This window comes from Melanotaenia boesemani, chromosome 7 (assembly GCF_017639745.1).
Source record: "Melanotaenia boesemani isolate fMelBoe1 chromosome 7, fMelBoe1.pri, whole genome shotgun sequence".
NCBI lineage: Eukaryota > Metazoa > Chordata > Actinopteri > Atheriniformes > Melanotaeniidae > Melanotaenia > Melanotaenia boesemani.
Window position 1 is genome coordinate 26,788,913 of NC_055688.1, and position 230,244 is coordinate 27,019,156.

At 38.5% G+C, this 230,244-nt stretch overlaps 1 protein-coding gene across 2 annotated transcripts; it reads left to right on the forward strand.

Annotated features, from left to right (window-relative positions):
- The first annotated feature begins 69,497 nt into the window (after positions 1 to 69,497).
- On the forward strand, positions 69,498 to 221,391 carry LOC121643190 (A disintegrin and metalloproteinase with thrombospondin motifs 2-like). 2 transcript variants are annotated; one of them, XM_041990465.1, is made up of 23 exons: positions 69,498 to 69,929; positions 71,317 to 71,741; positions 136,244 to 136,424; positions 183,653 to 183,858; positions 200,279 to 200,362; positions 201,878 to 202,034; positions 202,671 to 202,776; positions 202,940 to 203,083; positions 204,248 to 204,380; positions 205,138 to 205,158; positions 206,262 to 206,375; positions 206,459 to 206,604; positions 208,429 to 208,589; positions 210,386 to 210,519; positions 210,612 to 210,735; positions 211,263 to 211,343; positions 211,463 to 211,626; positions 211,717 to 211,873; positions 211,984 to 212,119; positions 212,258 to 212,465; positions 212,780 to 212,909; positions 214,158 to 214,244; positions 217,499 to 221,391. In XM_041990465.1, the coding sequence occupies exons 1-23, from the start codon at positions 69,842 to 69,844 to the stop codon at positions 219,994 to 219,996; spliced, it is 5,685 nt and encodes a 1,894-aa protein (XP_041846399.1). In that variant the 5' UTR covers positions 69,498 to 69,841; the 3' UTR covers positions 219,997 to 221,391. The 2 variants fall into 2 exon arrangements, with proteins under 2 accessions (XP_041846399.1, XP_041846400.1); XM_041990466.1 differs by lacking the exon at positions 205,138 to 205,158 and having other exon boundaries at positions 69,499 to 69,929.
- The last annotated feature ends 8,853 nt before the right edge of the window (positions 221,392 to 230,244 follow it).

The window sequence follows — 230,244 nt, forward strand, 5'->3', positions numbered from 1 at the left end:
CTGCTTATAGTCGAGTTTTCAGTCAAGGTTGACACTGGTATTTTTTTTGTAAAGCCTATGCAGCCTTTAATGTTCATACTAAATCAGTTACTAAATCAAATTTAGTAACTAATTAAAAAATAAATTGATAAAAGTCTAAAGTGATTATTAAAAACTTATAAGAGATTATTAGATAGTATTAAGCACACATTTAAAATAATAATAACTTGATTCCTGTTTAAAAAACTGATTGCTGTGGCCAAAATTGTCTATTTTTCAGCTGGATTCCTAAAGTCAGATAATGAAACAGGGGGAAGTTTGGCTCGCTTACATGTGGTAACATCCACTTCCCAAAAAGTAAGTCGGATACTGAAATTGATCAACAGATCGACAATGAAAAACGGCTCAAAGGGAATTTAATATTTTATAAAGTGCATACCTGCAGACTGAATTGTTCTTTATGAATGCACACTGTGTATGTGTTTAGGCACTACTATAACTATAACTACTATAGGCACTACACTATAAACAACTATTCTTCATAGCTGCATCCTGCATGATGTAATCTTCTTACTTCCTCTGACTCAGATTGCCTTATGAGTGCCTCACTGTCATCTATCCAAAGGTTTAAGAAGTATAAAGGAAAGTATAATTACTGGCTTTGTTTAGCACCAAACAAAACTTAAATTTGGATTGGAGGCAGACACGAGGTAAGCACTGATAACAAAGGGAACATCTGAGGGACAAAAGAGAGGAAAAACCACAAGGTGTTGATGTATTAAATAACAATGATGTACTCAAAGCAAACACTCCTCTGGAGCTGCCTGACTGTCAGTAAAGTTTAATAATAAATATCCGACTGCTGAGTTATGACTCTGCTGCCGTCGCGGCTGCCGTAGTGACTATTGATGCTGTAGCTGTTTGGGTTTGTGGGAGAGAAGTGAAGTCTAATGTGAGAGCTTGCTGGTTGCGGTTGTCCCTTTGTTTACTGTTGTTTAGTCTCTAGTATTTATAGATACAGTGCTGCTTATTTCAGCTAATTATACCTTATAAGCCATAGGGATAGTTGCAGTAACAACTAGTTTGCTTTCCAAACTTTTTAAAACTGTTCATTTTACTATGAGAAAAAAGGAAGCTTTTGCTTGCATGTGTATGTGTTCATTGCACATATCTGACTCTGCATACACATACATTTGCCAAAATCTTTGCTAACTTACTGTTATCGCTTTAGATTGGCGCCTTGTCACATTTTTCATCAGGACACAATCCCAGCTTTGAAATGGCCCATTTGATAGGGGCACAGGTCTCCTACAACCTCCACAGCTCACTTATCATGCAGGAACAGAACCCAGGAATGTTCTTTCATCAACCTTAATTATAGTTTCCCAGTCTGCTGCTCCCAGGTCAGTTGTTAATCCAGGCTCCAGGTTCATAAGTTCAAAGTGTCGTTTGTTCAGACAGTGAGGGGCCCTCAACACCTTCAACCAAATACTAAACAATTTACACACCCACAAAACTGAGATTCATCACAACATCAATGTCTGCACACCAACATACCAATGCCCACACAGGCTGGTGGTTATGATGAACAATGTGGAGCTCTTCTTCTGTCTGACAGTCTCAGTTCAGCTGCTGAGCTCCAGAGTTTTCTTGGCAATCAGCTGTGTGTTTTTTCAGTGTAGCTGCAGCTGCTTTAGGAGAATGCATGCAGTGACAGGTACTGCAGTTAAAATGAATTAGCACATATCAGTGAAGCACTGCTGTTTGTGGTGTGCTCCCGTCTGCCTCTCACTTGCATGTAAACAAAGATTTCTGGTCGAGTCCCACACATGGAGGAATACACAGAGGTCACACAGTGAAGCCTGCAATAGTTAATTCAGCCCAGATCCAGTCAAGTGCACTGCGGATATTATCGGCATATTTTGGAAGTATGGCTGACGCTTTTTCCAAACACTGCGTGCTGAGTTGAGAGAGTGCTGGATGGGTCAGTGAGGTTTGACAGGAGAAAAATAATCTGGTCTGTGCTGTAGATACAGATCTGACTGTGTCTGTCTACAAAACAATCTCAAGAGACTTTGTGTTAATACACAAACAATTAGGTTTAAAATGTTTTAGTGGAGGCAAGTAAAGAGCCTCTGAATTTAGGAGAACCAGTCGTGGACTAAAATGTTCACAGTGTAAATTTTTTAACAAGTTTCAGACAAATAAATGTGTGGCATCATCTAAATAACATCCTGGGTGAACATGTGGTTGTGTGAATGAGTATGTGAGCAACAGAACTTGACCCAAGTTTTTAATGCAACAGGCACAATAATTAATTGATTGGACTCTCTTAGGAGCAGTTAGAACCACAATCCTCCCACTCATGTGCACTTTCACTCAAATGTGTCACATCATCGTGTCATCATCGGGAATCTCAAGTGGCTGCGTTAGCAAAGATTAAAATGCCGATCAAGAAACTTGCTGATTCCCATGGATGGAATTTAAAAATTAGTAACCAAGGCAGCATGGACTGGTCAATTGCCATTTTTGAAAGTTAAAATGTTATTCAGATTTTTTTTATAATGTGTTACTTATGTCTTAAATACAAAAATAGAAAAAAAGTGTGTTGTTTAGCATTGTTTTTGTTATGCAGTCGCATGTTCGGCTGTAATACTTTACAATAACGGCCACAAAATTTGCTTAGTTACTCAGCAACTAATGAGGAATGAATCAGGGACTAATGATTAATTAATGATTACCTAAGCTCAAAATGGCTCAAAAACGCCCCCCTGCAGGGTGAAACCTGTTTTTTTTTTTGTGTTTGTTTATGTTTTTTTGGTACGTAAACTCGGTACTATTGTTTATGCAGCTGTTGCTCTAAGCTTGTCGCTAACATAGATGCTAACATTAGCTTTCATATTACAGTGACTAGCCTGTCCAGGTGTGTTTTAAGGTGGATAAAGGTGGATGTGGAGGATCCAAGTGTCCTGGATTTTTATACCACAGGTATTCCAGTTTGCTGCTCTTATATTCGTCTCTTTTTATATTTTTTTAATACCCAAAAGTTACAATGGCGCTGCAGCAACAGCTGTGTTCTCCGGTGCTGTCAGTGTTTTGATTAATTGCGCATGAACTGTGCACATGTCTGTGTGACAGTGTTACATCTGGGGAAATGACAGCAGACAAGAATTTGGACAGAGAGAAGATCATGAAGAAAATAAGATTGTTCACAAGTCTCAAATTGCGAGTCCAAGTCAAGTCTCAAGTCACTGTAAATGTGACTAAAGTGCGACTCAAGTTCGGGTCCCAGACCCAAGTCACCATCTCTGGACATTACCATTTAATCTAATTTTAATCTAATTGGTCCAAAATTTTACAGGAATTGGCTTCATCCTGATTTCCACGTTAAAACAGATGTCTGAGCAAAATAGTAGTGATAGTGATCTTTTTTTTTTCTTTTTTTAATCACAAGAATATTACAAATGGATCAGAGATCACTTGTTGATTTACCATATAGAGTCTTTGAATAAACACTACATTTTACAGCTGGATTGATATAAATGCCTGGAAAACTTTTGTAGATCACCTAAAGGGTAAGCTTTTGATCATAATTTACACCACAGAGCTGTACACAACCATTCCTCAGAAATATTTGACAACATAAGCAATAGTGCTTGGGGGCACCAGCGATCCAGCAAAGTTTTAAGGGTTACCTCTTCTTTGTCAAGGAAATACTGCTATTAAAAAGCAGCTTAAGTGTTTGCACATTAAAAGTTACTGAGCTGTGTTCATATAGTAGCAGTACATTTAAAATGAATTTTTGCAATACGCTACTTTTGAATTCACAAGTAAAATGTACTCAAATGCAGTTAATCACATTATCATAGAAAATCATACATGGTCCAGTTAAATAGCCAGGTCAGACTTTGACTTTGACTTGACACGTATGTCACTGAGCTGAGAAACATTTGGAATTGGGAGTTTGTTTCATAATTAAATTAATCTTAAAGAACAGTTTACTCAATAGTTCTACTCAAAATTTATTTGGCTTTCCTGCATTGCAAGTTTTTGGTACTTATTAAATAGTTACATTTGTGATCTACTGACTTTGGATTGTGATATTAATAGTTAATGTAAAGCAAAAAAAAAAAAAAAAAAAAAAAAAATCAATGACCTGAATTTGATCAATGCCCTGACAGTGAGTAAGTCAAGAGACAAATGAAGTGATTGGGCGATAGAGACCTTCATGGTGTGTGTGTCTGTGTATGCTCAGTTGGAGGCCATTTGTCTGTGATTATTGATCGCTATTGAGCAAAGCAACATCTGAGGCGGAGATGCAGACAGTTTCCTCTGTGGCCAGATGCTGTGTTCATTTCTCTTTGTCTTTAAGCAGCTTTTCTTCATTTGTTAAGTCTTACTTTATATATCATTTGACCCTCTATCAAGCAGAAATCCTGAAGACACGTTTAAATGAGTTCATGTCATACTGCTGGAACTGGAATGACAGCTTCTGAACAACTTGTTGCATCCACCATGCAAAGTAACAGCCAACAATAAGCAGTTTCAACTTTCACTTGTTTTCTACCACAATACAGGTCTTGATCATCAACAGATTAGATCATAGTTTTACTTATTATTCCATCTGCCATGTTTTTTGTTTTTTTAGACTTAGTCCTTGGCAAGAATTCTGCTCCTGCTTCAGTCTAGTTGACAAGCCTTGAGCATCCTACCTGGATATTCCTGCCAGTGACTGATGAGACATGCATGGCATCCAACAGATGAGACTGCCAAGTTAGGCTCTCACATTCTCCCCTGGGAGCTCTGATGCTGTGTTGATAAATTCAAGCACAGCCAAGCCTTTTTCTGGAAATATAGCCTGAAAGAGAAGAGTACACTTGGTGTGAATGTGATCTTCACAGTCAGAGAAGAAGACATGCAGGCTATATTTGGCCTCCCTTCACTCCAGTGCTGTTGCTGAGGTAAAGGTTAGCGATTGTTGTTAGGCTGTATTTTTCTTCACTCTGGGTGAAGCAAATTGTATTTTCATTGTGTTAAACCAACTTTAAAAGAGGATTTAACAAATCATTTGCTGAAAATAGTTGCTATAGTGAGAGAGACCAGGAAAAAAAGGGAGCAGAAGAGCTAAGAGGTGAAAAAAGATAATGATGCAGCTGGCGTGTGAGCACCTGGGAATTCTGGTAGAAGTGCTTTTGTGTCCTGTGGCAGAGCTCATATGTTGTCACAAAACCAGGTAGAAGGCCTATACTGCAGAAAAAATGAAAACATTTCTGACATCTTCTTCCTCTGTTTATTATCAGACACTGACTTGATTGAATTTCAGCCTATCACTCAGTCCGGTTGCCTTGAATGTGTTAACTGACTGTAATGCAGCTGTTTGTGTGATTGCATGTGTTTGCATGCACATGTTTGCAGTTCTCCAAACCCCAGCAGAAACACAGATGGATACTTTATAGCTCTATTAAATTCCTTGGGAACTGATGCTAGTCCTCCTAATTTCTCACTTCAGTCCCTTGTGTCAGATGTTGCTTCAGGTGATAGGTAATTTTTTTTAGGCTCTAAAATTCATCTCTCTCTCTCTCTTTTTTCTTTTTTTAGTTTTTAAATAAAAATGACTATTAGAATGTTTTTTTTTTATTGTTGCAAATAATAATTGACCAGAGGCTAATGTCTGTAGTGCACAAACTCTTCAGTAGATCCTTGCTGAGACTTACATCCTTTTTTTTTTGCTTTACTTATGTATTTAAAAAGGACCAAATGCACATCAACAAACAAAAGTACAAACACACAAATGCAAATGTGCAACAGAGTTGGCCTAGCAGCTGACTTGCATCTGATTGCGCCTTGGCAGGTCACTACGATACGCATAACAAGGTAAAGTCCCAATCATAGTAAATATTATATCAAGTGCAAATATTACAAGTGCATATTTTAAGTGCATGAGACTGAAGTGTAATTATAAGAACTACAGGATAAAACACTAAAATAACTTAGCATTCACACAGTAATAAAGCACACAAAGAGCAGCACATGTAAACACACATATATGTAAATATGTCTTGCACATGACAAGATATATGAGGATAAAAAGTTCAACATAAAAGCAAGGCAGATGTATACAGAACACAGCTACGTATATGTATCCATGCGCTGTAGACCATCTATCTAGCAGTGAGAACAGGTTTGGTTGGTTAAAAGCCAGTTTTTGAGATGAGATTTAAAAGTGGTGTGTGAGGTGCACATTCTCTTATTACAGGTGGTATTTTGTTCCAGATGCTATTACCCATTACTGACAACACAGATTGTCCAAAAGTGGTGTGTTTCACACAGTCTCCTCTTGTGGTGGATCTAGTGGTCCTTCCAGTGAACAATTCTAGCTTGACATATTCCTTCACAGGTGGTGGTGCTAATCCATTTAATTCAAGGCAAGGCAAGTTTATTTGCAGCACAATTTAATGACAGGGTCATTCAAAGTGCTTTACAAAAAACAGGAAGCAACATTTAACATTAACAACAAAAGAAAAAGGAAAAAGAAAGGACACTGGATAAAAACAGGAGTGAAAGTTTGAAACATGATCAAGTTAAAAAAATTAAGCTTAAAAGAAACAGATGCAGATCTGGACTTCGGAATAAAAACTATTGACATGCAGCAGAGAACAGGTGGGCCTTTAACTTTAAATAAATTTAGTGTGTCAGCTGATCTGAGCCTTTCTGTTCCAGAGTTTGTTCCAGACATGTGGAGCATAGAGGCTGAATGCAGCTTCTCCTTGACTCTGGGAACTGAAAAGAAACTGGATCCAGATGACCTGAGGGTTCTGGTAGGTTCATACTGAGTGAAGAGGTCACTGATGTATTTTGTTCCTAAACCAGTTAGAGCTTTATAGACCAGCAGCAGAACTTTAAAAGCTGAACAATTAGGATTTTTTTCTGTAAAAATAATTAAAAATGTTCTCATTTTTTGCGAGGGAGATAAACAGTCTGTTTCCTACATCAACAATGTCTTTGTCAAGTTTTTCTCCTTTCAAAGTAAGAGTTACGTGACGGAATAACTTCAGTGCACTTTGTTGCTCTTTCCTACTTCCTGATTCCTTAACCAATTATATGCGACTCCCCACGGTTGCCAAACAACAACAGCCAGCGTTTGGTATTTTATGTCAGCAAAAGAGCAACAGCGTGCAGGAATGTAAGCTAGTAAAAGAAGCAGACCAAAAATAGTTTCAGAAAAACCTAAAAAACCTTGACATCCTGCTAAAAAAGCAAACAACCTAAAACGGAATAAAACGAGGATCAATACTGGACGATCTTTTGCAAGGTGGAGAAGTCTGAAAGACCAAATAAAGTGAATATTGCTTATATTAACTGAAAAATTTATCTTTATTTGCAAAGATTTTAGTCTAATTTATTTCTCGGCACTCATGTCACTGTATGGATATATTAGTGGGGTAAATTGATAGCCTATTAGTTTACAACAAATGTAATGATGTTTTGGCCAAGTGAATAGTGTGTTTGTCCTTATAAACTTATGAAACTACTATCAAATTAATTTATTAAGTGAAACTAATGGAAAACAGCCACTGTGTGGCATTTGTTGATTAATGTAGCTTTTGCTTACACTCTATTTTATGCTGACGTAAATTAGCGTGTGAATTAGCGCCAGCATTGCAAAGCATAGCAACTTACTGTGTGTGAATCATCTTCGCTCCTCATCATGATGTTTGCTGGTGCTATGTTCTCCGTCCTCCATAGACTGTAAATAAAAGAACCGTCCTCTCACAAACTGGCAACCTGCATGAAACTCTCCGAGGGGGGGAACGCTCTCTGTGTTTTTCTCTTTCGACTGCAGTTCTGATTTGAAACACCAGGCATCTATTACTTAATTTGCCTTTAAAGTCTATCCTCTGATGGACAGACAGCCAGTGTAAAGATCTCAAAGCTGGACTGTTGTGGTCCACTTTTTTGGTCTTAGTGAGTCTCGAGCAGCAGAGTTTGGAATTAGCTGCAAATGTATAACAGATTTTTTAGGTAGACCTGTAAAGCAATGTCACAATAGTCAAGCCGACTAAACGTATTCAGAATCTAGTATCCAGAATACAGCTATGTATATGTATCCATTTAAGATTATATTCATTTGGTACACTCACATTCAAACAACTAGCAGGAACAACAGCCATGTTAAATGTTTTACCTCTCATGATGGTGGGTTTAGATGCTATCACACCGTAAAATCTAACTAGTAGGCTTTATTAAAAAAATATTTGCAAAGTTGTTGCCTTTGCACATGATTTGCATTTCAATCACAAGACAATACCAACATTAACTAAACATCCTTTAATACAGGTCTAGAACATATTGTCTAAACACTAAAACTATAGTAAAAGGCTGATTATTGCTGGAGAGCAGAACATGATCCCTGTCTGTTTAGCTAATTGGTTCCTAACACCAGGAGCTTTGGAGGTAGAGTTGGCAAGGGTAACATGGGATGATGTTTGTTTTTCTTTGTTGTTGTTATTATTATTATTATTTACATTTTATTATTCTGAAGTAATGCAAAACATGAAAAAAAAATAAAAATGAACAAAATCTTTCTGAAATCAGTATAAATATCTTTGTGTCAGTTGAATTACTCATAAAATTTTCTAATATTCTGTAATGTCAACTATTACTAATTTGCCAAAGTAAAAGTAACAGTGTAGTGAATCATCTCTAATTTGTTGATGGTAGAAGTGAACTGCACTGTTAGACACTGTTCCCTATGTACTTATCTTAATTACACTAATTCAACTTCAATGTGTTAATTTTTTCAACGTTTTGCCCTCCAAAGTCATATAACTTATTTAAAATTAGTATTACTAACAACTAGATTAAAATAGTTATATCCACTAGATAAGTACATATGCTATTAAAACCAATGTTACATTTTACAGTGCTGATAGAAGAGCAATATACTTGCACATTGTCTATAAATTATGTAACTTAGCTAGGAACATATTCTTGCTAGTAGAGCAGGAGAGTTCTTGTTTTGGATTTTACTTTGCCATTATAGACAGACACGTCTGAACTCCTCATCAACTAATCATCAAACTCAGGCCAGCTGGCGCAAGGACTTCAACCTCTGAAGGGGCTTGTGGTCTATCAGATGAACCAAAAAGGCTCCTCGTGTATTCTTTATTTAGACAGATTATAAACAATGAATCTATTAACGATAAATAGAATAAATCAAAGCAAAACACTGAGACCATCATTTTTCTTGTGCCTTCTAGCCCATAAAAACACCATGTAGGATTAACAAGGTTAAGAGCTTAATTTTCTCAGCATGGAGTCTTTTACAAGAACATTTCAGATGAATGTTCTATGATGTCAGATGATTGCAAAGATAGCACATCTGCAAAGCATCCCTGTAAAAGCTGGCAGAGTTCACCAGATTCTCCTGAAGGAGAATATGTTGTTGCAGCAGTGCACTGAGCCTGTGTAATACAGTGACACACAACAGAGAGCTTTTAAATGCCTGTTGTGTAAGCAACAGGAGCCTTTGAACTACCTCTGCCTGTTGCACAACCAGTGAGGGCACCTGTACTCGCTGCCCTGCCATCTATTTAACTCGCACCTGGTGACACTGGTGTGTTTGTTGTCAGAAAGCAGTCTCTTGGTTTTGACCTTGTGTCTGTTTTTGCATAAATGGCAACCTTCTCCATCCTATTGCCACTCAGCCTTGCAGATTCCGGCTGTTGGCATGAAGAAGAAAAGCTGGAGAACACTGAGAAGGCTCATTCTGTTCCTCTGTCTCTCTGACCTCCAAAAAGTTAAAAGAAAGATGCTACTGAGCATGGACTCAGAGCGGAGGGTGATGGATAGCCCTAAGCAGTGTAATGGTGTTGCCCTTCTGCATCAAAAGACAACAAATATCTTCCGGTCCTGAAAGATGTGTGGACTCTGCTCACATCATAGAGTGGGCCAGGTTTTCTCATGTGGCTCTCTGTCGGATGTGCTGTAGATGCAGAATAAAAGAGAGAACCATGCGGACAAACAGCCCAACAAAGAGGGATGGAAGACCTGAGAGGGATAATGAAATGAGACAAAAAAGGAAAGAAAATGCATCAGGGACTTAGGAGGGATGGTGTGACACTGAGAGGCAGAGAGGAGAGATCTGATCTCTGTCAGGTTGCTCATATTCACACAGCGCTGATAGATGGTCCATGGCTCTTCTTCAGTCTAATGACCACCCTGCAGGCTTCACATATTACTTCTGAAGACCTTTGAAAGCAGGTAACATTTCCAAAATATATATTATATATTATAATTATATTATCTTGAAACACTGTTCTGTCTTTCACAGGTGTTTTATTTTTCTACATAAATGGCCAAGATCTCGTGGACAAAAAAACAAACAAACAAACAAACAAACAAAAAAAACTATCTCTTCTTCTCTACGTTCTCTTAATCTATACCCTGGGCACTGTCTTTGATCTATATTTTAGACAGTCAGAGTCCGTGTCCAGAATGGATATAGGCATCACAAACTTGACACTCCTGCCTCATAAAGCTTGGCAACGCTGTTCATAAATTATTGCAAGCCAAGGAGAACTGTGGCCCTGAGGGTTTCTGAGGAGACCTTTAGCTGAGCAGAGACTGCTTTACACCTGTAATATAAATTAAGTGAGGGAAGGGGAGAGGGATGGGATGGACACCTGAACCTCATCTGCAGAGAAATACTTGTAGCTTGACTTTACCGGCTGAGTTATTGCTGCTGAATGAAGCAAGGCTGAAGTCTGAATCACAGAGTCATCCTCCTGTGATCTTATGGACAATTTAAACAAGCCAATGCTCAGTTTATAGGCAAATAGCTGTGTGAGATTTCACCTGTAAACTCATCCTTTACATCTGAACTGGATCTCTGACTGCTAGATATAATAAATAAGAGTGGATCCAATAATGCCAATAAGAGTGGCATTGCTTGACTTTTGGCTTTATCCCTTCATTTTGTAGAAGCCTTGCTAAAGCAATGAGAACAAGAGAAAATGATGAAGAGTGAAATGGACAAATGGGACACTATAATATCTGAAGAGGCAGAGAAGAAAAGAATTTTAGTTTATACACCTTTTAACACAACTTATGATAGTTCAAATGTACAGACTACAGGAGCAAAACTTAAATGGATAAATACAAATGTTAGTAACATTTAATTTATGACTTCATCATTAATGTCAAGGGTGTCATTACTTATTTATTCATTATTATATATTGATTTTAATTCATTTATATGGATTAAAACAGTATGTGCATGAAATGTTTATTCTAGAGCAGGGATCTCCAACTCTGGTCCTTGTGAGCTACTGTCCTGCAGGTTTTGGACTCTACCCTGATGCAACACACCTGACTCAAATCACTGGGTCATTAACTGGCTTGTGCATTTGTGTTGTAGTAGGAGACATCTAAAACCTGCAGGATAGTAGCTCACAAGGACTGGAGTTGGAGACCCCTGTTTTAGAGGTTAGTGTGAAGGGTACCTGCTTACAAAAGGCAACCTTTGTTCTGGCAGAATCCAGTTAACCCAAAATCTTATGCAGCATGTTGCTTACTGCATATTTTCTATTTGACTTCATTAATCAGCATTTATCCAATTATGTTTTATGTTGTGCCTATATTAGACATTGTATTTTTCTATTTAAAAAAACATCAGGGAAGAAGCTTTGTTCTTTAATTTTGGGCACTGAAGGGTCTGCTGTGAAATGTTCCTTTCTGCTTACTTGTATGTTGCCATCCACTAACTCCCCACTACTGTGGATGTGTAAAGATTCATGCAGTACTCATATCAACACATTAAGGAGCCCCTTTAGTAAAGGAAACACAATGATTCCGACAGTATCATTTTTGCAGCACATAATAAATCTTGTGTGTTCAGCCATTCCTACACATTTCCAGCAGAAGGACGGAGCTCTTCATTGTGTGTGGAGAGCAGTTGTAGAAACAACTAACCTTTCTTGAAAAGCTCTTGTGTTTATGTGTAAAAAACAATGAAGAGATGAAGGGATCAGCAGCCCATTTCTTGTCCTCATTGAATAGATAAATGACAGATATAGATTATTTTTAAGACCATTTTAGTTTGACCTCTTCATGGATTTAATCGTCTTAATTTTTTTTTTTTTTTTGTTTGTTTTGTTTTACATCCCTGCCAGTGTGGAGTCAGGTCAAGTCATGGTAAAGTTAGCTAAATTGTTTTAAATGAGGCCTCCAGAATAACTAAAAGGACCCTCAATGTCATTAAGTTACATGTGATAATATAAAGACAGGAGGTTGCTTCCTGAACATTTATGTTGATATATCTACAATTTTAAAATATCCACTGCTGTAGATATTTGCTCATTGTGGGAGAAACGCATTTAGAAACTCTGGAAGCTTCTGGGGACCCCATTAAAAAATCATGAATCAATTTAAACTTGTTCAAAATTTCAAACAAAGCTATGATTAAATATTCACTGCCATTTGTAAACACATCATTGGTATTGCTGAGGTTGATGAGGATTGAATCAGAATGAGTCCAGCACTTGATCTTTGGTGCTGCTGTCAAGGGCAAGTCATCAACATGATGTCTTCCCCAGAGGTGTTTACTGTCAGTAAAGCGGTGACTTTTCATAGGACGTTTAATGACTGCAAAGCCACTTGCTTCCACATCCGTTTAAATCTGAATTTTACACTACTTCGTTGCAGCTGTTTACCTTAAGCATCCCTCTATCATTGCAAATCCTCCAACAGTCAGGTGTTAGAAATGAAGGGAGGTCTGTAAGGTGTAAGCACTTTCCTACCTGTAAACTCTGTTATGCATGTGTGCTCACACACACTAACTCCCTGCTTTACCCGGTTTCCATGGAAACTTGTGGTGAAGGAACAGAGACTCCAAGGACAGGTATGTTTGCAAATGAGTCTTATTTTCATCACATATCTGTTAATCCTGCACCAACAGTTATTCTCCATTGCGTACTCACTGCGCTGAAAGTATTTGAGATTTGAAGTGCACGAGGAAAAACATGGCACATGTTGATATTTGTCTCTTGGCCTGTGGCGAATTTGGTACATCTGCAGACCATGCTGTGTTTGTATGTTTGCTTGTGCGTGTGTGAGTGTGCATACCACGTGTTTGGCTGCTTCAGATACAAGAACAGACACAAACACAGACATGATCCAATATGGACACTGATTACAAGACCAGACTGTCCTGACTACAGTCTCACCACAAAGCCACATCAGCAGCTAAAATGAGGGCAGTAATGTGGACTGTGTTTTCAACATGATTCTGAGGAGAAAGGTTGTATCAAGGACAATAAATTAGTTTTTTTTAATCACTTTATGTGTGAACAATATCTCACTTTTAGAGCTCTATGACTGTGTTATTTCTGTCTTGCAGAGCACAGGGAGACCACTTGTCCACTGTCCCTGTTAGAGATGTATTTGTCAGTCCTTTAAAACACTTTACAAAGATATATATTGTGTGTTTTTTGGCAATAATATGGCTTTTCGTTTTTCATTCATTTCTAAGATCTTAAAGTGGGCATGCTTTTAAATCCTTCATTTTCACATGCAAATCATTAATTTATGGTCTATATAAAGTAGAACCATAATGTTTTGGTCTGAATTCCTGGTTATTGTGGCTCCACACACCCCTTGTTAATCCCTGTTCTGAGGTGCGTCTTTAGAGCGACTCGTTTTGGTGGGGTCTCTTTAAATGTGAATGAGACATTTCATGCCCTGCCTCCCTCCAGGTCACAGAGAGTTCCACTCCACCCCATTCAGCCATAGTTGTAGTTTGATAGCAGCAATATGATTATTTACCGGCAGAGAAACGTTTTATTGGCAAGTTTACTAGCAATGTCAACAACGGAAAACGTGTCCGTCCAGCCTTACATATTCAAGTCCTCTTCTCTCCTTTTCTGTTCGTCCCTCACTGATAAGCTCCCCATACACTTTAATGTATTTTTCTTCATCCCATGCCGTCTCTACTAGCTGTTGTCCCACCACTTCCAACATTACTTTTTCCACACTACCGCAATATGAATAAGATAAACAAGGCCTTGACATTGTTAAGAAGTTAGCTAACAAAGTCACTGAATGCATTTGGATCACAAAATGGCAAAAAACAAAGCCAAATCATTTTATTCAAAGCACATGGTACACTTATATCCTCAGGTAGGAAGCTAAAAGTTAGCACACGATACAGTTATATCCTCAGGTTGGAAGCTAAAAGAAGCAGAACGCACAATGCTAATACTATCAAAACAACGGCCATCATATCAACACACAAATTGAATGTCTAAAATAAAGCTTGACGTGATTTTAGCGTTATTTGGAGCTTACCACTTTGCTGCGTTCGTAGTTTCCATAGAGAAAAGGAACTGACCCCTCATTCAGTCACAGTCTTTCTGCAACTCCATCTTAATAGCCTACTGGCGGAGGTTGCTGAAGCACTCATCCTTGAAGTTTGTGCAAACAAAAAGGCCTTCCCCTCTGATGTCGGTACATTTCTGTGAAAAATTAAATCCAACCTGGCACTTCGAAGAGGCTCTGATGCCAGGGGGCAATGTAAGGAATTGTGTGGGTTGATACACCCAACAACCGCACATTTGACTTGACTACTGGTAACTTTGGCATATAACTAAACGTGGACTACAGAATTGCTTCGAGAAAAAGAAAGAAAAAGAAAGAAGGAACAAAAGAAAGAAAGAACAAAAGAAAGAAAGAAAGAAAGAAAGAACAAAAGAAAGAAAGAAAGAAAGAAAGATAGCTAGCTAGCTAGCCGGAAGCCCATGGCCTTATTTAGCAGACCCACAGCAGATACTGTAATGTAAGAGATAAGAAAACTTAATAGAAAACAGAGAAAACTAAACAGACGGAAAAATATGACCCAAAAAGAATATAAAGATATATACACAGCGAAGGGAGGATGGGGTTTGCCATCCCTCAGAGATTACTATCATGCAGCACAGATAAAAGCGATGATAAACTGGTGCGACACATCATATAATGCCCAATGGAAAAATATTGAAGAAGAAACATTTTCCTGTCCAATTGAAGCCATCTTAGCTGACTCAAACATTCAAAGGTACATAGACATGGCTGACAACCCCTGGGTGGAATGTACCCTTAGTGCCTGGAAAGGTGTTCTCAAAGAATACAAGTTAGATAAGGACATAGCCATTTTCAAGTGGTACGCCTATGACTCTGACATTCTACCTAACAAAATACATTATTAAGTTTTGAAACACTTAAAAAAGAATATCATTTAGAAAAACAAGACTTTTATCGATATCTACAACTATGACATTATGTGGATACAAAAATTGACAGAGTGTCGGTGGTGAATACAGGCCTGGTAGAACTGTTTAAAAAAGCGTATGACTGTAATACATCCAAGAGAATTATTTCTTTACTGTATAAATGTTTTGTGAATCGTAAACCACACTCAACCTTATATGTTAAAGCAATGTGGGAGAAAGAAGGAGGGATAAACGTATCTGAAGATGAATGGACGTCTATTTGGAAAGATCAATGGAAATGTACAAAATCACAAAAATGGAAAGAGTTTGGTTGGAAAACCCTGGTAAGATATTTTATCGCTCCATGTCAGAAAACACACTATGACAAGACTCCCCCTACCTGTTGGAGAAAATGTGGGAACAAACATGCCAACCATTTCCACATACTGTGGGACTGCCCTCTGATCACATGATATTGGAAGAATATACATGGGGCCCTGCAGGAAATCTTCAGCTGTGACATCCCTTTTGGCATTAAGACTATATATTTGGAAGTACAATGCAAGAATAGAGGAAAAGAGACAAATACCTGTTCAGCATCCTGCTTGTTGCCAGTAAGAAGACTGTGACTAGGAAGTGGTTGACACAGGAAAAGGCTACTTTAAATACATAGATGGACATAACAATGGAAATTTATAAGATGGAGGAGATGACAGCATTGATGAATTAGAAGCTGGGCATTTTTGAATTATGTTGGGAAAAATTGGTTCAGTACATGCTGGTCCGAAGGCCTGATTGTTTTTTTTTTTTCTTAGTAATTTAAATGGTCACTCCCAAGGGTTCTGAAAGTTCTCATGTTTTATTTGTTGTTTCATTTTATTTTATTTTCTTTCACCATCACTGATGTAGATATTTACAAAGAAAGTGTTGAATATCTGATGTAAGTGCAAGTGCAGAGCATGTGCTTATACTGTATATCAGTGCTTATTGTTGAAACTAGTAAAAAAAAAAATAAAAAAATAAAAAATACACAGCATCAGGAGAGAATATATTTAAATTTTCTGCATTGACACACTAACAGTGCACAAAAACATGTATTTAAAGGCTAAAAAGTGGATTTTTCATGATATATCCCCTTTAAAAAAATTCTGTAATGTTTTGTCATCAAAATAACTACCACAAAATTCCAGTACAATGCTTCCTTTTCTACTAAGAATTTACAGTTTTTTTTTCCTATCAACTGATTTCAGGGTGTGGAGTGAGAACTCCACAAGTCTCTTCGGTGGGATGTGTCTTAATTTAATTTGTCCCAAAGCTGAGCTCTCAAGAAAATGTAAATTTGGACTCAAAGCACACTTGGTAATCCTTGAGGCATGTTAATATATACTTAGATTTCTATCTGCAGTTCTTATGTTTGATATTAATCCCTCTTTTAGGCTTGGTCTTCCATTAGACAGAGTGAGTTAATAAAATGCAGTATTGCCAACAGAAATAACAAAATTTTAACAGGAAGTGTTTTTATTGTCATTGTAGCTACTATTACTGCACTGCCATCATCAAAGTTTATGAATAACATTGTGGATGTTGTTTGTGTTAGGACTTCACAGAAATTTACATGAGTATTTCTTTTCCTTTTTCTTTTCTAATTTTTTTAACCTTGTCCTGGCCAGCATCATTGCAAACAGAATGATGGTCTGGCTGCTGTGTTGTGCTGAACAAGTTAGCTTTACCAAAAGGAGCTTTATGGATGTAAGGCCCCTCTTGACAATTTAAGTACTATTCTTTGACACGACACTGTCTTGGCATGCAGGTTACCCCACATGCACAAAACCACAGAGCATGCATAAAGCCATCAGGTTTGTTATCAGTGCACTGTGGGCAGATGTTAGATGGTGCAAGACCCGTCTGGAACATTCTATTTCCTGCATAATGTATTCTGTAAAGAATTTTATATTGTATAAGTTGTAAATTTGGGTATTTAATAATTGTGAAGGCATTTAAACATAGTTGTGATCAAAAGTTTCAACTAGGGTTGATAGATAAGTCAGATTACCATTTTACGAGTAGGAGTAAGAATACGAACGAAAATACGAACAACTTTATTGATCCAGAAGGAAATTGTTGTGCCAGAGTACAGGAAAAAAATATAACAAAAAAGGACAGTTGCACATGTTATTGTTATGAACAGATACAGCATGTACAAATAAATTATAGTTATGAACAGGTATGAACAGGTAAATGCAGATAAATATTGCAGTTCTTATTTGCAGTAAGTTTTTAAAGTTTTTAAGTTTTTAAAATTCCCTGCTGCTGAACGGGGAGAACTTATAAAGTCTGACAGCCTCAGGTATGAAAGACCTTCGGTGGTGTTCGGCAGAGTTCCTCGGTGGTCTCTATCTACGGCTGAAAGACCTCTGACAAGACGTCAGTGTGGCATGAGAGACATTGTCCACGATACTGAGGAGCTTCCTTTGCATCCTCCTCTCGGACACCTCCGCCAGACACTCCAGTTAAAACATTTGGACAGATCCAGCTCTCCTAATGAGCTTGAGTCTGTTAGAGTCCGCTGTCTTCAGCCTGCTGCACCAGCACACTAGAGCGTGGAAAATGATGCTGGATACCACCGAGTAATAAAACATCTGCAGCAGGGTCCTTTCAGATGTTGAAACATCTGGGCCCCTTGAGGAAGAACAAAATGACTCTGGCCCTTCTTGTAGATGGCATCAGTGTTTATTGCCCAATCCAGTTTATTGTCCAAGTGGACACCCAGGTACTTGTAGCTGTCCACAATGTCCACTTCTGTACCCCTTATGGCAACAGAGTTGAGTCCTCTGTTTTCTGAAATTCACAACCAACTCCTTTTCCTTTGTGACATTGAGCTGTAGGTGAGTCAGTCCACACCACACCACACCCCTGTACCCATCCTACTGGCCCCTGCTGATACAGCCCATGATGGCAGAGTCCTCTGAGAACTTCTGCAGGAGGCAGGACTGTGAATAGAACTTAAAGTCTGAGGTGTAAAGGGTAAACAGGAATGGGGACAGGACCGTCCCCTGTGGTACCCCCGTGCTGCTCACAGGGGTGTCTGATGTGATATTCCTCAGCCACACATACTGCGGCCTGCCTGTGAGGTAGTTGTAGATACATGCCACAAGTGAAGCATCCACCTGCATATCCAGTAGCTTTCTGTTGAGCAGGGCAGGTCAAATGGAGTTAAAAGCACTGGATAAGTCAAAGAACATGACTCTCACAGTGCTGCCTATCTCCTCCAGGTGGGTGTAGGCTCTGTGCAGCAGCAAGATGTTTCATTTCTATCTGGGGCTGGTAGGCAAACTGCAGGGGGTCCAACGATGGTCCGATGACTATGTGAAGGTGCCTAAGCAGAAGTCTTGCCTACATAACAAGTCACAAGTCTTTCCTCACATCTTCAGCAGTAAAGGTGATAAAAGGGGAAGGAATGAACCCCAGTGGGGGGCAGGAGGGCTGAGGTGTTGATGAGATGTAGTGAAGGGGAGCAGACGAGGTGCATGGGAAAGGAGAAGGGGGAATAATCAAGTTAAGATTGGTAAAGAGAGTATCTCATCTATTTTGGCTAATAATCTGTATATTTTTTATAGTAATTTGAGAGTTTAAAATTAAGAAACTCCGCTACCCTAATAGGAAGTTGCAAGTCTGTTTGGTTCAGATTGTAATTTTTACCTATTAAATGGTAAATGGTCTGTATTTATAAGATGCTTTTACCCAAAGCGCTTTACATTATACATCACATTCACCCAGTCACACACACATTCACACACTAATGGCAGAAGCTGCCATGCAAGGCACTCAACAACGACCCATCAGGAGCAATTTGGGGTTCGGTGTTTTGCTCATGGACACATCGACATGAGTTCGACAGGTCGAGGATCAAACTGGCAACCCTCAGGTTACAAGATGACCACTCTACCCACTGAGCCACGGCACCCTCGTAAGGATGATTATAAACTTTTATAAACTATTTTATAATCTTTTATAAACTTTTATAAACTTGAGTTGTTGAAATTCTAAAAATGTGTTGCTGCTGATTCCACATTGTGCAGTGAGTATGTCAAATGATATAAACTTTTTATTTACAATTACATCATCCAAATACTTTATTCCCTGGTTGCTCCATTCAGTAAAGTTCAGAATTTTTTTGTTTTGCAGGATGTCAGGATTGTTCCAGTTGGGTGTACACTTACATGGGAGGAATGAAGGCTTGCTTATTTTAAGGATTTCCCACCAGGCCAAAAGAGAGGAGCTAATATTGAAACAGTTTGATATTTTGAATAATAAATGGCAAGTTGGTAATTTCCAGATTCTCACAAAGTGCTTATTCCAGATCTGACCATGGTTCATCTAATGGGGAGATTTGCACCAATTTGAGATACACTGTAACCTACTGAAAGAAATAAGACATAATAATGGAAGTTGGGTAGATCTAGTCCTCTGGTATTTCTAGTTTTCTGTAGAGTTTTTAAGCTAATATGTGGTAGCTTGTTCTTCCAAAGAAATTTAGAGTAAGAGTCTAATGAATTAAACCATGTAGGGAATGGTTTTATGGGTATCATGAAGAAGAGGTAATTTATTTTTGGTAAAACCCTCATTTTAATCATGGCAACTCTCCCCATGAGTGATGTGAGACCACCATGTGAGACCTTCCTTGATCAATTTTAATAGCTGAAGATAGTTTAGTTTTGTTAGCTCTGACAGCCTGAGGGAAATGTTTATACCGAAGTATCTTATATCACCTGGCTATAATGTAGTAGAGGGAATATCTGGGAAATGACAGTTTATTGGCAGAACGGTCAACTTGGACTAATTGATAGAGTAATCTGTGATTAATGCTGGTCTGTGATAGTGAGGTTTGTGAGCTCTGTAGGAAAAGTAATACATCATCAGCATAAAGACTTATCTTATGCTATATATTTTTTTCATTAAAATTAAAATCTTTATTTTGCCTGACAGCAGTTGCTAGAGGTTCAGTAGAAATTGTAAACAGTGAAGGGGAAAGTGGATAACCCTGTCTGGTGCCTCTCTGCAGACTGAAGCTTGGAGAAGTTTGATCATTGAGCTATACTGTATAATATTTTTATCCAGTCCATAAATGATGATCCAGAATCTAAATGTGTAAAGTTGCTAATTGCTAATTTACCTTGTCAAATGCTTTTTCTGCATCTAATGAAACAATTATTGTTTCCAAATTCTTGATAAATATTATGTTAATTATTCTGATTGTGTTAATGGAAGACTGTCTACCCTTTATGAAACCTGTTTGGTCAGGATGTATAATGGAGGGGGTTATCTTTTCTAATCACCCAGAAAGAGCTTTGCTGATTATTTTGAGATTTACATTTAAAAGTGATATTGGGGGATAGCTGGATGGCAGTGTGGGGTCTTTGTCCGACTTTAACAGAAGGCTGATGTTCATATTTGATGGTAATTTATTATTTTCCTTAATTTCTGATAGGTGCCAGTGTATTCCAAAATTGTTTATAGAACCATCTGGGTCTGCAGCTTTATTACTGGGCATGTTCTGGAGTATTACATAAGTATTTCTTTGTTATAGTTTTATGCATTAAATTTATAATTCATCTGTGTGTTGTACAACATGTGTCATGGTTTCATTTTGACCAGAAATCAATATTTGTACTATGAATGCATTTTTTTTGTCTGTTTGAAATTTAATTTTAGTTTCTTTTTGTCAGTTTGTATGGGTATAGCTTGATATTTTGTGTGTGTACTGTGTCTTCTCTGCTTGTCCTGCATGTTATTGGCTACATGACTCCCATAACTCACACACAAGCTGTTCTAGCTCCGTATAGAATCCTATACCATATGTTACCCCTGGAGAGGCTGGTACAATATAAATAGGAGATTTTACTTTGGGTCATGCTCCAATATCAGAAAGAAACACCCACTATATATATATATATATATATATATATATATATATATATATTTATCTGTCACTATGTATGCACATGCTTTAATGTTATCATATTTTTTATTCATCACACTTGCACTTGTAAAATGTGTTCATATATCCAGTGTTCATGTAAATCCCTTAGTTAACAGGACTGATGTCGTCTGGGTGATGAGATGATAAGTGGGAGAAAAGGATTCTCACAAGCTCCATGCACATCTGCATGGCAACCACTTGTTTGTCTCCTTCTCTTTTTGTCCTTCTTTCCATCACCTTTTATTCACCTATACACACACACACACACACACACACACACACACACACACACACACACACACACACACACACACACACACACACACACACACACACACATATTATATACATATATATAAAAATAACAACATCAATAAAAACAAACACCTGAAAGACAGCAAAAGCAACATAAAAACAAGCCATGCTGTCTTTGTAAACCATTTCATTTCCTTAAAGGTGCACCATACAGAAAAATGCAAACTATCATTAAAAACTGTGTTTCTATTGGTATATAATTACTGTACTAAAATAACTGTTGTGGTTTTTTTTTCGTCTTAGAATTAGCAATATATATCTACTTCCTGTAGATCCACATACATGGCGGCTGCCATATTTGTGTCACCATTTTACTCTGGTTTTTCTTAATGGACAAAAATCTCCAAGTATGAAATAAGAACCCTCTGAGCTTTTAAACTGTGGTACTGTGATTATTTGATAGGTGTTGATAGGAGCACTGTTTGGGATAAGTAATGCCTCAAAAGACACCAAAAGTAGTTCCAGTGGCACAGTCACTGCTGCACCTAAGGCCACTGGATCCACTGGCAGATGAAAACATCTTTATGACTGGACAAATTTTGACCACTGACAGCCACTGTCCATTCACAGCTATGCTAGGTATTAGAAGCAATTTCTATGCCCATCTTTACCACTAGATGTCAGTAATTCTTCTTTAATATATATATATATATATATATATAGTTTATAAATTGTGAAACAACAACAAAACAACCAGTGAAAGCACAATAAAAGACAAAAAGTTAGTTGAGTGCAGCAAACGTAACTAAAACAGCAATTCAGAGTGAATTTACTTAACTTAATCTTTTACTTCACTCAGTCTTGTATCTCCCACTTCAGGTGTTTAGGGCCTCCATCCAACCCTCCAAATTTGGACTTTCTGGCATTTTATGCTTTAAACATCCTTAAATTTTGACACATTCTTCAAATGCTTAACCAAAAGACTGATGTTTTTTCCATGCAAACCTCAGGATTTTCTTGGACTTTGAGTACTATGATGAACCTCTGTACTAGATCTAGTTTTAGTAACGACTTCAAAAATGTATGCTTGTAGATGAGATCACCATTCTGTGATCCAGCGCAGACATAAATCAAGAGTCCTCCCTGAATAAGAGACAAGAAGTGATTCTTAAAATAAAACCTTTGAACAACATTTAAACCTAACAAGCTGAGACAGAGGGACTATGTCTGAAGTGTCAGTCGTGGTTTAACAAAATGTTTCAAATATTTCCGTGAAGACTGGGTTAAAAAAAGATATTCTGAAAAAACATGACTGAGACTTGAAGCATGGCACTTCATCATTTTAGGGTTTCCTGTTTATGGCTGTCGCTGTCTATCTCAGTCAACAGCCAGACAGGAAAAACGTAGACTTGGTATGCAATCTTTTTCCATCAAACTCACTCTCTCCCTGTTTTAGTTTTAATTGGCTGTTCCTTACCTTATTTTTTTCTCTCTGTCTGCCTTCCTTTGTTTATTTCCTCACTGTTCTCTTTTTTTCTCTCTGTCCATCCTTTTCACTCTGTTTTTTCTCTCAATTTGCTTTCTTTCTCCCAAGTAATTTGGTCAGTTTCTCCAGCTTTAGTTTCTCTCCCTCTTCTTGCATGGGCACTTTGTTTATGTCAGGTCCTGGCATGGGTGGCATTGCTTCCATATGGAAGTGTTCAGGAGATGATATAGAACATATGTGACCCAAGCTCGCTGACTGGGGACTCTGTGGAGAACACACCGTGTCATTAGTGGCAGTGAGAACGCCAGCTCTGCAGTGCAAGGGAGGAGGAGAGAGAAAAAAGAACAGATATAATTAGGTTAAGGAAGGGGAAAGGGTGAAAAGTAAAGAAAAGAACAAGAGATGGTGCTGAGCACATTGTGTCCTTCGAGGAGCTCATTGTGTGTGTGTGTTCTCACCCCCTAGCTAGTTACATCTCACTGCTAATATGAGCTGAACTGAAGCAGAAAGGCCAGGTAGACTCTCACGCTTCAGTGTGCATTCATTGTTTGCTTTGAAGCTTATTCTTTTGGGACCAACTTTAACAAATTGATTTTGTCTCAACCATTGCATAACAAGATCTGTCAAGACCCATTAACTTACTGCACTAAAGAAAAAGAGTGCTGAGTTGAATGCCATACTTTCATAACATTTACCAAAATGGCAGCCTGCTGCATGGTAAGCCTGCGGTTTCATAAAGTCGTGAAGACATGCGCTGATGTCATACAGCTTCCACAGACCTCAAAATGAAAAGCAAGACTCCAAATTTTCCACATAGTGCCTCGCAGAGAATGAATCTGTTTTGATTATTGCTGTAGTTTGCTGGCCTGTGGAATGATTTGGTCAAGCCACAGTTATTTTGGTTTGGCTTGTGAAAGTCAGCAATGCCCAACTTTATTTCTCACATTGCACATTGTATGAGAAATATTGCTCATATAAAACAATTTCATTGCATTGCTGAGCCACACAGGGAGGTTTGAATGAAGAGATATAAGCTGGTTGTACAGTACAAAGAGCTGAAGGTAAGTGTAGACAGCAGTTCGGAAAAGCTAATAAAAACCTACAAGCAAAAGAAGATGCAATTCGCATATTGCAGTTGTGTTCAGTTTTTATTATATATATATGATCAAAGTCTGTAGTCATCATAACAGTGCACAACAGGTCACAGTCATAATGTATGTATTTCTAGATGGGACTGAAAGTGGTTTATAAGGAAGAATAAAGCCATTTGAAATGTTTAAACACATTCAATGAACATTAATGAACACAAACATAGATTGTGTTGTCACTAGCTAACTTTGTATTTATTGGGTTCCCTATTAGCACCTTTCCATAGATGCAACACACATCCAGTAAAAAACAAAACAAAACAAAAAAAAAAAAACAAACAAACAAACAAACAAAAAACACATTAAATACATACTTACACATAACAAACACCTGATAAAGAAACTAAGTTTTCATCTTTCAAAAAGATATTGAAACACATAAAAGTCACCATTTCTAAAATAAATTTATTTGTGATTTTCTTTCATCATGAACTGATGACCAGTAAGGTCAAGGAAAGACCTCATGTGAAACACATCATCAACTTGCCCTTGACACCAGATTCAAAGGTTATTCTTCTAAATTTCCCCCATTCTCAAGCGCTACTCTGTTAAACTTTAAAGTCTCAGTGACTTCCTTGGAAGCATCCATAAACCCAGTCATAAATTTAGTCTCCTGCACTTCCTGCTCCACTAAATGGCCCTCAAGTATCAGTTTGCACCTTTGCAACGTCTTAACTGGACAGCAGGACAGCTTCACGTCTATGCTTGCTGCTCTCTCTAAAACACTGTTGACAAAAGTTAGAAAAAGTCGGATGGGGTGGAAAAACAAATTTGTAAATTTAGTTTAAGATATTGTTTTGGAGAGAGTTAACCTAATTTCAATTGATAACGTGTTCATTTTTGCTTTTAGGCTAAAATCCACTTTGTAAAGTGGAGGCCAGTCCAGTACCCTCACCATCTTCTGTGAGGGTACTGGACTGGAGGGTATGTGAGTAGAATGTAACTCTGTATTGCCATGTTTAAAATTGTGTTAACGTGCATGGAGAACACATGGTCTTGAATATGTTGCACTAAAATCTCAAAGACCTTTTCCGAATGAATGCTGCCATCACAGAAGTAAGCTTTGCCAAGAGCCCTGACACAACCCAAAACCACTGTTCACCTGTTTGAAATAAAATATTTTTTTATACCTAATTACTAAAGTTTCTCTCTCATCTCAACTTTTTTAAAAAGTATGTTAAAGAACTTAATGTGCACATGGGACAAGGCAAATGGTTCTTGAACTGCCATGATTTTTTTCAGGTTTGAGTAGTCCCTGTTAGAAGTAGTTTTTTTGTCCACTGGGAAAGCTACAGATTTTGCTAAATAAGTATTCTGTAACATCTATTGCAGGAGAAGGACATGCACTTCACTTGAAATCAAAACAGACTGACAACCTGTTTAAAAAAAATCAGTTTATTTAATGTATACAGGAATGCAGAAATGTCAGAGGAAGTAAGGAAGGTTAAAGAAGCTGAATCAGTCAGACAATAGCTTGGAACATAAGGAGGCAATTGTGCATAATTTAAAAGAAATAAATATCATTTCAAAGTAAAAAATAGTCTTCTCTTTAAACAGTGCATGCAAAATGGAAAAAAAATAAATAAAATAAAAGCACATCTAGAAGAAAGAGGGTTAGAGAGAGTGATGCAGGAGAGAGAGTTGCAGGAGATGCATCCAGCAGAGAGAAAGATGGCGGCTGGCAGAGAGAAAGACGGAGCTTGTTTGCTCAGCCATTGATTCGGGGCCCCTTGAGGCTGCGTCTTCCATTTACCAATTTGTGTCTTTCCTACACTCATCCTCACCTTCGCTCATCTTCCCTCTCTCTGGCAGATCATTCGTAGGGAACAAACAATGCCGCTCGGGAACACTGGACACTTGGTTGCCAGGCAACCACACACCGACTTGATGGAGTGGAAGCAACTTCAGAGGCCTCTGTGAGAACAGTATCAATGTTGTTATTAAACTTGAGCCCCAATAACCCCCTCTCACTATCACCCCCTTGCACACACACACACACACACACACACACACACACACACACACACACACACACACACACACACACACACAGAAGGCGCACGCATTTAAAAAACATATAATCTACAACGTCTACTTCAGCTACCTAAACAGCCGCTAACAGATGTCAGTAAGTCTTTTGCTCTTGCATATCAAATTTCTCCTTCAACACCTTCTCTGCTTTTTATGAGGTAAAGCGGAAACACTTCCTCTCTCCTCCCTGCTAAAGATGAGTGTGGCTTTGATAATAACAGAGACAGTTATTAATTAAAGGGGGAAGTGACTCACTGCTCTTTAATTCACCAGCACGCAACACAAAGTTGAGACATAGAGGGGAAATATGTGGGTTGTTGTGTATGTGACACATCAGGCTGTAACCAATTCATTCCACTTTTCATTTTCCAAAAGTTCTTTAATTAGGAATTTCCTTTCTTGTGTCCACGTGTCCACACATCTACTTGTGTTTTAAAAAGGATTGGGTCACAAGCAATTTATGAGCAATTAACTGTTTAAAAAAACATGACTGACCTTTTTTCTTTTTTGTAATAGTGTAAACTGTTGCAAGGTTGGGTCTTTAGTAACTCCACATGCCAGTTTGCATTTTGGCAAAATACATTGCAAAGAGCTTAGAGAGCCCATAAGACAGGATTGATTCACTGTTGCATTTGTATTTAAGTACTTTAGTGAGACAAAATTCTCTAGCTGTTGAACACTTGCATAAGGCTGAATATAAAATGATGGGGTGGTCACACCAGTGTGATAGCCACCAGATGTGGCTATATCCTTACACACACGCACCCCCATCTACTCTATCCACTATCTGTGTCTCTTAAAAGCTTTCATAGAGAACAGGCACAGACAGACTCACCACTGAGGCTTCTTGCCACTGGGAATGCTCTTCATGTTCCCTTTTTCTGTTTAAAGAAAACAGAAAGCCTTGACTTTTATTGCTGTTCCTAAATACTCCCTGTGGGAAGATGGGAAGCTAAAGTAGGTCTTTATTGGCATTTATGATGCATTTCTTACCATCTAGAGAATACATTCCAGGTATAGTGAACAGTATAAGGAGACTTGACAATAAAATAGCCTGAGGTAGATAACGTTCAAGGTTTTGAATGCTGATTAAAGAGACTTGAAGTTATATCTCACTCAGTGAGAGAAGAGGTGTGGTGAGATGAGATCTGATGTATGCTTTTGAGGCTTTGAAGAGACAAAGATAAGACCACTCCAGCTGTGAGGAGGTATAATGAACATAGACTGTTCTACACATATATTGGACAGGAAAAGAAATTTCTTTAGTTCAAAGCACTTTAGGTCCATTTTAGGTTTGTGTTGTTAACAGGGGAGGGTTAGCACCCTGGTTTCACTGACTCCAGCACCTTCTTTCACATCCCGTGATAAGATCCCCAGCCACTTTGAATGGTAAATTTGAATTTCTGTAGTGATGTGCAAGTGAGGAAATCCTCATTAGATCATTGAATTACCTGAATGACCTCCTTTCTGTACAAAAGCAACAGGTCTACTGTTGCTTGTCAGAGACTTTGTCCCTAAAATCTAATACAAAAGTCTACCCCAACACCCAGCAGAAAAACCTTTTTTTATTATTTTTTTATTTTTTGTGTTGTTTTCAGACAAAATGAACGTAAATAAATAATACATACGACACTGACAATTAGAGGTTATTTTTTATAACTTTATGGTAGACGTTATATGTGTAAGAAGCCCCTCAAAATATTAAAGAAAAAGAATTAGAATGTAAACAAGTAGATGCTTCTCAGATTATTATTCAATGCAATACTAATACTACCTTCTCACTCCCACCTACTATCCTCTGACTACAGCGATGTGTAAACCTGTAAATCAAGTCTTTGAAGTTTTATCACTTTTTAAAGATGATAGCTGACTGATCCAATAAAAAATAAAAAAGAACATTTCCATTGGATGTACTTAATTTCAACACAGCTGTATATGGAGTAAGCGTGCAAACGCACAAACTTTACATTTACATGTCTTTTTTTTACTTTTAAAGCCACACTTTGGTGCCCCATAACGAAGGCTAATTCAGCATCCATCATGCATCCTGTCTCTTCTCAAAGTTCTCTCTAGCGAGTGAATGTTGACTCTTGGATTATCTCTTGGTCTGTCATTTTCCCTCTTTTTTTTTACTCGCTTCCTCCAATAATGCCCTCTTGCTCTGGGCTGCAACATAAAGTTGTGAGGTGCAGTTTCTCAGCTGCTGCAGCGCAATGACGGCACCAGGAATGTACACTGTACAAATGAAATGTCAATGTTTCAACAAAATGATTCAGAAGCACAAATTTAAAGCTAGAAACCTTTGTAGCATTGCTTTAAGTGGGATTGTGTGTTCTCATGAGTAGGCACCTCCAGCAGATAGCAGTCAGAGTACTCTCAGTTCAGAGGACCAAGAAAGTTATGTCAAAAGTTATTCAGGAGAGAACAATGAGAAAAGCTTATTTTTGCCACCTTAAACAAGTCAAACCCTTTTTTTTTTTTGTGTGAATTTTTACAAAATACTGCTTCTGTGTCAGACAGTTGTCTGTTTTAACGCTGCATTTTCTCAACACAGTTTATTTCCTTTGCAAAGCAGTTTACAGTGAATCACTATGTGGCAACATGGACCATATTATTCCATGGGCATAGGTTTGATTCTGAGATTAGTAGGGATGTAAAAGTGGCCAACAGATGTCCCTTCAAGACAAGGTTTATTTGCAAAATAGATATGCTTGAGGTGCTGACAAAGTTTAAAAAAGAATACAGGCAATGCACTTTATCTGCCCTGCCTCCTTTAGGAAGATTAGACTATAATCTGGTTTTTTCACCTCCATCTACAAACCAGTCGTTCAGCAACATCCAGTCATCACACAAACCTATAAAACCTGGTCCAATAAAGCTGAAGATGCTCTAAGAAGTTGCTTGGAGGCCACAGACTGGAATTTCCTCTGTGAACCACATAGAGATGCCATCAATGCCATGTCCGAGTGTGTGACAGATTATATCAACTACTGGTCAACAGCATCATCCCAACAAGAACATTGAGATGCTTCCCAATAACAAGCCCTGAATCACCAGTGACCCGAAGAAGCTTAAAAAACATCAAAAAGAAAGCCTTTAGGAAGGGATACAGGGAGTTATTGAAGACAACATGATAACAACTTAGACCAAAGATTAAGAAAAGCAAGGAGGACTACAGGAAAAAGATAGAAAGTCAGCTCCGGTAGAACGTGAGTGTGTGGTCAGGAATGAAAAAGATCCCTGACTTCAAGTTAAAGTGGCTCACACTGATGAAAGTCTGGACAGAGGTGACGAGCTTAACATGTTCTTCAATAGGTTTTGTTAAGAACAACATCACTCCCAAAAAAGAGTTCCTGTGCTGTGGAAAGCACCCTTTCTTGTTCTGGTACCTAAAAAATCCCAACCATCTGAATGTAATGATTGCAGACCAGTTGCCGTCTCACACCATGCAAATCCTTAGGAGACTGTTATCTGCTCACCTGAATAAGCAAGTGAACACCTTGCATGACACCTTACAGTTTGCATATCGTAATGGGCTTGGGGTTGAAGATGGCATCATCTACCAGCTTCAAAGAGCCCACTCTCATCTGGACCAATCAGGCAGCACTTTAAGGATCATGTTCTTTGATTTCTAAAGTGCTTTTAATACAATTCAGCTGCTCTGTGATGTGAGAAGCTCCATAAATTCCAGGTGGATTCCTTTGCAACCACCTGGATTTATGACTACCTAACAAAAGACCAGTTTGTGAAAGTGAGAGGTTGTGTGTCTGAACTAGTGGTCAGTAGCACAGGAGCCCCACACAAACCCTACTACAGCATTGTTGATTTTAAAAATTGCAGTTACTGCAAAAATCAGGGAGAAGATTCCAAAAATCTGGAAATACGTAATCACAAACTACCCAATAACAAGGGAGTACTTCCCTTGCACGTCAGGCCTGGAAGATGTGTGTGTGTGAGGCTTCCACAGACACGCGCACGCTGTATCCACAGATGCCGCGCAAGTATAAATCCAGCTTAATTCAGCATCCATCTTGCATTCAAGCTGGACTGTGAGCTCTCTTTAGTCAGTTAAAGACACTTTTACTATACTTTATTAATCCCAGCTGGGATAAAGTCCTTGTCTGTAAACCATCTCAGTTACACTGGGAACACTGGGCTGCCAGGCCAGATTCCAGCGGGCAGGGAGCAGTTGGAGGTTAAGGGTCTTGCTCAAGGGCCAACAGTAGTTCACCTCAGTTGCTGGCCTGGGGACTTGAACCCAGGTCCTCCAGACCCAAGCCACCAGGCTACCACTGCCCATAACTCAAATTTTGACTCGTCTTATCTCTTGTACTGTCTCTCTCTTTCTTTTCCTCTCTTCCTCTAATAATGTCTTCTTGCTTTTATTTGTCAAATCAGACATGGTTTGCGTTCAAATGGCCGGTGTGATTATATCTGCTTGCTCGTGTGTGAGTGGGGCATAAAGCAAAACTCAGCTATAACGCCAGGCAGTGTCCCAGAAGAAAATGTACCATACAGTTTCTCAGTCTTAGTACACTGCTGGGCAGCAACAACTCTAGAAATGCACATAATAGATGTCACTCTGCCATCAAACAAGTGTGGAACGCAGAGTCTTCAGTTACATAATTCATCTTTAAGTATCTGCCTTGAGTTATAACTTCCTGGAACCACATACTGTATATAGAAAGCTACATATAACCAGTTTATTTAATACATTTTCTAAGTGAAATTTAATGCAAATACAGTTTTTAAGCCAAACAGAGTTTAATACAATATATATCTATATATATCTATATATATATAGATATATATATATATCTATATATATATATATATTAAAGGGGTTGCACTGACAACTTCATAATTTGCATGTATAGAAAGAAAAGAAGAAAAGATAGTAGAAAAGTTTCCTTTTAGTGTAATCCTTGATGACTTCTGTCATAAATTCAGAAAAGAAACATGCTGAAGGGTATTTTGCTTGTGGCGCTTTACGTTTTAATGCCAGCTTCAGTCTGTGTGTTTATGGGATTGTGCACAAAAATTCATCACAGTACGTGACCCTTCTCCACCTCACACACAAACAGCTTGGCTGATACAAGTTTTTCCTGATTCATGGGGATGAGATATTACCTTTTCCAATATGGTTCATGCAGGTTTTTATCTTTAATACTTGCAATCATCCTCTTAGTAGGGCAATAGGTTGATTTAACACAATAAGATGAATTAAAGAAAGGCACGTAGGAAGTGTGTGTTTTTGCGTGTGTGACTGGGTCTGTGTATGTATGCAATGTGGCACAGAGCTGCATGTCCCAGGATGACTGATTTGTACTATGATTGTATGCAAGTTGTAACAGACTTCATCCTGCCTTACTCACTCTTCAAAAGCACAAAACTGTACAATACACTATACTAGAAACTACTTTAGAAACTGTAAAGCTGTAAGTAAAAGAAAGAAATAACTTGTAAGAAAATTACAAAAAGAAATATTGTAAAATGCTAAATTAATAATAATAAAATAAGAAAAGTGTTGAGAAAAAAATACAACACAAACGGTTATATTTTTAAGATACAAGACTAGCATTTTTTTTACAAACCTCATGTCTAAAATGTTTAGTCTCAATGTTAAAGACACCTGACATGATTAAGGACTGATTGATATTAAAATAACCACAGTTGCTTTTCCTGTATGCTATAATGTTAAAGTTTTATTAAATCTTTCATGTTTGAACCAAAGAAAGATTTAATTTAATCAAATTAGGTCATTTGGAATCAGTGACAGGAAACCCTGAATGAACGTCAGAGTATTTTTATTTGTTCCAGATAAGCTTCCATCTGATGCTTCTGGACCAAGATGTGAGATGTTCTGTCCCAAATATCACTTGATGGTGAAAACATAAATAATAAACAAACTAATGCAAAAAAAAAGAAAAAAAAAGTTTCAAGTTATTTGCCAAGTACAAACTTGGCCAGTTTGTGATTTTCAGGATAAGGGATGATCACATCCTCTCTGTTTTTAAAATTCTATAAAATAGGAATAAATTGTTTCCTTCTTTTAATATTTTTTTTATTTTGATCGTCCATTAATGCTAGTATTTTCACTGGGTTAGAAGATATATTGCTGCATATTTTTATGATGCTTGAACTGATAAATCAACTTGCAACAAGAAGGAAGCCAAGTCTGAGAGAGTTCAGGCTGCTCAGCTTGAGCTTGCTGCTAGACTCATACTAGAGATCTCATACTCCTCTCACTTCTGCACATATCCAACACATAAATCTTGGTGGTACACTTAAGCTGTGCGTGCTCGGCTTTTTCTTTTGTTGCATGTCAGCACACAACTCATCCTGTGCAACTGAAGTGAGAGCTCGCTTCATCCAGCCAGTGAGTCAGGCTCATTGTCTTTCAGTGCAATTTTCGTGAATCAACCAGAAAACAAGTGACTGTCATTACCAACTTTGATTTACAGAAATATTTAAAATGTAACAACACAATACATTTTGTCTGCAGCCTTAGAATAATAAACAACTGAATTTCTTCTCTTGTGTGTGTTGGACTTTTGCTTCAGGTATCACCAGATGGCAAACCTAAAACAACAACCAGCACTTCTGAAGGTGCTGCTCTTCTGAGATGCTGATCACATTTCTGCTTTGATGTAAACTCAGAACTAAGCAGTAGGAACCCCAAAACCCAACAAATATCTCAAAGAAGCTATTTTTGTTCTTAAAACAAGCAGATGTTATCCCAGTTCATGATACTTCGCAATCCACTGTGAAGACTAAATTAAAAGAGACATTGCTCAACATGAAGATTTTTTGTCATCTCAATGACCACAACCATCTGTTAGATTTATCCAACTTTAATCTGGACTTCCTATTTAGGGGTGACCTATAAAGATCTGTGTTTCCATTCGTCCCTCATTTTCCTTCTTTTCTCTGCTTTAAGCTTAAAGTGTCCACTCAAGGACACTGACAGTGCACTGAAACCCCTCTGAAGAAAAAAGAAGGCAACTAACGTTATTGGTGACTGAGAAGAGGCAAAAAATTCAAGGTTGGAGCAATATTAATATATAAAACAAGACCTTTTTCTCATTGTGTATATATATATATTCAGAGTTGGCATGACAGGAACAATGTCTACAGACTGCTCCTTACGGGGTTACGTGTATGTCAACAATAGTTGGGCCCATAAGACAGAAAATGGGGCTAACGTGTGAACGGAGGTGAAGTAAGAGAGTGCTAAAAAACTCAGATTATTTCTCACAAAACATGAAGGTGATAGACTCTCCATTTACCACAAACTCATCTCACACTTTCTCTCATCTAAACCTCCAAAGAGGGAACGCAACATCTTTCCAGCTGTTGCTGAATCCTGCAGTGTGTGTCAAAATGGTCAAAATCTAGACTGTTACTTTATAGTGACAGAGATAAAACTAATCACAGTACAATGCATTGTTTATTGCACTCTTGGCTCCACGTAGATTGGATTAAATCTGCCTCTAGGGTGCCTACGGCACATCAGACGTTAGGGGGGGGGTCCCATTTTACCATGGTGACCCTGTTCATTTGCAATGTAGCCCAAGGGGAGGCAAAAAAGACGCAAGGTCAAGAGAAATTGGAAATCTGACCCTCTCCAAAAAGAGTAAAATGGCATTCTAATAACCTTGAAAACGCTTGGAGCTGCCTCAGAAAATGGCCTGAGGCTAAAGCATGTGTGTTTGCATATTATTTGTTGTGTACATGTTTGGCTGTGAATATGAGACATGTACAGGCCACAAATAACTGTTCCTGCATTTAAATACAGCCTCAAAGCCGACCTATGAGCATTGGCCCTTTTTAAAACACACTGTAAACACAGAATATCAAATAGGTATAAAATATTACAAGAGGCAAGCTAAATCAAAGTTAAAGGATTAGACGTTGCTTTACAAAAAACAAAAGGCAATAATGAGCTGTACGGTGCAGCTTATCAGGAACACTCTTGGATAATTCTTAATGCAGTTGTTTGGGATGTTTGACATGACCAGGACATGGTGTATATGTTGGGTGTATCTTCCCTGAAAAACATGCAGAGATAGTTTCATCGGTTATGCCTTTTTAATGCTACTTGAGCAAAAGTGTAAGTTTGTAAAAGGCTGGACATTCATGCTCCAAAAAAGTTGAATCTCAGATGTGTAGGGGGCTGTCTGAGGGTCAAAAGCTGGTTTTAAAATTAGGGTTATATTTAGTTTGAGTCAGGTGACCAAAACCAGTAGTCATCTTTAAGTTCTGCTGGCATAAGTCTTGCTCTTGAAAAGAATCTTTTCTGTTTGGGGAACAGATCCTTAATATGTATGATACCAACAGGAAAAATGAAAAAAACTAAAGAAATTATTTTAGGTGGAAACAGTTTAAAGCGTAATGGAAGCAAAACAAAGGACATCCTACTTAAAAAAAAATGTATTACTGCCAAAAATTTGGCACAAGATTAGTGAGGTTAACTAATTAAAAACGAGGAAAATAAGCAAACAACAAAATTCAGATACACACAGAAATCCAGGCTTATAATTGTTGAAATAATAAATAATTAAATACTTTTATCATATTTACACTTAACGCTCACTTTGCGAAAAGAAAGTGATCATGTCATGACCAGCATCCAGTACGTTACAAAACTGTTTATTCCTAAAGATGCCGAGTTAGAACACATATGTGCTTTCAGACAAAGCACTTCTGAAGTCTCCATATGTGTAAATAGCCAACTAGGAGCTTTCCCAAAACTATAGGACTTCTTTTCTGTTTGCATTCACCAAGCCAATGTAAAAGAGCTTAAGTTACATAATAGTTGGCCAGTTGGTCTATGAATCAAAATTCCTTTATCATATTAAGGCCTAAACTTCACTTGTCACTTCATTACTGTGTGGTTTAGGTTTTTGTTTGTTTTTGGTGGTTTACTGCTCGCTTCTGATTTTTCTGTTGTTTCTTTCCATGCTGTATCTTGGTATGAGCTGGAGGACACATTGTACAGACGAAACTTCGGCTGCTTGACTTTCACCAGATGCAAACAGGTTACATTTATTTCAGTGTGGCTCCCATCTGCATTTTGTTTTTTGTTTTTACACAGTGGTGTCAGTGTTGTGCTGGTCTACCATCTCCACCAACGGTACGCTACAAACAAAGAAGAAACACTAAGAGAAACGCACTAATGCAGAAAAACAAGAACAAGATGTAAAACTTCCCTCAACATTAACCTACTTTCAAATAGTCATAGCATTCATTTGTCGATCTGTGGATGTAATTTTCCCAGAGTAGATCAGGTTTTTGGTTGCTGGCATGTAAATTGCTATCATTTTCCGGTGCTAGAAATCCAGTAAAATTTTCCTTCTAAGGTTTCAAATGCTTCTAAAAAACATCACAAATGCCTGCTGATATTCAAAATAAATAACATTTTTGAGTAAATCTTTCTATTGGCTAAACGGAAGACACTGGTCATCTGAATTTGATGATATACCACAGCTGGCTGTAAAAGTTTTAGTGGATGGAGAATTTTCACAAACTGTTGTGGGAATGGATCTTTAAAGTTTGCAAAACATGTCTCAAGTTAGAATGAAACCACCAGAAATATGTTAAAAGAAGACATTTGGACATTTGAGGGGAATTTAGTAAGGTTACTTTAAAAGTCACATTCAGTTTTCTGTATGTGAAGTGAAAGCATCAGGCACAAGCCAAGCTTAACTGCATCAGTCCTCACATCACAGATCATTTCTTCTCAAAGTCATTAAAGACATCTGGAGTAAAATCCACTGTATGGTTTTCCCAGATGGGTACAGCGAGCTGACAGAACACACTCTTCAGATTGTATAAGTGGCTTCTGCTGAATGTTTACACTCCCGTATCGATGTGCATTGCATAACTTTTGGTCGAACATGCTGTTATTTCTCTCCCTTCTGAGCTGCTGTGCCTTTAACTGGAAGGAGATCTGACCTCATCACACAGTAAACATGCGAGCTGGTCCCTTATAGGCAGTCACAACAAGTCAACCATACTGGGATCTCATTGACAGCTGCAACTGAAATATTAAAGGGCAGAAAAAAAGGTTATTCCTCTTTTTACAGAAAGATAACACATTAACTGTCATGATCTTTGGGTTTTAGTTCTAACTTTGGTCTTGCTCTAGTGGTTAGATTTCTGCTTTTAGTTTTAGCTCCTCATGTTGGTCCTTGTTTGCAGTTAGCTCTCTCTGTCTGTCTATTTCTCTTGTTCATTGGCAGATCCTCGTCTATCCAGAGTCCTATCGGAATTTAACTTTAACTTAACTGGACTTTATTACCACATCAGGCTGATTCCTGGCTGTGAGCCTCCATCTGAGTCCTCTTCTCCATACATTATGACATTAACTAGTCAACTGACTGCAAGATGATATCATGACTGATCTTATCCACTTTTTTTTTTATTTGGGTCTAAAACGATGAATTCTGGAAGTCCTGTTAGGTGGGGAAAAATTATTTTAATCCTGATTGTGGAACTTTACTGAAGAACGAGATAGAATTTAGTTTCTGATACAGATTATAAAGATCTGAATTAAAAACACCTTTTTCCAGCACAACACTGCTACTCTGGACACAGTAATCTATTCACAGCACAATAGCCGCAGCACAATAGAGGTGTTAAAATTGTTATATTTGCACCACTGGCTGACTTTAGATGGAAGTAATTGAAGCCATGAAACACAATAAAATGAAATCCATGACCACAACTGATTGTGCAGAGAGCTGCTCTTTAAGCTACATTTATGGAAAGTGGTGGGTATTTGGCTTTTTTTCTTAAATGATCCCGTCTCTTTTTATGACACTCATTTGATGCAACTGTCCCCCTTTTGCAGGAATCCGCCCCCCCCTCCTTTCAAAGTGTTCTCACCTTTAAGGGGATGCCATTCACCTGGAGCTTGGTAAATACTGGAGGTGTGCAGCTGAATACATTATTAGATAGATGGCACAGAGAGGCAGGGATTTCATTTATACTGTGTGTAAGTGTGCTTGAGTGTGTGTTTGTGTGAAAGAGAAACTGTAGGTGATAGATAAATATTGAGTATGTACATAAAATGCATGTTATTGAGTTTATGTGTAGGCTCTGTGTGCATTTTTGTGCAATGATGAGCCCATAAAGTCAGAATGGGAATTTTGTCTAAAAAAGGTAAACAATTACTTAAAACTTATTGTTCCACTAATTAAAACATTGATAATTATGTGCAGTTTTACCAACATGAGGTTAAGCACCAATCTTAAAACAGTTTGGAAACATCTGAGCCCTTTTTAAAAAATTCTAATTCATTTCTGTCTTTGGAAATCCAAACTTAATTTGAAGGAGAATTATTCAGAAGTCCAGTCACAATAACTTCTAAATCATTTTGATTATTATCAATGAAAAGTAATAGAAGTGAACTCTACTGTATAAGCAAGTGAGTGTTCATATACTGCATGTGCTTTGGGTTCTTCTCTGTATAATCTGGCAGCAGCTGGATCATGATGAATGAGTATCAGCACTAAGTCAGTGTTTTAACAGCTGGAGTGTATTATATTTAGGAATGAGGACTGTTTTTCTCCAATAATGCAAACAGAAACCACTGATTTCAAAGAGAGTAAGTTGTCAGGTTGGTGTCAAATTGACATCACCACACATATACTTACACTGGTGTAATTACAGATAAGCACAAATAAAACAGCTTTTTAGACGTTTGTTTAAGCTGCTTCGCTTGGCAAACATTCAACTGTAGCTTCTCTCTAATAATGGCCTGTCACTCCAATATTGGCACATGGGAGTGACATATGATTAATAACCTAAATTTTGAATTATATGGTTCATTAATCTCCTCAGTTTTCTTTGTGCTTGACACAATTTCAAAAGTGTAAGTTGTCAGAAAAAAATCCCAGTTTGAATAGACTACAACTGTTTTCATCGTTTGAAAAAGACTTAACTTTTGTAACTTACCTGAATGTTGTATCTAATGAACAACTTGGAACAGCGTCTTCCTGGCAGTGTACAGCATAAAGAAAGAAAGGGAAGTTCAAGACTTTTGCACAGCAGTGCAAGTTTGCCTAAAATCTATTAATGTCCAAAATCCATAGTTAGATAATTCTGAGAAGGCGATGTACCTCTAGCTTGTAGTCTTGTGTAGAGTGAAATCAATGGAAGTGCAGCCCACGAATACTAAAACATGCAACCCCTAACCATGTGTACATATATATATATATATATGTATATATATATATATATATATATATATTAATTTTATGTATTTTAACTCTGAACCAACAACTATTTACAAACAGGAACAAAGTACCCAGACAGCAAATATGTTTGGGCCGAATTTGGGCTACTTTTGGCACTTATGGCTCAGTTACAGCACTGGCAAGTGTTGTGTGGGCCAGAAATGAACCAGATGTCAGTTCCAGTCTGGCTTAGATTATGTGAAGTCTTGTGTTGGCCACATGTGGTCCAGATGTCAATTGTCGGCCTGGACATGGATTACAGCTATTGTATGGCCTGAAGTGGTCCTAATACTGGAAGCCTGCCTGGACATAGATTATGGCAATGTTCTTGTGTCTGAGTTTCAGCAGCCACACTTACATTTAGTCAATGGCATAAGTCAAAGGCCAAATTTCGGCCAAACAGTTTTTGCTATCTGTGTAGGAACATAAAAGGACTGTGGAGAACTTATGAGATGGGTCTGAAATTCAGTTCTCTGGTATGGAACTATGAGAACTTCCATACAGGATATATTCATAACTATAGCATACATCAATATCAAGCATAATTGTCATCACATTGAAAGATGTTTAAATTTTGGTTTAAATAAGTCACTCTGTGGGCAGCTAATTGGCTGAACTGGTTTTCTGTATATCTACATAAATAAAATAAACAGTGTACTTGTATGTAGTTTTGTTTGATTGCTCTCTTTATAGGCACTATTTCAAAGACTGATCAGATGCTGTTACTTTCTTCCTTTTTTTAAACTTAAGACATTGTGACATCAAATATTTGCTGTATTAACACAACATGACATTTTATACCAGTCCGGTTCAGTCTGGTCTTTCTATCACCACTATGTTTTCTTGTGTAACTCACTTGCTTGGTGTATCCTACTAAAACAGTGGAACAAATTAAAATGACTAAAAACTACAATTTCAAACTACTAAAACTAAAGTAGTGAAACAAACTGAAGGTTACAAGAAGTGACTGCAACACAGAGGCATGTAGCTATTTTGAACATGCGTTTAGTGTTGATTTTATCACTGCACCACACCAATATCAAGGTGAAAAGAAAGAAAATTTACTTTAAACATGACTGGATATTTAGTGATAATGGAAAAAGGTCACATTGTGTGGGTTTCACGCAGACTCAAGGTTAAACTGATGTAATCGTCTAAACATATTATTTGGGTGGGTGCAGGTGGGGGGGTTAAATACCTCGGTGCATGACCTTTGGGAAAATTTTTCTTTTCCTCAGAAAAGAGACAACAAGCACTGACGGCATTGAGATTCTACAGCTGTCTACAGTATGTGCTAATGCTGTATATGGAAGGCAGATGTTTCAGTATACAGTAGGCCACATGTGTTGTCTTTTTGGATCATTCTTGTTGCTTTCAGCTGCCAAGTACTTGTGTGCTTTGGTGCCACAATACACTGGTGGTCTCTATTCACAGATAGTATGTGTATGAGTGAGGCTAAGAAGGTAGAGTAAAATGTTTTGTAATGGTTTGATTGTAAACCAAACTTAAACCTAGTGTAACAGAGTTATTTGCGATATATTGTTTCACTTGCCTCCTCAAGATACTAAATCATATTTGCATGGAGAAGTTGTCTCTTGAGCACTCTCTCTCAGCACTGGCGTTTGTGAACAGTGTTCTATTAATCCTAAAATGATTTTTGTACCAGACTTTAAACATGTTAATCTCTGCTGTGAAGTTGGTCTTTTTAACATGGGAGTCTATGGGGATTGACTCTGTTTTGGAGCCAGCCCCTAGTGGATCAGGGGTGAACTGCAGTTTTTTGCACTTCTGCATAGGCTTCACATTTTACTGCCAGAGGTTGCCATCCATCCATCCATTTTCTTCCGCTTATCCGGAGTCGGGTCGCGGAGGCAGCTGCCTAAGCAGGGAAACCCAGACTTCCCTCTCCCCGGCCACATTCACCAGCTCATCCGAAGGGATCCTGAGGCGTTCCCAGGCCAGCCGAGAGATGTAGTCCGTCCAGCGTGTCCTGGGTCTGCCCCGGGGCCTTTTTCCGGTGGGACGTGCCCGGAACACCTCATCAGGGAGGCATCCAGGAGGCATCCTAACCAGATGCCCGAGCCACCTCATCTGGCTCCTCTCGATGTGGAGGAGAAGCGGCTCTACTCTGAGCCCCTCCCGGATCACCGAGCTTCTCACCCTATCTCTAAGGGAGAGCCCGGCCACCCTGCGGAGGAAACTCACTTCGGCCGCTTGTATTTGAGATCTCGTTCTTTCGGTCATTACCCACAGCTCATGACCATAGGTGAGGGTAGGAACGTAGATCGACCGGTAAATCGAGAGCTTCGCCTTTTGGCTCAGCTCTCTCTTCACCACAACAGACCGATGCAGAGCCCGCATCACTGCGGACACCGCATCGATTTGCCTGTCGATCTCCTGCTCCATCCTTCCCTCACTCGTGAACAAGACCCCGAGATATGTAAACTCCTCCACTTGGGGTTTACACTTGGGCCACAGAGGTTGCCGCTTGGCTAAAACACTTTGTAAACAGGCCTTAATATATAGTTGAAAAACACCAAATCTGGCAACACCATCATCATATTGTGAAACATGGAGGCAAAATCCATTGTAGGCAGCAGTACCACCTCTGCCTCAATGATCACAACAGCATCTTCATATGATCACTTAAAATATACATTTTTTTAAATTATTTTTTTATTATTATTTTATTATTGCTGCATCATTTTGGATCAGCTTATGGAACATCAATGGCAGAATCAGAGGACTGAGCAGTTCATCTATTTATATCCCCATAATTTTCCTTTGTATTTTCATCTCTGTCATATATTTGATCTCAAGGAGTCTGTGTTTCAGAATATACCTTTATTATTATTATTATTATCATAACTATTATTAATAATAAAGTAACACTACACAAACTTTCCTCCCTATATAACCTTAAAGCTGATGGGGCTGAAGACAAGGCCAGTGGTGGTACTGTAATGGTGTGGGGGATATTTTCCTGTTACTCTTTGGGAACCTTAGTACAAGTTGAGCATACAGCCGGTTTGAGTATCGTTGCCGACCACGTTGATCCCTTTATACCCATAGTGCACAATCTTCTGGTGGCTTCTGCCAGCAGGATAACGCACAGTCTCACAAAGCTCAGATCATCTCCAACTGCTTTCTTGAACATGGCAATGAGTTCACTGTACTCCATTGGCCTCCTCACCCACTATATCTCAATTCAATAGACCACCTTTGGGATGTGGTGTAACAGGAAATTCTCATCGTGGATGTGCAGCCGACAAATCTGCAGCAACTGTGTGATGCTGTCATGTCAATATGGAGCAAAAATTCTGAGGAATGTATCCAACACCTTGTTGTATCTATGACACCAAGAAATAAGACAGTTCTAAAAACAACAATGGGTTCAACCAAGTACTAGCAAGGTGTTCCCAATATAGTAGTGGTAAGTAAATAGTAGTGAGCTAAATCATTTGTTAAGTTAAAGTTAAGCAACTTCGGTGTCAGTGGAAAAGCAACACCAATGTTTATTCTTGTTTTCTGCATTTGTCTATCATGAATTCTCTTATGGATTTTAATGTCTATTACATTTTTTAGTCTTTGACAATTTTATTTAAATTGTATGTTCCTTGCCTTTTCTTGTGTTACATAATAACTGATCCCCCTTTTTTCAAACGTGTACCCTAAATGTTTTACACAGCAGCTTTCAAAAAGCATTATTTCCTCCACTTTCTTCTTGTCTTGGCAGAATAGATGGATCTGCTACACAAACAGATAAATGGTTCATTCTAATTGAATAAAAACATGACAGTTCATTTCACAAAGTGACTACACACTATTAGAAAAGAGGAGTTTTTAATAATATAATCAATATCTTATCCAATCTTGTTACACATTGGATCTTTACAGACAGACAGGACTTTGAGGGAGACAGAAGGAATGGTGAGATTAGAAGATTAGAAGGTATGTTTGATGCATGCTGGTCTGTTTTTAAGTCAGAAGTACTCACTGAACTCAGTTTGAACTCACACATCATGTTTGTATGGGCAAGTCGTTCTGTGTTTGTGGGATTCAGGATCTCTCTATACTTGTTGGGTCCAACAGATTTTTGGAAACCAAAACTAAAATGCTGGTTTTAACAATTTTAAAGGGGTGTTTGAAACTAATTTATGTTAGGCATTCAGTTGTGGTGAACAGGATTAAGGTAAAGAGCAAGAAAATCACAAAGATAGAAAAACAAGAATGTGTGTTTCTGTGCATGTACGTGTCATCTGAATTTATAACATGCTTCAGTTTCCAGCTTGTTTTCTGTTCCAGTCTGCCCAAACTTGCTATAAAACAAACACTGGTCCAATACTAATCATGGACCGAAGCTGTTGTGCTAGGACATGCTGGTACTTATAACTTATCTCCTGACAGGGATTTCATTTATGAGTCATCCTGTTTTCCTCTAATCCCAAGGATGTTCTTTTCTCCATGTGATGGCAAGGTGATGATAGATGGTCATTAATGTCTTTTCTTGATATTTCATGCAAATGTTGAGTTGAATGTGGCTGCATAATCTTGTCCTTATATGATTTTGTTATGCACAGAATCAGCTGGATTGCTTTGGCTAGTGTACTGTAGAGAACGTGGCAAGAGTTCAGTTATTTTCACGTGTGGCACTTTAATGTCCAAAAAGGATCCCATTGTTATGCAGCTGATGTTCATACAGAATCAGCATAATTGGGATCCAATGTGTGCTTCCATTTAACATACCTGCAATCCAGAATTTCAGTTCTGATTTGCAACAACAAATTCAACGACTAGCGTTGTTTGGCTCCAAAATCACTTCAACTGTTGTCTCAAATGCCAACAACTACACCCTCCGTTCTGTCTCAGCTCCTCAAACAGTCAGAGTAAAGATTCAACAAATCATTCAAACATTCTTGATCAGGCTGCGTAAAAGGGGGATTTTGAATGTTTGTCAGTATCAATTAAGTGATATTTTTTCATTATGGCTGTTGTTCCAAAGTGTGGCTGGCAAACAATATAAATAATCTGTGAATAGTGTGAATGGACAGACTATATATTTGAGACAATGGACATCATATCACCAGATGTCTGAGTCAAAGCTGACAACAACAAGGCTTTTTCTATGACAGCTTGTCCATTATCTTTGCTAAATTAATCTAAGACAGACAAAAGCACAAATAAAAAATAATTTAAGTCTGCTAATGTGTGACATTTAGCTGTTAATCACAAAGACTGATTTCTCCTGTATTGTCACAAGCTGTGGACACAATTTTGGCTGAGTAAAAAATGTGGATTTTCTTGTAATCCATGAAACTTTTTTTTTTTTTTTTTTACCCCTGTATAAGCACACACATGCTGGAGCACATGCAAACACTTATCTAGAAACTGTGTAACATAGACAGCAGTCCTAAAGCAGCTCACAAACACACTTGAATTGCAGCCTGGGCAACTGTTTTTCTTTCTTTTTTTTAATTAGAGCAAAAGATCAGAGAAATACCAAGTGTCAATACAGCAGAGAATGAGAATATGGCAACGGCGACCTTTTAGAGCTCCTTGATCTTTTATAATGTCAGGGATGGAGCATCTTGTTCTTTTCTGCCATAAGTTTATGCCCTCTGCCACACCCCCACATGGAAATAACAAGAACTGCAGACTAATGACAAAGCATCACTATTTTTCTGTGCTGTGTTTAACTTTCCTTATTGGCAGAAATAGCCAGCTGGCATCAAATGGGTGGCTGATCACGGCAGGTCTTGAACCCTGTCATCAGACTGTGCCAAGAGATTTTTTAATGGTTGTCCCTAATGTGTAGATACAACAGCAAAAAGACTGAATAATAGATGAATACTTCATGTTTGCCAGTGTAAGCACTGAAGATTTTATGTCCTTGTAAAATTGCCACCACGAATGTTACTTTATTCACATAAGCCAGACTAAAGCTGTGAAACTTATTAATGTGGCTTGTGATGAAAAAGACTTATTCCCTTGTTTTACTTTCTTTAATCCGATCCAGTTTGAGATCAACAGAGATGTTTTGAGGCATTTCTGGCACAGTCCGCACAGGCCACATGCTCCTTTCCCACATTTCCAAAGCAGCAGGCAGAGGAGATAAATCACCCAGGCTAAAGGCCCACTGGCTGGGATCATCTCGATCTGTGTAGCACCCCTCCCACTTTCGTCTGGATGATGGTGTTAGCGGTTAGCACAAGTATTAGCCTCAGGCTGTGGGACAAGAGAGGATTTCTGTGTAGTGCTGGTGGCCTGGTCAAGTTGAAAGCAGCCTTATCTCCTAATCCCATTAAATATGGCCTGTATTTATTTTGTTAGTAGACAAGAATAAAAAGCACAGGGTAAAAAGATATGTAGCAGCCTATGAGTAACTTGTTCTTTGCTCCTCTCTATTGATGGTGCTGGAAAGAATAAAGTGATCCCCTCCATTACTGTGTTTGTTGAACCACTTACGACTTTAAGCAATACGACCACACTGTAAAAAAGATCATGTCTCTTTAAACACAAGGAATGTCAATTTTCTGCTAACAAATAGCTACTTGAAGAAATACAGATAACAGTAGCAGCAGAGTCACATTTATCAGAAAAAATGTATCAGAAAGATTAAGAGTGGAAAAAAAAAATACTTGAGTAAACAAAAGACTCAAGATGGAGCAACACTGATAAGCTGTGTGATATGCGAGCACATGAGTGGGATACTATTAAAAGTGTACTTGTATTGCTCAATTTCTAAAGTTCATACAATATCTGTACATGCCCATATGTCTCTGTGTGTGACATCACGGCCGTGCACGACTGCCAGAAGAGTGGGTTGGCCTGGACGGTGGCCTACGTTTGTTTAGCTGTGAATTATTCCTTCTGATCCAATGATTCACAGCCTGTTTATGTGCCCAGAAAAAACCAATCTGGAGCAGACAGCCCTCTAAAACCAATTCTACATAGCTTTTAATGAACATCCAGTTGCAGAATGTGCAAACTGGAGTTGATGTATGTTTGATAAACCCATATACTGGAATTATTTGGCTTTTATTTGTTTGTTTATTTCTATTTTTATCTTAAAGTGCAGGTTTGTCAAGCACTCATAGTTAGTCTGCAGTGGACAGCAGATCAGTCAGACCAGTGTGAAGAAGACAGCCAAGCTAAAAGCTACTTACAAAACCAAATTTCTATTTCCATTTAAAATAACTTCATGGTGATTCAAATGAACATTCTTTTTATTATTATTTTAATAGTGCATCACTTTTGCATCACTTTATTAATATATTTTTATCAACCAGAGAAAGTCAATGTACCAACATAGTTTTGTGTTACATGGAACTAGTCCTTGTAAAAAAATGTTAATCCAGCCATAATGAACTGGTGAGGCAGCCATTATTCCCTAATGCATTATAGTTCAGCCTTACAAGTCAGCAATGTATTAAACTTTACTTCAAGCCCCACTACTGAATTTTGGCAGATTTTCTTACTGAGACATGTTAATTAGTTACAGTTATTTAATGGTGTTGCTTAACAAATTTCTACAACTGTTAAACAGCACTGGAAATTTATAGCAAATGTCTGTATGTTTGCTTAACCTGAAGAGCAATAAGAAGACCCTATTTCCTATCTACCCTTGAACTAAATTTGTCTTGGGTATGACATCATCAGACATAATTTTTTCTCTTCCTTGCCATGATTTTTTCAAAGGTTCTTGACAAAGAAGGTCTGCAAATGTCTGATTTTGTGTTGCTCCCTTGGAAAATAGATAAAATTCCGACTGAATTGGCACAACTACAGCTGTTGTTATGGAATGTGGCAAGCAAAGAATAAAGTGAAGGAACCCCCTTCCCTTTTGTATTATATTTCTTTTTACTTTAATTAATGATGTTTTTATCATTATTTTCATCATAGTGTTTTTTAAAAATGAATTGAAAATAAACGATTTATGAAGGAATGAAGCGGAGGGTAATGTGCAAAATAGTGCATCACCTTGCACCTGGGGAAAGAAGGCCTCCCAGGAACAAGAGTTTAAGTGGTTGTTCTAATAATACAAAGTCTGCCTGGTGGGTGTTTTTTTCTTTTTTGTTTTTTTCTTTTTTTTTTGTTTTTTTTGACCGAATGGCTGTGATTAAGCTGCCCGTGTTTAGAGCCTGTTCAATCTGCAATGTCCCCGGGCCCTTGAGTGCAAACTTTGACTCTAATCCTCATTCATTGTTTGATTGAAAAAAAAAAGAAAAAAAAAAGATTAGATTCATATAGGAATTTTCTAAGCACTCAAAGCACTTTACACTGAATCCATTATTCATTCACTCCCCATTCCTTGACTGGTGGTGGGAAGCTACATGTGTAACAGGTGCCCTGTGGCAGACTGATGGAAATGTGGCAGCCAATCCGTGCCAACAGCCTCTCCAACCAGCACCAAACATTCATGCCTATTTATATGTTACTGTTATTGACACTGGATGCATGGTGGGCAACGTGTCTAGCCCAAGGACACAACAACAGATTGACTGGGGTGAAGGGGGGTTTGAATGGCCAACTTTCCAGTTATTGACCTGCTGTAACACCTGAGCCAAACCAGAAGATCAGTGCATCAGAGAAGTGCATCAATCTGTCTTCAGGTGGGGAATACATTTTTTTTTTTTTTTTGTGTCCTTCTGCACTTTGAGTGCATTTTTACAAAGAATTTTCTTCTTGACATTGGTGGATTTTATGTTTACTATTTTTGTTTTGTAAGCAATACTAAGTTTCCAACCTTAAAACTCTGTGCTTCTGATTCATTTTCATGGCACCCTGACATTCATTATGAATTTTCTTGGAGCCATCAGAGAAACTGCACCTAACTTTTTTTTTTCCAGCCTGGAGCATCATACGATAGCCGTGTTTTCTTTACCATGCAAGATGCCAGCAACTGGATATCAAAACACTGGCTATTTTGGACTCACATCATGGCTGATTCAGCAAAGAAATTCTAAAGGACATTGATCATGGGAAAGTGACAGAGCAAGAGTCAAGACAAGAGTCAAACTTAGACTGATTTTCACTCACTGGAAAGAGCTCAGAAAAGAGATACGATACAAGATGGATCCCAAGTTAGTCTTATTGCTATTGGATTTGTAAGTAACAAATAATTAGCTGCCTTGTTCTATATTGTTTATGTGGTAGTTTCTTCAAGAATGTGAAACTACATGTTAACTTTATACTTTTTAATACTGCCTTTTAGCTACTTGTGTATCTAGAAGCTAGAAAACAGCTATATATCCATTCTGGGTCTAGAAGCTAGATATAGTTGCTGTTGGGCAGAAACCTGTATGTACACAATTAAACTTCTCACAAATATTTTTGTCAAAAATTATATTTTTTCTTCCCAGACAAATCTATAGATTATATAAATGGTAAAACCTATACTATATTGCCACACTCAAATGCTTCAAACATGTTAATTATTGTAAAAAAAGCAGCCTATGCTACAAAAATCTATGGCCTTTATTTGTTTAAGCTATTTTGTGGATGTTCATCAACAAAATCCCAGTATATGAAATTGTGTTCTTGTTTTATTCTTGTTGGCTTGACGATACAGGTGTTTAGATTTCAATGGGCAGTGCTCAGAAGAAAATAGCTTTTTTATGCCATAAAATCTGCCAAAATTCAGGAGTCCTGCTTTAACTAAATTAATTGCACAAACTTACCTTACACAATTACATAATAATAATTATAAGTACCACCTTCAAAATTTTCTGAGTATGATGTGAAGCATTCGGGTGTTGATTTTCCACTTTCCTACAAGAAATTTTAACATTATTGTATTTCAGTAGTCACTACACTGTATTACTAATTACAAAGTTGATTGCTAAAAGGTGCTTTCATGGCCTATGGGACTTCTTCAAAGAGATGATGCCATAAAGCCAGCGATCAACAATTTTCTTGGTAAGTACAATTTTATTATTACTGACAGAACTGTTGGTCAATATTATAATAATGTCTCACTTCTTGTGGGAAACTGAAATTTTTCTTTATCTTCTAGTTTCTCTTTATGAAGTTAGTGCACAATTTGTTTAATTTTTTAGAGTCTTCTAAACAGAACCAAGCAGTCAGGCCATGGATACAAATCTCAAGAGGGCCGTGGTGGGGCGTTTTAATACTAATCCTTGGGGATCTCTGAGGGACAGGCTCTGTACATCATGAAAATGCTTTGGAGTGGGATTTGGCTTTTTATATTCCCCCCACTGTCAATCTAACATCTACATGGACATGGACAAAAGGTGAGATAATATTTTTCTAATTTTAGCTTCTATTCATTGGCTCCTGGAGAAATCCAGAATAATTTTTTTTAAATTCTTCTTCCCACATATAAATCACTTCATGACCATACTCTACAGTTAAATGGATTAACCAGCATTGTGTCTGTAAAAGTGCCTTGAGATGACTTTGTTGTGAATAAGCACTAAACAAATAAAGCTGAATCAAATTGAATTGAATTGAAATGAACTTCATGATCCCAGAATATTGCATTGTGACAGAATGCTCTGAGTGGTTTTAATATTATGGCCAATTCGTGCATGTCGCTGCCACTGGTAGGTTTAATTTAGTTGCTTTCCATGTATTAATAATAGATTGGAAGCAATGTCAACATCGGCATGGTGCTCACTGAAGACAAAGCACCAGGCTATGTGCCAAAAACAGGCATTCTACAGGCTATAGCCCTAACTTGACTTAAATTTGCATGTCAGTACTGACAGAGTCAGTGCTACTAAACGGACCATGTGACTTCTCATTTATATCTGGAATAATACACTGAATGAATATAATATTAGGAATGAATCAGTATCATTTCTAGAATTCTGTGACAGTCGCTGGTTGTTATGATCAAGTTCAGACTGGGAAGAAAGCAAGAAAAGAGAATTTATAAATAGTGTGATCGTGAGAAACAGACTTTGCAAGGCCAAAGGGATATGAAGGGGGTGTTAGGAGCAGTACTGGCAGTACGCAGTAATTGTGCGTGTAAGCGTATGTGTATGTGGAGCCCAGATGGACTGTACTAAGGTTACTTGGAGAGAAGAAAAGACTCATGTTGCTTGGGAAATGGACTTGTCTACAGAACTTGTAAAAACAGTTCTGCACTAGATAGTTGTAATGCCTTTTCAGCTGTCAAATTTCACATGTGTTAATGTAAGGTTAGAAAAAAATGAAGGAAAAAACATTACAAAAGGGTGGTCTGAAGGCTAAACCAGAGAAAGCTGTTTTCTCCTTGTGTTTACTGGTGTTTTCTTTATATTTACATAGAATTAAGTAGAGAAAAACTCCCATCTAAAGCAAAACCTTTACCTGGATCTTTTTGTGTACATTGCATAGATGCCTTGACCACACACATGAGTAGTTACACACTTGAGGACTGTACATGTTATACAAGTGGCCAGATGAAGAAATCAATCAGGTAAACTAGGTCAGGAGAGAAGAGGAGCAGGCGATGCAGGAGGTCTCAGAGGAGCAGGCCTTTGTTCCACATATAAGGCGGATACAGAGAGATGCATCAACAAAATACCCTTGGCCTTCCCCTAAGCTGCAGAAAAGAATGGCAGGCACCCAACAGGTGTCCTTATGTGATGCATGAATGCATGTAGACCCATCTTTTTCTTTGTATTTGGAGGCACCTGTTGTGCAACACATGTTCATCTACAGGTTACACAATATCTGATCCATATCTGGGCTCAGTCAGAGCCCAGATGCCCTCAGTCCTTGAGCCTGGTATAACTGAGTCATTACGATCCTGACCACTCCTTTTTCATGGAAAGTCCAATATGAATGTGTCACTATAAGCCCTATCCAGATAGACAGATGACCGTGTTATGTCCTCAGTAACCTAAAAAAACAGCACATGTAACCCAGTCTGTGAACAGACAGGAGCATGAAGAAATAGTGGATAAAATCTGCTTTTATCTGCTAAAATTCAAAACCAGTTTCTTTGTGCTGTGCATAATAACTGGTGTTATTGCATCCACTGTGGTTTTCCATATACATTGACAAATAACGAAGAACAAAATCAAATCAATGAAATCCACCCACTTTGATGTAATAAAAAATAAGCATTATGGTTTATGCAGATATTCATGCTGTTTTTTCGTTTATGCTTCACATGCTCTCAGGATTTATCAATATTTATTTTAAGATGCTGAATTTTAAATCATAAGTTATATAATGATTTGATTATGCATTGACACAAATTATTTTGCATCCTCAGTCTTTGTGAGTCGGCGTGTGTGAGACAATCTGCTGCTCTGCTTGAGCTGCAGGGCAGTTCCATAAAGTTTAATTATATGTTGCATTCCCAGTGGAAGGGCTGAGATTAAACTAAATTAAATTGTGTTGGGGAGCATAAAACGTTTCTGTGCTGTGGAGGATATGCACACACTGTCATCTAAGCACACACACACACAGAGGAGAAATGCTGAACTATGTGAGGGATGGAAACCTTGGCATCACTTTAAGCAGCGATTCACATGAAGTGATATGAGCTCTGCAAGTGACTCTAATTTCAGTCATTCTACCAAGAATGTTGCTGAAAATGTCCAAGAGTAATTATTAAATAAAGTCACAAAGTTTAGATACAAAGTTTAGATACTCAAAAATCTTTTTTTTTTCCTGCTAAATAAATATACACTAGTTGGTCACAAACTTTTCCTGCTGTTTGATGCTTAGGGAATCTATCTGATGAGATAAAATATGAGCAATTTAAAACAGAGAAGTCAAAGCTTTCTAACAATGTTAAACTGTACAATCTCTACACTGGTCTGTGAAACAATATACAGCAGTTTTATAGGAAAGAGAGCAAAAAAAGGATAAAAAAAAATAATTGTTCAGTATTTACAGTTTATTTCCACAGTTCAGTATTGATGATGTTTCCCCACATTCACATTTAGGATGCAATATTGACAGTTACAAAAACATGACTTGTTTGTACACAAGTTAAGCCCCTGTTTCCTGGTTTGAATCTAAAAAAATCCTTATTCATTTTTCTGCATTTTCTTAATTTTCCCCACCTGCAGATGGTTATGGTTAGTGATTAAAATGTATGTTTAAGACTGACAAAAGTATGGCAATACATGGCACAAAGCAGCTAATGACAAAATAACTTTTTCTTTTCACATATTTTAAGTCTTGGTTTGTGAAACTATGACTTATTGTACATGTGGACAAATTTTTATATTTTTAATTTTCTGGCGAGACTGGGTTGTAAAAACCAAAACAATGAGCCAAAAGAAAATTTTTGTAATGAAAACAAAAAGGAAAAGTAAACAGTAGTTATTAATTCAGAAAGAAAGTATGAGAAGAGTCAATCAATTTCACAGCAAAGCTGCAAACTTTGTCCTGATAAACGTGAGATTTTTTTTCTACTGTCATTCAGCACAACTTCAAGAGTAACAGATTTCTGGTGAATGTGTGATATTTGTGTCTTGCACATTTTTATGTTTGGGGGAGGAGGTGGGATTTGGCAGCTAATAATCAAAGGAAAAGATATTTCAATGCAATACTTTCTTACATTGGGGCTTAAATACTACACCTCTAGGTCACCAGATCATGAAATCTCACTCAAGGACTGTTCTTATGTGATCCTTCAAACCTCTTAATCTGTTGTTCTGTTTATTTTTAAGGATGCTTCTGTGCATCTTTTGAGATGCCACAGAGAGAAGATGGATTGGTGTAGAGTTAATGTGCATTTAAATCTTAAACTTCTTGTTATCGCCACAAATTTGTTACCATGGTATTTTGTTCCATTAAAGAGCTGAAAAGTAAAATTCCAGCTTAAATGGCTAAAAGCTCTCACATACTCCAGGTGAAGTCTTTTTTCTTGTTCTGCATTTAGAACTAAATGATGCCATTTTGGTCTTGTGGACGTAGTTCGGGACATTTTGCAACTTATTCTCCACACATCAGCCGAGCAGGATTTTTTTTCTTGTGGGGCTCCGTGATTGGTCATACGCGTGGAAAAGCATGAAGTGGAACTTTGTCACTTCAGGGTTCTTGAATCTCGCAGAGTTAACAGACTTAAGTATCCAGCACAGTGACAGTGATAACAGTGTTTAACCATCTAACACAGAGGCTGTGTCCGAATGTGTACTCTACTCCCTAAGAAAGTAGTGAGCATCGATGGTCACTAGACGGGTCAATATAGACCACAATGCATTGCGGGCAGAATCACAACATGGTGCAAGGAGGTGAAAAATTTTTTTTTATTGAATAGATATGCAACAAAGAATAAAATACAACATAAGGAATAAAAATAAAAACATGTACACACAACTTTTGATTGGATTTGGTATGACATCCTGACACGCGTTGTAGTTGCCATGGTGATGGCTGATAGTCACATGGTCTGCGGTGAGGAAAAAATAGGCAGCTTCGTGTCAGAATTGCCAAGAGAACGAGTGCACTATGAAGTGTGCTATATTGTGCAGCCCTATGTAGTGAACGAGGGGTTAGGGAGTAGGGTGCACATTCTAACAGACCCCAAGTGTGTGTTGGATGAGCCCGAGAGTGAGTGTTGCCTTGCACATTACAGAAATGTGGTTAGGAATTTTCCATTATTTCATTTTTTAGTACAAGGAAGGAACTCTTTCCTAGCTTGAAGCTTGTCACATACTCTGCTAGAAGTGAGAACTTTGTCTTTGTTTCAAAGACCACAAGAACAAGAAAAAGTTATTTTTAGTCTGGTCAGTTCAAACTCCATGAGAAGCTTTGTCTGCGATGGGGTGGAAATTACTGCAGGGGGGATGTCTGTGTTTTATGTGCAATGAACCATTGACGCCGTTTTTTCTTATTTAGTTAGAAACTTTATTCATGGCAGGGCGGGGTTGTGCACGCTGCAGGGTCTGTGTCTTAAAATGCCACATTTACGTACTTTCTCACTACCTTGATCAACTATTCATTAAAACTATTCGCTCAACCTCGCATCAGGGGGAATGTGGAAGCCACAACTTTCCGCTTCATTTTTTTCCGTGTTAACTACGCCCATCTCAAATGTTCGACCACTCCACAAAACCTTTCAGAGCCCCACAAGAAGAAAGTTCTGCTCAGCTGATCTGTCGAGAACAAGCCGCAAGATGTCCCCAACCAAATCCGCAAGAGCAAAAATTACATAATTTTTGTTCTCATGGCCTTGAGAACAAGAAAAAAGTAAGCGCTTCTCATGGGGTATGTAACAGCTTGATGAAGGATGTGACTTGGATAGCAGTGGTTCAGGAAGTAGGGGCCATCTTCCAACAGCTGGAGGATTTGCCTTGATTTTAATCCTGCTTTATCCCAGTCACTCTACTGTTGTGGCAAGACACATAACCCCTGTGCTACCTTCCCTTCCTTGCTAGTGATGTATCTTGATCAGATGTGGAAAAATTGTCTTTCAGGCAAAAACGTCTCTGGACGCTGACTTGAATAATAAAAAGAAGTTTATTACAAAAGTTCAGACATCAAAACAGATTTCTGCAGCAAAATCTGGAGGTCCCAAAGCCAGAACGAAGACCTAAAGACTTGATGTGTCATTCTGTCTTATATAGGGTTTAAACAAAGAAAATTCCTCAGTCCTGTGTCCTCCAATCATAGAGTTTGCCTATAGGATGCTCATTTGCATGGAATGCATGTTCTTGTGTCAATCCAGTCTGTGGGACAGAGAACCCCATATGGTAAAGTCTTAAGTGTGTACCATACAAATGCTATGCTTAGATACCTCACTAGCTACTGTGTTGTATGAATGTTTGGTGGTGGCCAGAGAGGCCTGTTGGTACCGATTGGCAGACGTGCTTCTATCATTCTACCCCAGGACCACAGTGGCTATACATCTACTGTAGCTTACCACTACCGGCATGTGAATGAATAATAGATTCAACGTAAAGAACTTTGGGTGCCTTGAAAAGCACTAAACAAATGCAACCTAGTATTATTATTTGGAAGGAGCCATTCTTCACTTTGTGAAACACTGTGTATCTGTTTTAATGCAAGCTGTGATGTTTTCCAAACCTATAATGATTTTGATACTTGATCTCCACCAAGTAGCTTGTAATGTGTAAAACAGTGAAGAAACAAAGTATTGAATCACAATAAAACTGGAGCTGAACACAAAAGCATCACTTGAAGCCACTAGTGGTCTGTCGAATCTTCAAAAGTAGACTTTTAAATATGAAGAAGCAGTTAATAGGTGACTATTTGGTAAAATACTCTGTCACAGTCGTTCCCCTGTGGCATATTTACATGTGCATGATATTAGCATGAAAAAACCTGCAAAAGTCATGTCTGTAATCACAAATTAATAAATGCTTTAGAGGTTTAAAAGAGTTTAGATGCCCTGATCTCCACTCCATCATGCTGTCTTTTATGAACTTCACTTCTTTCTAAAGCACAGTTTCATACTGTTCCAGTATCACTAATTAATAGGATAGTAATTTCCAAAAAGATGGGATCTATAATTATTTAACTTCTTAAACTGTATCTCTCCCAGTGACACAAGTAACATAAACACGTGTAGCTCATGCACTAGAAACACTTGTCTAATTTTGCATGATTTATTTGTTTGTATTTTCTATCTTTCAGTGATAAAACAAATTAATCTATTAATTAAAAACATCTTTAATCGATTAAATGTTTCCACATTCTTGCATAGGAATTTCAGCCTTGTTCTTCTTCACATCTCATTTAAATTAAAAAAAGGATTTCAGTGTGGCGAACACCAGGGTAAAAATATTGGATTGTCCTTGTGAAATCCTCTTGGCTGGAATTGAAATTGTGGCTCAGTGGCAACGTCTCACTATTTTGGAATGGCATCAAAAGCCGCCACAAGCTTAATTAGGATTAGAGCAGTGATTATGTTTTATTATCATAGTAATAATAGTATGACACATTTTACATTTAGTTATGTTAATCTGAGGATAAGTATTTACAATATGCAGACAAATAGGAATTGGAACATTTGAGGTTTCAACACTTTCATAACTGGCTGTTTTCCACCTTTTTTTCAATTGTGGCTGGACCTGATAAGGCTGTTTTGTTTTTTGTTTTTGTCAGTCATGCCATATTTTCTACATACTTAAAATAGCAGAAAAGAAAACAACATGAAGTCAAAGGAGATATGTTTTCCATCTGTTACTTTCATTTATGTTTGTGTCAGTGAGGAATGTGTTTGCAAAAGTGTAATTATAGAGACCAGAATTTGTCCAGATGTGGACCATGTGGCTGGTATCCACTCATGGCAGAAGGTACTAGCCTTCTGACAAATTATAAATATCCTCTGCTTAAGGAGAGCAGCTCATATGTTTTATAACTTCAACATGTGACTTCTGATGTTGTAAACTTAGTTGGTTTTGGAAACATCATCTTCAAAATTGCAGTGTAATTTCCCCACAAGCCTTTATTTCTATAAATGAGACAAAATATCCACATTTTCCATAATACTTTTCCAGATTTATTTACCATTTAAATGCAGTGTTCAGTGTTTAGCTCAAGGATGCTTTGACTTGTGAAATGGGGAAGCCAGCCACTGAACCACTGACCCTCAGACCGGCTGATGACTCAAACACAACAGTTGATTCTCATTCTGATGGATGTCAAAAAGCGCTGGTATGTCAAAGACGGTGGCATCTTGGAGATAAAAAAAAACAAACAAAAAAAAAACGTACACATGAATTTGATACGGAAGATATTTTCCTTCACGTCTGTCATTGTCTCGTGTTTGAGCTTTCCATCCTTTGTCACTTTTGCCTCGTCACCGCTATCATGTTTTTAAAACATCCTCACACATCTGGTCCAATATTCTTGTTGCCTCCTGCTTTTTGAGCCTGATTCTTGTTCTTTAAAACAGTCTTTTGCATCCTCTGACTTTTGTGTGTCCCGTCTTCTCCCAAACTCTACCTCTTCTTACAAACAAAGCCTATGCGTCTTTGGCCTCTGATGTACAGTACATCGTCACCAGATAGCTGGTCTTCAACATCCCCTGAAATTTTTTAAATTTTTTACTAGCTTATACTAAAGTCATATATGGTTACTAATGTAAGAAATTAAATTAATATTCAGCATGCTAAGTTAAATTAAACTAAAACAGTTGCATAGTGAGTCTATATTATATGTGTATTATATAGTATGTGTTTTTTGTATTTATTTATTTTTTAATATTTCATCTGACAAACGTCTTTTACAAATAAAGCCTGCACAGTGAGTCTGATGTGTTTTACTCATCTTTCCACTGCATAAATTCACAAATTTTCAATGCTATTTTAGTATTTTAAGGACACTGCACACTGTACATATTTCAGCTTTATTGCTTCTTTAGCTTGTATTCCTCAGTTTACATTGCATTTTCTTCACAGTTTCAATTTTAATTTAATAATTAAAAAATAGGGACTGGGCATAATTTTGTGTATACATAACCAATGAAAAATTTCCATCTTTATTCCCTAAGTTTCAACCCACAAATCAAACTGAATAACTATCAGTTAACTTGCTCAAACAGAATCACTGCACTTACCTTTCACACCTTCCTTGCCTTGTGATCAGTGGCAACCTACAATTTTCAAGTTGTTTACAATAATCTGCAAAAACACTTCAATTTCAATGTATTCTACACTTTGTCAAAATGCTTTGTACTGAAAAAGGAGGATGAATGTCAGAAGTTTGAAGCCATTTTGGATAATTATGTTTGCATGCATGTTGTCCTGGACTGATGCAACAAAAGTGCACAGAATTAAGCTGTTGGTAAAAACACTGATGGACAAAACCTTTGGAGTCAGTTTGCAAACATGATATATGGCACATTTTAATATTTGATAATGTTTTTAACATGCCACAAAAATAAGGGCTTAGGTTGCACAAATTTACCTTGGTGTCTAATGTCTAAATGGCCACAGCTTTGTGACTGAGAACTGTAGACAACACTAACATCGTATTTCAGCCTCTGTGACCTTTTTTCATTGGTTTTGTATTAGTTTAGTTTTCACTTGCTGTTTGGTTAGGTTTCAACTTCACAATTATTTTGAAAAGGGTTGTAAAAGGTTTCAGTCCATTTAAAATATATGGTTTCATAAACCAATCATGGCACATTAGAAAATTAAACATAAAGGAATGATCTGCATTCATTTGTGATGGATTGAATTCCCACAAAGTAACCACATTTAATGGGATAAAGACAGGGTAACACTTTACAATAAGGGCCACAAAATTTGCTTAGTAACTAATGAAAGACAAAGGTTTTCTCTGTATGCACTTCTGTCTATTTAAAGTAGATTAAATCACTGTTTAGGAGGTCTCATTTACTTATTTAGCTGTGTATGTTATCAACACAGCCATCATTAACAGTTCATAAGAGCAATCAGCATAAATACAGCTTAATTACAACACCTGTGCTGAATGAGCAGCAAATTATTGTGTTTGTTTACGCTGTGTTTGTTTTTTTGCTTATTTGCATTTACTGCAAGCATCGCTGTACCACTGAATAAGCTCACACTGTTCAAAAGGGCTCATCCACTTTTTGAGGTTTAGCAGCTTTAGAAAATACTGGTTGGCACTGATACACCTCTCCTCTCATTTGTTGCTTTTCTCTTCCCAACATCTACTGTATCTTACTCTTTCAGCTACCACTCTTCATTCTGGTACCGCATTCATCATTCTCTGTCCTCGCTAATGCCCCAATTTGTCAGGCAGCCACCTTTCGTATTCATCCTGACACCCTTAATCCTTTAGCCTTTGACCTCCGACCCCTGGCAGTGCTGAAACTGCAACATAAGTAACGCCGTAGAGGAACACCTGCTAGTTCTGCTGGTTATACACTTACACTAAAGTAAGAATTTGCCCACATTTTGCTAATTATAAACAGTTTTAATCATTTTCAGTTGTGCAGCTTAATGAGATTTAGCAGAAAGCAGTAATGACTGCCTTGTGGTTTTTTTCATTTTTATTTGAAACAGTAAGTAAAATCATACATTTAAGCAGAGTCAACAGACTTCGCAACACCTTTAAAGCACAAGGTGCTGCAATAATCTAACTTTCTTTGTGTCTTATTAGCTGATTTCACAGACTTGGCATCCATATGATTAACACTGGCTGACTTCCTGCAGCTTGATATCAACGCTGCATTTGATTACCAGGCCATCGCTTCAGGCATAACATTTACACTACACCAATACATTAATACTGCATCAGTGATATATCTATGTTGCCTTGTGTCACTATAACATTAATGTTGTACCAATCTTTTCAGAATTAGATAGCTCACATGTGACTGCAGCAGCCTCGACCCTGAAACCCACACTGTGCAGGAAGGGAGAAGAAAGGTTTTCATTCAATTACCAGGCCTTCCTGCCCCCTCACACTCTGCAGAGCTGATAATGTACCTTCAGTATGCGTGTACGAGTGGGTGTGTGCACACGGGTGGCTGTGCTATCATACCTCTCATTCTTCTGAAAGCAAGACATGCCTCAGAGGGATTATCCCACCTTGTGAGCAGCATTGTGTCTAAAAGTTCCTTTGTTCAGTTTGAAGAAATGTTAGCCACATGTCCTTTTCTTCATGCTTTTAAACTGAAGTAGGTAAAAATGCAGCTGCTGCTGAGATATACAAACTCTTTGTGATTTTAGGTTTTCCTTAATGGCAAGCTTGGTTTACAGACAGGATCTTAAAAGAAAAGAAGTCCTTATTACCTGCATGTATGGCTTTAAGTAATACCCTTCTACGTTATTATCTCTTACTATTAAATAATTGCATCAACAATCTTAGACCTGGTGTAGAAAAGCAATTTGCAAGCATGCCATAATTGCAGGGTGCAATTTCCTAAAGCACTAAGTTACATAAATAGCTGTTCCTGTGATATTGCACTTAAATTTCTGAGCTCTATGACTATCAATTCCTTTTTATGTGCATGAGATGAGTTGCAGCTAAAGTGTTTTTTGAATGAATAGGTTATTTTTTCCTCTGTCAACAATGCTCTGCAACTCTAGATACTGCTCAGAGCCTTCTTGTATTGTACTGTTCACAGTGATACTGCAGCAGTTTTCAAGACTCATTTTGAAGCACATTGACATTTACTACACATTGCACATTCCTGGGGTCGTCATTGCCCGACCCGACTGCATCCCAGGTCTGAGAAACTGCACATGACCACTTTGTGTTCCAGCCTGTTTTGTGACATAACGGCTACATTTTGACATGCTAGCAATTAGAATAAACACACTGGTCATTTTTGATGCACTGGTGTTTGCTTGATGTAGAAAACTCAGAGAGGAGACAGGATGCAAGACAGATGCCAAATTCTCCAACGTTATGGAGCGTCATTGTGTGAAAATACTGAGACAAAGTAGAAAAAAAACAACATAAATGCCTACACTAGTCCAAATACAAAAGAAAGGTGACAGTGCAAACACAGACACAGGAAAAAGATGCCTTGTCAAGGTCTGTACATACAGAGAAAGTTAACTATCAAGTTAGTTGTTCATGTACAAGTAAACATCAGTGCATATTCATTTAAAGTTAAGCCTATAAAAAAGAAGATTCTCATGAAATACTAAGAGTGTAATTTGTCTGTAAGAATACAATTCAGAAAGTTGCAATTTAAACAATTACAAATATGAAGTAAATTTTACTGTTTTTGTTTTAACATAATAAATATTTGCAGATGACTGCGAATAAAAATATGTCACAGGGTCACCAGCATTATTTGTGCAGTAAATAATAAAAGCGATAATGATAGCAATCAGATAGATGAGAAGTTTGAAGAACTAAAGCTAACATTCAAAGACGAGCTGGCAAGGGATGACATGCAGACAGCTGGTGGATGTATGAACAAGGGAGCTGATGAGGTGAGAGGGACAAGAGGGAAAGAGCAGGTGGTGTCCAGCTCTGAACTGGAAGAAAACATGGTCATCTACAAAAAAAAAAAAAAAAAAAAAAAAAAAAAACAGACAGCCCAGTAACTGAATGACCTCCTGACGTTAGCTAATAGATATTTGCACAAGTTCTTGTTGGTGAAATTTGTGAATTATTAGGTGAAATATTCAGATTCCAAAATGCAGATGTGAAAGTAACAGCAGTATGTCTGCTGGCATCTTTCTTTCTTTCTTTCTTTCTTTCTTTCTTTCTTTCTTTCTTTCTTTCTTTCTTTCTTTCTTTCTTTCCCACTGATAATTACGGTGCACAGCAGCACTCATTGCTGGCCAGGACTTTGACCTTCCCGCGGTCAGTTTAAGGTCATTGAAGCTGACTCTCACTCTGCTGGCACATCTCTGTGGTACGGGCACAGTGGGATTTACAGGCTAAACCATCTTCGATCACCCACACCCATTTTGACTGGCTGACTGCACTGGTCAGTTTCACAATATGCTCGTCAAGCCAAAGATTAAAATTATACAGAATAACAGATCCCCTAAATCTTCTTATGGGAGAGGCAGATTAAGAATATTAATTTTAAGTTGGTCACGGGAAGGATAAAAAAAAAAAAAGGAGAAAAGCAAAAAGTTTATTTCACACAACTGCTGCTGTGAGATTTATATATATATATATATATATATATATATATATATATATATATATATATATATATATATATATATATATATATGTGTGTGTGTGTGTGTGTGTGTGTTTGTGTGTGTGTGTGTGTATTTCTGTATTTTTTTTAGTAGTTATACCAAGTGAAACATCATGAACTGTTATGCCTGAACAAAGCTGAGCTGGATATCAGTTATACAGAAACAAACGCACCTTCATGCTCTAGATTCATGGTGATAACTTATCAGAGAGGACACGCAGGCCAATCACATCAGTTAAGAGCATAAAGGAAAATAGGTCATAGCAACCTGGTGAGAGCTTTGCTAACATATGGTGCATAAGAAGTCAATAGCTAAGTCTCTTTGAGTGTGTATACTGTATGTGTGTGAAACTGACAGTAAAAACAAACACCTGGTAATCAAGCAGAACAAGGCTTTACACTGGCACTGAAAACTTTGACTTTGTGAAAGTTATTTGACTGATGCTGATAATCTTACTGGTAAAGCTTACCATTCATTTGTGGTGCTATAGAAAAAAATGGTAAGATTTTTAACATAGCACAAATGCAAAGTGGAGTGTATAAAGTATTATGGTGGCTGGGAAGTGCAAAACAATATTACATCCACTGCAATGCTTTTACATTAATGTGATGCACATTTACATCATAGAAACCATGTTTACATGTACAAAACAAAAATACAATGTCAAAACACTTTTACTAAGGGCAATGCAACTTTATATTTCAGAAAAAAACTGTACAAAACTTAAATGTGCAACAGCAAAACATTTTGAAAAAGTTCCTCAAACATTGCTGAAACACTTTCATCAACTTCACATTGACACTAAGCACTTTTACAATCTTCGGAACGGTTTTACATTTTTCAAAACACTTACAAGTTTACCGAAACAGTTTTACAAGTTTAGGAAACACAGTTACTAAGATATGACCCAGCTGGTGTTACACCAAAATCTGTGACCCAACAGAATCTGTGGGCGATGCATATTCCTACATTTCTCTGCATGTACGACTTAGGAGACGAGAAAAGTCTTGAAAACACTTGTATTAAAGTCTGAGTTCATTATAATGCAGGTACAGTAAAATCACACATTCTGATAGCTATCAGAAATAGTGATATCTGTGATCCTGGATAATGTGAGGGTTGCATTTTGTTAAAAGAGTCCAGATTAAAGGGGTGACAGAGGCCACCATTTCTGACAGCTATCAGAATGTGTTAACTTACTGTACCTGCATTATAATGAACTCAGACTTCAATACAAGTGTTTTCAAGACTTTGCTTCTCTTTTACAACATACATGCAGAGAAACGTACACTATTTCCCCCCAGCGGTCACAGATTCTGATGGGTTACAAATTTTGGTGTAACACCGGCCGAGTCATATCTTTGTAATTGTGTTTCCTGAACTTGTAAAAGTGTTTCTTTAAACTTGTAAAAGTGTTTCATGTTTTGTACAGTTTTTTTCTGAAATGTAAAGTTGTTTTGCCATTGATAAAAGTGTTTTGGTATTATACTTTTGTTTTGTAAATGTAAACAAAGTTTCTATGACATAAACGTGCATCACAACAATGTAAAACTGTTTCACTTGATGTAATATTTTTTGGCACTTCCCGGCAACCGTAAAGTACTGAACTTGGTGGAAAACTGGTTTTCTGGATGCCATCCACTCCTACCTCTGAAACTTTTTCTCTTCATTCATTTTAATTTTATTGAATAAAATTTCATTTTGAAATAACATAGAAAAAAAAGCTGAGAACGTATGTTTCTGTAACTACTGAAACTTTTTGTCCATTGCTCGGGGCAAAACTGTTCCAGCTCCGTGAAGATAGATGAGCTGTGTTAATGAATGACAATACTGAGCCATACCACAGATTCTCAGTTAAACTTGAATGCATTTAAATGTTAACGCTACAGCCTAACCATTGTAAGCTGATTTGGATAAACGCATCAGCTAAATGACTGGAATGTAGACATGGAACCAATTCAGTTTTAAAAGAAAATTTCTGACTGAATTGTTTCAAGAATTGTGTTTGTCATGGAGAGCTGCACAGTCTATATTGTGTGGCTTCTTATGTTGTACAGGTTTCTTAGTGGTATTCCAGGCTCACTGAGTTAAAAGGACGCTTGTTCACACAAATGGACTTTATTAAAAAACTTGTATGATTTCTGAAGAAACATCTGCTGCACCAGATCTTTATTTAAGGAGTGCAAACATTTTGCATGAATGCTTTTCAGTTTGTTTGTTTGTTTGTTTTGTTTTTCCAGCAAAATAAATCTAAAAATAAAAAAAATGCAAAAATGGGTAAATAATGATGTAAGGCAGTGGATATTCCTGAAGCTGCCAGTACAGGATGCTTACTGGTCTGTAACAACTTGCTTTGGCAAGAAATGTACAGCTTGGCACCTGGTGAGTTGGGTTCTCTCTTCATTGTGATTTTGCAGATCTTGTGATAATTCAGCTACCTCTGAAGAAACAATCAAGCTTTACAATTATTCATTTAAGTTTGAAGAGTTGTTGATTAACTTTTGCATCTGTTAGTGGGGAAAAATACCCACTGTATTAATCATTGTGTATAGCACACTTTCAGTTTTTCATACCCCATGTAGAGTTATGTGAATTGACTTTCACCACCCACTTGTGTTAAGGTTCATGGTTTTGATCTGATTTGCTGTCATTGGGCTTTGATGCCTCATCATGTAACCTCTTTGAGACACAGAGAACACCTGTCCTTGCACTCATAAGGTATGCTAATACATGCAGACACATGGTGGCCTGCTGCCTGACCTTGCTAGGACAGCAGGAGTCATTGGAGAGACTGGCCATGGTGGCACTGCAGGACACTATCTGGCATATGCTCGCTCAGTATAGCCCTTTACACATGCAAGTCTCCTCACCCTGCTTGTGAGAAAAGTGCGCTAATGGTCAGGCAAACTACAACAGTAAAAATAAATAAATAAATAAAATCTAGGACCAGAAAACGTGAATAAAGATGTACTCACTTTTTGATTTCCATTAAATTTTAAGAACAGGAGGGAAATTATAAAATGATATTATAAAAGAACAATAATGTATGTATAGTACATATTTCATTTTTTTTTTTTTCTGTGTGTAAGCAGTTTTCTGAATTTATTTAAATGGCATGACTTAGTGTTGACATGCAATTCACAGAAATGGAAGATAAACACTTAAGTCAACTAATATTACAACTTATAATCACAGTACACTTTAAACACATGAAGCACTACAGCCATGCAACATGTTGCAAGCAGAACAGATTTTTTTCACTTGCCTGACCATGTAGCTCCAATTTCTGCACATACAATCTGTTTGCACATGCAAAGGCAATGGGCATTTAAACACCCACCTCCCAGACAAACACACAAACATGTGCCTGCACACACAAACCTTCTCTCTACCAAACCCAGCCATAATAACCTCCACAAACACAGGACGTTGTGTGCATGTTTGTCTGGGAAGGAGTATTTTATTGTCTGTCTCTCCGCCTTCCAAGTGCACTTTTAAAGGTGCAGGGCTTGGTATCTCCATAGCAACAGCAAAGCGACTAGGAGCCAGGGGAGGGGGGAGAAGGTGGGTGGAGGGGATAGAAATGGGGGTGCAGAGGGGCAATGGTGGCAGTGTTTATGAAGGGGGTCTGGTTTCAGACGAACATGCAGGGCACTTAGACTTGGGAACACTTTGACATTTCTGTGTCACGACAGTGGAAACTGAAAAGAACAGGGAGTGGCTTCTTTCTGGGGGTGTTTGTGTGTGCATCTGTAGTGCCATCTTTTCATGATGTGCATTCCTGAACAAGCATGTGGAGATCTCTGTACTGAGAGCACAGATGTAACCCTGATGCTCAGTGAAAGCTGACCTCTCACTGTGCAACACACACTCACTGGAGGGTGAGTGTATGTGTTTGTGAAGCACAGACCTCCAGGTAATACTGTGTCCATGCTGGCCCAGATATGTCCACCTCTACACACATTCTTCTTCTCTTGCTCCATGCTTTTCTCTATTTTGACCTTTACTCCACTGGTCACTTTTACCTATCTCTTCATGTTGGTCTAATAAATAGCAATCTATTTAGGCAATATACATATAACTTTTTCTTGTTTTTAATACTCCTCTTTTTGAATTTTCATTTCCCCTCCTGGTTATGCTAATCTTGCGTGTTGTAAAATAGTCATGAAAGGAATGTTGAATCATATTTAAGAAGCCACATAGTCTGACTTTAGATGAAGAACAGGTTGGAGAATAAAAGGTAACTATGGTAACTTAAATTTCATTGTAGGATTCGGTTACTGTTACTGTTTTTGCACATTACAAACTGTTTAGTAAAGGTTAGATATTAAAACTGTGGTTAAAGTTGGGAAAGAACACCCATACTTCAGTTGCAATGCACAGATGTCTTCTAAAAACATTCATCACCAGCTCGGAGCACTTTATTGACACCTACAATTAAATACAATACTTATGTTGAAGAGAAAGAAAATAACTAATTAATTTGGTCATGATAATGCAATATTGCTGCAAATTCAGCTCCAACACCACTTTCGTTATATAGCACTTTATAAACAACATAGTGGACCAAAGTGCTTTACACCAAAATAAAAGCAATAAAAACAGTGAAAAATAAAAGAAAAAAAAGACAGAAAAACAGCAATAAAAACAGTTAAAATAAGTATAAAAAGACAATCACAAAAACCAACATCTCAACTAGTGTTAAAAGCCAAAGAAACAATGGGGTTTTAAGCAATGATTCAAAACAGGAAAGGAAGAGGCCTTCTTTATACGTGGAGGCAACTGGTTCTCGGTCACAGTTTCGGTCCAGCTACAGAAAATGCTCGGTCACCTCTAAGTATTCTCTTGGTTGAGGGGACGGTTAAAAGTAACCAGTCTGCTGACCTGAGGGAACATGATGGTGTGTAGGGTTGAATGAGGTCTGAAAGATACGGGCAAAACTGTGGAGGCGCTTAAAAACAAATAAAAGAATTTTAAAATCGACTATAAATTGAACGGATAGTCAATGAAGGGAAGCCAGACTGCAGACTGACTTCATAGTCTTGTCATGTTTAGTTCTGTTTTCTTGTCTTATTTTGTAGTTCTTTCCCTTGTGTATTCTGTTTTACTTCATTTTACTTCCTGTTCATTAGTAAACCTGGTTTTCATTTAGCTAACTCACCTCACCTGTTTCTTGTTGGTTCTCCTCTGTGTATATATACCCCTTGATTTAATTATATTATTGTCCAGGTCATTGTAGTCCTCACGTCATATACCTGATGTGTTTTCATTCCTGCACTGATCTGCCTCCTGCCTCATAAGCCTGCTTCTGGCTCCTGACTTCATCCAGGCTGCAACCCTGACAGCAACTCCACAACAGAAGCAACATGCCATCTGTGTCAGTCATAAATACCTCTGTCAATATCTCCACCAGAGTGTGTAAATTAGAGTGAAACCAAGTCATAAAGTTAAGAGAACTGTCCATGGACCTGCCACACTGGAGTCTGTCAAAGCGCTGATGCAAAGATTTGGCTGCACTGAAAATCTTGAGGCCACACTTTATAATTCAAGGGTGAGGGGTCCCGATAAGACAGGTAACCAACAAGCCAATGGTCATTATGAATGAGGTAGACAGATACTTTTTGGTGATAGGAGAACCCCCGAAGAAGGAAAACCACTGGTGCAGCCCTCCACCAATCAGGCCTTTATGATGTATTGGACAAACAGTAGCAATTCCTCACTAACAAGCAGATGGCAATCTGCTGGGATTTTGCCAAAAATCCACATGAGTGAACATAAGAAGCAAAAGATTAAATAAGAGTGTTTTCACTATAATTCCAAAATGCATGTATGGTTAAAACCAGGTGACTCAGCACCCCTTTATTACCTTCCAAACAGTCAGATATGGTGGTAGCTGCATCACACTGTGGGACTTTGCAGAGAAAAGAGGTAAAATTTTTTACAAGTGAAAAATTTCAGAGATCTAGTAATTCCCTGTCTGCACTGTATTAACTTCTCTCTCTTTACTCCTGTTGATTTTCACTGCAGTTCCTTCCTCAGAATTGTTCCTGGGTAGGACTACTACTTTTTCTACTTGTTCATAACTACTAGTGACAGAGCCTACACCAGCTAGATCTGGGTTTAAAAAAAGTAGATTAATGGATCTGAATCAATTCAAATTTAATTAATCCAATATTGATTCATAAAACTTGCAGGGCAAGTTTATTTGTATATCACATTTCATTTACAAGACAATTCAAAATGTTTTATATAGAACATAAAAGCATTACAGTGGGGTGTAACCTTAAAAAAAAGAAATAAAAGGATTTTTATTTATGTTTTAACCTTAATTTAAAACTGCGGAGTTTCAGATCTGCAGTTTTCTGGGAGTTTGTTCTACATGTGAGGAGCATAAAAGCTGAATGCTGTCTCGACATGGTTAGTTTCGACTCTGGGAAAAAGAAAGTAGATTTGACCCAGATGACCTGAGAGATCTGGTGGGTGCATCAAAAACCACAAGATCCTGAATGAATTTTTGCCCTAAACCATTCAGTGCTTTGTTAATTAACCGCAGGATTCTGAAGTAAATCATCACACAAACAGGAAGCCAGTGTAAAGATCTGAAGACTGGAGTGATATGATCCCCTTTCTTGGTCTTAGTGAAGACTCCGCAGCAGCATTCTGGACTAACTGCAGTCCAGAATCTCTGATGGACTTTTTAGAGACCTGTAAGTACAGCTGATGAGATGGTTATGTAGATTTTTGTGTCATCAGCATGAACATGGTAACATTTTTTGTTGTTTTTCATAATTTGAGCGAGTGGCAGCATGTTGAACAGCACTGACCCAAGACGGCGCCTTGGGGAACTCCACAGGTTATTTTTGTTAACTCAGTTTTATAGTTACCTATAGACACAAAGTAGTCCCTATCTTTTAAATTGGACTCAAATCAATAAACTGTAGTGCCAGAAAGTCCTTCCTCAGTTTTTCAGCTGGTTTAGAAAGATGTTATGGTCGACCGTGTCAAATGAGATCCAGCAGTACCAGGACTGAAATGTTTCCACTCTCTGTGCTCAAGCGTATGTCATTTAAGACCCTAACTACAGCTGTCTCAGTGATTACTTATTATCTGATTACTCCCTGATGACATGACTTATATTCTGATTAAACAGGCTCAGTGTCTTTAATATTCAAGAACAACTGGTGTTAATATAGAAATATCTGAAAATGAATCAATATTGAATTCATTCAGATTTAATCTGAATCAAATTGAATCAGGCTGTTGTGAATCGAATTAACTTGATTCATGGAATTAGCAGCTGTAGCTCAGGAGGAGTTGTCTTCCGACCAGAAGATTGGTGGATCAAATCCAGGCTTTGCCTGACTACAATTCAAAGTGTTGGATAAGACACTCAACCACACGTTATCTCCTGATGTGCCTATCGGGGTATGAGTGTGTAACTGTGACATGTCGTGTAAAGCTTTGAGTGGTCAAGCTGACTGGAGAAGCACAACATAAGTACAAGTCCATTTACTATTAGTAGTGCCCTACTGCCAGCCTCTGTTGGTAGTAGGGCCAGTCAGTAGAAACATGTTTTAGTCATATTTCTTTTTTTGCGGCCCTTCAAAACATCATTTTAGATTTGTAACGCTGGGTTGAGTGGAAAAATTCTTCATAAATTTACTGCTTTTGACTCAATTAAATGTAACATTAAGTGCCATTTTTATTATTACTACATTTTGTACAGTACAAAAAAAGAGGCAAAACAAAACAATATAAAACGTATTTAATAAATTTAACAGAAATGACTATTATCATTAGATGCTGTGGTAGGAATTTCCATTAATATCACACTAGTGTCACTGAAGTTAATTCTGTTTTCAGTAATAATTATGTGGTGAAGATCTGACATGCCTGACATGTAGCCTCAATACAATATTGAAAATCAAAAGGAACCACAGACAGTAAATACAATCTGATCTCTTTAAAGCTGACACGTAGAAACCAATAATTAATTATGATTAATTGTGAAATTATTATTCAAACCACCATAACTTTTGAGTAAATTACCAATAGATGAAAAAATAAAAGCTCACAAACATTTTCTAGAAATAAAATTTCTCAAGCCAACGACTTGTTTGCATTTTAGTGCATGTCAGTGTTCATAACATTTTAAGATTAGTGGTCAATAGGGGTAGATGATGTGCTAAATGAGGGGTTAGGGGTAGCAGGATTTTTTTTCCTGCCTGTAAATTGAACCCTTGGGTCCTGCAAAAATGAGTGCGTTTCCAGCAGTGAACCACATGAGGCGCCGTTGCTCACGCAAACCCAGGACGGTTGTCGGAATATTCAAAGTTTATGAAAGCCTTGCAGCATATCAGGGAGCGGTGGAGCGGAGAGTTGAACAGTAGTTATGATCCTAGAAAGCGCGGCCAAGTTGTAAAAAATGACTTTAGGGTGAGGCTCACACTGAAGGTGTGATGAAGCAGCTCGCCTGTCCGTGCGAGCTGTCAGCGGGCCTGTCTGTCAGCCGGCCAGGGCTCCCTGAAACATCCTTCCATCTCACACAGCGGAGCCGCGCGGGGAGTGGGTGGGAGCCCGGTACTCGGTGTGTGTGTGTGTTAGTGCGCATCTGTGTATATGTGGTGTCAGAGCACCCGGGGAAAAGAGTGGGGGAGCACGCCCAATGCGAGTGAGGAGTTGAGAGGAGAGAGACGCGTAGCGGAAAGAAAGGAAGAGTTGAGTGAGAGAGGAAGAGAGTGAGAGACCTCGACGTAGAGGAGGAGAGAGAGAGGGGAGGAGAGCTCCGTCTCTCCCGGTGCACTTGGCAGTCTAGTTGCGGGCTGCTGTGCTGTTGCTGTCGTGGCGTGGCTGGTCGCGCCAGGCGGGGAACTTCACCACACTGGAGCCCGGAGTCCCACTCTCTCACGTGCGCAGTTCGGAGCTGCCATGGGTCTCTCGCTGGGATTTACTGTCCTAATTGTTCTGCCGGCCTTTCTGCTGCACACCAGCGGCCTTTACATCACCAGTAGCGTTGGTGAGTACAGTACAGTTAAACGTGGTCAGTGTTTATACTCCGTATCTGATGATCTCTTATCAGCAAGACTGCACGGGGCTCCTCAAACACTCTCTGGAAGTCTGCATTTCATTTAGCAGCAGCCCACTGTCCGGTCACTTCTGAGCGTTTGATACCACGCTTTTTCAGTTTGTTTCGCAAATAACACAATTTGCAACTTCTGTGTGTCCTGCTGTTGTAGTGCGCTCTGAGGTCCCCCAGCAGTGCAAGCACAGGGTTGTGATGTTATTATCTGGGGCGTACAGGGGCATCAGATACACTGTCGGATTTTTTTCTTTGCAGGGAAGTAGCCTAACGTTATCTGATTCGGCCGCTGTCGCATCTATCGATCTGTCACAGGACGCTGGAGTCGGATGTCAGCTTATTGATCACAGCTATTATCAAATCGCTCCTCCGACACGGAGCTTCAAGACATATTAAGAGACTGAGCTTGATTTTATCAGTCAGCAAACTTTACAAATTAGACATGATAAGTGGACACTCGAGCGAAGAAGGTGCCAAGCGCACGCGGGGACTATGTACAGGTGACAGGATAATCTGACTATGACAGTGACACCAGAAAATGGCCTTGGCTCAGTGTATTAGGAGGTGTGTGGGCGGTGGAAGCGTCTGTCATACAGTCTCCAAAAGGCACCTGTATTGTCACTGTCACATGTGAACAACACATATTTTGATGAGAAAAAACGTCACAAGCTCTTGTTGTCTTTTTGTCTCAATCAGAAAGATGGTTTCAAAATGCAACCCAGTGTGAAAAATTAGTAGATATCTCAATTTCAGTTAAGGGATAAATTTTGTTTGAGTTTATTTATTTATTTATTTCATGGATCGTGCAGATTGACGGTAGAACAGCGTGAGAAAACTGCAATTAACACCTTGATGTTGTAACGACTTTCCCGTTGATGTTGGAAGGGCACAGAGGGTGTCTGTGCGCCGCGCGCTCTGCTGAGACTGCCGTTTCCAAACGCACACAGCAGTGCACCAGGGTCGCCTCCGGGTTCATGGGTGGGGCTATGTGCGCGCATGTTTGCGCTTGTGTGTGTAAAGGTTCCTGCTATTATTTTATTTTTAATTTTCTCTTTTGACACAACTTGGAATAAGAATAATTCCATGGCAGACTTGACATTTTTATTCCCTTGTTTTTCCTCCCTCTTTTATCCATTCCCCTCTTCATCCACATTATTCTCACATGATGTATCCTTTTATCCTATGTTTTTTTTTTTCATCTCCAACCTCTGCTCTTTTTCCTTCTCATCACTTTCCACATGTGTACATTTTCATACAATAACATTCTTTCCCCCTCTCATGTCCTTTTTGTCTCACTCCCCCACCAAACCCAACTGTTTCCTAGACTCCCTGCAGCATGTCCTGGGGGAGTATGGACTGGTTAGGCCAATCAGTGTGGATGCAGAGGGCCGCTTTCTGTCTCACGCCGTCTCAGCTGGCCGTGTGGCAGGAGGGCAGTCCCGTAGGCGCCGGAGGAGGGAGGTAGGAGAAGGCAACAATGAATGGGAAGGATCAAGAAGAGCTGAGGAGAACCAAGAGCCCATAGCTCATCAGGAGCGGCTTTACTACAATGTCACCGTCTTCGGCCGGGAGTTCCACCTGCGTCTGCGCCACAATGCCAGGCTGGTGGCACCCGGAGCCAAGATGGAATGGCATGACGACAGTGACAGCATCCGGTACTCTGAGCCACTTCACGATGAATGTCTGTATGTGGGGGACATCACAGACACTCCAGGAGCGACTGTGGCTATCAGCAACTGTGACGGCCTGGTGAGTGGACAACCTGTTTTACTTGTGTTTACTGTCTGTGGATAGAATGGCACGGGGGTGCACAAGGCAGCAGACAGCTCCAAGCAAAAAATGCTCTCTCTGGTTTGCCCCAGAGCTCACAGTTTGTCCTGGGGGTCAACCTTAGTCCCTGTTGTCCTCTACACTGGCTATAACACCAGGCCTGCCATGAGAAATACCTGAGTCATGTTTTCATTCCTCTGTTCTGTCCCTTATAGTTTATTCCTGTAAAGGGGGGAGGGGAATGATTATTAATGAAATCCTTTGAATTCTCCAAGATAACCTCTCAGCTTTAAGAATAGCATGTAGCAGTCTTGTTTTACATGCAGATACAGGATTAGCAGACAAATAGCTGTCACTACAACAGCATGTAAATTTAAACTGCCCCCATAAATTATTTTGGTTGCACAACAGTTGCTCAGAAAGGCTGAATTGTGAATGCTTTTATTAGAACTGATGATGGATGGAGGAAAAAAGGAAGGAGATGGCAAACAGTTGGTGAATGAGTGTCAGTAAGGGAGTGAAGTGAGATATAGACAGTGTGAAGACTGTGCACAGGAACTGAGATGAGAGGATGCAGAGAGATGGAGACCAGGGCGCGAAGACAAATGTGAGAGATAAGCCTCAGGGCAGAGGAAAAATAGGCAAGTAAATACAAGGAACCATACAGGAAAAGAGGAAGTACAGGGGATGAAGAGATTGGGTGGAGGAGTTCCCCTCATTAGGAAAAGTGTTCATTAGTCAGCCACATCAGCCCACACAACTGGAGCTCAGCAGCAGCAACTGGTTCCGTTTAGGATTGAGGACACTGGGGACTGAGCGAGCAGCTGAGAGAGCAGGCAAGGAGCCAGGACAGCACAGGCCTGGCATGCCCACTTAGCTTGATACCAGCCAGTGGCAACTCACTGCTGTTGCTTCTTGCTCTGGACTGTCATCTCAGGGCCGATTGACAATTTCTATGAGAGGTTACTGTCGAGGTATAGTTGTAACAGATCACAAGTCAGTCAGTATCAATCATTGGTTTGTTGATTCACTCCTGGTACCGATTTAGAAAGGACACATCCATTTGTGTTAAAATGAGTTTCAAACCTATGTAGATGCAGAAATGGGTTTGATCACTATTTCCTTTGTCCATATGGGTGGTGAATAAACTCCTAATTTAAGAAGATTTTAATGAAATGTGGAACAAAATCTACAATTTACACTGAAGTCCCAAACAGCTCCTCTGTGGGTTCTGACCACTTTCAAAACTGCAGAGCAGCATTTTATTGTGTTTGGTGGTTAAAAAAAGGAAAAAAAAGTTCCAATGAAGCAGCAGAGGCACTGCTGTGTCAAACGTGGCAACCCTGACCATGGGATTCCAGCAGTCTTGGCTCTAAATGTCTCATCAGTGATAAGATTCTGATCTGTCCTCCACAGGATGATGCTGAATCTGAGTTTTTTCAGAGGTTGAAAGCTTTGTTTGCATGAACATACAAGTTGCTTTCAGCCAGGGAAATATATATATGGATAAAGAAGGAAGATATCGATGTTAAGCTTTGACATATCTGCCACCTAAACATGTTATTGTATAGTGTTTCTTCAAACTTCCAAAATAACACGTGTAAAAAGACAGATTTCATGGACAGAAATGCCTAGAAATGTGTATTAGGTCCAAATAAGTCACGCAAAGAAAACTACAGAATATAGTACTACTACAATATAGTAACTTGTACAGAAGACTGCACAGGACACCTTTAAGTGCAGTCAAAGTGAAAAATGAGGCTTTATGAAAACTGTGAAAAAAAATCAAGTGATTATTTTCAAAATTACTGAATTTGTTGGTACAAAAACATTCTCACTGTGCTGCATCCCCTCCACACCATCTTAGCAAGAAGCTGCAATTTGTGTCAAATCACTGAAGGCACAAACAAGCAGTTTATAGCTTGTTACCTAATTTACTTCAGCTAACTTCTGTTGTTAAAGCCGCAGATTTGTTCCTGCTAAGAACATTTAAAGGGACACTTATTACATGATATCAAGGATTTATATTTCAATGGCATGCGGCTTGCGTGCATTTTGTGTGTCAAGTCTGCACTTTTTTCCCCTTGTTTGGTAGGGTTGTTGTTTTTCTAAAGTATTGACGCACAACATGACACACCAAATGACATAAAAATAGGGAGGTTTAGCATTTAAATTCAGGTCAGGTGTCATCCCTTGAGAGAAAAAAATGCATAAAATAACAACAACAAAAAAAGATAACATAATGATAGCATGATGACTTGCAGGGTTATATAGTATTCAGTAAGACCTGATTTGACATATTCTTCTTATTATTTCTCCCAGATAAGTATAAGTTGAGAATAGCAATTGTGTTAAAACAAATCTCTGAAAAAAATCACTGAAAATTGTCCAATAAAGAAAAGAAAAAATTCAATTTGATAACCAGATGAATGCTGTCTACTTAAACACAAGTACTGAACCCAGCAGAGTCATGCAGGACCACCCTGTCCCGCAATCCTATCTTCTTCAAAAGCAAATGGAGTTTCCCCTGTGTGGTCAGTCACTTATTATTATTATTATTATTATTATTATTATTGTAGAATTAATTGCAGTCAAGATAAGGGATAATGAGACAAAACACAGGGAAGCTGCTGTGGTTATCCAGATATTTTTCAGCATGGCTAAAAAGAGGCAGCACACTGCATAGTGATCAAACTGAATATTGTGTGTGTGTGTGTGTGTGTGTGTGTGTGTGTGTGTGTGTGTGTGTGTGTGTGTGTGTGTGTGTGTGTGTGTGTGTGTGTGTGTGTTTGATTTTAGTCCTCAGTGCGGGGCAAAATGAAATTAAGCTGCTGCTGAGACTGTGTTTCTGTGTTTTTGTGTGTAAATGAGGTGCAGCATAAATCAAACAAAACAGAAACTCGTAAGCTTTGCGGGCTTCCACTTTGTATATGAATGTCAGAGTGCTGCTTTGTTTTCTCTTTGTGAACATCTACGAGTGTATAGGAATTACTGTAGGGTTGTTTGGCCTTTTGGTTTTGAAATAGCATTTTTCTGACATTGTATTACTTCCTCCAAAGAAAACCACAACATTCACAGCAGAAGTGTAAATAATAAAATGATTGATGTCTGAACTCAGTTTAGTTGCTCTCATGCATTGGCTGCAAGAAAATGTCCCTTTTATTGATTTAGCTTAATATATAAAACATACCTGCAAATAATGAGTCGAAAATATATTGCGTTCAAATGTTTTGTTGTCATTTTTAAACCTTAGCTGTGTCAGAATTATGCAAGAATTTGAAATGGCCCAGTTTTAGGGTTGATTTGATCTAATTGCAGCTACATGAAGGAAAAAAATCTGTTGAATGCAGCAGTTGTCAGGAGAGCCTTTATTTAGTGGAGGAGTTTGAAGATGCAGAATATTTGCTTTTGTATGTTTTAGTTTAATATTAGCAGTCTGATGCAAATAAATGTTTGGAATAGATAATGCCACGAGGAAGATGCGTTTTATGTTGAAACGTTTGCTTCTGTTTTAGCAGTAAAGGTGATGGGAAGACACATCTGCAAGGTTTAATAGCTGAACAGCGTTTAATTTCTATAATATTTACAACTCGGAGGAATTTGTTCAGTGAAATTATAAAAGTTCACACGATAAACACAAAGCTGCAAATACACTGTCTAAAATGCAAACAAAAACTTGAAAATAATCGTGCAAATCTCATAAACCAATATTTTGTTCACAATGCAACACAACATAGAAAACTTAACTGCTGAAAGTGGGACAGTTTATCATTTCATAAAATAGTACACTGAATTTAATGGCAGCAACATACTTTTAAACAGTTGGGACTGGGCAGCAGAAACCTGAAAAAAAACAAGTGCTAGTAAAGAGAAATGACTGGAACAATATGTTATAATTAATTAAGTTAATTAGCAACAGGTCAGTCACATGATTGTGTTTGAAACAATCACCTTACGGAGGTAGAGTTCTTCAGAAGTAAAGATGAGCAGAGGTTCAATAGAAAAATTATGGAATGTTAAAATTAAAAGATTTTTAATATTCATCTACAATACATTATTTCCTTAGAATATTCTGAGAATCTTGGGACATCTATGTTTTAGGGACACTTCCCAAGATTACTGCTGGATACCTCTTATCTTTGGGGCCACCAGGCGGCACTGCATTAAAAAAGGCAGCAATCAGATATGTAAATCTTTGCATTGGCTTAACGGCAGGTTAATGTTCTACCATTCAAAGAGGAACACATATGATTCAGAAGGGTCATCATCTTCTTTGGTTAAAGCTCATTTAAATTGGACTTTTTTGGAATTCATGGACCCCACTTCCTCCCCAAAAAAAGGAGAGGGCGCAGCTAGCTTAGGGTCAGCACTCAATTCCAAACCCTGCTTTTCTGATAGTGTGGGAGTGTATTAGTGCTTATGGAACTGGTTTCTTGCCCATCTGCAAGGGCAGTATCAACCCTGAAAACTATATACAGCTGTGGTTCTCAAACTAGGGGTCACGAGACAATTTCAGGAGGTTGCCACATAATCTACATTTATCAAACAATTATGGGATTTTTACCAGGGCTGTCAAGATTAAACCAGTAATAAAGAGATAAATCTTTGAAAATAGCATCTTAATTTTTTAACACATTAACAACAAAGTTATTACACATGCCATTTTAAAACTCTAAATTTGACATTATCACTGTGAGAGAAGCTGATTTTGGACATATAGGTGCCTTGTCACAGGAGTGAACAACCAAAAACCACTTTTTCCTCCTTTACGAGGATTATGACCGTTTTCCAGCCTTACATTTACAGGATGGCTGCAAGATGACCCATTTCATATATCAAATAATTAACCACTCAGTTGTCACGTGGAGGTGGGGGTCGCAAACACCAACATATGTTATCTTGGGGGTTGTGGTTCAAAAAGTTTGAGAACCACTGATATACAGGCTTTAAAGCAAAATGCCCCTCATCCAGGTGATTTCTTTTCAGGTAAGGCTTTTTGTGTTTCAGTAAAAAATGCTAAACTGAATATTGCATCTATTGAAACAGTATGACTTCTTCTGGATGAACATTGCCTGCAGTCCAGATGTTTCACCATGAAACACAAAAAGTCCAAAACCTGCTCTTCTTAGTTCCCAAACGTTTAAAGACTGTTGTTAAAACAAGACTGTCCCAACTATTTCTGAGTTGTGTTGCTGCCACCAATTTCAAAATTAGCAAATATTTTAAATGGAATAAATTGTTTCACTTTAAACATTTGACGTTTTTTTATCTTCTGCTGTTAATAAAATAATTGTTTATGAGATTTACAAACCATTGCATTCTGTTTTTATTTACATTTTACAGTATCTTTACTTTTTGGGGGAATTAGGGTTTTAGATCTTTCTTTGCAAAAGGAAGTAAATGTGGGAGGAGCTTCACCCAAACTGTTTGTCTGCATGAATGAGAGAGAAATGAAGAGATAGAGCGGGAGAAAGCCTCTAACCATAGCAGACATTTCCTTTAGTATTTGTTCAGAGAGGGATGTGAAGACTGTTGACTGTGTTGACCTGATTTTTGTGCACATGTGGGTGTGAGGTCAAGTGCGTTCATGCATGTGTGTCTTTTTGCCGTCTCGTGGGAAATTTTAAGTTGTCAGAACACCCTCTTTTCAGAGGACACAAGGACACATAGTTATTGGGGGGTCAAGGGTTACAGCATTATTGTTATTTATCTTTTAACGATGCCTTTGTGAGATATTAAAGCGGAGACTGACACAATGTACCCGGTGCACTCACATCATCACCTTCATTTATGCTTTCATTTTCTTGAGAAAAATCAGCAGAACTTATCTGAAGTTTGTTTTGAATGGATGAAGGTCATTACTTTTACTTTTCACCAGTCTTGTTTATTACAGCGTATTTTCTCTGAGCTCACTGTTACAATTCTCCCTCATGCAGTCGTGATTTGACAAGGTGAAGCCGTCTTATTCTTGAAGTAGCCAAAAGAACAGAGAGTGATTAGCGTTATACTTCATATTGTGGCCGATTCTTAGACTAAATTCTAAGTATGTGACCCAAAGAAAGAGAAGAATACTGAACAACTAATCAGAAAAATACAGAAAGTGTGGATGGACCTAAGACGATCAAGTAAAATCACTAAGTATCCACAAAATCCACAAAATATCTTTGACTTTCAAGCAAAACAGTTAAATATATATAATGACAGAGCTGGAAGAAAAAAATATTACATAAGCAATAATGTTGAAATAATCCCTAAAATCAAATGACTAACCTTGTCTAATAGATATAATTAAAGTAATTGGTGCACTTGCTGCAGGTTGACACACATGTTGTGCAATTAGCTGACACTCATCCTCTCATTGTAGTGTCTCACTTCCAGATATATATCTCTAGTCTGAGGCATTGTCTTTCAGATGGGCTTTCAGCAAGTAATGAGCAGCCCCTGAATAATGGGGTGGCAGTTTGAGGTTACCGTGGGAACAGAGGGGGTCATCTCATCTTGCCAAAAATCCAGCAGGATGAGAGGTGATCTTCATGTCTTTAACAGGGGAAGCATGTTACCTGTCATCTTGGGTTTTACCCCTGCAATCCAGGTGGATGCACACCTGGATAACAACCCACATCTGTGATGTATGTTTCACTTAGGCATCATAAATACACTGCATCTGCACATCATATGCAGAGACAGCAAAAGCAAGGTTTCTCTAGACTGTCTTTACCTTGCTTGCATGACAAAAACCAGTGCACGCATTTCTCATGATATCCCCACCCCTCGCTTCTCTTGCTCTGTCTGTTTCTTGGCCAGCAGCGGTAGCAGTAAGCAGGAGGGCTCTCCTAATGATGGCATTAAAAGAGTCAGGGAAATGACAGAGAAGGAGAAAGACAAAGAATGTGGCAGACAGTTTCTTTTCTTCCCAACACCCACAGATTCATAGCTCCGGCAAAAAAAATAAGAAAAAAACTAAAAAGACAGCAAGAGACAGTGTTCCTTTTAGTGAGGAGTCTTTGTCTGTTTTTAGAAACAGCTCTACTCCTAAGCATCCGTCAGACAACTGGTGTTGAGGGTTAAGGGCATTGCCCGCTCTCTATGCAGAAAAAGTTCAACTCTAAAGAGTTTTGTGAATATTATTTTAATTGTGTGACTGTATGTAGATAACAATTTGCCCTGACTCGTTGCAGGTTTTGCTCTTTATACATTCTGCCATATATTTTAATGGCAGTGTGCTTCGTGTAGTTACTAACACCCAGCATGAACGCTGGCAGTTGGGCTGGAGCTTTCAATAAAAACACTTAGATATAAACAGCAAAGAGAAATGCCAAAGCTTTGACAGGTGTGTATTGATTCATTTCGTGGGGTGGACACATTGTTTTTATCCTATTCCACTGTGGAAGAATCATGTTTCAGAGGCTTTCAAGCTTGACCATTGGAAAGGCTACATGTTACCTCTATAACAAAAATGAATGGTGCAACATATCTGATAGACTTTTCTTTCTTTCTTTAGAAATAACATCTGTGTGACTGATGTTTTAAAGCTATTCATTATCAAATCACAGCTTTGATTGTGCAGAAGTTAAAAAAATGTCAAATGTCAGAAAGAATGTAAATTTTTCTCAGCCTGTTCCCTCATTTTAAAAAAGGTCCTAATGAGCCTTCACATGAGAATTTATAGTGTACTGACAGAGGCTGCTTTCTACATTTTTCTTCCGCCTGCATTTTGCTTTCCTCCTACAGGTATCAAATATCAAGGTAAAAAGTTGTCATCAAAGTAAAGAAGACCATGATCTGTAATACTCTTAAGTAGTAAATAAAACAACAGAATTTACGCAGCATACATTTTGAATCATGTCCTGTCTTCTGGGAACTTGTGTTCCATAAGCCACCTAGTTGGGGAACTATGTGGACAGTTCATTCTCCAGACATTAACCAGATTTCATGTGTGAAAATGGCTTTTTCTGTATTTCTGCTCTGCAAAGTCTCTCGTCCTTTACAACCCAAGGTTTTTCAGTTTGGTGCTTCAATTGTTACTTTGCAAAGCAGCTGGTTTCTCATTAGATTCTCAAGATAATGACCACCTGAGAGTCCATATTGTAAGCTCTGAACTATATGTTTATGGCACAAACATAAATGCAAGGGCCAATTAGTGTCCTGTTCCGGTAGCTTTGGAGGCTCCTATTCACTGATAGATTCCCTGTGGTTCCTATTCAATCATCTGATGCCTGATGTTGACTTGTGACTCTGATAAATAGATGCTTCTTCCGATCTTCTTAGTATTGTTGTTAAGTGCCTGCCCTTTTTCAAATGGTTTACTTTTTCCTGAAACAAAACATCTGGCATCAGGTAACTGCAACTGTAGAGCTTTGACTTACAGGAAATGCACATTAGGCTGTTTCCAGTAACAGGTTTGAAACAAAGTGGAAGGTGGCTTTATCATACACACCTCACACATCTGTTACAACTCAAAACTGGAGGAAGATGAAGACAAAATAATCATGTTATCACAATTATTTGATATAATTGCAATCATTATTGCCTTCTTTAACTATTTTTTTAAACAGCTGTGCCAAACTTAAAAAGAAATCATATTTCCACATTATGTCCTTTTTCATGATTTCATCTCATTGTGTGCATGTTATCTGCTGTGGTCTTGTCATATAGGTTTTGTTTTAAAACTCTGTAAGGGAAATAGAATTTTTTTAAATTTCTGTTTCTTTGTTTGTATCCAGTAAATTGTTAATATTCCTTATTGCAGCAGCTTATATTCTAGTAGCCATTAAAAAGCTAACAAATACAATAAATCATTAATCCCAATAAATTGTGTAACAAATAATCATTTTCTAAGATTTAATAATAGTGACAGCCATATATGTGAGTGCTATGGTTTGTTTGTGTTCCCATCTCAAAACATGAGATAGGAAAAGCCTAAATCACCTTGGGTAAGCGTGAAAAAGCCTTTTTTGTGTGTTTCAGCTCTTATAAGATTAAATACGACTAAAATCATTTTAATCAGTTTAATCGTCTTCTTAACTGATATTCACTGGTATGTCATGAGTGTCTTTTTACACATTAAAAATTGAAGTCTGTAAAATTACACAAAGTAAAAAAGGTAGTTTCACACACTGAAATCTACGCCAGCTGAGAGTTCAATCCTGTGAGAGTGCATCGAAAGAGGAGCAGGGCAATCACAGTCATACCCCCAGAACCACAATAAATGCCAGTGACATGGATACTTGCGCCAGCCATGCCCCTGGAATACACTCAGTCATTACCTCCACATTAGAAGTCAATAGAGAAGGCAGCCCAGGGCCGAGCCAACCCATTCATCCATCCAGCCAACCCAGCAGTTAAGCCTGGTCAGGCGTAGCAGCTCACAGGGCCCTACAGTGTGTTATTCCACCCTGGGTCACACGATAAGCAGCTCTCAACTGTAATCAGCTCAAATTGAAATGATGACATCAATTACAGCACAGCGGACAGCTGTTATTGACCCTAGCCCTCACTGGTCATGTAGAGTAGACTGAGTGAGAGTAGACAGGGGAAAAAAAAGAAAAAAGCAGAGGAGTGAGGCCTGCAGGAACCACAGGGCTGGAGGGAGAGCTTGGTGTAGAGGAGAGGCCAGACTGCTGGGGCATAGTATGAATGAGGAGACAAAACAGTACAAGAGAGAGAGAGAAACATGCTCTCAGTATCTGATTGCAGGTTCCACCCTGCAGTGTAGCTCCACTCAAACATATAATTACTCAATCTAGTGCTATTATCGGAATCAGAGGAGGAGAGGGAGGTTGAGAGTAAACCAGGAATGCTATACAGCGCAAACGAGTGCTTTTACCAGAGCTGTGATTACTGCCGCTCACTCACTGCACTTAACCAGCCCCCTTGCCACTCTTTCCTCCCGCTGGCTGTCATTCACAGAGTGCTGGCTCAGTTTATTTGAGTGGCTGAAATAACAGGATTCACCAAAGAAAATAGAGCCGTGGAACCCCGTCGGTGAGAGGGAAGCACCTCCGTAACGGCATGCAGGTTATTTTTATACACTGGAGCCTGCAGATGGCGGCTGTGAGGATAAATTCATGCAACTGCACCTGCAATGTCATGATGATTTGTAGGGTCTGTGGTGAAACAGTGATATGAGGATTTTAGAATTTGGGTTTTGTGCAAACACACTGTATCTAAAAAGCTTGACTCTGCAACAACACATGATCAAAATGATCATGGATGAGAGCTGATTCTGCAGGCAAGGGGAATTGCTCACAAATACCTCTTATCTTGGTTCTTGCTTTGTGTATATTTATATTTATTGTCTTGCTGTAATAATCCAAATTATATTGTATCACTTCTAATTCAAAGAACTAATATGACTAGATGATGAATTTAATGGTTATGTCTTGTACCATTTAAAAATCAGAAGTCACTATTAGGAGAGAATTACATAAAGCATTAAGAGACAAGATATGAGTTCAATTCAGTTCAATAATAATTAATACAATGATACTTATTAATCTCAAAGGGAAGTTATATTGATGCAGTGTTAATAATAAATAAGTAATAGGAGAACAATCATCATAAAGAGGCTATTGTAGGCATGAATCACTTCCTGTATTGGTCCTTATTGCACCTTAAGACGCTGGCTTTCTGAGGTCCCGATTTGGAAAGACAATTGTGACACACAAGTAAAGAAAAAAGCATTAATATAGAAATCAGACTTTTTTGTTTTATTGTCAGCTTGGCAGCCACCAGTCGACCTATCAGTCTGTCAGGCTGCAGGACCGTGCAGGAAACTGATCGATGCTCGCCACATCAGCAGTTCTGTGGGTCGCAGCAGCCTCTGTGGAGCTTCTTGGAAACCAAACAAGACACCCTCCCCTGGTTTCACCATCTTAACAAGCCCTCTGCATGTTCACCCCTGACTGACCAGGCCCATGTCTCAAGTGGTTGTGCTTTTTTAACTCTCCCTTCCACTCATCTGGAAGCTTCCCCCACATAATTCTTAAAAGCAATCTGAGAGAGAGGGGAAAAGACAGGCAGGGGTGGGGTGATGGTGCATCATAATCAGTGTGTAGATTTTAGCTCCACATCGTCTCTTCACACAGTCTAAGGTCACTTGGTTTCTTTAAGAAGCTAGAATTCTCTTACTGATCATGGATATTTAATGTGTACCAGCTGCTCTCATTTCATGTTCTTTTAGTCTTATCCTCATCTTCTTTGTTGTTTATTTTGTGTTTACATGCTCCTTGATGGAGCAGAGCTTATTTGTTTGTCTGAATCTCTAAATGCTGTTTGCATCTATGGATAAAAATCTTTTTGCTTGTTGCAGCTAAGAATTGCACCTTATAACAGAAACTCACACCCTCCTCATCGTACCGAGCCTCCTGTTTTTGTTTTCTGCAATAGAACAAAAAACACTCTTTCTTTCCTAGTGTATTATGTTTGGTGCTTTTGTTGGTGCATAAGGACCACGAGAATTGTTACAGTAGCAGCATATGTAATATATTATATAATAATATATTGTATTCTAATAACTGACTCTGTGGGGGCTGGAGTGAAGCAGCAGAAACAAAGAAACACATCTAGTGCTTTGATCAGTGTGACTGATTGTCTGCCAACGTGTACATGGAAAGCTTTGGATACTGCCTTACAATTATATAATCTGTTTGCCAAGATGTAATGGAGACTTTGAGAAGACCTTATCCATGTAAAGCACAATGTGAGCCTCAGCTACTTTGTAGTTGGACCCTCAAGGTGTGTTAGATTTGTCCACTGAATCAGCGACAAGGCTAGGCAGTGGAGAAAAAAATTGTTATATTTTCTAAATCAGTCAATATCAATATTAATTTTAATATGGAAGAAAAAAAGACCTCTGTGGAATCTTAGATTTTGTGTAAAAGATTCCAAACTGAAAACTGACAAAGAATTGTGTCAGCTGCAAACAGAAAATCAATTTAATAAGTAAATCCTAAGAAATATGAAAACACTTGAATCCTGTCAGAGTAAATGTTTTTTTAGTCCTACTGCATATGATGTTTACAGCTGGGAACTCCAACAGCTATACTCACCTTATCCCATTAGAGTATTACAGAGGGGCTGGAGAAAGCCCATTTCACATTGGGGGAGAGATGGCGCACATCCTGGACCGGTCTCCAGTCCATCATAGGTTCATAGACCAGTTTAACATCAGTAACTATTAGTTTGAACAGTAGGAGGAAACCTGCAGCCTTTTCCCATCCATCCCTATGGAATCTTTACTTCATCATTACAGAAGATTTTAGCTACTCAGAGCACCACTTACTGGCTTCAAAAGGTGAGTTCATACAGCTCATATGTTCCACGTTAGACATTGCACGAACCAATCCTGACTACTTGCTGGGTGGAGCTTTACAGCTAATTTGCATGTAAATAGAAGAATGTATGAAATGAGAGGCTATTGCAAGCTTGACGCTAAGGGGCTTGAAAAAAATGCTAAATGTGTTTTGCTGTTCTCAAGATGGCACAAATTCAGATTCATATCACACCCAAAGGAAACAGATTTAGTTATTTTTGGGGATGCCATAGTCCCAATAAAAATACATTTGAGGGCAGAGTTTTTAAGGGGTACATCATTTGATGAGCTCATTAATAAAACTGTCGAGTTTTCAGTTTGATCAGCTCCAACCGGTGACAGGTCAAACATACATTGTTTTGTCCTTTTTCCGTCAGGAAATGCTGCATTCCTACAGTGACAGCTACAGACACTACAGGCACATGGGTCTGCCTGTTTTGACAATACCCTAAATAAGGGATCTCAAATTTGAGGACCACTGTCCTGCAGATTTTAGATGTTTTCCCACTTCAAGACACCACAGACAGCAAGAAATATTTGACCCAATTATGGCCCATGTGTGCAGGGAAGCACCCAAAACCTGCAGGACAGTGGCTCTCAAAGACCAGAGTTTGCACTGTGCTCATTAGTCCAGACAGTCCTCCACTTCCTACTGTGTTAACTGTGTGCGTGTGTGTGTTTATGTATTTAGGTGTTATAAATTTCTTGACTGAACACACAAGGGACCATATAATAATGGTCCACCTAATATTGTTGAGATTCCACTTTTCCCACCAAGCCAGCTGTGACCAGTTTGGATGCAGACAAGGGACATCTGCAGGTGTCCTTTGAGTGTCTGGTCCTGAGATGTTATTAGTTGTTCCTTTAGGGGATGGGTGGAGTCCTTGTGGATTTGGCTTGCTTCCCATAGATCCCATCAGATTGGTATCCGGGGATTGCAGAAACTAAGTGAATGTTTCAGATTATTTTTTGTGTTCTTAAAGCTACTCCTGGTGGTGGTGAGGGCAAGGGAAGTGGTTCATTGGTCTATTTAAATAGCTGTCATGTATCAAAATAACATCTATGTGAATGTCCAAATGCAGATTTTAGAGGGGCATTGTTAGGACACCTCCTACCTGTGTGTTTCTTAGTTTGAAGTTCCAATGTATGAGATGTGGGAATCATTTCTGATATTTACAACTATGTTTTTATTAGGGAAAAATAGCAAAAAGGATACAATTATTTTAGATAAGATGCAGACATCAGTAATCTTGCTGCTCAACTGTGGTATTACAGGAGCCCAGAATGTGTACAAGATGCCATCTATCAGGGCTTTTCACATTTATTTTGGCCATGGTTGTTTTGTTTGTATTAGTTGAAGACAAGTTAGGCAGTGCTCATTTGGTTGCAACTTGTACCTTACACCACTAGATGTCAGTACATCCTACATACGTGGACTGTAAATAAAGTGAAGGATGTATTATTATCTCTTGCACTGCCAGGTTTGTGATCTCTGGACAATCAGTGTCACGCTTGCTCACATTGCATCATGCGAGTATTCATCACTTGACATGAGTGTATATGAGCTTAAATCTGTAATAGTATCTTGATTGACACGGTAAATTATCTAATAGATTTAATACAGTGATCTATATTTATATGGTTTATATCACCAGCATTGTAACCTACATATTTGCAACTTCAGGATAATCCTTCAAGCCTGCCCTGACCTCTGACCTTTTAGAAAGTGGGAAAAAGCCTTGCAGGGATCAATACAGAATCAGGTTAATACCGCAGTAAGCTGTTTCCTAGTGTGCCATGTATGTATGCATTTGTTTAAGTGCTGCTCTCTAGGTTGATGCCAGAAGAATATGGCAGCATTTGTGTTTGACTCAAAGCAGAGAATTATGACAACAATTAGGAGAGCAAAAGAAACATGGATAACATATAGCCATTAGTTTATTGTTGGTTATGACTACGGTCATAACCATATGGATTCTATGGTGCTGTACACACTTGCAAGAAGCTGTGTGTGCGATGATTGACGACATGAAAAGGGTAAAGATTTTTTTTCTCACAAGGTAATCTAGGGCTGTGCGATATGAACCAAATCTTATATCTTGATATTTTTTACCCGAATCATGATATACGATATATATCTCTATCTATTTTTTCGGGTCAAGCAACCAAAGAGACAGTTCTAATTTACAGCCCTCAGTGCTTAATACACTTTTTATTAAGGATCAGCAGCACATGTGCATTAAAACAGTTGACTGAAATTAAAGTAGCTTTACATTAAATTAAATGCTCCTAAAACAAATTGAATGAAAAATACTTTTCAATGACCATTAAAAAAATACAGCTGTGTAAGAATACAAAACAAAAGATGCTTTTAACTCAAAATAAGCTATCTCGATATAAACGATAGTCCCTCCTTCTATATTGTGTCTGACAAAGTTTCGATTTGAAAATCTCGATATGTTGCCCACCCCAAGCGTAATCCTCTACCTTTCTCCTTCACACAAGCTGACACTCAGACAGACACACTGGGGAGAAGGGACTTATTGTCAGGTTGTGCTCCATCGCCACAGTTCATTTTTAATCCACTCTCTCCCTTTGCTTTCCATCCACTTCCACACACACAATCACCTTCTTTCAGACTGTGGTCGAGTAGCTCTGGTCCAACAGAAGGATCCAGATCACAAGGTCCTATAATGGCTAAATCTGGGGACAAGACGTGGTGACAGAGGAAAGAGATGGCTGATGAGGGGCAGGTTAGATAGGTAATTAAGTATATTTGAAATAAGACGGGAGGAGAGAATGATGGAGGTGAAAAAGAGGGAATCTTTTTTCCATGTTTTATACTCCCCTCTCCGAGCAGCAGGGTTTTTGCTTTCAGGGCGGGTGTGGCTGCAGCTGACTCTGATGTGATGTGATGGGAACCTTCTCTCTGTCCTTTTTGCCGGTGTGTGACAGCATGAAGCCTTCATTCACCTCTTTCTTGTTTTCAAACTCATTGCTTCCTCTCTCTCACAAGCTATAGAAGAAGAAAATTCAGAAGCTGGCTTTGCTGTCCTTTTCTTTGTATTTGCACTGTGTACGCATTTGGGAATAAAGAGGTTTTGCAAGTGTTTTCTGTAATCCTAGCTGAGCGTGAAGTAGCAGTATTTATAACTGAAGCACAATAAATAAGGAGTAGCATCTATTCAATTACACATCCCCTGAATAAGATTTGATCAATAAACAACCCAACAGATGACTACACACTCTCTTTACTGTTCAAGAAATGCAAGGATTTGAGATAACATTTCCTTTTTAATTCTTGTGAACTATGTTTTCTCATATTTTTCTCATATTTTGACTGTTTTCTTTTGAGAGCTGTGCTCAAATCCACTCTGTGCTTAACTGAGGTTTTAGCCAGTCAAGGAATTTCTCAGCTTGGGGCCTCAGTGACCATTCAGTCTTCTACTGTGCACAAGCTGTTTAAGGCCTCAAGTTTGTAATACCGCTGATATAGTTCAAGTCATTTTGTTTGACTGTGTTGTGTAGGGGCCCAATGAACTGAGGGCTTTATTGCCACAGTGAGCACCAAGGTCAATTTTCAGATGTAAAATGACCATTCAGAATACTTGTACACTAATCAAAATACAAGATATGTAAGCTGTCAGGGAGTACAGATTTTTATAGCCCACTTCTAGGATTAGGCTTCACTCAGCTCAGCATTCATTATTATAAGCTAGATTTATGTCAACATGCTGTGTTCAGAATGAAAAAAATTACCTACTTGTTGAGTAAATGTGAATGAAGTAAACTCATGTTCTGTTTTAATAATTTAGGTTCAACAAAGCAGTGATGTGGATGTCAGCTTAAGATATTGTGGACACAATTTATGTTCAAAATTTGCCATCAAATCCCTGTTTCTTTGAGTTCAATTTTTCTTGGCAAAGAACTGATCTAGTAGTTCCTGATACTGTCATTAGCTGTGTTTAATTTCAGATACAAAATATGGAGAAAATATTCAAGAGATTGCAAAAAGCTCTTTAAGAAAATATGGATCATCCTTGTTTCTCGTTTGAATAATCTAGGCTGCATGGTATCATCTTCCCTGAGCGCTAAGTTATTCATGACTGTAATAAACAGAGAAGCAGTTACTTAATAGAAACAGGGATTGGAGAAAGAAAACAAACAGAAAAAAACACAGTAGTCATATCCTTTCAGTTGCATATGGTGTTTTTATCCTGTTGGCAAATGCTGGCCACATTGGAGCAGAAATAACTGGTCATTCGTGTAACATTATTATAATTTCAGAACTGATTGTGATGTTGTTGGGCCGAGCATGTTCGTGGTGCCTCTCTGCGCTGGGGCTTCCTCAGTTTGCTGCCACTTGGGGGCAGTATCAGAAATTCATGGAAGAATCTGAGATGTCAGCAGCTCTTGGTTGAACTGATGCTTTTGTTGCTCCTTTAGCGTTGATCTGCAATGCAAAAAGACAAGAAAAAGTGGACACTGTGCACATCAGAAATGTTAATGAAAATCTTACAATTTAGGATTTGCATGATATCTGCCAATATTTATTTTTTCCAAATAAATTTGACCAATTACTAATTCTGACGTAGATATAAAGTTATGATTAGGTCTCTTCAGAACTGGGACTGAAATATTATTTCATTATTACTAATGACATAGGAATTACAGTATATTGTGCATCCCTGTTAGAATTACATAAGAGGCCAAAGATCATTTCACAACTTAAGTAAGAGATTTGAAAACTTACTATAATAGTTTTGTGAATTGTAAATTGTTATTATACACTGAAGAGAGAAGAAAGAAAGGTGAAGCCAAAAATATAGTCATTGTAACCCTTAATTCACAACTTTTAAGAGTGAAAATGCAGTGTAAGTAAATGGTATCATAACTGAACACAGTCAGCTCAAAGATTATTATTGTCTCCAAATGCTTTGTTAAATTATGTATGCATGTCATATGTCATTGATTTTCAACCAAACTAGTTAAATCAGCAGCACAGTTTAACAGGTCACAGACATTTAGATGAAAGAGTACCACATGCAATTGATAGAAAACCTTAGAGTGCATTACAAAACAATCAAAATCACAGGATATTTTTCACATATGGTGGCAGTTTGAACTGATTAAACCTGCACAACTTAATTCAGTACAGAAACCTCTCACTAGATAAGTGTCTGGAGACAGCATGAAAGGTTTCAAGCCTTTAAACAGGGAAAAGTCCTTAGATTGGGTGAGAATAATAGACAGCAGGCCACTATGTGTAATGCATTCTTTTTTATTTGTTCTTGTTCCCTCCTCCACTGCCCATCCATCATTATCTCTCTTTGCCCTCTCTTCATCTCTCTCCCTCCTTCCCACGATGGTGCATAGAGGTCATAGCCCCGACTGAGCCACAAGCTGTTGTTGCCTTAAACTGACTACTCTACCTCAGCGAGCCCAGTTTATCATTTTACTCTCAAGCTCTGCATGAGGACGATCACACACATCAGCTTTAATCCTGCAGTAGGCAAAAAAAAATCTGTTATGATGTTCTTGCACATCCACAGGTAAAATTATAATGAGTATTGTTTTTTTAAGGGGTACTGAAGTGCATTTTGGAAATAAATAAATAAATAAATAAATTTTACAGACGTACTGCATCATCCACGCTTAGTGGCCCCCAGACATTCACAGTTTGATCCACCATATGGCTTTTGATCCAATAAAAATTTTACTAGTTTGGACTGATTTAATAAAAAGTAGGGCCTGGAACAAAACATAGCTCTGTAAAGTCTATTAATGAATATTGTCCAAGAATTTTACCAGTGTTTATGCTTCAGGTAGCTAATATTTTGATCTCTTTGTGGTGGTAAAAATACACTATTTGAGGAGGAGATGTAAGTTTTATGTGTCCAAATTTTTAAATTGGTTAATGAAAAATCAATAGCCAGTTAACTGACCTTTTACACTTAGTAGTGGAAAGTTATCTTCATGTTCAGGAAGTGATTCTTATTGTGTTGATGCACACGAGGGAAATTTCAGAAAAGGTTCACAAACTTTCTATGACTAGTATTGTTACATTTATGAACGCTTTATAAAAATGTCAGTGAACTGTAGTAGGAATACAACTGCTGGGATCTCTGCTTGTGGAATGTATTTGTTTACTCTCATTTCTTCCTAAATGCTGCTGGACATTGCAGCTCTCTTCTTTTAAGGCAGCTGTCTCTGGAGCTCATCTCTCAGTGTCTAGAGAAGGAGGGGGTGGGTGAAGCAGGGGTTGGGGGTAATTTAGTTAGAGGAGGTAACTATGAGATATGGCAGAGAGGACGGCAGGCTTTTTGACACAGCCACTCACTGCTGCTGTGCTGTGATGTATAATGGCAATACGAGGAAGCTTGCAGAAAGCGGAATGGCCCACGCACACATGCATGCACACGCGCACACATAGTAAATTGCAAACAAATTGAAGCTATAGGCTTTCCTACTACCGCATGAAGTATCACGCACAAGCCTGTGTGCGTTCTCTGGATTAAGGTGACTCTTTGATCTCTGTGAAAGTATTACATGAAAACGAAGGACATGGAGGACGTCCTTCTCTGCAAAATTGCACATAATCCTTTTCCAAGAAGAGCTTAGGTCATTTTTGCTCTCTTTTAGAAAACGATTGTTTAAGTGGCTTTGCTGAAGGCCGACCAGCAAGTAAAAAGAGGGCTGATTTCCTCTCAGACAATATGATTGTGTTAAAACGGTGGCTGTTGACTGTGCTTCCAGGCTTCAGTAATTGGGGGCAATAGAGGAGTGCGGTGTTTCCCCTGTAGATGAAATCTCTGGTTTAGATCTGAAAGGGTGCGAATTACAGTGTTCGAAGAGGGAATGATGCACTTATGTGTCGGTGAATGTGTGTGAAAGGGAGCAGTAGTGCACAAGTGCATATTTGTTTGTTTGAGAGGGTGGATTCCCCTGGTGATTGTCAGTTTGATAGCTCACCTCATCTTTTATTTTTCTGGTGGTGAGCTTTCTCTGAGGAGATGAAGTATTTCTTCTTCTTCTTTTTTTTTTTGTTTGTTTGTTTGTTTTTTCAGATGTGAGACATGTGCTGTTTGTAAATCTGGGATTAGAGGTATTTGTTAAATCTGTTGATCAGATGTTGAAATGTGGGTGTAGATGTGTCAGTAAACATGCAGTAGAAATTACACTCATGTATATTCTACAGCCTTCGGCTATATATATCCTTAGGCCTACCTCCATGGCAAATATACTTCATAGGTGCTTACAGAGTAACTTTATATTAGATTGGATGTATATTACAGTATTGTAGTTATTAAGGTCAGTTTGGTAAAATGGTGTTGTCTGGAACTGAAGCTCTTTCTATGCGGCTCTCTGTTGACATGACAGCACGACTCTTTACTGTATGTCATATCAAGTGGCCAGTCTCATGGTAAAATGTGAAATACAGACCAAATGAAAATTGTATTTGTTCAGGACGGTATGAGTTGTATATTATTTTACTTTCACCCACCACAACTTTTAAAGTAATGAGTGACGTGCGGTCAGGGGAGGCAGAGTCCAAACTAATAATTATCACATTAGATCATTTTAATATTTGTCCACTGATCTGTGTTACAAATGTATTTTCTGTGTGACTCCAATCATTTTTTCGTTATCTTAAGTAAAATACAGTGCAGAAACCTAAGAAAAGGATTGGCGAGGCGAGCCTTGAGGCGGATTTATACTCGCGCGGCATTTGCTTGTGGTCGGTAACGGCGTAGCTGGCGCTGGTGTGTGTGTGCTCTCGCATTTGAGCGTACGGGGTACGTGTTGTTTTGTTGTTGTGTTGCAGTTTCTCCTCCTAATCTGAAGGTGGCAACAGGGGTGGTATTGGTCAGTAACTCACCAAGTCGGAGTTCTTTTGATGGTTCACTTCAGTTTGGTACGTATTTTCTGTTGTGAAACAACAACGGCGTCAAGTATGGTTCAGTGTCTTTATTAGCTTGTGGAAGAAAATGAAGAAATAATTCGATCAGCCTCTCGTCAACAAATTCAGCAAGAAGATCCAGAAATCCAGAAACTCGTTATCCAAAACTGCCCAATCATAAGGGAGCACTTCCCCGTAGCCGTCTGCATAGAAGGGATACACGTCAGGTCTGGAAGAGGTGCGCGTCGGGCCTCCGCGGAGCTACGCAGCGCCTATGGCGGTGACGCAGACGTTGTGCAAGTATAAATCTGCCTTTATGCGTGTGTATTCATAGGCCTCAACTCTGAATGCGTACACATGCCATACACACTGGGTTGTATGGCACGTGCCCGTTTTTGTTTCTCAGCATGTCACCAATATAAAGTTTACAGAAAGATTTATTCTACACCATGACTTTCTACAGTCTGTGTAATGTTGTTAAGGTAAGTCTGTGACAAGTATTATTGCTGATCAGACAATAAAATGCATAGAAAAGTAACAAAGTGAGGCAGACAGAACTTTACCGCACCTCGAGGAGGGGCTGGTGAGCTGGTGGGTGCTCATGCTAAAGTGTTGGCTAAAGTCAGCAAGTCATGTGGTGCAGTGGTTCGTTTATTTTATGCTCTGCTTTGTCGGACTCCCCAGATAGAGCATTATATATCTGAAGTGAAATGAAAAGACTGTAAATAAACATGCAGGTGGAAAAAGACAGGTCAGGAAAAACTTTCTCCTTTGACCATTATCTCTGTGGAGAGATCTTTTTGTGGAGCAAGGTGGACTTCACAAAAAAGGTAAGAACACAAATGGATGTTTTCTTTTTAAAAGGTAGATGACACTGTAAATAAATAAATAAATAAATAAATAAATTTTATATAACGAATAATTGAAAACAAAAAATTTACCTTAAGTGATGATGAGCAAACTGTATTAAAATCACCAGAATTTGGAGTTTTAAGGATTCAGTGGTATTTTTTAAGCATGTGATGGCGTGTTGCCTTGCATGAAAATGGAAAATTATACTTCAGATTTTTTTTTCGCAGAGGTCATTTTGACCCACCTAGGGACCCTAAAGGGGTCTACGAACTCACTCCCCATTATTACCGCCCAAAACATCACTCCATCACCACCTTGCTGATGATCCAGTCTTGTTGAGACATGGTTGCCACACACTAACCATCACCCATCAGCCACTCCACCCATCCAGATCATCCAGTGTAGTGTGGCAGTACTCAGTGAATAGAACCGTTTAAAAATTCTTCTCACGAATTTCTGGGCCCAATGCAAACATTTCTCTGTCTACACATTGGTTAAAGAAGGCTGATATACAGCTTTATGCAAAGCTGAAGCCTCTGGAGTATCATGCATGGAGAGGTTCTTGGGATTCCATAGACACCAGGAGCTTTAAATATCTGCTTGCTGCTCATCAGTGGCTTTTTACCAGCTGGTCTTTTAATATGATGCATTTGGTTTAGAGAGACTTTCCTTGATTTGCAGTTATCTGAACAAACCTGTTTGTTCTCTGACTCATGCACAGATTTTTAATAATACAATGATCTTGCTTAAGTTTTCATGAAATGTCCAATGTTTTCTTTCCCTTTGTTAGGCATTGCATTATTTCATGCATCTAATCTGTAGAAAGATTCTTTTTTTTTCCCCATACTGGATAGAAAATGTAACTTGCTTAATAATGTGGAACAACCTCCCCTTTAATTAAGCTCACCTGGGAAACAAATTACCAAACCTGTCTGAGATTGTTATCAGTGATGTAAACAGACAAGAGAAATAACACAAGTACAATCTTCCACAGAAAAATTAAAACATAAAAGATTAAGAGTTACGTACAGTTAAAAGCAATTTCTGTCTCTCCATGGCTACATCCACTAGTACAGGCTCCCTTCTCATTCATGTAGTCATTTTCATATCATATCAATATGATCAGTAGGTGTGTAATAAAGACAAAAAGACAAGGACAGTTTTAGATACAAACTGATTCATCAGACCACTTAAGATGATATGAGAATAAATGCAGCTTTGCACTGATGAATGCTGATGATCACCATCATGTACTCACAGTTTTCCTCCACACATAAAGTTATTTTAATGTCATTGTGTGTCATAAATTTTCATTTAATTTTGGAACGGATCAAACTTTAGACAGCACAGTTTAGTTTACTCTTTAGCCACCAACTAAAATGCTTTACAGGAAGCCATTAGTGTCCCAGAAAAAAATGCCCTTCACTGCGAATTTTCTTAAGCACTACCGAGGACATGCCTAATTAACATAACACAAGCTGAAGCAGTTTACACCAAGGCTTAATGTGTTTTTAATAGAAAAAATACCCAAAAATATGCTCAAAGCCTGAATAACCTATCTGCAGTTAGGAAGCAAATTCCTTCATTTCTCCGAGTAAGACTGTCACTTAATCCTCCTTGTGCATTATTTACATTTGCACCTTACTCAACGTCTTCAATGGATACTGAATATTTTTGACTTCTCACTCGCTCCAAAGCTGCTTATGTACCGCACCTTACTCCTTTTTTTTTAATGTCTGCTTCTTTACAACATCTTTCCTCTTTCAGGTGCAACATTTTAACATATTTTGAGTTTTTTTGATACTGTGTAGGTGAGATAATCTATATCGAACTGAAAGTTAATGTTATTGAGATTAATATTTATTTATAAATTCAAAACATGATGAAGTTCCTAGTTATAATATTGCAATGTTTAAAAATTCAAATAAAACTGAACTATGCTGTGACATAAATAAAGTCTCCTAATCAAATAAGAGATCATTTATTTCCAATAGTGGTTATTCAATTCAATTCAATTCAATTCAGTAATAGCCTAGTTAAGGAAAACCAACAGATTGCACTGAATCTTGACTTCGATCCAATCCCCCATCCTGAGCATGCAAGGGGCGACAGTGGAAAGGAAAAACTCCCTTTTAACAGGAAGGAAAATCCTTGGGCAGAACCGGCTCAGGGAGGACGGCTGTCTGCCTCGACCGGTTGGAGGGGAGAGGACAGCAAAGAGAGACCAACATACAACCGCTACTTATAGCCAGGACGACCTTCTGAGGTCTTCCTGGCTAAAAGTTGCATATGTTTCTTTATGCAAGATATTTTATGGGATGATTATTTAGCTTTTTGCCTTGTCTCTGCTCCAAGTTATTAATCTTAGATGAAGCTATAAAGATTTACTGACTTTTTTTTTTATCATAGTCCTTTTAGATATTTTAGATATTTGTTGTTGTTTGCGTGACTGATTGTTTTTTTTATTTTTTATTTTTTATTTTTTTACTGCTGGCTGTACAACAAATTACCCTCACATGATAATAAAGATTCCTTGAACTTGTTGCTTTTCCTGCATTGTTTGATCAAAAAAAATTTTTTTTTTTTTTTTGAAGGGGAAAGCAGTCTCTCTCCCTGTGTGTCTCCAGCAGAGTTTGGGACATGCCTGGGAATGCTTTCTTCTAATTTGTCTTTGAGTGTCATGAATGCAATGGTGCTGGTGGTTGCCTTCCTTTGTCATGGAAACACCAATTTTTAACCTGGGGTCTTTAAATGTATCACATTAGCTAACTAACTCAATAACTAATGCAAGCTCCTGTTATAAAGGTTGCATCTGAGATGTTTGTCACTTTTATGTCTGGAAATATTGTATTGGAAGAAGAAGTGTGAGGGGAAAAAACAAACAAACAAAACAAGCAGCAAGTGGATTGTTTATAACATATGTTTCTGTAGGTTGGGATCTATTCAGCATACTGATTGAAGTTTTGAAGCTGAAGTGTCAATTTGAGACAATGAAAGGATTCATGTTATAAATAAAAAGAAAATTTTCTGAATGGATTAGAAAAAACAAGCTTTGAATATTTAATATATAAGGTGTGTGTGCTGAAGGTTGTTTATTTGTTTTCAGTCTGGATAAGTCTGTTGTATAGGTGCAGATTTAATAAGTAAATGTGTTTATGGACATTTAAACATGCAGCTGTGAATGTGAACATGGAAATGTGAACATCGACAAACTAGACTTTGACCACACCCTTTTTTCTACATTTTCACAGGCGGCTCCCATGGTATCCTTGGCTACCGCTGGTAACCTTGGTGATACTGGCGGAGATATGCTGCAGTCAGTGGGCGTTGCCAGGGCGTGATATGAAAGCATAGCTGGAGCGGTGTGTGTATGCATGTTTATGTGTGTTCATGTCTGAGATCCTGATAGCAGCCTATGCCAGTGCCTTCATTTTGACATATCCTTTGATGACGGCATTGGCATTCGAGCAGCCAAACATGTGCACGTATGCACACACACACACACACACACACACACACACACACACACACACACACACACACACACACACACACACACTCAGAAGAGGAAAGGGGGAGAGATCGAGGGAAAGCTGTGAAATATGAAACAGGAGCATCCAAGTTCAGGTACACTCTTGCATAAACATGTATTAATTAATGTTGGGAGCCAGCAGCTTGCAAGGATAGATGCTGCAAAGTGTTTGCTTACAGTTTATATACTTCTGCTGTATAAACTAGTGTACTCAGGTGTCTCCCTTTGGGCCTGTGAGGCCTGCTTAAACCGGGGCTGGTTCTTCTGTATGTGATTTATGGCCAAATAAGTGCGCTTCATCAACAGTATTGTGTATGTACTGTATCTTCACAGGGGTACAAGACACATAGTTTTATATCCGATAAGCTATTACAACAGGATAATAAGAGAATCAATGCAGAAATTAGCTTCTGGAATTACATAGTGCTAACTGCAGTTTCAGCTTAAGTTGCTGTATTCATTGGGGAATACTGTAGTAAATTAAATTAGGATTTTTATATTCATTTAGTCTAATTTTCATTATCTTGGATTTGTTTTCAAACTCTTTTTCATTTCAGTTCTTAAAGCTGGTCCATATTTTATTTGCTTTGCCTATTTAGTATTGATAAGACAGAACAATTTAGTAATTGATACTACAGCATAAAAACGTCGTTTAACGAGTATAAACCCTCCCTGTGTTATATCAGGCTAATCTAGAGGAAGCAGCAGAGCAGAGTGGAGGAGATGCCGGCACAGGGTGAAGCTAACAGCTTCCCAAAGAGGGTTGAGTCGGAGGCCAGCAATGTTCACTCGTCTGTCGAACACGCACGCTGTCTGTTTTCCACCAGAGAGAGACTCCCCTGGCCTGAGCTGCCTTCATCAACACATTAGCAATATGCTGCAGACAGCATTTTTGACTTACTACAACAACCCAGAGACACTATCCAGAGACTCCCCACATTTCCACAGCAAAAAGTGGGGAGGAGGCGTAAACAAGAATATTATTTATATTATGACTGTAGAAGGTGGCTGTTCTAAAAAAATCCTCAACCGAGTTTCATCTTCATTTTTCTTCACTGATGTCCCTCTCCCCTTTATTTTTCTCCCACCTTCTCTCATGTGAAAGAGGTGATTACTAGTCACCCCCCTCCACACATGCACACACACACAGCTCGCACAAGGTTCTGTATAATCAAATATTTGACCTAATGAAGGGATTTAATTACTGGTTGCTCAGCACTGGAGGTGTCAGATTACTGCTTCCCCTTTTCATTTTCTCTGCAATTTATCACCATGCTGACAGCAAGGTGTGTATGCATGTGTAGTGGTCTGTGCGTGTTGTACATGACCGTGTGTAAAAAAATATTCTTTGAAGCAGCTCATTGAAAGAATGAGTGTGGACCTGTGTACAAATTTGTAGTTAGCCACTTGAGACTCTGGAAGCTGACCGGCGTAAAATGGCATCTTAACTATGCAAATGCTCATTGTTTTTGTTTCTGCACAAGTATGGTGGCACGTTGCATTCTTTCTGGGAAGTGCCCAGAAACAGAGATGATAGCTGCATGCTGTGTACTCTTCAGCCGAGATGCTCAAACTACACAGGTGTCTTAATAATAATACTATGAAGCTTCTATGCTTGCATAACAGCAACAAAGGTGTATTCCCGTTCACATGTGTAAAAGAAAGCATTTATGCATATGTGTCTGGTACACAGTAAAAAGAGCAAAATAGATCAGGCTTAGATAAAAGTAGACCATTTAGACTTAACAATGAATTAATAATCAGACAGAATCACACCAGTAGAAAAAAAGAATTGGCAACACAAAAAAGGAAGGAAGTTACTCATAACTTTTAGTTAAACAAAAACAAATCTATATAACTTTTTGATTTTAATAAACCAACAATTTCATGATTTTAACAAGGATTCAGTGAATGTTCTTGGCGGGAACTGCTAAAAAGGTAGCATTTGCCACAGAGGATAGACACTACCAACTGTCTTTAGCTGCTATTTACTATTGGAAATGACTAATTCTTCATATTTACTGGGTTACGCTAGTGACAAACATTTCTGAGTCATAAAGTCTGTACTGGTCGGCTTACAAAAGCTCTAATGTTTTTCCAGACAAGTTTAGACTGGAACATGCTGCATATAAACAAGATGCACAGACGCGTTTATAGAGCTTTTATACAAGTTTTTTTTTTTGTTTGTTTTTTACACTCAGATTTTAAGTATTAGTTTTATCTCTTCATGCATGTTTACTTTTAAAAGATAACATTAGCACTGTGTTAACGGTATGAAGAAGTTGCCAACTTAATCCCAGTATTTATTATTGTGTTATGTTAGATTTGTGCAAATACAAGGACTGCATCTATCATAGTGCAGGCCTTTAGATGAAACACTGATGACTCAATGATTTTAAAGATTAACCATAAAAAGATGGTTAGAAACTTGCTTTGGAAATATGGTGTATAAAGAAAATAGATCTACATTTTCCAGTCTGAATGAGAGCATCAGACAGAATTCCACTTGTCAAAGAGGAGCATCATGAATCCGGCCATGCATGCTGCAGATAAGGTACAGCGGATGCTGACAAAAAGAGGCAAGAGAGTGGAAAGATCAAGTTATGCTCCACTTCTTCACACCACACAGCCATTTTCTGTTGTTGCCCTATTCCAGACACCAATCTCCACTATCCACACGAAGCCCCTGAGGCCTGATCCTGTTCTGCCTTTCCAGTCTCTGACTTATAACCCAGTGAGGGTTAAAATAGTGTGAGCAAATTTGAGGGAATGTGGCAGTTTTCCCAGTGTCATTCCCTTTCCCATGCTTGTAGAGGAATTATCAGGCTAATTTCAGCTAATGGCCATGTCGATGGATGCATGGAGTCAGTGTACGAGTGTGTGTGTTCCTTTGTGTGTGTGTATGACATAAGTTGCCAAAATCACTTAACTGCAAAACCGCACATGCTCCTGACCTACTGACCTCATGCTACCATGACAACCAAGATTGGTTAAACACTGAGTGTACTGATGTTATATTAATTTGCCGGAACATTTGGTTTGCAACGCCACACTTTCATCTGCAGACTTATTTAATTTATCTTTGCATTAATGTTGTTCTGTGTATCTATATAGTTGTATCTTTTCACACCTTTTTTTAAATCAGTCTTTTGTAATCTAACAACGCATAGAAATATCAGTAGTATTGCCCCTGCTCTTTCCTTGACACATCTTGAAGCATCTCCTCCACACAGCTTACTCAAGATTCTTGCAGATAGTTGATGTGATGCTTTTCAAAGGACAGATATTGTTGCTGTGCATGCTGTGACATTCTCTCTAGTATCCTGCCTGCTGTGCAGAGTTGTCATGGCTGCTATTCACTGGGAGGCCTTCTACAAGGTGTCTAGTATAAAGACAAGTTGACCTCTAATGTGTTTGTGTGTACATGTGTGAGTATATGTTCTTGATCAAGTAAACACATGAGATTAAAAAAGAAATGTAATGGAGCAATGTTTGTGTTACATCTACTTACTAATTTAGTGTGGGTTACTAAACTACCAAGGCATACAATGTTCAGCTTATCCTGATCACTGATTTCAAACTCACCACATATGTTCACCACTGGAGATTAATTTAGATTACTAATTAATAAAGCTAATGTACTTTTTGTCAGATTCTTTCAGTATGTTCTTTTAATTCTGTCAATTCAATGTCAGCTGGTGCTTGTACACAGCCTTGGTAAAAAATAAATAGGAAAAACACAAAAGGATCTTTTCTACCAAAAGAGAACTGGTTTGGCTGTCTGTGGGCTACAATGTATTGCTCATTTTGACTCAAATTAAGTATCTTCAGAGCCTAAAATATTAATTCCCATAGAGATTTTGGAATAGTCAGGTCAGGATGGAATCATGAAGACGGTGCTTATATGTGTCAGTAACAAACTGAAAAACCTACCACACTGAAGGGTGATACCAGGCTCGAAATATGTTTATTGCTTTAGTGCAGGGGAATTTGTTCTGTGGTTCTCAAACAGAGTTTGTGGGCAAACAAAGAACCAAATTGGTTCTTTGTTTGCAGAATGGCTGCAAAAGTGTCTCGGACTGCTTCAGGCAACTCTGTTTCAGCCAGCCAGCAACAGTGGTGTGTGTGTGCAGGCTACATGCACAGAACATCCCTGTGAATGCTAACCTTCAGGGTAGGAATTGGATTTTGTGTTTAGGTAGGTAACACCCAAGCCTGCAGTCAGAAATGTGAATTGCTAAATATCTCATCATTGTCCTCCTGGTTGGGGTGATTAACTTCATTGTTCCAGTCAGATTAAAAGCTGATCTACGTTAGAGAGGAACTGATCAAGATTAGGGAGGATAGTGACTGAAACATTGTGGAGATGAAGATCAGTAGAAGGTCAGGTAAAGAGCTGTAGAGCACAGAAAGAATTCATTCTGCTAATTGCACCCTAATTTATGAAGCTTTACTACCCTAGTTGCAGCAGATATTGTCATCAGCTACTGTCAGTTTTCTTTTGAAATTTGAAACTGTACAGAAAAAAGTGAATGGAATCATAAAGATGGGAGACCACAAAAGGCCACTCTGTCTAATATTTGGTTGCCTTTATCTTTGATTACAGCAGCATTTGTTGTGGCATTGTTTTGAGAAGCTTCTGCAATGACACAAGATTTATTTCCATCCAGTGTTGCATTAATATTTTGCCAAGATCTTGTATTGATGATGGGAGAGTCTGACCACTGCATAAAGCCTTCTCCAGCACATACCAAACATTCTCAATGGGGTTCATGTCTGGACTCTATTGTGGCCAATCCATGGGTAAAAATGATGTCTCATGCTCCCTGAACCACTCATTGACAACATAAACCCAATGAATCCTGGCATTGTCATCTTGGAATACAGTATGTCTGTGCTATCAGGAAAGGAAAAAACCCATTGATGGAATAACCTCCTCATTCAGAATATTCAGGTATTCGCAGACCTCATTCTTTGGGTACATAATGTTGCTGAACCTAGACCTGACCAACTGCAGCAACCCCAGATCATAGCACTGCCCTCACAGGCTTTTACAGTAAGCAGTAGGCATGATGGCTGCCTCTTTTCTTACCCGGATGCGCCCATCACTCTGGAACAGGGTAAACCAAGACTCATCAGACCACATGACCTTCCTCCATTGCTCCAGGGTCAAATCTTTATGCTCCCAAGCTAAATGATTATTTTCACGATCAGATAAGCGGGAAAAGAGAAACTAAAATAAAAGCCACGTATACACTAATTCAGATTGTTTCAGTGGTGTATATTGTTTCTGTGCATGCCTGAACCATGTGGGGGTTACGTGACGTAACGAGTTTCAGGGAAGAACAATAGCGGCAGCAAAACAGAATGGGACTGTGGTGGACACATTTTGTTAGTAACTGAAAGAGTTAAGGATTATTGAGCATTTCGATGGTAAAAAGGTTCAAACATGTCTTTTTCTCAACTCCACTAGAGGGCAGTGCAGAGTTTATGGTTCACTTTCCAATTACGATGTCAGTTTCATTCACAATATACAATAGGGGTGACAGTGGAGGAGATCCTTATATCGCACATTCTCAGAAGGAAGCTTTAGAAGAGGCAGTACAGTCGACAATGGAGGTCTGGGGGGCCCTTAAATACGTTATCTTCTTCTTTTTGCTATAATGTGCAACACATGCCTCGGCAGTTTTCAATTGCACAGCTCTGTTTTCTGGATTTGTGTACACAAGATCTCTAAAAACGTACTGAATTAAATGCAAAATAAAAGCAGATGATTGACAGAAATCTTTTGATATGTATTAAATGTTAGCATAAATGACCCCCATACGAGTCTCTTCCCAGGTATGACATACAAGAAGATATGGAGTTGGTAAAGAAAAAAAACAACAAACAAAAGAAAAAAACAGCTAAAAAAGAAGCAATCAAACAAACATAAAACAGCAACAGTAACAACAGTATCACATATTAAATTTACTGCTGGCTAAATAGTGTTTCAGCTGTTTTGGTCTCTGATGGGCTTATTTTGGCCCAAGCTGAAATCACCACTTTTTGGTGGATTCTGAGCCAGGTATTCTTTTTATATTAAATCGTGTAACCTCGAGTGTTTGTATATTTACACAAGGCCAGTAATCTAAACATCTTAGCCAAGCTATAACAATAGTTTGACAGCAATAAACTCATCTGTTTGTGAAGGACTGACGTTAGGAACATCAGTTTCTTGAAATTCCACATCTGATGTGAAATGCATTAGAAAATGTCTATTGTAGACATGTATTTATATATCAATAAAATTCATAGCAATAATATAAGATAGATTAAAATACAACTCCAGAATTCTATTTTCACATTCTGGTAGTTACTGATATTATGTAAAATCTTCTTGGCTTCAGCTTTCATGTGTCACTTCATATCACATTTAAACTGGTCTATGTGGGTCATTTTTACTTAGTGTATTATCCTCATCAAGAAACTAATAAAACACATTTTTCCCATGTTCTGTTCTTAATAATTAATCTTCTATTCTATGCTGACACTTTAATGGAGCATTTTGTTCTCTTATCTCACTCTGTCTTTTACTCTCTCTTTTTTTTTATTTTGCTTTAGCTTCTTGATAATCAAAAGCTCTCCATGAGATCAGTGCTGCTGTCAGTCTACTTACTGTTTCAAGTTCAGCCCCTGAAAACACTTTCCACTGCAAACTTCTGCCTGAGTTGTAGCTTATGGCAAAATAAATAAGTAAATAAAATAAATCAGTTGTAATATTCTGATACCCATTACATTTTTACACGTTTGATTTGCACATATCCAAACAGATATCCGAAGCTAGAGCACATCTACTAAAAGTTAATTTAAAGCTGTTGAAAAGGTGAATTACTGTTTTGTTGCTTTGTCAATGCATACAGTCCATTACTGTAGTTTATTCTGCTTTATGCCATCATTTGTTACTTTATAGCTCACAGTAGGACAGTAGTATAGTTTGATTGTCCCTGCCATTGATTCCTGTGCATTTCAAACCTAGCGTTTAAAAATGAGGGCTTATAGATCGGCTTTCAAAGCTTGCAGACCTCAGAGGATCGTTTCCAACCAACTCGCTGTAAACACAGAGTCTGTTGACTTTGTCAGAGGTCTTAATAGTTCCATCTCTAAATGTTCCCTTTGGAACTCAAGATCCAATTTTGTCTTTATTTATGTTTCTTGTTAAAATGTGGTCCAGTGTTGACTTTTCTCACAGTGTGACGTGTTCTCTGGGATACATGTTTTTAAATATGTGACCTGGTTGAGAACCTGCTGTAATTTATATTTTTTTAATTCACCATTTGCTTTACTGGCTACAGTGAAAGTTGATTGAATTATCTACTTTCAGCCTCATTGTCACAGGAAAAAATGTTAATTCCCCAATGGGTAAAATGATTATTTTTAGATTTATTTTCCTTTTTTGGTCTTACTTATTTCCCTATTATTTTTACGTAAGGGCTGCACGGTGGTGTGGAGGTTAGCACAGCAGCCTCACAGCAAGAAGGTCGCTGGTTAAAATCTTGGCAGGGGGGTGAGGTTCGAACCTTGAGGGCGGTGGCCTTTCTGTGTGGAGTTTGCATGTTCTCCCCGTGTATGCATGGGTTCTCTCCGGGTACTTCGGCTTCCTCCCACCGGCCAAAGACACGCACATTAGGTTAATTGATTACTCTAAATTCTCCCTAGGAGTGTGTGTGAGTGTGAATGGTTGTTTGTCCCCTATGTGTTGGCCCTGCGATGGACTGGTGACCTGTCCAGGGTGTACCCTGCCTTTCACCTGTTAATGCTGGGATAGGCTCCAGCTTACCCGTGACCCTTAATGGACCAAGTGGTACAGAGAATGAATGAATATTTTTACATTGAAAACCTAATTTATCTTGTGCTGACATGGTCATTGTGCCAAGATTTAACTGGATATGGTTTCATATGAGCTGAAAAACATAAATCAAGGGTTACACATTTTGATCTTAGATGGTTGCTGAAGTTCAACCTTTTAAAACCTGAGCTCCCTCAGTTGGGTGATTTTAAGAAACAATGGTGCCAAACCATGCTTCCCTGAACTAAAACCTGTCTAATTATGTTTTGCTTCACCTTATCAGTTAGACTTTGAAAAAATGTTTATGTATTTTACTATAATAAAGGTTTAGAACTACAGCTGCATCATTCCAAAGGGATGATTATCCTGAATGTGTTCAGGTTTCTTTAGGCAAGCCTGAAACTTTTTTCATTTGTGCTATGTGCCATCTTCTTTCATTCTTCCCCAGTAACACAATCTCACAAGTATTTTTGTTACTATGAAAACATGACAACAAAATCCTTCAAAGGGTTAAGTCTTAATTGGCCTTGTGTTTGCATGCTATTTTTTATTTTCCTATCTGCTGTGATCCCCTAAAATTGGAAAGTATTTAGGAATTAGGACATTGTAGACAAAATAGTTTTGGTACTTTTTGATCATAAAGAAAAAAAGATTAAAATCAATTCTAAAACCATCCACATGTTAAGTCTTCAGGAGGTGAATGATTGATGCTAAATGGTATACTGTCTTTCACAATTACAATGTAAACTATCTTGATGTAGACTCTTTCATGCCAGCAATAAAAATTGGAAGGGAAGCTTTTAAAATCTTGCCAAATGCACAGACACACATACATACACACACAAAAGCACAAACAAACACAGATGACCCTATTGGCAGGTAACTTCCTGTCTTGGTATCCAGTCGCGTCTACTGCAGCGCCAAGGGTGCCAGAGGCTTCTCAGCTGTGTTTGAAGTGTAACAAGCTGCCTCTGTCCTCATACACGTCGCAGATGGGGAACCTGAGCTTGGCAGCAGGAGAGAGAAGGGACATCCCGGAGAGATCAGTCACAGGAAACAGAAAACAGTACAGAAGCATGGACTTGTAGAAAAGAAAAGTACATGGCACAAGGACACAAAGCGCCTTATTGTGATCTGAGAAGTGGAGAGAGGGGATTGAGAAATAGCCAAAACCAGTTTAAGCATCAGTGTCACTTTCTCTGAATTCTGTCTGTGCAGGTTTTGTCTTGAGAGTTTGTTTGAGTTAGTTTATGATCATCTTCTAAAATCCTTCCAAATTCAGTTTTCTCTTCTTGCTGTGATTTATCACCATGTCTCCACCAGTTTGTTGTCTGTCTAATCCCTCTTGAAGATTTTTTTTTCTTGTTTTGTACTCAACTCTTAAATTTTGGCTGGATTGAATTTGATACTTTTTTTCATTTAGTGAGAGGAACTTTACATTTTCAGAACTTATCGACAAGCAAAGAAAAAAAAAAAAAAAAGGAAAGCAATTTAAATGTCAGCTAGAGTACCAGGAGATTAATGGGCTTTTTTCACTGTATTTCTTGAAGACTTGCAGCCCAAAAGATTACTTGGTTAATGAGGAAAGTAATCAGCAGACAAATCGATCACAAGAATAGCATAAGCAGTATAAAACAGCCTGCATCAACTCAAAACTGTCACGATCATGGTCATTTGTATTTGTTTTCCTCTGGATTAATATTGAGGTGAAAAAGTAATTAGCGTCTCCAAAAATAGATATTAGATAAAAGCTTGTTAAAGAGAAGCAAATTTACAGACAGGAAGCGCAGACAGTTTGTGACACACAAATATAGGCACACTGAGGGCAATGCAGACACAGTCAGATGATGGAAAGATCAGAGATTGGATACAAACCGACGATGTAGTGCGGGCAGTGCCGCTCAAATCTCTATTGGCGTCAGGGCCAGGAGAAGAGACATCAGGTAATTAAAAAGAAAAGTGAGAGAAAGAACAAGAGAGGGGGGAGTAAGGGAGATGGGTAGAGTGGGAGGGAAGCAGACTAAGAGGCCAGTAGGGAGAAGGATAATGGACAACCTTACGCAGCTTTGCCTGAAAACATAACTGGCTGAGGGGACATGACAGATGCAAAGCAGGTGTGTCGACATTGACAAACTAAGCCCAGGAGAGAAACAAGGACAGAAGCAGCCTCAACAGAATCACTAGGAAGGTTAAAAGTTAAATAAGATGTAAGGCCAACTCCAAAAAAAGACTAAACTGGAACATGGGAGCTACAGAAGCAAGCAATTTAAGACTAACCCAGCAGGAACAGAAGAAATCCCAACTTGAACTTAACAAGGATCCAAGCAAGCTCAGCCAATAGTAAAAGAGGACGTGGTGATCACTGAGAATTGTATCCTGTAGGTGCATAACAACTCTGCAGCAGGAAAAAAACTGCTTTACACACTCACATTGTTCCTCATCCCAGAAGAAAGAGCAAATTAGCACATTTTTGTGTACACAGTTTACACATTTGCAGGTTGGATTGCAAAACAGTGTGCAGGGCTGAGGCACCCATTTCCACAGATTGTGTAGAGCATGGATTTACACAACTCAGCTTTTCTCAGCTGACCTCAGTGAGCTCTCTAACACACAGTTGTTATGTTTACTCAAAAAAGATGTCCAACACATCCATAGTGAGAGCTGACCAGAAACTACCACAGTGCAGTGGCCTCTCCGCTCACAGATGAAAGTTTTGTGTCCTGTCTCTCCATCTCAGATGTTTCAGACAGTGCTGGTATGATCAATTGTCTGTATTGACAAGATACATCTGCAGTGGGATACAAAGCAGAGAAAAGTCCATGCTTGTAAAGACAAACACAGTCCAACTATACAATGTAAGGCGTCAAAGAATAAGCTAAGGCACAGAGAGTTTTCCTGGACAGACATGTGCCTCTTTTTGTTATTAGCGTCATACTTTTGCATTTTAACTTGTTCATTGTGTTCACTTCACAGGTGTCTGTTCATCTGTGTATTTCTATGGACATCCATGTGTTCAGCATTTGTCTAAATGTACGTTTGTACATGGCTGTCCACTGATAAAATATTAAACTGGGGCTTCCAGGCTTTCTCAGGAGGAACTTTGCCTCCAGGCATGTCCACTCCAGGCTACCAGCAAGTAAGAGACCAAAAATAAGAGGAAAAAGGGGGAAGATTGTTCAGTCGTTTGTAGGTGGGGATTGAAAAGGAAAACACTACAAAGAGAGTGTGGGAATTTCACAGAGAACCCAAGTGTGAGAAGAACAAGTGTCAAATTTACTCCAGTCTCCTTGGTATAGGAGGCTGAGTGAGGAGGGCAGACACTGAGCTGTCATTATAGAAATAAAGCATGTTTTCACTTTTTGTTTGTTTTCTGTTGTCATGGTAGCAGCAAGGGAAGTTAGCTTGTGTCAGGTGCCTGTTGGTTTGACCCCTGTCTTTGAAGCTGACAAGCACTTGAAAAACACACCAAGGAGCTTGATGGTTCTCTTTCACACACCCACGCAGGCTCACTACATACACAGGGACACAGGCACACACACACACATTCAAATCTCAGACACTTACTGTAATATGGAAGGGGCCAGCTCGCATGAAATGTTGAAATTAAAGTTGATTAGGGCTTGTCAGTCATGCTCTGTATCCCACAAACCACATCACTTATGACAGCAGTTATTTTAATCTTGCAGAGAGATGTGGAAGGATGCGAAGAACACTTTGTTCTATTTGAGAGACCACATTAAGACCGTAGTGTACAAGCAAAAAGGAAAAAACAAATAGGCTAGAGCCCTTGTGTGCAAGTGTAAGCACATCAAGCTAGAGAAAACCATGATGAGACGAGATGCTAAAACCAATAAAGACAAATTAGTTTCTCTCTGTACTTTCTTATCTTTAAACCTTTAACAAAATGAAGCTAATGTCCTAACACGCTGGGGCAAAAATGAATAAGTAAAAAACAAAAAGTAACAGAGGCACATTATTCATGTGGTGCTATCCATTTGAACTGCATGCTGTTACCTCAGTAAGTGAAGAGGTAGAAAAGTGGCCCAGCTCTTTCCCTCTCTCTGCTCCAGCTGATTTGAAGTGAATGAGTCTCTCGTTCTGTACGCCACCTAAATATTTCAGCAGTTCAGACGCCTGTGCTAAGCCTAGCCACAGCGCTATGTCATTGACCATTAGTGCTAACCTGCTGCTTCTGCTTCTCCATCCTTTCCTGTTTTTGTTTTTCCCAACTTTATTCTCCTCCGTTCTCTTTTTCTGTTGCCCCATTCACTTAATCTCCAGTGTGTCAAAAGACTGTTGATGAATGTTGATAAAGAAATAATACTCAGAAAATTTGAATATTGTGCAAAATTTAATTTATTTCAGTAATTCAACTTAAAAAGATATAACAATATATTATAAAGACCCTTTATGCAAATTAAGATATTTCAGTAATTTATTTGTTATAATTTTGATGATTGTGGCTTACAGCTAATGAAAACTCAAAAAGTCTAGATCTCAGAAAATTAGAATAGTGTGAAAATGTTTAAGGTTTTAGCCGCTAAGTGCCACCCTCCAATCAACTAGTTAATCCAAAACAGCAGGAAAGAAATCCTGAGTATTTAAATGGTCTTTTAGTCTATTTCAGTAGAATTCACAATCATGGAGAAGGTTGCTGACCTTATAGTTGTGCAGAAAACCATCATGGATACCCTCCACAAGGAGAGAAAGCCTCAAAAGGTAATTGCAAAAGAAGTTGGATGCTCTCAAAGTGTTGTTTCAAAGCACATCAATGAGAAGTTGAGTGGAAGGGAAAAGCGTGGAAGAAAAAGGTGGAACAACCAGCAGTGATGATCCCAGCCTGGAGAGGATCGTCAGGAAAAGGTCATTCAAAGCTGTGGGGGAGCTTCACAAGAAGTGGACTGAGGCTGGAGTTAGAGCTTTGAGAGCCACCACACAAACGGATCCTGGACATGGGCTTCAAATGTCGTATTTCTCTTGTCAAGCCGCTCCAGAACAAAACTCATCAGAAGCGTCTGAGCTGGGCTAAATAAAAAATGAACTGGTTTGTTGAGCAGTGGTCCAAAGTGCTCTTTTCTGATGAGAGCAAATTCTGCATCTCATTTGGAAATCAAGGTCCCAGAAACTGGAGGAAGACTGGAGAGGGAACAATCCAAGACACTTAAAGTGCAGCATGGTGTTTCCACAGTCCAGGAAGCCATGTCTTCTGCTGGTGTTGGTTCACTGTGCTTTATTAAGCCCAGAGTCAACTCAGCTTTCCAGCAGGACTTGGTACCTGCCCACACTGCCAAAAAAACAAAACCTGGTTCAGTAACCAAGGCACTACTGTGCTTGATTGGCCAGCAAACTCTCCTGACTTGAACCCTGCAGAAAATCTATGGGGCATTGCCAAGAGAAAGATGAGACACATTAGACCGAGCAAATGCAGAAGAGTTGAAGGCCACTATTGAAGCATCCTGGTCTTCCATTCCACCCCAGCAGTGTCACAGGATGATAACATCCATGCCACGCCGCATTGAGGCAGTAATTCATGCAAAAGGGGCTCAAACCAAGTACTGAGTTCATATGCATGACTATACTTTTCAGATGGTCAGCATTACTATATTCAAAATCGTTTTTTTAAATTTATTTCATGTAATATTCTAATTTTCTGAGATTATGATTATTGGGTTTCCATAAGCTATAATTATCAAAATTATAATCAATAAATGCTTGAAATAGCTCACTTTGCATGTAATGAGTCTATATAATATATTAGTTTATCTTTTTTAAGTTGAATTACTGAAATAAATTATTTATTTCACAATATTCTAATCTTTTAAGTTTCAGCTGTGTTTTGTTTTGGTGTTCATAGTTTTAGAAAATCAACATAGATAAAGAATCTCAAGCAAAATGTAGACACTTAGCTATTTGTGTTCTAGAGAAGACCTCTTATTGTAGCATTTAGAGTTGGTGTTTTTACATCCAGTGCTCTTGTTTGGGTGTCTAAATGCAGTACTCTTTTGTGGTCTGTCTCTCTGTTTCTTTTTTTGTTTGTTTTCTTTTTGTTTTCTTTTTCTGTTTGTTTTTTATTTTGTTTTTGTTTTTTGTTTTAGTTTAGTTTTGTTTTATTACTTTTCTTATTTATTATTTTTTCTTATTTATTTTTTTAAAATGAAGGCCATTACAGAACCATCCACTTGCACTTCTTGAGGTATATCATGGATTTTGAGATTTGTTCAGGATCATTGTTTTGTAGTTTTCTTTTTTCTCTCTCTCTAAGTTGAATGTCCCCCATGTGCAGGCAACAACATCATACAAAACAATCATTGATCCATCTGTGTGCTAAACACTTATGTCCAATTCTGCATACGATAACAGCAAGACTTAAGAGACCATGACTAGAATTGACCTGTTTTTTTTGCTTTTTTTTAGCATGTGTGCAGGAGTTTTTCTTCTGGCAACTCTTCAATGAAAGTTATTTTTGCTCATGAGCCACTATGTAGCAGAACTTTGAACCAGAGTTATATCTCCTCCAACAGATTTTTCATTTGTCTCTCCCCATGAGCAAACCTCTTAGGTTTTTTTAATTTTTTATTTTTTGAGTGTGTGTGTGTGTGTGTTCCAAAGCCTACCTTGACCCCCAAAATTTCTCTTGTCATTTTTTTTCTTAATGATATTACAAACTGAAAAAAAAAGAACTTCTAAAGACATTTTCCCATGTTCTCTCAATCTTCTGCTTCGTGAGTTTCAGAGAGAGAGATTTAGATTTTTAGAGTGCCAGGCAGCTGAATAAAGCAGTGAAAATTCACTACATGTTGAAACATTTTAACTCAGTCTGACTACCTGTAACTGCTTTAAATTTTGTATAATTTACCACTATAATTAACCCATACCCCTAACAAGCTAATTGAGGTCTGAGGTGATGGTAAATGTTTATACCATTGTCAGTGGTACAAACCTTTGTAAACCAGAATCATCTGCATTGCAGTTTTTAAGACTATGGTAGTTTGTGTATTGTTCTGTGTTAGAATAGTTAGTCGTGTAAGACACAAATGGGAAAATACTGTAAAAAAAATGTAATAAAACTGTATGCACTTTCATGCACACAGGCTTATTTGTGTCCACATAACACAGAAGTTGGATCAATCAAAGAACAACCAGCACAGCCTGTCAACTCACGCACAGTCTGAGTCCGATCGATCCAGAGGCAGATCTTATTGGAGTACACTTTGTTTGGGCTGTAACACCACCACACACACACAAGGAGACACAAAGTCTCCACAGATTTACAGAGAATTGAATCAAAAGCTCTTGATTAGAAACTTGAATAGTTGTTTTTGTAATAGTGAATAATTTGTCTCACCAAATAGATTTCTTTGTGATGTTTAAGAAGTCGATGGACAAGTAGGCACATTTTAAGACTGTGAAACACCAAACTGATGGTCGGCTGTTGCAAATGTCAGAAGAATCTGTTGAAGTGCTAATTTTTCCCCCATAAACACAAAGATTGTGATTGGGAACCTTTTTTCTCCACCGATTACTGACTTTGGTTTGGTGTGTCAGGGCCTGACATGCTGGACGTAGCATAACAGGGCCAACACAGAGACAACCCACGCTTATAGGAAAAAAGCATACAAACACCACACAAAAGGATTTGAACTGGGACCTTTCAACAGTACTATCCTCCACAGCTTGATGGAGCCCAACACATTAGGTTAGTGGTCTCAAACTGTTGCTTGCGGAACTATTTGTCCACTATCTTACCATATTAAATTTGCTTTATGGTCAAATTAAAGCAAAAGGTTTTTGAGCCCCAAGGAATGTGTGATCCACCACTACGTCTCAGAGCATACTTTGTTTTTGTTTTGGAGCTGTCTTCAGGAAAATGTGTTTTTAGTTGCAAGTATCTAGTTTTCACTTCAGTAGCTGCTTAGAAACCTGAAGCTACTCACACAAGCAGCCATAGTTTGCTTGTGAGTCATTGTGCTGGATTTGGTTAAATGACATCTTCTTTGGGTATTTTCATGTTCTCATAAATGACAATTAAATTATGTTCTTTTACTGGTTGTGCCTGTTAAAAGCTTTTAGAGGTCGTAGCAGATCAGTTTTGTCACTACACCATACATGTTTTACTTCAAAGCAAACCCCAAGGTCTCATTGTTGTGTATTGCTTTATTGTATGTGTGTATTATGATTGACCTTCAGCCCGAGAGCTTGACTTTCTGGCATTTTAGATGACCTTTTCAGCCAGAGGTTATAATAAGAGGGTTATAATAATATTAGATGTTTGAAATTCAGAAATGTTCCAAATCTGAGATGAAGTCACGATTTTGAATTCCTGCCTTGAAAACTTAAATAGTTGGTGCATAAGTCCAGTGTGCAGTAAGATTAAATCATGCCATCTACTACTGCAGCCGGTTTCAGAGATTAGGCTTAAGGCTAGTCCCAAATTTAAATTCCTCCTGCTGGCGCAACTCAAAGTCACTTGTAGAGACTTGGCCTAAAAAAGTCCCAGTTTTAGCATATTGTGGATTAAAAAAAAGTAAAATGGATGATTACAGCTAATCTAAGATTAAGCTGATTCCTAAATGAATTCCTCAACTGGAAGGTTTAACTTCTGCTTAGAAATGTTTGCTGGAAGCATGGACTATCTGGGTTATTTAAATTAGGACCAGAACGCAGCACAAAGACCTGCCACAAGACTGCTTGCAGATAGGAGTAATCCACTGACTTATTTTGATTAAATAACTTTTCCAGACCACCTTCTTACAAAGAAAATGCTTTAGAGCATTGTTAAGCCATTGGTTGAGTTGTTTGATTTGATTGACACTTTCGATCAACCAGAATCAGAATCAGGAAAAGTTTCATCTTGGAACATCCAGATGAAAGTAGACCAAAAGGTATAAATTGAAGGAAGAGGACGCACTTGAGCCTAAAAGCCTTTTTTTATGTAAAAGAAAAAACTCGGACCTTTGTGATTCATTTCCATCTAACAGAGTCAAAGGAATGTGCTTTAATGTTGTTTTTTCCTGCTGGAATAAAAGTTTTGACTACAAAAAAAAAAAAAAAAAGTTTGACATGTTTAATGATTTTTTCTTTTCTTTTTTTTTCGCTATTGTTTAAAAGTTTTTTGTTATGATATATGTTAAGGCGGTTTTATTCCTTGGGTTTTAGCACTGCATGAGTTGTCTGGTCCTCTGTGTATTTTATTTTATTTTATTTTTATTATTTTAGTTATTTTTTATGATGGGATTTTCTTTATTTTGGTATATTGATTTTTGTGTAGCACTTTGGAAATGTTTTGTTGTGAAATGTGCTATATAAATAAAAGTGATTGACTGATTATGATTTGTGCTTCTTAGCGTGCACATACATTGCACTGCATGAATTGCAATTCAGCCAGGTCCTCTAGATTAGTAGTTCCCAACATGGGGTCACCCAGAGAACACAGACGATCCCTGAGGCTTTGACCATTCAGATCTTTTGTGATTTATTTAATCACAAAAATTAGTTGAGGTGTGTCCGCTCAACTTTTAAACCAGATCCCAAAGTGAATAAAAAGAGGTCTGCTGTACAACACTTTAACACACGTATCCTTAGTCACCAAAATAAGAGCCACTTATTAGGCTACAACTTGTGCATCCAATAGATTTCCATCTATGTTCTGGGGTTTAGTGAGGTCAGTGAGCTGGTGGAGCAATTCATGTATATCTTCATAACCTTGGTTTTTCTTGCAACATTTAATTAAGAAAGCATGTCTGAGAAACATCACAGAGCAGATGATTTTTTTTAGTAAGGCTATATGTTGTTAATGTAACTTTGGCTTTATCTCAAGACAGGACTCAGCCAGAATACATTATTTATCTCAGTAATGAAAGCATGAAACCAAACATGGTTTCAGCACAGAGTAGAGCAGGTGGTCCACAGCTTTTTAGTATTTGCATGAAGGGGTCCTTGAGAAAAATAGGTTGAGCACCACTGCTGTAGATGCAGTCCAAGTGCTGCTATCCCAGGGCTGTGTTAAGCCTACTTGGTAGAATTGTTGCTACATTTATTAAAAACAGACAGAGGTTCAACACAGAGCTCACTCTAACGTCTTGATATTTTCATTAGTGTTATTTTCAGTCATTTTTTAAACAAGAAATTAAGTAAAATCCTTTTGCCTTGCCCCCCCCACCATCACTCTGCTTTCCTCAGCTGTTCTATAAGAATGTTCAGCAGCATCACTGCTATTTATTTACTTTGTGATGCTTTTTGTAAATACCTTGTTTAAAGTTTTATTTTCAAATTTCTAGCATTGCATATGTAATTTCTATTTACATAGGTTTAGTCTCACTGTAAGGCTTTAACACAAAATGATCAACATTAGGCCTGATATTCAGTGAAGAAACTTAAGGTATGTTCACACTGCAGGAAAATCCAAGTTCTTGTTCATATGCAATCTATATTTATTTTTCAATGACAGTCTGAACAGCACAGATCTTAATTTTTCTTAATCAGACCCAGACCACTTTCATATGTAATCCTAAATCAAATAAAACTCTGAAGTTTTTAAGTTGCTAAACTCACTTAACTTAATCCAGGAATCAACTGTCTCAGAGTAACCAAAATAATGTTAAACTCAGACTAGAAAAGCCACTTAAATGTGCTGGTTTAACTAGTGCAAATTAAGACCTATTCCTGGCTTACTCTTGCCCCGTCTCTAAAACCGACCAATCATTTATCAAACGTAAACTTTGCTAGCCAGTAAATTTGATTGTTTTTAGATAGTGTTGTCTTCTACAGCTCTTTTTTTTATTTCCTTCACTCTCTTGCTCATATTTGCATGTGTACTTCTCATTAAATCCCAGCTAAAACAAAGCTCCCACTGTTTATGTTTGGTTGTGGTGAATGTTTGTTCTGTCAATGTTCAAGTGAGGTCCAAGTGTGTCTGGTGTGTCTTAGCTAATTAAAGCTGAATTATTGATACTCTAGTGCATTATTCAGCAGGGACAATTGGATATAGAAAAAATAGTAAACACAGGCATCTGTACAACATGTGCAGGTATTGGAGGATTTAAATGTATATAGAGAGAAAGGGACAGTATGGCCTTTATTCCTCTGGCTCTTTGCCATTCCTCTGCTTGTGTGCCCCCCACCTCCTGTTTTATGCTCTTTTTCTCCATGCTTATATCATTCCTAATAGTCCTAGCCCAATGCTTCTGTCCTTGACTCTGCAATGTTAATCTCTGTCTGTGTCTCACCCTTTCTTCCTTTCCTCCCTCTTGCCTTGCTTCCATCATCCTTTGTCACTGAGATTCTTCCTTCCTTACCTCCCTTTCCTAGCCTGCACCTGCTCTTTAGTCCTCTTTTCTTTACCACACCCATTAGACTTTTCCTCTCCCTGTTGCTATGACATTAGCTAGTTGTAGCAGTGTCAGGCTGGGCTTGAGGGATGAGACTAAAGAGCTAAGATGTGCTCTTTTCATTTAATCACCCCCCCCCCTTCCAAGTCTACCTCTCCCTGTATATCACACCCCAACTTCTGCCCCATATTTTTTTCTGTAATTCTTTTGATTTTTTAGTCTGCTTCACTACCCATGGTCTGCCATTTCTCTTCTACCTCAACAACTCAGAAAAAGAAGAGTGGGTGGAGACAGGGGGACATAGTATCACACCCACATCCTCCCTGTGAAGCTGTTGGGCTCATACGGGATGCCGCAGAATTCCTCCCACTGGCTTCCTGCTTTTGCTGCTGTCATCTCTCTGTTTTGCCTATGAAGTAATGGTACTTATTGCGAATGTGTTGCTATTTCTATCTGTGTGCATACTGCCATTTCTCGAAGTGTGCAAGTGTTTGTGAGCCTGTTTCTGTATTTTGGCCTAGGCTTGACCTTGAATACCACAGTGATAGTGAGGTTCCTCATTAGTGCTGGACTGGAGGAACAGGGTAATGAGGGAGCAGTATTGTCTTTAGGCACACAAATGCACATACACATGCAGACACACACAGATGCCAATGCATCGCTTCACATTAGCACTTGCGTGCACCTGCTGACACCTGTGCTTATGCAAGATCTCACATAAGCCTCATGTTCACTGGCACAATCACACAGATACACACACACAGCCACACAAATGCTCCTTCTGAGTACTTCTCAGTCTCATGGCCCCCCCACTCAGTTGTCTCGCCTCACCTTCTGTTTAGTGTTTGTTCTCTCCCACACACATTCTGCCTCTTCCCCTCTTTCTGTCTTCCTCTCTACGTTCTGCCCACCAGACAGACCTCGCAGACCTTACTGCCCACTGAGTTCCAGTGTACCTGAAATGACACAGTGTTGCCCTCTGGTGGTAGCCCCCCCCCCCCCCCCCCCAGCCTCAAATGGCACATGGCTGAAATTTCCAGTGTAATTCTACTGTGCTGTGATGTGACTTTTATTTGATGTGTTGTTGTAATGATTATGAAAAATGTAAAAACTTCTTATTGCAGCCAACTTTTAGTGACTGAAATCGGACTACACTAATGCACATTTCCAGATTTTTTTTTTACTTTTGAAACTTCAAAAAATTTTTTACTTCTCCTTAGAGGTATTAGGAAAAAGGAAAAAGGAGGGAAAAAAGGATAAACTATGCATCGTTCTCATGTCACACCCATTTAAAAAAAGAGGTGCTCTGAGGTACACCAACCATTTTTTTTTTTTTTTTTCTTGTCTTCCTAAAATTTTTCCTCATAAAGTATACAGATGTTCCACTCAGTTTTAAGACTGAAGACCATGTGCATTTGCATCTTTCTCAGTTCAGTTCTGGAAACCATGCACGGATGAGACGGGCTGTCTGATTTGTTATTAGCTCCCTGAAAACATTGTTATAAAATAAAATACTCATATGGTTTTTCGAGGCTTTCAAAATGTTTGTTTATCAAAGTGATTAAATCTGGTAAAACAGAAGATAATTTTCCAGTCATCATGTATGTGTTTTTTTGACCAGTGTGCACTGCGAAAAGTACTTAAGAGAAAGATTTGTTCACACATTTACCAGGTAACATCATCCACAGATCAATCATATGGTGAAAAGATTTGGACAATATTAAAAACTGTGCTGCAAAACTGCAGAAATACACTTTAAAAACATTTTTTCTTCTTTATTTTTGCTTTAACAAATGTAGCATTTACAACCCAGCTAAGTTGTAAACTGACACCATTATCACTTAAACTGTGTGTGTAGTGAGAGAATGAAAAACTTGTCAGGTGTAGCAGCTAAGACTGGTTTTTAGTGAACGGCCAATTCCTGTGTGATATTGCTCCAGATGTGTGCTCATAAATCCAAGTAAGGAAGCATGTTGTTGAGGTGGTAAAGTGGTCAGCATTGTCACCCTACAGCAAAGAGCTTCTGAGCTTGAACTTGGCAGGTCTTAGTTTACATGTTCTCACTGTGCCTGCATGACTTTTCTGTGGATGGTGGAAGATAAACAAAGGAACAAAGTAAAAGAGAAATTGTTTGCTGTGTTGATTTAACATTAACAAGATCTGAAGTTTTGGCAAAGACATAACCTCCACTATTATCAGTAATCTTTATTTTGTGTTTTTTACTGTGGCTCAAACAAACCTGATCACCTGGAAAATGTGATAGGAATGCAGCCATTTCACATGCGCCTGCTGAAAGTCCTTCAGCTTTGTCCTAACTTCCCAATCTTTTCCACGGAAAGTTCAAAGAGACTATATATGCACACATGGCTGTTGTTGGTTTGTCCCACAGTGGGGAATCTATTTAATCTCAATTTGGGGCAAAAATGATAGCACCTGTACATAAGTATTGCAATTTGAAACACCTTTATTTATAAAACTGGGTAACTGTGGAAAAAAAATCTATGAATCAAATACATTGAAAAAAGAATTTAGTCTGTTTTTACAATGTAAAATTAGACTAAAACATTACCCAAGAGAAAAATGAAAAAGAAATGCACAATGGAAAACACATTATATGTGACTGTCCATAACAAACCCCAGTACATCACTGAGAAAGTTCACATTAGCAATGAGATAACTGTCCTTTAATCTGCAGCCCTCCTCTCTCACATGCACACACACATTCTGCACATAACTACACAAGCACACACTCAGTAGTTTAGATAGAGCCAAGCTGGACTGCATATTTGGAATTCTTGGAATCTTTGTTCGAGTCCTTGGATGTGTCTTTATTTTTATTCTTTTCAAACATTAACACATTCAAGTGGAAGAGAAGGAAGATATCAGCGCGTCTCACTGCTGACATGTCTCTGATTGTGGCTCTGGGAATGTCAAAGTTTGCCGCACTTGTAATAACAGTTGTGCAAATTTGCGGGAAGCGAGACGCCGCTACTTTCTTTTTCCTCGTCTCTTCTCCCTCTCTCTCCTTTCCATCTATTCAACATGAGGCTGATTAATCCTCACAATTTCCCTGCTTTGATCGCTCCCCCTCAGAAGCAGTACAACTAGAACTGCCAACACAGTGAGAGGGAGCTGTAATGATTCAAAGGTAGATCGTCTCCCTCACACGCTGCTTCACCCACACCCACTTCCATTGGTTTTGACAGATTCCTGTAGTGAAGAGCAGGGAAGTGAAAATAAAAGAAGTGAAAAGCAAGGAGGCAGAGCAGAAAAGGATGCAAGAGGGATGGCTGGGGAAAAATCTGTCACACCCCCCTTAGAGGGAGACATTACACCTGTAAAATGAAAGTAAACAAAGATTCCCATTATGTTGTGATTGACATGATGGATAGCAGCAAATGAACAACATTAAGATTAAGAATACATAATGATATAGATATATCAGTTTTATGTAATTTAAATAGGTGTTAAAGTCTGAAAATCAAAGGATATGTTAGAGCTCTGAAGAGTGCATGTTAAGTGGTTACGGTGATAAATATCATTGTTACAACTTTTAACCAAAAGCAGCTCCTCATCCATGTTTAAAATGTAGTCCATAAAGATCATGGTTTATGTTCACAGAGATATGTTCATTTGATCCGCTCAAGAGGGAGTCTGAGAATGTCAATGAGATGGAGCTGTAAATGGAAGCAAACATTTTTGGGCACAATAAAAAAAAAAACACCAGCAGTTGTGCATAGACACATGTTGATTGTATACCACAGTAGAAAAACAGAGGGACGCACTTTTAATTCCTCACCAATTACAGGGAGAAATACATTTTTTGTTCAAAGACAGAATGGCACAGAGGACATATTTAACTTCACGTGCTTTCTCCACCCTGCGTATTTGGTTAATACAGGATTGGTTGTTATGAAATCAACAGGCAGGATAACAGTGTGATCCCTCTCGTTCTCAGTAGATTTGTGATTTGTGAGGTGGTGTGTTCACATTACATGTGCATGCACATGCTTGTTATTCACCTGCATGTGGGGTCAAAAAGGTGGAGAACATGGCTGTAACTCCCAGCTGAAGCAAAGATGTGATTGGCCCTTGTTACTGTCCTGGCACAATTTGATTGGCTGTTAGGTAGAGCAGTCACTGCAGCAAGCAGGTAGGGGTGGGTCTTTGCTCTGCTCTGTTGCTAGGTTACAGGTATACCCAATAGATGTGGAGATATAGAGACAGAGTAGAGATAAGGTTGAGGATGGGTGTGGATCAGTGTCTGTAAGTGTGCAGATGTGTCGCTATGTGTGTGTGTGCTTGCAAGTGATTTTCAGCATGAGGGAGGGGTCGATAGGTCGTTAGGGGGAAAAGATGACTGACACGGGAGGGGAGAGACAGAAGGCTTCCTAGAAAGTGGGGAAATGGGTTATTATCTTCGTTCAAGCAAGCATCATGTATCCAAATTCCAGCGATCCAAACTGACTGGATGTTAAATAAAATGTCATAATTTTCCACTGATCTCAAAATGTACAGGTATAGAGGGAATAATTATGATTGGCCAGCAGATCCCAAGCCTGTGGTTGAGTTGTAATTTATTAAAGTGCTGCTGTATTAATTACAGGCTGCCCCACACTGCACTGCTTTGAGAACAGCTGTTCTTCTGCACTTAGATTTCAATCATAGAGTGGTCAGTCGCTACTAATCGTGGTCATTTATCAATCTGGAAGACCACACACTCAAATGTGAACATACTGAAATGAACAAACGTACACACAAATGTACACAAACACACACACATTGATCGATGGCAGGGCTAGGCCAGTAAAACGGATTGATGGGTGCTTTGTGCATATGTGTGTGTGGATTAGTGTGCTGGCATGAGCACAGGGAGAACAGAGAGTACACAAAGGCTAAATATCTGTAAAGATCAACCTCCAGTCCATTAAAATTGGTGTCAGTCTTCTTTCTAACAAATCAGATGTAAGGCACAATTAATTGTTTATGTTCTTACTTGTTTTCAACAATGTTGCCATTTCCTCATGAATTATTGGTACAGATGAAACTCAAACAATTAGAAAATTGCACAAAAATCAATTTATTTCAGTAATTCAACTTAAAAAGGGAAACTAATGTTATATAGACTCATTACATGCAAAGTGAGATATTTCAAGCATTTATTGATTATAATTTTGATAAATATGGCTTACAGCTTATGAAAACCCAGAAATCATAATCTCAGAAAATTAGAATATTAAATTAAATCAGTAATAAAAAATTTATTTTGAATACAGAAATTTTGACCATCTGAAGAGTATGGTCATGCAAATGAACTCAGTATTTGGTTTGAGCCCCTTTTGCATGAATAACTGCCTCAATGCGGCGTGGCATGGATGTTATTATCCTGTGACACTGCTGGGGGGGAATGGAAGACCAGGATGCTTCAATAGTGGCCTTCAACTTGTCTGCATTTCTCGGTCTTATGTGTCTCATCTTTCTCTTGGCAATGCCCCATAGATTTTCTGCAGGGTTCAAGTCAGGAGAGTTTGCTGGCCAATCAAGCACAGTAATCCCTTGGCAATTGAACCAGGTTTTGTTTTTTTGGCAGTGTGGGCAGGTTCCAGGTCCTGCTGGAAAATAAAGTCAGCATCTCCAAAAGGCTTTTCTGCTGAAGGAAACATGAAGTGCTCTAAGGCTTCACACTGCAGGCCGAAGTAACCCAAAGCCGTTTTCTTTTCTTTTTTTTGCCCTTACACAACCTGTATCTGATCTTTTCATTCCAGTCTAAACGACACAGATTTGATTTTTTCAAATGCGACCCAGGTCACTTGGAAATGTGGTCCTAAATTTATTATATATCTGATCTTTTGCCATGCAACTTCAGTCTGAATGACCAGGTTGCATTAATCCCACCTTCACGTCATACACAACATTGTTTATAAACCCTTATCTGTAAAGAATCACATCACTCTCTTACCACTCTTGGCTACGACTCCGTACCCATTTCTCTGACGTTGCTGCCACAAAATGCCATGGCCACAAATCTCCTCTTTTGTAATCTCCTCCTTAAAACGAGGCCATTGAAAATGTGCTGGCTACGGTTGGACAATAACTTTAAAATTGCAACATACGTTCCGCTGTTGCCACAAACACAAACACATCGCACGCATGCTCATGTAGTCGTGTCTTCTATGCATACGGGACACTTTTGGTGCACATAAGGTTCATACAAGAGATTAAATACAAGTTGCATTTAATTGGAAATGTGAACAGACTCTCAAAAAAATCAGATTTCACAAAAAAATCCAAATTGAGGATTATGCCCTGCAGTGTGAACTTAGCCTAAAATCTCCCGGTAGACAGCTGTGTTCACTCTGGACTTAATAAAGCACAGTGGACTAACACCAGCAGAAGACATGGCTTCCCAAATCAACACAGACTGTGAAAGCTTCACGCTGCACTTTAGGACTATGTCCACATGGCACCGAAGCCGGTTCAGGTGTGAAAACGGTGGCAAAAACTAGTGGAAAGGCTTCAACCTCCACACGACACCGCTGTAGTACATACTACAAGCTGTGGGGGGTGCTAAAGAATAACACTCCAAAGCTAGAGCAAAAAAAACGCATGCGCAGATAAAGGCTCACTGCATGTTGCCGGAAGTTCACATCGGAAGCAGAGAAGAGAAGATAGCTGAGGATTCACTGTGAGGCAAAAGAGAAACATTTCTTTGGAAATAAAGAAGTTGAGCTTCTTCTTCAAAAAATGCTTGACCATAAAGCATAAAAAACTCGAGGAAGGGTGGATTGGGAATCTGCGCGTGTTCATCACATTGACGTCATATCCTCGAGTTGTGCGGCTTCGCTGTACGCACAGTACCGCAGACGGTAGCAGACTCAAACCTATCCACTTTGGTACCTGGCTTCAGACATGGTCGGTTTCATGGGGGCTAATCCCTGGCTTCGTGGGGATGAAAGGGTGGTTTACTAAAATACTTTAGCGTCGTGGGGACGGCCCCTAAGTGTCTTGGATTGTTCCCCTCTATTATTCCTCCAGACTCTGGGACCTTGACTTCCAAATGAGATGCAGAATTTGCTCTCGTCAGAAAAGAGCACTTTGGACCACTGCCCAACAGACAAGCTAATTTTTTTATTTAGCCCAGCCCATATGCTTCTGACGTGTTTTGTTCAGAAGCGGCTTGACAAGAGGAATACGACATTTGAAGCCCATGTCCAGGATCCGTCTGTGTGGTGGCTCTCGAAGCTCTAACTCTAGCCTCAGTCCACTCCTTGTGAAACTCCCCACATGCTTAAATGACCTTTTCCTGACGATCCTCTCTAGACTGTAGTCATCCATGCTGGTTGTTCCACCTTTTTCTTCCACACTTTTCCCTTCCACTCAACTTCTTATTGATGTGCTTTGAAACAATACTTTGAGAGCATCCAACTTCTTTTGCAATTACCTTTTGAGGCTTTCCCTCCTTGTGGAGGGTATCAATGATGGTTTTCTGCACAACTGTCAGGTCAGCAACCTTCTCCATGATTGTGAACTCTACTGAAATAGACTGAGAGACCATATAAATGCTCAGGAGTTCTTTGCTGGTGTTTTGGATAAACTGGTTGATTAGAGTGTGGCACTCAGAGGCTACAATGTTGAACTTTTCACACTATTCTAATTGTCTGAGATTAAGATTTTTGGGTTTTCGTAAGCTGTAAGCCACAATTCCTTAATCGTCAACGATAACGATGAATTTATTTCATTGACAAACCTTTTTTTCATGACAATAACGACACGTTGAGAAGCTAAAATGGCTCTGATGACGAAAACATGACGAGATGTTTGTGTGACTTCGTTGATGAGACAAGACAAGACGAAAATGTTCAAGGGCCGATTGTCCAACATTAAAAATACAGACATTTCTGCCCATTGTGAGCGCAATCTGTCAGTCAGCAATGCTGCTGCACCTTGGCCACACCCATCACCAGACGTGCAGCGCATACAGACAAGTAGTTTATTCATTCATAGATAAATCATGACGGCTGCGTCGATGAAGGGGTTTGGTGGTCGGAAGCGATGAAACAATATATAGACATATTTTAACTGTAATCCATCATAATTTCACTGGCAGACCAGGTCAAGTTGACCAAATGTGTTCCTCATCCTTTGCTCATATTTTGGGCGTGTGTATGTTCAGGGTGTAGTATTGCACTTCAGAAAATTCGCAGAAATAAAGCAACAGTTACCAAAGTAAGGATGTTGTTGCTCTTTGCTTTTTTGGATTCCACGGATTCCACAGTTAGCACTTTATCTGTGCACTGCATAACCCTAAGTAGATCAGAAAGTATTTGCTGTTGGTTGGGAAACCTTTTAAGTCTAAAACCATTCCTTGTAATTATTGATGAAAATAACCAACCAACAAGCTCACAATGCATTGCTATATGTTGAACTTATAGATCTGTTATTTTCTTGTGTGACATTTTTGTATGATGAAGTAGGGCATCAATTCATGAAAAAGGTTGAAATAAAGAAATAAAATGTTTCTGCCCAACAGCAGTTAAGTAGCACGGCAGCATTGTATCCCTGTTGATGGGACAGTCTAGGCTAAAGCTATCAGTCTGGTAAAGGATCTGGTTATTATGCAAAAGCATTAAGGTTAATTTGTTTTATGAATTGCAATGCTTGTTATAACCTGTCAACCTTGATTCTGCATTTTAATATGTATTATTGACCTAAATTAATTTGTTAAATACTAATAATTTTTTTTTTACTAAAACTAGACTTAAACCCTTTTGAGTTTTCGTCAACTAAAACTGGACTAAAACTATCAAACTTAGAAATGACTAAAATATAACTAAAACTAAAAAGCATTCTCGTCCTGAAGACTAAACCTAAGACTAAAACTGAGATGCGTACCAAAAACAACACTGCTGTGCATATAATGAGTCTCCAAATTAAATTAGTTTACCTTTTTAATTTTTAATTACTGAAATAAATTAAGTTTTGCGTGCTATTTATATATATATATATATATATATATATATATATATATATATATATATATATATATATGTTTATCCTGTATATGGTACACATAATATTGCTTTCATCTGGTGTTTATGCTAATGTTATGTGCTCAAAATCCAGCAAATATTTCATATCAATCATGAGTCTACAAGATGCAATGAATGCAAAAATAATCTTTATAGGAAATTACATGCTGTGGTAAGCGGGTGTATTTATTGATGTAATTGTGATAATTATTAGGTGTACAATCATTAGTTGATGCTAATGTTTAAAAATAAAATCTTCAGTACCTGTACGTTTGTTTTATATATCATATTGACTGTAAAATCATTTTCAAAGTGTACATATATTAATAAAACTACTTTAGATTCAGGTCAGATTTGTGGCAGATTCTGACTTGTTTCAGTACTTTATTATGGTTATTTGTTCTTGAGTAAAAAAAAAAAATAACCCCCAAAGGTCCGCAGTTCCTTATAAACTGGCTTTAGTAGTTTTTAATGCCCCAGTGTATGATTACAGTACTGAGCTTTCTTTAATTGCTTAATTGTTTTAAAATAGACACTTGTTCATGATTCATGAACCCTTCCTGTGAGGAGGTTTTGTGTCATATCACTGTTGTGGCAAACTGGACATCTTCGAAGCTTCAACATGGTGCCATGTTGGTACAGTGTTGTTGCCACAGTTGGCAAAGCTTTGCATATAAGCGTCTTGATGGGTCAGCTCATTAAATTTTTAATCGCAATTACTATCATTGTTATGCGCAAAATGTCCTTTTAGGCCTATTGCTATATGAAGAAAATGTTTAATAAATTTTGATTTACAAACGCTAAATCAGGGGTCTGCAACCTGCGGCTCTGGGGCAGCAAATGGCTCTCTGGACCTTCCACAAGGGCTCTTAATACATGGCTAAAAGTGCTAAAGAACTAACTAATGTTTTTAAATACAAACAAATGCAGTGTTTTAGCAAATTTTCTGGGTTTTTCATGGGATAATTATATTGAACTTCCACAACATAATGACACAAAAAATATCAGTACTATTTTTCTTTAGCTATTTTTCTCATCATTAGGTTGGAAACTATGAGGCCTTTTTTCTACATAATTTTTCACAAATATTCATCCATAAGAATAAAGTCTGTCTACTGCAAAGGTTTTGTTTTTCTTTATTTTAAAGCCTAAAAATGGAAGTAAAAATGTGGTTCTTCAAAAATGACAACAAATTTCCTCTAGTAGCTGGGCCTTGAAAAATGGTTCTTTGGATTGCAAAGGTTGGAGGAGACCCCTGCACTAAACAAACAGATTTATCAGCAGTTTTCTCTTAAACAGCAACAGATAAATTATTTCTGAATATATATATATATATATAGTTAAATATTTAAGACAAAGAAGGATGAAAATTTCAGGATTTACTAACTAAAAGGTAAAAAGTCAGCAGGATGAATTTAATGCTGTGAAGCTGCTTCCTTCTAAACACAGAAGGTAGAAAAAAGGATTAGAATCTCACAGTTTATAGATTGTGAGGAGAAATAAATATTCACAGTATGCACAATAACTTCAATCCATGCAACTTTAGTGGCTCATTTTCCAGATTTCTTGCCTATAAATTCTTTAGCTTTTGCATTCTTAGCTTTAACCTCTTGCGCCTGCACCCTCCACTACCGGGAGTTAAGGGGTTAACATCCGGTATTACCGGTGTAACGCCAGGTCTGTAAATGTAACTACAGGTGTGGTATCCACAGAAAGTCCAGAATCTCAGCTAACAGCTCAGTAAAACACTTTCTACGACCGCCAAACACAGTTAAGAGAACAAACAACCAAAAGGCCAGGTACACAAAGTCACAAAAAAATACATAAGCACAAATTATGGCTCCTCGTGTCCACCCGATGGCATGGACATGGATGACATGGACAACATCTCTACTGAAAGCACACATCTCACAAATTCCAAAACTGTAGTTTCATCTGTGTAAGATTCACCGAACCAGAGGCAAAAGAAGGCCCACTGTATGATTGACGTTTGTAACACCTAGTCATAAAATGGCTTACCTTTGCTGTCTTGCCTCAAAACCTATGTCCACCAGGTTAAAACTGCATTTAGTAAAAAAAACAAAAAAAAAAAAAAGAAACTGTTTCTCATTGTCTTTTGGGAGCAGTTTCCCGTCCAAAAGTCACAATTTTCCGCCCATTTGCATGGGTTTTAATATACAAAGAGACATCAGACACATCGCTGCAGCAGGACCAGACATGGAGGAAGAGACATTGACTGTAAGCCTCTGCAGAACATTGATTAAAACAAAACAAACAAACATTAAAAAGTGCGTTAAAAATTAACCCCGTTAATTAATTATTGTGTTAAAGTGATAACATGCTGAAGTACCCAGCCCTTAAAAAAACATATCTTAAACATTTTTGATTGCTGGTCTGGATGGTGCACTGCTTTAGTGCTGTTACTTCTTGCACATCTTAAAATCTCAATATTACAATTTGTTACCATGTTAGAAGGAAAGCATATGTGGGAATAACTGACTGAGCTTTTCAAAGCCCAAATAATTTCAGGACCTCAAAACCAGACTAGATAAAGACAAGAAATCTAGGATGAAGGGTAGAAGCAAAACCCTGGACAATGAACTTTTGGCTGTGACTTCCTCTGTGTTTTCTGCCACGAGGGTTCATCTGTGTTGCCTGCTCGTCTTTCTTTTAGCCCAGTTATTACCAAGCAGCAAATACAACACCCCCAGTGCATTTATGGCAATCTCCGGAGTTTTAAACTACACCTCTCTGTGCTTCAGCTTTCTGACAAAAGGTTAACTGATTTCTGTTTTGCTGAACGGACTAATGGAAGGGTGAAAAGGGGTGAAATATGCTTTATTTCATGGCTAAACTATAGAATAAATTAGTCAGTTGAATTTTTTCCAGTTTTTCTTTCAACAGTGTTGCTTTCCAGTTCTTCAAATTTCTTCTTATTTCGCCTCATTTTATTCACGTCATTGGTCCTTGAATTGACCACATCTTTTTTCCTGTTTTATCTCATCTACTCATTCTGTCTTTCCTTTACTGTATTGCTGATTCATAATCTTTGGATTAAAAAAAAAAATAAAGGGTGGGAGCTTCTGTCCTGATGAATAACAACAGAAGCTTGGAAACAGAGAAGGTGAGAGTGGGAGACTGAGGCAGTGTCTCTCTCTGGCTGTCTCTCGGTCTGTCTGCCAGACTGTAAGCAACTGTGTTTCTGTCTGTCAACGCTTTCACCCTGAACTAAAATTTCCACAGATTGTGTTATTATGCTAACCAGGTTTGGTGAGTTACTGCTAAGTTTAGCTCTGTGCTATCCAGTCTGTTTAAATATTATGGACTGTGCTCTTTTGTCTTCCGTCTCTTTTCTTTTTCCTACACCTGGCTCTGTCTTCACTCTTAAACATTTAGAGTGCCTCCACTGTCTGCTATTATAAGAGATGGAAAGAGATGGAGAAAAGTAGGATGGGATGCTAATGGAATTGTGAGAAAACAATAACAGAGATCACATAAAAGAGAAAAGAAGAGAACAATGCAGAGAGCTCAGGAGAAGCAGCTTGTGTAGCAGCAAGGCGAAAGTAAGAAAGAGATTAAAAATTAAGTAGAATATTGGGAAAGATGTAGAAAACCTACAGATCAACGTGCACCATTGGTTGGGTTAGATTGATGAAGAGGAAGATATTTCTGCTCGTCACAGAGGGTCACAGACGGTCTTTCCTGTTTACTCATATCTCCTCATCTTCTTTATTTTTGCTGCATTTTCACAATTTCCCCGTTGTTTTTTTAGTGGTTGCAGACAGTTGATTTGTAATGGACAGAGAGTTAAAACCTGAAATGACCCAGTCGCTGTATGAGTGTGTGTGAAAGAGTGTGTGTTGTTTGTCTCACATACTTTGATAAAAATGTAGGTCAAAGATGAACATATTGCAAATGAGATGCAGTAAAGGAATGAGTGTGTGTGTGTGTGTGTGTGTGTGTGTGTGTGTGTGTGTGTGTGTATGCATGTAAGGTTGTGTTGGTGTGTGCTTGCATTTTTTCCCCTTTTTTTCTTGAGTGACTGCTTTTAGAGACCACTCTATGTAATGAGCAGAGCAGGGTGGCAGCGATGAGGCTGTCACTAAGTCCTCTGTGGCTTAAATCATCCTGGCATTTGGCTTATTCCACACATACAGATAAAGACACACCCGCCCACACCTACCCATGTACACACACACCCACACACATATGCTACTTGTCAGTCTACATGTTTGTGTGTCTGACAAAGGACAGAGAACAAAAAAGTTTAACAAAAAGTCATTTTAAATCTGAGGAGACACTTCCTGTTTATATTTGTCCCTAGAGACAACAGACACATATGAAGTCAACATTTCAGTCAGAAACTAGTCTCTCCTACTTTGCAATATCATGGTGAATTGTGAATGAGTTTTAAAGGCATGTTTACCTCTTTTAAATTTAATAATCAAGACTTTCAGACTCTTATAACTTATAATATGCAGGGCACAACCTGCACAGAAAAACAAAAACTGGTCCAAACGTAAAAGTGGTCTCGAGCTGGAAAAAAAAAAAAAAAAAAAAGAACTATGGTTTACTTCATATTCAAGATATTTTTTGAATCATCCTGACTTCCAGGCCAGTTACAAAATGTTACAGCTGCTATCAGAACCAAAAAAGAAAAAAAAAAAACTTAAACAAACCCTTAAAACCCTAAAACTTTAAAAGCCAAAAAAACCTGCTTACAACTATTACAACTATTTTCCCTTTTATTTGTATTTCCTCACTTCAGGAAGTGTGATTGGTTGCAGCTCATAGGATTGCTTTTAATGGTGGATTTTACCTCCTTATTTACACTGGCTTCACTGTTTTGAACTGATTGTTTTAAAAATTATTAATATTGTAATTTTTTTTTACATCTATGCCATTTTTACTTTTTTAATCCCTGGAATACAAAAATTTGTTGTATTTATGTCCATTACTGGAAGAATGTTGTGCTGCAGCAGAAACAGTTGTTTGTGTGGAAGATGCAGCCATGATGTGGCAGTTCAGCAGGAACTTACGCAGTGCACATGCAACATTCCCGGTGCAAAGCTGGCCTTAGAGTAACATCAGGGGGACCATCTATGATTAGATGGATGGGTAGACAAAACAATGTACCTTTGAGGCAAGGGGTGGGGAACCCTGGTGCTTGAAGGCTGCAGTCCTGCAGGTTTTAGATGTTCCCCTGCTTCCCACTTTAAGGTGATCAGAAAAAGACTTTTTCAGTCAGCGTAAAAGATCCATGAGGAAAAATAAAGGAAAGAGGCATAAATCATTGTGTCAACAGTTAAACAAACTGGTGCTGTGGCTACAAGATGTGTCTGCAAGATGACGCCACTCTTCCCACCTTCTGATGTGAAGACTGCTGATACTGATGCATGTTGTCTGAGCATTTTTAGACAAACTGATGAACAGAGAAACAACAACTTAAAATGGTTGACTGCTTCAGGCGTGTGCCATTATGGCCAAGGTTTTTGGTTGAAACTGGCTGTACACTGACTGCATTCATGTTAGTAGTATTCAAAAGAGTAAAATATCTGTTTTATACCAACTCCTATGCTGGTGTCATGTGTTTACTTTTGATAAGTTTCTATTGCTTTATTGGATTTATTCCCCTAATCTTCATTCCATCTACCTTATTAACATAATTAGGTAGTCCCTTCTGTTCACTATAGCAAATAATTTGATTCACTTAATGAATCTTCTGTTATTACCTGACCTTAATTGGAGCTCTCTGACTCTTACTGATACTTCCTGAGTTAATCAGCAGAGAGACGTTAGCAAAAGGTCTTTAATGTCTTTCACATTTGGCTTCCCTGAATCTTTTATACACATTGTGTGAATACATTTATATAATGCTAGGTTTTTTGCCAGAGCCACATTTCCTCACTCAAAAATCTAAGCCTGGTTTCTCTGAGCATAAAAGTGGAAGCTGCTAATGCCATGACATGAATTGCCTCTATTTTTGTTGTGATATGTTATCTTAATCTCTCTGAAGTGTGTCTAATTTACAAATCAGCCTTACTATTGTGTGAAGCTGATTTTTTTATGACTCAAAGAGTGAATGAATGGAAGGTTACCCAGCATGAGTAAGTCACTATCAAAGTTATATTTGTGCTTGGATGCGTGTTTGCTGGCCCTGCCTGCCTGTGGATGCATGTGTACACCAGAGTGTGAAGTTAGCCAGCAGTGGCAGGGTTATGAATCAGATCAAACACACACAACCACACACAGTGACAGCAGATCAAACGTACACACATTGCCTTCACTGGACTGAACTGAAGGGCCCTGACCGAGTGTGACTTTGATCCTCGCCACAACATCCGCTCTTCCACTCCAACACTGCTTTTCTGCTTCTCATCTGTCTCACGTGCCCCTCTGGACACTTGCCCCAGAATCAAGTTACTCTTTTCAAGGCTTCAAATAGAGCTGACTGTGGTTTCAGATGCAGAGATTCCTCCGGTTGTAACTGGACACTTAGGCCCTGATCTATTAACGCTTTGCGTGTACTAAAACAGGTGCAGACGGCTTTGCTCCGCTAAAATCGGCCCAAGCTTATCTATCAAAGCCGCAAACATGGAACTGCGTCAGTTATCCTGGCAAAACTGCGCCGCTCTCCACTTTGCGTTTCTGAAGCTACTGCATATGCATTATGGGCGTTCCGGCCAGAAAGTGGACATTAGTGGGAGGAGACTATGCAAATAAATCTGGTTTGCGCAGCAGTGGGATTCATGTAGCCCGCAAATAGTTTGCGGTGTTTATGTTTGCTCTAAAAATAGCGTTTCTGAAAAGCAGGTGCTAATTGGCACAACAGTATACGCGCAATGGCTGCAGTAATAATTTTAAGGAGGAGGCACAGACACCATGAAAGGCGACTAAGATAATGCATTTTTTTCTATTATATTAATATATTTAGAATGCCAGAGAAGAGGATTGTGGAGACGATCCAGCGTTGCAATATTAGAATTGCTGGATAAGTTTAAAGACTTTATCATGCCTGTCTTTTATTATTATTATTATTATTATTATTATTATTATTATTATTATTATTATTATTATTATTATTTCTTTATAGCTTTTAAACCTTTATTATTTCTTATTTGTTCCTTGCATGTTTTTATATGTACAATACCTTGGTTCCTAAAGGTTGTTGTTAGTGTGCCTTATAAATAAATTGAACTTGAATATGAAACTATATTGCAGCATTTCTGGTGACATTTAGATTTTTTTCCTCGACTTCCGCAATATTTTTATTTGTCTCCTTTATTTGTCTCAACTTCTATCGGATAAAAGTTAATTTTGCGTTTGCGGTTTCCTTGCTCTCCAGAACCTTACATGACAGAGCAAACAGCGCCGCTAAATCCTCATTTAAATACTGCTGTTTGCTCCGCAAATGATAACAGGAGCAGTCTTAATAGATCAGGCGCTAATCGTAGAAACATAACCAGAGCAAAACTGCGCAGCAAATGTTAAATAGCGCAGCAGTTTTGCCCTCGTCATAACTCAGCCCCTTAGTGTTTAGGATCCAGATTTGGAGTGTAAAGTTGGACTTCAGGTCTCAGAGGGGAGTGTTGTAGTCGGTGTCACCATCTTCAGTGCCATGAGATATATATTGAGCTGTGAACATAAAGGGTTTCATTTTTTGGGTATTAGGCTTTGTGGTGCAGGATGTGCAGATGTTTTCTTTCATCTGGAAGAGAAACTATTATTATCGTTCTGTACAGGTGGCATTTTCTTAGTAAACACTAAATATGACCTGAAATAGAACAATGAAAAAAAAAAAAAAAAACAAAACAAAAAAAAAAAAAATGACAAACCCTGCTTGAGCTTGCTCCTGATGACAGTGGGAAGAAAAAACTCCCTATAAACACGCAGAAACCTCTGGCAGAACTCCTTTAACTGTCATTTTCTGTAGGTTGAGGTGATGGAAAAGCTATAAAAGATAGAAAAAAATCTGGCTTCAGTGCTTCACATTTTTAGCATAACTTGCAGTGGAAAGATGAGCATAGTTCATCTTCTGAAGCAGCAGAACAGAGTCCAGTTAATCAAACTGCCTGACTGACTGAGTGTCTGATTTCATGACTGATTATTACTATAGTTCCAAATGTCTGCACTATGCAGGTCACAAATCTTTCAAGCCAGATACCTGCAGGTAATGACATGCAATAGTGACATGAATGTATAAAGCTATAAGACATAGTGGGTAATGAGGGCTTTGTATGTGAGCATTAGGATTTATCGTTGTAATTTGGTTTGTAAAGGGAAAAAGTAAAGAAAAGCTACTATGAAGGAAAACATGTGCTCTATGAATTCTATGGGATCTTTTGTCTCAGGTCCTGACAGTATTTGCTGCAAAATTTGGATAATTTGGATGCTTTTTTAATCATGTTATTGAGACATCCTAGGGGTTTTTAGTTACTGTAGCTCAGCCTGGAAGTAACTAATGCTTGAGCTATGGAAGGTTTCAGATGGAGATAAAGTGTAGAAAGAGGTTGGTTTAAGTGATTTAGGAGGATATGGAAACTAATAAGCTAAATCTTAACATGTCAAACCTAATAAACCTTTTATCAACGTCATCACCCAAAGGAGCACAATAAATTTATTGTAATAAGAGAACAGCAACAAGCAAGGCAGCTAAAGCTAAAGTGGAAGAAGAAAGAGCAGCTATAGAGCAATGATACTAAAAATACAGCAATTACAGAGGGAATGGCAAAAATTCATTATAGCTGGTGACAGGCAGAAAACATGTGATTCCTGATATTGCTTTGTTGACTAAAAAACCTATCGTAGATAGGATGTTTATGTTCATTTTTGGATATTGTGTATTTTTTTAATAAATGTAAAAAAAAGATCACAACAAAGCACGTAAAAAAGCCAGTGATTTGTTTCTTTTTGTCTTAATTGATTGTGATTTTATTTCTGAAAAATTCTTTTCAAACCATGTACTAATTTCCTCCTGCATCAAAGCTGTCATTTTCTCATCTCTAAGATGCACAAAGTGCTTTTTGCTGTTGGTGCTGTGATGTATAAGCCACAACAATGAGCAAACGCTGCCTCATAAAACAACCATTAAGTCCATATTATGAGGCAGGAGGGGTGGTGGTGGTGAACTTAAGTCATGGGACTTTAATGCTGGGGACCTGAGTTTGATCAAAAACATATGCCTTTATGAATATGATTTCCCTTTTCACTTTCACTCTATTAGTTTAACTTTCCATATGTTATGGAGGAAAACGTTTCCAAGATAGCCCTTCAGTTGTGTTAGCCTTGCACCATGAAAAAAGATACTAAGACACAAGACTTTCCTCAGTGCTTTGCAGTTCGATAACAATAGATTTTGACAAATCAGTTGTATATAAGGCTGGGATTTAATAGTTAACTGTTTCCCCACCTGTTGAAACTAGTAAATTACTGTTATACCATCTTCTAATTATAACCATTTCTTAGCACACTATGGCGACATGCTAGCTTCTGACCCAAAGGAAGCAATTTGAGGGCCCAAGACTAAAGATCGAACCATGAAACCTGTGATTAGTGGACAGACCAACCCACCAGAGGAACAGCTATGAAAATTATGATCTGAGAACTGTTTCTAATTTATGGTTATATCTGGAGTGTGTACACGTGTCATTTTCACAAGGCAAAATGTAACACCGACATGTTATCCTTTAGTGTACTGAGAGGTCTTTTACACACCTTGGCTTGATATTGGGTTTCCAGAATCTACTGGAATTACAAGACCCTAAAGATTTAAGCATTTTCTTGTCAAAAAGAAAGAAGATTAGAGGAAGAAAAATAAGTAAACTAGGTAATTCGTGTTTTTTAGAATATGACCATTGAATGCTATTTAATAGAAATAAATGCCTCAGTATCTTTGAGGAGATATGATTTCATGACTTTAGGTCTTTCATCATAACCACGTGTGTGGTTAGGTTTGATATTTGTTCATCAGCATGCGACTTTTAACCTCTTGTTCAATAACCCTACTTGCGTTGGGACATGATGGCTGATAGTGCTAATGAGCCTGAATTCCTTTTGCTTGTACTGGACACAGCATTTGAACAAGCCTCCCATAGTCCTCTTGACTAAGATTTGGCTGCTCCTCCTGCTTTAGAAGAGATGAAGACAATGCTTTTCACTATGGAAATGTACGCACAGGCTTTGATGCTTTATTCACATCACTTTTTCAAAGGACGTGTCCAGTGCCTCTACTTCTTCATAGTTCTCTTTCTCACCCTACGCCCCCACTATGCTTGCCCTGATCGATCCAACCATGTCTCCAAGTTCCACATGTCATCTTTTTTTTTTTTTCTTTGACAGAGCTCTCCTCTGCCCTCTGCTTGGTATTCTGGAGTTGAAATGCATGCAGCATCTCAGATCTATCAGATCCGATCGTAATGCTGCACCATGGCTCTTGAAAATAGCAGGATAAAAACAGAGAGAAGGGAAGAAAAAAAAGGAGGGGGGGTCGGGGTACAGGTCAGTGCCTATTCGATATCCCTCTGGGACTAAAGCAATGGCAGGGAGAAAGACTAGATGGAGAGAAAGAAAGAGGCTATCAAGGAAAAAGACACTTTTGAATGTATTTCCCCTTATATCAGCCACTTGGAAGCATTCAGGAAGTAAACAAGTTGAAATCCTTCTTTTCTTTAGAGTGCAGTAGAGTCAGTAAGTACTATACAGGTTTAAATTTAATACTAATGATTGCACTCTAGTTTTAGTTTGAACTTAATATGTATTATATTTTCTTGGATATGGTGGGCTTGCTTCAGCAATTTGTACCCACTGACTGTGGCTCTTGTCAAGTCTCAGTGCTGTACAGTACAAACAGCTCCTCATTGCACATTTTTCTGTAAAACATTCTGCTTCTTTTTTTCTTTTTTTTTGTCATCAGCTCACTTTACTCATGTCAACTCGCTCATCGTCTCTTCCCTCCTCCTGTCACAGCAGAGGGAAAAACAGACAAAGAGGTGCTGATCATGTTGATGTTTCTTCTTTTATTCATTTATTACTCCCTCTTTTTTGCTCTCTACCTTTCAAAAGCCTCTCAATCCACGATGTTATCTCCCCCATGGCTTCCCTCTACAGTAGTGCGTTGCCTTGGTAATTACTAGTTGTCTTAAACAGACAGATGGAATAAGAGAGAGTGGCGGGCAATTTTCCCAGCGCCTGTTTTCCCCATGTATGTGCACACAACTCTTTTTTTTTTTTTGCATGTGCATTCTGTATTCTTGCCTTCTTACTTCTTTCCATCTCTCCTTCCTTATTCCCTCTGTCATGTACTTTCTGTGAGTTTGCATTTGTGCACAGTGTGCTGTGAGTGTGTGTGTGTGGAAGGTGGACATTGGGAATTACCTGACAGGATGTGTTAGTTAAGGACAGAAGTGGGACGGTCTCATCCCTTGCTTGTGTGTTGGCTTGTTTAGATGCCAGGTGTCACTCTGGACCTCTGCAAGGCCTCATGGGGGATCACTACACTTGCCTATTTTCTTTTTCTTTTCCCTAAGCATGCCTCAAACACAGCAAAGATGTGGCAAAAAGCTATTTCTGCCTCTGTTTGAAAGGTGAAGGATGCAAAAAAGTGAAAAAGTAAAATATGGTATATAAGGGACTGATATGTTACCATGGTGTCAGAGTTCACTCATCCATATTCATGTCATCCAATTAATATTTCTCTTTCAGGCCGGCATGATCAAGACAGAGCAAGAGGAGTTTTTTATCGAGCCGGTGGAGAGAGGTGATGGAGTGATAGAAAAGGAAGAGGAGGGAGGAGGAGGAGGAGGCAGGACACATATCATCTATCGCTCTTCAGCCGTTAAGAAAGTGCCCATCAGCAGCACAGCAGCAGACTACCACTCCAGAGGTTAGTCTGTAGCTCCCACAGTGCTATCTTCCACTTTTATACATCTTTGACTAAAAGCTCTTCATGCACACTTTAGAACCAAATGCTCTTCTTCATCTGGCCTTGTAGCCACACAGGGATGATATTCTAAAAAAATCTGACTTTAAGCCAAATCATGGATAATCCAATTCCAAACCCACATAGGAGATATCTACATACAAATGTGCTTTTATCATTATTTTGCCTGCAACATATGCCAGCACACTGGCCATTCTCCTCTTAAATGAAGCCTTATATTGCACCATTTCTTTCTAGCCCACATTTTGTTTCATCAAATTATGATATGCAAACAGTGAGTCATACCCTGCTGTCAAAATCATTACAACAGTACATACTCAAATGGATCACTGCACCACTTTTCCAGTGAGATAGGTATGACATATGGAGGGACACATGTTCTGTTAAGGTCATACCTTTTGTACCTTTAACAGAATTACATGCCGCCTTGATTGCCTTCACAATTAACAGCTTTTTATGTCAGTTTTTCTTCATTTATGTCTCCATTTCAAACATCATGAGGGAACATCAGTTTTTGAAAGCAAAAGAAAGCAGAAGTGTCAGCTCTGGGATTAGAAAAGAAAATATGTATGCAACTCGACTTAGTTGTGGTGCAAATATGATCACACAACCTAAATACCAGTTTCATTGTATAAATTCATTTAGTCCTTTGTAATTTATTATTCACAAATCCTAAAAGAAAAAAATCCACCTTCGCTGCAATAGAAAGAGGCTTTTTGATTTCAAGGTTATGTGACCCACTGAAATATGCTTCAGTCTTTAATTTAAAACCTTGGTAGAGCATTTAGTTTGGATGAAAAAACAGAGATGGAGCAAGAATAAGTCCAGGCTACACTGGAGAAGACACAATTCATCCGATCTGCAAGACTTTCAGTAAAGTAAGGACTGAATAGTTTATACTCTTATATAATGGTGCTATTCTTTCTCACAACAATATATTCTGACAATGTGAACACCATATCTGCAAACATGTCTGAAGGTGTGAAACAGTGCGGGGTCTTTTTTGTCTTTTAAAGCTAAGGTTCTTGAGTAACATTGTTTTTAATTAGTCCAATCATTTTCTCAAACAAAATGGTGGTTCTGTGCACATCTTCAGCTTATCATGCGTTATGCTTTTGGACCAAAAATTATTTGTCACCTGATGACACCACCTACAGTGTTAACAGAATTTTTTTTGTTAGCCCTAAATTGTTAGTCTCATCTTTTATTTTAATCATTCACAGGCCTAAAATGAACAAAGCAAATTTCCCAACAAGTGGAATTGTGTTATAAAAAGATAAAATAGATAAGATTCATATCTTCTAAATGAAGATATTGCTATTTATTTACAAATTTAGCTATTTATTTAAGAGCTAGCATTTTCCAGACCTAATTCTTTCTGATTTGGGGTATCCAGCTGGAATAATATAAAACCTATCAAATCCTGACTTTGTATATCTGTATGTTTAAAAATGCAGCAAGCATTTTGCCATTTAGTCTGGTTTTGCTCTTTGTTCAATTAAATATTTTTAGCTCGTGACTCAATCAAATAGGAGTGAATATCATTGCAACAAAGACGCAGAGATACACTAACAATTTTAAATTTAACATTAAACTTGAATTTTAGCTTTTTCAGAGTGTAAAACTTTGCCCTCACTTTTATTTGCACTAAATTGAAAGAAAAGACCATCAAATGCGTTCATGGAAATGACCTGTCAGGAAACCGCTAGTGCATATTATGGTGAGCAAGGACAATGGAAAAAGGTGGAGCAAATGTCCTTGAACATCCTTACCTTACACCCCTGGTACACCATTGTTTTATCTGCAGATGACTGTATCTTGTTGTCAGTATTGCCATCCACTTTGTTTAAATTTCTAGTTGGTTTTTAACTAAACTAAAACACTTATTAATTGAATCACCTAAAAAAGTTTTTTATTTTAATTTTTTTCTCCACTCTGCATCTGGAGGGAACATCATCTGATTTGCTGCACCAATTAAAATCTCATCGTCGTTAGTGTAAGATTTTGGCTCTGGATCTTTCACAAACAAGAAGCAGCAGGACTTCTGATTTATAAAGCACACCAGTTGAGTAGATATAAATGTCACATAAGAGCATTTTTTGCTCAATATTAAGGTTTTGGAAAGTAAAAGAAAGAAATCCTCAAAGATTGTGATACTCATTAGTATCGCTGTTAGGGGCTTAAACACTGCATCATCTATTATGTAAAACTAAATTGCGTGACCCTGACCAGTGCAATAGGCTGCATCTTAACTGATCACAGAAGGGAGAAAATAATCTCCAAAAACTAAGAACCACATATTATACAGGTGTGAGTTGGGCCTCTTCATAATGAGATGAGATCTATTTCTTTCTACTCTGAGCAGTTGACTCAAATGTCTAATAATACACAGAGAGAGAGAGAGAGAGAGAAAGAGAGAGAGAGAGAAAGAGAGAGAGGTGGGTGGGGGGTGGGGGGTGGGTGGGGTTTCCATAGGAACACCCTGTGAGGACAGACTGCATTGGAGTAACACAGATCTTCTCCCACTGTTACTGATACCTGGCAGCACATCCATGTGCATACACACTTTATCTATGCAGCCTGAACACATGCACACACCGGGGGGGGGGGGGGGGGGGGGGGGGGGGGGGATGTTGCAAAAAAAAGAAAAACTTCATGGAAACACAGGCATATACAGGATGTAACCACACACAGCTTACACAACTCCCTTGATCATGCATTTCCACTTCTGAACTTACACACATACACACATGCTGCATGTGCGCAGACACATAGATACACACTCTCAATGCGTCTCACTGCTCCTTGTTGCCTTTGAATCTTTCTTTCTAATGAAGAGTGGGGTGCAGATCAATAGCGTAGGATAGAACAGGCCACTGTGTGTGTGTGTTTGTGCGTGCGTGTGTCTGTGTGCGTGCATGTATGGCGTGGGCATGAGTTCTGTGGTCGTCTGGCTTTGAGTGCTGGGATTTTCAAGGCTAAGCAGACAGACAGACAGACAGACAGACAGACAAGCAGGCATGTGCTGCTCCCAGTAGCATTTGATGTGGATCTCTCTCTTCATTTCTCTCTTCCTCTTCGCCTTTTGTCTTTGCTATTCTCGACCACATTATGTAAAGATAAAGTTTACTGTCCAGTTGTTACATCACGTCGCTGTAATATCAAAGCCACACTGACATTATAGGAAACACCTTATAGATCTTCCTAATTTTACTTCTCTTTTTTCCATCCAGACTCCAGTTGAAACTAAATCAAACCCTTCTTCTCTCTTACTCCCTTCCTATTTCTCACGCAATCACTCCCCCTTGTAGATCAATCACAGACATTAGCAAATTAATTAATGATCAATCAATCATTTCTGAAAATCTTCTGCGCCAGGCTTGCTTAATTCACAGCCGTTATTGAATGTTGGACTCATTTCCTGGCTAAAGACAGAGGGAAGGAAGTTATATTTAGCAAGGTAATACAGGAGCAGAAGAAGTAGAGAAAGAGAGATGAAGGAGGAGCGAGATTGATCGGTTTCTTACACTATAAGCTGAGGAGGTGTGAATCAATGTCCTAAGTGGAGAGAGCAAGCTTTATTATTAATGTGGCACATTCGTCAATTAATCGCTGCAGCGATAGAAAACGAAGGATTGCCGTTCTTTTTTCAAGATGGACAGAGATTCATCACTAAATCTGCCTTGTCTTTCTAGCCCAGCCCTCCCTAACAATTTCATTTTATCCTCTTTTATGAGTGGTTTTGATCAATGTCCGCCTGTTCAGATAATTCTTTTTCCTTTTTCTCACTCCCATACTTCTCTGGGTTTAGCATCACTTGCTACTTCTTGGACCCCAAAGAAATTTCCATCTTACTTTCCCCATTTCCACAGTCAGGACAGTGATGGTGGAGTTAAGTGTTTCGTCTCAGGGGACCTGACCCGTGTGTTCTCAAAGATGCATTCATAAGAAGTGTCAAGAGCACCATAGCATACAAGGTCACTATTTTTCAGCTCAGATTGTTTTTTAATATACAGACTTGCTTGTATAAAAACTTCTTTCGGAACATTTTATTTAATGTTTCACTAGTCTGTCTTATATTTTTGTCACATGGCATCATTTAGCTCTGTTTTGAAGACTTGTGCTCTAAAGTTGGAGCACAAGTGCGCAGTCTTTTGCGGCTCACTGGTTTACATTGACATTTCAGAGCTCTTTATTGTTTTCATGGAAGAAGGACTCCCCTGCAGCCCCTGGAGCAGAATGACTGCAATTAGCTGGTGGGCTGACACAGGGCAGAGGATTGAGGCAGCTATACAGGACCCCATGTATCTACACAAAGGCTGCATTTGTTATGCACCCTAGGCGTTGCTCTTCTGTGCTGTTCTTGTATGTTTTTGGTTGCACTGAATTGTTCATTACAGTTCTGGGTGCGCTGGTGTGTTGTTGCTGCATGCTACATCACACAGAATCAGCTTAGAGAAAGTTGGAGAGGGTCAGACAAAGGCCATGGTTGCTGGCTTCTGTAGCTTAATGTCGGCCTTCCACATCCAGAAAATAAATCATGATCCCTCAAGCCTCTCTTTCTTGATATCACTCTCAGCCTTATTCACTCACTTTTTTCACTTCTTGCCCCTCCCCTCCACCCCTCCTCACCCACTCCATCTCAGCTAGTGTGACACAAGGATAGTTCTTTGGTACAAGGGTTTTAAGAGGAGACTCATGACTAGGCACTTAGAGATGTGAGCGCACACAACTCATAAATGGCCTGGACTCATTTTCCGTGGTGTAACAAAGGATCCCAGTAGACTGTCAAATGGTATGTTGTGTCTCTTGATGGAAATCCCAAAATAGCTATCTGAAAACCCTTAGAAGGTGACATTCTCTGTCATTCAAGCGGTATTTAAAAGATGGAGCAATAATGTCTTCATTACTTCCTTGCTCTGGAATTAAACCTTTAAATGCTTGAAGACAAAAGGAAATGTATAGCTTTATGAAACTAAGGTATAAGTTTAGTTGGTTTATCAGACTTCCTAAATGCTAGCAAGACGCAAGGGAAAGAAACAGCCAAGCAAAGTCTTTGGAAGAATGGTTGTTAGGGCAAAATATTAATGATTATTCAGTAGGGCTACAACGATTAGTCAACGTTTTCGACAATAGTCGACAATAAAAATAGTCGACAACAAATTTAGCCGTCGACTATTGTCAGCAAAAAAAAAAAACTACAGAGTATGACATCGTCTTCTTTTTTTATCTCTGCTGAGAGTTGCACATGCGCAATAACGTCCGCCAGGGGAAAAATATGGTGGCGGACCAGGGAAAACCGCTGCGGAGAACGTTAAAAGTCTAGGATAACTTTCCATTAAACTTACAAAATAAATTAAATACATGTGCGATTTGTAAAGCGGGCCTTGTGTACCACAGAAGTACATCTGCAATGCTCGAACATTTAAAGAGGAGGCACGTCGGACTTACTTAACAACCTCATGCAAGATTTCAAAGCTGAAAGTGAAATAGGATCCATATATAATAATCATGAGATACATAATCCGATTGGTCGACTAGTCGTTTTAATAGTCGGTGACTAATCGACCATCAGAATAGTCATTAGTTGCAGCCCTATTATTCAGTCAGTCAAACAATAACTTGGCGTTGGCTAGGATTGTTAGCAATAAGTTGAACTTAGTTACTAGTGATCGTTAGACCATACCAGGGCTGACATTGGTCAGTGAATTGGTCGTTTGGTTTCATCAAACACTGCCAGCTTGTGTTGAAATAGTTGTTGACAAAGTGCAAGTGGCTGGGTTATATGAGGTCATGATTTTATGTGAGCAAGGGTAGATTTTCATGTCTGCTTTCTTTTTTTTATATTGTACTCTATTGTTGTTATTTATAGTTCTGGGCTGATATGAGCTATTGTTAGGTTTTTATCCTCCTTTAAAGTTGATCTTTAGAGGGGGATCCCCTCTAAGTTTGGGATGAGTTGTTGCCTCAAGTGGACATATTCAAGTTTTTTTTTTTTTTTTTTTTTTTCTTTTACTAGACAGATACAGTACAAACAGTGTAAGGTCACTGTACTGGACTGTTGCAATGAGAAAGAAAGAGTTTAGTCATGTGGCAAAGTGGTTTATTCACCCCCACTAATGGGCATGAACTCTTTGATGTGACCCAAAAAATTTTTTTTCTACAAGTGACAGAAATGCACTTCCACCAAATGGTAGGGCGCTTTGGATAAAGCGTCTGCTAAATGACTGTAGAATAGGGCAAGAAGCTTTGTTCTGTGCCTGGAGCTCAGCGATGAATTTCAGGCATCTGTTCAATATGTTTCCAGATACCGTCTAAATCTCTTCAGGACATAGTGAAGGGATTACATGTATCGGCTGGATTAGAAATGCTGCCTGGGCAGCTTTGCTTTAAATGTTACACCTGAGACCTGCACTGAGACAATTGGTTGAAAATGAATGTATATTTGTTTAAATACGGACATCCTAGTTTAATTGTCTAATTCATACCGATTTTATTTTTCCAACTATTTTTGCCAACTGCTCTGGTTGTCTGGTTATAACATTGTTATACAAAAAGACAGTTATTGTAATTGCTGCATAGCAGTAACAGCGCATTGCATTCATATTACTCACACCACCTTAAATGTCAGATTAATGCTACTGTTATCTGCTGCTGTTTCCAAAGCCAGTGTAGCATTGTTTGTCAGCATTGTTTCCATTCACTCTTAAAAAGAACTACTCTTAGACTCTCTTAGCCTTAGTTGAAATACCTCTTAAAGCTGATTTTTTTTTTTTACTTTAGAAAGAAATGTTTTTTGAAGAGAACTTATTGGCCTGTTGAGATTACAATTGGACATATTATTAGACATATTCAGGGTACCAATGCCATAGAAATATACACACCAATGTCATTCCAGACGTAGGCTTTGTTATCTCTTTCTAATAACAGCCTGGATGGTCTTTCTAATCTTTGGCAATTGGAATCTGATGTGTGTTTTTCCCAAAAGTGGAAAGGTTCACTCATCTGACCACAGAACACATGTCCACTGTTTTCAGTCCATCTGAAATGGATCCTGTCCAGAGAATATGCAGAGGTGAATGGCTTACTCCTTACATAATACAGTTTCAGATTACCTTTTTGATTACAGAGACAGATATTTTACGACAATGGTTTTTCAAGAAACCCCTGAGCTTGTATGCTGTATTGATTATGGTGACACATGCATTGTTAATTTATGCAGTGCTAAATTAAGGTTATCCAATCCAACAGAGGTTTCTGATTTTGGCCTTTACGTAGGGAAATTTCCCCATGCTCCCTGAAGCATTTCACATTTTTATGCAGAAAAGATACTGAAAATCATGTCTTTCACTAAATTTAAGTTTTGTTTAGTAAAAGAAAACTTTCCAACTTTTCTGGAAATGGTGTTTTCTAATAATATTTTATTAAAAAACAGTTTATTAGACCTTGCATTAGTTTAATTGTTATAAAGATATCTGATTCTCTTTCCTTTTAAAGATGTCTGGTCATACTGTATCAGTACCCTCCACCAACTTCATATCCACAGAGGTGCAGCACCACCATGCTCAGACAGCTTGCATTTTGTATCAACATGCATTTTATGTATGCAATAACTGGTAATACCATGTAAGAATATGGGTGTTAAAATTGGGCACCAGGGAACCACTTTCAGTCGGCTGTGTGCATTAGTGTGTGTCTACATAAACACAAATACACATGCAGTCAACAGAACTAGAAATCAAACTCACACACAGGTGCAAAAATACTTTTACATGTGTGCACAACACACTCACATCAACAAAACTCACATAAAGCACACACAGACACACAGAGTTGCAGCGTATATGTGTGAGCGGCCCAGGTGTGCCGCTGGGAGGAAATTACAGAGCTAGTAGGGGAAGTATTTCAGCGGCCAGCTGCTTCCGCTCTCCCTCTCTGTGGCCACTGGTTCAATCCCTTGAGAGCATGACTACCTTATTACCACACTCAGCATATGTGTGTGCGCACGCGCGTGTGTGTGTATGCACACATGTACTCCTGCACATATATGTATTTCCCTGTGTGTCTGAGGGTTTTATACCTTGCCTTTTTAACTCACAGCTGATTGACAGCTTTTGTGCGTCTCCTGGTGTGCACATCTGTATTTGTCAGTGTGCCTGTACTGTATGTCCCTCTGCGTGTGTTCTCCCTTCAGCTTGTCTGACTCCTCACCTGCTAGTAAACTCCCAGCAGGCCTTCCATTGAGCCGTCAGTCAGTATGCCACAGCACTGCCTTTAAACTGAACAGGTCTCCAGCGATAATAGCAGGGTGCGGCCAACCTCTGCTCCAGTCTGCATCCACCAGTGCTGCACTGACCCACATACAGTCTGTGTGTGTAGGGGGATTTCTACTTGTCTGTAAGACAAAAATAAATAAATAAAGTTAAAAAAAAAAGAGCTGTAGAGTAGAAGGATGAAGGAGTATCTTGTTATTACACGACTTGATGATTGAGAGTGTCACTATAATCACGGTGATTATAGTGTTCTGACTAGATAAGCACTTTTGTGCTGTCTCTATTGTGGTGTCTATCCAGTATTTTCAGAACTGGACTCTAGATGTTGAAATGCCGGTACTGTCATTAGGTTCTGCATTTCTATGTTCTGTATGACTGCATACATAATCTGTAAATATAATAAGATTTTCAATATGAAATTCTCTGACATTCAGCACTTAACACCTTAGTGTTAAGACTATTTATTTAGTAATTTTAGTGGCCAATCTTCAAAGCATAACTATATCATTTTCCCTTAAACCTTTTAACTATGTGTTCTAAATTGTTTAGATTCATTGTGCACATTCCTGAGGCCATCATTCCCTGCAGCATCCTAAGGCTGAGAAATAGCACTTAACACTGTTGTGTTACAGTTTGGAGCGTTGTATGACAGTTGTGTTTTGCTTTTTGGCATCATGTCACACACCAGCAGCTGGATATCAACACACTTGCCGCTTTGGATCAGCAACATGGCTGATTTAGCAAAAAGATCCAAGAGGACATTATTGGCGGAAGCAAGGAAAATAAAGAAAGTGACAGAACAAGAGACTGCCACTTTAAGAATTAAAGTCCTCGGTTACCTTGACATACTTCGACTACTTGGCCTTCTTCTGAAGGGTCTTCTGATGTTGTTGTGACTGTGTTGTTAGCTGTTCCTAGTCAGGTTTACAGAGGATGACATCTCATGTGTGTGATAAGGAGGAGGATCCCTCATCCCCACTGACGGTCCTTGGGGACCCTTTTCAGGATGTCAGCAGTATACTTGGGCTTCTTCACAGTCCATAATTATTTAGTTATTTTGGCAGACAAGTTTGAAGTAAACCAAACAGTTATTTGAAATGAAGAACATTAACAATCTTTGCAGGATCACTTAACAATTATTTGAATGCAGTAGATGGAAACAAATATTACCAGTGGTTGAGTTTGGCTAAATGAAGCCAGTTTACAGTTTTACTTGAAAATGTGTAAAAGTAACATTTGTTTACACCTCCAAAAGGAAGTAGTTATACAATCCAAGATTAGATTGGCCACCAGAACTAAATCAGGTTTATGGATTGTGTTGGTTTGCATTGACAGGAGCTGAGCGATATTAACTGATACAGGAAAATCATTGACTCTAGACATAGTATCAATGACTAGCTGACTAACTAGAAAGCTAGCTGACTAGCTAGCTAGCTAGCTAGCTAGACAGATAGATAGATAGATAGATAGATAGATAGATAGATAGATAGATAGATAGATAGATAGATAGATAGATAGATAGATAGATAGATAGATAGATAGATAGATGGATGGATGGATGGATGGATGGATGGATGGATGGATGTTAAATGCAACAAAATAATTTTCTTAGAAAATTGTGTCATTAATCTTTTAGAGTCAGTCAGAAGTGTTATGTATGAAATCAGTTTCTTAACAATGAATGTGCAACAGTGTCAAAATATGATAAATAGGGGTGTCTTAAGTTTTATGTACATGGGCTTTAAATGGGTTTTTCTATTAGACATCAGGTAGGGTGTGACTATAATAATGCACCACATATGTCCCTGGAGAAGGACAGTGTTCTGTCTTAGCATCAGTTATGCAAGCAGCCAACCTGAGGGATATAAGCTCAAGGAAGATGAGATGGTGTGTGACTTCCATCCTCCCACTACTGTCACAGTGCGCAAACATACTAGACACACACACATACACACAAATGCTGCGTTAAATCTGACACTCCTCGAAGAAGTGCAGGAGACACAGACATTGCTAAATAAGGTTCCTGGTTGTGCACACTTCAGCAGGAAAATTTGTGTTCTAAGGTTCAACTATTTTTACAGCCATGGTAAGAAAAATGAGAGATGTTTCAGTCATTCTGATTTTTGTGATTATTACCTGATTAGGATTATGATTACCTGCTTGTTTTTAAAGGCGCTTCCAAATGAGACATACTAGTCCACAATATGCGAACCACCACTCGCTGTAACAGTATGTAGGTTAATGCAGCAACGTGTGTGTAAAGTGGATGTAACACTAAAGCAGTTGATTTAGAGGTTAATGGAGCCTCTCATGTGAATGAGGTTTACATTACACTCTGGAGAATCAGGCACATTCACTGCTATTGTAGCAGTTTCTTCATCCCTCACATGTGTCGTTAAGTTTATGTACAGTTATTAAACACTTTAATGAGTACACATGCTCTTTAAGACCAAAAGTAGGACAGCTTTTTGAAGTGTGTGAGTTTTTGTTTGTGATATGTATGGATAGTTTTCAGCTTTTGCACACATTGAGGATGCTCATTTGTCAAGAAAATCTTTTGCTGTTTTAACTTCCGTGAATGTGTGTATTTTTTTAATTGGCCTCTGATGAAGCCTTTTATATCCTGATTTTCTGATGAATCTTGATAAAAAAAAGAAAAAACAAAGGTTGCCAAACCAAAACTGTGATCCTAAATCACACTTCTACTCACATTCAATATTAATTAAATTAAATTTTGAAGTTTTCTAAGACCATAAAAAGTCCTTTGTGAGACTGGCATAGAAGAAAACTTCTGATGACAGTAGCTTAGATTTGTGTTTCTGCTTTAGTACATTTGTCTAGTTTTCTTTTCTATTATGACATGTTATAAGCCTATTGTCATTTGTCTGTAGGTGACTGAAGTTAGGCAATTACATTTATCATAAATGGGTGGTATTCTAAAATACATGTTATTGTGATAAAAGCTTTATAACTTGTACCGCTTAGTGAGAGAATTTTGTTTTCAGTGTCCCAACTTTGCTTGGAAAGTGTTCAAATATTTATTTTAACTCCTCTTTATATAATAAATTTCTTTTATTTCAATAGTCACACATCAGTAGTTTGATTGGCATTTTCAGAGTTCTGTATAGATATCTGTGCATTAAAGTTCATAGAGTGTGTGCCTTATTGCTGCTGCCCGATTAGCAGCGTGATGTGTGGTTTTGGGAGTTTGTTAGGCAGCAGTTCATTTGCCGCTGCGCCCCCTTGGGAGTTTAATTTAATAAAACACAGCTCTGTGCCTCCTCTTTCAGCAAAGGCCATATCGCAAGTCATAAGCGTTGAGGAGAGGAACACACATTTGTGGCTCAGATGAAATATGCAGGTTATGAATGGATGTAACATGAAGGTACTTTTTTTATGGACTTTTTTTTAGGAATCTGATTTAAGATGAATCTCCAATAATGTTTTCAGGTTCACTGAGTTGGTTAGGTATGTCTTGTTTCTTTAGTTTGATTTGTTAAGATTTAGCTTGAATAAAAGTGGAGGACTTCTGTATAGAAAAGCTAGAGCTTGGCAGAGGATAACGTAGACGTTTTTCATTCTGTTCACTGCAGCTAATGAACCAGAGTGAAATCCAGTGAATTCCAGACAGGTCATGTTGTGGTTCTTTGTACACTCTTGATCCCTGGCCTTCTGAAGGTATGTGCTTGTGTGCAGCAATTATGGCAATGTAGTAAGTAGCAGGGCTACTACAGGCATGCTTAAATAATCATCATTAGCCTTCGTTTTACAGTTGTGGTCTAATTATTCTTTTTAGGTATGTTGAACTTAGACCTAAAGCTCTTAATAGGAAGGTTGCAGAATTACTGCTAGTTTGTGCACATTAGCTAACACACTCTTGCAAAAACTGTGATTTTTCTGGCCTTTTTTTTTTAAAGAAAATATTAATGAATATACAAAAACCACTTTATTATTCATGGTTAGTGGCAGGATGAAGTAATTTATTATCAAAAAGTTGTGTTTGCTCTTTTTGGATGACATGTGTCATGCAATCTAAGCCCCTGTGTCGTGCCAGCTGGTCCTGCTGTGAATGCAAGATTTTTTTTTTCTAAAGAAACAAGATTCTTTGGCTAAAAAGCCTCTAATTAAGAAATAGTTAAGACCAGACTCCACCTTGCTTTACTTTCTTTTAAATAAGATAGAGAGAGCTACCAAGTGTTTGAAGGTATTTGCAGGGCTTTGTTATGTCATGGTGCCACTTATTATCCAACCTCACCTTCTTTTTAACTGCAGCATAAAATAATCCACTGTGGAAAGTCACAACTCTTTTGTTCTTGATTTCATAATTAAATAGTATACCCAACTTAAAAAAAAATACTCATAACGCTTTACCACAAATTTGTCAACATGCTGACATTCTGTTTTCATTGATTTTCTATTTTGACTTCAAATTCCCACTCCCCTTTTCGTATTGAATGAACAGCATCCGTAATGCAACAATGGAACCAAACAATTACAAAAACAGACCTTTAAAAACTGATAAAATGTCATCCATAGAAGCAATTGATTTTAGCACCTGTCTATTAAAATGTGAACAAAAAGCAATGGAATATGCTGACAGTGCCCATGGGTTTATTAAGCTTGCATATGACCGGGCAATCCAACTAGATTTTGACTTGTTTAGTACTCACCACCTGGCTGTTTTGTTACTTCAGCTTTCTCATCTGTGTTTCCCCAGCCAGGGCTAGTTCAACACGTGACTTACAATGAGACTGTGCCTAAAAGAAGCATCGGTACCAGTGCACATGTTTATAAAGAAAGCTATTATACTTTAATCCTCTGGTATTCTGACCAAGGCATGTCACAGACTCTTTAGAAAGACCTCAGGAAACAAAAGTGTGCTTGTTTACATTAAGTAATAAGAGAGAAATGTTGATCACAAGCTTTGATGATAAGTTATACTATCAGAAGCAGCAGTGAAACAGTAAATGCTCTAAAGATTTTAATGCCTTGCAGACACATTCAGTATAAATGTTTCCATTTCATATTGATAAAAAGAGGATGTTTTGTCAAAACATATTTGATAATGCAGGCTTTGGTTGTTCAAGCATTGTATGCATGATCATTTAACAATAACTGATAATCAAAAGCTGCAGAAATCAGAGCAGGTTCTCTCTGAACGGTCTCAGAGGATTCAGTTTGTTACATCTCGACAAGAAGTACTGGTTTAGTTAAACATACTGTGAAAGTGGTTCTGTTTTAATATGTCCTCCTGAGTTAAAGCCACAATCACACTGAGACAATTAGAGAGCATGCTGGCATTTTTTCACTGCCGTGCTTACGTGTAGTCTTCTTCTCCTGCCATATGTGTCATCCTGCAGCAACCAGACGTAGATAGATCGCCCTCCATAACAGATGTGCTGATTCCAGAGAAAACTTAGTTTCTTTCTTGGCATTTTACCCCCGCTCCCCCTGAGAGTCCTCCTTTCCAGATTTACTATTGCTGAGAATTCCAGGAGATTTCTGAAAGGATTCCCAATCAAGCTGGCAAACCCCAGTTTTCTGGCTTGGAATCATATTTATGTGTTTCCTGTTTATAGCCGCTTCATGCACAGTTGCTAACTCCCCTTTTCACCCATCTGCATTCTCCTTTTGACCTCTATTCTTCTGTTTTTCTCTACTTTGCTGAACCATCTGTCCCTTGCTGCTCTTAGTCTCTACATTGTTCTTTCCTTCTTCCATTACTCAACCCTTCAACAGCAAAGTTAATGTTACTGTTTGCTTTAGGTAGCAACCAGATTTTGTGACTTTTCAAAGACTTACAGTTGTTTTGATTTTCACTTGGAAAAGTTAGTTTACTATTGTTGTATACAACTATGAAAAAAAAAGAATCCAATGATTTGCTAATCATCTAAGCGCTGTATTTAATTGGTAATAATAACATAAAGACTGAAACTATTACGTTTTATTGTCTTCTGGGGAAGATTGAACATGGTCATGTTTACCTCCTCCTAACAGTTCTTCAAGCATTTAAGGAATTTAGAGACAATGGTCTGTAATTAGTTAAAGAAATAGCTTTCTTCTATTTTTTTCTTAAAACAAAGTTTGACTGGCTCAACACACAAGACTTTTTTTGTTGTGCTTTTAATGCATTGTCTAGTACTAGTGATACCCTCACAGATTTACAAGTTAACCTAGTTATGTGTGATAATTCACTGGGTAGGGTTAGGGGTTTGAGCTTTAGACTGATTACAACACCAGTAGTGTCTTTCCTTTGCATCATGCATCCATTACTTCTAAGATCACTTTTTTGTTTCGTCAGACCACAGGACATTTATTTTTTACCTGTGGTTGATCTCAATTGAGCTGGAGCCCAGAGAACAGGTTCCTGATGTTGTTAATCTGCTTTTTATTATTTTGTTTGTTTCTTTTTCTCTTTCAATGGTGGTAAAGTTTCAACTTGTATTGTGACTATAATAATTACCTAATGAACTGTATCCATGCACCATTTTCCTTCACAGAACAAAACCTATTTTTAACCTTGTACTGTTGGAAGTTCACGGCCATCCTGTAATGGTTTTCAGTCTTGTTACCATGTCAACAGCGACGTCTCTGGTTTTCTAAATCCTTTTAAAATATTTTTGATGGAATTATACCCAAAATATTTGCAGATTGCATTCTTAAAAATTCTTTGTTAGGTACTGATTTTTGAAAAATTGACTTTTTATTTACTTTTTCTATCATTTCAATTTTGCTTGTATAAAATAGACGTATATTTAAAAACTAGAAGCACTCAGCGAGCGCAGACCTCAGCCAAGCCACAGGGTTACTCGCCTTAGACAAGCAGCCCATTTAGTACCCCCGATATTTTGAACTTTCTGGATTACCAGATCAAGAAAATTAACATGGTCCGGGTCTAAAAATGTTGAATTATAACATTTACCATGATGTCATCTTATCCCTATCTCCCAATAGTAAAGAATCCAAAAAATAAATAAATAAATATAAAAAAAAAATAAAAAATCCTAGAGCCAGATGGTGAGCTGGATCACCCCCAAAATGCAATCAAATGTTTATTTATTCCATTTCTGACATTTCTTGAAATTTCATCAAAATTTTGAATTAATTTTTGAGTTATGTTGCTAGCAGACAGACAGACGTACGCCGCCAAAAACAACTTTCTCCTTGGCGGAGGTTACGAGTCAATTATAGGAAAAAAATGTACTAAACATTCTCAAGTAAAAAATTTTAATACATTGTTTTTGGATTATTTTCATAAGACTTAAAAAAAACTGAAGAAATATTTTCTGAGTCTCTGTGCTTTCACACATTTTATTTGGAAACAGGATTCCAGGAAAAAAAATATGAGTACAACTTAGTTTTTAAAATAAAAAGATAAATAAATACAATATCTAGAATGGTACAGATTGTAAACATATTGGAAGTATATTAAATAAACATACCTTTTAATGAGAAATTATGGTTGAAGATTAGATTAAGTTTGTATTTTATCTGTTCACTACTTCCTTGTCTGCCCACAAATCAATTCTCTCTTCCCCTGCTGTAACGGCTTTTAACCAGATTTGAACTCGCAGTGTGTCTGACTTTGCAAAGAATGATTCAGACACTCCGGCACAGAATATGGGCCAATATGAGTTTTGGCTCGTCTTCCTCCACACATCTTCCCACTATGTCTCTCTGCTGTTACATTCTTGTTTGCAATATCAATATCACAAAAGTTCAGTCCTTTTTCATAACTCTGTACTTCATTACTATCATCTCCTTTTGTTAAAAGTTGGTTCTTCTAATTATGCTTTAGTCTAGATAAAAAAGACTATATGTACACTACCTTTCAAAAGTTTGGGGTCACTTCCCTATTGAATCCCATGGCCAAGTGACCCCAAACGTTTGCACGGTAGTGTATTTATTAATGGGCCAGGAGGAGTGTATCATCCATAATTATTATAAAACAGTGACCAATCAGGTGGCCTTACATGTAAAATGTCTGCTGGTTACTGTTTTCTAATGGAGAAGCTTTTTGTTTTGTAATGTATGATTGTAGATTTTTAATTCTACTCCAAACCATTTTTTTAATAAGCACGAAGAAATTGTTTTTAATATATGAACACTTTTTTAAAAGAAAGAAGAAATATTTCTTGGACCACCAGGTGCACATATTCTAAACAATAACTAAGCCTATCATTACCTCACTAAAAACAAATTTTTGAAAATATTCAGAGAACTATGTCGAGGTATTATGTACAGTTTCACTTTCACACAAAATAAACTAAAGAAGTAATTAGAGAGTAACTAAAGCAGTACCTTACCCGTTTGCTTAGTTAAATCCATGTGGCTTTTGTATGTGTTGTATATTCGCTTATTTTATTATTGCAGCTGAGAAAAGTTGGAACAGTGATGTTCATCATTCTATAGAACCCTTTCTTCATTTAACACAGAGAAATGTGTTCACAGACTGGTTTCTGGACATGTTCCTGGGCCCATGCAGTGGTTTCCAGTAGAGAATCATGTCTGTTTTTAATGCAGTTCTGCCTGAGGGCCCGAGAATCACAAGCATCCAAATTTTACCTTTAGCTTTGTCCTATGTGCACAGACATTCCTCCTAATTCTCTGAATCTTTTAATGTCATACACAGTACACCTGGGATCTTCAAAGTATTTGCAATTTTACGTTTTCTCAAATTGTTCCACAATTTTAGACAAAGTTTCTCACTTGTTTGTATATGTCTACACATCTTGACATGTTTGACCTGTTAACCTGATTGTCAAATGCCTGTCCAGTTGTTTTGTTAGTCTGGCCTTTTGTTGCCCATTTTCCAAATATTTTGAGATGTGTTGCTGCCATGAAATTCAAAATGAGCTCAAATTGTTCGTGAAATGGTAAAATGTCTGATATGTTGTTTATGTTGTGTTGAGAATAAAAAAAAAGGGTTTATGAGACTGGCACATCATTGCATTCTGTTTTTCTTTGAATTTTATTTTAGTTTAACATTTAGTTAAATGGGAATTGAACATCTACATTAGTGGTATTAGCTGATAACAGCCATTTAACTGGAATGTAACAATGAAATTAAAAAGCCTGGTTTTGTATACGGGATGCATGATGAAGACGCATACCTGCAGTCTGATCTGCATTTTCTTTCATGCTGTTACAGATGCTGTTTGTTGTCTTGAGGGTTGAGGCAGTGTGGGAAGTCAACACAGATTTCAAAGACAGATTTCAAAGATTCCTCTCATCCAGGAAATAAAAAAGATAAAAGAAACATATAGCAAGTAAAAGAAGAGTAGGGGGTAGGGTAGGAAAGAGCACAATTATTACAAATGCTCATGAGTCAAGTTTAAATGTCTCAGGCTAAAGTTCAGGGCAAGATTCTTTGTAATTTAAACACTGATGTGATGTTACACCCATTGTAAATATATGCGCTGGACAGTTAAAGTCCTCTACAAATACAAATAATACTACTTTTAATAGGGACACAGTTAAATATTTCACCAATAAAGCTGTCAACTGTAAAGGCCTTACAGAAAAACATAATATTCAGCTTTGAGGAGCTGTTTTTAGAACAGTAGCATTGCTTTGGTGAAAGCAGCTACACTGTCTCAACCTCTCTGTGTGGATTATTTTTACGCACAAAGTAGATAAACACATCATTTACTAATGTTTAACTGAGCTGCTACAGCAACAAGCCTACTAAATCCACCCAATTAAGTCTAGAAGTTAAAAAAAAGGAAATAATTGTTCAGTTGAGATGCAATAAGAGATGATTTTATTTTTACTTTTGTGAAGAAGCTTTAATCTGCCTTAATCACAGCTTTGATGTTGATGTTTGAGGCTTTAATACCTGCACACTATTGATACTGATACACCCACACAATCTAAAAATGAGGACATCCCTCTGTATATCTTGTGTGTTTGTGTCTATTTGTGTGTTATTTCATTATAGTAAGGGGTATAATTTATTATATGCCTGCCATCACATTTCCTTCTCAGCACATGAAAAACACACTCAGAGACAGACGTGGCAGTGGGACAAGCGTGTTTCTCTCCCAGTCTGGGTAGTTAGGGGCTGAGATTGCCAATAAATAGTGGCCGGTGGCCTTCAGCATCACCAGCGGGGAGAGATTTGTGTCCTCATGCCTGGTTGGCCCATGCCTGAGGAAGAGAACAAACCATCTTGTTAATCAGGGAACACTGTGGGGACACCGTGTGTGTTTTTCTTTGGCAATCACACTTGTTGTGGCACATTGTCAAACTGCTGTGCGTACATATCCGCATGTGTTTGTGAGAAAAAGAAAGAGATGGAGAAAGTGAGTGTTGTGTGAGTGTGTGTGACATTATGCCAGCTGATTGAGACGCCAGCAGTGCAGAGCTGAGCCGATGGATGACAGATGGGTGTTAAAGGCCGCAGGAGCAGCCATGATTTATGTTTGCACATATGTCTGCGCACAAACTCCTGGCTGCCGGAGCTGTCATATTATAATCCTACCTGTGTTTACAGCCCCCTGAGCACCAATTTTCACCTTTAGGGCTGCCAAATAAAGTCTAGTGTGATGTTGTGCTTGAGTACTGTCTCTTTCATCTATTGGAAATTTCCCAGAATGCATTAAATAGTTTCTTGTTTTCAAATCCTGAACTTTTCTGAAGTACATATGTCAGACAGGACTTTAAGGTTGATGACATTATCTGTCTTCTTGATCTTTTGATTAATTTGTCACATTTTTGATAAGAAAGTTAAATCTTTACTATGGTTGCAAAGCATGCAGCCCAAGCTGTAAGTGCATATTTTATGGTACTGCAATGCAAATGTTAGTTGTTTTGTTCTTGTTGATGTTTTTCCTCAGCATTACAAAACAACAGAAATACAAAGAGTTTAGGTCATTCAACAGTAAAGTAAAAAAAAGACAAAAATGAGTGGAAAATGTGCAAAGGTCTCTTTATTTCTCGATACATTGTCAGTTAAATAGAGTCAATGGGAGCAATTTGTTGAAGCCTTTGAAATAAAAAAAAAAAAACTTTATTATGCAATTCTATTAAACTTGATATCAATGTTTGGTTTGACCACATTTATTCTTCACTACAGTCTGAGCCTTCTTAAACAAGCTTTCTTGTCATTTGTCTAAGACTTTTTGGGGGGGATAGTTTTTCAGGCTTCTAGAAGCTTTCCAGAAATTTTCCTTTGGCTGTTGACTGCCTTTTGGGGAGGAATTAAGCTCTCCATAAGACCTGTTGCCATTGATTTCTATTCAGGTTGTGTGCAATTTACTTTTCCTCCCTCTTTTTCTTCATCAAGGCTTCTTGACAGGTATCTGTCACAGAGGCTGCTGCGGCTTCGGCCAACAACAGAAGGTTCAGGCGCATCTGTCAGGCCCTGTGTTTGATCTTTGCTGAATTATTTCCTATTTCTTAAGGACATCACATTCAGTTAATGTTCTTCTGCTGTAGATTTCTTTTTTTAGCCCTTCTCCATCTTCTACTTTCATCCTCCAGTTCAGTTTCCTTTTACAAGCTCATATCTCTTTGGAAATTACTATGTTAGTGCTAAATTACTACTTTATGTTTGTAAGGCTGTCTTCAGAAATGCAACAGCATGTGTAGGAACAAATTGTGCTTTTTTTGCGACAAGCTGCTGGTAACAAAGTGCCAAAAGATAGTATTTAAAACTGGTTATTTCCTAAGGGTTTTATTTTATTTTATTTTTTTTTAGAGACACTACACTAGTTCATCCCCTCAGTTCATGCTAGAATGAGTTGTAGGTCAGTGCTAAATGGTTTAACAAACAAAAAAGATTGCATATCTGTAAAAGTGGACACACAAGGACTGGGCTGAAATTGAGTGAAAAAGAAGCAAACACAGTAAACCTTTAAAAACCTTCAGAAAGTCTGAGGAACTATTAATTAGTAGAATGAATATAAATGAATATATTATAAAATTCTTGATTAAAACCTGTTCTAATACATATATGATTTTTTTTATTGCACTTTGAATCAGTGAGTTTAATTTCCACCAGACTGCACCCAGCAGACTAAATAAAATGCTACTCTAACACACAGTAGCTACCAACACTTTCAGTCCTGGTAATATGCAACAGACTACACTGAATAACAGACATCTATGTGTGTTTGTTCTAGTATTTCAACTTCAAGATCTCCCCTGTTGGGCACTTTTAAAGACTTTGGCTTACAAAAAAGTCACACAAAATACCAACATTTATACCACTGTGTGCATGTACATGTTTCTTTAGAGCATAGGTGATTAACATGGTGTGGAAAAGATTTAAATACAATTCATATGCCGCTCAAGCAAATACTTAACCTAGTGTTCTTCTTCTGTGGTATAATCTATTTTTCCGCTCAATAACCAACAGTTCGACTGATATTCCCTTTTTTTGTTTTAAACAACAAAATATGGACAAACTGAATGTATATTGTCTGGCTGAATAACGACTTAATGAGGAGATTATATTTTAGCACTGTTTCTAAACAAGTTCAATTAAAACATTGTTAAATTAAATCAACTTTGTTTCTCTTGCTTACATCAGCCTCCACAAATTATTCCACTTCTTCTTTCCCTTTCCTTTTTCCCAGCTCCATCATGCCTTCTGTCCTGGAGGTAGCCCCAGGGCTTGCAGGTGTGAGTCTGTGAGCTTGAGCTATGCACATGTGTGTATCAGTGCATTCCTAAGTTTGCAGCAATCTCACCTTACAGCTAATGCAAAGTGAATTCACATCTCAGTTTAAAGTTTATTGAATTCTTTTAGCCCTAATGTGTCCACATTCAAGTTGAATTGTACCCTCTCCATCCATCATCAGTAAATAGTGATTGGTGGCCTTTAGCATAACCATCGGGGAGAGATAGTGTTTCATCGGCCATTTTGAATTCTCTTCACTTCTTATTAAGTGCTCTTCCTATTGCAAAATACAACAGCTCGTCATTGCTGATGGGCAGACCCCATATCAGATCACTTTAAGTGCTGATTGAATAGCAGGAGAATTTCAAAGCTGACATATTGGCAAGCTATTACAGTAATTAGACAAAATGGTTTATGTCGTCCACTGAAAGTCCCTCTGTGCATAAGTGCAACATAAAATCTACAAGCCTCATGTGTCTCCTTTCATAGTCACAGAGTTCACTTAGATGTTCATTCCACTACCATCAATCAAGATATTATCTCTAATGCAAATGTTGCTTCACACAATTTGGCTAATTTAGCTTTTTTTTGTAATAAGTCCTTCATGTAGATTCTGTTTGTGCTTTCTCTGCAGACAGGTAGATATTTACTTTTTCCTTTCTGGAAATATTTTATCTAAAATTTTTATGCTCTCACAAATCTTGCCATGACTTTCACAGTTCCCCTTACTTATTTTTCTAAAAGACATTTTACGAAGTAAAAAGTGTCAGCTTGAACCTTTGATATTGTTTTACAGTTTCCCTGTGCTTTGTAGTTTCATTAATTCTATTTTAGGCTGTATATACAGGCACATTAATGTGTTGATTTATATCATCTTGGTTCTGATGCCTCACATTTTTTCCATGAATACAGTTTTTACCTAACTGCAACCCATGCACAACAGATTTTCTTTGCTTAATTTCACTCAGGCTTTTCATAAAACATACCTTAATCCTGGTTTTACATGCAATAAAATCCAAAGCAGTATTGGGGTTTGTCACTTTAAAATGGATTTTTTTTTCCCCCCATTTACATCAGTCTGACATAGTGAGCAGCCCCTAGCAGGGTCAGAGTCAGCAAAGGGAAAGGTGATGTGCAGTATTCAAATGAATGAAATATTAATAGTGTCAGCCAATTAAAATGGGGACAGCTGATGTGTCCCAGAAATTCTGAGCAGACATTAGCACAGCCTTAATAAGCTGATTTCTATCTTCAACAGCCAGGTATCGTAGGTAACGACAGACAGGGCCAGAAAGACCAGGGGCTGGGTGGGTGGGCAGCAGGCTGGGTGCTGAAGTCAGACTTGTGTGTCTGCTTGAGGGATGAAGCAGAGAAGGGTCAGATGGGAGAAGACGAGCAGACAGATCAGAAAAGACAGACAAAAAGCAGGATAATGAAGCCTTGAGAGATAACTCTGTGTTTGTATGCGCGAATGAGTGATTTAGGGAGCAATGTCTCCTCTCAATCTCTAGGCAGATTCAGCTGTCCTTTAACTGCAGTGCAGTCTACCTTCTCTTTGTTTCTTTTGTTCTTTCTTTCTCTGCCTCTCTCCCTGTCTCAATGCAGTTGCAAGTAATTCATCAGGGAAATGAGAAATGCGAATTTCGAAGTGGTTTTTTTGGTCTCAAAAATACACACACAAACATACACAAACACCGAAGATATGTATACCCTCACCGATATATAAACATGAAGCGCTGATAATATGCCATATAAGCATTTAATGAATTAAAGATGTAACAATATAAAGCTATACAACAGCGTGATACATTTCCAAGGCCATCAGATCATTTCAGAAAGTGAATAACTCATTTTAGGCTGCTTTACACTAATGCCTGCTACTGTAATTCCCTGACTCATCATTACTAAAGGACACTCAGTTCATCCTGTCATACACCTCTTTCTCTCTGCAGCCTCTCTCTAGCTAATGCTATTCTTAGCAGGTAGATGCAAAGTTCTCCATTACAAACCACTGGACACTAATGTCAACGCTTGCTCTCTGTTGCCCCATGCAAGTGTGCAATCATGTGTGTGTGTGCATATCTGTTTAGTGCTAAGCTAACTTAAACCAGCGTCACCTCACACAACTCACACATAGCTTAACTGAGCGAGAGTTCGTCTGTGTGGGCATTCCTGTATATTTTCAAGCATTTTCAGTTGTATGTTTGTCATTTATCCATGTTTAATTCTTTTTCATGTGTGTTTATGCACATCAGCTTATATCATCCTTTGAGCCCTCCATCAACACTTATGTTATTTTCTTCTTCGTAAACATACACACACACACACTGACACAAACTGACAGAGGATTTATGATAATATATATCAACCTTTAACACTCTCTCTATTATGTAATTCAATTTTATTTGATTTATCACAGTAATGTAATGTCTGTAATCCTTTTGGAAGGGTTCACAGTGACAAGTGCTCACACACACACACACATTAACACACACACATACACGTGCACACGCACACACACAGTGGTATTCACCGAATAATCAGCACTGCAGCTATTATTAATGAGAAAGAATCAGGTCATTAATATTTAAGCAGTGTCACTGGGGCCACTACCAGGAGAATATGCGTGATCTGTTTGTGTGTTTGTGTCCACATATAGAAGAGACACTATAAGGCAATTTCCTCAGGCAGTGCAGTGAGACCCACTGCATTATAACAGGAAAAACAGAGAAGAAGACACATTACTTCCTAAAACAGAGAGAAGAAAGACAGAAACAGAGGAACCTGATCTTGTTTCTTGTCCTGAAGTTCCTGTCCTCGCCTCTCCTCCCATTCCTATCAGTTGTTTCTGTTCTGTGGAGGATGAAGAGGCTTAAATGGGAAACAGCAGATATCTCATTACATTGCACTGGATAGGATAGGCCTGGGAGCTTCCTGTGTGTGTGTGTGTGTGTGTGTGTGTGGGTGTGTGTGTTGTGCCAGTGTGAACTCTTCTAAATGAACACTTTTGGGGATTGTGACTCTTTGCTCTGTCTAGTCCTCCATATTGGGCATGCTCTGGTGACAAAACACACACATGCACGTTTGCAAACACACTTACACAAAAGGGCACACATGCTTTTTCCTCAAACCAATGAGCGAACACTATGTGGTCTGAATTTAACTGTGTGGATGGCTAATGAAAGGACTTAAAAACTGTAAATAATGATATTAGCCCTATTTCTGTCTCTCCTCCTCTTTCTTCCCTTCAGCCTCTTTCTACATCTAGGATTAATGAGTATTACTTGCTCTACAGAGTGAGTGGAATGAGACAGGTCTTACTTGCGTTCTAGACTCGAAGAGCACAGAAAATATCCCCTTATAATAACCTCTCTTTATTAAATCAAGCAAGAGAACAAGAGTTGGGTAGGTATCTGTGTGTCTGCCAGCAGCTGTCCTCAGAAAGCATCAAGTTTTTTTTGTTTGTTTTTCCTCATTCAGTCATCAGAAAGCTGTTGATATAAAGTTATTACATTCATGTTTAATTCATTATATGAAGAAGAATGGGATCACGTTACATGAGTATTACCCTAGTATAAGGCATAATCGTTAACTAATTATTAATTCTAGAGTTTAATATGATTTATCTTGAAGTTTAAATAAATATTTTAAGGGTTGAATATAACAGAAAACTGTTGATGTAGCGGTGAGTAAGAGAAAGCAGCCTCTTTCTTTTTGTGTGTTGTGATCCAAACCTCTTTGTTCCATGTGTTGGCCAGCCACAAATGCATGCTAGTGTATGTGAGTGTCTGTCATGGATTCCAAAGCAGGTTACTTTCAAAATTTCGTCAACTCTACTTGGCATGGTACAAGTCCTCCACAATTACACCCAGTCACACAGTCATTTGCGCCCAGCACACCTTTTCACTAATGTCTAATAAATAATATGTTGTCACACTAATACATTAGCACCTGACTGACTTTCACATACTGTTTATGTGTGTGTGTGTGTGTGTGTGTGTGTGTGTGTGTGTGTGTGTGTGTGTGTGTGTGTGTGTGTGTGTGTGTGTGTGTGTGTGTGTTTCCATGCATATGCACCCTGAAATATTTCAGTCAAATGACATTGTCAATGTCACTTGTACCCATATTATATCTCATTTTGGAAAAGGTTGTTTCAGGCAGGGAAATTCAACATGCTTCAAATGTGAAACAAGTTTTCTCCATGAGCAGAAAAGAAGACATAGTCGAGCAATGATTCACTTGTGTCTGTTCTTCATTATATTTATGTTAAACCTTTTGACTTCATTGGCTTTTATTGACAATGAGTCATTATCCACTTCAGGAGTTGATTATTTGATTTGAAATTGATTATTTGTCAGCTTTATTTATTTTTTCTTTTCTTTTCTGTTTTTGCTCGACCCCTCACCCCACACTTTTTCCTTTAGTCATCCACAGTCTCTTTGCCCAGCTTTCTGGGCCCTTCCTCCTGCTTGGGAACCAGTGATCTATGCAAAGATTGAACATGACTTCTGGCTCTGGAAACCATGACTGCCTAAAATAACTCCTCCTGCTTCACAGCTTCAGTTCAGCCAAATAAAATGCACTTTAAGCTTTACTCAGTAGAGGTCATCATGTTAGTATGTGGCCATCCAGAACGGGTTTTGTAGAGGGCGCACAGACGTAAACCCTACATTGAGAATATTGAGCTAATAAAGCCGCATGTCCACTCATTTTTTATTATACTAATAAGATGTTGAGGAAGAAGAAGTAACTCATAGTTAAGTTTATAAACTTTGTCATCCTCACATTAAGAGGTCTCATGGCTGCTCCCTTATTGGCCATCTGCCTTTGTGTACAGTGATTTGATTACCTGGGAGCTTCATTAGGATAGAGGGACAGGGGAATCGCAGTGGTAGCTCCCCTATTCTCCCGACTGAGTGTAGAGTTACCTTTGCACGGAAGAAGCTGCATTGATTAGCCATATGCCTGGGAGGCTGAAGAGGTTGTAGCTTTACCCTGTGCCATCATGACCACCTCTAGGGAACAGAGAACTGGGGAATCTGGATGTGCAGAGATATCCTGTGTATGGACTAGAGCCTGCTTTCCCCCAGTGCATCTTTGCATTAAGATCTTATCTACAGTGGTTTCCAACAAAGCTATGATAAACTGGAACTTAATATGGGAAATCTTGGCGAGGATTTTCCAGTAAAGAAGGAAACTGTATGTCAGTGAACAGAACATGGATCGATGGATGGGTTCATACTCAAACACATGTTGTTCTGACTTTTGTTCGGGGGACTAAGGACAGACCTGTTGCTGTGATTTTCATTTTCCTTTCCTTCCTTTCCACTTGTTTTTTCTGCTGCTTTTCTACCATGTTGTCTCTTCTTCTTTGCTGACTCTGCATCAGTGGCCATATGTTAGTTTTAGAGAAATGCTCAGCGTTCTGTCCAGTGCAACCAGTCAGTCTGATCTTTGCTTTAAAAAAGCTGTCAGCTTTAGCTTCTGTTAAAGAGCACTAAATAAGTTTTATTATGTTTTTTTCTCACACTGCTGGCTTGTAAGAATGATGAATGGCTATTTTAATTGTCTCAAATTTTTATCTACTCTGAAAGATTTTATGAAACACCGCTTAGTAACGTATTACACTATAGTGTCCTATTAATTCTTTCCAGTCCGACTCAAAGTCTGTTCTACTGAAAAGAACTGTGTCTGTCAGTGGTCTAGCCCAGGGGTCGGCAACCAGCAGCTCCGGATCCGTATGCAGCTTTTCAGCCTCCTTGTAGGGGCTCCCTTTGGTCTTGACGAAAAAAAACAAAAACATAAAAACACAAACATAAATAAAGGGTATTTCCTAATTCATTTTTATTAATATATTATCATTATTTGTTTACTTTTTGCGCAGTTGTCTTGGAGTTTGAATTGATGCCATCTATTTTTTAAAAAGCTATTTTTAATTTATAATTTGTCAAAGAAAATGTAAGTCACATCAACGTCAACAACCTTCACCTTGTGTGTGAATCCTGCAATATCCTAACCATGAAAAAAATCCCAAAAAAGAAGTTTAGGAAGAAAATAGAGAGTTTAATTCTGCGTGGACATATTAATTTGCCTTCACCGCAAACGACACTGGTTTATCTGTGTGCTTGATATGTGGCGAGAAAATATCAGACAACAAAAAATGCAATGTTGAAAGACATTTTATAAACAAGCACTTAGCATTCACCAAAAAATACCCAACCGAAGATGAGCGAAAGAGAGCAATTTTGAAACTGCTATGAAAAGCTGAAGAGAGCAAACTATCTTTCAAGAAGTGGATTAGCTCTCCACAGTCAACTAGCACTGCTAGTTTTGTGGCAGCTCTGGAGATCATAAAGAGGGGGAAGCTGTTCACAGATGGAGAATATATGAAAGAATCGTTCATAAAAACATCAGAGTATCTATTCTCCAACTTTAAAAACAAACGGGAAATTGTTCAGAAAATTTGAGAAATGCCTCTCTTCCCAAAGACAGTCAGGAACAGGACCATTAACATGGCGGAAAACATCACCGGTAAGCAAATTGATGACATCAATTCAGCTCAAGAATTTTCAATTGCCTGTGATGAGTCAAGTGATGTAAACGATGTTGAGCAGACAATACTGTTATGCAGATAGGTCACCTCTGATGGGCCGCAGGAAGAACTGATTGAGCCCATATCGCTAAAGGGCCAAACATGGGGGCAGGACATTTGTGAGGCTGTTGTGAGTTGTCTAGAAGCAAAAGGAATGAACACCACTCATTTGGTGTCAGTGTCTACTGATGGGCACCCAGTATAAGAGAAGGGCTTTATGAATTTACTTCAAAAGTCACTGGATCGAGAGCTGACGACGTTTCACAGCATCCTCCACCAAGAAGCACTGTGCGCACAAACATTCCCCCCTGAATGTGTGGAAGTGATGAACCTTGTTATCAAAATAGTGAACAAAATAATTAAAAACGGGTTAAGCCACCAACAGCTTTGTTCATTGTTGGAAGAAGTTGACAACGCATATTCGGATCTCCTGCTGCACAAAAAAGTCCGGTGGCTGTCCAGAGGAGAGGTACTGAAACGCTTTGCCACCTGTCTGGAGCATGTGAAAACCTTCTTGGAAAGCAAAGGCCTCAGCTATCCTAAACTGGAAGACCTCGATTGGCTGGGAAAGTTTTACTTCATGGTGGATATGACAAGTCACTTGAACACGCTGAATAAAAATCTCCAAGGAAAGAGAAGCACGACCCTGCAGATGCACAAAAAGGTATGCTCTCTTACTTCCCCTCCCTAAGAGAGTTCAAAGAAGCAAACAATCAAATAAATTGTGATTATTTCCACCATGCAATCATTGCAGTGCAAGCTGCATTTGGAGAAAGATTCAGTGATTTCAGAAAGGAGAAACCTACTCTCTCTTTCCCTGTCACACCGCTGGACAACGACCCATCCCTGCTGAACACAGTTGCATTCACCGGAGTAAGTAAGCCTGATCTAGAAACTGAACTGGCCGACATAGCGGAGAAAGATTTGTGGGTAAATAAGTTCAACGGTGGATCTTGAAGAAGTCGCCCATCAGAAGGGTACTCTCGTTAAAGAGCACAAATGGAGTGCTATGGAAAAACACGCACACCCTGACAAACTTGTTTTTGAAACATGGAGTGCTATTCCTGACACGTATATTAACATGAAAAAGTATGCATTTGGAGTCCTGTCCATCTTTAGCTCAACATACTTATGTAAGCAAGTTCTCTCAAGCATGAACTTCATTAGGTCCAAACACCACTCCCGCCTCACAGATGACAGACTTCAGTCCTGTAAGAAGATCAAAGTCACATCTTACAGCCCCAACATATGGAAGATCTGCAGCGAACTTCGGACACAGAAGTCCATTAAACAGGTAAAAACAATAGAGTTCAATAAGCTATTATTAAAAAAAAAAAAAAAAAAACTGATGTAGTCCTTTTGTATGTTCAGGTGCTTCAGTTAAATCCAGGATGAGCAAAAAACCCGAAGAGGACGAGAGAACACTGACATGGACTTGTCAAAGATGCTCCTAATTTTATATTTCTTTTTAAAGCTGCTATGCTGCAGCTAAATGTTTTATTTATATTAAAGTGGGCTAGTTTTTATTTTACTTTTACACAAATATAGGAAGGCCTACAGTTCACATTTTAATTAATTTCAAAGTAGGCCTACAAATGCACACTGCACTTCTGTTGTTGTATTCAGTGATTGTAACAGGTAAAATAAAAAAAAAGATGGAAACTTTTAAAAGTTTACAAGCTCTGTTATTTTTTTGCGGCTCCCAACTATTTTTTTTTTCTTTTTTTTTTTTTTTTTTTTTGGGCAGAAGAGGGGGCAAAATGGCTCTTTTGATAATAAAGGTTGCAGACCCCTGGTCTAGCCAATACTATTTCTTGCTGTAAGAGCTTGTATTTTTCAAACATGCCAAAACACTTTTTATTTTTATTCACCCTCTCCTTTCCAAGTTTGAAGTATGAAGAACTTCATGTGTTAATTCTTAAAAACTTCCTAGCATTGTCTCTGCTGATTTAATGTTCTATTTAGGAAGCTGAGTTGAAGATGGTGTATAACTATTTTGCAGCCTGGAAAATGTGGTTATTATAATTACTTGTGATGAGATGATATTGGATGATAAATCCTAATTCAGCTGTCCTATGGCAGGCACATGGGTTCAACTCTGGAGAAAACATTTGCATACATATTGTTCCCCACCTTTAGATGCTTTGTCTTCCTTTCACCTACTTGTACATCTAACTATAGATAATAATAATAACAATTTATTACTTTTTTTTTTACTTTATTAATTGGGAAGCTCTGCATTTGACCCATCTCTAGACATACCAGGGTGCAGTGAGCGGCCATGTTTCTGCTGCACCTTGCTCAAGGAATTGAGCTTGCTCAATATATTTGAAAGCATTTTCAAATATATATTTGCTGTTAAAAAAAGAGAGTAAAGTAGAAAACAGTGTGGGAGTGCAGTCTACTGCCATGGTTGGTTTTGGAGAAGGTGGGTTTGAATCTGCATCAACATTTAATGGGTTGTTCTCTTCTTTATGTTCCATCTCTTCACCAAGTTTCATGAGGTTCAGCCCAGTGGTTTTCCAGTTATCTTACTACAAAACTTAAAAAAAAAATGTATACTCTGAATTACAGTCATTTACAAAACAGGAAATAAAAGGAATATATGGAAGAGGGAAATTGAAATAAGAAAGGTTGTCAGTCAGGAGATTGATGGCACTTTTAGCCTGTTCAGTCCACTTTTTATGGAGGTCATTCAAACACAGCTGAACTCATTTCTTATTGGGTTAGTGATTGTTTTCATTTTTTTTTTTTTTTTGTGACTTGTACACGTATATACAGTCCTTAGTCATCGGTCAGATCATTATCTTTAAAAGAAATCAGATCGGTTCATAAAGTGCACACTCGTATTATTACTGGTGGACTTGCTGACTAGTGCCAGCATTACCATTTAATCTGTTTCTTCTAATCATATGAAAAACAACCCACCTAGTTTGGCTCTTCTCTTTTACATCAGTGCTTCAGTTTGAAACTTTTTTTCTTCTATGCACATTTTGTCCATGTGTATTTTTGCATACGGTTTTTATGTATTTGTACTCTATTTAGCTTCAGAATCAGAATATTTTTATTTATGCCATCCAAAAAAGAAAATGTGTAGACAAAAAAAAAGACCTATCAAAGCATTTTAATCAATTACATATCTTGCTCATTTTCAAACATATTTTATACTGATTTTTGGTCTATTGATACTGAAATACAGAGACAAAATTTTGAGCCTGGCTGAGATTGTAACCCAAGTTTAGCCATCTTAAGAACTCACCGTATAATAGCAAAACTCTGCTTATTGATAAGAAAAGTCCACCTTATCCTCTCAGTTGTTACTGACTCATTGAAACCCAATTCCCAACTCCATCCTTTCCTTGTTTTTTTCCCTTTCTCTTTTCTACTTTAATCTTTTCTCTGCCACATCCTCTCCAATCTTTCTCCCATGAACAGCCGCCTCCACTCCCTCCACTCAGAAAGTGCTCAGGTTGACAGATGTTTGGTTGGCTGGCCTGTCATAATAACTGTGGAGGTGTGTGTCTCAGGTGGTGGCTGCTCTTTGAGTGCTTTACAGCCAGGACAGGACAAGACAGGACACTGCCTGGAGCTATGGGTGAGGGAGGGAGGAATGAGGGCAGGAGAAGCGAGGATAGGAACAAGGAGTGAAAACAAGAGTTTTATTTTTGGTTGATTCCATAATGCCTTTTACATAAGATCTCAGGAAACACAGCTGCGACATCTCGGTAAATAAATAGTGAACATGCATCTCACCCCACAAACAGTCAACATCCTACAGTAAATGTCAATCCAATGCAGGCTTGATGAGTGCAGCTTAGAATATGCAAGAGGAAAGAGATGAGAGTAGACATAAAAGACATTGGCAGATGAAGCACTTGCAGACAGAGAGGAATCTGCTGTAAAATACTCTTCTTCTACACATTCTACTGCAGGACACAAGAACACAAAGAGTCAACATGAAACCCCAATGCAGGGTCATAAAGAGGGTGATATATGTTTGCTTTTCATTTTCTATTCCTGGATTTTCTTAATTAATATCTGCATTAAGTCCTATTTAAACTAAATTTGGAGATAATACACATAGGTATGACTCAATAAATGTATGAAACTGGAAAAAAAAAACTTGGTTCTTTAAAAAAAAGGAAAATGGCAAAAAAAAAAACTACAAGTAAAAAAAAATATTATAATAATTAATATTCTTACATAAACCATTTTATCAATTGGGAAATGTAAGCCAACTCAAACCTATTATTTTTATGAGCTTGCAAAATCGAAATAAAATCACCTAAGATGCTTCACTGTGGCAATGTAGAAAGAAATGTAGAAAGAAAGAAAAAGGAAAGTCAGAATAAAGAGGGAATGAATGGATACGTTTTCAAGTTTGGTGATCACAGTTTTCATTTGTGGATTCATCTGTCCATCAATTGTCTGCACCTGCTTATTACAAGGCAGGGTCATGGGGGGTTGGAACCTATCTCAGCTGCTATCAGGCGAGAGACAGGCTACACCCTGACCAGGTCACCAGTCTATCACAGGGCACCAGTGACAAACAACCACTCACTCCTAGGGAGAATTTAGAAACATTTTGTGGACTCAGCCAGTTTGAATATGATCTATTTTCCTTTCGGACTAGCAGAAGTGATTGAGTCCAAGCAGGTGCTGCAGAGTAATGTTTCTTGTTAGCTATTAAGGTTGTCGCAGCCAGTTTACCAGCACAGACAGACAACTGTTACTATGCAGCTGTTGGCTTCATCCATATTCTTCTATCACCATTTTGAGTACCTTAAGTCACCTACAGGTCTACACACAACTGCATCAAAAATAAGACTGTAATATGAAACACCCAGAGTTTTTTTTATTTTATTTTTTGTTAGGGCTGAACAATTGCAATGTACAACGTTACAATAAGGAAATCACAAAGATATTTAATTTTCATGTTGCATGCATCAGATCCATGTTTCAAACCTGCAGCATCCATGGTTTCACAAATCCACTTCCTTCAGCCAGTTCCTGCTGTCATTCTTGTGTGGCAGTCGGTAGCTTAGCAGTGGCTTTGTGACTGTAAGGGGTTGTTAATAAGTTTTTAATATAAAAAAAAATAAATTACAATACCAAGAAGGCAAGCCTTATACTGTCATAATCAACACCACATATAACATTATTATAGTCTACCTATTACAACAGTGGCAAATGTTGATCTTTTCAACCTACTCTAGAATCCGACTTCCCAAAGCAAACACACACTAACACACTACTGTCAGAGGGTGGTGCTTACTCACCGGTTGATTTCAAAGCATCAATAATGCGTCTGCTGTTGTGGTTCATTTCCTTACTTCTTAATCGGGTTTTATTCAGTATCGAGCTTGAGCTGTTGGGCTGATATTGAGTAAAGTGGGTGCAGGTCACTGTTAGTTTCACAATAGACGAATCCTGTGGCTGTTTTGTGTTGCACCATCTTATGGTGCAGCCATTACTGAGGGGGTGAGTCCTAATTACCTTGTATCTGCCACCACCTGCTGATATGGATAGCCACATCAGACAGTGGTCCACAGTTGTTGATAAGGGTATCTTATCTGAAGATCTCAAAATTATTCTCTTTTTCATATTAGACATCAGTGCATTAATGTTAACTAAGATTTATCTGTCAGAAACTACTTTAATAACTGACAATCCGCACAGTTTTACTGAGTGGAGTTGCTCTGAATAGTCTTCTCAGATAACATATTGATGTTATTAAAACCTACAAAGAATAATGGATCGGTTTTAAGCCACAATTACTTAAAAAAAATGGGAAGATATCACTTGTTAAGCTGCATTTCCGTGATGAGCATGACTTTCTCGGCATAACACAAGTGTTTCCATCTTCACCTCCATTAGAGGGTTTAAAAAAATGCAGATTTTTGTCTGACTTTCAGGTGGCGAAAGCAACATATTTTCCGACATGCGTTCTCTGCCAGTTCCAGTGTGATTAACTGCGTATATGCACTTTTCTGTGTGTGTGCACTGAGGAAGAACTCTGCCCTGTGTATAAAAGAAGGCATATAGCAAGAAATGACATGTAAATAAGAAATAACATCAGACTATTTAGTTTTTAATAAAATGACCAAGCTTAACCTGTTCTTGAGGAAATGTTACCTTCAGCCTTCAGTGTTTCGAGGTAATATCTCAACATTGCGTCCTTTTGTTCATAGAAGTTTGTTGTCATCTTACATGGTAATCCTCCATCTATGTTGTAATTTTATTTCTCAGTAAAGACTGAACAGAAGTGAGAATTTAAGGGACTAAATTGAAAACCCAATCTCACAATTGCATTAAAAATTGAGCATTTTTTTTGTTGTTGTTGATGTTGTTCAGGCCAAACCCAGTACATCACATGATCGTGGATCACACATCAGCAATATCAGCAATATCAGCACTAAGAGAAAAAATAGAAAATATTGTTTCTTATTCCTTTTTTTTTTTCCTATTTACAGTTTAGATCTTCTAGACTGTTCACACAGAATTAAACATCAGTTCCTTTCAGTTCAGTTGAGCAATTTGTGGTATCTTTCAACTTTTTTATTTAATTTTTCATCAATGATTTAATAACTATTTGATTCTCACTATGGTATTGATTTAATGCAGAACACACTGACCCAGCTTTATAGAGTCAGTGTGTGCTCGGGTTGGCAGTGGCTCAGGTGGTGGAGCAGGTCATCCAAGGACAGGCCCATTTTTCAGTAAATATTGTCATCTTGTCTCAGCTGAAAGTGTTAATGAGCAAAGGCGATTTCTTTCCTAATCATTTGCCTACTTTTTTTTAAGGTGATAATATTTAATTCACAGCAAGCTGAACTGCTAAATCGAGTGACAAAAATAGTTTTATGTTTTAATATTTACACTATGTTTTTTAATTGTCTCACAGCTCAAATAGTTTCAAATAGCATAATATCTTTTGTATTTGGGTGATGCAATATGCCCTAGAAAACATATTACATCACTAAAATACAAATAAATGCACCAAAAGCCAAATAAAGGGAGTAAAAACTGAGCTAAAAACATCCAAATGTTCACCAAGAAAATGATCATTTCACTTACCCAGATGGTATATTTAACAGTTTTAGGGTTATGTCTTGTTATTGTATTTTCAGTCAGAAAAACATCAACATGTGGAATAAAACATCATTAAAATAAAACACAAAAAGAAAGATTATATTTCCAGTAAATCTATTGGTTAAAGCTAGTTTCATACAGTATAGTTCTAATGTAGGAGGCGGTGTAAATATAGCAGAGGATGAATGACAGATATTAGCGGATAAGGTGACAGAAAGAGTTGCAGGTTTGGGAAGAGAGGTGGCAAGGGGGCCACAAACCCTTCAAGCCAGCAGGACGCTGTCTCTGGTGAGATTTATTGCTACTGTAAGATGGACCTTGTGCCTCACTGTCAGTCTGTATGTCCTTCTTTGCACACTTACTCAGACTAATATAAAACTGCATGCATTTTCCGAAAGCAGACATGCATTCAGCCAATGTAGACTTTTCAGAAATTAAGTTTTAATTCATTTAAAATAGCACATCTATCCATCAATCAATCTTTTTTTTTTTTTTTTTTGTACTTATCCAAGGTTGGATCCATGGAGGGAATAGGTTCAGAAGGGAGACCCAGACCAGAAATAAACTGACAGTTCTCCTGAATCTAAGCTCCAACAATCAGCCGGTGCTCCCTTTTTTAACGCTCTGGAGTAAACTTTCCCAGGGAGACTGAGAAGTGCTATCAAGTCCACCCCACGTGCCCTGCTGCCAGGGAGCTTTTTAACTGCACCTCTGCCAAGGTGATGGGCATGTCTTTCCCTAAGTTTTCAGACTCTGTCTCAACAGTGGAGGACATAGCGGCCAGCTTAGCGAGATCTTCAGTGTTTCTTCCACCACTAGATGACATCTAGTAAGCAGTTCTTCATCAAAGCAGAGAAGTACCTGAAAATGGATCCTACTTTCCAATCTATAACTCTAAAACTACTTTCCAGGACTTCTTTCAGGCCAACTGAAAGTCTTTTTACATAGACTCGCCAAATTTCTCCCATGCCTGAGTTTCGGCTTCTGCAATCACCAGTGCTGCAGTTGTGGCCATTTGGTACCTGTCAGCTGCTTTAGGTCACCCTTGGGACAACCAGATCTAAAGTGCCTCCGTATTTAGCTCGATGGCTTCCCTCACCACAGGTGTCCACCAGCAGGTTCTCAGGTTTTTGCCACAACAGGCACTGATGACCTTGTGACCACAGCTCCTGAAAGCTGCATCTGCTTTGGAGGCTCTAATCACGGCCGATTTGATTTCCATTTCCCCAACCTCCACTGCACCATGTGAAAAAAATCCCAGAGATGTGTGTAGGAAATATTTTGGACAGGGTCGTCCACCAGATGTTCCCATTTTACCATCAATATCTGTTTGGGTTTACCAGGTCAGTCTTGCAACTTTCCTCTCCATCACATCTAATTTGCCACCAGGTGGTGATCAGTTGTCAGCTTTGCCCCTCTCTTCACCTGAGTGTCCGAGCATTTCTGATGATGCAGTTGTTGATCATTAAGCTTTGGCCTAAGGTGGCCTAGTACCAAGTAGACATATGAAAACTTATGTTCGAAAACGGTGTTTGTTATGGACAATATGTGACTAACACAGAAGCCCAATAACAGAACATTACTCATGTTCAGATGCAAAAGGCTATTTACCTTAATTACACACCTTGGGCATTAAAGTCACAGAGTACCCCACCCAGAGACTCAGAGAAGGCAGGGTACCCTGAACTGTTGTTCAGTTCATTATAACAAACAGCACTCAGGGCCTTCCCTCCCACAACTCACTGCCACAAGGAGGCAAACCCCTTGTTTACTGAGGGGTATTCAAACATCAATGGGTTCAGCCTTGAAAGGATCCCCAAGCCTGCCTTACGTCTCTTCCCTCCAGAGCAACTTCAGAGTAAAAAAGTCAGTCCCTCTTTGGGAGTTTGGTTCCAGAGCCCACATAGTGGTGAGCCTCATTATATCAAGCCAGTATCACAGAGCTCAGGCTTCTGTGCTCTTAATGTTACATTGTACATTTCAATAGCCATTTTGTGATGCTGGAAATTGGCACAACCAGGCTTCTGCCTTCACCTGCCACCCAGCTCACACTGCACCCACCCTTGATTTACCTCCCCGCAGGTGGTGAGCCCACATGGTGGTGGCGTCCTTTTGCTGAACCACGGGAGCCAAGGCCAAATACCTTTGTATGTATATCTTGCTACCTTGTTGGTGATAGCTTCTGACAAGAAGACTGTTGTGCCAAAGTGCAGACAGTCAGATGATATTGAACATCATATGTGCTGCCTCTGTTTTCTCTTTTCGGTGGCAGGCTAGTGGATAAGCCTGCAGGTTTGTTCTCATTGTAAAGTCAGACAGTTGTTTTGTACAAATTTAACAGCCTTAACTTTGTTTGTTACTATAAAATGTATAATCTAAAATCCTAAGTATTTCCAAACATGTCTTCTTGGATTATTAGACTCCAGCACCAAATGCAGTGCAGTGGCCTATTGTAATGCAAGTGTTTATTATTATTCTTGTCCTATATTTTTCCAGGAAAAGAAAAGCTTTTTGGGTGGCCTGAAAATACCCCAAAACTCCTCCTAGGGATATCAGCTCTCTGGCTCTCAAAATGGTTTTTTGTGTTTGTGTGTGTGTTTTATTTAACCTTTATTTATACAGGTGATCCCATTGAGACCTATTTCTCATTTTCAATGAGATCTGTATATCACCAACCTAAAGCAGTGATTTTTAAAATGGGGCCCGCCAAGGCTATGGTAGCCTTAGAAAATTAGAGGGAAACTAAATTAAAAAAAAAAAAAAGAAGAAGAAAAAGACCTCAACTGCAAGGTCGGCATGACAATGTCATATTCTGTGTAGCTAGTTTGCAAAAAATGGACAGGGTTTTGACAGTAAATAGATCACAGGAGCAGACCAAGTGGCACTGCCAAAATGTGAAGCCTATGCGGAATTGCAAAAAAATCATCCACGAGGGGCGGGCTTCTACAGAAACAGAATCCATCCCCATAGACTCCCATGTTAAAAAGATCAACTTCACTGCAGAAATAAACATGTTTAAAGCTTGGTACCAAAAAAAAACATATTAGGATTAATAGGTCAAGTTTACCTTCATGACAGCTGTGAGGGGGTGAATTTTTTCTAACTCATCCCTTTGGATGTTATTTAATCTTGAAATTTGGCATAATTATGGGCATGTCCTTTTGAGTGGCAGGTATCCAATACTGGCAAGAAGGGAGAGTGTAGCACAACTGCAGGTTTTAGCCGGCTAACAGCGTGCCTTAGCCTTAGCCCACCTACCTCTGCTAGCTGGTTGGCTACCATTAGCTCGGTTAGCTCTTAGCTACAGGCAGCTTGGAGTTTGATGGGTGTCAATCATCCACCCCCACCTTCACAGTCCTCCTCTCAGCTCCACCTCTTTGCCCATTTTTGGATTTTCTGGGAACGACGACATGCGTGACACTGCCAAGATGGCGACAGTGGGAACCACCCAATGAGCTTCAATTCAGCTCTTTAGAAACTTACTGGTGACGTCACGGAGGCTCCGTCCATCTTTTATATCCAGTCTATGGAGCAGACCAACAGTCCTGTCGTGAAGGCCTCTCCTGACAAAAACAAAAAACATAAGGACACATGGCCAGCTAAAATCTGAAAATATGGCCACAATTGCCCGATATTCATCCTCTGACTGTAGAGTGTGTCCCACTAGTGTAATCTCTGTCTGTCACTCCCAGACACAGACACATACACATGTACACACACACACACACACACACATCACACACACACACACACACACACACACACGAGAGAGGTTTGATTTATCTTGTTCATTTCTTATCTGGGAATCTTAAGTGGGAATAGACAGTGCTGAAAAGATGTGTGTTAATAACTTTCTTATGCCAAACAAACGTAATAATTACTGAATAGTGAATAAAAGTAAGGAAATACATTCTAAAAGCTGATGTTTCTGTACATATTTTGTGGCATTATCTGTGGGTTTGGGGATTCCCAGCAAGAAGCTAATGCTGTTTGGGGGGCCTTGGGTTGGAAAAGGTTTTTTTTTTTATTTGAAGAGGTTACTGATCTTTGAAGTTTTCTTCTATTCAAACGGAAGTTCAGCTTCATAAATAAACATAAACATTTATTAACTTAAAATAAATAATATTTTCCTCATATCTGTGTTAATCAGTATGGTTCTAACAAGTTTTTGACAGCTTATCAAGTAAAAATCACAGAATTTGAGTATTTTCCGGTCAAATACAAGGCAGAAACCCCAGTGGAGGCACTGGCGAGCTGTGCCTCAACTCTGACTGCGCGATCCAATACACACTGGGTTGCATGACGCATGTCCGTTTCTATTCCTCAGCATATCGCCAATATGAACTTTACAGAAATTCTACAGTCATACAGTCAGAAATATTTGTTATACCCCATGACTCCCTAATGTCCGTGTAATGTCTTTAATGTATTTGTGAGAGAAATGTTCCTGTTTATCACACAATAAAGTGCAGGGAAAAGTCAGCAGGTGAGGCAAACAGTACTCTGCCTCACCTCAAGGGGGCACACTCACACCAACACGGTGAGTGCAGTGTTGCCAACTTAGCGACTAGTGTCAAATTTAGCGACTTTTTCTAGTAGTACTGGAGACTTTTGGAGACTGACGTATATGAACGTAGTTTATTCTTCTCAGTGAGGAATGGGTGCTGCGCAGACCCCTCCCCTGTCCAAAAGCAATCAGAAGAGGCTTGGTCCTCAAGCAGCAGCAGCTCCCAGCTGCATTCAGAGCAGGAGATGATCGCCTCTGTTTCATGACCAGGCAGAAAATGAAACGTACAAAGCTGCTGCTGGCTGATCCCGCGCTGGCTTACCGTCATATATTAATGCCTGTTAATGAAGAGTGTGGAGGAAAACATTTAGAAAGTTAAAAGTGTTGTGCTGACATCTGTGCTGTGTTAATATCCGTTTGCTAGCGTATGAAACAAAACTCAGCTGCAACATCACTTGGCGTCCCGGATGAAAAAGTAGTTTAGTGCTGTTTCTCAGCTTCAGGGCAGCGATGGCTTCAAAAATGCGCATGATAGATGTCGCTGAACAAGTCCGGAATGGAACACATAGTTTTAAGGTCAGAAAGTTACGTAACGTGTTTTGAAATCTTTATCACAGCTGTCCTGATATAATTTGAGTTGTTTTTCCTCCTTCTAGATTTCATAAGAGACCTTTATAAATGTTCTGAGACATACACCCAGACGGGCAGGTGGACAAGCCAGTATCATACTGTGAGACCTGCAATAAGCCTTATATCAACCTGGCTTTACTGTCTTATTGAACAATAAGGCTCTCCAGTTTACACTGAGCTTCACACAGAGTGAGAAGAAGGAGTTGGAAGACATGACTAATCTTTGCCAGCAATATTTCCTCTGTGGATGGCAATGATTGGATTATGGCATTTTGACTTATGTTCATCATGGTCACATGGGGTGTTCATCTATGCCATAATTTGTGGCATTCATGCAGCTTGTGAGAAATCTTCTCATTTAGTTATGGCTCACTTACAACATAATGTGCAATCATGACTGTGAATTCCCTCAGATTTAAACTGCAATAAACCTTATTTAATTTGGCGGCTTTGCTTTATGAATGTGTAGGTAACTGCATACATTACAGACTTTATGGAGGAATAGCTCAGCTTGACTAATGAAACTGTGGTACAGCGGGTCACGGGGGAATCGATGTGCACCACATCACCTCCCTAGCAGCCAACAGCCCTGTGTGCTTCTGACAGACAGTTATGTAAGAAGGGAAAGCTAAAGGTTGCCTAGTCTCCTGAACCATTAGAAATCCACACAGACACACAGAGCAGCTGTGCAGATAGGTGGCCCGCTCACCTGCTGATTATAAAAGCTACTTCATGCAAAAATAAAAATGGTCTTCTGCTTTACTTCAGTTAATACAGATAAAATGCAACAGTCTTAATATTATGGATATTTGGACGTGGAAATCACAGGCAATGCTCGACCACTCAAAACATCTAATCAGCACTACAGAAATTCCCGGATGAAAATAAACAGCCCTAACCTAAAGCGGTTATTGATAAATAGGACAAGTTCAGTGCTTGATGTATGAATAATTATTATGGTCTTTAGGGAAATGTCCATGTAAAATTAGATTGCTGATTGCCAACCTAAATAATTAACAACCATGTTATTATGGGGACCATAGTTCACAATATAATCCACAGTCTGTAACCTTTACAGCTGTCATATGGTGGCTTAGAAATAATGAGCATCCATTATAGGGACGTTGTGTTGGACAGCATGGCATGTTGCTTCCTGCACAGATGCTAGCAGCAGCATTAACAATCCACTGTCCGAGCTCCTCATTGCCTCGGAAACCCATAAATCTGTCACTGAGGAAACAAAATGTTCAGCTATGTTTCAGAGGCATTTGTCTGATAAAATTGATATGTGTGTCTATCTACTCATTAAGCTCAGGTAATGGCTAATGAGTTTACCATCTATTATTCCCTTACAAATTAGCAATGAAAAATAACAAACATTCACACAAAGATTTGACTTATTCTTTGGAAACAAGGTGTGTGAGTTTTATATGTTACAAATTTTTAGGATCAAAACCAAAAATTTCTCATTACCTAAAGTAATTTACCTGGCTTCCTATAACTGAGACTGCTAATCTCCAGGATTTGTCTTACTAAATAAGATAATTAGGTACTTAATCTTGTACAAATTAGCATCATGCAATAAACATTGACTCTTTTTTTTACGAAGTTTGGGCCTAGTGAAACCTCCAAAGTTTATGTTGACTGTCAGTATTTTATTGGACAGATTCAAATCCATCTTTTTTCAATTAAAACAAGTGGCAAAAGCTCAACCTTTTCATCTCTGCATCACTTTAAGATTTGATTCCATGTTTTTATAAGTGGCAGAAATAGTCAGAAAAATTAATTCCAAAAGTAGATCTTGCTTCTTAGTTTAAGAGAGTTAGGATTCTTACATAATACTTCATTACATAAATTGCTATTCATTTGGCTCTGTCTTGCAGATACCTGACTTTTTGTTTTACTGGAGATCAATGTCACAGAGTTAGCACCCAGAGTCACCATCATAGGTCAGAACTGGTCATCCTCATTGCAGATCACAGTGAGGTGCCACACCTGACTGCCAAATCCTCACCTTAAACCAATCCTGCTACTTGGTAGTAAAGTGTTGCTTGACCTGAATTATCATCACCATTCTCTGCCACTCTTGTTAGTCTATCCTTATTCTCTCACCCCTCCACCCCCCTTTCCCTCCCTCCTAGTATTCCGCAAGCAGCCAGACATTCTTGACATTTTGCAAAGGTTGAAAGACAAAGAACCTTTGTCTCCTAATAAGGCCACACTCCATACCCCACCTGAATGAAAACACTGAGCCCAGTAAGAGCAGTGTGAGTAAAGAGGTGTGTATGGGGTGAGATCTTTGTGTGTGATGGTCATGGGGATACAGGAAAACAGATGGGAGTGGGAGAATGCACTCAGACTGAGTGGGTAGGAAAGAGAGATAAAAGGGAAGTTGCAGGTAAAAAAGAATGATGAAGGACTGTGCATGAAGGAGTAGGAAGTTTTAGACTTAGAGTTTTTCTTGATTGCTAAGACGCATTTCTCAAAAGCTTCTCTTCTTTTCTCCAAGCTGTGAACCCAAACCAAATTTTCAAGCTACATTCACAAAGCCTCAGAGTCTTCTTGCAAAGCCAAACTAGCATCTCAAAGCAGTTTAATCTGTGTCCATAACTGAACTATTTTGTCAAATCAAAATCAAAATTAAAAACACGACAGAGTTGTCACTGAACACTACACAGAAAAATAGAAAACACAATGCTCAGGACATGAAGCTGTAGAAATAAATGTTTATAGTTCATTTTAGGCTAAATGCATGTTGCAAAACAAATAACCTGTGCATTTGTATACAGTAAGTCTATGTAAAAAATAAAGTACAAACATATACAAATGAGAAGTGCATTATTCAGCCGCAGCATCATTTCTCCATACTGGGGCAGGACACAGGACTTCATCCACATCACAGTCCACATTTTGTCTGGCCAGGCAACAGGGAAAACAAACCCTGGCATGCTATATCCAGGTTTGGCATGCCTCCACACCTATCTCACCACAGGCTAGTTCCATGGCTTGCAGGAGATTTATCCTGGTGCAAGGCTGGCGTTTATATACCTTCCTCCACCATGAGGAGAAGAAATCTTCTATGGCAGTGTTTCTCAATCCTGGTCAATCAAACATGCAGGGCAGTGGTCCCCAAGGACCAGGATTGAGAAACACTGTTCTATGGGGTTCAGGAAAGGGGAGTATGGTGGAAGGCAAAAATTGATTAAAACTTTAGTTTAACCTCTGTGAAAACTCACATTGTCCCAAACATTGTCATACCATGGACAAGAACATGGTCAATCACAGCAGCTCTAATTTCATCAGATATTACTGTTCTTCGTCTTCGCTGCCCACCTCAACCACCTCTCACACAAACTCCTCCTCCTCTTAGACTTCTATCCATTGTAGTGCCTCACAAACCAGTGCTCTCTGAACTGGCTTATTTATGTTCCCTCACATCATTAGCCACAAGTGTGATCAATTTTAAGTTGTTGTGTTAAACCAGTGACACCGGTGCTTTAATTGTATTTGACCTTTGCCATTTCTGCTTACCATTATGCAACACAGGTGCATCACAATGAAAATGTGTTGACAAGTTGTGTCTAAATACATAAAACGTGCTTGTGGTTTTGCCAAAAAAAAGTGACTGATTCAATCAGTGGGTTCAGGCAACTGGGGATTTGGTTTAGGGTGTGTGTTTTAGCAACTGAGAAAAACTGTAAGGTAACATCCTAAAGAGAAAGAAAATTTTAAAATAGTGATGATCTGTTCCTCATATGCACTGGCAACCTCTCCAGGGTACACCTTGCCTCTCGCCTGCTAATTGCTGGGATAAGATCCAGCTTCCCTGCGACCCTGAATTGGTATAAGCGGTAGAGGAAATGAATGAGTATTTCTTATATATGAGCTGATGGTAACATCAGTTTTATGAGCTAATGTAAGTTATTGTGGTGAGAAACAAAGCAATACACCCTGACGCTTCACCCCCAGTTACACAGACTTGTATGCTCTTGAAGATAGCAATATTCTCCATCACTGCAGGAGCTTGAAGCAGAACTCACAACACCCAAGGTCCTTCTGGCCTCCTCTCTTCTCACTCCCTCATCCTTCACACCCCTCAGCTCTGCCTCTCACCTCCTTCAATCTCTCCTGCTCCTCGTTCTTCCAGTTTTCTCTGTAAAACTACCTCCAAAACAGCTGAAGCAAGAGAAGAATAGTTGTCTGGAAAGACCTTTGTTTTAGTCAAATGTTCAAATCAAATGAAATTTTATTTATAAACCCCCTATAAACAAAGTGCTTTACGTAATAAAAACAAAATTTGAGGAAAAAAAAACCCAAAAACAAATAAAAACAAACAAATTCAGAGGCTGCCTAGCACAGAAACCATCCAGATCAGGGTAGGCCGGGGTCCACACCCCAGCCACCGGGTTGATCACCTCTACTGTTTTTCTTCTTCTTATACTTCTTTTGCTCCTGTGTTATACAACGTTGCTGCATTGTCTGATTAAAGTGTTTTCAAGGGACTAAGTTAACGAGTTAAAAGTGAGAACACATTGCTATTTGTTTTGTCTTTATATTGCATAAGTAGGAGGTAAAAATATCTGGACCTGCCTTTGGAGGCAGATGGGGTGGTTATGACATCGGGCTCGTTAAAGGCAGCTATCACTAAGAAAAACCAAGGGTTGTTTTGAAGTGCACTGCCTGAAATACAGATTCCTCTACTAACAAGGAGAGGAAAGATTCAGTGTCTGTGCGATGTGCTATGTAAGAGACAAAAGTATAGCTGAAAAATCTTGAATCTGTTCTTTCTCCATATTATTTTCTCTTTGCCCTCACCTCCTATTTTTCCTGTTTGTGCTGGTATTCTGTCACTCACTGGTATGTGGGTAGATTTGAGATAATAGTCAGACTTTCACATTAATTCTTCTAGCAACTCAAGAGCCAATGTTAACCACGTGATTGTTGTTGTACCCATGAGCCTGTTGTCTTGGAAACATTGCATAAGAGGGAGTGGGAAAGCAGGACGCCCTTGCTGATTGGGAGACAAGGTGGCAGGTCTCTCTTTCTCTCCCCTTGTCTTCCATGCATCCTCATCTTGCATCTTGTTCTTTTTCATCCATTCAACACTAGCTCCAACTGCATGTATCAAAACACTGGAGATCCAAATGTCCCTTCATGCCACATGTTGAATCAAGTCAGCATGCAAGCACCTCCAAGTAAACTCCACAATCAAAAACAACACGTTTAGTCGATCCCACACCCATGCTTCAACTAAATTAAAGCTCCTGTTGGAGCAGTGATTTATAGCCCAATCGGAAATGTTTGTCCACAGTCTGCTCACACACTAACACTTACAAACACACTCACACACCGCCCTTAGAGCTGTGTTTGTGTGTCATCTCTGGATGTGGGAAGCTTAAAGTCTGTGAGTACAATGCTATGTTAAATCCAGAGGGACCACGTGTTTAAGACTGCATGACGTGTCCTGCCATGCCTCCTTTATGGGAATAGTGTGTTAGGGAAGGATGGCCTTGACTCAGGAGACAGGTCAATTAATCTTCTACACTTTTACTGACATGGAAAAGGAAACAGGATCAGACTACTCACATCAAGCCTAATACCAAATCCAGGGTTATTGTTAATCAAAAATAAAAGTTAAAACTGAAAAGTAAAAAAAATAAAAATAAAAAAATATGAGGTACTGATACATTATCTAAGCAATCAACCACTGCTTTTGAATTTGAGTTTCTTGTGTGACCTGCATTTTTCAAGTACAAAACAAGCCAAGAAAAGAGCAGGGTGGACAGCCCCTGTGTGAGAGAGCTGTCTTAATCCATGTGTTTAGCAAGCACCATCTGTTCCTTTTATTCAGATGGGAGCAGAAATATTTGGTTGATTAGGAAAGGATCTGTGAAGGATAGCTGCACCGTTACCAGCGGTTACAAGGGACACACATGCTCGATTTTCTCAACTGGTGTCTTGGATAGCAAACAGCATACACAATGACATTAGCATGCACAAATAAGTACACATGTGTATATAATATGTATATAACAGACAGTTTTAGTTTTCACAACAAAAAACACTGCAGAAAGAAAGCACAGAAGATCACAATATTTTCTGTGCTCTGTCTTTTGTAAAGCACCACCTTATGACTGTTAGAATTATTCTAAAAGTCTGTTGTTATGTTGTAGAAAGTGGGCTTTTTAAATAATAAAATGGCAAATAGTCCAGTTTATGTTCCTGCAACCATGTCTCAGGAAAGTAAATAATACTGCATTCTCTGTATTCCTTACATGTCTTTGTTAGTGCTTCGGGTTTGCCCATTTTGTTAGTAAACAACATAACATTTCCCATCTAAGAAAGTTGGAAGAAATGGTTTGAATTTCCTTTACTTTTGAAGAAATGAAGAAAGTTGTACTTCCAGTTTTAGAAAACTCAACCTTAAACCAGACATAAACCACCCTTATAATTGTGAGGTTGTAACTATGCATTATTGGAAGTGCCATGCCGCTAACACAGCTTTTCAATCTGTCCTCTGAATTACCTTAGAATTTCAGTCAGATTATATTTTATTTTTTCATGTAAATGCTACAAGGGCAGGAAAATCCTGAGTCATAGCATGTGGCATGGCATAACGTTGGTTATGCCATGCCACAGGGGAAATTCAGGAAAACTTGAAAACCCTTTTGAAACAAACAAGCAAGTGTATTTTCATGTTACTTTCTGTGCTACAGAGAGAATGAAATCCTCAAACTGTGTTTAATTATAGGTAATTAAGTTTGTTGTGATGCCATACTCTAAGAATCTTGTTTGCAGGAGCCTGTTTTTACTTAAAGATGCTGCATATCCTTTAGGATCATGTTTTTACATAGAAAATATTAGGATGGATTGCTTTTTTTAGTCTTGTCAACCATCCAAGTTGTATTTTGCTCTACAAGCCTCATTCACACTCTTACATACAACCGCATGACACTCCTTGGTATATATTATTGGTACAGACTATAGAGTGATTTTTCCCTCTACTGCACATAAACTTTCAAACCAGTGGACAAATTGGACAATATGTGTGGTTAACTGTTTTGCCTCAGCACATATTGACATGTGAACCAGGGAAGCCAGGGATCGAACCACCAATCCTCCAACTAGGAGAAGACTACTTCTCCTTAGCTACAGCCACCTTACTGTTGTAAAATCATTTTAATTCTATTACTTCTCCAAATAACAAAATCCTTAAGAAAATATCTGTCCATTACATTTACATTGCCCTTTTAAGAACAACTCCCTAAAATGAAAATACAGTTGAATGTATTTGGTAGTATCACAACTGGTTTACTTTAATGACTGGAGCAAGTTATCAGATTTATCGAGAATTTTAGCACATCACCAGCTTGTTATTAAGCATATACAGTACTTTTTTGGAGGTTTTAAGGCTTTATTTGTCTCACTGAATAAATTGATTTCTCTCTCCAGGTGCAGATCTTGGTGGCCTGATGGACTTGGAGTCTCTGTACCAAGGTGTGGAGCAGAGTATCAACCACACAAGAGCTGGGCGAGTGCGCAGACAGATCCTAGACCGAGCCTATAACATTGAGGTGCTACTAGGCGTCGATGACTCTGTGGTCCAGTTTCACGGGAAGGAACATGTGCAAAAATACCTGCTCACACTCATGAACATTGTAAGTGTCTGCTGCTCACAGGAGGAAACACAAACATGGCAAACATGACATGACAGGCAAATGTGTATGAATATATGCCAAACAGAATTAGACTCTGGCAACATTTGAGGCCATTTGTATGAGCATCCAGTGTTCTTCCATGTTTTTCCAAGTTCCCCGATGCCTAAAACTTATGCTAATTCACTTGTTTTAAATAAAGTGATTAAACGAGGAAATTCTTCCATTTGAGTTGAATGGAAAGTCACAGAGAGGTCAAAGAAAGGCGGCAACACACATACAAAGATACACACCAGTTGAATGAGGATTCAATTCCCTTCCTACATGCTCTCATCCAGCAATCAGCCGCAGGTAATCCTTTCTTCTCTATCTGAATATGATGAGATTTCATTTGTGTATAAGTGTGTGTGTAAGGTGCGCTGAAGGGGCTCCTACATATCGTTTCATCAGGCTTTGTGTCATGTCATCATTCATTGTGAATGTGTGTGTGTGTGTGTGCATGTGGGAGAAAGATGCAGAAACAGCAGGCAGTATGGTCACAACAATACGTAGCACTCACACACACTCCCAAGGGTTGTTACAGGTGTGTGTGTATGTGCTCAAACTCGCGTGGGTGTGACTCTGCAGACTTTAATCTTTGCAAATTAAACCTGTGGAGAGAGTGGGTTTTGCATGAATCTGTATGTGTGCGTCCGTCTCTTTGTGTGTGTGTGTGAGCTGCTGTTTGCTTTTGCTGGTATTGCGACCCACAGAGCAAGAAACCAACCTCCGACTGTTAAGCAGGTGCAAGCATAGAGCAGCAAATCCTAACAAGCGTCTTTGTCTCTGTTCGGCGCTTGAGCAAGAACAAGCGCCGCTGTGCTGTGCTCCCTGCCTCCCCTTTTAGATATTTGTTAGACAATATAGGAGAAGGGAATACGCAGCCCTGTTGCAGTCTCCTTTAATCTGTGGGGAAGAAATAGAGAGAAAGAGAAAGGAGTATTTTAAACAGTGCATTCGGAATAAATTACTGACAGCCAGATAAACAGAAATAAATAAATAAGGGTTTCCTCCCACGCATGGCATCTGGGCGACTTTCTTCTTGAAAGTTTGCTTTGCTCACTTCAGGATGGGTGTGCGATGACTGACTCTCCCTCTGTCTCTCACGCTCAGCAGCGATCTCTTGCTTGCAGTGCTACTCTTCCCTAACTTGGGTGGTTTATAGCAACAAATTGTCAATGATGTCAAAAAATCTTTCTAGTCTCTAGTGCCAAAAGTATAATGTGTGTGAAATGGATGACTTTATTCTCTATATTGTAACCAAGGCCCCATAGAAAATTTACTTTTGCATTATTTTACATTTCTGCAAACAAATTGATATGTATAATTTTAACCAAAAAACGCTGTCTCACTTCCACTTCATTGCACACTGATGCTTTGTTAACCTGATGTGTGGATGTGAAAAGCAGTGTTTCAAGTCAAATCATAATTTTGAGAACATTTTTGAAATTGCGACCCCATCTCGCTGCCGGTGAAGCAGGGCTTTGCATTAATAAAGTAAAGCAATATAAGTTTCCAAATAGTTATATTTCTCTTTTCTGAATGCAAGCGGTAGGAGAGAAATACAACATTAGCATTTCCATGTCAAAGCAAAGTGTTTTTGATTTAATAAAACAGAGTTCACCTAAAGGCCCATTTATGCTCGCTTTACCTATGTAAATAGTTACGTCCATTTCAAACATCAGCATCCTCATCCTTTAATGCTTCTTTTTTTGTTGTGGAGGGCTTAACATTACTTTTATTTCTCTATATATGTATATATATATTTTTTTTTTTCAAATAATCTGCAGACCTGACTTAACTAGTAAAAAGTAACTAGTAAATGTAACTAGTTACTTTTTTATGTAACTAGCTCAACTCTGGCAATGATGTAGCCTGAACAAAGTCAAACTTAAGACGCAAGTTGGTCTGAGGTGTCTTGGTCATAGCTTCCAGCGTAGGGTGCTGATTGGTCTGAACGTTCTGTAGACTTGTGATGATATATGAAATATGATATACATATCAGTGGTTGACTCAGGCTACTGAGCTCTTTTATTTGTAATATAACATAAATGTTTTGATAATAAAGTTTACTTAGTTGTATTTCTCTGGTCTAAATTGTTTTCAAAAGTATTTTTGTCAGTACTGCCCACAGTTCTACAATTTCTCATCTGTTAAGCTACCACATCAATTAAAAGAGCTTTTTTTAACACTCACAGCTTAATCCTTTGATTTCTTATATTCCAAGTTTATTTGAATGACTACTGAAGTGAGCTAAGGGTCAAGGTGGATCATCTGTTTGTGTTTATGTCTGTGTGTATTTGTGTCAGCATGGAGGAAAGGGGATGTAGCTGGTGTCTGCAGGGTATCAAAGCACTCCCCCAAAAACCATCAAGTCCTATTTGAAAAGTTCAGCAGGAGTGTCACAAATGTGTTTGTGTCTGTGTGTGTATAGACTGAGTTCAATGAATCTTGGTAAGTCTTCTCTGCTTCCCACTCCTTTCTCACACAATTTCCTATTTTTTATTCATTCTTATCAATAGACTGATACTAGATCTGACCAAGTGCTACCAAGGGTTGTGTTACAAGTCATATCATGATCAAAATAAGCCATCAATGCTCTGGCAAAATATTTATGCTTTTTAATCTGTAGAATCATAAAGGCGAGGTTATGTTCTATGTAAAAAGTTGAAGGAAGCAGTTCTGAATTCTGGCTAGATATGCCCTACAATAGAGGAAACAATGATATGAGAAGGTAGCGCCACCAGGAGAAGTTATCTGGGTGAAGATGGTAAAAACAAGGCTGAACATGAAGCCACAGCTCTCAGCCCACAGACAAGTTGGGTAGAAGAATCATTGGCTTGGAGCCAATGCATAGACAAGCCTTGCATGTAGAAAGAAATAGAAAATGAATACATTACCATTCTGATACTTCCACTTGCATGTGAGCCTGTATAATTTAGCTTCCACTTCTTAAGAATCCGTCTCTGGTTCAAACATGTACAAATGAATTACCCGGGTATTAAAAGTGTTAAATGGAGCATAGAGTAAACAGAATTGACAAGGCAGGCGGTGTCATTTGTTGGTTTTTCATGGCAAAAATGCTGAAATGTACAGTTTTGAGAAGCACTCAAGAGTTTTTAAGAGATTTACAAATTGGTGAAGTGGCCATCAAAAGATGGGTACATTGTGGTTATAAAGGAATACATATAGTCAGGTAGGCTGTGGTGTTTAAAGTATACTCGATTGATAATCAGGGGCCCAAAGAAAGTGTGCCAAGAAAATATTCCCTACCCTGTTACACCACCCCCACCAATCTGAACCGTTTACACAAGGCAGGATGGATCCATGCATTCATGGTGTCCATACCAAGCTCTGAGCACCATCTGAATAGCAGCTGAAATCAAGACTCATTTGTCAAGGCCAACATTTTTTCAATTTCTCATTGTTTAATTTTGGTAAGCCTGTGTTTCCTGTTCTTAGCTGACAGGAGTGACATCGGGTGTCATCTTCTGCTGCTTTAGCCCTTCTTCATTCAAGGTTTGATGTTGACTTGGTTGTAACAAGTTGTTATTTGAGTTACTGTTGCTTTTCGAGCAAATCAAACTAGTCAGCTTATTCTTATCTGACCTCTGATATCAACAAGACATTTTCCTCCAGACTACTGCTACTCACTGAATATTTTCCATTTTTCAGCCAATTCTCTGTAAATCCTAGAGATAATTGGGGGTGAAAATCCCAGTAAATCAGCAGTTTCTGAAATTCTCAGACCAACCCATCTGGCACCAACAGCCATCCCTGATGCTCAGTTTGAGCTTAAGCGAGTCTTCATGAGAATGTCTAAATGCCTCAATGCATTAGGCTGTTGCCATGTGGTTGGTTGATTAGCTATTTGTGTTAACAAGCAATTGAACAGGTGTACCTAATAAAGTGACCAGTGAGTGTATGCATGTAAGCCTGCAAAAGAGAGGCAAGTGGCTTACAAGTGAGGGTGCATCCAGGAAATAAGCTTCAGAAACACCACCCTAAGGTCCATTCTATATGTGTGTATTATAAAAGGAGACTAATATGGTGTGTATAAGCCACCACATATGTTGCATGATTAGCATGATTAGTCCCATGCGTGTGCATGCAATCCAATTGGCCCTGCACTCATGAGCGCAGGTATAAAAAAATAAAAATCTGAGCATATCCAATTCGTATTAAATGTAGACATTGCTCAGAACTCATTTGGATCACATAATGTGCGCAGTGGGCACAGCACAGCAGCAAAATGGACCTTACAAGTATTTTAAACCACAACATTGGTTACAAACTGAATCTTGCTCTGTTGTGAACAGAAACCAATTTTGTAAACCATTAAAAGCAATCTGAAAGGAGCAAGCAGGAAACTAATTTTATTAGGTTCTTATTTAGGCTAGTGAACTCACCACATGTTTTGATAGGATCCTTATTTGGAAAAGCATTTGTTGGTAAACTGTAAAACTTAATGAGATGTGTTGTGTTTCGTACAAAAGTATACCATTACTACATTTTATCTGGAAGATAATGCATGAAAATCAATCTTATACATTAAAATATATGTAAATGCAGTGATTCTGAATATTTCATTTAGCACCAAATTTGATACTATCGCTGTTTAAAAAAAAAAAAAACGATAAAGGGATAAATTAAATTTGCTTTGTGCTTTGGCAGTATAATTTTTATGTGATGAATATAACGTTGATACCAGCAACCATTAAGGAAGAACTTCAGTAGAGTGCAACAATGTGCTAATCACTTTTTATATTAACAGTTACTGCTGAGGAGTGTGATGTGTGTGCATTTTTAATTCTAGCATTGCATTTTGGGATACTAATGTGCATTTGGTATGCACTTTTATGTCTCAGAAGTGTAATAACTATCATTTGTGTAAGAGGTGCAAGAAGTGGTTCAGATCGCTCAGTCCTGTCTTTACCAAAGCTCCTGGAGCCGGTGAAAAGTCACATTAATAAGTGGTGGGAAGAGCTAGGAGAGGAAATGTAGTCCAGGTAATAATAGACTCCTTGTTAGCAGGAGGTGTCAAAGATACTGGGTTTAAGCAGCACTCAAAATGTGGCTTTCAGCTTTAAAATATTCCCAGGCGTGTTGACAAAAAGATGTAGAAAGGCTTTCCAAAGCCTTATCTAATTTATGTATCACTTCAGCCAGATTTTATTTGATGACTCAGTTCTGTCTCATCAGCAGCTGAGAGTGTTTTAATGCATAATTTCCTAAATGTTTCTGGATAAAATGTGGCTGTCTATCAGTTGAAGTCCTCTTTGTGATCAGTTTATGAGATAATGACACACTAAAATCATTTTAAATGATCTCATATCTATTATGAACTCTTAAAGTTTTGATTGATTGAAGTTTATTTGAACATAATGACAAATAAAAACAAAAATAAAAATAAAAATACATCACCAAAAAAATAAAATACAAAAAGTTTAAAAGGAGTGGGTGGAAACAAAAGCTTATATAATCCCACCCCTGTAAATTACAGCAATATTCAGATTTTATCACATTCTCACTACCACTACCAGCCAATAAACAATTCCATAGAAACAGTTGTGCTAAGTTACAACATTCGGTCCATACAACCAATATCTCCCAATGGAAAATGTTTTCATCATGAAACTATGTGATAACAATGATCACGCTAACAACACAGTAATAATAATAATGATGATATGATATCGTAATATTATCCTTATTATATTAAATGATCTATAAGCTGAAATAATCAATTATTATTCAGTAATAACAATAATAATAATGATAATAAAACAACAATAACAGCAATAACAATAGCAACAATTAAAATAATAATTATAAGTTGTTTGTGTAGTGTCACTTAGTGTTATATGTAATGAGGATTGAATTGGGGGTATGAGAGTAAGTACATTTGTCAACTTGTGGATGAGGCGCTGGCAGCTAATGAAGTTCAGATTAAAAAGCAGTGACCCTTCACTGCCTCATGACAGACTTGTCCTGTGTTTGTGAGTTTCAGTCTGAGCTGTCCTCCTGTTCTCTCTTTGGGAACACTTACCTCATTATACAACATTCTTACTTTCCAGACAAATATCATTTTGCCACTAAAGCTTTATTTACGTGGATTCTATTTCCAGTTATAATTAAAGCAAGTACATATTTACATCTTTGAAATAAAACTGTCAGTTGTCAGCTGAATAATTGCCTTAACTTAGATGATTACTCAATTAAGGGCTGTTAACACTTCCATCAGCTGCTATATGATGTTTCCTCCTCCATTAAAGTAAAAGTAAAGCCAATTCAGATCATGTAAACATGTTAAAAGCATTAGATACTAGATGCTTAAAACATATATTAAGAATGAGATTTGTGTTTGAGTGGAATATAAAGTTTTTCCTCCATTTTCTGTGCAGGCTTAGATTAGATTACAGCACGTCTAAAATTACATTTTCAAAATGCTGTGGGATTGAGTACTCAAGGTGATCTAAAGCTGACCCCAACCCAAACATACTACAAATATACCACACAAATCCATTAATAGTGAACCATGCTTTTCTTACTGCTGCCTATAAAATTTTCTAGAAGTTTGTCATATGATTATTAATTCTTTTGAATTATTTTACTATGTTTTCTCAATATTTTGTTCTGACACACCTGCCTAATTTCCCCACAGTATTTTAACCATAGACATTTGAATGGATGAATGGATGCTGATGCGACACCTGAATTGAGTCTTCCCCTCTACTAAGGTGCTGACACTGCACAAATGGGTCTGTGTGCATCATTTGAATCTAAGTGGTACTATTTAACATTATTTATTTCTTAGTCCACATTTGGAAGGTGGCCAAAATATTGGCCAAATCGTGGTCAAATTCTACATATAATAAGTATTTTGCAGGCCTCTAGACCTGCAGTTGTTCATACACATACACACTATTGACAACCAGTGACATGGCTATGCTGCTGTGTTTGTGCTAATGCACGTATCTTGGCAAAAATTACAAAAGTTCCACGGATGTCAGTTCCTACTGCTCAGCATTTGTGTGTTAGGTGTTTAAGTATGTTAAGTGTCTGACTCTATGCAAGTGTTAATGTGCATGAGGACACATAAAGCCAAAGTTGGCTTTATGTGTCAAAACTCTGCTTCTGTGCATGTGTTCGTGCATACAAATTTGTATCTCATTAGACTGGAACTTATCATGCCAGGGTCAACTGGAAGTCAACCACCCCTAATTGGCCTAACAGTTGTCAAGGAAACGGGCTGGATCAGGCAACATGTGGACTGACCCACCCAGCTGGCCGTGTCCATCTCCGACAAGCAAATACAACCTAGAGGTTGATGCTATGTTATTTCCTCACATATACAGTACATAAGGCTGCTGTAAGAGAGACAAAATTTAATCGTTTAGCCTTTAAAAGAAGCTCTGTTATTGAAAACATACAGTTTTTTTTTTACTTAGAGGTAAATTATTTGTTCTAGAAGATACCTGTACACAATAATGATCATGCAACTGTCCCTGCGCTACTACTACTAGATCTTAAAACCCTAATCAGTTATTCTTCCTTTCTGTTTTCCTTGCATTGCTTTGCAGATTTCTCACTTGTCTACTGATGACACATAAGAGTAGCTGTCCTTCCTGAGCTCTATTCTACATGACAATCAAAAGACAGTGTAGAAGCCTCCCATAGCCCAAACAAGATACTTAATGAAATATTCATTCCATCCATCCATTCGTATGCCCACTTTATAGTGTGCAGGATTGTGAGGGGGATGGAGACTTTTCAAGCTCTTATTGTGCATGAGGCAAGGTGTAAAGACTGACAATCATGTGCACTCATACTCCTACATACGGTCTATTTAGAATCAGCAATCTACCTAACAAACATAACCTAACATGAACATACATGTATTTGGGCTGTTGAAACAGAAGAGGAAACTAGAGAAAACATGCAAAGTCCACACAGAGAGGCTCCAGCTGAAGTTTGGACTAGGTCCTCAATGGGAGGCAATAGTGCTACCTACTGTAATATCTGGTTCCATATACAAACAATGGAACAGCTCTGTCTGTCTTCTTGGGGTGCCTGGAAGTTCCCTTAATCAATCTACATGTGCTTTGTGGACTTGGAGAAGGCATTTGACGGTGTCCCTCAAGGAGTCCTGTGGCGAGTGCTTCGAGAGTATGGGGTACTGGACCATCTAATGAGGGCCATTTGGTCAGAACTTGGGTTGCATTGCTGGCAATAATTTGGAACTATTTCCGGGGAGGGTTGGACTCCAGCAGAACTGCTCTTTGTCACCAATTCTGTTCCTAAAGGCAGAATTTCCAGATGCAGCCATGCTATTGAGGGGTCCGAGTTGGTGGCCTATGGATTGGGTCTCTGCCTTTTGCAGTTGTAGTGGTCCTGGTCCAACTCTCACTTGAGCAGTTTGCAGCTGAGTGTGAAGCGAATGGGATGAGGACTAAGACAATGGTTCTCAACTAGAAAAAAAGGGTGGAGTTCTCTCTCGGTGTTGGGAATGAGATCCTACCCAAAGTGGAGAAGTTTAAGTATTGTTCATAAATGTGAAAAGAATGGAGTAGAATGCAGGGATCCGGACCCTGCATGAGTCTGTCATGGTGAAAAAGAAGCTGAGCCAAAACGGCAAAGCTCTTGATTTACTGGTTGATCTATGTTTCTGCCCCCACCAGTGGTCACAAGCAGTGGATGGTAGAAGAAAGAATGAGACTGTGGCTACAAGCAACTGAAATTAGTTTCCTTTGCAGAGTGTCTGTGCTCTTCCTTAGAAATAGGGTGAGAAAGTTGGTCATCTGGGAGGTGCTCAGTAGAGCTGCTTCTCCTCTGCATCAAGAGGTGTCAGATAGTTGGACATCTGATTAGAATGGCTCCTAGATGCCTCCCTGATGAGGTGTTCCAGCCACATCCCAACAGGAAGTGCAGTGCTGGAAGGAACATGTTTCTCAACTGGCCTGGGAAGGCCTTGGTATCACCTCCCCATATGAACTAGAAGAAGTGGAAAGGGAAGTTTGGACTTCACTCCTTAAGCCACTATTCCAGTGTTTCTCGATCCGGGTCCTCGGGGACCACTGCCCTGCATGTTTTAGAGGTGTCCATCTTTAACACACCTGACACAAATTAATGGCTTGTTAGCAGGCTTGCAAAGAACTTGAAAAGCAGTTTAGTTCATCTGAATCAGGTGTGCTGGAGTTGGACAGAACTGAAACATGCAGGGCAGTGGTCCCCGAGGACCAGGATTGAGAAACACTGCACTAGTCCCATGTTCTGACCTCAGCAGAAGATGGATAGGTGGTCCCATACACCTTGTTAGTACTACATAAATAGCAGTTTCAGGATGTTATCAACAACTAATATAAAACGTCCAACACAACTGCCATATAAACTGGTCACCCACTGCCTGTGGTCTAAAGGTTCATTTGCACAGTTAACAATGCTTTTTACAGCTCCCCCATCTGAAATTAAAAACATTACAACAAATTAACAAATCAGTCCAAGGTATGAATACAGAATGTTTTAGTGGTGAATCAGAAGGGGACAAAGTCTTACTTGATGTGTGTGGGAGTCATGGACAATAGAAAATACACACGTGGACAAAATTGTTGGCACCCTTCGGTTAATGAAAGAAAAACTCGCAATGGTCACAAAAATAAAATAAAAAAATAACTTGAATCTGACTAAAGTAATAATAAATAAAAATTCTATGAAATTGAACCAATGAAAGTCAGACATTGCTTTTCGACCATGCTTCAACAGAATTATTTTAAAAAATAAACTCATGAAACAGGCCAGGACAAAAATGATGGTACCGCTAGAAAAGACTGAAAATAATGTGACCAAAGGGACATGTTAATCCAAGGTGTGTCCACTAATTAGCATCACAGGTTTCTACAATCTTATAATCAGTCAGTGGGCCTATAGGCTACAGGTAGTCACTGCTGTTTGGTAACATGGTGTGTACCACACTCAACATGGACCACAGGAAGCAAAAGAAAGAGTTGTCTCAGGAGATTAGAAAGAAAATTATAGCATGTTATAAGCATGTTAAAGGTAAAGGCTATAAAACCATCTCCAAGCAGCTTGATGTTGCTGTGACTACAGCTGCACATATTATTCAGAAATTTAAGCTCCATGGGACTGTAGCCAACCTCCCTGGACGTGGCTGCAGGAGGAAAACTGATGACAAATCAAAGAGACGGATATACGAATGGTAACAAAAGAGTCCAGAAAAACTTCTAAAGAGATTACAGGTGAACTTCAAGCTCAAGGACCATCAGTGTCAGATCGCACCATCCGTCATTGTTTGAGCCAAAGTGGACTTAATGCGAGAGGACCAAGGAGGACAGATGGAAAAATGTAGCATATGAAGAAAAGAACACTGTCCCTACTGTGAAACATGGAGGAGGCTCTGTTATGTTCTGGGGCTACTTTGCTGCATCTGGCACAGGGTGTCTTGAATCTGTGCAGGTACAATGAAATCTCAAGACTATCAAGGAATTCTAGAGAGAAATGTGCTGGCCAGTGTCAGAAAGCTTGGTCTCAGTTGCACGTCATGGGTCTTGCAACAGGACAATGACTTAAAACACACAGCTACAAACACCCAAGAATGGCTAAGAGGAAAACATTGGACTATTCTAAAGTGGCCTTCTATAAGTCCTGACCTAAATCCTATTGAGCATCTTTGGAAGGAGCTGAAACATGTCGTCTGGAAAAGACACCCTTCAAACCCGAGACAACTGGAGCAGTTTGCTTATGAGGAGTGGGCCAAAATACCTGCTGAGAGGTGCAGAAGTCTCATTGACAGTTACAGGAATCGTTTGATTGCAGTGATTGCCTCAAAAGGTTGTGCAACAAATTATTAAGTTAAGGGTACCATCATTTTTGTCCAGGCCTGTTTCACCAAGTTCACACCCAAAAGTGGACAACTGTGTCCATCTGATGTTTGAAAAAATATACATTTTCTTTTAAACCACAATCCATCAATCACTTAAGACCCAAAGATAACAGAAGCATTATATATATATCCGCTTCTGAAGCTTTTTTTTGTTTTGTTTTTTGTTTTTTTGTTTTTTCATAAATCGCTGACTTTGCTCTTAAGTTTTTCAGTATTTAGAAAAAATCAAATTTCTTTGAAACTGTTCGTGACAAGCAAATGTTACATCAGAGCTGAAAGATGAATGTGTTCATTTGTTCCATCAAGTCATATATCACAATACTTTGTCACAGCCAGTATCTACAGCCTGCTTTGAAGCATTCCAACTTGCAAAACCACACATGCCAACAATGTGTCAGCATATTAATGTAAAAAGCAGCTTCCAGTGAAACTGCTTAGGGAGTACACTGGAAATGCTGGCAAATGATGGTTGTTGACACTTGATGAAAACGCTGAAAATCAAACATGAGATCTTTTGAGTTTTCTGAGAATTTCCTGATAATCCAGTTTGTGGTTAACAAATGAAGCGCAATTCTATCACATTTTTTTCTGAAAAAGAGCCAAGTTTCCAGCTTTGCACTACATATGGAAAAAAAAGCATGATTTTCTTACTTATCCTTCCTTTAATAGAAAATATTCCTTTTATGCAACTGTCTGTGGATCATGGTTCTTGTTTTTAAAGAATGCATTATTTCCTCTCATTTTTATGCTTCTTCTTTTTTCTCCGTTTCCCTCTGTGCTTCTTCTCACTTCTGTGCTCGGCTTCGTCTTTTTCCTTCTGCCTCTCTGATTCGACTCCCGAAAATTCCTCGGCTCTCGCTCGTACATTTCTCTAGCTAGACGTCTGTGCAGTTGTATTCATTCTCTGTACCTCTCTGTGTGTATGCTTTGTGTGTGTGTGTGTGTTTTTCCACAGCATGTCCATCAGCCATCTCATTATGTCTGTCTGTTTTTACATCCCTTTGCCTCATTAAGCACCACACACAGCCACTGAGGACAGCAGGCCTCAACTTCAGTGCCAATTTACCCCCTCTCTCTCTCTCTCTATTTCTCTCTCTCTTTGGCTTTGTGTGTGTGTGTGTGTGTGTGTGTGTGTGTGTGTGTGTGTGTGTGTGTGTGTGTGTGTGTGTGTGTGTGTGTGTGTGTGTGTGTGTGGGTGTGTGCCAACAGAGTGCTGTCTGCATCTTGCTTGTCAAACATTACCTTGTTTCCTTGCATTAGGCGGTTTCCATCCTTTGCATCCTCTTCATCTCCTGTTTATCTGTGCTCATGGGAAACAGAGTTTCATGCACTTTCCTGAATTTCATTTTTAGCTCCTTCTTATCTCTCAATATGTTGCTTGTGGTAAACTTTGGTAGATTATTTGCCTTTTTATTTTCTACCTTCAAAAAGGCACTCTTAATAACAAGTAATTGCCATCTTGTTTATTTATTATTATTAAGTAAAATAAATAAATGTTTCATAACTTAGTTATGGCCACTATATGAGAAGTCAGGAGAAAATAGTTTAGGGTTTTATAAATTCTCCATTATAACACATGCCACCTGATGCTTTACAGCTATTGTCTTAGCTTATTAACAATATGTACCAAGTTCAGCAGGGGAGGTGTTAGTTGACTACTTTCACATCCAGTTTTGTACAGAGATGAGCCTGGCCAGAGGACAGTCATATCATGTGATTACATCACTCTCTGATGTTATAAATGCAATATTAATTTATCTTTTCATTAGAAACCAAAAGGTCCATAAGAGAATAACCCTTCCAGTTACTCCCAGAGATGTGATCCCTAGTATATATATATAGCTAATTTAAACTCCCACTAAGAGCCTACCACTGCAGCAAGAGAGCAACTCTTGTAATAGAATGAGCACCTTAAAGTAAAATACACATGATCAAAACACTTCTCCCTTAAACAGAGGAAAGATGAACAAACCGATGTATCATGCTCCCAAAATCTGAATAAAATAATTAAATAAGTAAACAATGTTCATGACACTGGAACAAAAAAGGGGGAGGCATCCTGTGATGTAGTCTGAGTCCATCCACATTTTCAAATGCTTCTCCAGGACCTGGTTGTGGGAGCAAGCGTCTGAGCAGTGATCACTACACCTCCCACTTCCTATGGCTCAGTTGACTGTATGGCTGTTGTTTCGGTGGTGGTCTAAAGCCAAAAACACACCACTAGCTTATTGCTGTAATGTTACATGTATTAACCTGTCAAATACAAACACTAGTACCATTAAAAATAGTTGTGCTGCCTTTCACATCTGGCTGTGATGACTTTATTAATAGTTTCCTTGTTTAATTCTCTGTTTTTAAAGCTATTTACTTAAAAAAATTATTAGTATAGTGTTATTAGTGGGATTTAATATGAACTTCAACTATAATGTAATTACTTTTAAATTACTAAAATAATTTTGTATTAAACAATTAAATGTTTATCATCTAAACATTTTCAGACACATAATTTAAACTTCTGTGCGGGCTTACACTACTTTAACATGGTTTGTCACCTGAAACACAACATTCCTGTAATAGCAGGATTACTATAATAACATCCAGGACGAGCCTGATCTTTTCCTGGATGTCGAGATATGCCAACAGATACAATACACAGCACACGTTGTGAAATTAAGAGGGGCTGTACTTTAATCCACTCTGGAGTCATCCCAGGTGAGAGGTAGCAAGCAGGTTTGGCCTTACCTGTGGTGGCTTCCTACACCATTGAGTCAATGAACAAGCTCTGACTGTTGTTTGAGTTTATGTGTCTAAGGATGGTTTAAAGTAAGTGGCCCAGGTGCAAGGTGCACTGTTCACTGTCTGGGTAATCTGTTGTTTTGTTGGGGACTTCAGCATTAATATGGATGTAGAAGGGGTGGATCTACTTAAGAACCTTTACTATACTTATAAAACACATCATTTGTACGTCCAAAATCCTCTCATATTTTTTAAATAATAGATTAATTTACAAAAATGTAAAAAAATGTAAAAAGATTATAAATTTAATCTTGGGGCCTCACACGGTAATGTGTCACAGACAGTAGACAGAGACAGTCTCTGGGTACCTGAGCCGTCCAACTTTCGGTGAAGACAGTTTCCACAGGTATTGTTTTACTACTCAAAGTTGAAGTTAAATTAGACGGTAATGAACAGAATGTCTGCTGAAGGTGACAGAAAGGTCGCAGTTTAATACATCCATTAATCATGTGCTGATGGTGACTCACTTGTGTGCTATTTGTTGGAGCATATTTCCCTAGTTAGCTAGTTTTGATTATAGTAAACAGGAAAGCAGTTTGTGAAGCGTTTAGTTAAAAAAACGTTCTCTGTGTTATCAATATCCGCAATGAGGCTGATCAATTAAACCAGGTTGCATCCCTACTGAGAGATGGGAAAATAAAAACCAGGCTTTGATAATAATATGTAGTATAAACAGGTCCATCTTTTATTCCAGCTGGATGTATTCTCTGTATAAATTCCAGTAATTCTTGTACATGTTAGAGTACTTTTAACTTTTAAAATGTTTTTGACCCCACTCTTCATTATTAGGCATTTTTTGTATTGTGTTATAGCTGTGTCCCAATTCAAGGTCTGCACATTTCGAAATGTGTAGGCTACAGAGTGTCCTACATAGTCTACACACTCAAGTCCACTTAACATTCGTGAAATGGGACAGCCTGCCTAGCCAAGACAAGTTCCCACATCAGCAACGTAGGATGCTGAATTACTTAAACCTCTTAATTTACTAAGTTTGCATATCATAGGACATTTTAATGAAAGTTATCTCCAACCGAGTAATGACGTAAAAAAAAAAAAAAAAAAAAAACACTTCATTAACCCCTTAAAAATCTGTGAATATCAAATATTACAGAATTTTAATGCCATTGTTTAACAAACATGTTTTTCATGTACTTTGTTTTGTTCCGACTAAAGTGTTGTTAAAAAAAAAGTACTCTTCTGAGCTTGGTTGCTCATTCGCCACCATCACAATGAATTCTGGAGGTCCTGAATGCATGACCAGCAGCCTTCATTTGAGGCAAAATGAATTGCATTTTTGTAGGGTGGATTCAGAGGCTCCTTGGAAATGGGACAGCGCTTGGCGTACCATGACATATGTAGCCTATGAATTAACACTTCGAAGTATGCAGACCCTGAATTGGGACCAAGCCTATGCAGAAGTGCAAAACATTGCAGTTCACCCCTCATCTGCTAGCGGCTGGCTCCAAAACAGAGCAAGTCCCCATAGACTTCCATGTTAAAAGAGACCAACTTCACAGCAGAAATAAACATCTTAAGGCCTGGTACAAAAATCCATTTTCGCATTAATAGGTCAAGTTTACCTTCATGACAACTGTGAGGGGGGTGAATTTTTTTCTAACTTATCCGTTTGGATGTTATTTAATCCTGAAATTCTGCATAATTAGGGGCGCGTTCTTTTGATTGACATGTATCCAATATCCGCGGGAAGAAGGGAGAGTGTAGCACAAACGCGGTTCTTAGCCGGCTAACAGTGCTCCTTAGCTTTAGCCCACCTACCGTCATTAGCGAGTTAGCTCACGTTAGATCCATGTTGGCTCAGTTAGCTCTTAGCTACAGGCAGCTCGGAGTTTGATAGACATCAATCATCCACCCGCACGCTCACAGTCCCCCTCTCAGCTCGGCCACTTTGCCCATTTTTGTATTTCCCGGGAGCGACAGCAGGCGTGACACTGCCAAGATGGCGACCGTGGGAACTGCCCAATGAGCTTCACTTTTGCTCTTCAGAAACCTACGGGTGATGTCACGGAGGCTCTGTCCATCTTTTATATACAGTCATTGATTGGGACACAGCTTATGATTTGATGATGCAATATTATTATTATATATTTTTTCCTTTTTTATAATTTTCTCTTTGTATATAGCTTTCTCTTCTTAATCGCTCAAAATAAATAAATAAATTCATTCATTCATTCATTCATTCATCTATAATGGTAAACCAGGGAGGGATCAGCCAGTTGCAACTTTGCACATTTCACTTTTAGTCTGGTCATGGAGTAGAGGTGATCATCTGAACTAAATGTGGCAGTGTTATCACTGTTAATAACTGCGTGTTCATCCCTTTCTGAACTATAAAAAAACTAGGAAGGAATTTCGTGTATACCCACCTTCTCCAGGCACCACTACACAACACTTGAATTGCATGCTTATTTTACAGTATTAACTGGAAACTCCAGTACAAACAAAATTAAAACCAAACAGGTTGAAGGACTGGGATGGGAAGGGCTGTTTGACTGCATCAACCTCGTTAGTATAACAAGTGTGGAACAAATTACCTAAATTTTTTGGTAAATTTGAGGAAACAAAACTGACTGTGTTGTGCTCTTACTGATTTTTCTTTTTTTTTTTTTTTTTTTTTTTTTCTGCATCCAAAACAAAATTTCCTTAATGTGCTTCTCTTTGTGACACCAGGTGAATGAAATCTATCACGATAAGTCTTTGGGAGCAAAAATCAATGTGGTTCTGGTTCGGATCATCATGCTGGGTTACGGCAAGGTAAGACCTGACAAGATACCAATTCTACTGAGAAGTTGACTTCAGAAATAGATGCCTTGTCACTCTGTCAGCACTATCTCTGATACCAGGGTTTTGCAACAATCGCTTTAAGTACCTACAGCCAGTTTGTACACACAGACTCATAAACAAGCACACAGACACACATGCACACTCATCAGCACACGCTGATGCCCAGAGCATGTTATTCCAGTGGACTGAGCAAAAGAGGAACTAAAAGCATGCAGCATCCCAAGGGAGTGTTTCCAAGTCGCACGCCTTCACAGTTCAGCACCAAAGCACACAGAAGCTCTGCCGGTTATACAATCAGCGTTCCTCCCAGTAGGTTGCAGCACAGAATCATGGGAAGTCCAGACAAAGATAAACAATCAATGATAGCCCTCCCTCATTCATAAAGAGAGAACGAGAGAGGCGTAAAATCCTTTTCTATATGACTGTAATTTTATCTGCACACTTTTGAGAGGAAAACAAGATATGGCAGGAACAGATGAGGGCTGGGATTACCTCAATGGATGAAATGAATGATTTTAATGCTAGATGGGTGTTCTGTTATGTGCTTATGCTGCTGCAGCCCCAGCAAAACTCTGGAAACACATTGGTCATTCTGGGCCAGCCCTTATGCAGCTTTAGCCAAAGCTCTGGCTGTCCATCATTCCCAATTACCGTAGCAACAAATCTGCGCCTAGACAGCCTGCAGATTGGCTATGTGACCCTGAATGCAGGCAAACTCACACACCCACACTTCACGCATGCAGTCTAACATGACATTTACACACAACACACATTTTTGAGGATTATGAAAATACATTTTAACATGCACACAAGCAGCTGATGATTCGCAGGAAACAACAGACAAGTTTGGTGCAACTTATCTAAAGGGGGTTTGCAAGGAGTGCAAACTTCACACTCTATCATGTGTGCAGAGGCTGGCCATATGTCTTTCTCACACTACATACACTCTACGAATCCGCTGCACACTGTGTATGTGTAAAAACACTGAGCTTTTTTTTAATAAAAAGGAAAATGAAGTAGCAAAAGAATTCTTTGAAACACAACAGTGTAGTGAGAAAGGGGAGGGGAGGGGAGCAGAAATCCTAATTAGGAAGAACATAAAAGGTGAAGGTGTGTAGAAGGAATTATGGGCATCTCATTGTTTCTGTTAGTAAAGTATAAGTAGATAATTTGTAATTGGATATGTTAGTAATAGCTTGTTAATAGTCAGCTTGTTCTAAAATGTGTTCATTATTTAAATGCTCAACCCTTTTATTATTTTTTGTGTCTCTGTAAGTCCATGTGTGTTTTGTTTATGATAATGTGTGAAATATTCCTTAGGAGGTTGCAGGGTGTGCTTATGCTCAAAAAAAAAACAAAAAAAAAAAAACACTGTTACACTGCCCCCTACAGGGCTGACTGAACTATTGTCCCAAAATTAAAATAAGAATCTCCCTGTTTTTGCGTAAACTTAATGACTCTGTTCTCCTTTTACTCTTTTTCCAGTCTATGAGTCTGATAGAACTGGGAAACCCATCACAGAGCCTGGAGAATGTGTGTCGCTGGGCCTTTCTGCAGCAGAAGCAAGACACAGGGGATGCTGAGTATCATGATCATGCCATTTTCCTCACACGACAAGAATTCGGGCCCACGGGCATGCAGGGTACTAGAAGACATGTTTACAATCTACTCTGTTTAACATATAGCAAATATATTCAAATACCATCTTCACACATTTGGAAGCAGCATAGGTACAGCAAGGGAAGTCTCCTCTTCCTTCCTGTGCCTCGTATAGCTACATAGTGCACTGTGGCTTTGGTGGTTGGTGGTTTTCTGTGCAGCAGAGTACAGGCTAACAGCCAGGCCCTGGGGAGAGGCCTCTGAAGGCAGTGGCCCAGCTATCCAGAAGCCCTTCAGCTGCCCTTGGGTGCAGCCTTTAGCTGCAAAAAATCAATATACAGAGAAGGGCCAGCCACAGCTCCACAGTTAAAGGCAGTACAGGACAGACAAGCACACGGAAGGCATGTGATTGGCATGTGTAGAGGTGGAAGCCGATGGTCTTAGGTTATGATTTAACATTCACACGTGTGTTCACTGTATATAAGACTAAGATCTCAAGTGGTGTTAAAGACTTTACACCCAAATGACCAAAAACAACAGACATTAAAATGAAATTTAACAGAAACTTTTTTCTTTTTTTCTGTTCCTATTTTTAATTATAGTTCATCTTGTTTATTTGATTTAGCACATCACAGCAGTCCAAAAAATGTTAATTATCATCTGTATCCTGGTTGCTCAGGTTATGCTCCAGTGACAGGGATGTGCCATCCAGTCAGGAGCTGCACTTTGAACCATGAAGATGGATTCTCCTCTGCCTTTGTGGTGGCACATGAGACTGGACATGTGTAAGTGAAATAAAAATGTATCAACAGACAACAAAGCAGCCTCTTGAAGAACTGTGTTGAAACATTAGAATTTTAATTTAGTGATCAGTATGCCTTCCCCTTTACTCAGGGGATAAAGGGGGGTAGGCCCCTTATAATGTGCATAATTTCCTTGTCTTCATAGGCTGGGGATGGAGCACGATGGTCAGGGAAACCGTTGTGGAGATGAGGTGCACCTGGGGAGCATCATGGCTCCACTGGTGCAGGCTGCCTTCCACCGCTTTCAGTGGTCCAGATGTAGCATGCAGGAACTGGGACGCTACCTTCAGTGAGACAAATACACTCACACACACATACTTACCTAGAGCTGGATTTGATTACACAGGCTTTTGAAGATCAGTCCTGACATCAGAATATTAAACCTGAATGCAGTTAGTGTTTTTGTGTAAGTTTTTAGTCTTTAAGATTATTTTTTTTATTTAAATACTACACTGATGTAAAAGTGCACATACATTACTGTGTGTAAAGTATTTCATATATGGCCATAGTTTTCAACCTCAGCAGGAAAAAGGTGTTTATTTAGAGGAATAAAATAATGCAAGTTACAAAATGTAATCTGGACGCAATAACAGGTGCCCTCCTGTGAATTTTAACCAAGGCTCAGCTGTGCCTAATTTTCAGTGTTCTCATATCCCAAGTTGTCCAATGAATGACGGCTTTGCTGCATAAAGTCCAGCTGATTGTTTCCAGTGTCTTTCTCACAATTTTGGCAACATGACATGCTATGAAATTAATAATTTTGAGGAATACAGGAAGATTGGCAGACATTAAAATAAAGTTTCTTTCACGATCATAGAACTGCTATGAGGCTTTCTGGAAACAGTGCTCAAGAGAAGTCTCATGAATTGGTGCAGATGGTGGAAAAACACCATGCACGACATGTAAAGTGCCCTAGGCTGACCTGGAGCAGTCTGGAGCAATAGTTTCAACTTGTATTGAAGCAGCACAGAGTACATAGTTGAGATTCCCCAAAGAAAAGGTACCAACACCACGACTTAAAGAGAAAGACGAATGCTCACAAAGCTTTTATAGATCAGCCATATTGTTCCTGGAATAATATTTCATGGACAGAGGAGACCACATTAAAGTTTTCATGCATCAGTTTGTTTTTGGCAAAGAAATTAAGGAATTAGAACAAAAATCCTTCTCCGCAGTAAAACATGGTGGAGGTACTATCATGTTTTGGTGCTGATGGGTTCATTTATTCCAGTGAAATCAGATAACTACCACAGCATTTTAGAGCAAAAGGTCAGTGATTATGCCCAGGGTTTGTAATTTTCATTGAGTGAGACCTATTATTCCTGTTCTGTTTATTTATGAACACTCTTCAAATTCTGTTCAGATTCAGGCATACCAGTAATTCTTAACCGGATCTGTAAATGAGTAGTTGAAAGAAAGGAGATGAAACCTGTTTTGTTGACTCCTCGTGCAGCTCCTATGACTGTCTTCGCGATGATCCGTTTGACCACAACTGGCCATCACTGCCTCAGCTTCCTGGTTTGCACTACTCCATGAATGAACAGTGTCGCTTTGATTTCGGTGTGGGCTACACAATGTGCACCGCGGTAAGACATCCTTGTTGTCTAACACTAACTTCACTATATACAAGCGCTTACTAACTCCACCAACATACTGAGGGCAACACCTACAGCAACTGTCAGCATTTGAGCTTTAGTATTATTCTATCTTCTCAGAACAAATGGCTATACAGTGTTAAGTCTGAGAACATTTTTTTGGCGCTCTTTATGAAACACTTTGAATTATCTGTCATTCAGGTAATTCAGAATGTGTTAAACTTCACTGTGGTAAACAAATTTTCTTGGGAACCTTTGAGCTCTGGTTAATACTGGAAAGAAGTCACACATACACAGCTATTCACATTCTTTTGATGTCCTCTGTTTCCTCTCCCGGCCACTGGTGGGATTGACATCTTGCTTAAAAGCAGGTAATTGGTTTTGATAGCTATTTCTTTTTTCTGTTATTATTGTTAATAAAAATAAATAACTTATTCATTATAGCAGTACAGTTACCTTTATACCACAGTGCCTTTACATGAACCTGATACAAACAGAATTTTGTATACACACACACACACAAAAAAAAAACCCAAAACAAAACCACACCACACACAAGACATTCTTCACCCAGCTGCAGCATCTTGCCTGGCATCTTTACCCTCCCTCCAGTACCTTCTTTGTGACTGTGAAGCCACTGTGGCACGCTATTGCAAAGCTGTTGCTTGATTGACTGAGGGCTTGTTCAGGGGCTTTGCACACCTTGCTTGATTACCCTTTATTCTCTTGTCAAACTCATTTCCCTCAGCTACAAAAGTCAGGACCACAGGTAAGGTTACCCCACCTCTGAGAAGACATGTGGCCCGTCATTTATTTTCTCAGATTTTCTTTTTCTATTTGTCCTCTAAAATTGTAAATGTTTTGCAATGTTGCTCCTTTTATTTTTTTTTACTGTACTTTGTTTCTCTGTTCTACCCATTGTCATATTTTGGATATTGGTCTGCAGGATTCTAAAATGCTCACAAATGATAGAAAGAGCCAATAAAACACCTTAAAACACTGTGATTCTACAGGCTCATCAGTGCGGTGGTTATGGTGCAGTCCAACACTTGATCAGTACCATACCCCGAGTTCTCTCCTGCAAATCTGTGTTAAATCACAGCAGCACTGGCAGGAAGAGCCTCATTATACTGGCACTCTCATGACTATAAACGAGTGGAAAATGTTGGAGAGATGTCTTTCCCATCCAAGGGGAAAACACCTTGCCAGAACAGAGGCTGTTTTTCCATGTTTTGCATCAGCTTTTAGGATCCTCCAGTCTGATGTAACTAGTGATTACCTACCACAGTCTTAGCCACTGACTGTGAGTCACCCTCTGACCTGTGAAGGTCCCCCGGGGCCATGGTAGGTATGAAAGTCTGTGGAAAGGAGGGAGGAGGGCATGTCCCTCTCAGACACTGTATGCAGGTCAGTTTGGAGGTTTCCTCATCTTTGGTTCATACCAGCCGAGAGGTGAATCTTGTCCTCCGTCTATGTTTGGAAGAATTCTTTAAAGGTCACCGAAACATTATTTTTTGGCTTATAAACATTTTGCCCTCTGACCTCCCTCATGGTGCAATTAAACCACAGGCCGAGACTCTTGTCTCTCTCTCTCTTTATCATCCATTGGTTAAGTTTGCATGAATGACTGTCTGTTTCTCAGTGGAGCACAGTGTCCAGTGTAGCAACTCAGCTCAGGTTCAGTGTTTTGATCTTTGGGTATATTATTGTGGTGGCTGGTGTTGTGATATCCCTCTTTCCATTTCTACTTTTCTTTCCTTACTTCAGTGCTTAGTCTCATCCCACCTTTCTTCATGATGGCTGACCTGTTACCCATTGTCTTCAATGTAGGTTGTGGTTTATGATCATAAGAATGTTTTCTGTGCCCCGCAGTATCGCACATTCGACCCATGCAAGCAGCTGTGGTGTAGCCACCCAGATAATCCATTTTTCTGCAAGACCAAGAAAGGACCACCCATCGATGGAACTATGTGTGGGAATGGGAAGGTATTGATACAAAAGAGAAGAAAAATAATTTAACGCACTCTTTCCGTATACTAAATTTGGCTTACATGTTTTGTCTATTGCAGCACTGCTTTAAAGGTCACTGCGTCTGGTTGACTCCAGACATCATGAAACAAGATGGAAATTGGGGCTCATGGAGTGAGTTTGGCCAGTGCTCCAGCACCTGTGGGGGAGGAGTACAGTTTCGAACACGAGACTGTGACAATCCAAGGTATGAGTATATATATATATATATATATATATATATATATATATATGTATATGTTTGTGTGTGTGTGTGTGTGTGTGTTTTGTTTTTTGTTTTTTGTTTTTTTTTAAATTCAAACTTTATAAATTCTAAATCCTTGCTTGGCTCAGCTCTCCATCAGCTTTCCATTAGGTGGTAGCACCTGGTGCCAGGTACTTAGAACCTGCTTGCCCTTACACTAATGACTCCGCCCATATAAAGATTAAACTCAGTTGTAATAGAAAACTACTTAAACTAAGTAAAGGTGAGTCGAGTAGTTAGTCTGCCAGGCCTTGATTCTCAATTCTTACTTTTTGCATTACCTTTCATATATTTCTATACTGCCTTACTTCACTGCCTCAAGATTAAATCTGAAGCAACTTAGGTGAACACTACATGTGTTTTTGCATTTATTTATTTTGTCTATTTATTCCTGTGGGAAATCCCATACATTTCTGACGCCTGTATGAAACTCCACTTTTCCCTTTTTTAAGTTTCTCTATTAGTGCATTGAAAAATGTCCCTTTTTGTAGTGGATTTTAGAGAGAGACCACACTGAATGTCAGGGACTTGGATACATGAAGTAGTGAACAGAATAACAAATGACAAGAAAATCTGATCGTTACATTTTGAGCACAGACGAAAAATTATATTTAGTAAACTGGTACTGAAATGATGGAAAACATCAAGACTGTTTGAGTGGTAGTTAATACTTATTTGAATATCTTTCAGAAAACTGACCACACTCCATGCAGAACGTGTTGCCCCAGTTATTCTATATGCATGTCTAGTTAAACTTCACATGAAAACAGCTAAGATTCCCCCCAACTCATTTCAGTATTGTTACTATATTAGAAACTGTTATCGCAACCATTTGTTAAAAAATGTTATTTTGTAGTATTTTCCAAAGGAGAAGAAACATTTTTCTAACTTTTTTCTTAGTGCAAACATTTAATTGTTAATTTTTACTAAAACAAAAAAAAATAGTTGTTGCTGTTCCTAAACACAACTTACATACTCAGATAATTATTTTTCAAGATTCAGAGTGAATGAGCAAAGAATTCAGCCAAGTCAAACAGTAAAATCTTAATATTTCACAAAACAGGAAAAAAGTGCTGAAATATTATTTCTTTTAGGCTCTGATTCATAAAGTCATTAAAGTAAAAAAAAAAAAAAACAGGAGTTTCTGGCCTTAAAACTCTGTGTTTTTGACTTATGGTGATGGCACACTGACATTCATTATGTGCATTCCTGAGCTAGGGAACTGCACATTGCACAACTTTAGGCAAAATGTAAGAGCTTTGTTTTGCTCTTCTGCACTTTTTTCACACACCAGCAACTGGATAGCAACACACTGGCCATTTTAAACATGCATCATGGCTGATTCAGCAAAGACACTCAAAGAGGAAATTATCAGAGGAATGAGACAAAGAAAGCAGGCTGACCGTATGTGAACACATGCTTTGTAATTACTACAGTTAGCTGTAACTATACACACAGCACCTTCTGCATCATAAAGGACATGCATGCATGCCGTGTTCATCAGCAGAACAGACTGATCTGCCACTCTGATGAACTTAGTCCAGTACCAGTGCAGTTAATTGGGTTTTGGCTTTTTTCTGTTTAGGTTTACCAAGCGCTTGGTTGTTTCAAGAGGCCACTGAAATTCACTAAATCCATTATTATTATTATTATTATTATTATTATTATTATTATTATTATTATTATTATTATTAAACATGTTTGAATTGCATATTTTGAAATCTAATACCATTTAGATTGGGATAATAACTCTTGCCACCCTCACAGACCAGACAAAGGCGGCCTGCCCTGCATGGGGGCAACTTACCAGTTCCAGATGTGCAACACCAACGAGTGTGAGGATATCTACAGTGATCCAAGAGAGGATCAGTGCCATGCTTTTGACCCCAGCAACAAGCACCACTGGCTGCCTTATGAACACCCAGACTGTGAGTGTTCACCTGCACATGTTGTGCTATGATGGAGATACTGAAATGATGACGCACCATTAGCGCTGTTACGTTAATGAAACCCAGAATGAGGGAGCAAACACGGAGCCAAAGACAGTTGTTACAATTTTTTTTTTTATTATTCAAGAAAAAAAAAAAAGATTTTCAAAGACGTTGCATGTTTTTATGAGAGGGCGTTGACATACCTCAAGGCTGTGCTCACACTCAGCATTACTGCCAGATGTCAGTGACCATAACAGAATATATAAACCCTCTAGAAACCCAGCCACATTTGAGAATCTGTCGTCTTGCTCCCCACCTGTTTTCTGATGTCATTTGAACTTCAGTAACCTCTTCCTACCTTCATCTGTTTCTCCATCTATGTTTAAGTCCATATATTGGAACCCAAATCTAAATATCTCTATTTTAGACCCCAAAATCTCTCCATACCATTAAAACACTTTTAAAACCAAAACATTTATAAGTGTGACTTGTCAGATCCATCCTGTCTCTAAGTCAATCAATCCATTAAAACTTTATTTATAAAGCATTTTCACTGGACCTTAATGTAATCAAAGTGCTGTACAGGTGAATTAAAATTATTGAATAATAATAAAAGCAGTAAGCAACAACAATAAAATAAACAATAAAAGTCAGAAGAAAGTACAAGGACGATCCTAGTGATCATGCTCTCCAGAGTTCAAAGCCAATGTAAAAAGATGAGTTTTTAAAAGAGATTTAAATCCATTAAGTGGTGGTGTCAGCGCCTTTCTCAGTCCTTGAGAAAGGGACGGATCGAGAAACAAGGCCCTCTTAAAATGTTTTTCTTTATTGTTATTATTTATTCTATTTTATTATTTATTTTAAATATCATAGTATTCATCTCAAATTACTTTCCTTTGTATTTCTTTGAGGAAGGAAAGAAACAGAAAGGTGAAGGGAGGTGAAAGTGAATTCCATTCATAGTCTGTCATCTCCTCAACTCCAGATGTGAAATTTTAATGTTTGTTCAACAAATTGTTAGTATGTCTCTATGTGGGTATTTTACTGTAAATTACTCCTGATAAAAAAAAGAAATAAAAAAAAAAAAGAAATCTGAGGCAACAAACTATTTATCTAACCCTTCGGTTTTTACTGTGTCATCACGCAGGTGAGATCACACATGGCTCTGAACTCCCTACAGGGCCATGTGTTTGAAAAAATAACCCTGAGATATAAATTATTTTGGTCTAAAGTGTAAGTTTCTTTGTGTGTTTTAGTGTTAAAGAGTGAGGAGCAGAGCAGAAAGTGCAACTGACAGTTTTTATGAAAAGTGTTGCGTGCTGATACATGAACATATCTTAAATCCAGCGTCAAAATGAGCTGTCACAGTACATAAAAAGACCTCATTCAAATCACTCAACAAGTATCTGAACATTTTTAGTCTATGATCTCATTTTAACTTAACAAAATGTGTTTTTTCCCTCCAAATCCAACCTAATAATCAGATCTGTAGCATGTCTGCCACCTGTTTATTAGTATCAAAGCTCGAGAAGACAAGGTCTCTGGATTGTGACCATCTGCATGATGAAGTAGGAGTGTTTATTCTCGCTGGGACGATCTGCCAGGTTTTGTCTCTGGGGGCTCGTGTAGTTTGTAGTATGACTCACTCAGACAGACACAATGAGACAGAGTATCATGCTGACTCACAGAGAGCTCATTCACAACATAAAAAACAATCACATGTTGGTTATAAGAATGAAATCATCCTTTTGACTATCATTTACAAATTCTGAAAATGTGCTTCCCCCTCCTAGCGAAAAAACGCTGCCACCTGTATTGCCAGTCAAAGGAGATACGGGATGTGGTCTTCATGGAAAGAATGGTCCTGGATGGCACACGCTGCTCATACAAGGACCCGCACAGTGTGTGTGTGCTTGGGGAGTGTGAGGTAAGCAGCATTGCTAGTGTGTTCCTCAGAGCGAGACAGCTGCATATGTTCAGATCTACACACTGTGAAACTTTCCATGTCCTGGTTAACAGAAGGTGGGCTGTGACGGCGTTGTCGGCTCCTCAAAGCAGGAGGACAAGTGTGGGGTGTGTGGAGGCGACAATTCCAGCTGCAAAATCTTCAAAGACACAATCACACGAACGGCAAAGAAGCAAGGTAAACCGTCACAGTTAATGCATTTTAGTCTGGGACTAACTTTACTCGGACCCTTCTGGAATATCATTCTGAAGAGAGCAGGAAAAATAGTTGGTCGGAGTTGTTGTGTTTGTACATATTTGCCTCTGTATTTTGTCATGTTTAATTAAACATCGCCCTCTAGAGGAAGATGTCTGAAACTAACTAAACCTTTGGCTGGTCTAATCTTACATGTTTCCACATGAGCGTTGCCAAGTACTTACATCAAACTTCATGAGGTCATGTAAAGTGCATTATCTAATGGCAGGACAGACCTACATCATACCAGCAGAGTTTCTGGAATAGTCTGTTTTCTCATGCTGAAAATAGTGAGGGCTGCAGGGATTTTAATCCATGAGTAAGAATATCTGGTTGAAGTGAGAAGAAAGACATCTTTACCAGATTAGCTGGGGATACTTGTCAGGAAACTTTAAAATTGATTATTTGATGGAGAGCAGGGGTTGTTGCTGACTTTTGTAGCCTCAAACCATATGAGTATGTCATTTCAGGTTTCCTTAAAGTTCTTGAAATCCCCAGAGGAGCAAGACACTTACTGATCCAAGAGCTGAAAGCCACCACACACACTCTTGGTAAGTTATGTTAAACCATACGTTGTTTTTCTATCCTGAACATGTGTATATATTATCTGTATTTCCTTTTTTCTTTTCTTCTCTTTTTTTGAGAATTTCTATTTCTCGTCCTTCCACAGCCATAAAGAATGTGGCATCTGGACTTTTCTTCTTAAATTGGGAAAATGAATTCCCAGAATCCCACTCAGTCATAGAGAAGGGCGTGGAGTGGGAATATGAGAATGACAATGACAAAGAGACCCTTCAGAGTACCGGTCCACTCAGACATGGAGTTCAAATAATGGTACAAAATAATATGAATAAACGTAATAATTAACTTTGTTACACATGAAGGTGTTTCTCAGTTATTTCATGCTGATCTTTCTGTTTGTAGATGAAACTGCATGGAGACGAAGATGTGAATCTGTCCTACAAGTACATGATGAACATGGACAGTGACTTTGCTATTCAAAATAACATGTTGGTTGAGGACAGTGCCTATGAGTGGGCACCGAAGAGATGGTCCTACTGCTCGAAGCCTTGTAGTGGAGGTACAGTAAAGTCAGGAAAACATTGCCTGTGAGGTCACCTGTCTATGTTTTGCTTGACTGTCTCTGTCCGTCCTTGCTTGCATAATTTTCCAACTTGCTTTTTTTTGTAGGGAAGCAGTATCTGCGATATGGCTGCAGAAGAAAAGTTGACAGCAAAATGGTTAAAAAAAGCTTCTGTAACAAGTCCAACATGAAACCGAAAGGAGACATCAGAGACTGCAACCAGAAGCCCTGCCCCCCACCCATGTATGTATCCTCTTATTTGGCACCAGCTCTAAAAACATTCTGAAAACTCCCAAGCGTTTTCTTCTTTCAGGTGGCACCTTTTTCTCCAGTCATTTTCATATTTTGTACGCTTTTGTTTGTCTTGTTTCTTACTTTCAGCTGGGTGACAGGAGAGTGGCAGAACTGCAGTAAACCCTGTGGAAAGACCGGGATGCAGGTCCGCTCAGTCAGCTGTGTCCAGCCCTCATATGACAACACCACGCGCCACATCCACAATAAACACTGCAGCGACGACCGTCCTGAGGCCCGCAGACCCTGCAACCGTTTTCTCTGCCCCACCCAGTGGAGAGTTGGCCCGTGGTCTCAGGTAAGCAGGCAATACATGAGTCGAGGGACTCAGGAAAACTAAAAAGTTTTGTAAAACTTCTATTTTTTCTTGCAGGATTTTTATCCAGTATAATGTTTTAAACATCACAGGACTAACTTGGGTCTGTAGTCTTGGCAGACTTGACCCATCTCTGAGCAACAGATTTGATCACATTCGTTGCTAATTATAAACAAAACAGTCATGATGTTCCTGCACTCCTGCTAGCCTTTGTATTGCTATACAGTCAATGCAGTGTTTTATCCATATTTACCAACTGATTTGTGATCGGTGTGTAATGTGTCCTGTACCCACAGTGCTCAGTGACTTGTGGTAACGGGACCCAGCAGAGGCAGGCTCTGTGCCACACCAGGGACAACACCATTGGACTATGTCTGGATAGTAAACCGGACACCATAAGAGTTTGTCGGCTAGAACCATGTCCCAGTAAGTGTTGAGCAAACTCTATTTCATGAAAGACCTTCCAGACAAACAAACAGTTTTAATGTTTTAAAAATAAGTGAGAGACGTCTAAAATGCACAGCAGATCAAAGTTATTTCGAATATTATCTAAAAGAAAACAATGAAGTTTAGGTTTATTCTGAACATCTTCAGAAAGATTTAACAAGAAGTCGAATGGAACTGATAAACATTATATAATTTGAGACTCAGTCAGAAAATGCAGCATAAGATACATTTTCCAATCTTGGGGCTATTTAAAGTACAAAGTACTAATATTTGTCAGGATGGCAAATAGATGCACTTTTTGATCTGAAGAGTAAAAATAGAAACTATAAAACAGCCTATATTCTGTTCATTTACCATTTTATAATCTTATTTGTGGGAATGAATGAGTTTGTGTAATTTTATAATTAAGAAACACTTGTTTTTATCTTTTTTTTTATCTTCAGCTCCAGTTTCTTAAAGGTGCTGCATGTAACAAAATCAAAGGTCAATGACAGAAAAATGTAATATTTTATTATTTTTGGTATTTAATTACTTTAAATACCTTTAAATATCACCTATATGATCACTTTACTAAAATACGTGTTATGTTTTTATGGTCTTAAATGAGCCATTTATAACTAGTAACTATTGGTCCACATACATGGCAGTTGCCATATTTGTGCCACCATTTTTTACTACGGTGTCTCTTAATGGACAAACAGCTCTGTGTGTGAAGTGAGAACCTTCTGATCTTTAAAACTGCGGTACTGGTTTTGTTTGATAGGTGCTTGAGCACCTTTTGGGATAAGGAATGCCTTAAAAGGCACATAGACGTAGACAGTACACATGTACAAAATATTGTAGTTACCTGTAGTGCACTCATTGCTGCAGCTGGGAACACTGGATCCACTCAGATGAAAACTTTAAGTCCAGTAGAATTCCAGCCACTGATGGCCACCATCTATCTGCAATTTTTACATACTTTGCCATTAAAGCCTTGAAGAGTTAAAGGCAGCTTCTCATGCTTCATTTAAACCCTTCGCAAAAAAACAAAACAAAAAAAAACATTATGCAAGCTTTACCCAAATATCTTATATGGCGATCTAGACGAGTGAGTGAAGAAAACCTTTTTTTTCTGTAGGTAAGAGTAACTGTTTTATTTGGGCAGTGGCCTGTGAACATGGATCTTTATATGTGCAGAACAAAAGCTACTAAAAGCTACTAAACTCTCTCTTTATGTCTCTGCAGAGGGCTCATCAGACCTCAACAAGAACGGTAACATTCTGATCCAGTGGCTGTCTCGACCCAACCCCAACTACCCCAGGATCTCCTCACGTAAAACCTCCCTCTATAGTTCCCAGCCTGGCCTCCACAGTGGCAGCCACAGCTGCATGTCTGTCCTCTGCTGGGCCCTGCCCATCTCTGTCCTCCTGTCTCTGCAGGGCCGGCCCCGGCTGGCCCCCTGACCCGGCCCTCTCCTACGCCTTGTGCCTGTGCCCACGCCTGTGAGCGAGCGGCAAAGCTTTCGCTTCTCCTTTGGGGGGGGATGTTGTCTCTCTCTGTGTCTGAGATGGCTCTGACCGGGGGAGGTCTCTGGCTCCTGTGTGTGCTAGTTGGTTCTCTCTTGCTCTATCTCTCTATCTCTCTATCTCTCCTCTGTGGAGCATTGTGTTGTAACCGCTGGCCAGTCGAAAACTCAAAAGATCAACAAAAAATCTGAAGTGAAAAGGATTCGAAGTGACAAGGCAAACAGGTTTTTCATCGGCACCTCTTGAAACGTGCCAAAGAGCACTTCGTGTGCAAGGGAGTCCCTCTGCATTTGGCGGCCATGTTTGCGTGAGCTAGCTGCGTGTTGTCATGGGTTAAGACTCCTACGATGCAGCAGCGCTTTTTTCTTTTTGTAGCGCATTGTCAGTGTGGGGAGAAAAAGGTGTGAAAATAAGAAGAAAAGGTATATAAATATCTATACAGAAAAAAATATATAACTAAAAAATATGAAAGCTTTATCGTGAATGTGATCTGAGGACATCTTTGCTAAAGTGCTCATCTGACATCCTGGTTCCATTCGGGGATGAGAATGGTGTCTCATTCTGTGTTCCATTCTCAGATTGACAGGAACTTAACACAGGGGCAGGAAGTGATGCAAGTAAACCTTTTGATTTTCTTGGGGAGGGAACTGTGAGGCAAAGAATCTTAAAGGACAATAAAGAAAAGAAGAAGAAAAAAAAAAAAACAGGGTAGTCTGACCACTTGAGGTTGCTTCCCATTTCACCTCATCATCAGCCATCCTCTCTTTGACTGTTATACAAAAGTTCAATAAATGCAGCTTATTTGTGCTTGCAGACTTTAAACAAATACATCTATAACTATATTTGTATTTATATATACCTATCAATCTAAATCTATATAAGTAACAATAATATTAATAATGTTTTACCATGAATAAGCTGTAGCTTATTTGCCTAAAACCTTTGGACTGCTATTGATCGCTTAGATCCTTGACTGTTATGTGTATTTTTTTATTGATTTTTCATGAATACAGATGAATATTTAATAAAGGTTAAGTGTTTTGGGGGAAGGGGTTAGATCTATATTATGCAGGACTTGGTCAGTTAGTTGCCTCTCCATTCTCTCAGATGGATCAGTGGTTTACTGTTGCTCCATGTTTTCTTTACAGATAGGATCACATTTTGTCATGCACATTTTCACTCATTCCCTGTATGTTTGCATATATAGGTGTGAGCGTACATCTGTGTGTGTGTGTGTGTGTGTGTGTGTGTGTGTGTGTGTGTGTGTGTATATATATATATATATACATATATATATATGTATATACATATATATATATGTATGTATGTATAACATGAGTAAATGAGAAAAATCAGTCTAGCCAGTAAAAAGAAAAAACAAAAACAAAACCTCACATTCCCGTTTGCATGTGAGCATGTATGTTTGTATGTAAGAATGCTTCTTCATTTGGGCTTTTACACACTGCGATCAGATACAGAAATACCTCATAAACTTTGGTTTGAGAGCGTCCAATGATCTCACTTTATGTTGATGAACATTAACCATATGAACAATGCCTTATCTTGGATTGAATGTAATGGCATTTATCTGTGAAAGAGATGGCTTTACTCATTCAAAGTTTCACTCGGAATAGAGGCAGCTTCAAATCAACCTTACAAACTCACACCCGCCAACCATCAAACCTACCAAGGTGATGTTGGACGAATGTCCGACTACTGGGAAGGGTTTTTAAAGGGCCTAGGGTATTGACACATATGGCATCAAGATAAAAAAAAAAGAAAAAAACAGGAAAAAGAAAACACTTCAGACTTGTCATTGTATTGTGATCACATATTTCTGTTGTGACTATGTAGCGAGCTATCCAAGGTTTCCTTCTGCTGGAGTTGGACTGTGTGAGACCAAGCCAGACCTAGCAGTGCGATACTGTATATAACATTGGTGTTGACTGTATTTAATAATGTTCATGACTGTTATCTTCTTCTATAATATTCTATACTATGGGTAACTGTTTTGTGGCTTCACTGGCCTGTTGCGTGGGGCTGGCTAACGTTTGGCTAACGTTGAAGAAACATTCAGATGGACTACGTGCACTGCGTCTATATGCACTTTGATTTATCAGGGAAATTTTATTAATGTTTTCTAAATGTTTCATATGACACTTAATGTGCCATTCCAGTTTTTACATCATCATGGAAATTCTGTATTTTATTTAAAAAGCAAATATTATTTATGTACATCATGTTTTTCTTTTAGATTTTTCTTTCTTTTATTTTTAATTATTTATTTTTTTCTTTTCTCAGTCGATAAACAGATTGACTGGTTGATTTCCAAGTAATCAAGTGTTTTACCAAAGTGACTGTGAACTTGTAACTTTCGATACAGTTGAATTATTTTTCTTAAGAAAAAAAAATATATCTATATATTGAGCAGGAGGGGGGAGAGGAGCGTACATCTCATTGTTTCAGTTCCTGTCATTCTCAACAGCAAAGTTGTATCAATAAAAATGTTTTAAAAAGTGTGATCTTTCTCTCACCAGGGATGTTCACTTGTTAGATTTGTTGCTGAGGAAATATCTGACACTGCACAGAGGATGTAGTTCATTTTATTGCCATCTTACAAAGTAACTACATGTGAATTGGTGGAGCTTTAACATTCAAATGAAAGAGCTGCAGTTTTTAGACTTAAAAAAGGTGTTTTAGATTAATAATTCCAAACAAAAACAGTCATTTATATTGACATAACAAGACTGGTGCCTCCTCTTTTCCATTTCAGTTGCTCTGGACTTTTCCAATGGCTGCTCTTGGATTTTTCTCATCTTTTCTGCATCCTCTACTAATGGTCTGTCTTTACTAGTGTACTTGCACAGTGTGGAACAACACACACTCACTCTCATGAGCATGTTCTTGTTTACACTAACCTGCACTCAGAAACTAATGCTAATGCAACGGCAGTATGTGACTGTGCACATTATTTTGCTTACAAAGATCAACAGTCACACAGCTTCATAGTCTTTTCTCTTGTCTGCGCCAAGTCTCAGCTCTCTGTTCTCTTCTTCACAGGCCAGCGTTGTCATGGAGACCGCTCTGTGTTCTGTCATATGGAGGCGCTGAAACGCTACTGCTCTCTACCGGACTTCCGGCGTATATGTTGCAAGACCTGCAGCGAAGTTGACATTGCAGAAACAGTACCTAACTTCACCTTTAGACCCCCACTCATTACCTCCATGTGGACTGGAGGTACTTCTCCTCCATCCTCCAACATCCTGAACTCTGACTTCACCACCCCTCAACCTACCAAAGCTGTTATCACCACCATTTCAGCTTCTACCGTCTATTCCTGGTCTATCGCTCACATTCCAACTTCCATCATTCCAACCCTTCACTCCATCTCTACTCCGGATATTATCTCCACTCATCCACCAGCTACAACCAGCATTCCTTTCCTCACCACAGTTCCTGCAACCTTTTCCACAGACAACAGCACAGATCCAGTGTTGCAGAGCACGACTAATAGTCCAGTCATAGCTTGGACAGTTGCCACTGACCTTACAGCTACAAACAGTCCAGAAATAATAACAGAAACCACTGCTAAAACAAGCATCTTATTAAAATCCAAACCTGAAAAGAAAACTCAGCCACAAACTAAAGGAAAGAGTAATGCTTCAAATATCAGTCAGAAAAAGATTACAACACAAAAATATACTGTAAAAAAACACCCACCACCAAAGATCAGCCTCATAAAGAAAACAATTACTTCCCCAAAAACTGCTACTCACAAAATGAATATTCCTTCAAACACGACAGCAAAAAAGACTACTCCATCAAACCCAAATCCCAAAAAGACTACTCCATCAAACCCAACTCCCAAAAAGATTACTCCATCAAACCCAAATCCCAAAAAGATTACTCCATCAAACCCAAATCCCAAAAAGACTACTCCATCAAACCCAACTCCCAAAAAGATTACTCCATCAAACCCAAATCCCAAAAAGACTACTCCATCAAACCCAAATCCCAAAAAGACTACTCCATCAAACCCAACTCCCAAAAAGACTACTCCATCTAACCCAACTCCCAAAAAGATTACTCCATCAAACCCAAATCCCAAAAAGACTACTCCATCAAACCCAACTCTCAAAAAGACTACTCCATCAAACCCAAATCCCAAAAAGACTACTCCATCAAACCCAACTCCCAAAAAGACTACTCCATCAAACCCAAATCCCAAAAAGACTACTCCATCTAATCCAACTCCCAAAAAGACTACTCCATCTAACCCAACTCCCAAAAAGACTACTCCATCTAACCCAACTCCCAAAAAGACTACTCCATCTAACCCAAATCCCAAAAAGACTACTCCATTTAATCCAACTCCCAAAAAGACTACTCCATCTAATCCAACTCCCAAAAAGACTACTCCATCAAACCCAACTCCCAAAAAGACTACTCCATTTAATCCAACTCCCAAAAAGACTACTCCATCTAATCCAACTCCCAAAAAGACTACTCCATCAAACCCAACTCCCAAAAAGTCAACTCCATCAAACACTACTCCTAAAAAGACTACTCCAGTAAAGGCCATTCCAGAGAAGAAACACAAGCCTTCTCCCAAAAAGGATGTTCCACCAAGCACCAATCCAAAAAAGAACATTAAGCCAAAACCAAAAGACACAAAACAAACTCTAACAAAGACAAACATAGATCAGACTCAAAAACCAGAACCCAAAAGTGCCTTAAATTTACAGGTCAAGGTTAATCAGAATAAAGCCAAGAAGAAGACTAATCTAGAACAGACAACACCTAACACCCCCTTTGCAAACAGAGAATCATCAAGAGAGGACCTTTCTTCCACTATAACAATGACAAACGGGCCCTTACCTGAGCCAGGAATCACTGCCACATTCATTAGTAATGATTTATCTATTACTGATGACACGCCACAGTGGCACCATGATGGCGTAGACGTTACAACACCCAACACCTTAGCTGACTTAATGACACCCACTGGAAGTATTAATGCTGAGTTTGTCACAATGCCCACTGAAACAATGCTGTACAGTGACGTCACGGTGATGAACAGCGGCGATCCTACAGAGACCAGCGGGTCCTATCCAAGTGGTGATGACATCACAGAGTCTTACAGCAGTTCAGGAGTGGGCAGGGACACCGTTGTACTGGAGGACGGCCTCTCCATCGTGATCCCGACTATAAACGGACAAGATATGACAGAGCTCGTCTCCTCACCCTGGCTGGACCTGTCCGAGTACATCCCAGTGAGCATCCCTATTCCAAGAACAACTTCAGACCCTCCGATCACTACCACAAAGGAAGAAACACCAACTGTAGCCACCGCCATCAGTGACAACAATGAGAACAACTCCATTGATGTATATTATAACAGAGTCACCAGCGTGGATGGTGATGTGTCTCAGAACAACCTGATTCCAAAGCGGCGAGTTAACCTCAGCGAAAGAACCAGGAACAAACGTATACAAGAGCTTCTAGAGGAGAAGCGAAACTTTCTCCTCAGGATGAAAAGAGGCCACACTGCACAATAGGACATGCCTTCTCATTTCTCTTATAGAGACAAAAACTTTCCTCTTTAAAGAGCTCCCAGCTGCCAAAATGCTTTTATCGAGACTTCCCAAAAAAGATTAAAGAGAAGACCTTTTTACATCACAACCGGAGCAGGAATATCGTTGTCAAATTTTAAACAGCAGCGTTAACTACACACTGATGCAGAGTTGGTGTAAATCATCTTTTATGCCCAGTTAAGACAAACAAATGGGACAAAGAGTGAAAATACTAATCGACCAGCCTTTGGAACAGTCAAACTATTATCCTTATTAACCACCTGTGCATTTGTTTAAGGATTCAGTGTTAGAATTTAAATTAGATAAGTTTGCGACTGACATGATCTCCTCTGACAGATTTGACCATGTAAAATCCAGTTCTCCTCCCGTATTTTACTACAGCCAAGGACTGCAGTTTCCCCTTACAAATATGAAGACCTCCGAGTTCCCTAATTCCAACTTTTGTTGGATGAGATCAAGTTGTTTTATTTTAAAGTGGCCAAGCCTCTGAACTGACGTCAGTGTTCATTTTTTGTAACTGCATTGCCAGACTTTACGCTGGGTGGATGGTGTTTCCATTTTTAAAGCAAAGATTTTCTAAATGTTTTCTAACCTCTCAGGAATTTACAGTGTAAAAGTTTAATGAGGGACATTGACTAACTCTTGGTGCTTAAATGATCTATCATAACTTCTCATTTAGCTGAGTGGAAATCAATACAATTGATCAGAAAAATATTTTGTTCCATTTCCTTATAGTCAGTCTAGTATGTCTTTTTTTTTTTGTTTGTTTTGTCAGTGTTGCTGAAAAAACCCATGCAGTCTATTCATTTATCTAGAAAATAGATAAATTAATAAAAAGAATAACACCATCATATCCCTTTTGACTTTAAAGGCCAGTTTATTTTCTTCTCCAAATGTTGTATTGCTTGTACATCTCTAACTTGCAGCAAGAGCAAAGCCACCTATCCTTCTGTACAATACATGTACATATGAAATAGAAGTTCATGTTTAATATTTATTAAAGTTTAAGTGCCTGTGGTATTTTGCAATTGATCCGTGTTGTGTGATTTCTGTTAAACATACCTTAACATTCTTTTCCTTGTTTGTTCAACTCTGCAAAAAAAAAGAAAAAAGGACAAAGACTACATCAGGTCTAACTTATTCATCTGTAGCAGCTTTACATCTTTGCCTCAGTTGTGAAGCAATGCATTATCTGGCCCCTTGAGGGAGACAGAGTACGGTACTCGTGCTTATTGTGTTAGGGGTCTCGAAAGCCTACATCTGTGTTTTTGTGTTTCTGCATGATGATAAAACCAGATTAGCAGGATCTTGTAATATTGTCACATCAATTTAAAAAATTTGACTTCTAAACTATTAAAGATTTTTTTTTTAAACAATTCAGATCAACAAAGCTATTAACTGGTTATTTCACAGTTAGATTTTAAACTCTTTCAACTGAAGTTTAAAAAGTCCTGGTGTCACCACTGTGGGGCCCTCTTGGTCTGCCTCTGATACTTGGAGGGTGCATGGTTGTATTTGTATGATCACTCAATACAACTCACACCTAATGCTTAGTACACACACCAACACAGCTGAACACACACATGCAGAGTCTGGGAAGATGCCCAAAAAGAAAAGTTCACAATCTGTAACAGATCTAGCTCCAGAGTCTTTGAGACCATTTAGAAAAAAAAAAAATAACTGTGAACAGGATGGCCAAACAGCAAGAGGAGTTCAGCTGATGTAAGATGTCCCCCAGATCTTTCTGTTAATGGGATTAAACTGTGTCATGGTGTTTAAACATAACTTGAATAAATTCAAGAAGGGCCCCATATCCAAATCCATCCATCTATATATCCATCTATATCTTAAATCTTAAATGGATATATTGATATCTGCAATGACACTATGAGATTAAGTTAAACATCATTGCTTCAACGTTTTGTTCAAAGTCTTACAGAAACCGAACAAGCTCAGTTTGCATTCTTTCAGTATGTGAAAACAAACCACTGAAAGACAGAGTGGATAGCACTGATTATGTTTCTACAAATGTAATTGTTCTCTGATGAACCTTAGAGCATGGCATTCATCATTTCTAGACCGTGCACAGCCTCACCCCCCCACCCCCACTGGAGCAGCTATTCCAGGCAGAAGCAGTCTCTCCCAACAGAACATTAACAGCTTTAGCCCATTATCCAAACTGCCCAAATTCCCAATCTAACCGAGCATCTGTGGGATGCGCCAGAACAAGCCCAATTCATGGCAGCTCGATTCCTCAGCATCCCAACATCAACGGACAGCAACAGAGGTCTCTAACCAGTGCCTCTGCAGATCACAGCTGTTTGAACAACACAGATCGGGCATGTGGTTTTCATGCCATGGCTGAATGATGTACACTTAAAAAAAAAAAAAGAAATAGTTGAACCCTAATTATTTTCTTAGCATTGCATCTTCCAAGTAATTGTTGGCACAATATTAGATTTACTGCTAAATGCTTTTCAGCGGCATTGTGCAGCAAACAAGGACTGTATTGTCAAAAATAATCAGTTTTAACTTCTCATTCATAGAGGGACACATAAAGTACAGTAAAAAGTTTAATGGCATTAGGAGAGTAATACACTAAGTCTGAGATTTGCATTATTAGTCAGTGCTTTCATTGTTTCTGGTGTAAATAAATATTTGCATGCAGTGGATATTAGTGAGCTTTTGTTGTTTAAATCAGAGCCACACAATGGTTTATTTCCAATAACAAACCATCCCTTTGGCTTTTGAATGAATACATACATTTTTGATATTTTATCAAAATTTATGGATTTACACAAGATAATCCAAATTAGTCAAGTGAAATTATAAGAAATAAACAATGTTTAAAGGAATTCTAAAAAGTAGAAAAACTGAGAATTACATGCATATCGTCATCTATTTTCTTTTATGTTGTGGATTCTGATTAGTGCTGACCATTTCCTTAAGAAGTATCATAATTGTTTAAATTAAGTCCACCTGTGAGCAATCACTATCACATGGTTTTAGTCTATACACTCTGAAAGGTGTCAGACTCTATAACAAAACTAAACAGTGGACACTTTCCTGCTGTCAGGAGCAAACTGTTGGTCATTTCCTGCTGTGTGGCTTTAATTGGGCTGTTGCTTTTGTGGACCAAGCTTTAGTTGTCAGACCGATGGCGTCACATTTGACTCAAGAATACTTGGTATACAGGTGTGTATATAGTTAACTTGTGTTTATAGTCCAGGTACTGTGGCTGCAAAACAAGCCAAAATCATTAATTTTCCGCTACCGTGCTTTACAATTGGCAGGATGGGTTTCTGCGGACACGCTGTGTTTTGTTTTCTCCCAACATGCTGCTGTGCGTTATGTCCAAACACCTCCACTTTGGTCTCACCTGTCCAAAACACATTGTCCCAGAAGTTTTGCGGTTTGTTTAAGAGCAACTTCACAAACCTAAGAATCTCTGCCATGCTCTTGTTAGAGAAAAGAAGCTTACCCCTGAGGCCCTTTCAAATAAGCCGTACTTGTTCCGTCTTTCTCTAAATGAACTGTCATGAACTTTAATATTAACATGCTAGTCGAACCCTGTGAAGTCTGAGTTGTAGCTCTGACTTTGGTGAACTCTTAGCTGTCTTGAATGTTTTTAATTTGTGAATGGCCGATGCCTTGTAACATTCCCAGATTGATGAGCATCAGTGATCTTAGATGTCTTCCCCCTTTGGCGCAATGTTAACACACACATACCTCAATGCTTCAAACCAGCAAAATGCCAAAACATCTGCTTCTATAGTGGTGCTTACAATTATTGACAAGTCAATTAAATGCATTTGATTAGCAGCTCCTGGCTGCTACATATTCTTTTATTCCTGTAGAAGATTTGAGGATGTATTTGGTTTTTTGCACACTGCTTCTAGCTGTCCTTTTATAACAGTATAATGCATCATATTTTGTTGTTCATTTGAGTTTTTTTTTCAGGGCCACTGTAGCCACAAGACCTAATTGGTGAAGTGCTGCTCTGATGATTTTTGTACACTCTCCCATTTTCACAAAGGATCGGTATATCTCATTTATAGTGACCACTGGGCACCTTGTTTCTTTTCTGCTTTGAGGCCCTTCGCCCTTGATTACTGCATTTAGCTGGGCTGCTACCGCAAATGTGTTGATGGCTTCAAACTTTTTCTGTTTTACAATGATGAAGGCTGTTATGGATTGGCCTTGGGTGCTTTAAATAATATAAACATTTTCCTATATGCTTGGATGCTGGATGCACCAGAACTCAGTTGTGAGCATCAAAATAAATGATCAAAATACAAATTTTGAACCATTTTTTTATATCACTATTATCTGTGCAGACTGATGAAGTAAATTTTGGATTAATCTGGAAGTTTACAAAATCGGAAACCATTCAAATGTAGTTTTTGTACAAGGACTAAATAACATTAAAAATGAACTCTCACACCTTAAAGTCTGATGTTATCAAGGAGCTCAAATTAATACCAGATCAGTTATTGGACTGTGACTATACAAACGTTAAAAGGATCACAACTGCCCTTGTTGTTTCTCCTACCCCCCCTTGTAATCCAATTTAGCTAAAACATTTGAAAACATCATGTTCGTGGAAATAAGCATCCCTTCAAGGAATCTCCGCTCTCTGCCCTCCAGAGGATGTCCATGATAATTTCTCAGAATCTGTCTAGCAGCTGGGAGCTAGGTGATAAAAATCAATAAGGGTCTACAATCACATCCTTTCTACTGATCCATCCTTCAGTGCACATGGAGGCTTTGAACAGCCGTAAACATGCACATCTCTCTGTTCCACTCTAATTCTCACTTATAATAAGAGAAAGTTTAGGATGGCGAGAAGAAGGGACTGAATAAAACTGTTTAACACACCCTTGGTCATGTTTTTTTTTTAAAAAATAGATAACAGTTTCTAAAGTTTTGTGTGTTATAATGCTGACATTTCGTGTTACCAAGACAACTTGCTGACAGCAAGACAGCTTGATTTTCTGCTTTAAACTAAAAATGTAAGATGGAGAAAAGATTGACATTTTTCATTAAGTAAGTGTAAATCTTAGTCTTATAGCACGTGCAAACATACAACCATTTCCCCAAAAGACATGTTTTAGTGGATCCCAGATGTAAATAACAAAATGTACAACAGCTTCAGTGTAAGAGTTACTGTGACCTTGTCAATTTAATGTCATTAGTAATACCTCTAGAGAAACTCATTGCACAACATTCTGTCAGTGTGAATTTATTGCCGTGGTTAACTGTCAGTCTTTCTCATCTACACACATCACATCTTGTTAGTTGACGCTAGGCTGAAGCACAGCTGCACACCATCATCAGTCATTTTGTGAATATTAAAACCTGCTGATAAGACAGCAGATTCCTTATTAACACATAAATATGAGCAAATATCAGCAAAAATGTCCCTTAAAGCCATCTTTTGTATGTTTTTTTCTACTAATAAAATTTAATTCTGCCATGTCACAGAGACCTGCAGCCTGCTTGATGTTCTTCTTGATGTTTGTCATTAACAAGAAGGTGCATCGATGAAAAGGGGTCAGAATGGTGCTTAAATGTCTGTTATCTGAAATAACACACCTGAGTGTGTGTTTGTGTGGCAAATGTAATGCCTTGTGTCCCCTCCTTTAGGCATCTGTAAAATACCAGGATCCTTCCTCATTAGCTGGATGCAAAAAGTAAATAAATAATAAATAAATAAATAATGGATCTGCTTTAATTGAAGTGATTCTGCCCCAAACATAGAGGTAGTAAGTTAACTGATGGGTTTTAAGCACAATGTTTCAATGTAAATTAGGTCAAACTAGCAATAATACCTGTGCAAAATTATACATTCAAGAAGCTAATGGTTGAAAATAATTGCACGTCCCCTTGGTCTGACCTGATAAACAAATATCTTCATATTAACATGCAATTATTCAGAAGCTTTGGGCAAGGCAAAAGATTTCTGGAAGGCAAAACAGAGTGGTGTCTGTTTGTGGTCAGTGCATTGCCAGGGTTGACCAGCCATGCATGTGTGGGCCTCGGTCACATGTAATTTAACAGTCTGTATGAGGAGCAGAACTCATCTGCTTAAATACAGTCGTATGACAACAATCAGCCATGCGCTCATAAAACTGTCGATACAGTCAAACATATTTCCACAAACTGGTTTGGATTTAACAGACTGAATATTTTCTAACCAGAAACAGAACCATGGTGAAGATTACGCCAGCAAAACCAGCTGCTTTGGTCCCACAGAAGATAACAAAAAATTATGAAGACCTTCAGGAGTTTTTAAAATTCTTAGTATTTGCGAATGTTGAGATTTTTTAGAATCACAGATCACAGTTTTATGCAATCAGCTTTGACAGTTAAAGGTTTTTGCCCATCTTTTCCTACTTTTTGGCACATTAACACTTTAAAAAACGGCACCAACTACTTTCAGTGAGACAACTATTTTTACAGAATTTAGGATTCGTTTCATTTAGCCTTTTCGCTCAACCTTTTCTACCGTGGCACTTCAAAACGCACGTAAAAACAACACAGATGAAGAACTTTTGTAACGATATCTGTAATGTTGGTATCTGCTGACATTAGGTCAGCTAATGATGGTAGGTTTACATGATGCACGTGGTTCCAATCCACTCCGACAAGAAGAAGCCAATTTAGTGTCTAATTGATTCCATTGACAGTAGCTACTCAAGTGAATTGGCAGCTAAGGCAGTTAGGTAGCTATCTCCATCAGTGGCTATAAGTAGTTATGGATGTAACTCAGGTTCTGATTAGATGCATAGCTCTTAGTGAGGGTAAATGTGCTGCTGCTGCTGGCAATGGGAAAATACTGAATGGCCGTAGGAAAGCTTAGGAGGTAGAGTTACAGCCGCCCACAGTTGGGAACTGATCCAGCAAAATTTCTTCAGGCAGAATGTTGCAGTATCAATTCTCAATTTCACCACTTCATATGTTGAGGTGTCATTGGGCAAAATACTGAACCCCACTGATGGCTTGCACAGCTTTGGATATCAGCTTCTAATTAATTAAGGATTAATTCACGTTTAAAAAAAAAAACTACACAATAATTATGTAAAAGTGGTTGAGTAAAATGTGTAGTTAAAGTGGAATTTCAGTTTTGATTGTCACCATCTTGGCCCTTTGAAACCATAAGTTGAGAACAAGTGGTGGATCTATGCTGGAAAACGGCAACTGTCACTGGTTAGCATCTCTCAGCTCAGACCTGCCCAAAAGCACACCCTGTTTTATTATCATGCTCAATCAAGACATGTATTGAGCTATACAATGATTACAAGTTTACTAAGGTCATACATAATTTGATTTAGAGTAAAATTTGTATAATTTTTCCTGTAAATATCAATTCAAATTAATTTATTTTTGTAAACAGAAGAGCTAGTCATGTTGGCCATGTTTAAGACACTCCTAAATTAACTTAATTTTGATTGATCTTATCTCTGTTAACAATGTCTATGTTCTCTGTGGCTGCTTCTGAAGAGTGCGTGTGTATGTGTGTGTGTGTGTGTGTGTGTGTGTGTGTGTGTGTGTGTGTGTGTGTGTGTGTGTGTGTGTGTGTGTGTGTGTGTTGCTCTCCTCCAGAGAGCTACATGGGCATTTGCATCATCTTCATTTAAAGTTACAGGCACTGAAACAGCCCAGCTGGCTACAGTAAGAGTCATTAGGTGTTCTGAACTAAAACTTTGAAGGACACATTCTGGTGACATGTGAGACTTAAATTAACTTGAAAATGTAATTACCTTTAACTTAATAAGGATCACAATAATATCCAGTTGTTAAATCTGCAAATGAGGAATCCCAATTTTCAGCTCATGGTCAAGGATCATATTTTATCATATCAAATTATACCCTTGTTCACAAACACATGACTGAATTGTTGCAGTTGTCAGAGATCTGAAAATCCTTCTGATTCGTATCTCTAAAAAAGTAAGCTATGCGCCACACTAGAAGGTCAAGTGTTGCATAACCTCAAAACCACGTACACCATGGGTTTTTGAGAAAGAAATCTCTGTATAAAGTGTATAAAAATCTGAGGAATGTTTTTTTTACCTAAAAAGTGAGCCTGAGCCTGAGCATATATGAGCATAAATATATATATATATATATATATATATATATATATATATATATATATATATATATATATATATTCTGAGTGCACTGTGTCAAATAAAACAAGCGCACCCTGAAGAAGCCAGTGACAATCAGCTCAGTCAGCATTTGTCTAGCATCCTTTTGGCTGGAGGATGTTCAACAGACAGCTGGTTCAACAACCCAAGAGAGGAAAAATATCCAAGAGCAGAAGTTTTGAGAGTGCAGAGAAGAGTGTCAGACAAAGTTTGAGCTCCAGAGATTTGAACCTGCAACACTAACCTTGAGAAGAGGAGCAGAGTTTTGAAAGGAAGAATGATATTTTGAGTCTAAGAAGGGACTTTTTGAGTATGAAAGCAGAGTTTTGAGAGTGAACAATATGATATTTGAGCATGAAAACAAGAAAACTTAGTCTCAAATCAAACAATTACGCTCTTGATTAAAGACAGGGAAAAACCCTCATAGAACTTTACCACTGGCCAGTGCCCTACCTTCTAATGAAAAACAGTCATTTACTCATGTCACTTTAACAAGCTTTACATTTCGCACTACCATTTACACTGTAATTATTATATATACAGCCAGATGTTTATCCCTGTTATTATTTTATATCTACAGTCAATTTAGAGAAAGAAATTAGGGAGTTATGTTTGTTTTTGTTTTTTTTTTTTACTAATGGTAAATGGGTGTGCACAGCCTCGGATGCATGTATGACTGCATTTCACTGCCATCTTGCATGTGCATGTGACAAATAAATAACTTGAAACTTGGTTGTTTGTGTGTGTGGCTGTATGCATGTGTGTTCAGCTACACACATAAATTTACCTAAGTCTGCCATGACATTCTATTCTTCATCAATCATCATCAATAGAGAATGTGCAAGTGACATCATCGCGGCTCTTGCTGCCATTTTGGGGGCTCCCAGTTATTGTTTCCATTGACATTTTAAGTTTATCTCTACTACGTTAAAAGCATGTCCAAAACATGCAGACAAGAAACATCATTACCACGATAAGCTCACGAGAAGTGAAGAGTCAGTATGATGCAGAAATACACATTGCATTGCCACAGGTTTTAATGTCAGATGTCATTGTTTTCCCAGTGTGTGATCAAAGTTCCTACATCTGTCATGAATCTAAACAACCAAATAAACAGTCCGGAACATTGTGACTGGATGTCTGACAGAACAACTCTGGGATGCATAATCAGAGAACAACCAACTATTACAATGTGGAGGAGGAAAGTGATGTTTCCTCCAAATCAGTACCACTCCATTTAAAATCAGGTACTTGTTGTGAGTCAGTAACTCTTTTTACATGAATTCTCAGGTGTACGATCTCACCTGTTCTCTCATCATCCCGTTCACCCAGCTGACACGCTGTGAATGCAGTCATCTTTGCTTCTGCACACATGAAGCTCAAACTGGTCTTTAAATCGAAACCTTGGTCACCAAAACCACATCACCTGGATAAGTTTCTGCAGAAATCCACTGTGATGTGTTTATCCAACGTATTCAACGTATATACACCAAGACAGAAACAGACTTGGGGGGGGGGGAATAAATTTCAAACAAAGATAGCTTCAGTGTGTAGAGTTATAGTAACTTCATCGTTAACTATTAACTGAATTCAGGTCGTTGGTAAGAGAAATAATTCGGGAACACCTTCTGGCTGGATAATATGATGCTGCTTTGTTCTTAGCTTCAACAGAAAACAGCAACTCTTCTTCTACTCAAACATTGGGAGTATTCTCTAGTTTCAACCGTATCAGTCTTTTAACTAAATGTCTCCCTGTCATTTTAGTTAGCTACATGTTAGGATTGGTGCTTCCTGGTGTGTGTAAAGATCCTTTGTGCTGCATCTCATTCTGACCAAAGAAGAGCTTTACTCTTCTTATGTCTGCTCCAAATCTAAAAAAAAATGGGCTTTGTACCATCCGATTTGACCCAAATTGAAATACTTGTTTAGTGGTATATCATGATTAGTACTTCAAATACAGCTTTATAAATTCTGTCACTGTGGTCTTTTCTACAGTTTATTTCTAAGCTATGGGTCTCAATTTGTGCTATAAAGTGAAACAGTGCCTCAAGGATCAACC

Coding starts and splice junctions, on each gene's coding strand:
- LOC121643190 (XM_041990465.1), top strand. CDS start 69,842: ATGGGTCTCTCGCTGGGATTTACTGTCCTAATTGTTCTGCCGGCCTTT. Junction 200,363..201,877: donor TCATGCTGGGTTACGGCAAG/GTAAGACCTGAC, acceptor CTCTTTTTCCAG/TCTATGAGTCTGATAGAACT. Junction 212,910..214,157: donor TCGGCTAGAACCATGTCCCA/GTAAGTGTTGAG, acceptor ATGTCTCTGCAG/AGGGCTCATCAGACCTCAAC.